The sequence below is a fragment of the Astyanax mexicanus genome, chromosome 21, assembly GCF_023375975.1.
Source record: "Astyanax mexicanus isolate ESR-SI-001 chromosome 21, AstMex3_surface, whole genome shotgun sequence".
Classification (NCBI taxonomy): domain Eukaryota; kingdom Metazoa; phylum Chordata; class Actinopteri; order Characiformes; family Acestrorhamphidae; genus Astyanax; species Astyanax mexicanus.
In genome coordinates this window covers 25,723,258-26,011,615 of record NC_064428.1, presented here as the reverse complement: position 1 = coordinate 26,011,615, position 288,358 = coordinate 25,723,258, and the positions used below count along the sequence as shown (strand labels likewise).

Sequence of the window (288,358 nt, the reverse complement as noted above, 5' to 3'; positions counted from 1 at the left end):
CGTGTTGCAGTCTGCTTTGTGTGTTTGCACGACTAGCTAAAATGTTGATGGTAAAGTTTGTTTGTATGCTGTATGCATGGCATCATGCATTAAATACTTTTAAAGAAAACAATAATTTATTCTTTCATCTTCTATCATGGTGAAAGTTTCATCCTGGCCAGAGTTGGATCTGGGACACATCCAAAATTCACAAAAAACATTACAAACAACCAATGAAAATAAATAAATAAAGGAAAAGGAAAAAACGCAACATATTCCTACCAGATTAATTGTTCCGTAATTGTGTACATTATCTGGGTAATGTATTACAAAGCATAATTTTTTTCAATTATCCTGATAGTTTAAACTAAAAGTATTCTCTTTTTGCCCAAGATATACAGCTTCACTAAAACTTCACATTTACATAAAACAATCAAGGCTGTTATTTTTCAAACTTTTCATAAATCTGAATTCAGCCGCTAATACTGTAGAATCTGAAATTGCTAGAAAGTCTTTTGATTGTAAGCCTGGTCTTGGAGAGAATTAGCTTACACCAAACCCAAGATGTAGTTGTAGATCATTTATTCTTGTGTTGTCAGATGGTTTATGATCAGACTCACAATTTTGTGGATTGTGGAGTCTGGATTTTTTTTTTTTTTTGGGGGGGGGGGGGAGAAAAGAAAAGTTGTTAGATAGTTTAAAGTCAGGCTCAAGCCTTAGAGGATGAGTTTATAAATCAGGTTTGAACTTTTGAGGAGTAAGATGGCAATGTGGTATCAAGTAAAACCAGTTGCTATTACTACTCTTAATTATGTTTTACACAGAAGAAGAAGTCACACAAACATTTTCTGGGTGGTGTTTGTTATGTAAGCAGGCACTGCCTGTTGGGAATACAGAGTCCAGTAAAAGTCACTTACGTGTTTTGCCCAGTAAGCTATTTACAAAACCTGTTACACCAGTAGAACTGCCCAGAAAGAACACAAGGCACTACAGGTATGTTTGGCATCTTGTACATACAATTCAAAAACAAATATAGCAGTGGATCTACAGGTTGGACTTTCATTTAAGAGAAATGGCAGTATGTTGGCTAAATGTCTACAGGTGTTCTGAAGGGTGCCCTTACAATAGGTTGAGTATTAGATACTATACTAAAAGACAAATGAAAATCGTTGTCTGTGATGACACAAAGGTAAACATCTATTCCATGTATTCAAGTGTTCAGTTGTAGCCACACCCCCTCTAAAATATTAATTGGTGAAGATTGACTTTAGTCTACTAACATAATGTTAATCTTAATCAAGGACGAAGATTCTTTAACCATACATGCAGTCCCATAGTTTTTTAAGCACTGTTGGGCCCCGTCTACTTGATTATCTTGAGTTGGCCTTGCTGTTTTAAGCTGATGGTTGGCACCAAGAAACGTGCCAACCATCAGCAAAAAACAGCATGGCCACCTCCAGATGATCAAGCTGGTTAACCAGCCTAGATTTTGATCAGCATAGGGTTTTTGTTTGCATTTGAATAGTTTAGCTGCTCTATAATCACAGTCAACCAAACCAAGCTAAACAACCAGCACGACTGAGCTGGTTGAATAGCATGAGCTTTTGACTGGAAGCCCAGTATGCCAGCCAAAGCTGGTCTTCAGCTGGATTTTCCAGCAGAGTCAGCACCAAAAACATGCCAAACTAGTCGAGGTAGTTGGGAGTTGTCCATTACTCAGTTAAACCCTGTGTCCTGAATTAGCTCCGGGTTTGCAGGCAGCTGTGCTTTCAGGTCCACATCCATCAGATGACAGAAAGTCCAGGTTGGCAAACAAACTTCACACAATCTCCTCACATGTCTAAAAAGGTAGTGGAGATGCCCACAAGCCTTCGAATAGCGCCAATGGAAGACAAACTGTTTTCTTCTCGTAGCACTGAAAGTAAATTGTCCACAATAAGCTGAAGACAAACTCTCAGCTCCCTCAAGTCCTTGTCTGACTGATAGCCAGCTTTATTGACAGACATTCTCAGACAAATGTTCTTCAAGTCCACACTGTCCTGATAAACAAATATAAAAAAAAGAAAAGGTTAGAATGGACTAAAACAGGAGTTAATAATGAAACAGCACTTTTCTGTTCACCCGGGACAGTCTGAAACGTTTAATGTGAAAAGGTTTAACATTAATTAAAAAACATAGAAAAGACCTAGAAACATCAAACTTCTCCCAATAATTACTGCTCATACATTTTCTCTACTGATGAACTGATGAAGTCTGGATCCAAAAAGACAGTAGTCATTTTTTCATTGGATATTAGACATGTTTGTTTTCTTCCAATTTAAACCAATAATAAGGAAAACGCTTAATGGGGATTCATGTACCAAAACAATGACCTGTGAACACCAAACTACTCCCACATATTGTTGCTTTAGTGCTCTATGCTGTTGAACTAATGAACCTGTAAGTCATGTTTAACTTTTTCTTAAAGCACTGTCAGAATTATAAGTTCGTTGAGGAATTAAGTTTGCAATTGTGGAGGAACCACTTAAAGGAGAAATCAGCTTTGAAATGGGCTTGGGGTGTAAGAAACATGATAACAAGTATGAACTATTGCTGATTAGCCCTCCTCCTTTCACCTCCAGCATTTTGAAATAGGAAGACTTAGCCAATGCTCCCAACAGGCCCACAAATGCTAGTGATAGGGGCATAGTGTTGCACATGCACAGACATTGCTATTTTACACCAAGCTCAAAGCAGCTCCACACTTCATTGGTAAAATTCTGAGGGCCTTGACTTTTAAAACGAGGCACTGAGAACTTTGAAAGTGTACAGGTAGTTTATTAAAAACACAGTTTATACACACAGCACCTTCAACTAGCCCTCCAAGTGCCGCCATCCTAAAATTCATGTGACTTTTCATCTGTTGTTTTTATCAGCTGTTTTGTTTGTGCATGTCAGTCCACTTATTGTGACTTAATTTCAAAAGCCTCGTTTTAAATGCCAGGGCCTTAGAATTCCACCAATGAAGTGTGGAGCTACTTTGAGTTTGTTAATGGTGTAAAAATAGTAATTTCTTGGGGAACTCTATACTCTATATGGGTCTATACTTTAGCATTGTAAGCTTGTTGGGAGCATCGGCTAACAGTGCAGTATTTCGGAATGCTGGGGGTGAAAGAAGGTGGGCTATTCCACAAAAGTTTGTACTTATTATCATGTTTCACTACAGCCCAAGTCACACAGGTGTTCTCCTCAAAGTGCTTTAAGGAGCCTTCAAACAAATTAAATACTGTCTCATTATTTTATATTTAGATACTTATTTATTTTATCTCATTATTTTGAGATACTAAATCGTTATTTTGAGAGTCAGTCATTATTTTGATACTTCCTTACATTATTTTGAAATAGTAAGTCATTATTTTGTGATAGTATCATTATTTTAGATACTTATTATTTTGAGATAGTAAGTTGTTATATTTTGATTTCATTATTTTAGATTGTCATTGTTGTGAGGTAGTAAGTCATTATTTTGAGATACTCTCATTATTTTTATATACTTACTATTTTGAGATACTAAGTTCTTATTTTGAGATACTATCTCATTATTTTAAGATAGTAAGTCATTATTTTTGAAATAGTAAGTCATTATTTTCAGACACTATCTTATTATTTTTATTTGTGACACTAAGTCACTATTTTGAGATACTATCTTAAAATAACGATTAAGTCATTATTTTGAGATAGAAAGTCGATGTTTTAAAGTACTATATCATTATTTTGAGCTAGTAAGTTGTAAGTTTGAGATAAAAACTTAAAAAACCTTAAATGTTCCTCAACAAACATACTTTTAACAGTGTTCCTATATTACTGTTTAGTACATTAAGCCTGTTTAAGATTTCAGACTCTTCTTACCTTGTGGCGGAGAAGAAAACTCCTCAGATCTTCTGACAGAGATGCCAGTAAGTCTTGTTCTATTGATATAACCTGAGATAATATCTCCACCAGTCGTGAGAACAGGCTTTCTCTCGCTCTCTCGGCAACAGTTTGAGGTTTATTTCTGAGTAAATTTCTCCTGAGCTCCAGATTTCCCTCCACAGCAGCAGATCCAGCGTTATTCCCCACCATCCTGCTCTGGTTCAGGTCATGGAGGAGCTTCAGAGCCTCCACCTGATGTCTGAGAGAGCGGTGGCCCATTATTCCTCCTCAGAACTGAAGCAGTTAGAGCGCAGCGTCTTTCTGTCTCCTTATCTCACGAGTTTCGCTCGATGTGCAGAAAAAAAACATCCGTCAACAGCAGATCAAGTGATCCGGCTGCAGCAGCGCCTCAGCGAGCTGCTGCGTCCTCAACTTCCCCATCAGAGAGAAGATCTGAAGATCAGGATAAAACCAGCTGATTCACATTTCACCAGACCAGCCTGCTTCTACTACTGCTGATGCTGCTGCAGCACCACACGCTCCTTTACTCCTCACATGACCGCGCGCCGCCCCGAGCTCCGGGAGGAGAGCCCAGACTCTGTGTGACTCCTAAAATCTACAGTTAAAAATACCTAAAACCAACTAGTTCAAAAGATCCGGGTCTTTTTATAAATTAATTCAAACTAATTAAAAATATTCAAATCCTTCTAAAAACTACACATGAATAAAAAATTAAATCCAAATAACTTTATCAAGTAAACTGCTCTCTCATTTTGTTATATTTTGAGATAACTCATTAGTTTAAGATTCTAAGTCATTATTTTGAGATACTATATTATTTTTAAATAGTTACATAGTTAAAGACTCAAACACCTGCAAAAATATTTTACTTTTCAAAAGACTCAAATCACATTAAAGAAGATTAATTTAAAACGGAAGAGAAGACCAGAGCACACTAATGAGAGTCTGATAAGAGATGAGAGGAGGCTTTGCAATGATAAAACAGAATTTATTCAAGAAAATCATAAAGAAAAAGAGACACACAACAGACGTGTATTATGGCAAGTCTTGCCTTATCTGGAAGAAAGAGAACACGAAGCGCGGCAAAGAAGATAACTGGATTACATTACATTACATTACATTACATTACATTACATTACATTTGGCAGACGCTTTTGTCCAAAGCGACTTACAATATTGAAGTGCAAATAATAGAAAAGGTTAAGTTCAAAAATAATAGAAGTTAAAAATAAAGCATCTATAGATAGGGCCTTAAGGAGGTCAGAGGGAAATAATGGGATAGAGGAGTAGAGAAGAGGAAGAAGGAGATGAGGTTAGAATTAGTTAGTTTGTTAGAGGTGTTAGGAGAGTAAGTGCTCTTTGAAGAGCTCTGTCTTCAGGAGTTTCTTAAAGATAGCGAGAGATTCTCCTGATCTGGTAGTAGAAGGTAGTTAGTTAGAGGTGTTAGGAGAGTAAGTGCTCTTTGAAGAGCTCTGTCTTCAGGAGTTTCTTAAAGATAGCGAGAGATTCTCCTGATCTGGTAGTGGAAGGTAGTTTGTTCCACCATTGGGGAACTCTGTATGAGAACAGTCTGGATTGCTTTGTGTGAATGTTTGGCAAAGCGAGGCGACGTTCATTGGAGGAGCGCAGCGGCCGGGAGGTAGCGTAAGCCTTCAGGAGTGAGTGCAGGTAGGAAGGAGCCTGTACTGTCATCACCTTGTAGGCGATTGTAAGCACTTTGAATTTGATGCGAGCAGCAACCGGTAGCCAGTGGAGCTCAATGAGCAGCGGAGTGACATGTGCCCGTTTTGGTTGGTTGAAGACCAAACGTGCTGCTGCATTCTGAATCATCTGGAGTGGTTTTACTACACAGGCCGGGAGGCCAGTTAGTACGGCATTGCAGTAGTCGAGGCGTGAGATTACCACAGCTTGTACCAGGAGTTGGGTGGCCTGTTGCGTCAGAAACGGTCAAATTTTTCCGATGTTGTAAAGCGCAAAGCGGCAGGATCGAGCAACTGAGGCCACATGGTGCGTGAAGAGAAGCTGGTCATCAACCATGACACCCAGGTTCCTAGCAACCTTTGTCGGTGAGAGAGAGAGAGTCGATGGTTATGGCAAAGTTGTGTTGAATAGAAGGTTTTGCTGGTATGACCAGAAGTTCAGTCTTTGAGAGGTTTAGTTGGAGGTGATGTTCCTTCATCCATGCGGATATGTCTGAGAGACACTGTGATATTCGTGCAGAGATTGAGTGATCATCTGGTGAGAACGACAGGTATAGCTGAGTGTCGTCAGCAAAGCAATGGTAGGAAAAAACATGTGAGCGGATAACCCGACCTAGAGAGGTGGTGTATATTGAGAAGAGAAGAGGTCCCAGTACCGAACCCTGGGGAACCCCAGTGGGTAACGAGTGGGCTGGGGACAGCCATCCTTGCCATGACACCCTGAACGAGCGCCCAGTGAGGTACGATCTGAACCATGACAGCGCATTGTCTGAGATCCCCATGTTCGAGAGTATAGTTAGGAGGAAGTCATGGTTGACTGTGTCGAAAGCAGCCGAGAGGTCCAGCAGAATGAGCACTGAGGACTGTCCTGCAGCTCTAGCAGTTTTTAACGCTTCCGTCACAGACAACAGAGCCGTCTCAGTAGAGTGCCCTTTCTTGAAACCAGATTGGTTCTGGTCCAGGAGGTCATAAACAGCATCAATGGAACATTACTATCACACAGCTAAATATTTAAATATTCCAATAAAATCCTGCATACTCCCAGGCATTTTGGACGCATTTCTCTGGCCATATATATATATATCATGTTACAAATATGGGATCATTTTTATTGATCATACAGCTTATCTAAAGTAAAAAATATATTACTGCTTTACTGGCTGTTTAGATAGATAAGGAACCTAGTTAATTAATATGCTTATGCTTATTTGTGCGTTCCCTTCTCCATTCCCACGTGCTTTGTGGGCGTGGATGCAGTGATGTCATTCAAAAATCCTTAAAAGTCTTCCGGAGTAGGAAGCTTTTATGTTCCCTCCGTTGGAAGCCTACTACAGGAGAATTTTAAGTGGCTTCTTTCGTCTCCTACGGTATTCGGACAGGCGGCAAGATGGCGTCACGAAATCAGTTTCCGGGTCACGGAGGAGAGGAAGAGGATCGGTAGGAAAAGGAGACACTTTTGGGGTTTCGGCTGCGTCCAGAAACTTTTGCTACTCCTCCTCTCCTACTCCTCCTTTCCTACTCCTCCTCTCCTACCCCGGAAGAAGGTGGAGGAATCGAGGAGAGGAGAGGAGGAGGAGGAATGGAGGGAAGGAGCTGTAATTGGGGAAATGGGACAGCTGATCCCTTTTAGATAGGATGTTGACTACCGTTGAACTGAGCCAATCACAACGCTCACTTTCAGCACGTTTCAGAACATTACTATCACACACAGCTAAAAATTCAGATATTCCAATAAAATCCTGTTTACTCCCAGCCGCATTTTAGGCCGCATCTCTGACCAGTGACTCTGGCAGCCCTGTCTGACCTCAGCCTTATGAGGGATTCAGTTTCCTCATCAGTCCCTAAGTTAAAATAAATAAGTAAATAAATGAATTAATTAAAATTATATATATTATAATTAATGCTTTTATATGTATAACATGATACACATAGGGTCATAAATATAGTTTTACTGAGCATACAGTTTATCTAAACTATAAATTATATTACTGCTTTACTGGCTGTTTAATTAGATAAGGAACCTAGTTAATTAATATGTTTATGACGTATATTTGGGCGTTGCCTTCCCCATTTTCGCGTGCTCTGTGGGCGTGGATGCAGTGATGTCATTGGAAAATCCTTAAAAGTCTTCCGGAGTAGGATACACTGATGTAACCTCCGTTGGAAGCTTACTACAGGTGGATTTTAAGCGGCTTCTTTCGTCTCCTACGGTATTCAGACAGGCGGCAAGATGGCCTCACGAAATCAGTTTCCGGGTCACGGAGGAGAGGAGGAGGATCGGTAGGAAAAAGGAGACATTTTTGGGGTTTCTGGACGCAGCCCTTGTGTCGGACCGCGTATCATTTTGAGGAAAACCACGTGATCGATACAGTTCCTCGCACAGTTGCTTGCAATTACTTTTTAAGTCCAGCAGATGTCGCCATTAATTGATACAGCAACACAGTTTCAACACAGTGTCGATACAGTTTGGGAAATGTGCCATACACACAATGAGGCTTCATCTGCCCATCACTAGTCTTATCTGTCTAAACAGTAGATTTATATCTGTGGTGTCCAGCAGCTACACCAAACAAACACATTAGCTGGAGGTAGCTACCATCAGTGAATGGCGCAACAGGGCGTGGCTTTAAATGCGAGACCCCGCCTCCCTTTCTACGTATTTGCTTTTGATTGGAGGCCGCTTAAAGAGGTGCTTAACATGATTGACAGCTCACACACACACCTATAGGGAACGAGAGGTATTAGTAGTGAACCTATAAGACCAACTGTTGGCGCTTCTAGTGTTAAAAAAGAGTAACAATTGAATTTACATTCATATAAAGAGAAGCTTTATTTAACCTTTGTAAATACTTTACTAAAATACCAAAATTTGATATCTTCTTACTGAACTTTACTTTTTTACACTTTTGAAATCCTTTAGAATTGTTAAGAATAAGAAATGCCTAAAAACTGTAAGAATTTATGACGAGTTTTCACTGGCATCTTGTCAAAATTTTACTTTTCTTCCTTAATGCATATTTTTATCCTCTCTTCTATTGCGGTCTGGATCATCTTAAAACTCGAAATGAAAGTTTAAGTATATAAAAAGTTTGACAGCATGATACGCAATAATTACACTTTGTATATAATTACACTTTATAACTGAACGAGATTCACACTGTATAACTATAACTAATAAATCACGTTTATCCAGCGCTCAAAAAAGAGCACTCCCCTTCTTATTCAGTGAAGACACACCTATCACGTGCGGCAAAAAAAAAAGAATCGGATCACTCTAAGGAGCCGGCTCTTACAGCCGAATCGTTCTGTAATAAAGTGATTAAAGCGACTGACTCACTTTATTATGAGGACAAATCTTAACGTACTTAATGTACTAAAACTTAATGTATCAAAACCTAAATAAGATAAACAACCCCTGCACTTTAACCCAATATTACTAACCCGCTGTAAAATCCAGAGAGGCAGGGATGTAAACGGGCTGTATGAGGAGCTCCAGTAACAGTATATGATGTATTTTGTATCAGGGTGTTGGATCAGTATAATTAGAGCACAGACCGATAGAGTAGCGTGTAGCGTCTCAGCTACACTGGTAAAATGTGCTACAGCGTTTAAAGCTGGTTCTGAAATAAGACTGCTCTGTTTTAGAGTTCTCCTCAGTGAGGGCAGTGAGTTCATTAGTTGTATTAGCTGGGTGTAATATGCTGTGAAACACATGGCCGGAGTTCGCTGGTGTTGCGCCGAAAACAGTCCCCGGCTGATCTCTGTAGCTTGGCTGGGAGGTCACTTCACTTTGCTGTAGCATTAGCTTAGCATTAGGTTTAGTATTTAATTACGGTCATTAGTTTATACTACTTACAACACCTGACCCAAATAATCAACTAACTACCTGCCCTCACTGAGGCGACAACGAACCAGAAACACCAATTTACTTCACTGCATAATAAAGACGGTGAATGTTAAAACGTGTTACTGCTGGTTCTGGAGTATCACTGACCTGTTTTAGTGATTTTATGCTGTGACACTCTCAGCTCTCCATAGTAAGCGCAGTTAGTTAATTAGTTGGATCAGCTGGGTGTAATATGCTGTAAAACAACACGGCCTGAGTTCGCTGGTGTTGCGCCGAAAAGAGTCCCCGGCTAATCTCTGCATCTGGGCTGGGAGGTCAGTTCATTCCGCTGTAGCATTAGCTTAAATCTAGCATTTTTCTCATTATGACTCTTAAACGACCTCGTAATTCAGAAGATCCAGCGATGTTTAGGAGGTAAATGTACACAGAATAAGACGTACAGGGGTCCGAACAGATTTATTTACCACAGAATGTGACAGAGGCGGGTTTTTGAAAACCCTATTCATTTTTCTCATAGGGAAAAACCGATTAGACACGGAAGCCGCACGAGGACTAAAGAATGACGCACGACTTGGTCAGTGGTCTATTTGAGCTGGTGGAGTCTGCTAATATGAAGAGATTTAGTTACTCTTTAAACACACTTTTTCACATTACATTACAGTTTTTACCTCAGTTTCACTATTATCAACATTATGTATAAAACTGAAGGTTTTGGATGCAGATTTAGTGGCATTTAATGGATTTATGATTTATGTGGCAGTATATTTACATTACTAACTACAGGGCTGATAGCTAAAAGATAAAAAAAAAAGGTCTGTCACCCAATGTTATTATAGAAATGTTATAATTCCAATTAAAAGCTGAAAAATCACACTTTCAAACCTATGCATCGTTAGATAGTTTTTCAGTGTTTGATGATTGATTTATGTTGTTTGGTGTAACCCTGCTATGGCTGTTTGACCAGCTTAGCTTTAGACCACCAAAGGTTTTGTTTTTGTTTGCTAGTTTTGCTGGTCTACAAGCATGATCATCCAACATAACCATGCAGGTAACCAAAAATCCAGCTCAAGACTTGCATTCCCCAGTAGCTGGTTTTAGATGGTATAAGCTGGTCATCCAGACTAAAACATACTCAATGCTTGTAAGCTAGCTGGTTAACAAGTATAATCAAATACAATCAAATACAACACACACTACGATGGTAGAACAGCTAGCTTACAAGCTTATGCTGCCTTCAGTTTGAACCCAGATGTTGGAATTTCCTAGTTCCAAGCAGAAAATATTAACTGGAACACTCCTAAAAGTTGAATTTTCTACTCAGAATTCAGAATTCCAAGATGGCTGCACTGCACATCAACAGCAGTAGTAAAAGAAGCAGTGTTAAACAATGTATATCTTCTATCTATTAGTATCTAATTAAATCAGTTGTACAAACAGCAATGTACAGCTTCTGTCTGTGGAGATGTTTACGTAGGGTTTGTTTGTGAAAAATACTGCTATAAAGTATCGTTATTAACTGGTATCACTAGCTATGCTAACAATGCTAGCTGACTTCTGAATGCTTATCTGGAACATTATTCCATATAAAAAAACTGGTCTACTGTAAAGAACAATGATAAATTGTAGATGCTGACAACATTTTTCTACTCTACCGTGGTATAACCATGACAGTGTTTGCATATGACTATTATTATGTCATATTAATTGGAACTATATTGCATCATAGCATAGTAATGTTTCAACACGGCAGTGAGTAAAAACGTTTACACAGAAGTGAGAAAATGAAACGACACCAGTTCCTAACACATACTGGATTCTTTAATTCATTTGGTAGATAATACAAAAAGGGGGAGAAATGCTGTAGTCATATTGATGGAGTATAATTAATTTGATATTTCTATTCAACTCAATTCATTGACATACTAAACCTTCCCTAAAACAGAACTTTGCAAATGTTGGGTGTTAAACACACACACTCACACACACACACCCCACCACACACACTCACGATTGGAATCCCAGTGAGAGAACCACTCCTTATAAAATATTTTTCCACTCCCACACACAACTCTATCACAGAAAACTCATCTCATCAGAGGGTGTATTTCTTGAGTATGTCATGGTAAAACATGTAACTGATTCTGGATCAGTTTTCTTTATACGAAAACAGTGAGTGATTTAATCTGAGGAAAAGTGAACACGATCCCAAATCAGTACAGATTAAAAGCCCAGGACACAAAGCTTTTACTCTGTAAAAGAATAATAAAAAAACATCAGTGCTTAATAAAAAAACAAAAGATCCCTCAAAGGATCTTTAGTCTACAATCATGATCTCTTTCTAACGCTGTACCACAGCTCCACTAGGTCGAGTGATGTGCTGAAAAAAGAAATGAAAAAGAAATGAAAAAGAAAACGAAAACAAGACAAGCTAAAATCATAGCAACTCTCCACTTGAAAAACACACTCGAAAGACAACTCAAAAGATCATGGAAGAAAGACTATTCTTCCTATGGGCCTGATATCCCGGGCAGTTCTAAAATAAAAATAATAAAAAACACTGACCTCGCTGGTCAGCCACACCCCCGCAGCACTCCTGGGTGCATTCGCGCTGTGTACAGGTTTTGAACAGATTTTCATTGTGAAAGGACAGACAGACACTTGTGCAAATGATGCGTAAATCAGCAGAGATCAGGCCAGACTACAAGCCTATGTTCACATATAATTCAAGCATGCGCGTCTGAACAAAACCTGTACATTCACTGCAAATCAGAGGCTTTTCCACGGTTCAGCATGGAATGTTTATAAATCGTCCTTTGGGGCCAGAACCATCAGTGGGAGGGTTTGTTATGATGTTGGGATCTGTTGAATGGCTAGCTGGGCCCTGCTAACACTGCAGTAGGCTGGGTAGCTGGTGTGCTAATGTCACAGTAGTAATGTTGGGGAAGACAGTAGACAGCATGCCAATGCTGTAGTAGTGATGTTGGACAAAGTCTGTAGTTGCAGATACATTCATGCATGTTTTTTCTGTTGATTTTTCAAATTCCATCTTCCCGCCAGAACCCAAATCATTTTAAAGCTATTTCCTGTTGTTTGCTGTGAAGGTAAACCTTATATTAAAAACTATTCTTTAACAGAAACAAAATTAAATCTGACCATTTCAGACATGCATACACAGCCCTGAAAAAAAAATCTAATTTGATTTGAGTCATGGGTAATGTGAACATAGCCAAAGTGGCACTCGTGAGCTCGCAAGCTGACTGGTTCAGTTTAAAGTAGCATAAAGGTTTGTGTACTTTAATGAGCTAATTCTCAGTCCACCTTAAACTGAACCAATCGGAAGCATGCTAAGCCCACGAAGCCTGAGTGCAGCCGCCTGTCATGTCTTGAAAAACCCTCCTTGCAATGAAAACCACATGCTAACTGACAAGAAATATGGAAATAGCTTTTACGTTACAAGAATGCGAAAACGATTTATTGCTTTGTGACTCCGTGTGTTCGTGTGATGGATGGATTGATAGACCACTATAGTGACATTTTAATATCCCTCCGCCGAACTGGCAATAAATTACAGTGATATTGCTAAACGCTTATAGGAAACAGTTACTGGAGAACTGTCAACATCCAGGAGGAATTCCTGATATTTATTTACAACTCAATGCAAACTTAAAAAAGGGGGGAAAAAAAGGTGGATCATCCAATGATTCACATTCACATGTGCTACACAGCCATTTTTCACAGTGAGTAGACTACAGTAATGACATTTTTAATGAAGTTTTTAATCTTATGCATTTTTTTTTCTCCTGGTCCGATCATTCCACATTCCCACACACTTTTTTCCACAGTCATTGTACATTGCTGTAATGTGATATAAAACACTGCAAAAATAAGAGTGCATTGCTGTGTTTATATTACAGGCTGCTTTAACAAAATAATTCAGATTTTTAACTTAGATTTGGATTTTGATCGTTCACATTCATAAATGTACGCATACATTGATACATTTACTTATGCTGCCTCTGTTGTTCTGCTGAATACTGGGGCCCTGGCAGAATCTGACTTCCCTTATGCAATGTTCTGTAGTTTGTTGTAAAGACAGAAAAATAAAAATCAATACATCTGCATAATAAAGGTAATTCAGAATTCAGCACAACCCCAATGTTGGATGACGACACATGAACTCTGATCTGACTGTTCACATTCATGTTGCATTCCAACAAATTGTATCCAATATTGGACCATATATATGAAAGTGAAGCAAATCTATGAAATTATTTAAAAAGATCTGATTATGTGTCCACACAGATATGAAAAAATCAGATCGGTCACATTAAGTAAAAAAAATCTAATTTGTGTCACTTCAGCCTAGTAATGTGAACGTAGCCATTGCAATCACTGTTTATGAATGGATGCCTGTTATAATTTTCATTTTTATTCAATCTGGAAACGATTTCTTGTGGTTCTGGTTGACCCAAAGCCAGATATAAAACAAACATAAGATGTTGATCTGACTGGATTTACATGGAATGAGACTGGACCCTTTTTCTGCTACACCTCCTATTGCACTACACCACCCACAATGCAATGAATCAGTGAAACAATGGGACACTAAACAAGCTTCGCTCGCTGTCGGGGAGCCCTGTCTTCACTGCATTCTCACTTGCATCAACCCTGTCTGTTAAACATCAACCCCAATGTTAATCTTTACCAGTCAAGTCTTACCAACTTCATCAGCAGCAAATAGAAACCAAGGTCACTCAAAGTTACTCGACTGTGACTCAGGGGGCCGGCCGTCACCTGTGCTTCACTGGCCTGGACGAAGTCATCCACTCATATCACGCAATCGGGATTAGTGTGAAAAAAAACTTCTACTACAGTTCTAAGAGTTTGTAGGTTATTAGAGTCAAATCCGTTTGACCAAATCCTTTGAAATCTTGACACTGAAGACAGGGATGTCACGTTAATAGCGTCTCTAGAAGTCCACAACAGCTAGAGAGAGTGGACGGCAGACGGGACGGCGGAGGGGACAGCTGCAGAGCCGTGCAGAAGGGAGCCGCTGTCTGGACATAGCCAAGAGGGATAGGAAGAAGAGGGGAGATATACAGTGACAGGAAGGAAGTTGAGCATCTGGAACAGGAAAAGTGGGCGGTGTCCAGCTATAGGAAGTGGCTTAAATAGAAAATATGCTCACTACGTGGCTGTGTAGAGACCCCTGAGGACTGTTGGGTCTTAAGCTAGTGGTAAGGACAAGGTAGGAGGCTAAGAAAGGGGGAGGAGCAAGCCGCCAATCACCTCACTCATTTTGGTGGTCAGCCTCAGGTTACCTAATAAGTATCCAGAGGGAGATGAGCATCACTGAGGATCTCAATCATTTAGTTTATTTTTTGTTTGTTAGTTTTTTTTTTCCTCACACTTTGTTCATTTCATTTTGCAAAATTCATCAGAATTAATAAGAATTATTCTAGTTTATAAAGTTACAATGAACTATACTCCCAAAGCCCCACATGCTTCAATGCCACTGAGATTTTTTATTATAATTATAATGTTTTCCCCCATTCAGTCGCAGTTATTTCTTTTTTTTCTTGATTTATTTATTTATTTTTAGTTAAAAAGGAGGATGACTGCACAGGTGGGCGACTCCATGCCCGAGCAGTGACGGCAAAGGGAGTGATACGGTGGCGGACCAGTGGAAAAAGTTCTTTTTATTTTTCTAATCCTTTTTCTTGGCTTCCACGTTGCCGTAGCTGGAACCTGTTTTGTTGACCTCGGTTACGCCGATGAGGCGGCGCACAGCTACAGAGGCTAGACAGACAAACAGACAGAGAGAGAAAAAAGAGAGAGAAAGAGAGAAAGAAAGAGTCAGGTCACATTCTGAATATATTTTCATCATCCAAAAAAATAGTTGCACCCAGAAGGAAGTGTTGGATTGCAATACCAATCAGAAAGAAGACAAATATTACCAGGAAAAATAAATGATGGTATCCTATGATACAGTTTAAATATGTATTAATGTGTCCAATTCCATCCCACACACATACAGCTCTGAAAGACCACTTTAGTTTCTGAATCAGTCTGTCTGATTTAGCTATTTTTAGGTATATTTTTGAGTAAAAAGAACATTGTTGTTTTATTCTATTAACTACCAGCAACATTTCTCACAAATTCCAAATAAAAATATTTGCATCTAGAGCATTTAGTTGCAGAAAATGAGAAAAGGCTGAAATAACAAAGAAGATACAGAGCGTTAGACCTCAAATAATGCAAAGAAAACAAGTTCATATTCATAAAGTTCAGAAATCAATATTTGGTGGAATAACCCTGGTTTTTAATCTTTGCATGTTCTTCCTCACCAGTCTTACACACTGCTTTTGGATAACTTTATGCCACTCCTTGTGCAAAAAGGCAAGCAGTTCAGTTTGGTTTGATGGCTTATGATCATCCATCTTTTTCTTGATTTTATTCCAGAGGTTTTCAATTTGGTAAAATAAAAACGATTTTTTTTTATTATTGTTTTTTTTTTCCCCAAAGCTATAAGTCTGGTGATGTGGCTGACTGTGACACAGCATCTGTATCTCTAAGGTAAGCTCTTCAGATGGCAGCAGTGTGTAAATGAGCATTATCCTACTTAAGCAGTGCACTGGAGTGTGTGTTTTTAATACAAAGGGCCACTAGTTGCAGAACCTTGTTAAAGTAACATTAGGCTGTCAAAGTGTTTTTTATTTCAAGGTAGCGTTTACAAAGCATTGCAATCTGTGATTCCTTCTGGTGCAAACTATTACTAAAGTAAGTAAATCACATCAATAAAAAATGTTAGCTGTAATGCAATATTTTTTGCTAACTCTGTGAAACTGTGTCTGTGGTATGACAAAATCACACCATTTGAATCTTTTTTTTAAACTCACCAACAATGAGGAAAAGCATGAAGCCAATGATGAGGAGGGGTGAGCCACTGACAAAGACATCCCAGGCAAAGTTAATGAGTGGGGAGAGCAGCAGCGTAGCCCAGAACAAGAAGTTTAGCAGTGTCCATAACCGACGCTTTGGTATGATGGTGGGGCCGGGGTACTTGCCCTCTTTCTCATAGTACTCCTGTAGTGCATCCTGCAAAGCAATTAAACAGGTATGTGAGATGGAGAGACTGACCATACAATGAAGAAATGCTTCAGTAGATAATCAAACTTAAAACAATATTTTTAGCAAATCTTTGGCGTTATTTTTTATTTTATGGCATAAAATAGCTAAATCTCGAATGTTTAAATACGGGATACAATAGAAAAAGAAAAGAGCTGTCTAAAGGCCAGAAAACAGATGTAATCAATGCCCACAAGGCAGGGAATTGCTGTACATTTTCTACAATGCAGAATGTTGTTAGAAATGGCAGTTAAGGGGAACTGTGCTGGTCAGGATAAATAAGTATCTGGAAAAACCAATGGAAAACTACACTGGTAAAACAGGCAACAATATGACTGCAAAGATGCCACATGACTACCAAGTTTCTTTATGTTATGAATAATCTTATTAAATTTATTAAAATATTAAAATTAATATATTAAAAACTCTTATTAAACTAACTCTTAATAATAATAATAATAATAATAATAATAAACAAAAAGCAAAAATGTGTCATTTAATCAGAAGTGCTCTAAGCATTGTAGAAGAATGAATCATAAAGAAAAAGCAAGAACAATTTATATTAGAGGCCATTTAGTATAATCAACTTATAAAGCTGATATCCTGTGCACTACCTTGGCTCTAACCAAGAATAATCCTGCATGTATTTAGACTGATCAATAAGAAAAGAGAGCATGAACAACTATTGATCAAATACAAATCTCATCAACTGACAGGTCATGTTCATTACACATCAGACAGAATTCTGACCTTTTCTCTGTAAAGGTTATGAAGCCAGTCTGCACACTCCTTCTCATCATCAGGGATATCTTCTACTGGGAAACGCCTACAGAACAGGACAGAACAGACACACCAATCAGTGCAGCCCACCACAAGAGGGCAGTGTTACTCCAGGATTTGGTCTGGTATTGATGGTCTGGCATTTGCCAAATTTTTCATAACTTTATTCATTAATAACTTTCAAAGAGTGACTTTCAAGTTCATGTAAAATACCTCAGGAACTGTGACATAATGTTTGTTTTAAAAACCTACTAATAAATATATATTTTTCATTATTTAAATAATTATTTTGTAAACAAACAAAAAACAATCTCTTGCTTAGATTTGACAGCTTTGCAAATCTTGGCTGGATTTCCCCCATCAGCTTTATGAGGTAGAGTCATCTGGAATGGCTTTCAGTTAACAGCTGTGCTGAACTTTTTAAGAGTTAATTACTTGGATTTTTTGAACTCTTAATGTGTTTGAGAGCATCAGTTGTGGAGTTGTAAATCAGTAGAGTTGGTATACAGTGAATAGCCCTTTTTGAGTAATGTTCTAATCCATATTATGGAGCAACATTAGCATTACCTGCTAAGGGCTAGCTCTTTCGCAATTCAGATCAGAGTATATTTGACTGTAGCCTGCGAGTTTACTGTGTTAAAACAAGCTACATGAGACGAACCGCTTGCTAATATCGCCCTGGATTACCAGAACACTAAGGGTCCCTAAGTGTAGCACTGTTGAGCGGCATTAAGAATTACAATTTTGTACAGTTTGAACTTAACTTAGCTTTAAATACCTGCTGAATTAGAAGGAAAACATGGTGACACCCCTGTTTTTTTACTAGTATCGCATAATGCGATTTATAATCCGGTGCGCACTATGTATGAACAGAAAATAAACGTTCTTTGATAGTTTGCCTTATAATCCGGTGCGCTTTATAGTGTTAAAAAATACTGTAGATAAAGTCAAGTGCAGTCGCAAAGACAATTAAAAAAATGTAAAACTTTATGATAAAACTGGCTCTCATTAGGACTGCCCCAGTCTCAGTAAACGCAAATTAACAGCACCCCAGGTAAGAGCCACTTAAATGCTATTTGGATATTTGATTTAGTTTTTAACATTCTTAAATTTACTGCATTTACTAGCTGCCTGCTAAGTGGAAATGGAGCTAGAGCTGTTTGCTGTGATTCCACCCTGCTGTGGGCGTAATCTCTGTTAAGTTGTCAAGCTAATTAAGCAGCGAGTAAAGGCTCTACTGGTGTTTGACAACTGACTTAAGAGTGTACTGAAGTTTCCTCAGACAACAAAACTGTGTTGACACAAGATGCTTTCATTTACCAATGCATTAGGGGTCCACTTTAGTCCTGTTTGGACAGGATTAGTTTAACAGGGGGTGGATTACTGCATTAATACCAGATTTACTTAGTGATTTTTAGTTCCATCTGAAGCATCATATCAGAATCTTGAGTGAAACATGCAACAAAAATAAATAACCTCAGGTTGCAATACTCCCATGTGAATCAATATGTATTTAAATATATTCAATCATATCCTGTGGTATCATAAGTGGTCATAGGACGTGGTTTATTGAGGTGACAGCAGTGTGTAAATAGAGTAGCCACTCCTAGCTATTTATGATGCAATTTTTTTATCCTATGTAAATCAGTCAAAAACTCTGCCGCCCAATATATAGAACTAATCCAGTTCACATAGGCTTTTGCAACAATAAAATACACGACCTTGAATATTCAAATGGATGGTCTTTGATTTAAAGCTGCAAATCTGAGTGGAAAAGAAGTCGCTCATAAAAACAAAGACAAATAAAAAAGTTGCATTTTTCTGATTACCTGTAATCACTGAAAATTTGGTGCCCAGAAAATGGTTACTTATTCTATTACAGCACCTGAAAGCTACAGTAGCATGTGAGAGATTATTCACTGGGCATTAATAATCCAGTGGGCTTTATAGTGTGAAAAATATGGTACCTTAAAAACGTCTTTATTATCACAAATGCTTGTGTAGTACAATGGAATTCTCCTCTTTGCATATCCAGGCTTAGAAACCCAGGCACAGTATCAGCCATGCTACAAAGGTTAAAGGCCATGTTCAAGGGCCCAACAGTGGTAGCTTGTTAGACCTGGGTATTGACCTCACAACCATGACATCAACAGCCAGGCACTTGCTTTTTTTTTATCTGCAAAGCTGACCTTGCAGAGTTTATCAAATACTGTCAAATGCTGCAGTAATTATAGACAACGTGTAAAAAAATAAATTATGCAGCCATTATTTCAGCTACCTCAATAACTAGCCAACAGGTTCTATTACAATTCATACAATTCGTGTATTCATAGTCATTTACACAGAAAAATGGAATGAAATTACCGAAAAAGAAGCTGTACCAACCTGACACTCATGTCAGCTTTGTATTTCTTGCCACTGACGAGGCCTAGCAGGGTGGGGTTCTCCTTATCTTTGAAGTTCAGCGTTACATCGTATACTGCTTTTACTAAAAGACAAAGACAAGATAAGGTCGATAAGAGGAAGATAGTACTAGCACTTTTAATCATTCATCTTGGTTCAGGTGTTTGGAGATTAGAGCAGAACAGAGGAAAAAACAGAACTGTCTCAGCTTCACCCAAGTCACATGGTACAGTTATTAGCGTGTTGAACCGGAATAACAATAATGCAAAAACTATTTATGCTATTTCAAGTGAGTGACACACAAATATGATTTTAAGGTGGTGTTTCACCTGAATATATTAGACCTATGCGGATGTATAATGACTTTTTAACATTCTTTTATAAGTTGTCTGACCAAAGGAGGATGGGGCCAAGGCAAATCTTGCTCTCTCAGGTATCCAGCAGCTGATGGCAAGCTGCATGACCAGGATTCGAACCAGCGATCTCCTGATCATAGATTTGATATTAAGGCAAAATTGCTGCCTAATGTTGTAATGTAAATCACTATTAAGGTACATCTTTGAAGTTTATTACCATTGTGTTACAACACTACACTTAATAATATCAGTCATACTGCAAAACATAAAATTGTGAAAGTTCGATACATATATTCATATTTAAAGTTAAGTACTAAAAGTCACAAAACCTGCACATAAACCTGCATTCATAACACAAGCCCAAATAGGACACATCTTGCCTGAAAAGCCCTGAAACTGGTTCAAAAGCCTTAATACATCTAGGCCAGTGAGTATTGTTGACAGTGCATGTGTTTTGCTTCCCCTTTTTAGGCTCTGCAGTAGCCTTCAGTGATGCGTGAGTGTGTGCATGTGTGCGTGCCAGTTCACACCTGTTCCCTTGAGGCATTGCATGGTGGTGGTGAAGCCCTTGGTGCGTGGCAGTAGGTGGTATTTGAGCTTTGGCAGGCCTTTGCTCTCGGCCACCTGCATACTGATCTGGTGCTTCTTCTCTGTGAAACGTGTTCCCTCACAGTAGAGCAGAAACTGTGGGGACACACAAACACAAATACATTATATACATGCACGTTTATATGTTAAAGAGAAGACAATAATACACTACAGTATTCGTAAGTATGCTATAGTAATGTTTTTTGGGGCTTAGAGGCAAATTCAGCTAAGAAGTAATGGAAGTTTACAATTACACTAGTTTATGTGATTTCTAACAGATGTGTTCTGTTCTTAATATAATTAACTAAAATACAGCCAAAATTCATGTGTCAGTGTGTCTTTGGTATCAAAAGGACGCAAAACATGCAAAAAAAGTACTAAATCTCATAATTAATCATTTACACACCTGTGCATCTGTGTGTGTAATGAGCGGGGTGTGTGTGCTCTAAGTGCACATGGCACACCTGCATTGCTAAGGTAGCAATGAAAGTCTGACTGTTGTCAGGGTTTAAATCAATCAGTGGCGCCAAGTTTTCCGTTGCCAAGATAGCAACACGTCAGAAATGTACCTGCACACATCTCACTTCCAGACCACCATGGCATTCAGCATAGATATATATATATTTTTAAGCTTTATTAACGGTGCAGGCACAAGGCATGAAAATAGACTGTTAGCGGGGTGTAAGATAGAAATGAGCGTCACAACACCCTTTGTACAGGGTGTAAGATAGGGCTCAGTGACTTCATTTATGGTAAGGGTATAACTGTGTAAGTGACATTTGTTTGCAAATGTACTTCTTTAGTACAAGCCCTCTGCAGGGCTCACTGCAGCACCGAGATCAGTGTAATCCAATAACACTGTGATCCCTTGCATCTACTCCACTCAGTGGAAACACTCTGTGACCTCACAAACTAATAATCCAAGCAGAACTCACTAGAAATTAGATCACAAGTATTTGATGACAAAGAGACTGACTAATACATAATACACAACACTGAACATCATGTTCTGAAATGTCAGACTCTGTATATCCCCTATAACGGATAGTAGCAGTCTGTGCACCTAACCATCAAGATTAAGGAGTTAATACGCTCATTGAATGTGGGTCATTGAGGGAGCTGTGTGTTCCAAGAACAGACAGTGTTACATTAAAGATGCATCTATCTTCATGTCACTTGTAATATTCTAGAACAAGGATTCTTAAAATGTTTAGGCTATGTACCATGATATATCTGCTCTATTGAGTCTTATTAATATAGGCATTACTTCTCTACAGGAACTAGACAAGCAGTGTGTTTGTGTGTGCATTGGTACACATATGACAGCAATGGGTGCAACTTAAGGTAGCTGAATGCATGTATTCCAAAGTGTTTGGACCTACAATGTACAACCTTGTACAACAGTTACATTCAACCACACCATTAAGGCTAGCTTTCATTTTTATTCAAAAGCACCTTAAGCACAAATAATGGGAATGGGCAAATAGAGTTTGCCAACAATCAAACATGGCTATAGCAGAGCCACCAAGAGCTTCTATTAGTTTACACTGGCCATGTTTGTCTGTTCAGTGCACTCTGGCCTTAGTCCTGCTTAGCAAAGCTTTTGGAAACTGTGGTTAGTTTAAAAGTATTCATTGCACTGACTTTGGACTTGATATAACACAGTGGACCAACACCAGCAGATGACATGTCTCTCCAAACCATCACTGATTGTGGAAACTTCACACCTCAAGCAGCTTAAACTGTGTACCTCTCCACTCCACTATCCTCATTTTCCAGCAGGACTTGGTACACTGCCCATGCTGCCAAAAGTACCAAGTGGTCTTATACAATATTTAAATTTTCTGAGACTCTGATTTTTGGGTTTTCTTTGGCTGTAAGCCATAATCAACAACTTTAAAAGAAAGAAATGCTTAAAATAGACCACACTGTTTGTAATACATCTATATAATATGAGTTTCACATTCTAAACTGAATTACTGAAATAATTGACCTTTCAATAATAATTGATTTTTTTGAGATGCACTAGTATATTGCATCTACAGGAGTTTTTACAACATTCTATTCTATATTCATATTAATTCACATTAATATGGAGTCTGCCCCTCCTGTCTGCAGCTTTAACAGCAGGTTTGAACCTTAAGCAGAACATTGGGGGCTTTATCTTATATGTGGTATAACACTTCTTGGCTGAGCTGATGTGATTTTTAAACACTTCCACACAAGAATATTGTGTTGTGGAATATTTAAAGGGAAAAAAAAAAGAACTGACACTGGAGCACACTGAGCTCTTTAGAACCACCCATTAATGATTTTTTTAATAATGGATGCAGCAGAGTCACTGAAGGAACTCACCCACATATACTCTGGGTAATCTCTGAGTTGGTGGAGCCCTTTAAACACCGTATCCCTGTCCTCCTCCCACTTCCTCTTACAGAACACGATCTCCAGGAAGTACCAGGTCCAGCCAATCAGAGGCACTTTCAGCAGCTCGTGCTTCGCCAGCACCTTAGAGCTCTGGGAAAGACAGAAACAAATAGTAAATTAAAGAGTAAATAAATAAAATAGTAGTATAAAGACACGGGGAAAAAATGGACCCATGGGTGGTGTGGCTGTTTAAGTGTTGCTAACTGGAATAATTGACAGATACTTGATAGATCACAGCTTAATAAACTACTATTGTCTTTCTGGGGGGGTAGATAGGTGCTCCCTTTTAGCTTGAAGCTAGCCAATAAGAGCATGTCTATTATTTAATGCAACACGTTAGTGACATTGTAATCAGTTCTGGCCAAAAATAAATGGTTGGCAGGCTCTATGTGATACAGAGTGCAATTTTTTTTGACTATTTTTTGAACAGGGGAAAAATGTACACAGAAAGAAACTACTTATTTTGGTAATTGAAAACCAGTGTTAGACCAAATATGGGCATAACAAGGGCTACAGAACAATACACAACTTTAATGGTACATTACTTTCCACCTAGCATGATCAAATTTCTTAGGTAACAAACACACATACAATAAGTGTACTGACCCCTAACACGCCGTATCGTTCACACATGGTCCAGCCGCACAAGAAATCAATTTCAAAGTTGTGGTTGAGGATGATGATGACATGCTCTTTGCCAAACATATCCACCGTGGCCTGGTCAGTGTACAGCGTGCAATCTGTCCCCGACCACCATTCTAAAAGCATCACCAACTCTGTAAATTAATGAAGAGAGCATTATTAAATATACATTATTAGAATATGTCTTTAAAGTAAGTATAGCGTCTTTGCATTTTGCAATGGTTTCAGAACAAAACAAGAGAGATACACACAGATGTGACGATCTGGACAAAAGTATTGAGACACCTGCACTTTCATTGCTTCTTCAGAAATTAAGAGTATTAAAATATAGTTGTAGTAACTTTCTATACTGTCCAGGGAAGATTTTGTACTATATTTTGTAGGATTGATGTAAGGATTTGATTGCATTCAGCAAGTAGAGCATTAGTGAGGTCAGTGTGTTCAGTGGATGATCTCCACACTACCTCATTCCCAACTCTCCACTCATTCCAGAAAACACAGTTCTTCTACTGCCCCACAGCTCAATGCTGGGGGGGGATTTATACCCACTAGCACACACCTGGCATTAGGCATGGTGCTTATCTGTTAATGTTTGATATGTATTGTATTCTATTCTACCGGCAATACTTCTCTGAAGAGAATAGAGAAGCAATAGGTGTAACATAAATAAAGCAAAAACAGAACTGCGATATTAGCTTGAACTGTATGCACATAAAAGGTGACGCATTGAAATGACAGGCTAAATGACTTGGTCCAACAACTTCCTTAAAACGAAATGAGACTTTTCCTCTTGCTGTTAAACTTTTATCTTATTATTTTACTAGACCTGCATATTGAAGGGCATTTTTCTACAACAGGGTTGTGTCCTAAATCTAAAAATGGGCACTCAAGCATCCTAAAAGCACATGGTGTTACAGATCTGTTGTTCTCTCTGCCTGTAGACGTGAGGTGGCTGCCTAAAAAGGCAAACAGGATTATTTTTACATATTTTGGATTGATTTTTTTGCATGAAATGCCTCCGGTCAGCAACACAGAGCTCCAGGCCAGAAAACTGTCTAAGTGAATCAATGTGCTGGTGTGTAAGCCATTGAGGAGCTATGTAGCATGACTGTTAACATAGCCATCAGGTATTTAAAAATTATTCCTAATAAATGATGCACAAATTTTAAATATGCTGCATGCGTAGAAGTACTCACGACTCCATAGCGAGTAGGACATGCGGGTGTTGAACTTGCGGTAGAGCTGCTTGTTGAAGGGCCATATCACACAGCTGCACAGCTGGATAAAGTTGATGATGAGGCCGCTGACCACGAAGACGAAGCCGATGAGGAGCTGCAGGATGAACTGGCTCTTCAGCCAGGCCAACACACCCATGACGGACAAGCCCACGCCTCACACACACATACACACACACCTGGGAAAAAAAATATATAAAATAAGGTGCAGGATACTGGACAGTGTTTTTTTTAGGTTATGATAAATATTATTATTAGTACAGTTCAAGACAAGGTTAAGTTTAGGGTTAATAAGGTTCTGTACAGTGTTATATTGAGGACGTGGTTAAGATTATGATTTGTACAGTTTAGGTTAGAGTTAAAATTAGGGTTAATAGGTTTCTGAAAGTGTTCTATTAAAGATAGGGTTAAGATCATTATTTGTACAGTTTAGGTTAGGGTTAAAACTAGGGTTAATAAGATTCTGGACTTTTTTACAATTTTATTTCTAATTTTTCACATTTTCTTCCCAATTTTGGAAAGTGCACCGACTTGGTTCAGATACATCAGCTTACAGACGCCCTGTGCTGCAGACATCACCCTTTAGTGATGTGAGGAGAGAGCGCCATCTACCCACCCAGAGGGAGCAGGGCCAATTTTGCTCCTTCTGCGCACCGGCAGCTTGTTGGCAAAGCTGCATGAGTGGGGGTTCGAGCCTGCGACCTCCAAGGTTAGGGTTAAGATTAGGGTTAATACGTTTCTGAAAGTGTTATATTGAGGTTATGGTTAAGATTATGATTTCTGTAGTTTAGGTTAGGGTTAATATTATGGTTAATAAGTTAGAATACGGTTTGTCTGCAGTTAGGGTTAAGATTAAATGTTGGTATGATTATGGTTAAGTGTTGGTAAAAATGGCAGTCTGTGTGTGTTCCTGCGTAAGTTTGAAGCGAAAATAACCACACACTAAAGTCAAAACAATACATATGCAAATTGAATGGTAAAAGCTCATACATATCTTAACCTCACATCTGAACATGCAAATGTAGTGCAGGTGCTTCCTAGAGAAGCACCACTCTGGGAAAGACTCAAAGCTGTGATTGAATTAACCTCTTAATTTAGTCTTAAAAACAGTTGAGCTAACCGTGTGCAACAGCAGCATCATGCTACTTTGAGGAAGTGCCAGTCTGTGAGTAAGAGCTGACACTGAGGAGAAAAATGTGTCTCAAATAGAGAATATATTCAGAGTACACTAGTCACTTTATTTACTAGAACAATAGCTCACACTAAAAAACACAATGTAACATAATGCACTATTAGTACGAGCAATACAGATATATACAGAGTTCTAAACTTAATTTTTGTGGTTTCTTACTGAGCTATTTTTTTAATAGGGCAAGCAAAATGTGGAACTCAAATCATGCAATTCAAAGCAGTATAACATCAATTCAATGCAGTACAAAAGCAATACAACAGCAACACATTGGCAACCAATACCTATACAACAGCAACACCATAGCAGCCACTCAAACAGCCTAGAAACTAATATCTATATAACAGCAACACCTTAGCAGCCACTCAAACACCTAAATAACCAATACCTATACAACAGCAACACCTTAGCAGCCCCACAAACACCTTAGCAACCAATACTTATACAACAGTAACACCTCAGCAACTAATACCTACACAACAGCATCACCTTAGTAGCCAATACTTATACAACAGCAATATAGCAATATTTCACAGCTTTTCATCAACGAATACCTTAGCAGCTAATACCTAAACAACAGCAACACCTTAGCAGCCACTCAAACACCTAAATAACCAATACCTATACAACAGCAACACCTTAGCAGCCACACAAACACCTTAGCAACCAATACTAACACACCAGCAATGTTTCAGGTTTTCCTCAACAAACATCGTAGCAACCAATACTTCTAGCACAGCAACACCTTAGCAACCAATACTTATACAACAGCAACACCTTGGCAGCCACTCAAACACCTTAGCATCCAATACTAACACACCAGCAATATTTCAGTTTTTTCCACAACAAACACCGTAGCGACCAATACTTCTAGCACAGCAACACCTTAGCAACCATTTAAACACCAAAGCTAAGTAAGGCTAGGCAAAATATCAATATCACAATATGTTTTATACTTTTTATTGTCGATACATTAGCTTCCCGCCTTACGTTTTATCACGTGAGCACAGTCTGCAGCCCAAAAAGCTCCCTCTGTTGCTGCACATGGGTTATTGCAGCTTTTTTGCTTTGATATCGAAATATTGTGAAAAATATGATTACTCGCTCAACCCCACATCCCTACTATCACTTTTAATGCATTTTTTTTACAAGGATATTTACAAAGACTAATCAGTGATTCTGAAAAACAAGTGCACAGTGCAGGTACTGAACTTACCACGGTGGGTTCTTCTTCTTTACAGTCCCCTTTTACACGGCCCCTCACTCAACACCACAGACCTGAAAGAGAGGGAGCGATAGAAGAGAAAGAGAGAGAGAGAATGTAAGAAAGGACAAAGCACAATTTTCTTCTGAACCTTCATACATAGCATACCCAGCGCACATGCACACACGCACAAACCTTGATGAGCACTTGCATGTAATGACAGGCATACCAATGCCTATTTTTACTCAGCAGTGGAAGCTCCAGCAGCAGCAGCAGCATGCCTTAACGACTGCAGTCCTGTCATTCAGCCTCCACTCCAGCCTGAATGGACTCAACATTGAACGCTCGAGCCACCCAGTAGATAGTCCTTGGCTCCTGCGGTTTGCCGTAACTCAAACGCACACGAAACTGCCTGCCAGTGCTATTCCGTCCTGCGTCTTTCCTGTCCAACCGCTATAAAAATCCAGCAGGAAGTCGGTGAGAGTTCGCCACAGCAAATTCTGTACCCCACCAGCGGGCAGTCAGGGGGGCAGACTGCAGCCCACTAATGTACCGCTGCTCTCCCTCTTTTTTCACTCTCTGTTACACACACACACTCACATGCGTTCACCCACCCACATTCTTCACGCGAACTTTCACCTAGTTGGAGTGCCGCCATCTAGCTCCCCTCACTGTCTCTATCTCTCCCTCTCTCTCTCTCATTCAAGCTCAGTCTCTCTCTCGCAAGCTCTTTTACATTGCAAATCTCACTCCATCACATTATACTGTCTCATTTATTTTCCTTTTCTCTTGCTCTCTCTCTCTTTCTCTGTGCATATACAGACTATTGTTCATGCAAAATGTGCAAGCAATAACTCATCCCCCCAACAACAGACCTTAAATAACCCTGCAGGCACAGAGGCAAGATGGCGTCACATCTATATTCCTCTTACTGTATCTCTGTTTAGAGCTCAATTAGAGCTGAGTACTCCTACCATTCAGTGTAAAGACGTTTACATGCACTTCATGATATGATTAATGCATTAATTTAGTCCTGCCTGCATTACAGACTTCAACATTATCATATAACAAATGAACATGACCTTAATAATGTTTAATAATCATTTAAATGATACTGTCTATTGTGTTTATTTGTATGTTTGTTCACATACAGCTCTGGAAAAATTAGGAGACCAATTCAGTTTCTGAATCAGTTTCTCTGATTTTGCTATTTATAGGTCTACATTTGAATAAAATGAACATTGTTGTTTTATTCTATAAACTACGGACAACATTTCTTCCAAATTACAAATAAAAAGTGTCATTTAGAGCATTTATTCGCAGAAAACGAGCTCTCAGACCTTAAATAATGCAAAGAAAACAAGTTTATATTCCTAAAGTTTTAAGAGTTCAGAAATCAATATTTGGCGGAATAACCCTGGTTTTTAAAACACAGTTTTCATGCATCTTGGCATGTTCTCCTCCTCCAGTCTTACACACTGTTTTTGGGTACCTTTATGCCACTCCTGCTTGGTTTGATATTTTTTGTGATCATCTACCTTCCTCTTGATTATATTCCAGATGTTTTCATTTTGGTTGTCTTTTTAAAAGGGTATAGGTGCTTTTTTATGCTATTATTTTTAATCATTTTGTCAGTGGCATTTAAATGGTCTTAAAATGACAATATTGTTAATTGTCCACAAAAAACTGATATTGTGACTGCAGTTTATCTGTAATTCAATCAACACATTTACATAAAGCTGCTGATTAAATAATGGGAAAACAATAATCATGCAAGATCTCTGGAGAATAAGGAATAATGGTAACATCATGTAAAACCCAAACGTCATGTTGAATCTTTTTTTAAAAGCCATAAGATGAAAGACGAAAGTGTTTTGTCTCCATATTACAGGTGCTGTGTTAAATGCTTCTCTCTTATTTCTGGTAAAGGGTCTGTTTTCGCACATGCACCTCCAAGAATAATATGCTGTTTACATGACTACTTGAAAAACAAACAGCCATATCCATAACAGGAACACCCAAAAAAGATCTGCCTGATGTTAGAAAATATGTTCTCCTTTCCTCCTTTCAAAAAACACATTAAACAGCACAGGAATATGAATAGCATTATCTTGGTTGCCTGTAGGCCAAACAAATATCACCACAAATATACAGGCCTGAGGAACACAGGCATTGACATTGATGGCTCAATCAAGCACACCGTAAGGTTAATTAAGGCTAAAGCAACAGCTTTTTAATCATTACGGAGCTTCGCAAAGGTTTACTCTTGTGCAAATAAGCCAGATGCTCAGTGTAGGCCACAGTATCATCATTATTCTCCTAATAATTAATAAATAATGTAGCTGCAGGGTTTTGTGTTGTTCACTTGTTACCAAATTTACATCAATACCAACTACTCAGTACCTAATTAGTGAGTCAGAGCTGATGGGCATGCTGGTTTCAGAATCTAAATTGCTGATCTGCTGTGTGAAGGACATTCTCTATGCATGTTAACATTAGTGCCATTAGCAGTGAACATAACCATTATCTAGCTCCATTTAGGAACATGCTAAAGTAGGGCTTATATGGATGTCTGAAAAGAATGCTGCCACTACCGGTTTAAACTGACTGAGAGATAACAGATAACAGAGGGACAAGTTAGCTAGCTTCCTAGCTGGTTGTTGGTACTACTGGCTAGTTAGCTATTTACAAGCTCCATCTGTACTGCCTTACATTAGGCATGGTGCAAGTGGACGAGGAAGTGTCACATGATTACACAGGCTTTAGTACCATTCTTTTTGTGCACTATAAGGCGCACTTAAAATCTTAGCAGTTAGCACAGTTTCAGTGGAAATCTGGAAATCTAAGCTTACTGTAAATAAACAGAAGCACTTTCCTCACCAAAATAAATAGTTTTCAGGAGAGAATTCTGTGTAGATTAATATCCAACCCCTTATTTGACTTGTCTGAAATGTGTGTGTTTTTTTTTCTTTAAGAATTACCGTTTTGTTTACTTAGCTTAGCTTTACAGGTCTCACCACCTAGCAGTGAGATCTGGTGAATTAGAATGAAAACATGGTGACACCCCTGTTCCTTACTACAGTCCCATAAAATGCGCCTTATAATCCGGTGTGCCTTATGTATAAAAAGACCAGAACATAGACATTAATTGATAATGCACTTTATAGTGCGAAAAATTCGCTATGTTTTTTGAATGGGAATGCGCAGGTAAGTGTATATATACTGTTTTGAATGTTTTTGAATATTGTACAGAAATCAGGACTTTGTATTGAACACATGGTAAACTTAATACTTCCGAACGCACCAACCCTAAATCAATCTGAAAGCAAAAGAGCATACTCCTTAAAACACAGAGGCAGGATGAAAATGCTAAGCTCTTTCTAGTGCCACACTGCTCTCCTCTTTAAATTCTGAACACTTGCCAAAGGGAGTGTGTGAGAGGCCGAGCAGTAAAGAAGATCGAATAAGGGTGAAACAAAATGAAGCAGAGAAAGAAAGAGCAAGACACAGCAAGTAAAAACTGGGCAAAGCTGCCTAAACCCACCACCCCCTACATGGTGTGTGCGAGTGTGTTAGACATCACCTGATCCACCCAGAGGCTTTTACAGCTTGAGGCACAGGACCAGTCGAGTAGAAATATGAGACACACTGTCGCTCACACACACTCTACACCTAGTCACTCTCTCCCCGGCCTTGTCACTCTCACCCTCCTCCCCCTGGACACCAACACTCTCTCCCAGGAGGTCACCAAGGTCGTAAGTATCTCTAGTTTTTTTAAATAAAACCCACAGTAAAAGTGGAATACAACTAGTGCTGTGTGGTTATAATAAAATTATAATAAAAGTTTGTTTCCTTTTCCAGAACAGATACTGAAATCTTGAGTATCAAATGATATATTTCATACAGAATTCAATATTTGTTCTAAATAAAAGTACTGTATGTGTGAAAAGACATGTTTAATAAAGGTGCCAGTTACTTAATACTGATGTATTAATAGTAATTATGTGACTCTGGTTAAGAATAAATTTCCTCAGATTGCTTTTAAAAGCCTATTCTATTCACAGACATCCCACCTTTCCTGTGACTCGAGTGATTCTCACACATAGATAGCGCCTCGCAGACACCTGCAAATTACATGCAATCTTGTGGAAAATCCTTGCACTCTTTGTGGGAACAATCAAGCAAATAACATTGATAGGTCTCTCCTTGTGCTTAGACCCATCACTATTCTCTCTGTAGGCAGGATCTACACTCAAAGTCTCTGTGCTTTCTCCCTGAAATAATATCAGCAGGGTCTCAGAATGAAACACTGGTCTTGTGGGGAAAAAAAAGACAAGCTCTGCTTTTAATGCCTGGCTTAGGTCACCATGACCATAGAATAGCCTAATCTAGCACAGCACAGCTGTAAAACAGGACAATTCTGGAATATGTATTGGTCATGCTAGTTTTGAACTTGAATGATGATTTAAGCTTTAGTTTCTAAGTCACCTTGAAGTTGAGCAACTGAAAGCAGGCCACCATATTAAAAAAAAGAAACCATTGTGTTTGGCAACGTAGCTATGCCGCTACTAACTTTAGTTATTTAGTTAGTATGCCGCCAATGCTATGTTAGCTAGCTCGCCGCTGATGTTGGCTAGCTCTCTGCTAACCTTAGTTCTCTTCCTGGTAATAAAGCTAACATGCCTCGAATATTAATATGTTAGCTAGCTCGATGCTAATGTAGTTAGCACTCCGCTAACCTTCATACCCGTCAAGTCTCCCGTATTATTATTTTCCCGTAAATTTCCCGTATTATATTAAAATAATATATATATATATATATATATATATATATATATATATATATATATATATATATATATATATATATATATATATATATGTATATATTATTGAGGAGACAGGGCACTGACCGCTCTGTGTCTCTTAACCAATCGTGGAGCCAGTTCAAGGAGAGAGTCCCGCCTTTCAGGAGAAACAGCCAATCAGCTTGCAAAGGAGGGTCAGTGTGGGGAAGCCCCCCCGTCGCGGTGAGTTCAGGCAGCTCGTCGGAGCAGCTGATGTTAAAACCTATCTGTATATACAGCGATTTTTCTAAAAGAAATGTAACGGTAGGCTAATGGAAACTATGATGAGATTTTTCTGATAGCTGCTTAAAAATACTCGTCTCCGAAATAAAACACACAGATTAAACCTTTTAAAATTATAAAAATAAAGTTTATGAAGTATTAATTAAAAATTGTTAATTGTGTAGGCCCATTAGGACTAATTTTTACTGATGGAATATATCTGGTCCTTGTCCTTTTAGTAAAAGCTCATGATACTATTTTTTAGGTCACCAACAGTCATTTTGTAGAATTTGTGCACCCTTTGTTCAATTTTAAATCCATTAAATAAAAAAAAATATATATATCATATAAAAGAGTGCATTATGCCAAAAAAGACATGAAATCTTAACCTTTTTTTTAAATATCTAGATAAGGATTTTTAATTTGGCTGCATTAAAAGAATGACATATGTAGGAATGTCCACAACATTTCAGATTCTGATAATCTAATTGTAGTGTAAGTGTTTCACATGTGGTTATTTTAGATTTTTTTTAAACCTGTCTTAAAATGTAAGGGATACTGAACCTTCGTTGGTTGGTGGGACGGCTTTAAGTGGACAGAGGAAAATATCCCTTATTTTTAAATCTAAAACTTGACAGGTATGTAACCTTAGTTCTCTACCCAGTAACGTTAGCTAGCTTGCCGCTAATGTTAGCTTGACTAGCCTTACTTCTCTCATGGTAACATGAGCAAGTTCACTGTTAATGTTAGCTTGCTCCCTGCTAACCTTAGCTCTCTTTACAGGTGTTTTCACTCCCTGTTATTCCACCCCCCCCCCACAACCCTTTCCATATGCATAAATGGCTTTTGTTGTTGATTGGCTGGAACAGTGTTGTATGGCTCTGTTTGAGCCACTTTTGTGTCCCATTTACAGAGCCAGGGTTGACCCTGAATACCAGACATTTTTCCCACCATGCAAAGAGCCCAGAGAGCTTACATTTTACAAAAAAATAATATATTGAAATCATATATGATTTAAATAATGTGGGATAAAGATACATGCTCCAAACTGGTGTGGTAAAGGAAATCTGATGTGCAAACCTGATAGAGCTTGGTTTTTATCAGATCATTTTCTTCCGTTTCTTCTGTTCACATTCACAAAAGAGAACAGGAAATACTGGACTTCTCCCAGTACAGCAACAGGTGCACCAATAGTTGATAAAATATTAGGTTACCAAGGATAGAATGCTTGTCAATCAATACAGCTAAAACTAAAAATGAATTTTGTGCGAAAACAATACCACCGTAGACAATACATTATGCATCACCAAGCACCTATTTAGTCTACTCACATAGTCTAACATGAGATCTAACTCAAATCACTGTGGTATTACATGGATTATCTAGTTATTGTGAACCACAAAATCACTAACTTTCTCAGTATACACACCAGTTGTATGGACAACTTTAGATTAACAGCATTAAATATTAGTTAAAAAGACAAAAATAGTTTAAACAGACCTAAAAATAATACAACACTAGCCCAGACTAAAAATAAATAAATCTAAAAAAGAAATTCCATCTGAATGCTAGTGTACAATTGTACAAATTCAATATGCACCCTGCTTACACAGCAAATTCATACCTCTTGTGTTGCAACGGTGGTGTTCAAGCCACATCACACCCAGAAAGAGGACCTCTACCCTTTCTAAGCCAAACACAGATAGGACAACTGGCCAAAGGCCATCGACGTAATCAGAGTCTAGCGTACTACTACCCTGTTATGTTTAGTTATTTCACAGCAGGTCTTCTTTGAAAAGAACAGAGATTACAGGGTTCATAGGACCTCACCTGTATAGGCCATGACACACTTTACATCATGCATAGAGAATATAACTGAGGTGTTATTATTTGGACAAAACATTAATTTGTGTTAGTTATAAAGTACTAGTTAAAACCACATTATAAGTAAACTGGCTCTTTTATGCTGCCAAGCTTCCCCATACAATTGTGGAATGTAATTCCTTAAATACAATTCTCCCCTTCATGAATGGCTGTACACATGCATTTCTGGACAAGCTGAGAGATACAGAACTGACATTTGAAGTGAAAGGAGCATATGGACAGACTATACAAACTACTGTATTTTACGCACTATAAGGCGCACCATCAATCCACATCTATTTTCTGGTCTATTTTCATACTTAAGGCACACTAGATTAAAGCAAATGAGTGCTGGATGTTAATCTACACAGATTTCTATTCTGAAAACTGTTTATTTGTGTGAGAAAAGTGATTGTTTATTGACAGTAAGCTTAGATTTTCAATATTCTTAACAGTGTGGTTAGCAGCAGCGCTAGCTGTGGTTAGCAGCAGTGTTTAGCACTAATAAATGGCCGCCCAACAGCACTACACTGAGAAACCCTGAGATTTCCGATAAGCCAGGGTGCTATCAGCTAGTGGTTTGTCCCACACAGCTTGTTTTAACACCGTAAACATGCAGACTACAGTCCAATATAGTCACCTTTGAACGGCAAAAAAGCTAACACTGTGGTTAGTGGCTAATGCTAATACTGCTCCAGCCTTGGTGCTGGAGAAACTTAACTGAAACTGCTTTTTAACACTGACTGGTAAAATTCATACATAAGGCGCACTGTCGATTTTTTGAAAAATCATAGGATTATAAGTGTGCATTCTAGTGCAAAAAAACAGTAATTTTACAGGACTTTACACAATATGACTAAGGCAATGTAGGGCCCTAAATTATCTTAGATCAAACTGCAGTTCTGGCACACCACAAACTTAGACTACTACATAATCGCCTACATAATCGCCCTTGTCAATTGTAAGAATTAATCATTGGGTACTCAATACACAGTCCTATTAGCAACAGTGCTAGTACCAAGGTACTTAGACTTTCCTTAAGATAACGGACACTGCACCAAACATATATTTCTAAGCTCAGCTACAGGACAGGCAAAAAGGACAAACAAGACAGGCTTCTTCTTAACTTGGAAGCAAGGAAAAGAACATCGCTATCGTCTCTCTCCATCATTCTCTCTTTATCTTTTCCAGCTTCACTCTGTCAGGGAATGGCATAGTGAGATTGGTAAGGGGCACAGATATCCAGGCAGTAAGAGAGAGAGATAGAGAGAGATTAGAGATGGAGAGGAATAAACCTGCTTAGGAGGAAACAGCTGCCTTGCCTGCATCATCAGCCAGCCTGGGGCCATCTCAAACAAAACAGGACAAGATGGCCGTCTGGAACGTCTTTTCCCTTTCCAAATCCTAATGCTAAATATCACCCTGGTAACCCTCAATAACCCTGGACAAACTTAAGAAGAACCCAAACAAATTAAAGTTAGAATGAAAACAAGCAAGAGACTGGAAAACAGAGGATGTGGTGCTTATCCACTTTCAAGTTCTGGCAGAACTGTTGAGCATTAGTGCACTCGAGCTACAGGTAAAGACCTACAACAAAGGTTGGAAAGATGTACGAACCCCTACAAGCAAACACCTTGCAGAAGAACAAACCATTTAAGAAACCACTGAGGTTCCCTCAAACTGGCTCAAATGTTCAAGAAGCCCAGAAGGAAACGGTTTGCACTTGACCTAACCCGTTAAAGTAACGAATCCCATACATGGCCTACTTTAAGTTTTTATCCATTGAGGAACCATTAACAGCACTTACCAGTAGGCGTAATACGCCACTGCCATGACTACTAGCGCCCCACAGATCCCTGTGAAGATCATCACAGCCCCCTGGTTCAGCATCTTGACCTTGGGATTGTAGCCTCAAAACACGTTAAAAGTAAGAAAAATAAGGTTGGATAAGAGTTGTAACCTCAAGAATACTGAAGAAAAGCAAGTATTAGCAGTCTTGTTTCCTTCAAAAACTCGCCCTCCAAAAAAGGCATAAAAGTCCGCAAGTCCTTCCAGGGAAAGGTCTTCAAGGAGAGGCCTTAGCAAAAAAAGAAAGACGTCCACTCTCGACTCCCTGCTGGGCTAACAACCCATGCTAATGCTAATCCCAGTATGAGAGAAAGCGATTATGATGATGACAGCAAGAACAAATCAAGATCCCATAAACTCAGGTGGAGGCGGAGGAGGTGCTACTCCAAACCGCGCAGTCAGCACAAAGCAAAGGGATTGCAATCTTCCGCTGGGCCCAATGAGATGCCCAAACTCCAACAAGTTGCAACCATAAAAATGCTAAATGAACTGTTCGCACTGCAGCTAGCAGTTCATTAGCAAACAGGGAACAGGCCAGACAGCATAGAGTGGATAAAGGGTCAGCCTTCTGGAAGAGATGGGGAGATGCTGCAGCATCCACTGTGCCCTCCTCTTCGCTAATCCTCTCTGGATTAGATTAGCAGTGATTAGCGCTCTGGAGCAGCACCCTGGATAAGTCACATCCCATTTACATCAACCTTAAGGCAGGGTTGGAAGGGGTGAGGCGTGGCTTAGGAGGGCAGGGTAGCTAACATTAGTAAGACAACTAAAAGGAACGATTCAGAGACAAAAACTTTCATTACCATGTGTACCGGTAATGTTTTGGCAGGTGTTGTTAGCATGTCAATCAGGTGGTCATGGTTCGTCTTGAAGGTATTCCCTTGTATTTGACCTACTGTTCAGCCACAATGCAGACATGTGACCTTTCTTTTCAACTGAATAAGGGCAACCATGCCCCAAGTCCAGTTCTGACTCCGTAGGATGTAATGAAGATGAGCAGGCCGGTTTTTGCCCAGAGATACAGACGTATATTACACTCATCTTCAAAAAAAAAAAGAACAGTTGCTCCCTGAAGGAAGGGTTGGATTGCAATGATGTTTGAGAGGAAGATAAAAGTTACAAGTAATACAGGGCCTCTATACATGGATTTGTTGGTCAATTGTTTCTGTCATTGTGGGGTGCAACATTGTATGGTGCCAGATGACCGTTGGTCTTTGTTTCAGATACGTTGACAACCTGCAATCGGCCCCTGTAACAGGTGGCTCTAACTTATCTCTGTGAGATACTGTTGGACACTCAGCAACCAGTTTATACCAGTTTAAACAACTTTGTTTAACCATTTAGCTCCAACCTACTGGGTTCATTTGATCGATGGTTGGATCAGTTTATGGTTTCACCACAAACAATGAGATTCAGAGTTTGTCTGGAATCAAACTAAAACTATACATAAAAGAATTATGTGGACATGACAGGCAGGAATAGAACAAAACACAGTCCAGTCTGAGGTAACACTTTTGGTTCAGTTAACATACTGCTATCCCATGACTTTTGGCATGCCAGAGCAGGTTCCTACAGACACATCCATACAAACCAAATCATACAAAATATTGGTGCCAGGCCACAACTGGTCAAAGCACTATTTACAAAGACCTACTTTGAAAATTCTACTGTCCATTGAACTGTCTATTGAAACCTTCTTCTGTCTAGAACTAGGCTTCATTTGTTTGCAGAGCCAGTCCTCTGAGACAAAATGGGTTATTGAGTTTCCAGGCCACCTTGTGTCATCGTGCTTTTCCTGAAACAGAGAGCGCATTCAGATGATCTGCACTGTTCTCTCAAAGAACAAAGGCTGAGACCAGCAGTGTCTGACAGAAAAGCCTTAGGGAATGAGGACGGCTGCAAGGGTCTCTTTACAGCCCTGTTCAGATGGGTTTAGTTGTACATGCGGAGGTGGAGTAATGTATTAATACTGGTGTGTCTCAGCAATTTTTATCCTATCCAAATCTGTACACTTTTTACCTTCAAATCTTGAAGACTGATCAAAGGCCTTCTGTTTCTCAGCATGCTTTATTATCCTCCTTTCCATCTGTTCTTCAATGGGTTCTTCAATGGTCAGGACAGAACGATTATTGTCAGTACTTCAGTGACACGGATATGGGTGTTGTGCTGAGACGAGTGGATCAGACATAGCAGTGCTGCTGGAGTTTTTAAACACAGTGTCTCACGCTCCCTTGTCCACTGTATTAGACACTTCTACGTAGCTATTCCACCATGTAGATATAAAGTCAGTGACTGAAGCTCATCTGTTTGTCTTGGTCATTCTCTAGGCCATCATCAGTGGTCACAGGACGCTGTCCACAGGACGCTGTTGACTCAATATTCCTGGTTTTTGGACTATTCTCAGTCCAGCAGTGCTATTGAGGTGTTTAAAAACTCCAGCAGCACTGCTGTGTTTGATCCACTTGTACCAGCACAACACACAAGCGTACACCACCACCATGCCAGTATTATTCACTGCAGTGCTAAGAATGTTCCACCACCCAAATAATACCTTCTCAGTGGTGACAATTAAAGATAAGGATAAAATGAGAGGTATTCAGAGAAACAGAAGGATAACAGTGATATTTCTTATCCTGTGTGAATCAGTTAGTAACTTTAAAGACTTCCTAAGGTAAAATTATAATACCTGGTGAAACTTATCCTGTCCAAATAGCAAAAAAGGAGGTAATTGCATTTTTTCCAGTAGCTGAGAACATGGCATATTAGTAAGCTGCATCTATTTTCCTCCCATTAGTCCACAAAGGCATAATGGAATACAACACAGGTGTCAGCATAAGCAAATACTCGCTCACGATCAGCCACAATGGAGGACAACACTTCTTGGAATGGAATCAATATTTAGGCCCCTGGAGACTTCACTGGACGAGTAGAACAGAAATCACTAGCTCCAGTCCTCAACTCGATTTGAATACAATTCTCTTAGGTCTAGACACACTTAGTTCAGCATTTATTCATTCTGTTTATGCATCTAAACAGCATTACAGAGGCTAAAGAGGTCAGCCCCAAAGGAAAGGTTGAACTGGAATTGGTCTTAACACATGACAGCTCTCAAAAATGTAAAACACCTAAACCAACACATTTCAATAAGTTTAAACTGGAGTTCTAAGGGTGTTTTCTTTAAGAGTGGTCTTAATCATCTAAAAAAGTTTGAAACAGGGAGAATTTATTACTTGGTTTGGTCTGTTTTTACATAATACACCAAAGTGCGTCACAAAAAAAACATGAGAACATTCTTTCTGCTTTTTGTCAGACCTTTCTGGAGCAGAAGTAAGACAGTAAATACAGGAATGTGGTCCTGTGTTCCAGACAAGTATATATTTCTAGCCAATTTAAGATTGGGCAAGGGCACAGAGGGCATATGTTAATAGCTGTAGAATTTATTTGGTCTATAAACCAGGTTAAACAGGCCTTTTAAGCTCAAACTTGTTGAGTTCATTTGATAGTTGGGTCAGATCAAGGCCAGTTTACTTTCTCACCACAAACAAAGAGCTCCAGAGCTTGTGTGGAACCAGACTGAGACTAGTTTCTCAAAAAGTCTTAGTGAGATTGTGTTGGTCCACATCCATGTGCAATTATTATATTTACACGCAACCAATCAAGTTGCACCAAAGACAATAAAACCATGTCTGATATAAAATGTTGGGAAAATGCCCTTGAACTTCCTTAAAACGTGAAAAAACAATTGGGTTGCCACTGTTACCTCATACTTAGTCTATGGTCCATGTTCCTAGCAAGCAGTAAAAACAAGAGTTGTAAACTGGGTGCTTTAAATGCTCTAGAAAATGTGGGCTTACTTGAATTGTATCTGGACACAAGGACAAAGTCTGTGTAACAGTCCGTACAACTGATACAGACACCTGATTTACAAATACAGCTCCTCCAATTAAAGTTCTGGGTTACCATGTATGAAATAAAGGTCTGAAGTTGGTGCAGTCCATACAAAAAAGTATTCCCACCTAGTGCTGGACGATATGGCCAAAATTCATATCACGATATATTCCTTAATTTCGGTCGATACGATATAATTTCGATATCGATATAAATACTTAGAAGGCCACAGAAAACTGCGAAGAATCCCTGCAATGGAAATATGTACCTACTACTGTCTGAAAATTTAATTTAAGTCTTTGAAACCTCCTTTCACGAAAACATTATAATACTTAAGAAATAAAAAATAGTCAAGATAAATCAATGCTCAATTTTATTTGCATATAGCAAAATTTTAGATGCGTAGCAGACCCGAGCCTAGCCTAGCCTAGCCAAATCTAGCCTAGCCTAGCCTATCTGGCTACGTGCCTATGTGATTACATCATCAGGCACAGAGATAGTCCAGCTATGGAGGCTGAATGTGTTCAGCTGTGCGGCGAGCTGACGCCAGTAAAACGCCTGTCCGTGACAGATTCTGTAAATAATACATATCGATATACCACAAAAATGATATCACCGTTATTGAAACATTTCTTATCGCGATAAATACCGATATCGAATTATTGTCCAGGCCTATTCCCACCATTAGCAAACTCATTCTTAAGCTTATTAGTTTTACATATACATTTATTGCATTTTGGCTGTAGCTCTTACCCAAATCAACATACTGAACAGTTTAAACATGTTCAGTGTCTTCCCCAAGGACTGTTGTTTGTGTAACATGGTGTTTCTTCTGGTGTTTCCCAAAGGGCAATGGGGTCATCTCCTGAGTCTTAAGTTTTCCCAGGTATCTTTTATTTAACTCCGCGAGAGCTCTTCCTTAGCCACAGTTGCTATTGGCTTGCTCAAGATAGGCTTAAGCCTTACAGAAACCACAAAAAGCTAAAGAAGAAACTCTGAAGTTCCCAGGCCCAGAAAAGGCTAGAATTCTGGGCTTCACAATCCCACAGCACAGCTTGACCATGCCTAATGCCATCTGTACTGAGTTTTGGAGCAGTGGAAGAACTTTGTTCTCTAAAATGGTTCCATGGTGCTCTAACTAATATGTGTGGGGGAAGTTGGGCATGATGTGTGGTGGTGATCACCCAACATCCTGACCTCACTAACCCTCTTGTGCACATTCTAAATGCAATTAAACTTCACAACAGAGCTTCAAAATCAAGTAGACAGCTTTCTCTGGACAGTTGATACAATGACTCCAACAAAAGCACTGCAACTTCTATATAAATACCTTTGATTTTAGAGGAAACTATGAACGAGCATGTGTCCCGACACTTTTGTTCAAATAAGAGTATATTGTACCTAATAGAACAAAATTTCTATGACTGAAAACTCAAATCCATGCACAGCTTAAAAAAAGAAAATCGTCTAGATCATAAAAGCCAGCCAGCAAGGCCTAGCTTTGTTTAATCTGTCTATGGGCCACAGAACAGACTGTGTGGACTTTGTAACAGAGCTAAGATCTCCGCTTTGAAACTGATCTGTGTATTAGGTGCGTGCCATATTGTATCATTCACAATAATATGGGTATTATTTTTTAAAACAATAAAAAAAATCAATATTGTGATAATAGCAGTATTTTGTCCTGACACCAATCTAATTTGTAGTTATTTTGCTTTGTACTGAAAGAGTAAATTCTGTATAACTGGAGTGTGAGCCTAATGCCACTGCTGAAAAAAAATCCAAAGTTTAGAGAACACTCTGCAATAAATATGACTTAAAATAAAGTAGTCATTAGTCAATATTCTGTATAAATTATTCTGCCTTTTCACTTACTCAAAACACTCAAACACCGAAAGTAAAAAGCAAAGTTTTTAGTTATCAAATACATGGTGTATCCCTTTAAAAACTGTACAAAAACAGACATAAAAAAAAAACACAACAGAAGCCACACAGTCGGTGTCCTGCGGTTCTAGCCTGCTGGAGGTGCGAGGAAGCAGAGGACCAATAAGAGGATCTCAGTAGGGCGTCACTGAAAGCTTTGACCCGTACACTGTAAACACGACACTGATTTGTCCCACAACAGTGCAACAAGCAAGATATTCAAATCTGAACGCCCGATCTTTGGATCAGATCCCACCTGCCACAATGATTCAATCTCATGTGACCAACAACAGAACAGAACTCCTGCACACGCTGGTACAATTGCCTAATGTAGTAGCAAACACTGAGGGGGACTCTTTCTTCCTATACAGTAGCTGTAACAGTAATAGGGTTAGCTTTAAGTACTCCGCCAGCTGAAGGGGATAATCAGCTGAGGTCGAGTCCGCAACTTCGAGAGTTGTATGCAGTGATCTTGTACAGTATACCCACACACAGACACACAGACAGGCCTGGAAGGCCAAAAGCCACATGTGCTCATTCAGAATGGATTAACAGAGAACAGGCAGAAATAGTCAAGACACGCTGATTTGAAGTACTGAGATCTGGACCTCCTTGGGATTAGCCTAAATGAAGCGTGTGCGTGCGTGTGTTTGTGTGTGTGTGCATGGAACGAGGAGCCATATGGCAGACAACAATACAGAAGGCCTGGTATGGATTTCAACCGAACTGCAAGTGACACATCTCAAGTAACCCAACATATAAATCTGTTTAAAAAAAACTGCAAAGAGGAAAGAGCTTTTTGCACTGGTAAAAGTCTAAGTTCCTAAAGGACTATTTTAGAGTTATTCAATTTTAAGCTATGTAGTAACCCCATAAGAAGCTTTAGGAACCTTTAGGAAACTTTCTAGTAATTGTTTTTCTAAACAACATTTTCTAAATGTTTCTCAAAGCACTTCAAAGAGGTTCCTCAATGGTATTAAACTTAATCCCTAAATTTTCCTCAACAAACTCACACGTAACAGTGTATAACATTAAGCTAAACACGTCTGTCTGTTGTAAACCACTAAATGCTGATCAATGGTATGAACTCACTTACCCCTGGAAGACCAGCCGCACCTCAATCTAATCTGGAAGTCGGGGAGGGGTTATATGTTGGGTAGAGCTATGTTTTGTCCAGCCCAATAGTCTACCTCTAAATGTGAGGCATATGTGGAACTCTAAAAGTGGTGTCTAAAATTACTTTTTTGCTGTATTCAAAAATGTTCCAAAGTTGATACATTGAATCCTCTGAATCATGAGGCCATTAAAAAAAATCAACATGTGAACATTGCTACAAGCTAATTGTACTGATCACTGAATCAAAGTCATCAGACTCGCAGTCTATTAGAAGATGCACAACCAGCATGTGTTGCCAGCATAGTCAAATTGTATTTGCAAGTATAAACTGGTCAACCAACTTGGTCACTTTGGTCACATCCACATGCAACTAAAGCAATAAACTTCCACAAGAACAAACACTGTGCTGTCAAGAGCTAAACTGCTCAACCAGCCTGTGTACCAGCAAAGAGTATGTTTTTCCCTGGATGTGTAGCTTCTTGACAACCTTGACCATTAAGGACTAGCTTAGACCATGTGAAGTAAAGTCAGATACCATCAGAAGCTGGTGTTTATCAGGAAACTTTAGTAGAGAGGGTATGAGAGAAGGCCAAATAAACAAAGTGTGAAAACCACTTCCAGCCTGGAGACTTTAAATCTTTAAATCTTTAAGTCTTTAAATATGTTTTTGAAGAAGGATGACAAACCACAAGGGGATACAACCTCCACAGCCTGCCTTACTTTGGTGTGGCCTTAGACAGTATTAATGAGGAGACCAGCCACTAGTTAAAACATGACTAGGAGTTCTCAGAAAGCTTAGCCCAGCATCAGTTCAGGGTCCCACTTTTCAACAAAAAGAGTCAATCAGCTTGCTCCTTATGCTAAGAGTGGAGGTGGGTCAGTATACTAGTGGGGATGCCTCCTCTTACTGAAGAGATCTGTGCAAAGGCAGTAGCTATAGCAAGAAAAATCCCTTTTTTGAGCATTATGGTGCCAAACATGAAAGAATAGTCATGGGGTTATTATAAAATAGCATCAGTGATGTACAATATGTTGATTAAATAGTAAACAGATTTTTGATCTTTCTTAACCACACGAATGCACACATTACCATAATTGTAGTCAATTAAACAATACATGTCCATGTTGTAGGCTAATTCTTGGGTCTGAAAATCTCTGAGGTAACTTTTATATCCTATTATTTTCTCCAATGCATTTATTGAACACTGCTTCCAGTTGCACTAAGCAGTATTAACCTCATAACTGACTCTCAGATGTGTTACCAAGGCTAAGCTAGACTTGCACTGCTTTTTGTTGGTCAACATCATTTCACCCTGCCAAAACAGGCTCTGACATTTCCCGGCTCTCAATCTGGAGATGCTGATGTCCGGATGAACATCTCTGAGTTTCATCAGCTTGCGTTTAATAAAATAGATATTTGTCCACTGCCACGCACAGACATTACACTTTAGGCGTGTGTTTCCACGGAGATCCACATAAAAACAACAGCGAGTGGAAATGGAGGAGCTACTGAACACAATGTCGCGACAGAGAAAGTAAAAAAAAAAACTTACTGGTCCGGATGCAAGTTTTATCACTGAGTAGAAGTGAGAAATATTTTTCACAGATGTCCCCCTGAGAAACTAATCCTGCCCAGATAGGGCTATATTAATTGATCCTCCAAACACAAATTTACTTAATTCTTATTTTCCATGCAAAACATCCTATCAAACATCATCTAATGAACGTTGTTGCACTGAGAGTTTTTGCATCACACCTCATTCATTGCTTTGTGAGTGCAGGTCTCATTTTCAGGAGGTCCAGCTTGATTTTTAGTCCCTTCATCGGCATTATGTGAAGAGCTGATCATGGGAGGGGCTCACAGACACTTGCCCCCACCCCACAGGAAGCCCCGCCCACGTGAACATGAGAGTCTTTGCCCTCTAGTAACCCCGATATCGCACCACAATGACGCGCGCGCTCGCGGTCAGGTCGGCACGACACGCGCACCACGTTTTACCCACGTTTTTACACGCTTTGTATAAAGACATTATATAAAGACAAGCGTTCAGAAAAAGTACATTTAGACGCACGTTTAGCTTTTAACGATTAGCACACAGCTAGCTTAGCCTGCTAGCTGCACGCAGGCTGTGAGTGTAAGCCACTGCAGCAGAGCGAGCGAGCGAGAGACAGAGAGAGAGAGAGAGAGAGAGAGAGAGTTTAAAGGGTAAAAGCCGCACCAGTGTTGTGTCGATATGTGTCCTCTTTTCACAACGTGCTACCATAGTGAATTTACTGTATTTATAACTGAAGCTACGATAGAAGCCCCTAGTCAGAAAATGCTTCCTGCGAAATGATATTATAGGACACTATAAAGTATGTTTGGGTAGCCTAGATAGCTATACCACTATAACAGGTTAAAGATAAGAAAGCTTGCTAATAATGTGATGTTAATAATTATTTAATGCTTCTTGTACTTCTATTTTAACATTTAAGGAAACACTTTCTCCAAGCCGTGACTGTAAAATGAACCAGAAGAAAATCTGTATCATTAATGTCTATTATGATTTAACCCATAAGAGCCCATGGTGTAAATGAAGTTCATTACAGCACTCTCTCTGAAGTCCATAAGGGACATACAGTGAACAGGCTAAGAGCATCAATACAGGACAGTGTGTGAATTTGTCTCAGTCTATCTAACCTTATTTGCACAATGTAGGAGTGCTGAGATATATATATATATATATATATTTATGTACATATATATGAGTGTGCTGCTTTTTAAATTCAAAATTTTTTTTGCATCAATATCCTGGGTCAAAACTGAGAGTTTAATTATATAGATAAAAAATAATAATAACATTAAAAAAAAGAGTCAGCGCATGCGCAGAGCCTCCATGAAGCGCTTATCGAGGGGTAGCACAACTCGACAAAACACCAGACACTTATGAACAATCCATCTAGCGGTAACAGCTAGCGTTAACACTAGCTAACTAACCTACAGTAACTGCTACAGCCTGGAGGCGTGTTTCACCACGTTTGGAGGGCGTTTAGAGAACACGGAGACAGAAAACGGGTTAATTAATGACGGTTATTTGTGCAAAAACACAAAAAATGGAAATAAATAGCAAAATAAATATTTTGTTTTCTAGACTATTAGCTAGCATCCTGAAAATCTGGAGAATAGGTTAACTAGTTATGTAGATATATTAAACATAACCAGAAACAAACCCACAGCTAACAAAATGAAATAAAACAAATAAACTCAGCACACAGTCAGACCCGTAGCTTAGTTACCCGTATAGCTGGAGCTCGCAGGCTGTCATCAGTAGCCCCGGACCCCCAGAGTCCCGTCGTTTATTCGCTGCACCCGCTTAAAGAGCGGCTCCTGAACCCGTGAAGAGCCGGTACAGCCCGAGCAGCTCTGCCGGTTATTTCTCAGCTGTTCCTCCGCTTCTCCTGCGCTGTTTATCTGCCCTCTCTCTCTTTGTCCGGCAGCAGCAGGGCGCTCGTCGCCATAGCACTAGACTGACTGAAGTGACTTCCCTTCACTTCCTGTCCGATCCGGCTCTCTGCTCGAGCGGAAACACGCGCAGCCGGCGGGTACCAGCCGGATAAAGATGCTAACAAACAGCAGGTAGTGAGAAGTAGGGCTGTGCGATACTGCAAGTAAGTAAATACAGGGCCAGTATTGCCGATACGATACCAATACCGATACATTTTACTACTACCATCTACTTTAGTGTAGAGGAGAGCAATGTATCATAATTTGTTATTAAGTGAATGCACCAATATGCAAATTTGAATGAAATCTTGAATTTTCATGAATTAGTAGTTATTTTGAAAGTTTTCCTTTAATTAATCATGATTATGACGATAGCAAAACAAAGGACAACGTTTTTAGGCAAATAAATATACTTTTACTAACCCCTTAAAGGAGAACTCCGGTGTAAAAGGGACTTTTTATGTGATAAAACATGATAAAAAGTACTTACCTCTGTTGAAAAGCACACCTACGTTCTCCCACAGCTCCAGAAATTACAAAATAACATAGAAATATATATGTATGCATAGACTCTAATTTATATATGTCTATGTTATTTTTTAGTACAGTGATGGCGGCGCACGGAGTTGAAGTTAGCGTCATAGGATCTAAACAGTGGTTTTTAATAAGCTTCTTGCGCACTTTTTAAGTTGTTAATGCCTTGTTTACATTAATGTCAGGGTTCTCCGGATTCTAGCAAGGAGGTTTGGTGTGTACTTTGAGCTGGATAACGGTGTAAAAAGCAATTAAAGTCACACAGTCTGAAAGGTGTTTGGACAAACTGATAAAATTTCTGGATCTCAGAATGCTGTGGGAGAACGGAGGTGTGCTGCTCATCACAGTACTTTTCATCAAAAGTACTGTTTTACTACACCAATGGACTTTTTTTTTAACGGACCAGGATTTTTGTCAATTGTCTGCCTGGACTTGATATAACAATAACTGAATTATAATGGAAAATGAAATACACATCTCCATAAAAGTTGTCAGCAGAGGAAAGCATGAAGTGCTGTAAGATTTTCCGGGAAAACACTGCACTGACTAGGACTTGATATAACACAGTGAATCAACACCAGCAGATGACAAGGCTCTCCAAACCATCACTGACCATCAGTAAATATTGCATTTGCATTTAATTTGGAAATCAGGGGACCAGAGACTGGAGGAAGAGTGGAGAGACACAGAGACACACAGTCCTGCTGCTTGTGGTCTAGTGTGAAGTTTCCACAATCAGTGATGGTTTGGAGAGACATGTCATCTGCTGGTGTTGGTCCACTGTGTTATATCAAGTCCAGAGTCAGTCGGCAGGTGATGCAGCCGTTAATTCCTTAAGTCCTCTGTGATGGTGATCTGACATTACTATATTTAGCTTTTTTTCTTTTATTTTTCCATTCCACCTTAAATGTTGTAAAATATGGCAAAGGAAAAACATAAACGGAAAAAGGAAATGGCTATAAACATTGATACTATACATTAAACTATGATAGTTTGGTGTTTATCATCATTTTTAACAAGGATTCTGCAGTAAGTGGTATTTGCGAATTCTGCCATTTCATATGTCATCTTATTATCTAGAATTTTGTTTATAAGCATTTATATCACATGTTCATGGTAAATCAAAAATTACACATACATGTTCTAAATGTGTGATTTTGGTTAATATAGTTTATCACCACTGCACACCAAGTATGTAATATAATCATTACTTTCTCTTTATTGCATCATAACATACATTTGATATATTATAAATGTGGATTTGTACACTACAATCTTCATTGTAACATGTTAAAAAATATTCAGAACCAGAAAACGAAGCACTATAAACTTTTACCAAACATTTACAACATTTTATTATATATTTTTTGTCCCCATTAAGAAATGAAAAATCAAAGGCAAAATTAAAACAATAATACTTTTTAGTTTTTTAAAAACTCAATCAGATAACAGAAAAATAAAAATAAAATGAATACAAAGCACAGACATGACACTAGTAGATCTTCTAAAGACAAGAGTTACTGAGGCTAAGGTGGGGACACTGGCCATTGCCCTCGTAACAGGTCATTCTGCTTAGTGCTGACATCATTTGACATATTTGGCAGATGGCTACCATCTTGTGAAGTGTGCACTCATAGGGATCCTTGCCACAGCGACTTAATTTCTAAATGATAAGTGTGATACTACAGCAAGCACAGTGGTTCATACAACAGGTTTACTTATGGATAGAGGATGGAGATTGGAGTCACTTTGATATACCAAGACACAATGAGATGTTTCCATTAGTTTCTATATTATATTTAAAATATTTTATTTATGACATATGTGGTTCATTTTGTCACGTTCAAAGTCCAAATGGAAACTATTTTTTTATCTTAAATGTCATTACTCCAAAAGAAGAAAATTAGGCTGTGTTCAAAATGGCTTCTTAATCACTATTCACTACTTAGGAGCACTATGTAGAACACAGATTAGGGAACAGAATTTGTTATTAAAGTAAGTTACAGTTTCTATACACTCATGTTACAAGGATTTTTCTGTATGCTTTGTACTGTATTCTATGTTTTGGACACCACTACAAAATGGCATACTTTTGAAATTGTGCACTACCTAGTGTATAGTGCTCAATCACAGATGTAGGTCAAATTTCTTAGAAACCACATTCGATTTTAATGGGCATATACTAATGAATATAACTACACCTCTTTACTCCAGAACCGTTTAGGCCCCAGTTCAGAAAACTAGCGGGATCAAAAGTTACAGCATTATTGTGACACAATGTGCAGGCCGTAAAGCCTGTACACTGCTTGCGCCCTTTGCAACTACAGATTAGCGATAATGGAACAGTGAAGAAGGGGTATTTTTTTGTTGTTATTTTTTTTGCAACCTAACTAATCACTTTGTACAATGATGCTAAAAAACACTTAAGACCTCCTCAGCTCCAATCCACAAGGGGGAGCTCATCACCTCTTCAAAGACAAGTAACATTTGGTCACTTTTGCTCCACACACAGTCTTACAACCAACAACACACAACATTTCACAGACCAATATACATTATTACATACACTATGTACAAGAAACAAACAAAAATGTTGTAGTCCGCCCCAAAACTTCCGCCCTACATTTCCCTCAGGGAATGTGCTAAACGTCACTGTGATAACAGTCAAAAATATTCGGTTGCCCACTGAGAAAGCGAGCCGCATCGCTTTTATTATTATTATAATTAGCTTTTTTTGGGGGGACCTCACAGGGTATATCAAGGTGGGCCACTTGTCTTTCCAGAAGACGGACACACATACACACACACACTCATACACACATACACATGTATACACACCCCTATAGTTCCCTTTTCTCAGAATCCCACCTCAGGACACATACAACTGTCTACAAACACTGGCAGTGACTGGTTGCTTGTGGAGGCAGGCAGCGTACAGTTTTGCCAACATTCAAAAGTGGCTTTGTGTAGAAATTGCCATTCTTCGCTGATCTAGGACCAGTTTCTCTATTACAAAGTAGTGTTAACTATGCAAAGAAAAAACACTGAGCTGTTCTCAGGTCAGCAATCTCAGGGCACATCTATTGAGGCCCTTCAGTATTGTCAATTTATGCTCTGCTCATAAATGTGTTCTTTTGTAACGTCTGGCGATAAACGAAAACAGTGATAACTGTATTTCCTATCCTTGACTCTAGTATGAAATTTAACAACATACTCTGTGCTTATTTTTCAGGGATGCTCCAAAAAAAAAGTCAAATGATCATTTGAAAAAACTGTTACAGTGGTATAAATGTGATTGTGAAACCACAGCTCTCCACCTCCAGTGGCCCCGACGTTCCGATGCATATGTATAAATCTTTAACAACAGCAACATTAGCAGTGTGCTGACTACTGGTTTTGTCCAGCATCTCTACAATATTGTTAGCGCACCAGCCGCCATCATCGCTCAACACCACTACAACAGCGTTAGCAGCTGGCCACCACAATCGCCCACTATAATTTCACACTGTTAGCTTGTTTTTAGATGTGATGTGATGAACATGGTTTGTGACTAACTAGGGGGATGTTTATCAGGGCCCTGCAATTGTGGTCCGGCAAAACTAGGCTTGCCTGGTCTTTCTTGGTATCTAAATGCTAAATATGTTAAACATTCTAAGAATAATGACAGTTTTACTGTGAAATAGGTATAAGCTTTCTAGTTCTAGTTCTAAAAGATTCTGTTTTAGTGCTGTAGATGACACCAGCTTGCCTGAGCTAAAAGTTTAATAGCTATTACAAAACTAAAAGAGGTAATTTTCTCAATGGTCACTGTGGGAGTTATACACAAGTTATGTAAGGTGGATCCAAACCAGCAAGCGAGGCTACGAAAGAGAACTGTTGTGAGCAGAGCATAAGTCAGTTCAGGAAACATGATGAGCTTTTTTTTTCAGCATTTTGTTTTAAACTTCCCTAAAAATACCCCAAATACAATGGCACATCTTACCTAAGGACAGAAATACACACACATACAATCCACCCACCCCCTTACACACATATACACATACTCAGATGTACAGATACTCACTAGAACATAGACTAAACAAATCATTGCTTCATGAAAAGCTGCGGAGGAAGTACATCACCCAGAGCAACGCTGACCCCTGATTGGTCCTGCACACGAGCACTATTTCTGTTCAAGACCAAAAGCTTCTAAAGGTCATCTTCCCATGGATGAAAGAGAATACATTGAAAAGCAGAACAGCAACGGAAAAAGAAAAGAAACCATGACTGGTTACAAGGCCATTTACTGGTGGAAGCAAGTGGTGGAAATCCATGTGTAAATGTGTGATGTAGCAGCTATACACACATACGTACATGGCAGCAGCAATTACGATGAATGACTGGATCAGAAGGAAATAGAGTAGGTGGAGTCAAGAGATGAAAAGAAGAGATTCATCTGCTCTTTATTAATATTTAAATAAGTCTATCCAGGTAGGTCAGCCAGCGAGATAAGGAGTTCAAAGGAATAGACAGAATGGGTGTGTTTATGAGAGAGAGAGAAAGATAAAGAGAGCGAGAAAGAGAGGGTAATGAAAGAAAGATTCAATGAATTCAACAGACTGACACAGATACAAAACAATACAAGTCAAGGCATTTAAAACCATCTCCACCTAAAATCCCATTAAAGGAGTAGTCTAGCAAGAAGAATCAAATTCACAATTTTCCATTTAGCCCAAATTTGTTAGCCAAGGCAAATCGATCAGTCAATACATGTTTGGTGTTTTAAATTAGCTTCTCTAGCTAGTTTTAAAGCTAGTAATTAAGGGAAGCTAATGGAAGCCTTTTAGCATTTACATTAACTTAAACACTAACAACATCAACAGACACACATCACATATATAAAGCCCAAAACCTAGTGTCTAAGGCTGCAAAATCCAAATGTCCAAAAAACCTAAGGCTGCTTCTTTGGTTTCCCACTGAAGGCTGATATCTAACATACAAGGCTATTAATGCTAACGCAGAAAGGAAGCTTTTTAGCAAGATTTGCAGCTAAAGTAATCTGCTAGCTATGTTGATTAGCTAGGTAATTTAGTTCCTGAAACCTAATGACATACTGTTATCTAGAAACATTAACCAAAGTACATCACATAGCCAAAAACACTAAGAGCAGCCATGTAAAGCCCAGGTTTAAGACTGCAAACTCTAAAAAACCCAACAAGCCAAAATCTCTTCCTTAGTTTTACAATGGAGGCTAATTCTATAATCCTATATTATCCTATAATCTAGAATCCTACAGTGACTTTATCTAATTGGCTTGCAAATTTAGTTTCTAACACTGACATACTGTCATCTATTAACATTGAACATACTATTTCACATAACTAAAATCAGTGAAGAAAAACTCTAGTTTAAAGCACAAATGAGCCAATACCTCTGGGCTTTTTTAGTTTTGCAATTAAGGCTGTGTGACACTAACACAGCTAACAAGCAACATAAGTCGATAATACACCAATTAGCATCACAACCACCTCCTCAAACCTTACACTACAGTAATCACATATTGACTTGCTAGCTAATTTGGTTCCTGAAACCATGTGATATACTGGTACAAACATCTACAAGAGTACATCGCATGGTTACAACTATTTTGAAGCCCAAATTTTAAGGCTGCAAACACCAGACAACACTAGGAGCCAACATATCTGGTCTATCTTTAGTGTTTTTTAGTTTAGAGGCTAATGTGTGAGGCTAAATGTAGCCAACAACCAGTAAATCTGATTAGTCGTCAGTTGAAATCATACAAACTACCTCAGACTTTCTAGCTAGATTTACACAGTGACTTCCAATTGACGTGCTTATATAGTTACTGACACTGTAAGACATACTGTTCAACAGAAGCATCAAGCACATCTCTGGACTTCTTTAGTTCTGCAATGGAGGCTAATATATGAAGATAAGCTTACCTCACACTTTCTAGATGTGTGCAGGAATCTCATATGGACTTGCTTATTTAGTTTGTGACACTGTATACCTTGTAAAATATGTCTATTATTGATATTGTATTGCTAAAAATAGTTCAAAAATTTGAAGCCTGAATTTTAAGGGTACATTTCTGGGCTGACTATGACTATATTTGGTATAATTGTGTGAATTTGACTTCTTCCCAAACAATTCCTTTAAACCCTCTCTCCTTTAATATGATATGAAAATACTATTATAATAAAAAAACATTAAATACTATTAGAACAAAGACATACTTTTAGTATTTATAACCCACATAATATCTTTGTAAAATACAATCTTTAAACGTGAAATCAGATGACAAATGACATTTAAGACCGTTAATATTAGAAACATTACACTGAAATGCCTCGCATCTTGCATTTCAAACACTCACAGTAACATGAGAAATAAAAACATGGTTTTAATGAAGTCACAATGATTTGGAAAAACAACAACAAAAAAGTGAAAAATAAAAAAAGACAACAAAATATGTATTCATGCAGCAGCTGTCGTAGTGCAGTGAATCTGTTTTTTTTTTGTGTGCAAAAGACACGGAAAACATCCAAACATCCATGTAAGACTGTCAGACATACAGATACCGTAAGCTGGATTCCTTCACGCAAAAACAAACATCTGAGCACCTCAAAATTCGTACTTGCGAGTCTTAAAGCTGGGCTACAGCTCAACAACCATTATATTAATATTAGAAACATAAAGCACGATTATTCCATTTTTAACTGGAACATAAATAAACTAGAAATATACATCCATTGGCTTTCAGGATGCCAATAAGTGGCCACATTTTGTTTTTGTTGTTTTTTTAAACCTCTTTTTGTGGCTCTAGTTTCAGCAATGGCAGTTTCTCTGGGTTTGATTAAACAGCCGCTTGATTGCTTCTGCCCAGGCCATTCCATTGACCATCGAGTTCAATGTGCAGGACAAACAGGGGTTCGGGACGAGTGCAGAGAAGGATGAAGAGAAATAAAATACAAAAGAGAGAGAGAAAGAGAGATTTTTCTGGTTTTTTTTTTTTTTCTCAAGCCCTCTCTTCCCTCTCTTCCGTCACAGCGTTCTCTCCTCCTCGTTACTCTACTGCCATACCCTGCTATTCCTCCCTCCCAATGAAATGTTGTGCTCTGTTCATTTCTAAGGCAATGTCACATTACAGATCAAAAAAAATGTACAACATCTATACATTGTGCGATTGTGGCGGAGGGCTGGGGGAGGGGTGTATGTGTGTGTATGTGTGTGGAGTTTCTATAGAACAGTGGCCTCCATGACAATGGCTGGATCCTCGATGTCTGCTTTGCTCTGAACCATTCGTAACTCCAGCTGGGCCGGGCTGGGTCTTCTACCAGGACCTGCCATCTCTGAGAAAGAGAGAAATTTATGTGAGAATTTGCTTATTTTAATTTACTTATTTATTGCGCCTGTGTTGTCATTATTATTTCACCAGAGTTACATACTGCAGTTTCCAACATGCTGAGCCTATAGCAGCAACAATATCTGTGCTACCTTATGTATTACAGTTTTAAAGCAGCATAGTGCCAGGATTAGGGTTTTTTCTGCTCATGAGCTCCCTCTAAGTTGCAGAGTGTTATTTACTTTACATTACAGCCAGTTCAGTTCATTTCTATATCTAGGCTCCTATATCTATGCACCTCCTTACCATGAGCATAGGAGATGGTCCTCTGAATAACGTGATGCATGACTGAAAAAGTCTTCTCACACGCCGTCTGTAAAAGAGAAATAGAAAAGAGAATTTCACTGCAGCGTGTGCATGGTTATAGTTTATTGTCACAGCTTTGTAAAATCAAACCTACTTAACAAGAACAAAAAACACGGCATATTACTATGTTCATGGTCCATTACATCAACTGCCAAGTATTTAGACCTACAGAGAAAATTAACCACTTTACTTTACTTCAAGAACAAACAGAAAAAATCATAGTAACTATAGTTACATCATAGTAACTATAACTATATATCAACAGCACACTATTTCAACATAATAAAAGTAAACAATCTTTTTTTTTTAGGGTTTGTGTGAGCAGAACACAGCAACAGCTATTACCGCTGTTGTGACTGCAATGCACTCTGGGAACTGTAATTTACTGCCAATATTTATTTCTAATCTCATGTGTCAGCCCAGCACCAATTTTCAAATCCTCTCAGGGCTCCAGCACCTGATGGCAAGCTGCATAAAAGGGATTCGAACCAGCAAACCGCTGGGGCCCAATACCACTGTTTTTAAACAAAGCTAATATGCTAGCTCATTTATGTTAACAGGTTTTTCTTGCTGCATACACACAATGGGCAAAATTATTGAGTTTCTGTACTTACATGTATGATAAATCAATAAAATAAGTATTGTGACAGAATTGATTACAGTAAAGAAGAATTCATTAATTGGATTTAATTTGGGTGTGTGGATTTTTGATTGTACCTTCAGGTCTGTGGGATAGTGGTGGGTCCAGGCCAACAACATGGCAGCGAAGAGGTCACCTGTCCCCACAAACACAGCGTCCACTTTGGGCACCTCTATCCGGATCCGCTGGGTCGAGTATGTACCGTCTGGCATCACTATGTGGGAATCATCATAACAGCAATTATTATTTCTCCTTTATATGTCTATTCTGTCTCTTTGCCACAAAATGCTGAGCTGCCACTTACTTATAAATGCTTTTTTACAACCACTGCACCGTTTGATCAGACGAGCTACATATGTGAAGAATGTCTAACATGAATGCAGGACGCTAATCTAATTTTGTCCATCATATTTTCAGTTATAAGAAACTCAAAGCTTTGATTATAGTATAGACTTTTATAGACTTTTGTGAATAGAAGACAAAATGAAATAGGGCCAACATTCAAAACACACTACACATACCAATGCGTTGGCTCCCGAGAGACACTAGAAAACGGTCTCCAAGACGAGGGGGCAGATCAGAGCTGGTGATAACCACTGTGTCCGGACCCATATTATGAAGCAGATCCATTACCTAGCAGAAAGAGGGCGTCAGTCAAGACGCATTAGATGCTTAAGAAGTTTGTAAGTTTGTAACTGAGTGTGTGAAGTCGGGTATGCATGCACAGTCTCTTACCTCTACTGCGTCTTTCTCTGTGCTGATATTCTTGCCCGTCAAGAGCCTAAGAAATACAGACAGACACATTTATCACTCACAGGCCTGCTAATGGCATCTAATGATGTTGTAATGCATTGTTTTGTTTTTTCTTTTATCCATGGCTGATATAAACCAAGTTCATTCCTGCTGAATATCAGCAAACAGTGAACAGATTTTGTGTTCCCAGAGATAATACGACCACATGGATACATGCAAATAAGATGTTGAGAGTTTTAATACAGCTAAAGTTTTCTTTCAATCCTTTTAATTTATGTTCTGGATCATTTTTATCTTTGGCCCGATTCATTCAACAACGAGACATCTAACACCACAGAGAACATGATCTAGCCTTAATCTAACCCAATTATCAGGTGTACTCGCATGTTCGAGATAAGCAACTCCCATAGCCACTTTACCCTGGTATGTTCTCCACAAACATAAATAAAAACTGACTGCAGTTTATGTAGTGCATGTGTATTCCCAAACTATCACTGGATCTCATAAATGCTAAGGTCAAGTAGTAGTAGCTGGAATATAAATAGTGCTACATTCCAGACAACACTTATACACACTAAACAAATGTCACATGACAGAAAGTCCACTCAGTGTTATTCGATAAGACCATCTTACTTAAACTAATCCAAAATCAATCTTATTTAGCATATCAATACAATGTGAAGCAGTGCTGGCTTAAATGTAGCAAAAGCATTAACTTTTTATTTACTTTTTTCAAAGAAAAAAAAAAAGAATTTATACCAAACCATGACAAGCAGTGGCAGGCCCATACTCCTATGTACATTATTAAGATAAATGTATGATTAGAATTGCACGACTGAAGTAAATGTATGATTAGAATTGCACTGCTAAAGTGAATTCATGGTTAGAAGAGCATTACTGAAGTAAATTCATGAGTGAAATAGCACTGCTGAGGTAAATTTACGATTAGAATAGCACTGCTGGTGTCAATTCAAGAGTACAATAGCACTGCTGAGGTAAATGCGTAAGTAGAATAGCACTGCTGAGGTAAATTCATGATTAGAATAGCACTGCTCAAGTGAAATCGTGATTAGAAGAGCATTACTGAAGTAAATTCATTCAAGTGGAATAGCACTGCTAAAATAAATGTATGATTAGAATAGCACTGCTGGAGTAAATCTTTGATTAAAATAGCTTAGCTGAAGAAAATCTATGATTAGAATAGCACCGCTGAGGTAAATTCATGATTAGAATAGCACTGCTAAAATAAATTAATAAGCAGACTAGCACTTCTGAAATAAATCTATAATTAGAATAGCACTGCTAGAGGAGAATGTATTGTGCTTTGTTTATGTGCCCACTGTGATGTTAAAAATTGTTTATTAAATATATTTTTAAATTGTAGTTTTATAATCACAGACAAAAATAAACTTTGTCTATTCCATTTATTAAATGGTGAAAAATTGGCAAGATGAATGAAGAATTGTTTATATGGGTATGACTGTTTTTTTCATGCTATAATATACCAGAAGTATTTAGAATTGCAGTTGTATTTACCTGTCCAACCACCAGGGGGAGACAAAATATAACTAAACGCTCCTGATGTTAAATTATGTGCAGCAGTTGAAAGACTGCTTTCTCCTGCTGCCAGCTATTTCACACAGTGTCACGATTCAGCATCAGGCAGATGGATCACACACACACACACACGCACGTAAATCACGACTCAGCCGGCACACAAAGAGTGAATATTATCAGTAATTAACCAAAAAGAAGTTTATGAAAGTGCTGAGCTCTAAAAAAAAAAAAAAAAAAGAACACCGTCTGCCTCCAGCACAGATCAATGGACAAACACAGGAGCAGGGCTTTAGCATTTACAGCAGTGACACAAACGTCCTTCTGATTTATAAAGGCTTCGACTGAAGGACACACACACACAGGGAATACAAAAATGTAGAGAACTATCCCTGCATTCATCTTCCCCATCTCTCACACATACACCTACAACTGATTAGAATAATGTTACAATTACTCAAACATCATCAAAATCATCAATTAAAATCTGATCACTGCACACCAGGATGATGCTTCTGTACTTACTCTGCCTCAAACTGGTTCGGGGTAATGATGTCTGCCACTGGTACAACTTTATCCTTATAGACCGGATATAGATTCTGAGGCACATACTGGAGGAAAAGAGAGAGATACAGAATTTAAAACTTTTAAAGGAAGAAAGCAAACTGGGAAAGAGAGAATTATATAACAAAATAAAGAGAGAAACAAAAGAAGGAGAGAAAAAAACAGATAGTACAAGTGAGAGAGGAAGTAAAGAGTTCAGAAGAGAGCAAGAGCAAGAAATATTGCAAAATGGCAAGATTAAGAGTGCAAGACAGAGAAAGACAATGTAAAAGTAAGAGTGCAAAAGAGAATGTAAGAACAGATATGCAAGTGAACTTACTAGTGCATCTCAAAAAAATAGAATATCATTGAAATGTTACTTTATTTTAAATATTTATTTCTTTTATTGTTGATAATTATGGCTTCCAGCCAATGAAAACCCAAAAATCTGTATCTGATAAGATTAGAATTCCTGCTGAAAAATGAAATCCGCAAATCCAGAGGGAAGAATGAAGTACTGTAAGATTTTGTGGGAAAACTCTGCACTGACTTTAGACTTAGATAATAAAACACAGTGGATCAACACCAATAGATGACATGTCTCTCCAAACCATCACTGACACTACACACTAGACCTCAAGCAGCTTGAACTGTGTGTCTCTCCACTCTTCCTCCAGACTCTGGTCCCTTGATTTACAAATGAAATGCAAAATGTACTGATGGTCAGTGATGGTTTGGGGGGGGGGGGGGGGATTTCATGCTTCCATCTGCTGACAACTTTTATGGAGATGCGGATTTCATTTTCCGGCAGGACTTGGCACACTGCCCACACTGCCAAAAGTACCAATTGGTTTTATTTAATTCCAACTGGTCTAATTTTGTGAGACACTGATCTTTGGGTTTGCAAAGGACAAGAAAGAAAATGTAAAAGCAAGAGAGAGAAAAAGCAGGACAGAGAATGAGAGCACAGTAGTGTGAGAGCAAAAGAGAGAGAGAGAGAGACGCTAGAGAGAGAGAGAGAGATGCGAGAGAGAGAGAGAGGCGCGAGGGAGAGGATCACACACTGTGTGTAATAAATCAGAGGGGAGTTTAGTGGGCGGCAGTAAACACTAAACGTCACGCAGTGAGATCATCTCATGGCCGAGCGTGATGAAGCACTGTCTCTCTTCACCCACGGCCTTCAACGTACATCAAGCTACAGTGCTTATATCATCATCACCATCACACACACACACACACACACACACACAACCTATGAGTCATAAAAAGGCATTAATTCTTCTGCATAGCTTTCACAGCTGACAGGAGAGGGGGGGCTTTATCCTAATGCAGTCTGGCAGCAGGAAATGAGACGTGGTCTTCCCCTCTAACTGCTGGAATGACCCTTCAACCCCTCCCCTCCGGCTCACACACACACACACACACACACACGCGACAGGTTATAATCACTGTTACAATTACCTCCCTCTTAAACTGTAACTGTTAAAACAATCAAATAAATAAAAAGTTTTGTTATTTTTTATAAAAAAAATGTTATTTTATCATATTCACTTTTTCTTGGGGGTCAGATAATGCATATTTCTGAATTAAATGTTGTCATTCACAAATTATATAATTAATATTATGTGTATATATACACACTATGCTATACTTAAAATACTACATTAAGTAATATAATACAGGAAATTGACAAATCCTGCACCTAACAGCTGGGGTTATGCATAGGGCTCAGCCAGGATCTACTACTCACTCAACTAACAACAATAGCAAAACCACCACAATCTAATACTGGCTCGACAAGAATCCAGAAGCACAGCCTAACACTATGTTCATGGTCCATTGCCTCAACTGCCAAGTAACAGACCTACCAAAAAATAACCTATGAACACACAGAATCCCTCCTTAATCTAAGCTCACTTCCTTTAACTATGGCAACAACACACTTACCTAAGCACAATCACACACAATAAATCACATTATAAGTTGCGTGAGCAGAACACAGCAACCACTACCATCTGATACTGGCTCGACAAGAATCCAGAAGCATAGCGAACTATGTTCATGGTCCGTGCCTCAACTGCCAAGTACTCAGACGTCTACAAAAACTCATGAGACAAATTATTACAAGAGCAGGACCACACCAATCCCCTTCATCCAAACTCTAACACAAACTTCAGTGCAAGCTCTTCTCAGGGGTCATCAGGCAGGCACCTTCCTTCGTCAGTGTTTCGCTGAATTAGGCCCACGACACCTCCAGAAGGCTCAACAGTGAAGTCTGGCGTCCCAGACCCACCCCCCTCCAAGCCTGCTGTAGAAGCACAAACTCATTCCCTTCCCTACGTAGCCTCAGCCCTTCTGCACCACAACCACTGACTAGATCTTTCAGCTACATCTAACAACTCCAACACAAACTTCAGTGCAAGCTCTTCTCAGGGGTCATCAGGTAGGCACCTTCCTTCGTCAGTGTTTCGCTGAATTAGGCCCACGACACCTCCAGAAGGCTCAACAGTGAAGTCTGGCGTCCCAGACCCACCCCCCTCCAAACTTGCTGTAGAAGAACAAACTCACTCCCTTCCCCACACAGCCTCAGCCCTTCTGAACCACAACCACTGACTAGATCTTTCAGCTATATCTGACAACTCCTTCACTACAGTCCTTAGCACACGACCTCTAATTCCGAATTCAGACAGCAGTCTTGTGGCAGACTTCGCAACAAAGCCTCTAGTACCTACCTCTACCGGTCTAATATACGCTTGCCACCCACGCTCTCTCACCTCAGCCACCAAGTCTGTATACTTCAGCCTTTTCCTTTCATAAGCTCCATCTACCTCGTCTTCAAACGGAACAGTCAGCTCTATAAAATACACTATCCGCTTACTTTCAGAGTACAACACTACATCCGGCCTCAAGGTTGTAACCAGAATGCACTCTGGGATCTGCAGTTTACTACCTACATCCACTAATAACTTCCAATCTCGTGCATTGGCCCACTTACCAGCAGTTTTCAAGCACTGTGCTGTTTCTCCACTATGCTGCCCCTCACGCACAAACGTGATTACCCTACTGCAACCTACCACGGGCATGTTATTAACTTCTAACCGTTTCTTATCAAGTGCACCTGCAAGAGATCTAAGTACCTGATTATGCCTCCATGTGTAGCGCCCCTGGGATAGACTCACCTTACATGCCGACAAAATGTGCTTCAGCGTGCCACTTCCTGCACATAGCTTACAACTTGGATCCTCACCCACCCACTGAGCAAGGTTTTGTGGCGTTGGCAGAACATCATATGTAGCTCCCAAAAGAAACTTTATACGGCCTGTATCCAATCCCCATAACTCTCGCCAGGTGATTCTCCGCTTCTCTACACTTTCCCATCTCATCCACTGCCCCTGTTTACTCTGCCCTGCTGCTTTTGCCCTCCTTGCTTCCTCCTCCTGCTCACGAATAAACCCTGTAACCATACGCCTTTTCTCAGGTGATGTGGCCTTGCCGAATGCTTTCCAAGAATCACCTAAACCTAATCCTGCCCTCCCATTTTGCACCTGCCCCACAACATCCCTGTGCTCCAGTGCCCTCCTTGCGGCTTGAGTAGCTTCTCGAGCATTCCACTTTCTCCCAGACCTAGTCACTGGTGCTGTTGCTTTAACCAGCCCGTCTTTTGACCCTAACAACTGCATTTCACGTCCTACCTTAGCACATTTGAACTCCTCAACCAAGCTCGTCAACGGCAGTTCCAGCATCCCTCTCCCACACCACGCCACACTACTAAGGCAACGCGGCACCCCCAACCATGTCCTTATAGCCTTGCTCATAACCCTTTCTAACCTCTCAACCTCAGAAATCGGAATATCATAAACTGTAAGTGGCCACCTTAGACGAGGCAACAAACCAAACTGCAGACACCACAACTTTAATTTACCTGGCAGAAAAGACTTATCAATTCTATTAATGGCCTCCACCATTTCTGTCCTCAACCCTTCCACCTGCTCTTTATCATTCAGTGCTGCAGTATACCACCTACCTAAACTCTTAACTGGCTTTTCCAATATAGATGGTATGACTTCTCCCTCCATCATAAACCTTTCTTGTATCAATTTCCCTTTAACGATTGATACACTCCTAGACTTGCTCGGTTTAACTTTCATCCTAGCCAGCCTAAGATTATCATTTAACTTCCCTAGCAGTCGCCGGGTACATGGCACCGTAGTCGTTAATGTTGTCATATCATCCATAAATGCCCTAACTGGTGGGAGCCGGGTGCCATCATGCAGCCTCTCCCCGCCTACGACCCACTTAGAAGCCCTAATAATCACCTCCATTGCCATCGTAAACGCTAGCGGTGAAATTGTACAACCTGCCATTATACCTATTTCCAGTCGTTGCCAAGATGTGACACACTCCCCTACACTAAAGCAAAACTGTATGTCTTCAAAATAGGCTTTAACTAACCTTGAAATCTCTTCTGGAACCCTAAAAAAATTGAATGCCTTCCACAACAATGCATGCGGTACCGAACCAAAAGCATTAGCCAGATCTAAAAACACCACATGTAGATCCTTTTTCTCGGCTCTTGCTGTTTGAATCTGATGCCAAATCATACTATTATGCTCTATGCAACCAGAAAAACCTGCAATTCCTGCCTTTTGTACAGACGTATCAATTAAATTATTTCTTTTCAGGTACGTTGCTAGTCTACGTGCAACCACACTAAAGAAGATCTTACCCTCCACATTCAACAAGCTTATGGGACGGAACTGATCAATAGCCACAGAATCCTTTTCTTTTGGGATAAGAACACCACCTGCTCTGCGCCACTCCTTTGGAATAATCCCCTTCTTCCACACTATAGCCATTAGTTTCCATAGAAACTTCAAAACATCTGGTGCACTTTTATATAATCTATATGGAACCCCATTTGGCCCTGGGGCAGAACCTGCCTTTGCAGCCTTCACCACCTCCTGAACCTCACTCCACCTAGGGGGGTTAACATCCATTTTCCACTCTATATCACCTAACGGCGGCATGTCTGCTGGTAGGTCCAGGTCGCTAGACCTTCCCTTCTCTGTGTAAACACTCTTAAAGTGCTCCTCCAACTCCCTCTTTCCGACCTTTAGATTTCCTGACTTCTCCTTACTAAACAGACTCTTAACAAACCTAAATGGATCTCTAAAGAACTCTATCCTAGCACGCTCCTTCTTCTTCCTCCTTTTCCTCATAGCCTCTGCTCTCCGCAATTTTACCAACTTACTTCTCAACTCCTCCTGCAATAACTCAATGCCCTCTCTTTCTGCCTCATTCCCCTTCTTCCACTTCTTTCTGAGTAACCTTGATTCCTTAACCAGTTTTTCTATTTCTACCTGCCGCCTTGATTTAACTACATCTTGACACTTTACGTTCCTCTGCACAACACCAAATCTTGCCATTCCATAATCATAAATGACTTTACCTAGCCTGTTCAATTTACTCTCTGCTGTTCCCTTCAAACCCTCAAGCATACCTTTCAAGTCATCATTAATACTCCTCCATGCAATCTTGTCTCCTGTGCCTGGCCATTTAACTTTGGATCTTTGACCGATTCCTTTCTCCCTACCCATCTGCTTTCCCTTAGCCTTTGACCTATCAACACCTCCTTCATCCTCCACTCCTTCTGTGCTTAAGTTAGCCTCCCTAGTATCAAAGGTATTGATATCCTGCGGACTGTGGCACGTAACCTGCCGCTGGACTTCAGCCGACTGACTCAAACAATTCTGTTCAAAGTATTGTTCAATGCGGGGCCCCTGCACTCCTTCACTCAAGCACCTCATCTTTCCTTGGTGTATCCTCAGCCCTCTCACTGATGTGACCTTGCTCCACCCACACACACAGGTCAGCAACTCCTTTCCACTTACCATCCCACCTGCCTCTATGCTTAACCCACTTCTCGTAGTCATGTCCGTTCCAGAGTCCGTAACCATGTTATCCACCTGTGAGTCATCTTCCACCCCTGCTCTCGCTGACTCCTGGGGTATTGCTTTTTTCTTTTTCAATGTAGCTTGCTTGGTTGCACACACATGGTTAACCATGGTGGCTGCTACCATGGATTGCCAGCCCATGGCAGCACCGTTAGGGTCTATTCCCTCTTGTCAGCTGTCTTTCCATGCTGTCACAGGGTCTTTCCTCTGTTGTCAACTGTTCTCTTCACAGCAGTCACTAGCTTAACTAGATATCAAGTAATATAATACAGGAAATTGACAAATCCTGCACCTAACAGCTGGGGTTATGCATAGGGCTCAGCCAGGATCTACTACTCACTCAACTAACAACAATAGCAAAACCACCACAATCTAATACTGGCTCGACAAGAATCCAGAAGCACAGCCTAACACTATGTTCATGGTCCATTGCCTCAACTGCCAAGTAACAGACCTACCAAAAAATAACCTATGAACACACAGAATCCCTCCTTAAACTAAGCTCACTTCCTTTAACTATGGCAACAACACACTTACCTAAGCACAATCACACACAATAAATCACATTATAAGTTGCGTGAGCAGAACACAGCAACCACTACCATCTGATACTGGCTCGACAAGAATCCAGAAGCATAGCGAACTATGTTCATGGTCCGTGCCTCAACTGCCAAGTACTCAGACGTCTACAAAAACTCATGAGACAAATTATTACAAGAGCAGGACCACACCAATCCCCTTCATCCAAACTCTAACACAAACTTCAGTGCAAGCTCTTCTCAGGGGTCATCAGGCAGGCACCTTCCTTCGTCAGTGTTTCGCTGAATTAGGCCCACGACACCTCCAGAAGGCTCAACAGTGAAGTCTGGCGTCCCAGACCCACCCCCCTCCAAGCCTGCTGTAGAAGCACAAACTCATTCCCTTCCCTACGTAGCCTCAGCCCTTCTGCACCACAACCACTGACTAGATCTTTCAGCTACATCTAACAACTCCAACACAAACTTCAGTGCAAGCTCTTCTCAGGGGTCATCAGGTAGGCACCTTCCTTCGTCAGTGTTTCGCTGAATTTAATACTATATAAAAAATATTTAAAAAACAATTTTAAAAAATTGTGAAATAATGCTTTAAAAATTATGTTTAAAAGTTATTGAATAAAATAATAAAACTAATAATTTATAATAATAATTAAAAAAAAAGAATGAAATATTACTCAACTTTAAGACTAATCAATTTAAATTATAATATATAAATGCCTAATAAAAAATAAAAATTATGCAAAACAAAAATAGTATCTACGTTATTACAATTATGATTTAAAATAAAATTAGCAATAACAATGAAAAAAGATGACAAAATAACAAATGTAATTATTAAATTACAAAATAAAATATTAAGATAATAAAATAAAATAAAACAAAATTTAAAATAAAAAGCTGGGTTTGTCATTCAGTTGCTGTTGCCATTTACAAATTATGTTTAAAAATAAATATATATAAAAAAAATAGTTTAAACTATTATTTAAAATAAAATATCTTTAAATTTAAAATGTGTGTTTTTTTATGACTGTGATGATCCACATCTACAACCCGCAATATTAAAGAGTTCCCTTTTCCCCAACAGTCCAAATTACATCACAACCCCATAATTGGAGGGAGGAAGTGAGTGAGTGTGTGAGAAAAAGGAATGAAAGAGCTAAAGAGGGTGAAAAGAGACAGAATGCCAGAGGATGGAAAGGGAGGGGGCAGCTAATGAAAGCACGCAGGAAGTGTGGAAGGAGGAAAGAGCAGAGAGAGAGAGAGAGAGAGAGAGAGAAGATGCTGAATGAGTGAGATGTGTAAATGTGTGAGTGAAAGTCTTACCATTGAACCATGATCACCCAGGACAGGGTCACACACTGCGGGAGAAACACAGAGAGCAGGGTTATTCCAGGCTGATCCTAAACCAGCCGCTGATTACGTTATTCATTCATTAATCTAATATCTGCTCAATTAGATTCAGTCTAATATCGACTTGCTTTTCTCTATAAATGTTTTTTTCCTTTATTCCTTCATCCTTAGACTCCATTTCATTTAGGGTTGCTCACTGTTTCTGCGTGGAAATGGCAAATAGCATGGCTCGCTGCATTTGATTTGTCAGTCTTAATTAGTTTTAAGCTGTGCGGTGAAGTCATGCAGGAAATATTGAAAATGAAAAAGTTATTTTTATTTAGCATTTGAGCAGATAGAGGGATACTGGCACCTTAATCAGGTTTTCTACACTTCTGTTCAGTTGATCTTTGGATGAATTAGGATTCAGTTTAATGGACAAGAAATTAAAAATAAAATCATAAAATAATGATCAATAGCAGTATTTTCTTAACATTTCTTAAGTAACGGTGTAAGTTTGTGTATGTTTGTTTTATTGTATTGTGAATTAATCCATACATTAATATACATTAGAAGGTGGGACACTATATAAGTAGTATCTGACCCATAATCCTCTAAATTAGGGACGCACCACTATACAATCCCACAGATCTGTCATCAACAACCAGTGAGTAATTCATCTATGAAAAACTGCTCAAATTAATAGATAAATAAATCAATAATAAGGGTTATTCAGGTTCTTTATTGTATTATACTTCTGTCAAAATATAATCTACCTAATCAATACATAACAAATATCATCAGAATTTTTAGCTACACATTTAAAACACTTATAAAAGTTGTAAAACACCACAACTTTAAAACATTCTAGATTACCGTTTCTTAAATTAAGTTATTAAATGTTAACAGTGCTTACAAGCAAAAACAGCAAAACGATTTGCTGGTGTAAAGTACATTTTTGATCAAAAAATGGTAAAAATGTCTTTAATATATTTTATCTAATATATTTAAATTACACATTTTTACTTTTAAATTGAATGCTGTGTAAAGGTTCTATGCAATAGGATATGTGTTCTTTTAAAAATGTGTGCGTTAATTTCTTACTTTTTGTTTGCAATCCTGATGCCTTAAGTTTCTTCTACATAGTGAGGTATATGGTTTAATAATGCAACACTAGTATTAAATTGGTATTGGGTATGTATTTACCAGTATGGAAAAGTTTATCTCTCAGTATCAGCATCAGAACTAAAAAAAGTCAGATCAGTGCTTCCCTAATCTGACTTTTATTAATTAACTGTGCTAAAACATTAATACAACACACAATCTCACTGATGTGAAGCAGCAAAAGCTAGTAAAGTAAAAGGTTCTCTTAATAAAGGAGCTTTGGAGCTCCTTTATAGGAACTACTATTTTCTGTGCTTTATACTTAAATGTGACCTTTCTATAAGCACCTGAAAATACCTGTAGTTCTATTAAAAAGGCCTATTAAAAAAGTGAAAGCTAAAATACTGACCGTACACAAGACTAGGATTAGCCCTCTTCAGTTCCTGTATGATGTCGACCACCATCTCCAGGAAAGATGTGTCCCTGGTGTAACCTGCACACAGAATAACAATCGTCAGCTTTGTCTTAGGATGCTTTCACACCTTTGAAACAAAAGACCAAAAAAAGCTGATCTTGTTTGGCATGAACTGAACCATCGTCTGGTTCGTCTGCAGTGTAAAAGGCATTTCATGCATGAGCATTACACAGCAGTATGTTTGCAAACTCTTACGCAGCTCATTCCTGTATCCACTGTAACTGTAGATTAAAAACATTATATAAACAGAAATAAAAGTTTATATCCAAAGATAATCTGTTACACTTATTCTGCTGTCAGATTCTGGTAGGGGGGCAGCATTCTGCTCAACAACTAGAAAAGCAACTTGCCAAATTAATAAGTAAATCATTTGGGGTTGATGCTGCAGTTGGTCAGGTTTAGGTTCAGCAACAGTATGTGCTGAAAGAATGAGGTCAGCTGACTACCTGAATATACTGAATATAGATCAGGTTATTCCATCAATGGATTTTTTCTTCCCTGATGGCACGGCCATATTCCAAGATGACAATGTCAGGATTCATGGAGCTGGAATTGTGAAAGAGTGATTCAGGGAGCATGAGGTCATTATTGTCACACATGGATTGAGAGAGTTCACCACAGAGTCTAGATCTTAACTCCATTGAGAATCTTTGGAATGAGCTGGAGAGGACTTTGTGCAGTGGTCAGACTCTACCATCATTAATGCTGCAAGATCTTGGTGAAAAATTAATGCAACACTGGGCTGAAATAAATCTTGTGACATTGCAGAAGCTTATCGAAACAATGCCACATTTTTTAGACTCTGGCCTTAATAGCTGGACACTTTGAAGTTCTACACTGTTCAAGAAGTACTACTTCATCTCAGATGATTTCATTCCATTAAAGAACAACCATTAACAGCACCTTCACTGTCACTCACTCCCTGAGCTATAATACGCTAATGGCTTTGCTACAGCTGCACCAGAGGCTACAGTGGTGTTTAAATGTAAAATATGTGGCTCCCAACCACTTCTAGATTTGTGAGAGACGATAAGAGAAAAACAGCATCGGCCCAAACCCAATTCAAAAACGCTGAAGGAGCACTTCACACCAACAGCTATTACGCAACGGACAATTTCGTTCCCAGAGTGTTGATCGACCAAGAAATCTGAAGTCATTTCTGCCTTCTATTGCTATCATTTTATTAAAGCAAATAATACACTTGAGGTCTGTGCTGTATTATGAGTACAGCCACTGATAAAAGACTTGCTTACAATGCCCTTTATAAAACACTCCTGATACAGTGAAGCATCCAGCTTTAACCTTTAGAACAAGTCAGAGATATCCACACAACAAAAGTTTGGGTTTAATTTTAAATTCATCATTTTGCCTGCTAGAGAAGCAGGGAAACTTTTTTTTAGACTCATTTGACTATAATCCTGTATCGGTTTCTGTGCACTGTTTATTATCCTCCTTTCACCCTCTCCTTTAATGATCAGAACATTGGCTCACTTTGACTGATGTTGACATGGTGGTGGTGTTTTAGTAGTGTGTGTTCTGCTTGTGGTACAAAGGGATCAAGCACAGCAGCAGTGCTGCTGGAGTTTTTAAACACTGTGTTCACTTATTGTTCACTCTATTAGAAACTGCTACCTCTAGCTGCTCCACCACGGACAGAAGAGCTGAATCTGTTGCTGCAGTTTGTGTTAGTTGTCCTCTAGTTCTTTATCAGGCGCTGCCCACAGGATTATTCTCAGTAGGGGTGCAGAAAAAATCGATTCAAGCTCGTTTCTAACATTGAACGATTCAGAATCGATTCTCATTTTCCAAAAAACATTTTATTTTTTTTGGTGCAGCTACTGTCGCGCGGAGCTCACATACTGTCGCGCGGAGCTCACATACTGTCGCGCGGAGCTCACATACTGTCGAAACGCTCCACGCGACAGTTGAAATGCTCCGTGGGCAGCAGCAGCAGCAGCAGCAACAGGACAGAGAAAGTTTCTGCTCTTACTGCCTCTCCTTATTAAGCTACAGAGGGGCGTGTAGTGTCGTGTTATGGTGTTTGTTGTTGCACCGCTAAAGTATGGAGGATGAAGAAAAAGAAATCCAACCGATTTGAAAGAATCAGAAAAAAATCCAATCGTGACCCCAAGAATCAATTCTGAAGAGAATTGTGGGATTCCCATACATTCACAGCCTTAATTCTCAGTCCAGCAGTGACACACACATATTTAAAAAAAATACAGCAGCACAGCTGTGTCTAAACAACTCCAACCACCATGTCAGTGCACCCAAATAATACCTAATTGTATCTGCTCTAAAGAACATGGTGAAAAGAGAATAACAAAGTTTACAAAAAAACTGAAGGACTACAGTTTGCAATTATAGAAATACAGAAATGTTCCTATATGCTCAGTGGAGCTGAAAAACCCTTTAAGATGGTGGCAGAAAATACTCTAACTTCTGTAAGTTGTGAGGTGGGTCTCTGTGGACCGTATCAATGAGCCTTAGCCTGTTCTCTGGTAAGTCTTGACAACTGCATACCAGAAAACCTCACAGATTCTTATGCTTTTCCATAATTCCTGCTTCCAGCAAACACATCACCTTCCATAACTGACTGTTTACTTGCTGCCAAATATGACGATCCCACCCATTTGACAGGTGTAATTGTGACAAGATAATCAGTGTCATTCACGTCACCTGTCAGTGGTACTAATGTTATGGCTGATGGGTGAATAATCTATAGAGAAAGAATGTGTAGCTATTGATGGCTAGCATTTACATCGTCAGCATGCTAACCTATGTTATTAAAGTTGTGAAGGTTCTCTTGTTAATCACTAGCTTGAGGAGCTTTGATTGACAACGAGTCGGAAAGTGCATGTGCATTCTCTCTCTCACACACACACACACACACACACACACAAAGTCTCTCCTTGGAATTCCTGCAGTGTACTGGCTTCTTGAGCTGCTGACTATGCAGTGCTAGTTTAGGTGGGAGATAAGCGCTTAGGCAGAACAAGAGGTTTTTTATAATAATGCTGACTTCAGATTTCCCTTCACTGTGTGTGTGTATGTGTGTGTGTAAGCAAGAGCGTGATTGAGTGGCAAACCACATTACACACACTATGCTCTGAGTGGAGCAAAATCAAAAATAGAAGTGGAACTAATAACTGCCTGAGAACGAAGCCTGACTGTTTTTGGAATTGCGCTGAAATTGAAATGGCAAAGACCCAAATCAGAACCTCATAAACCTTCAGAAGCCTATTCCCAGTGGAGTGATATATCTTACAGACAGTTCAAAGGTAGAGTCGCATGGTGGTAGGTGGTGTAAGCACCACAGCCCCTCAGACACACATGCTGTAGCATGGTATTTCCTTGGAGTCCCTTTCTGTTTGGCCAAGGTCACTATGCTCTTTTTTCTCACGTTCCAGTCTGTTGTGCATCTCTGCGTCAAGCCTGAGGGCTCCTGATGTGTCGGAGAGAGAGAACTGACAGTCTACGAATACCTCTGACTGGAAGAGAGAGGTCAGCAGGGCATTCTCAATAGCAGTACAGTTCCTTTGCTGAAGGCAACATTTCTGATCTCTACTGCTGGAGAAGGCTAATAATGGGCCAAGATATTTCAAGAAAAATTTGATAATCCCAGTCTGTGTCTCATTCTAATGGCAAGTGCTGTTTGCATATGCAAAAACTGCATATAGTCATAACAGAATATTATGGCCACCTAGCTAACAGTGACTTGAATGACATTAGAGAGGCGTTGTGGCATAGACTCACTTAGATTAGCTGACAGAAGGTGTTCTTTATAGAGGTTAACTGGTCTAATATGGCGAGTCAATTGCTCTATACCACTCACCGGAGTTGTAAAATTTTCCCAACATCAAAGGCCCATTTACACTTCTGGAACTTAATGTTCCAGAAGGCTATGATCAGTACACCCTCACTACAATAGCTCTAGAACATCCAGCAAAGTTAGCAGTTTTAATGCTGCTACCCTGCCATCATGCTGTTTTGGACATCACAATGTGAAACTGCATTCTTTGTTCCTTACATATCAAAACTAGACAGCAGTGCTAATTCTTAATGAGAAACATATGCATATGTCTGCAAAAACAGCTCAGGTTCTGGATAGACTCAGACCAAGGCTATGGCCCCTGTGCGGGCTCCAACTTTGGGGTGTACTTTGTTTCTGAATCGAGCTCCCCAGAAGACTACAACTTCTGATTGGGCTTCCAGGAGGACTATGGCTCCCAGGTAGACTCAGACTACGGATCGGGCTCTAACTATTGATGAGGCTCCAGGCTGGGCTCCAACTACAAATTGGGCTCCTGATTGAGCTCCCAGACAGACTCAGGCTCCCGACTTTGAATCAGGCTCTAGGACAGGCTTTGACTATGGACCGGGCTCCAGAACAGGCTCTGACTACGGTTCAGGCTCTAGGACAAGCTCAGACTACAAATCGGGCTCCAGGACAGTGTCCGAACACGGATTGAGCTCCAGGACAGGCACGGACTATGGACCGGGGCTCCAGGACAGGCTCTGACTAAGGATTTTGCTCCAGGACAGGCTCCGACTACGGACCGGGCTCCAGGACAGGCTCTGACTATGGATCTGGCTCCAGGACAGGCTCTGACTATGGATCAGGCTTCAGGACTGTCTCCGACTACGGATCGGGCTCCAGGACAGGCTCAGACTACGGATCTGGCTCCAGGACAGGCTCAGACTATGGATCTGGCTCCAGGACAGGCTCAGACTACGGAGGCTCAGACTACGGAGAGGGTCTCTAGCAGACCCTGCATTATGACGGGTATTGTATTACCGGGTTCTTGCCAATGCACAATCGTCACTTTAAGTATTGATAAGACCCAACATATGTTTAGGAAAGCCTGATTGTGATATAACTGAACTTGACAAAATGCAGTAGGGGTGTCTTTAGGTTAATAATGCATGTTCTTGGCTTTTGTACATCATCTTTACAAGGACAGTGTTGTCTCCTGTGTGTTAGCACTGAGAAAAATTACAAAGAGTGCTTAATTACATCAATCTTCTTCTTCACGCTTTTTTGCCTTATCTTTCCTCTCTTTTAGTCTTCTCAAGGTGATGAAAGTGGAGGGTTGATCCATCAGACCACACCACACCCCCACCGTAGCACACACACGCGTGCATGCGCATTCAAACTGGCAATGGTCCGTAACGTCTGGGACAGTGTCTCCCGTGCACGAGAGTGAGCAGTTGCAAGTGTGGATGACCTTCTGCTAAATAACCACACGTCCTCTGTGATTCCCAAGGTGTAGCACTAAATGTATAGAGAGTGTTCTTTCGGGAGAAGTCACATGGTATGTCATAAGACGACATATTAAGAATAGTTCTGCACTGGAAAATTCTGCACACTATAAAAAATAAAAGTTAAGAGTGGATTGTTGCAAAATTCAGCAAGCAGTTATGTCTCAGGCAGATACATTAATGACACAGGGCATTTTACAAGTAGGCATAAAAGCACTAGCAGTAAAAGGTCAAAGACATGCCTTAACATTTTACTAAGACATTTTTGCCAGTTGACAAACTTTAAGAGGTGGCACATTATTCAGCTGAGAAAAGCATGATGCTATTTTTAACAAACTGCCTGCCATCTACACCGTCTATCAGCCAACAGTGATCACCTTTGTGTGTAGTGGTGTCATGAACGGAACCCCTGGTACAAATGGGAATCTTATCGTCTTTAGTATCAATTCCAGGTTCAGTCCCAACTGCAGGTGTGATGATCTGTCAACCAATATTGTCAACCAAGCATATATGGTTTTGGGATGGAATGCTATTTTTGGCGAGCTGAGTGTGAGTGTGCAGGATCTACAGGCCCAGCTGGAAGATCAGGCTCAGCTGAAGGCAAATGTGCTGCAGGATGCCATAGGGAGCCTGTATGCCTCCATGTCCAACTGTATCTCATCTTGTATCCAGGCTAGAAGCAGCCACCAGGGTACTCAAGCCTTTTTTTCCAGTGTACAGCTTTCCCCAACAATACTAATTCTTTTGCACTAAAATTGTAATTACTTACATTATTCATTACATTCCAACAACATCCCTGGGATAACAGGACATTAGTTTAAAGCATTCTAAGTAATAGCGCAACACTACCAAATTCAAAATCTGGTTTTGAGATGTCATTAACCAAATCCCCTTTGCTTACCTGTGAGGACGTAGTCGTAGTGGTTTACGTTGTTGAGCTTGATCCCTTCGTAAAGCACGTGGAGCTCATCTGCTGTCAGGACCTGTCCTTTCCAGTGCGCGTAACCTGGGAAAGACCAGACATTAAAGGGTGTGTTGTGACAAGGGCTGAGAAAAAAACAGCATAGAAGATTAAGGTACAATAACAGTTTGGCATATGGAGCTGGACGTTAAGCAGTCCCCGACTCTGATGACATGAACAAGGGCTGAGCGGACTAAACCAAGGCGACTGGACGCTTACTGAACTCAAACACAGCACTCATGATTCAGACTCATGATCCGAGTCAGGGCCCAGGGCAATTTAGAGATTCAGGCTCGTAGTCAGATTCAGAATTCCAACTAGGTACCTTTAGATTCTGACTCATGGTCAAGTTCGAAATTCTGACTAGATTTTGGCCCATAGTCAGTTTCGGAATTTCAACTAAAGCCCTATTTGGATGGGATTAGTTTCTCAGGGGGTCTTGGGGTAATTTTCTCTTTTATGGGGGTGATTTTATTCTCATCCGGAACGACCATGTATGTGTTTTTCTCAGACGTCCTCTGGGAAAATTACAGGCTGAATTACCTACTGTTTTTTACTGAATTCATAAATTTAAGTTCTGTCCGAACACACATCTCTGAGTTTCGTGTCCTCGAATCTAATAAAATATTTTTTTTTCCAATGACACACATCTTAATTACACTTTGGGCGCGCGTTTCCACGGAGATCCACGTAAACACAACAGCGTGTGAAAATAAAGGAGCTACTGAACGCAATGTCATGTGAACGAGAAAGCCATTACTGTTTTATTACTGAGTAGAAGTGTAAAATATTTTTCACAGACGTCCCCCTAAGAAACTAATCCCATCTGGATAGGGCTTAAGAGTCTATCTCGAGATTCCGGCTCATAGTGAGATTCAGAATTCACCTCAGAATGACTGGAGTATTAAGAGTTAAAAACGAAATTCTGAATCAGGTACTGAGTAAGATTTCTGAGGCAGACTCTTAGTCTAAATGAGGTCAGGATGTTGGATGATCCCCAAGCCTTCAACTCATGCCAAATATATTGGATGGAGCATCATCATTCCAGAGAACACAGTTCCACTTCTCCACAGCTAAACGTTGAGGAGGAGTTTAATACCCCTTAAGCCCACTTAAGATTAGCAGTATTAGCGTTTTTGGGTGAACTTCCCCTTCCAGTGTTTTCTAAAACAGAAGCGGGTTGTTCGAGTCACTGATGTGAAAACGCAATTTGACGGAGGCCTCTGGCCACTGTGACATCGACACCAGTGCCCACACACACACACAGCACATGCACTGGCGCAGTCCATGGAGTTCACTGCTTCGTCAGAGATAGTGACTGTTGCCGTGGGAGGCTGTGATGTCACAATTCAGGTGAATCACCAAGCTGGTCACATGGTGTGGTGCTCGTTGCTAAGTAACAGGACAGAAGAAAGCCTGAGGGGCCGAGAGAGAAGAGTCGCCGCAGCCTTTGTGTGTGTGTGCGCGTGTGTATGGATGTGTGTAAGAACACGCGCAAAGGGAATTCTTTGTGATAAGACCCCCTTCTGTCGTCATCGCTTTCTTCTGCCGCAATTCAGCAACGTCGCTGCTGCACAGTTACTTCACAAGCACAGCTCTAATCCAGCACATACACCCACCATCCCTATTACCACCCTGACATTTTAACACCGAAGCACCACCCCAAGCGAGTGTGCATGCGCAAATACATGCACAGAATATGTATTCATGTCTGTCATGAGCCAGCAGGAAGCATGCTAGTTGAGAGTGCCCGTTTTGCTCTAAATGCTTTGAAGATACGCTTCAGTACTTTGGAGAGATTGGGATAGATTATAATATAATCAATCAATGTGTCAAGGCATACTTACTGACCCAGTTTTGACCTACAAAGCTAATATTGCAGAACTATACACTCAAAAAGCACTTTATTCAGTATACTACACTAATAAGAGTAGAAAAGAGTAGTTCTTTTGCTTTTCAAACAGACCCAATTCTATATGGAATGGATTCCATAAAAAAGGCTGGAAACATTTTGTTAAGATTCTGGTCCATGCTGAGAAAAATTAGTCATGCTATTCTAAGTCTATAAGACTACTGGACTTGGAGTCCAACTCTGACTCCCAGGTCAGTGTTCCAGAAATACAAGTTAGACCTCAGAGTGAGGCTCCATATTGTAATTCCAAGTCAGGAACCATGTCAGAATTCAGAGTGAGGCTCCAAGTCAGAATTCAGAGTGAGGCTCAAAGTCAGAATTCAGAGTGAGGCTCCAAGTCAGAATTCAGAGTGAGGCTCCAAGTCAGAATTCAGAGTGAGGCTCCAAGTCAGAATTCAGAGTGAGGCTCAAAGTCAGAATTCATAATGAGGCTCCAAGTCAGAATTTAGAGTGAGGCTCCAAGTCGAAATTCCAAGTCAAGCTCAAAGTAAGAATTTAGAGTGAGGCTCAAAGACGGAATTCAGAATCAGTCTCAAAATTGAAAATCCAAGTCAAGCTCCAATTTGGAAACCTGACTCAGTCAGACTATTATTTATCAGATTATTAAGAAGCACTTTGGATTACCAGGCAGAAGTGACACAAATCAGATTTTATTCATTATGTGTGACACCAACGTCAATCGTTTGACAGAGTAAATGATGACCAAAAAAAAAAAAACATTGAATCCAGGGCCAGGTCGTGTGGAAATCTAATACATAATTGATTCTGAAAAGCCAGAACAGAATCCAATGCATTCAACATGTATACCAACGAGAAGGGAAGTATTGTCTCCCGATATTTTGTAAAGAAAATGCCTGTTATTGGTGAACCTTAAAGACTATGTCAGAAATTCCTTGGGAGTTGCAACCCCCAGATTAAGACCCTGTGATCTAGAAGTTTTGTTGGCCGTTTGTAAAATTCGGGCCTTTCATCTCTAATATCCGAGCAAACCCGAGCTAGCTACATCTGTGTTCAAGTGCTTGATGCTGAACCTCAAAACACCGGCAGGAAATACAGTCTGAATGATTGAAAATGATTCAGTCCAAAGAGCGTCGTTGCAGGCATTTAGCTTGGTGTAACCGGGTGTGCCAGGCCGATCAGCGCAATGATTCAGGGCCCGGCCTTTCAGAGATTTATGACAGAAAAAGTTCAGGGTTTTCGAGGAGGACAGATTAAAAGCCACACAGGGCCTTGGACTTGATGGGGATGGCAGCAGGCCAGGAGGCCGAGCTGGCACCGGGCATACCTCATCTGTGTAAAGACAGAGGCAGCGCCAAGTAATGAAGAAACACTATCCACACGCAGGTCATTAGAAGTCCTAACAGGGTGTGAAGGAAGTTGCCAGACTCGTTGACTAGGACAAATGAAACCAATTAGAATGATTCTGTTTGTACTAGCTAGTTTTAGGCTTTTGTACACAGAATGAACTGTGATGTGACTAAATGAACAAACACAAAAAGATAAAACACACTATATGTTCAAATGTCAGTTTACAGCCATTTTTTTGGGAGTGAGATGAGGTGATTACCATCAAACATTTTATCCTTATTAACACTCTTGGTGATGCTGGATTCAATAAAATCCTCACAGCAATGCTCCAAAATTTGGCAGAAAACCTTCCCTAAACAGTAGAAATGAAAAGGCTGGAAGATTTCACCAAAATACCCTGTAAAGAACATCAGTCATCGTAAATATGTTAAATATAAAATCTCAAAAGTTTGTTTAAAAATCATATTACCATTATTGAAACATTTTCTATTATGATATATTTTGACTATTAACAATTGTCCAGCCCTGTAAGACAGTAATTCCAACAAAACCAGGATAAATATGTTTTAATATCCTTAAACATATAATAATGATCAAAATAAGATGAGCTGAAAACCTGAAAACAATATACTGCAATATGTTAAGGTTATCATAGCTAAGAGACTTAAGTTACAACAACAAAACCTGGAAAAATAGTTTTAATATCCTTGATTTTGGAAGAAACAATGAATTAACAGTTGCTTTATCCAGGTAATGTAATTTTTGTAATTTAGTGCATACGAGTTCAACATCATAAACAACATAAACATTGAAGTAAAGACCTCCATTTACGTTAGGACAAAAAGAGAGCAAAAGTCATTATATACTACAGAAAATATGAAATGTATTTTTTTTAAAGAAATAAAGCATTCAAATTCAAGCTCCCTCTCTCTGTGTTTCTCATTTTGTATCCCCATCTCTGTCTCTCTTCCTGTCTCTGTCTCACTTCTTCCTCTCTCTATCTCTCACCCTCTCTCTCTGTCTCCCTCTCTCTGAGTGTGTCTCCCTCTCTGTCTTTCTGTCTGTCTCTCTCTTTCACCAGCTCTGTCTCCCTCTCTCTCCGTGTCTCCCTCTCTCTCTCTCTCTCTTTGTCTGTCTGTCTCTCCTTCTCTGTCTCCCTTCCTCTCTCCATCTCCCACTCTTTCTGTGTCCCTCTCCTCTCTTTGTGTCTCTCTGTTTCCGTCTCCCTCTCTCGCTGTGTCTGTCTCTTTTTCTCTCTCTCTCTCAATGTGTCCCTCTCTCCATCTCTCACCCTTTCTGTGTCTCCCTCTCTCTGTCTCTCTTTCTCTCTCTCCATGACTCTCTTTCTCTCTGTGTCTGTCTCTCTCTCTCTTCCAATCTCCATCTCTCACCCCCCCTCTTTCTCTCTCTCTCTCTCTCTCATTCTTTCTTTCTTCACATCTTCATGCCTTTCAGTCTTTTTCCTCTGTATCTTCATCTTGGGTCCAGGCAGCCGTTGCCATTTAAGGTTGCCAGAAATTGTATGTTTGTGTGTGTGTGTGTGTAAGAGAGAGAGAGAGAGAGAGAGAGAGACAGAGAGAGAGAGAATGGCATGGCATGTGTCGCGAGATCCTAATGAGCCAACAAACAAGTACACACACCCACACACACACACATACACACACTCCTAAACCCACACAGAAAATGAGTCAGCTCAGCAAACCCTAGCTGAATGACACACTCACTCTCTTGGACACACACACACACACACACACACACACACACACACACACACACACTTCTACGTCATTCACCTTCACATCTCTGCTAAAAGCAAGCTGCTCTTCATTCAGAAAACCCTTCACCTCACTCTCAGATATTCTCAGCACCCATTTACTCCATACCCCACCCCCTCAACCCCGCCCCCCCCCCTCACCTCCACCGGGCAGCCTACTCAGTATGACTTTACATGAAGCATGAAGTTCATTACATGACACAAAATCTAATTGGCTTACGTTGGGTTTCAGAACTCTCATCAGTACGCTGTATACGAGGTCAAATCTAACACCACCCTGCACTGCAATACACTGATGATAAGGACCTCCTCTGAAAACGTAGCACCCCACACACACTAACACACAAACACAACCCAGTAGAAGGCCCCACAGCACTGCACTTAATAAGGTATTCACATGACATGCTATCAACCTTCACAAATTAGGGCTGGAACAAAAAGTGGACACAGTGATTTAGTCACTGGTAACGACTGTAGAAGAAATATGATGCACTGATTACCTAAAAACAATATACTGCCATATATTAGAGCTATCACGAGGGCCATGTATTTGCCAGACCTGGGAAAAACAATACATATCAAGATATAATGGTGACGATTCAATATAGCGCAGTATATTGCGATATATTCACATGACTACCATGCTATTAGCTTTCACAAATTAGGGCTGGAACAAAAAGTGGACACAGTGATTTAGTCACTGGTAACGATTGTTGAAAAAATACGATGCACTGATTACCTAAAAACAATACACTGCCATATATTAGAGCTATCACAAATGCCATGTATTTGCTAGACCTGGGAAAAACAATACATATCAAGATATAGTGGTGACGATTCAATATAGCTCAATATATTGCGATACAGGGATCGGCAATAAGAGAATACTTTTCTGAAATGATTGTGTCATTAGCGCTTAATTAAGCAATGAGTAATAATTGAATTATAATATAAAATATTTTTTTCCAGTGCACCATAAAGGAATAAACTACTCGCGAATAGAACATTGAGATAATGAAGGAGCATTGCCCAATTAGTCGATTACTGTTACTATTCTACTATGAACTACCATTTGATTAATCGACTACTGGATCATGCTCTTTTGGGTTCCTTCAGCTTAAAGTTTCCTTTGTGCAACATGTCATTTATTTATTGAGACAATAAATCGAATAGAAGTTATTGATTACCTGACTAAAATGAAACATGCTCCTTCCTTTTTTTCTCATCTAAAAAATCTGCTTGCTCAACAAGGAAAGAATAAAAGAACAAACAACCTGTTGCACAAACAGATCATTAAAAAAAAGATAAAGATTACTCGACTAATTAAACCATGTTCTTTTCCTTTTTCAAGTCATAGTTTCAAGTCAAGAAAGAATAAAATAATAAACTACTAATTTTCATGAGGTCTCACGCATTCTGAGATTAATAAAAAACAAAGGAGCACAGTTTGATTAACCGAATAATTGGTACTATTAGTTCTATTCGATTAATCGACTACTTGAACCATGTTTTCTTTTTGATAAAAGAAAAACAAAGGATGAATGGTTCATTTAGTTAGTTAATTCAATTACCCACCATTAAATTATTCAGCTGATCAGGTTTTTTTTCTCTCATTTCAGGTAATCCTCAGATGCAGCCACATTCCACAGTGCTGACTGTGGGTCCAGCACCAGTCCAGCAATATATGCTGTTTCTTTATTACCCCTCTTCATCCACTTCATGCTTGACTGGGGAGACAAAGTGACTCAAGTGGCTGAAGACAACATCATGGGCCAAAGGGAGAAGGGGTTCAATGGAGCGCAGCCGATAGCAAGTTCAGGGCCAAATGAATCGGGAGCAGTGGAGGGATCTGGACTCGTTGTCTTTAGTAACGTCTGAGAGCAGAGCCTGGGGCTTATACGGACTGGGGCTGGACATATTAACACATTTTCAGTCTCCCAATGTACACAGTGCAGCTTAGTGGACTAAGCCACTGTCACTGTGATCTGAGGATCTATGGTTCGAATCCTGGATTAAGCTGATTGCCAGCCATCAGCAGTAGGAGTCTGAGAGAGCCCAATTGGCTATGCTGTCATTTGGTGGGTAGATGGTGCTGTCTGTCTTTTATCGCTACTAGTGTGATGCTGGCTGCGGCAGGCGTCTGTTGGCTGATGGGTATCCAGGGCTTTCCTTGTGTGTTTGCTGGAAGTCTTTTACTTCATACTTATGTAAAGAGGTATACGTTTATCTACACCCTTCCTCCTAGTGTTGGAGCATTGCTAGTGACTGGGGAAGTTCATATGAACAGTGATTGGGCCATTGGCTTTCCAAATTGGGGAGAAAACCAAAATATATATATTGTTTATATATTTGACACAGTACATCAGGGGTCGGCAATAGGCGTGAAACATCTGACCCATGAGGTTATTTGAACTATAATGAACGATAATGAAAACAAAATAAAATAAAATGCTTCTCTGGGGAGCTTTTGTTTACATCCCTCCCCTATCTCTCTGTCACGATCAGCGTGACTAATTTCCGCCTGTTCTTGGGCTCCCTATCTCCATATAAGGTCGTTTTTTCCCCTGCCGTGTCCCAATTCACTAGCTGGGGTGGTAGTTTATTGGACCACGACCCTGACGACCCGCGTTCAATCCCGCGTGAGAAGCGGTGTGTTTATTTATTTATTTATTTATTTTCATTTGGTTTACCTGCCTTGAATTCAACTGTTCTGCAAATAGGTTCAACAACCCTCTGGGCTGGAGAGCTACAAGTCTGTAGTACCCCATCCCATTCTACGTAAGAACTTGAAAAATGTCTGTCTAAACTTAAGGCTAAACTTAAAGGCTAAACTTAATTGCCGACCCCTGCAGTACACAGTGTAATTTTGCTTTGTAGCAAGTCTACGGCTTAAACTTCCTACAGCACCAATGTAAACTAAGATGTCTTTCTGACCAAGCAGTAGATTCTGAAAAAGTAGAAAAGAAAGAGGCAAAAGGACCAACACTATGGTAGAAAAGGAGAACGAGAAAAAGGGATTGAGAGAGACAGACAGAAGCGCTGGCCTAGAAATCGAAACACTTCCCCGACACCCTGATGTGGGAGTCAAATACTCTGTGTGCTTGCAATCAGATAACTATATCTGCTCACTGTATTTGTGCAAGTCTGTTTACTCCCCTGCCTCACGAATGACTCCCCCAACTCTACCTTTTTCTCCCTCAGTCCTCACCTCAAAAGCTCTGACCAAAATAGTCCAAACCCCTTACTCTGCGTCTCTCAGACCACCTACAGTTGCGCCCTGAATACTCATCAGCTTGGACGCACCGCCAAACATATTTCTCCAGCCAAACGACCGCAGCCCCCTCAAGCGAGTAAGTCATCATGTACACTGTCCTGACAATGCCCCCGACCTCTCTCTCTACTACAGTTACTACGAGGATACCAAAGCTGAGAAATGGACAATGCCCATATCCACATTCAAAACTTTGCCAATTCTTGAATATTACGTAACACATATGCAGTGTATAGGCCTACAAATGAATCTGTCCAGGCTCAGTCTTTAAAATGTTTCTAGGTTGGACAAGTTTTATAAAACTATTCCACAGTGTTTGGTCACTTTACAGTGTTACGTTTGAGTTTAAAATGCTACAGTACACTTTCAGACTATTGTAGCTAAACAAAGCCATGCAGGTTGGGTGTATTTGCCCAATAGCACTCTGATATCAACATGTAATCTACATTACATTACATTTGGCAGACGCTTTTATCCAAAGCGACTTACAATAGTCAAGTACAAGGTAATAGAAGTTTAAGGTAAACATCTTTAGATAGGGCTTAAAGGAGGTCGAAGGGAAATAATGGGATAGAGGCGTGAAAGAGGGGAAGAAGGAAATGAGGTTAGAAGTAGTTAGTTTGTTAGAGGTGTTAGGAGAGTAAGTGCTCTTTGAAGAGCTCTGTCTTTAGGAGTTTCTTAAAGATAGCGAGAGATTCTCCTGATCTGGTAGTAGAAGTCCTGTTTCATACAAACAAAATCTATATCATTTGACAATCTATATTAAAGCATTAGTTTGCATCATTTTTACCTTTAAATAATAGCTTTAAAACCACACTGAATATTATACTGATCTAGCTACTCAATACCTCTCGCAAAGCAGTGACAGAAAGGAGGCAGGCTATGTGGAGTCTATGTATATGTATGTCTATGACGGTACAAAGATGGCAGCACCCGGAGATTTACCTGCACTATGGGATGTAAACAGTGTTTAATAAGCTTTTAAAAGTGATTAATGCCTTGTTTTAAATGTCAGGGCTCACTGGATTTTAGCAAGGATGTGTGGAGCTACTTTGAGCTGGACAGCGGTGTAAAAAGCGATTTATTGGGGCAAAACATGCCCGATACTGCAAAAAAAGCACAAAATTACTGGACCAGTAGAGGGCTATTCAACAAAGGTAAGTACTTTTTATCATGTTTTACTACACCCAAAGTCCATTTCTCCTTTAATCCTCTTCAGTAACAAAGATACCATAAATTATCACAGAATTTTTTTTTTTGAGATACACATAATATCGCAGTATCATCGTTATTGTGACCAACGTAATGTGACTCCCACTTCTAGTTAAGAGTAGTAAGTGCGACTTTAGTACCATTCAGGCCGGGTCAGCTCGGGTTCAGGATTCATTTTAGTCACATTAAAAGTCCTCTAAGATGGATAGGTCAACGGAATCCAGACCTGCACTAAGCTAAACTGCCGGCATAAACCCGCTCCCCTCTCATCACCACGCTCCTGCCAGTTTCAGTGGGAGGACATACGCCAGCTATTGTGCGTGTAGCAAACATACCGTTATCACTATTACAACCACCCACACAGTAAGCACTGCATATGCTACAGGGCATACATTGAATGCTCAATTCAGTTATTTTGTGTTGCAACCATTGCCGACACAGATGTGCAAATCCACTTACATTTACAGCTTGTCCAGTCCATGTAAAGAAGTACTAGAACAGAACAGAACAGGACTCTCTGGAGCAGATACTCTAAACATGAATATTTTGAGACCATGCCTATAATGCCATGGATGGGCTGGATGAGTACAAAGCCCCTCAAAATTGAGCTGTGGAGCAGTGGAAGAATTGTTTTATCTGGAATGATGGTGCTCCATCCAGTCCTTTTGGGACTTGGGAGTTAAAGGAGAACTGGGTGCGAAATGGACTTGGGCTATAGGGAAACACAATTAACGAGTAAAAACGTTTGTCGAATAGCCCACCTGTGTTCAGCCCCTAGCATTCTAAAATACAGTGCTTTTATGCGATGCTCCCAACAGGCTTATAATGCTAGCGATAGGGGCAAAGCTTTGTCCATGTAAAGAATTCACTATTTTACACCATTAACAAGCTTTAGAAATTCATGAATTCCTGCTGTTTCTGAAAATATCTCTATTATATTAATAGATTTCCACAAAATTAATGTTGCAATCAGTGGCCCTATCCTACCTATTTGTTCTGCTCGTCAGTTGACTTATGTTGTGACTTTAATTTCAAGAGTGTGGAGCGCAGAGAACAACCTAAAGTTACTGTGAGTATAAACACTGTTTTTAATTAACTACCTGTGCAACAACAAAAGTTCTCAATGCCCTGTTTTAAATGTCAGGGCCCTCGAAATTCAACCAATTAAGTACGGAGCTACTTTAAGCTTGTTAATGGTGTAAAAATAGTGATTTCTTTGCATGAGCAATGCTATGCCCCTACTACTAGCATTGTAAGCCTGTTGGGAGCATTGACTAAAAGGGCTGTATTTGGGAATGCTAGAGGTGAATGAAAGTGGGCTATTCAACAACACTCCACAACACTACTGTCTCTGGAGTCTTCTGAGGAACAGGAGAAGTGTCTGGTCTGCAGAGTGGATTTAAAACACCAATCAGTGACCATGGCAGTGAGCTCTTCACACTTTCACACTTATGACCAGCAGTAAGGTCAAGTAGTAGACGTACACATCTCACAACTCCATTCATCCATCATCTGTGGGCCAGTGAGGACAAGGAGTCAAAAGAGGTCAAACACTGATGACATCAACAGCCTGTGAACTCACAATGTTTTACTTTTAGACCTTCTGGCGAGCTTTAACCGAGCAAGGTGAACACCAGTGTTTTCACTTGTCCAGCCAGAACAGATCACAGTAACGGGTACACCGATTCAGCTGGAAAGTAACAAAAAAAAGTACCAATAAAGAGGCAAAAGATACTCTGACTATACCTGTATGATTGGAGAACTGTACTGAGTTGATGGAGTCCACTTCAAAGCCCATCACCTGGAACAGAAACAGATTTTATGTTAAAGCAAATGAATGAATCATGTCCACAGTCTGGGCTACAAATGCCAAAAGCAGTGGTAAATCATTCAGGGCAAATTAAGCCACTGTTGGAAATGCATTTATAAGTACTGTATATCTGCACTCATACGTGTAAAAGCTATCAAGAACTTAACAGATTCTGTCACAGTGTGTGTGGGTAAAAGCTATAATCACGACACACCCAAAAACATATTGTCTAATCAAGGATCATCAATTACACACAGATCTCGGTTTTAATCATGTCAAAATAAACAAACAAACAAAAAAAACTGGTATACAATAATGCTCATTTCTGAAATTCTAATAGTATGTTAGTGCTATGCCAAAAATGACCAATCTGAATTAACATGCACATTTTTACTTTAAACTTTAAACAGACATTTGCATAAGATATACATTAACATGTCGTCCCCCATTATCGCCCGTACCCCTATTATCAACCAGTTCCTCCTAGTGCGTAGTTTCGTTTCCTGTTTCACGTTTCATGTTAAGGAAATTCAAAACCCAACGAACACTTAAACTTTATTCGCACAAAAAGTCCTGTCATAACACATTATTTTAGTATTGCTAACAATGTTGTAAATCTGTGCATAAAAAACTGTGTGGAACGCACACCACAATACCGTAGCATGCCAGCTTTTTTTATTTTTTTTATTTTAATGTTGTACACTATTTAGGGTCCCAAAAAAGTGAACAAGGATGTCTCCATGTTTTCCTGACGTAATCAGAGAAATGAGATGCACACAATATTATGAACATATGGCCATTTTAGCAGGGCTCCACACTATAACACCATCCTACCATCAAAGGGTTAGTCGAGATTAAAGCTCTTTTGTGGCGATTTGGGGATGTACACTTTGAGTGCGGTAAAACTAGTTATAAACCATTTATCAGCTTGCTGGTAATTGCAGAAGAGAAGAAGGGTTAATGTGGTTCTTGTTGGAAAAGACCCTAAAACAAATAATTATGTTTGTTGGATCGCCATGTCAGTCAACTGTGGATATTCAAAAGTGTCAACATTAAACAGGGAAACTGCACCAGAGCCTGAGAACAGTGCCCTCATAATTATATATACTTAATAGAATCCTACACTTTAAACAGAGATCTTTTTCAGGCACAGCTACTGATTCCATTTTTCTCCATTTTAATGGTTGATGTCAACGTTACCTGAAGCTAACTGACCCATACCTGCACGATTATATACACTGCACTGCTGCCCCTTGATTGGCTGATCAGACAGTTGCATGAATGAGTAGTTCCTAATAAAGCGCTTCTTCTACAGGAAAAGGCCATTTCCTACTGCTTAATTTAATCCTAACAAAAGTGTCACGATTCCTTGCTGGAATTGGTGTCCTCCCTGCTCAGTGGCGTCACCACAGGCATTTATAAAGGAGCGAGTCGGACTCAGTGAAGATGCTTGCTCTCTCTCTCGCTCTCTCTTCCTCTCCCTGTGAGCACCCAAGATACACACACATACACACACACACACACAATCTCTCTCTCATGAATTTCAATCAAAATGTGCATAATGAACACTAGGCTCTCTAGGCTCTCCAGCTGTTGTCTTTCAGACCTCCAGGCTTTAAAGCTATAAATCAGCTGTTTGTCAGTCAGTGAAGACCATTGTTGCAGGTTTTCTCAGACTTACACAGAACAAATCACACAAAAACTACGACCCCACTTGCTGTAAGGAGACCCACTGTTCTGACCCACTGTCTACAATACTGTACGATCACCTCAAGTCCCCTTAATTGTAGTGTTTTCTTTTCCTAGCCTTCCCATTTTATTTAACAAGAAATTCTGACAGGAACTTGCCTGGGGCTCTCACTCCCTTGTAAATGAATGAAAGAACAACATGCTATTAGTTTACCTGTTGTCATTACTTACGTCGAAAAACATTAATACACATGGTTATTGGTGATTTAACACCACACTGAGCGTCAAACTGAATACAAATATATACAGCTCTGGAAAAAAATTAAGAGACAACTTCAGTTTCATTTGGTGGAATAACCCTGGTTTTTAATAGCAGTTTTCATGCATCTTGGCATGTTCTCCTCCACCAGTCTTGCACACTGCTTTTGGATAACTTTATGGCACTCGTGGTGCAAAACTTCAAGCAGTTCAGCTTGGTTTGATGACTTGTGATCATCCATCTTCCACTTGATTATATTCCAGAGGTTTTAAATTTGGTAAAATCAAAGAACTCATCATTTTTAAGTGGTCTCTTATTTTTCCAGAGCTGTATATTAATATATGTATTAACTGAAATGGGCACGAGCCATGTAAAGGCTTTAAAAGTTTACTGAAGCAACCTGCACCAAGTATCAAAGTTCTTAAAACTTGAAAGACAGACGGATAATAAGGCACGTGATGGTTTACTTGGCTTGATGGGTAGATAGGCAGCTGTGTGACCTTTAGCTACTTTCACTCATGAATGCAAGCAAACATACTGATTGATTGTTTGACAGAATGCATGCTTGCTTGCTTGCTTGCTTGCTTTTCACCGGCCGGCGTCAATCCATCCATCTCTCCATCCATCTATCTATCTATCCATCCATCGCTACTGACATTAGCCCACCAGAACAGCACGCCTGTGCATATATGCATGCATGCATATGCATGTATTCCCATGCACTCATCACCCACAAATACACAAATATCTATAAGTACAGCGCGTGACAGCGCACGCAAACGCAAAAGCACTGATCCAAAGCAGCCGTGCACGCTTTTTCTGTACCTGCAAAGGGAACGAGGCTGATTTGTTGCCCACGTAGCCCCTCACTACGTGACTCTGGATGGACAGCACTCGGCACTCCATCTCCGTCTCGCGCACGAAGTTGTCGGTGCTGTCCGCGCAGGCGGCGCGTGCGGAACAGCGCGATCCCGCGGCTCGAGGGCAGGCGGCCGGTTCCCTCTGCTGCTGCGTCCACACCGGAATCCGTGATGGCAGTTTAAGGAGCCACGCGCCGAACTGAAGGACGTGCAACATGGAGAGACGGTCATTGGCGAGGCGGAGAGCCTGGACCGCAACAACTGCTCGGGCATTCTCTGCGGACACCTAAACCCGCTGACATCATGATGACCGTAACGGGCTGCTGAGACCTGTTCTGTTTTTTTAAACTCCTGCTTTATTTTTATATTATTCTATATTGTGTATAATTTACAAATAAATTGTTAAAATGCCTGACTTTTTATTTGTATTTTATTAATAATATTAAATAAACAGAATTTACATAATTAAATGATCAATATAAATAATGTTTTTTAATAGTTAATATGTTACATTATTATATTACGTTGTTTAATACGTCAGCATATGTGTATATCTTGCTCTCCAGTAGGCTCTGGTTTACAGACATATTTGCATATTTCTATATCGCCCTATTAAAACCTCTTAAATCTATTTAAATATGCTTACAAAGTGTCAAAGATCTTTAGCTATGAATTACTAAAAATGACCACACTAATTGTCTGTTTTTTATGTATCAGTCAATCTATCATTTGTTCTCTGAAATTTCAAACTTCCAGTTGACTTATAGTTTTCCATTAAAAAAAAAAATCCTAAATTAATCCTACAAAATATATTTGTATAGTTTTTGGGAAACACAAAAGTATACGAAAAATAAGCAATGCTTCAGGATGATAAAGTAATACAGTCGAGCAGCAGAATGAACCAGACAACAGAACATTCAACATTGAAAAGACAGAAACCAGTGAACATTTTAACAATTTATGTTACAAAAGCCAGCAAGCCAATCAGACATAATTAAGAGAACAAGCACCAGTTGTGTTCAATCAAATGATGGGCGGGGCTGCTACTTAAAAGTTCAGCACACACTAAACTCACACGCTTGAGTTTTCTTCTTGTATGTGTTAGTTTACACCTCACCAGCACTCACCAGGGAAATCCACTCCTACAGTTAAAAAAAACAATTCAGCAGAAACAAATGTCAAGCATATGAGTGCATATGGACTAAAAAACTAATAACTATGAAACATTTATAGCCTATAGCCTTTATTAATAGTAAAACAAAAAACTTGTTTTTTATAATTCATAATTTTTTCAAATGCTCGAGTTAGATCACTGTTTTTAAAGTACAAAATAAAACTAATCACATAACATATATGTGTGTATAACCTTGGTAGTCAGGATCAATGCATGTTTCAGACAAGATAACTAGTTATTAGAGTTAGGTTCGGAATCAATATGCTGACCAATGTATTTGAACCGTTAAACGGATGCTGTTAGTAGAATTAGAGCTAGACTTCATTCAAAAAACCGTCCAGAAACTGTATTTTCAGCCTTATTCACCGCAGCTCTAACCACTGGAACCAGGCGCAGGGAATAATGCGGAAGTTGGGTCCTTCCTGTCGGGCGTCGCGCCGTGAAATCGCCCTATCTCCGCCAGTGTCGGCGCTGACGCAAAGGCTGTGCTGTGTGTAAAGGGAGGTGTTTGACGTAGGCAGTACCAGCAACATGTGTCACAGCTCTCCTCCCCTTTATAATTAAAACCCTGACATACATTCACCCTGTTCCCTGATCACGGCTTAATTACACCATATTATCACTGTATTGTCATAGTTATTATGTTATATTACCATAGATTATTATGGTTAATATTATATTATTATGTATCATACATCAGAATGTGTATAGTTGTCCAGTAGTAGTGCTATATGACCCAGTCACTCTGCTTTTTTATTTTATAATCTTAGTAATGACTTTACTACTGAACTTTCTTACCTGTCAGACCTCTCTATTCCAGTGTTAAACTAAGCTAAAGGGGCTGTTGCCATGTGGGTCAGCCAGACCGAGATCTCTCACTGTACCAGAAACAGTATTCACCGCTCTCTGGCTTCATCTGTAATTTCTCTAAAAAAAAAAAGATTATACAATAATAAAATTTGTTAATTTGTTTTCCTTAAAAGCCCAGGCAGCTTACTACAAAAATCTGTACACTGGATTTTGTGAATGTTATATTTATTATATTACATGGTTTAATGCACCAGCTTGTGTATATCTTGCCCCCAAGTAGGTTCTGGTTTACAGACATATTTCTATATTTCTATATTCTGTATTTCTATATTTGTATATCAGCACCTACCTAAAACTGTATATCTTCAATGTTGTTGACTGGACCTGATAAAAGAAAAAAAAATGGGGATGTTCTAAAAATTTTGACCGGTAGTATATTCCTTTGAATATTTACAGCAATATTTTGTCAGAATACAGAGAACTGGTTCGTGCAAGTTTTTTTTCTTATGTTGTAGAGTGTTTCTTGTGCTGAGTTTGAGCCATTTGGTGTAATTGACAAATAGATTAAAACACTAGCCAGGTTGGTGTATAGGTAACTACAACCGATGTGTATAATACCCCGCTTAACATTATTTTCAGCTATTTAGGCCATCGCTAACTAGCTTTTACGGAGTGAATTTTGTGCCAAATGTTTTATGCAAATAAAAAAATAAATCAAATTTAAAAGAGAAAAATATAACAAATATATATTTTTAAATATAATTGGTTGCTTTATTTTTCTGCAGTTATTTGAAACATATTTTTTTAAACATTTTTTCTCTCTTGAATTTCCAACATACACTTTTCACTTTCGATTCTTAACATTTTTATTTTAATTTTTTAGTGTAAAATATTTGGTACCAAAATGTACTCCACAGCTTTCAAATACAACACAACAACTTCAGAGTTTTGTCTTATTTTGTGCAAGAACTTAATTTTAAGTTTAGGTCAGTCTTTCTCCCTCGGAGCCGGTCTTGAAAAGGAAAACCTACCCACAGTCCTCTTTAGGTGGAATCCAGCTGTCCAATTGGAGTCCTGGTTGAAGTAATAAGGGAGGAGCCAACCTTTTAAATACAGGAACCAAGATGGCTGCTTGAGAAAGGACTGCTGGTGTGTTGAGGTTGTAAAATGTTTGTAGTTTTAAATTGCTTATGTTGGAACCATATAATATTTTAATGTGTTTTACTTGCATGCTCCCAAGCTTCTTTTTTTAATGGGGGATAAAAAAAAACTTGGTTATTGATTTTCTTCTGCTATTTCACCTGTAGTTTCTACCTTTTGTCTTGTAATATTGTTTGTGCTACGTGGGGTTTCAAACTGGTAAGAAAGAAATTTCTATACTCCACAGCATATAGAACTATACTTTTCTAGGGAAGTATGAATTAGTACTACTATAGTATTAGTGTCTCTTTTTTGTAGTTGATTTTGTAGCTGATTCTTAATAGAGAAATGTGATTTTATTTTTATTTTTGTTGGAGGCATCCAATTTCTTCCGGTGTACTACTACATAGGACAATGTATTTAATGTATGTTTTAATGACTCTCAAAGCTGTAAATAAAGTGAATTTTAAAGTTAAATTGACTTTACTGGTTTTATTTGAACTGCCATGTTTTCAATCCCACAATCCCTAGACACAGGGTGTGATTAACACTTGTCAACTGCCTTCTAAAGGAGGAGTTGCATCTATGGTTGAAGTTGATACATTTTCAAATATCCACCCAAACATCTGTCAATCTTTCTGGTTTTATAAAAGGGGAAATTCTAACGCTGCTCTAGAGAAGCTAATGTATTGTATGCTTAAGAGTCTTTCTGGTAAGAAATTAACCTGAGGCCTACCAATGAGCCCCACATGCACTCAATATGGCTCTTTCACATGAAACCATTTCTCTGGATAAGAATGTTGTGGTGTTGGGTTTTGTTCCTCAAAAGGGTAAAAACTGAATTTTGGAAAATCTGTAAGGTATCTTCAAGTAGCCCAATAATGGGGTCATTTGGTTTTCAAATGATGAAACAAGATGAAATGCATGATACAGGCTCAAAAATGCTTTTTATAAAACTCAAAGTACTGCCTAATTGGGCCCAGTACCAATTCATGCCTTGTCACTACCTCTCTGTTAAGGGTAAAGGGACTCAATTCTTGTCCACAGGTAGTGGGGAGGGCTGGGGTTACATGGTACTTCAAACTACCATTTTTCAAAGGCACACACCAGAGAGCCACAAGAATCATGGGCAAGATGGTGGCACAGGCCACCAAAGAAAACTCACAAATGTAAGATTTTTTTTCTTAAAAATTACAATAACCACTATTACCATAGTTTAATGTGTAGTGTCAATATTGTGTGGGTTTTTCCCTTTAGCAAGCATCAGACAATTTAGGTTGTTTCAGATAGCTAGCTCATGTTTGGGTCCCACCTTAACTAGTGTAACAGCAGATGATGGAGCATTAAAGGTAGAAGAGTAAAAGAAAAGCAAAACATTTCAGCCCCCACCTTTACAGAGAAATTAAGGAATGTACAATAATTGATTGCACCACCTGCTCCCTTTTAAAAGACATACAATTCCCACAAGTTAACAAGCTAGGTTGCTGAACTTTAAGCACCCCACAGGTTACCTACAGGTTCATGAAGGAATGGAATATAACTGTTCCCCTTGGAATAGTTACCTTCAATCAAGGGCCAGGTGTATAAAAAAAATAAATGGTCCTGCCCGATTGTGGCAGAATTTAAGTTTATCAAATCTATTTAATTAGATGTAAATGCTAATGGTCAATAACAGCGAAACACTCACATCTAGCAATAAGTGAACTGTTCATACCATGGACTGTCAACATGTTATACAGAGTGAGTATGAATAGTTCAGACCCCTTTGAGTTTTTCCACTCTTATTGCAGCCATTTTGCTTAAGAAAATAATAATAATAGCACAAAGCACACCAGACAAAAACATAGAATGTTATGCAAATTTATTAAAGAATAACTGAAGTATCACATGAGCATAAGCATTCAGACCCTTTGCTCAGTATTGAGTCTACTTGGGAATCATGCAACTAGTTTTTCACACCTGGATTTGGGGGATTCTCTGCCATTCTTCCAAACAGATCCTTTCTAGTTCTGTCAGGTTGGAGGGTGAAAGTTGGTGGACAGCCATTTTATTGTCTCTCCAGAGATGCTCAATTGGGTTTAGGTCAGGGCTCCGTCCGGGCCAGTCCATGGATAGTCAGTTGTTCCAAAGCCACTCCTTTGCCATTGTAGCTGTGTGCTTAGTGTCATTGTCTTGTTGAACTTTTGGCCCAGTCTGAGGTCCAAAGCACTCTGAAAGAGGTTTTCTTCCAGGATGTTGCTGAACTTGCCATTAAGTCCTGATTGGTGGAGTGCTGCATTGATAGTTGACTTTGTGGAACTTTCTCCCATCTCCTCACGGCATCTCTGGAGCTCAGCCACAGTGATCTTTGGGTTCTTCTTTACCTCTCTTACCAAGGCTCTTCTTCCTTGGTTGCTCAGTTTGGCTGGACGGCCAGGTCTAGGAAGAGTTCTGGTCATCCCAAACTTCTTCCATTTAAGGACTGTAGAGGCCACTGTGCTCTTAAGAACCTTGAGGGCTGCAGAAATTCTTCTGTAACCATGGCCAGATTTGGGCCTTGCCGCAATTCTGTATCTGGGCTCCTTTAGCAGTTCCTCCCACCTCATGCTTCTCATTTGCTCTGAGATGCACTGTGAGGTCTTATATAGACAGGTGGGTGCCTTTCGTAATCAAGTCCAATCAGTTTAATTAAACACAGCTGGACTCCAATGAAAGAGTAGGAGGATCTCAAGGAGAATCAGAAGAAATGGACAGCTTGTGAGTTAACCCTTTCAGACCTGAATTATCATCAGTGATGGAACAAAATGTAAGAATGCTATTCTCTTTCTGTAATGCACAGGAAAGAAGACTCTAATATTCTACTATAAAATCTATACTGCAAATAAATTCAATTCAATAAAATATTTTGCATTGGAAGCCTGTTTGTAATATTTTATATTTCATATTGACATTTTATATTTTATAAATCATCCAGCAAAACGTGTTCTAAATTTACATTAAATTAGTAAAAAGGTTTCAGTTTCATTGTCCAACCTCTGTATATTGTTCTGTTGAATTGTCCTACCTTGTCAAACGTGCTGCCCTAATGTATATTTAAGTGTAAAAATACAAAAGAAGCACTATTTTAGGGCATGTACCCAGTAAAATTCCAGTAGATGTACGTTATTTGATTTGGATTGCATAAATAATTGTATCATGGCAAAGTTATGGTAAATATAGCTCATTACAAACTGCTTTTGCATTTATTTATATTAATAATAATTGTACTTATTAGTTTCCATTTAAACTTTTGTGTAATGACAGTGCGTCCAGGTTGTTTAATGCACATAAAAACAGATTAATTATAAATAAAACACGAGAAATAATTAAATTGTGTAGGTCACCGCATGCGCAGTACGAGGTCAGCGGCAAAACAAAACCCAACAGTTTCATATGCAGCATGCATATACAACTCAGAGAGACCTATAGTATTTCACAAAGAACAAGAAAAAGTGGCTTTTAGTGGAAGGACCTATTTAAAGGGGTCTGAATACGTTTCGTACCCCACTGTATATGGTTCCCTTTTGATTCAGATACAGAGACCTTCAACACTGTGTTATAAGGGCAGTGAGGCATCAAGTCAGCATGTCCTGCGTTTGGGACGCAGCCCGTGTCTTGGTGAACCAACTATGTTTGAAGTAATGGGTAAAACTGGGAAACATGATTTACTCAGGAGCTTCTTTACAGACGGAATCAGTACAGAGCTGCAGCTGGTGGATGATGTGCGAGCTGAGTCATGATGGGTCTCGCTCTTTCTCTCCGTGGTCGTGACTGCGGGAAAGGCGGAGAGAAGAGGATTAGAGCTACACACAACTCGGTCCTGTCATGTAAGCGCGCGCGCGCGCACACACACACACACACACACACACACACACACACACACACACAGGCCGGTGAATCATCACTGCCGAGAGAAAGAGAGAGAGCCACTTCACCGGTGACACTTCTCTCTGAACGCGTGGAGAGCCCGAGGAGGCCTGAGAAGCAGGGTTTTACCGACACCTGCTGGTCAAGTGCTGCAATTACACCCCCATATTACATCCCACAGTCTTCCAAATTACAGCATCTCAAAAATATATATATATATATCATTGAAAAGTTACTACCTTTCAAAATGTAAAACTTTGTTGATGATTATGGCTTACAGCCAATGAAAACCCAAAAATCAGTGTCTCCGAAAATTAAAATATTATAGAAGACCAATTGGTACTTTTGGCAGTGTGGGCAGTATGCTAAGTCCTGCTGGAAAATGAAATCCATATCATCTTTATAAAAGCATGAAGTACTGTAAGATTTTCTGGAAAAACACTGCACTGACTTTAGACTTGATATAACACAGTGGAGCTTTTGCATTTCATTTGGAAATCAAGGGTCCAGAGTCTGGAGGAAGAGTGGAGACACACACAGTTCAAGCTGCTTGAGGTCTAGTGTGAAGTTTCCACAATCAGTGATGGTTTGGAGAATCATGTCATCTGCTGGTGTTTCTCACAGCTTTCATGCTTCCCTCTGCTGACAACTTCTATGGAGATGCGAATTTCATTTACCAGCAGTACTTGGCACACGGCTTACACTGCCAAATGTATCAGTTGGTCTTATATAATATTCTCTTAAATTCTATTAAATCTATATAATATACATTTTAAACTAAATTACTTAAATAAAGTAACTTTTCAATTATATTCTATTTTTTTAAGATGCAATAGTATATATAGTTTATGACTATATATTTATAAGGTGTAATGGCACGCACGGATAACAGTGACACAATTTTACAATGATACTTTATTTTCAATTATAAGATGTATGTTCACCCAGTGGAATTAGTCTTAAAAGTAAATCAAACCAAATATAGGCAATAACATAATCTGTACATTTCTTTTACGAATCGGCAGTAAAAGAACTGTCTGTATTTAGCAAGGGCATGATGTGACAAACTCAGCTGATCTTTTTGCCTGTTTTTATTAAATGTCTATGTACATGTAACTGCTCCTCTCTCTAGTTTTTAAATGCACTACTCAAAGTTATCATACACTCCCACTCACTCACAGCTGCTCTAAAGTGGATTAAAAGAAGACTTGGGTAGCTTAAATTCCTAATCTAGTACACACTAAAGTGATCAACCAGTTTATGTTAAATGTTACGTTACAGCCTGTTGACCAGCCGCTTTATTAGAACCACCTACCTTGTTCTTCAACTCACTGGCCACTTTGTAAGAAACACGTATACAACTTACCGCTCCCTCTACCTGCAGTGTGTTGGTGTACAGTTACAGATTGTAGTGCACTCTGTGGCCTCCTGGCCTTTATAACATTCATCACTGTTCAGTTTCTGACCACAGGACATCTGCTACTACTGGGTGGTGGTTCATTTTCAACACGTTCTCAGCAGTAACACTGACATGTTTGTGGCCGAGTTGTGTGTTTGATTGGCAGCTGGGTTGAGAGTAGACCACCACCCTAAAAGATCCAGCCAAGAGGCTGAATCTGGTGGTCAGAAACTGAGCTCTAATGACAGTCTGGAGGATGGGAAGCAAATGACAGCTCATAGCAAGTAAAAAGAGGGTAGGTGTTTCTAATTAAGTGGCCAGTCAGTGGACGTCAAGCCAATAGAAGGTAGGCGTTTTCTGTAAAGTAGCCGGTCATTGGAAAGTAGATGCTTCCAATAAAGTGGCCAGTCAGTGGAACCCAATGGAAAGTCAATGGAATGTAGGTATTTTCAATCAAGTGGCCAGTGAGTGTAATGCAAGCCAATGGAAAGTATGAGTTTCCATTAATGTGGCCAGTTAATGGAAGGTGAACTAGGTGTAGCAATGGTTCTCTAGGTATGAAAGTAAGACAGAGAAGTGCAGAGAATGCAGGCTTCTCCAATAACCTCGCTAATTAACCCTTAATGTAATGACCCACTGTCTGTGTAACATCACACTAGTACACGTCATCGTTCCTAATATAGACTCTCAACACTGGAAAAACCATCTGCAGCAGGCAGAATCTGGGCCAGTGTGTTTGTTATAGGTGTATTGTTGGGCACAGACAGTCAGTCCTAACCCTGAATAAATAAACAAGGAAAATTTTAGCCCATTCCTGTGTCAAAAACAGCATAAGTTCTGTTATATTTGGGGGTTTCTTCCCATTAACTGCTGCTTTAGATCCTTCCTTGACATTTCTATTGGAAGGTCAGAGTGTTAATTTGGCCATTTTAAAACATTAACTTTATTCTTGTTTAACCATTCTTTGGTAGACTGCACTTAGGGTCAATGTCTTGCTGCATGACTCACATTCTCTTAAAATTCAGACCTCAGACAGATGTCCTGACATTCTCCCTCAGAATTTGCTGGTATAATTCATTATTTATTGCTTCATCAATCATGGCCAAGCCATTCCCACCTAGAGGCAGTGTAGGTGCCCCAAACCATGGAACTACTATAGTAGGATAAAATTTTTAAGCTTGAATGCAGCAGTTTCGTTTCTTCAAACCAAATGCTTTTCACATAAACAAAACATTTTAAATAATCTATTTTCTAGAATAATTTCTAGATTAATCTAGATTCATCTTTCCACAAGCTTTCTGTTTTTTCCGTGTGAGATTCAGATTCAGATTCAAATGTATTTTTGAAAAACAGCTTTCTCTTTGTAACCTCTCCGTGCACACCATTGTACAATGCTTCCGTGATGGTTGACTCATGAACATTAGCATTAGGCAATGTGAAAAAGGCCTTCAGTTTATTACACACTTTATTCTTGCACACTTTATTCTTTGTTTGGCTACCCCAGGGCAATAAGGGTCTTGAATCTTCTCCATGTGTACACAATCAGTCTGTCTGACTATAGAAACTTTTTAGAGATGCTATGGATATATAAATATCTGGAATATAATCAAGAGGAAGATGGATGATCACAAGCCATCAAACCAAGCTGAACTGCTTGAATTTTTGCACCAGGAGTGGCATAAAGTTATTCAAAAGCAGTGTGTACGACTGGTGGAGGAGAATATATCAAACTGCATGAAAACTGTGTTTAAAAACCAGGGTTATTCCACCAAATATTGATTTCTGAATCCTCAAATTCTATGAATTAACATTTTGGCACCATGTCTACTGCCAGCACTGGGACAGATGGATATAAAGCCTCCCAGAACTGACCTGTGGAGCAGTGGAAGAACGGTGTTCTCTGGAATGAAGGTGCTCCGTTCAATACTTTTTTGAATGAGATATTAATAAAATATTACAGCAACACAATTACCTGCATTGTTTAAGTGGCTCTATAGAGATCTAAGTAAAGTTTTAAAAGAGTAAACATGCGGTAGGCTGGTGACCTGAGGCCTCCTGACCTTTTCATGCATGACCTCTTTTACCTGGCAGTAGGCTGCTGTCCCCCCTCCCTCTGTGATTGCTGTGCTGTAACGTTAGCACTCAAGGAGACACACTGCAGGAGATCTGATCCACAGCTGTAGCGGCACGACAGAATGCTCACCTGATCAGGTGTCTTATTGTGTCAGAGTGGAGGTGCGGTGGAGAGAGAGAGAGAGAGAGAGAGAGAGAGAGAGAGGGCTGTTGAGTCATTCAGAAAGACTGGTTGACCTGGTTAGTATAAAGAACCTTTAGCTGTAACTCTAATTGCATAAAGTGGAATATACATTTTTTAACATATATTTATAGTCATTATTTGTGATATTATTCCTGCTTCTCATTGAGCTTCTCATCCAGCATTCTTCAGGATCCAGGCCGAGCAGATCTGTGTCAAATTAATCAGCCTCAGCCGTTCCATCTACATGTTCAACTGACTGGAGGCAGTCAGAATCAGCAGCTCTTTCAGTTGCTGATTTCTTGATTTGTGTCAATCAGTCGTGCTTTTTCACCACCGCTCCTCTCCAGTTCTTCATCATCCTCTTCCTCACTCAATTTCCTGGAGTCACTCTGGACTTTTTGTAGTCTCTGCATGGACAGCCTGTTCCACTGAGATGCAGAGATGAAGAGATGATAGGGAAGTAATGTCTTCCCCTGAGAGGAAAGCTGGAGAGGGTGAGGAGCCTGCTACAGAAGCAGAGAACACTGTGGACAAGGTAAGATTGTTCTCCTAATATATTTTTCCCTTGTAAGACACATTATGATTATGAAAAGATGGTGACATAGTAATAAATGTTACATTTAACACAGTAAAAAAAATCCTATTTGCCTGTTTTATTCAAGAAAACCATCCTAAAGCGGCAAACATCCTGCACAGTTTGATGAAATGTGTCATATGGTTTTATGATAATTTTTTCTGTATGAATGTAAAACAGAAAGCTATTATTCAACAGCTTTTGGATGGCTGAGGTATTTTAATGAAAAAAAAGACATTTCTGTAATTATACATAATTTACTATAATTATAAAACAGCAAAATAAATAAATAACTGTAAGAAAATATATTAGTTACTAACAAACTATATATATAATGTAAAATAATGTCAAATATGTTTTGTTGCATGGGGTGCCAAACATACCTGGAAAAAGTGGTAATTTTCTAGCAGGAGGGCTGCCCAAAAAATGCCTGGAAAAGGTGGTCATTTTCTAGCAGCAGGGGTGCCCAAAAAAACTGTAAAAAAGTGGTCATTTTCTAGCAGAAAATAGATGTAAAAAGTTTTCCTGCCCAAAATATCTGTAAAAAAGTGGTCATTTTTAGCAGGATGGCTGCCCAAAAAAAAAACTGTAAAAAAGTGGTCATTTTCTCACAGGAGGGCTGCCCAAAAAACCTGTAAAAAAGTGGTCATTTTCTAGCTGGAGGGGTGTCCAAAAATGTCTGTAAAAAAGTGGTAATGTTTAGCAGAATGGCTGCCCAAAAAAAAAAAACAATTAAAAAAGTGGTCATTTTCTAGCAGGAGGGCTGCCCAAAAAATGCCTGGAAAAGGTGGTCATTTTCTAGCAGGAGGGGTGTCCAAAATGTCTGTAAAAAAATGTTAATTTTCTAGCAGCAGGGCTGCCAGAAAATAGCTGTAAAAAAAGTTTTTTTTTAAAGTATTTTTTTAGCAGGAGGGGTGTCCAAAAATATCTGTAAAAAAGCGGTAATTTATATTAGTCATTTTCTAGTAGCCAGTATGGAAACATTGTCTGTAAAAAAAGGCTAACTGTCTTGTAGGAAGGGTGCCCAAAACATGTCTGTAAGTTAATTTACTAGTTTGTACAAAATACTTTTTGTATCTTCAAAATTAATTAATAGAGCAGAGACATTTAATGTAAGCAGCCTCAGAAAGTCAGCAAAATATGTGTGAGTAGAGGTCTTTTAAATACATGTGAGATGACACATCATTTGAGTCTCCTGGTAGAACATTCACTAAAACTCATCCAAAACTTCAACCAAAACATCATTACTCTAAAACCTCACAAATGACCACAGTTGAATCAGTACTCGTGACTGATAAGCTGAAATATATGATCTTTTAATATCTTTAATTTATCCTAAGCTGCTCCCCAACATGCATTTAGGCAGCTATACCATGAGTCATCATGTGGTCGTATGTGGTGATTGTTAGAAATATATTCCATATCGGAATATGGAATTTTACAGGACACTAGGCAATCTATGGTGAAAACTCTGTTACTTGATGATAGTAAATGTTTTGTTTCTCTTCTTCATTTACACACATGCACACACTCTAGACTGAGGATGATGCAGACTCGGGCCATGCTGAGGCAGAAACGGAAAGTGAGGAAGATCTCCCCACGATCGAGACCCCCACAATTTTTAACGTGAGCCCTTTCAGCACTCCAAAGAGCTCCAGACTCCCACCCCTCTTTGACCCCAGCACCCAGCATCCAAATGTGCCTGTTGGCTGGCCGGACAATGCGACCGCTCCGCTCCCCATCTACAAAATACACTCCATCCAGACCCCACACAGCTCCAGGATGTCCGTTATCAAAGTGCAGCCCTTCATACATGGTATGTAGAGTAAACTTCTTTAGATTTGTCTTATACTGTAGGTCTTAAGGTGTTGTCGGATTTTTTAAAAGCATGTTATTCTTTAGAAGGGTTTACCACAGGGACCAATAGCACATAAAGTTATACATATATAGGTAGTGTTAAATGAAGCCTTGTAAGTTTTTGTATCCCAGCATTTAAAGTGCTTGTAAAGTAAATATTTAATATTTAATATTGACTACATAAACAGATAAAATACTTAGATTTTAAGTATAAATTATATAGATTGTGACAACTCTAGTAATACAGAAGCAGAGAGAGAAAGAGATACTGAACATTAGCACAGTGACAGTGACAAACTGGTTAAAGCTGGTTAAAATCAGTTTAAACCTGATTCTGAGGTAACATACTCCCATTATAAGTCTATATTATCACTAAGTCTAAAAGATTTTCATAAATATCTCAAATAATACATTCAGATATGTGAAAATTAACCCATGGCATTTATAATACCTATGCAATTAAGTGTTTAAGTTACTCTTTGCTCACAAGATATCATCTCATAACTTATACAGGCGTGGGTGTTTTCTTAAGACATCCCCTAAGGTAACTTCATCAGCAATTTCTGGGCAATAAGGCACTTTTTTCACACACTTTAAACACTGCGGCTTATTTAATGGTGTGGCCAATATAGGTTTTTTTTGTTTACAGGCTAACAGGCTTTATGCCGGCAAAACACACCACTTTAATCAAAACACTGAAAATATAAACTTACTGTAAATAAACAAAAATGCTTTACTCATCCAAACTGTTTCCAATAAAACAAGCCTGTAGATTAATCTCATCAGGGCAGCAAAGTATTTGCAGCTATTCGGCATCAGTGTGAATCATGCATTTAAAATAATGCTCCAAGCTGAAAGGAAGGCTTGGATGAAAAATGGCGAGAAATAATTCACCAAAACCAGCGGCATGCAAGAGCAACTTTTGCTCAAGTCTGGCAAAAACAGTGTAAAACAGTGTCAAAATATCCACTATCCAGCAACAGATTTCCAAAGGCTACCACACCGTGTGCTCTCCCGACATGGAAGCATCTCAAGGCGGGGAAGCAGGAGCAATATAGGCTAGGCTACCGGTAGCGACGCCTCTACAGCAAAATCTGGACTACTTTTCCCTTTTAATATTTCAGCTTTATTCTCGTAATTTTACAACTTCACTCTTGTGACTTTTCCTGGTAGGCTACTGTATTTTTGAAAGCATTATTTAATGTGGACAACTGCGGCTTATAGTCAGGTGCATTCTGTATATGTACAAATTATTTTTTCTTTATAAAATGAGTAATTACAGCTTAAATTCAGGTGTGATAAATAGCCCGGAAATTACAGTACTTGGCTTTAGTCTTATATAACGTACTTAACTTACTTAGCCAACCTAAAACAGCAGTGGACAATGTCTGTTTTAGTGTTAAGTGTTCTCTTATCAGTGCCTGAGCTCTGATCTGTTATCAGATGGATTTTATTCTCTGTCTCCTCTTCCTCTCTATCTCTCTTTCTCTCTCTTTGCGCAAAAAGGAGAAGACCTGACAGACGCTACGTCTCTGTGTTGGCCCTACATCCCTCGCAGGTTGCTGGCCCTGCTGATAACCATTTGTGTGCTAATAGCTGTGAGTGTGATTCTAGCCATTGGTCTGGGAGGTGAGTTTACACTTTGTATGTGTGTGTTTGTGTGTGTGTGTGTGTGTGTGTGTGTGCACTCTAAGTGTCTTGCCTTCCTGTTGAAAGACGTCTTAAGTGTCTTAAGCAGAAATATTTCATGAGCTAAGGCCTGTGATTAAGTAGCATGATCCTGCACTTCAGGAGCAGGCTAAGATAAGGCAACACGATTGCTGTTTAGTATCAGAGATGTATAGTTGAATTACTTCACTACTGTACTCAGTGTTGGGAAGGTTACTTTTAAAATGTAATCCCTTACAGATTACTGATTACATCACTCAAAATGTAATTTGTAACGTAATCAGTTACATTACTTCAAGTGAGTAACGTAATCTGATTACTTTGGATTACTTTAAATATTGTCATTTTTTTAAGCCTGAATGAATGTAGCAACCACATATCGCATATTATTATTTTATTTTTCTTTCCAGTTAACAAATAGATAAACAAATAAAACAGCCTTTTCAGTCACTCTATAAAAATACTTATGAAACCATTTCATCAAACAATTTTATGAAACACTTCTATAAATTGATAATAAAACCATTTAAAACCAAACAATGTAACAACAACTGTAAGTTATCTATTTGCAGGTTTGCCACCAGTGTTAATTTTGACAACAAATTTTGATTTAGTCTTAGTCATAGTCTTGTGACGAAAATAGCATTTAGTTTTAGTCACAATTTAGTCATCTGAAATGTTTTTAGTTTTAGTCGACTTAATGTCATAAGAATATAGTCGACTAAAATTACAGTAAATTTAGTCGACTAAACTGTAAAAGGGTGTAAATGTAAATGCATTTTTCATCAGTTCCCTTGAATTATTAACTATACACTTATACGAAATGAAACGTTTAATAACCACTTGAGTAATATTGTTAATGTTTGAAAGTGAAATATATTTTTTATATGATTTAATGTATATTATTATTATTGTAGGTGTGTGACTATATATATTTTACATTTAAAGCATTTTGCTCTAGAAATCAGGTCATAAAACATCTGAATAGTTAAATTATAGTTTGAACAGCGTTGTAGATGCAAAAACAGCTTTTAAATGATCTAGAAACACACATTCACACACTGTGCTGTAGAGATGCTCTCAGGATGTACTTCATGAGTTAAAGTGAGAAACTTATGAGAAAGTGCTGTAAGGAATTTACACAGACTTTTGGGTTCATAGATTCACTTATTTTATTGTTTTATTTTGGTTATATTATTGAGTTTCTTTCTGACCTGCTGCTGCTTTAACACTAGCTATATCTTTCCCACTGTGAGACTAAGCAGATGATCTGATCTTAATGAGTGGGTTCTGTATCAGTTCTGTGTTTTAGTGCACTGCTGAGTTAAACACACCATCAGCTCATGAAATAACATCAGTATTAAAACGCGGATCTCTGCATGGAGATCTGTGTGACTCTGGTCTGCAGAAGCTGAATTGTGGTGTTTTTACCGGAGATTGAGTCGCTCCACGCGGTTTACACGTTATCTTGTTTTTCGCGACGTCGCCTCTCCCCTCTCTCTCTCCCTGCTGAACGAGTTAACTTCCAGTCGAGCTCCGTAAGTATCGACAGGTTAATTCCCGGGTTTGTAACTGAGCGCGCGGCGCCACCTTCGCTAAAGTAGCAGTGATTGGATCTCTTCTTAACTGGTCCCTTCCTTTCACAGAACTAAATCAGTTCTGATTGGATTTCGTTCCTGCCAAATATTTTCGTCTCGTTTTTATTCGTTGACCAAAATGTCAGTTAATTTCGTCTCGTTGTGTGCGGAGCCGCTGTCTGCCCCTCCTCCCTGTGTGTGTGTGTGCAGCGAGACGGGAGGAGGGGCAGACAGTTCCCTGTCATATCAGAGCGATTTCACCGCAAAATGTTATTTGCGCTTTGTCAGTGTTGGAAGAGCAAAAATAGGAAAGTACCGCAATGTAATCCTTTAATTTTAGCAGAGTAACTGTAATCTGATTACCATTTACTGAAGCAGTAACTGTAACGGATTACAGTTACCTATAATTTGTAATCTGATTACGTAACGCCGTTACATGTAATCCGTTACTTCCCAACACTGACTGTACTTAAGTACTAAAATGCTGTATCTGTATCTACAGGAGTATTATTTTTTTTCTCCTACTTCCACTTAAACTTCACTACATACTGTATTTACAATATGTTTAATACTTTTACTCAGTAGTTGTTTTTATGTGCTGCATCGTTAATCGTTACAATGATAAAAATGTTAGGTATCGTTCCAAAACTACATTATCATTAAAGCCAGAGTGGTAGATGCTCTGCACTGTCACAGGGTTTGAAGCTGAAAAGGAAGATTATGATTGGTTCTGTCTCTAAGGGCGTTTTCACACCTGTGGTTGGTTTCTCTGGTTTGGATCAGTTGATAAGTTTTTTTACTTGGAGCGTTTTCTCACTCTGGTTTGGTTTCACACAGGCATAAACCGAAACGCACCAAAATACACACCAATAAACCATGTGAGCACATTCTCTCCTCTGATTGGTCAGAGCTGTCTGGCGCGAGAGCAAGAAAATAAATATAGCAAGAAGATTCGGTGTTTCAATGCATATATATATCTGCGCAGTGTAAAGCTGCTTTAACACAGAACACAGAAAACGTGCTGCTGCTCTTTCATAGGACGTGCAGCCAGATGTACAGCTGCGAGTAGTAAACGCAGCACACACCTCGCGTGTAAACAGCCTGGATCAGCAGAAACAATGTTTGTTCATAGCTATGGTAATTAGCCATATCTGGCTAATATATCAGATGAAACTGCACCTTATCAACAGTTTAGCTTGAATGAAAGGAATTTATTTGATAGCTGGGTTGGATCAGGACCAGATCATCACGTTCACACCACAAGTGAACTGCTCCAGATTTCGTTTGGGACTGGACTGAGACCACCTCCTCTAGCTGGTCTTGGTCTGGTTATTTTTATCTGCACCCGAGTGCAATCACTATTTTCACATACAAAATATTTGGACCAAATTGTGCTGGTGTGAAAACACCATAAGTTTGTTCTCACACATCTAGCTGAAGTAGAGAGACAGTAGAAAGACAGTAGCCAAGCTAAGCTAAGCAGTAAACTGACTAATTGGAATTTTTTTCTGTTGACAGTGGGCCTGAGCTGTTCTGGAAAGTTCCACTGCACGTCTTCAGCTCGGTGTATCAGAACATCCGCCCTTTGTGATGGGGTCAAAGACTGTGGACAGGGAGAAGATGAACTCAACTGTGGTAAATATTCACACATACACACACAAAAAAATTATAAAAACATATTATATGTAATAACAGTTGGTACAATGTGATACACTGTTTCTATACAATATATATTCTATATTCTATACACAGCCCTGAACTTTGGAATGAGTTGTGGAGCTCAGGAAGAATTGGGGTTGTGAATATACAACTTCCTGACCTCACTAACACGTTTGTTTAGTCCAATCAAATTTTCACAACAGTACACAAAAATCTAGAAATTAATCTTCCATTAGCAGTAGAGACTGTTACTCCAACAAAAGCAAGATAAACTCTTTGTGTATTTTCTGAAACCAAAGGTATTAAATAATCAATTACCAGGTGTCCATATAGTGTATTGGTATGTACAGCTCTGGAAAAAAAATAAGAGATCACTTCAGTTTCTGAATCAGTTTCTCTGATTTTGCTATGTATAGGTATATGTTTGAGTAAAAATACCTTTGTTGTTTTATTCTATAAACTACGGACAACATTTCTCCCAAATTCCAAATAAAAATATTGTCATTTAAAGCATTTTTTGCAGAAAATAAAAATGAGTGAAATAAACAAAACAAAAAAGATGCAGAGCTTTCAGACCTCAAAAAATGCAAAGAAAACAAGATAATATTCAGAACATTTTAAGAGTTCAGAAATCAATATTTGGTGGAAAAACCCTGGTTTGTAATCACATTTTTCAAGCGTCTTACACACTGCTTTTGAATATCTTTATGCCACTCCTGGTGCAAAAGTTCAAGCAGTTCAGCTTAGTTTGATGGTTTGTGATCATCCATCTTCTTTTTCAATTTGGTAAAAGCAGAGGAACTCCTCACTTTTAAGTGGTCTCTTATTCTTGTATTATAAAAATGTTTAAATCACCTTAATCCTAAACTCAACCCAAAATTACCCATGCATTCATTTGTTAAACACAGGAGTAGGCCACGTATTGAACCCTGTTGTACACCCTAAAGAATACTGTCAATGTTATTTGTACACATCAAATTAATAATGATAATCACTGTCTCTTTCTCTCTCAGTGCGGTTGAGTGGGAAGCGCTCCGTCCTGCAGATCCGCAGTAAGGGTGTATGGAGGTCTGTGTGCTGGGAGAGCTGGTCCTCCGGTCTAGGCTTTTCTGCCTGCAAACAGCTCGGCTACAGCAGGTACAAAATCAATCACTGCTCTATTTTCAGGCCTAAATATACAGGCCCTCTAGCGAGATTAGATGTGGTTGGTAAGCATGGTTGTATCCTGCTGCCCAGTTGCCCACAGATGTAGTTCAGGGGTCGGCAATAGCCATAAAACATCTGGCCCCTGAGGTTGTTTGAACTATAATGAACGATAATGAAAAAAATAAAAATAAAATGCTCCTCTGGCTAACTTTTGTTTACACACCTCCCCTGTCTCTCGGGCGCTCGGCGTGACTTTAGTTTCGGCCTATTCTTGGGCTCCTTATAAGGGCATTTTTTCCCAGACACGTCCCAATTTATTAGCCAGGGCAGCGGTAGTGTATGGGACCGCTTCCCTGACGACATGGGTTCAATCCCGCTTGAGGAGCGGTGTTTTTATTTTTATTTATTTTTATTTTTTCATGGGTTTACCTGCTTTGAGATCAACTGTTCTGCAGTTGGGTTCAACAACCCTCTGGGCTGGAGAGCTACTAATCTGTAGCACTCCATCCCGTAATGGCAAAAATATCTGGCCCGAAGCCAAACTTAATTGCCAACCCTGATCTAATTAGTTTGCTATTGATATTTCTTTTTATGTGCTTTTTAAGGACACCTGATGGTCTCGATCTGAACAAAGATTCTATTTAATGCATCACAGATTTGTTCCATACTTTCTGCTTGTCCTGTGCTTTATTGTGGGTGTATAGGTTTCTATGTGTGTGTGTGTGTGTGTGTGTGTGTCTTTTCTCAGCCTTCCCACCGTGTGTGGGTGTAATATGTTTCTCTTTCTATCCAGCACCCCCATTAACTGCTTAGTTAATCCTATTAAAATCAGTCTGCTATTAAATGAAGGGGAAAATCATCGCAGCAAATACTCTCGCGCCACAAGTAGGTCAAGATGTTCATTTTAACCACGGGCAGGCCTCTCCTCCTTGTATCTTTTTCCCATTTATTTCCACATTGACTGCAGTCTCGGCTCATTGCTTTTACTCTGCAATCAGGCACTGAGGTTCTTGTGGGTTCCTGGTAGCAGTTTCTTGAATCCCAGCTAGTTAACCTCAGTGTCTGGATTGATTAAGGTGCTTCAGACAGTGCTCAGACTAAAGAGCTCTGGAGAGAAAGGAGAAAGAGCATTCGGCATTTCCTCATTTTTTTCATACTTAATGATGAATCAAGTCTGATTATACAATTAATATTTTTATAATTGTTATTATTTAATATTTCTCATCCCAGTCATATTGACAGAATTCCAACTCAAATGTAGTGATGCTACAAATAAACTGACGAATACAGATACACATCTACTGACTGGATCACCTGTCAGGCTCTAAGACTTTTTAGTGAACTGAGAAAACAAGCTGGAATTCACTACAGGAAACTAAAACTCAGCTCAATGGTGTCACTAAATCATTTTGAACTTTTACTTTCTAACCACCTTTAGTCTCAGTTTTTATTTTTAGACATTTTTATTATTTATTTTATTTCATCCTTTCATTTTATTTCTGTCATTCATTTTCTTTATATCTTAGTGCTATTTTTAAGTACTTACTTTCATATTTTTTTATTTGTGTTTGTTATTTATATAAATATACATTTTTATTTAACTGCTTTAAATTTTAGCCTGTCCATGTTATCCTTTTAATTCTGAATTATTTTATTTCTTCTTAATCATAATTGTTTGTTTTCTAATGCCTTTGCCAATTAATTTCTAATTGTTTTGTTTTCAAAGTGCCTTATTTTAGCTTATCCTGTTCAAATACTTGATCTTAATTTTAACGTGAAATAAACAAATTGATGTGTCACTTGTCATTACCTTTAGGAGGCAGGTGTGCTCTGACTTTGGCTCGTTTGAATCTTAACAGTGTGGCGCTTTTGTGCATCTCAGCAGAGGATACTGACCTTCTAAAATGTTATTTTATTCTTTATTCTGTTTATTGTTGAGTTAAAAATCGGGTTTGCAGAGCCTATGTGTGTGTGTTTAACAAGCGGGGTGTATGCACACCAATTGGAATAGACTCTGACGAGTGACTGTTGTCTAGGTTCAAGTATTTTTTGCCGCCAAAATACTTCCAGACCAACACGCCCAACGCCCACGTAGTTTTATTCCTAAACTCTGATGTTCTTTTAATGGTGCGGGCACAAGGTGTGATACTAGGCTGTTTACGGGGTGTAAGATAGGAATGAGCATCGTGACACACCTTAAGCAGGGTCTACCATAGGGCCTCTAATCATCAACATGGGGTACTGAAACAACCCCCTAAGTGGGGTGTGAATTTTTATCCGGGCTGGGTGATGAATTGAAACATTAAGACATTTTGTACCTGTAATCAATGTGTTGTACTAATCCTATTTCTCTCCCTACAGCTATGTGAATTCCTCTTCAATCCCCATATCTTCTGTGGAATCGGCCTTCCAGAAGAAGCTAGTGGCACTCGGGCCTGGCTTTCTGACCCTTCGGCCCAACTACAAAGTCCACAGCAGCTTCTACCTCAAGTAAGTCTGTATACATCAACGGTATCAACTGTTTCCATAGCTCTTTATAGCACCCGTCTTAATTGATCAAATGTGTGTATGTAACAATGTGTTTCATTAAATCAATCTGTTTTTTTTTTAGGAAGGTTCAGTGCAGGTCTGGGCTGATCACAGCACTTAAATGTATAGGTGAGCTATGCTTATTTATTACTTGTGCATGGGTGTGCATAAGTTGCCTGTATGATTTTACAAATTTATTTCAGATTTTGTCTGTCAGTCCTACAGTCCTAAAGATTAGTCCAAAACAATCATTGTCGGGTAGGCTTCCCGTGGTCCAGCGGGCAAAGAGCTCCCACTATGATCGGGAGATCGCCGGTTCCAATCCTGTTCATGTAGCTTGCCATCAGCTACCAGAGCCCTGAGGGCTCAATCTCAGTGGATAGATGGTGCTCTCTCCCCTCATCACTCCAAAGGGTGATGTAGATTAGCACGAGGCATCTGTTAGCTGATGTATCGGAACCGATTTACTGCACTTTTCTCAGAGCAAGCTGGCTCTCGGCAAAGTTGCATCGGCAGCAGTATGAAAATAGGCGGTGACTGACTTCACATGTATCAGAGGAGGCATGTTCTAGTCTTCACCCTCCTGGTGTTGGGGTATCACTAGTGATGGGGGAGGGAGTCCTTATGAGTGGGTTTAGGGCTTTTAGTGTTGACATGACATGGGCAAATTTGCTATGTAACTACATGGCTAACTAGACAAAATGGTCAAAATCATGTTGGCTAGCTTTCTATGTAGCTATAGAGCAAACAACAGTAGTAGAAAAACGCTTGAAGCCTTGTCCTTACTTGTGTTTATGTTTGTAGACAACATATATCACTATATCAGAGCCAAAAATCGAGATCAATTTATTTATCAGTTTAGCTGTATATATAAATGGATGCTTAAGCTTCCATTACTTGTTAGCAATTGGTTGCTAAAATGATAAAACTTGCTTTACTACACCTTAAACGCAGTTATTTTCAATAGAAAACGTGTGTGTTTGTTTGTGTTTAATGGTATTGTGATGTTTTTGTAGAGTGTGGAACCAGACCGGGTCTGAAGAGCCGAATCGCTGGGGGAAATGTATCTGCTCCTGGGCAGAATCCCTGGCAGGTTAGCTTGCAGTACCAGAACCAGTACCTGTGTGGTGGATCGCTCATAACCAACCAGTGGATAGTCACTGCTGCACACTGCGTATTTGGGTGAGCTGTGGACGTACACACAAAGACAATCCCATATATCTGTTTTCTATCTATAGTAACATCGATATCAATAACTGTATTCTAAAATTAGCTGTATCTAATCATTATGATAAGCTTGAACATTCCAGTCAAACTCACCATATAAAAAAGGTATATAGTTTTAGAATTTAGGTTAAGTTTAGTTAAGTTTAGGTTAAGTTAAGTTTACACTAGTTACATGTTGATGGTTTAACACTGTCTAAGCTGATCTTTAAATGTTAAACTGGTCATCCAGTAAGCTAGCTGTTAAAAAGCTTAGATTCCAAGCAGCATAGTGTATGTTTCCATGTGAGTTTGATGGATCAGCTGGGTTGTGTCAGCAAGGCCATTTTGACCATGTTGGTCATATCGGCTTGGTCATATTATGGCTGGTCAACCAGCACTGGTATAATTCTAATGATGGTAATACTGGTGGTCAACCAAATTGCTCATGCTGGCTATACTGGTCAACATATATAGGACAAAGTCATGATTTTTAAGCTGGTAATGACATTAATAGATGTTTTGCTTTCTTTACAGAACACACAATGTTTCTGTCATCAACTGCTGTGTTTTTTCTTGCTCTACCTATTTACCATCTGTTACTTAGTACACCAGCGATGACTTTCTTCTTCAGGGCATTTTAACAGTTGTACTGAATATGGACAATATTTGTGCAATGGCTCTGATTTCCCCTTAGCTTCACAACTGCTTGTTTTTCATGTTGGTTACTTCTCTTACTGTAAATGCACAGTCTGCACAGGCAAAACCCAATTCTGAAACTGAGCTTATATATTTAGCACTTAGATATACAGTCACATGTTGCAATACTTTTGCTCACAGGAAAAATTGGTGGGTTCAGAAAAAAAGGTGCTATGTTCTGAACTGCGTATCAGATCCAGATGTAAATATCTGGAAATAAAAAAACTGAAATGTTTTGATCTTTTATTTTGAGTTCATCTTTTAATGTCAAACCCACATTTTTTTCAGTCTACAGCAGAAATAAAGGAATTGGCCTCAATGTAGATGTACAACACAGCAACAATAGAGTGAATCACGGTTTCATTTATCTCTTCTCTCTCTCTCTCTGATGTAGCTTCACTAATCCAGCTTTATGGTCAGTGCGTGTGGGCCTCATAGACCAGCCTGTGAGTGGGGCGAGTGATCTCTCCGTCTCCAAGATCTTCTACCACGGCTCATATCACCCAGAGCAATATAAATACGATATTGCTCTCATCAAGCTAACACAGGCGCTCACGTTCAGCGGTGAGTCTGCTTATCTTTTCTAACCTCATTAAACTCTCATTCCCGAGCTTTAATTAGTGTGGTGTGGAATGATTTGATTATGTGGTACATTGTGGGACAAGTGTTCTTTTAATTTTCTAATGATTTACAGCAATCTAAAGTAGACTCTAGTGCACTATATAAAGAAAAAGTGTTGAGACACCAACACGTTACACCTAAAGGAGCTTTTATTAAAAATCCTTTTCCAAATCCATATTAAACTACTGACTTCTTCCCTCTCAGGTCAGGTGCAGCCCATCTGTCTGCCCAACTACGGGGAAACTTTTACACCTGGATCCATGTGCTGGATATCAGGCTGGGGGGCTACAGAAAGTGGGGGTGAGCTGATTTTTTAATTTTTAATCACTAGTTGAGTGGGCATTATAAATATGGCTTGATACAATGTATCGCAAAAGTGAGTACACCTCTCACATTTCTGCAGATATTTAATTTAAGTATTTTTCATGGGAAAACACTGACAAAATTACACTTTGACACAATGAAAAATAGTCTGTGTGCAGCTTATATAACAGTGTACATTTTTTATTTCCACAAAATAACTCAATATACAGTTATTAATGTCTAAACCACTGGCACCAAAAGTAAGTACACCCCTAAGAGACTACAAACCTAAATGAGCAGCGCTTGTCACATTCCCTTCAAAATGTCATGTGACTCGTTAGTGTTACTAGGTCTCAGGTGTGCATAGGGAGCAGGTGTTTTTTTTTTCTAGTACTGCTCTCACGCTCTCATATACTGGTCGCTGAAAGTTCCAACATAGCACCTCATGGCAAATAACTCTCTGAGGATCTTAAAAGACGAATTGTTGTACTACATGAATTTGACCAAGGCTACAAGAAGATTTCCAACACCCAGAAACTGAGCTACAGCATGGGAGTGGTGTATTCACTTTTATGATACACTGTACATTTGAAGTAAAACAGTATTTTACATTTATTCATGTCAAAATCAGGAATCTGTGTGTAGATATTGCAGTTTTGTGACCTTTGCAGAAAAAATAAGTATTGTATTTGAAATCAGCCACAGGCCTATTATTCAGCCACTGTCATTTTTTGTTTTTTTTGACGCAGCAGCCACAATCTGAAGCCTCAATATAAAGCCATTTTTGGCCAATTCATTAAAAACACAAGGCTGTGATTCACAAGCCTTCTACTATTACTGGTAGAATCGCATCGCTAATATTTATTAGGTCTTTTGTCTCATATTTTCTGCCACTAAAGTCCTCAACATTGTACTTTTGTAAAGAAAAAATACATTATTATTAATTACATTAATTATTAAGAATATTAAGATATTGTTATAATTGGAATATAAACATTTTAAAACAGTCAACATACTGTCTCATTTATAGGCTCACCTTACTAAGTAAACACAATAATTAATATCTAAAACAGCAAAAAGTTAATGTCCATACGATGACTCAACATAACAGTAATGATTGTAACAGGACTTTTCTGCGGGAAACACTGATGCTTGCATTGTGATGTCATCATTACATTACATTACATTACATTACATTACATTACATTACATTTGGCAGACGCTTTTGTCCAAAGCGACTTACAATAATGAAGTATAAAAGTAATAGGAATTTAGATAACCCATTTTTAGATAGGGCTTAAAGGAGGTCAAAGGGAAATAAAGGGAAAGAGAAGTGAAGGAGGGGAAGAAGGAAATGAGGTTAGAAGTAGTTAGTGTGTTAGAGGTGTTAGGAGAGTAAGTGCTCTTTGAAGAGCTCTGTCTTCAGGAGTTTATTAAAGATAGTGAGAGATTCTCCTGATCAGGTAGTTGAAGGTAGTTAGTTAGAGGTGTTAAGAGAGTAAGAGCTCTTTGAAGAGCTCTGTCTTCAGGAGTTTATTAAAGATAGTGAGAGATTCTCCTGATCTGGTAGTAGAAGGTAGTTAGTTAGAGGTGTTAGGAGAGTAAGTGCTCTTTGAAGAGCTCTGTCTTCAGGAGTTTCTTAAAGATAGCGAGAGATTCTCCTGATCTGGTAGTGGAAGGTAGTTTGTTCCACCATTGGGGAACTCTGTATGAGAACAGTCTGGATTGCTTTGTGTGAATGTTTGGCAAAAAGTGTTTTAACAAAAAGCTCCAAAAACTCAGATTTTTCAAAAAAATTAAGATACATGTAGACAGCCCTAAATTTGATCATAAATGAGTACTAGATGTATAATATCTATAAACCCTGTTTTTATAGGGGTTCTACTGAACCCTTCCTTCAAGTCCCAGGGATTAGGTGGAAGTGTGATCTATAGAAGTACAGGTTGTGTATTTATCTTTGTATGTGTGTGTTTGTGTGTAGGGGAGGTGAGTGTGTCTCTGCACTCAGCACAGGTTCCCCTACTTACCACTACACAGTGCGGCAGGACAGGGCTTTCACCATGGAACATCTGTGCTGGATACAAGAAGGGTGGAGCCAACACGTGCCTGGTATGATCAAGAACATGGCTGTTTCTCAACCTGTGTCCTTCTTAATATATGTATTGTTAACTTGTGTTCTTGCATAACGTCATCTTCCACTGCCCAAGTAATATTCCAGTGTTCAAGAACGTGTTTACCGAAAAACAGATAAGGTTCCAAAATGTGCCAATTAATTATAAATTCAGTTCTAAGACAATGGTAAAAGATATTGTTCAGACCAACATTGATAAAATTTTAAGTTCTTGTATTTTAAGTGGTGTTATGACAACTGAATTTTGGAAAGAGAAACATGTCTGAAGCCCTGGCTGTCAATCAGACATATTATAAAATACAATCCACACCTCTCTCTCACATTCATGACGAGTTTTTTTATAACCTTTCACCACCCTGTCTCCTTGCTGACTCCACTTATTAGACAGGGGGGACTGGTTTAATATGACAAATAAAAGCGGCCTGAACTTAGCAAAATAAAGTGTGCACCTCCCTTTACTTTCAGCCAAGGAGAGCACAACTGAGAGTTAAAGTTTTTACACCAGCACTATTTGGTGGTGTTGATTGATTCACTTGTACCCCTGGTGCATAAGTGAAAACAGTAATCACACTAAACTAAAACAGTTCGGACTAAAACAATCGAATCGAGACCCGTTAGAAGTGGTGGTCTTGGTCCGGTTCCAAACAAACTTGTTTTGTTTGTGGTTACAATGTGATCCAACCTTGATCCGAACCAACTTTTAACCATTCCTCTTATATATATTTTATATCATATATTATTTTATTTAATTTTATTCCATTTTCTCCCCAACTTACACAACCAATTACCCAACCCACTCATTAGGACTCCCCTTATCACTGGTGATGCCCAACACCAGGAGGGTGAAGACTAGAACATGCCTCCTCAGATACATGTGAAGTTAGTCACCGCCTCTTTTTGAGCTGCTGCTGATGTAGGATTGCTGAGTAGCATCACAGCGCACTTGGAGGAAAGCACAGCGACTCGGTTTTCATACATCAGCACACAGACGCCTTGTGCTGCAAACATCCCTTTTTGGAGTGATGTGGGGAAAAAGTGCCATCTACCCACCCAGAGAGAGCAAGACCAATTGTGCCCTCTCAGGGTTCCGGTAGCCAATTGGCAAGCTACATGAACAGGATTCGAACCAGAGATCTCCCGATCATAGTGGCAGCGCTTGTGGAACCCCAACATATCTCTCACATTTGAGCTAAACTGCTTTTTAGGTGCAGTTTAACCTGATTTAGTTTTAATAATTCCAGCTGTGCTGTTGCTCCATTGTTTTGACATACATTCACGTCTGCTCTTCTATTTTCTGATGTTTACAGGGGGACAGTGGTGGTCCACTGGCCTGTGTAGACTCAGTGTGGAAGCTGGTGGGAGCAGCAAGCTGGTCTCAAGGCTGTGAAAAGCCCAACAGCCTTGGGGTTTACACCAGCATAACTTACGCCCTCCCATGGATCCAGCAAAACTTGGAGGTGAGAAATAGCTTCTACTTCAATATATCAAAATTACCTGACACCCCTAATGTGCAATGAAAAAGAAACACTGAGATAAAGCTGCTGGGTTGATACTGACTGCTGTGTGTAGAAACTGAAGTGCACTGGAACATTCTCCAACTTGGACACACCAATAGGAAGCGGCCACTTGGGATGCCAGATTGGGAAAAAGAAAGCTACAAAGCTTTAAGGCTGTGTAACCCTAGACACCAGTGGTGCTCAACTGTGAAACTGAGAACGGTTGCCAGATTCTGGTTACTGAGTTTTTAGATAGTAACCAGAGAAGCAGCACTCTGATAGGGACCATGGCCAGAACACTGGACAGATCCTTCGCAGGTGTGCTTTTAGAACTTAACTATACTTAGATAAAAGAGAAGGATGAGGTTTGAGCACATAAACAGGTGTATCTCAGGGGTCCGGGCTGATCAAATGCAAGCAGAGAGAGTGTGAGTTGTTGATGTCAGTCAGAAGATGGCAGCTGAAATTGATTCTTCTTCTCTTGCTCATGCATCTCTCTTTCCAAATTTATCATGTCAGTCAGTGTTCATCCCAGCTGGCCTAAAATATCGCTGATGAGTGTGTGTGTGTGTGTGTGTGTGTGTGTGTGTGTGTGTGATCGACAGCTGCAGTTTGGTTTCTCTATGGCTGTTCCAAGTTATCTCTCGACTCTTAACAGGCTCAGTTGTGGCCTCTAGTGGCCAGAATGACAAACTCCACTGCAGATATAGTATGAGTTTGTTCAGTTTCAGCAGAAAGTGCATTCATTTAGATGCATCCCTAATAATAATATATGTATAACATGTACTATAAGGACAATAGTATTTGGACATTTACTCATTACACCTAAAAGAGCTATTTTATACAGTTATGTCAGCAGCTTTTAGTCTTCTGAGAAAGCTTTCTTTCGACTTTATTTTACATCACATTATATTTTGCAGATGCTTTTGTCCAAAGCAACTTACAATAGTGATGTACACAGAGTAATAGAAGTTAAAGGTAAAACAACATTTTAGATAGGGCCTACGGGAGGTCAAAGGGAAATAATGGGATAGAGGAGGAAAGGAGGGTGATGTTAAGATTTTTTGCTCATTCATTTAGAAGAGTATAGTGCTGGGTGGTATGACCAAAAATGCATATCACAGTATTTTTCAAGATTCTGATGGATTCAATGTATTTTTTCACAGTATTTTTTTATTATTATTTATTAACAGTTTTTTGTATGACTGGGCTTTTATATAGGTATGTGACATACTGTACTGTTAGGAGTACATTTAATATAAAACACTAAGCCTTTAAATTAATGCTCTGATTACTAATGGGTTTATTTTGTCTCACAAATAAAACTACACAACATCTAAAAAAAAAATCAGACTTCATCGGCAGAAAACAGCTGAAGAATGTAAGCAATACACCTTAAAAAGAGATACACCAACAACTTTAACACGACTTCCTTTACAAAACTTTTTTAAGAAATAGTTCAAGCCATTAGAGGCATTACAGTATTAAAATCAGCCACAATTCCCTTCTTTCTCCAGTTAACAAATACATTTAGTTTAGCGTGTATTAAAATTATCCTTCAAACTACAGTATTAATATATTTAAACAGGGCTGTAGTTACTGCTCACCTCATATCATTGAGTTTAAGGGAGTTTTATCACTTGCTGAATAAAGGATTCTGTAGTAAGTAACGTGTTGGGGGGACGTGAGCTACGGCATAGGGCAGGGTGTAGGGTACGCGGCGATGCGTAGGTTCGACGCAGGAGTATAAATTGGCTCCACAGAGCTGAGCTTCTAAAAAAGAATACTGGTTCTAAATTGATGAACGGTACACTGTATGAACCGGTATATCACCCAGCACTAGAAGAGCATTTGTGAAGCCAGAAAAAATGTTAATGTTTAACAAGAGAGTCAATGCTGGCTTGCAGTCCCCTTTCTTCTTCATCTCAAAGGTGTTTAATTTGTCTTTATTAAGACAATTAAATTCTTCAGTGAGTTGCAAATTGGAATACAGTCATGCTGGAACAGAAAGCATTGTGATTTCCCTTCACTGGAACTCTTAAGGGGGCCTAGTGCACACACCCTCAAAAAACAATGTCGTAGCATTATCCCTCCTCCACCAAACTTTACTGTTGACATAATACAGCCAGGCAGGTACTGTTTTTTTCTGGCAACCACCAAACCCAGACTCCATAACTCAGACTTGCCAGATAGAGAGGAGATTTGTGATTCGTAATTCTAGGGAACATGTTTCCACCGTTAAAAGAGTCCAGTGACATCAGTTTACTAATGTTTTAAAAAAAAGGCTGCATGGTTTTTGCTACTTTATACATAATTAAGTTTGCAATTTTCCTTTTGTCATCAGAAAGAAGAGGCGGAGCAAACAGTCTAAGCATCATCAGAAGCAAATTCACTTGTGGAAGCTCCAGTGGGACTCAGCTACTGGACCTAAAAAAAGTCTGTTAGAGCAAAGCATAAATTACATTTTCAATGCTGTATGTTTTTTCTGACATTTAATATTCACAGAGTAGATATAGCATTGTAAAGCCATTTATTATGATTCATAATCATAGTATGGTTTTATTTATAGTTCTTGTGTAGATTTCGTTTAATAATAATATATACAAATCAGCTATTTAAAATATTTATTTACCTATTTCACATTTATTTACAATCCTAGTGCATGCAAAGTGAAAGGCAGACAAATGTTAATTGTATTTTTTTTAAGCCATGTTTTGAAAACTGTCAATGCAGTTGATAAAATAGTGTATTTATTGTAAAATCTCCTATTTATTCAGAGAGCACTCCTTCAATGACCCAGAATAAAGATGTTTTTTTAAAGAAATTAAATCATTTTAACTTTCATATTCAACCAAATTTAATAAAATCTGATTTAAAATTGAAAAAACAGTGTCTTGTCTATTTATAATTTTCACTTTGCATATTTCAACATCTAAAAATCTCTCTTCGTCTTTAAACATTTTTTTGGTGGGTAAATCTGTCAAGGTTATGTTATACCTCCCATCAAATCATCTACACTCTTAAAAATAAAGCTTTTTGAAGAACCTTTAAATGAAGTACAACATATATCCAAATGTTTGTGGACATCCCTTAATACATGCATTCTTTTTTTTTCTACTTTTAGAAGAGGTACTTCTTATTACTGTTTACTGTTCATGAATGCATTTTACACAAACCATCAAAAACAACCTTTAACAGAAAAAAAAAACAGGAAAGTTAAACCACTGTACTTAGTTGAGTTTATTACAAAACAGAGAAAGGCAAACATGAGCGTGTGTGAAAAAGCAGCAAGAATATCCTAAAAACCAAACAAAACTAAAAGAAAAATGCAAAAAAACAAATGGTTTCCAAAGAATGTTTCACCCAAAACGTTTCTACTAATAAAGGAAAGCTATTGGGTGCAGTAGTTAGCATTATGCTAACATACTTTATTAATTCATTCACTCAGTGTTCGCCACATCGCGTTAGCCTCCATTAGTATGTTTGGGTGAAACATTCCTTTAAAGCTGAAAGGGACACATGCAGCCTGTGGAAAGCCACCATGCAAAGCTAACTGAGGTCATGCTCGCCATCATCTGACCTCGTCCACGGCATCACAAGACGACAGCTGAAAACAAAAATAAAACCCAGTTTTGATCAGAAAGCATAAGCGCCGCACTTTGAAAACGACAAACTGAACAGAAATCAACTGATCCAGTCTGTGAACGACTCAAACTTCAGAGATCATACTTCAAATAAAACGGACAGAACGCAAAAAAATATTCATATTTGGCAAAACAAAAACGCAGTCCGTAAAAGAGAGAAGACAAATGAAATCAAAACGATATCGGCTACAGTCTTTCTTTTACCGAACGTGAAGTGGTACATAATAAATCAGGAGTGAGACTGAAAGCAGAAACTGGCCGACTGTACATTTTTTTCTTAGTAGTTTACATTGTGCAACTTCACACACTCTGTCTGTAGGCCTACACATACGTGTTCTACTGTAAAGTATACGATGCTTGTAAATAATAGTGTTTAATGTTTACTTTACAGCAACAAAGTACAAACCCATGCAAAAAAGTCTTTACATACTCCAAGCACTAAAGGTCTCGGCTTGATTGTGATTGTGAAATGTGGTGGTGGACCAGAATAAACTTTGAAAGAACTCAGCTGGAAAGGGCAGCTAGTAGCTTATGACTTTTTTAAAAATGTTTTTAGCAGTTTTTCAGAGAAATCATACACTGTAAAGACTACTAAAAGTATCTGGCTGCTTTTCCACTGCAGGGCTGAATGGCTCTGAGTACAGAGGGTAACTGTTCCACAGTTGCTTTTCCTAATGAATGTGGTTCTAACTCTGAGGTAGCCATGCGCCTGTAACTGGCATGCTAGCACTGTGGTAGCAATGTTTAATAGGGCCAGTAGCCAGCGTGCTAACACTGGAGTAGCAATGCAGGACGACATCTGTATACAATGTGGGATGAGGCAGGTAGTCATGGTGCTAACGCTATAGTAGTGAGGACAGATGGCTGACAACTGAAAACTAAAAGCTGGTAGCCAAGATGTTAGCGCTGCAGCAGCGATGCTGAAAGACACCTGTAGTCAGCATACTAGTGCTTTGGTTGCGATCCTTTTGCCTTTTGGTGGGATGATGCCAGTAGTCAGCATGCTAACACTGTGGTAGTGATGCTGGACAACAAATGTATCTGCCGTGCTTGTGCTGCTGTGATAGTGATCACAGCATATAAGTATCATTTTTACAAGACTCTGGGTATGCAGTTCTGGGTTCTGATTTCTGTAGCAACACAGCAAATGGAAGAAGAAACCGCAACCTGTTAAACAAGTCCATTCATAACCATTTAGCCCTGCAGTGGAAAAAAGAAGCCTTTAATGGAAATGTGTTAGACCTTCTACAAAAAATCCACACCACTCGGACCACTCATGATTTATTAATCATCAAAACATAACTGTCCCTTCTCACGAAAATACTGACCTTAAACCTGACAAACAATGACAAATTTATCATTAGCATTATCTTTTTTTTGTATGGTTCCATGATTGCGTTCTGTTCCATGATTTCATTGAGGATGTGCTGTTGGCCCTTTTTAAAGCCGAAACGAGGCCAGTCTCATGTTCTGACAAAATACACGAACAGTCTTGCTTTTTCTTTTTCCTTTTTTTTTGCCCCATACTTCATATTATTCTTACTATTGCAAAACCACTTTCAGAGCATCTCAGTTATTATGAAGTGTTATCAAAATTCCCCAAAACTTGGCCATCATATCAAAAAGTGATTTTTTGAATTTTTTCTTTTTTTTCTCATTGCCAACATAAAACAGTCCAAAACTGCAGCAAAACTGAGCCCAAAAAGAAAACAAACAAACAAACAAAAAAAAAATCCACAAAACCGGCACCGATTCATTTTGACAGTGTCATATAAAAATAGTTTCTTCTTCTCAGGCGCCTGAAAATTATGCAAACACAGGCATGCAAGAGACATAATCTCATTGTCTTGGTATTCAAGGAGACAAGGACATGTAAAGCCAAATCATCCAGCATTGACCTATGGTTTCTTTTTTTTCTTTTTTCTTTTTTTTTTGTCATAGTTTCTTTGTATTTTTTTTTTATGTTTTGTTTTTGCAGTGTTTTCAACACGGCTGTTTACAGTAACATACAAAAAGTGCATGAGGTTCCTGTGTGCTGCTGAATCAACAAACTATCAAACCAACCAACCAAAAAAAGAGAGTTTCTGAAATGAAACTGATGCATATCCTCACTGTGCAAGAAATCTCAGACGTGTAATACGTTTGTGCTTTTGTATTTTCATGGTTTTTTGTGTGTGTGTGCATGGATTGTGATTTGGCGTGTATGGCTTTGAGCCTTCAATTCTTTCTTTAACAAGCTGTTTGACAACTTGGGGATTCATAATAATGTAATATACAGTACATGGCCATTCAATTGATTGCTGCAGTGAGCAAATTTCTCTCACTCCCTCTCTCTTACTCTCTCACTTTGTGCACTTCATGATTTGTTAATAATATCCTTTTACTTGTCTATCTACACCCCGTCAGTGTGTGTGTATGTGTGGGTAAATGTGAGTAGTTTCTCCTTCCTACAGTGAGTCGCTGGTTTCCAGGCCTAGCCTGGTCATATCAGAGTGGGATAGATTGTCCTCTTCTTCTTCTTCATCGTCTTCATCATCCTCGCTGTGCCCGCCCATCATCACCTGCTGCATGGCCAGCGTCGCTCCGTCCGACGTCAGCGTCTGCAGCCCGTCTTCTCCTGTTACCATGCCCACCGCTACCATGGTACCTGAGCACAGCAACAATAATAAAATGTTAAAACAAATTTGAAGACTATCACGTTAATTAGGGGTCCAAAAAATGCAGGTGCTGGAACCCTAATTGAATTAAATTTAAATTGTAATATTATTTATTTTTCTTCTCTATAAAAGGCTGTATTGCAGTAACCATAATTCATCCAATTAAGCAGTAGGTGACAATCTAAAAAAAAAAACTAAAAAAAAAGATTTTTTCAACGTTTCTCAACAACTACTTGGCCAATTAAGTTGAATGTTTGCCTGCTGAATCTCTGGCCCATTTGATAAGTAACTTATTAAGGACAACTCAAATAAATATGGCTGCAGTAGTGTTAAGTTAAAAAAAAAATCCAATTTCAAGTTATAAACCTTTTTTTTTCTCTTTATTGTTTGGCTAAAGTACATAAATAAATGAAATGTGTTTATAGATGGATCTATAACTTTGTTCGAATTTTGACCAAACTGACAAATTATTTTAACAAGGACTTTTCCAGTTATATTTCAAAAAAGAAATAATAATAAATAATAATAAATAGAAAAAAAACCCCAAAAAGTAGAAACTAGTAACTGTTGTAATGTGTACATAATCAAATAAATAAACAATAAAGTACTAATAGTCCTCCGAAGAGGGGGGGTGGTGGAGGGCCAAAAAAATAAATAAATAAATAAATAAATAAATAAATAATAATAATAAATAAATAAATAAAAGCAATAATAATGAAAAGCAGTTCAGCATGGTTTGATGGCTTGTGAACTGAGAATAGTCCAGCGACCAAAAATATACAAGGTACTGCTTCCTGTGGGCAGCGTTCTGTAACCACTGATAAAGAATTAGACCAACTAGGTATCAGCACAACATGTCTTAACCACTGAAGAACAGGGTGTAAGTAGGATAATAATACAGTATGCAGTGAAACAGATACAGAGAAGTTCAGCAAAGTGCTCCTATATGCCCAGTGAGGTTGATAAGAATTAAATTTTAAAAAGTGTGTGTATAAGTTACGGCTGATCTGTGTGTGTGAGTGTGAGTTTAAGATCTAACAAATCAAACAACACTTGGTAAATCACAGCTATAAATACATCACCGTGCTGATATGCAAAAGGCATACCATCCTCCATGGCAACCTGTTGCTGGGAGACGGTGGAAGCGAGGGAGTCGGGCCAGAAGCGCTGGAGTGGGCGTGTCTGTGGCGTCTTCTTTTTGCTCTTGGGCGTTTCTGATGAGCTGGCGTCCAACATAGGCTGCAGGATCCGCCTCCGTGCATTAATAAACCTGAGGAGGGCAGGGCAAAGATACGTTTAAACAATTTAAGACCGCAAACTTTGCTTTTGATTTATTTACTTAGTAATTTCTCTAAAATGATAAAAGTTCTTCATTCTGATTGGCTTGGGCCCTGTATTGTGCCTACTTGGAACCTTTGAAAGACTGAAATAATACATTTGTTTGAGTCATAACCAAAATTTGTGCATTGTTCTGTTACACCACATTCTGTTAATATTAAAATCTCATGCAGTTGCACTGTTTGAACATCAGAATTCTGCTAGTGCAGACAGGAGAACCAGTGGGCATAAGCAAAGATTTTTGATGTCAGTCACAAGTAAATTTATAAATACTTCAGTAAAGACACAAGAAAACTGTATTTAAGTAGAATATTTATATTTACTTTATTACTGTTCACCACTTGTTCAGCTTAGACATCTTATACAATGGTACTTTTACTTTAGATCACTTAAAAATACGTGATCAAGAAATTAAACAGCTTGAAAAGCTTGAACTGTACTTATACTTAATAATAAATAGTGCTTTTATAAAAATGTATACATGGAACATTTAAGGGGAATTTTTTATTCTTTACCTTACATTTGTGGGAGTTATAATAAAAATAATATAAAATGCATAACTCTGACTCAGATAATGAATAGGTGATTATTAAATAAACAGTCAACTTTATTTTCTTTTTCCTGTTATGGTAATGTTAACTCACCAATTATTGACTTGTAGCAAGGTGAGGTTAGTCTGCAGAGCGATCTGCTTCTTCTCATCTTCTGTGGGATACGGGTGCTGAGACATAAAAACATTAGTATGTTGAATAAGTAAGTGTCTTCCACTGTAAGATTAAATATTTCTCTATTTAATTCTAATTCTGATAATGTTAAAAGAGCAGGTAATGGCGAAGAGTTTTCCACTCTGATATCTCCATGTTCGCAGTAGCACTAGTATCAGTATCATAAGCAGCTCATGAGTTACTCAGCTAACCAGCAAAAGCCACAATAGCTTTTATCTCAGGAAGAGCTACCAGACACCCTCTTTTTACTATGAATGTCTAAGGCATGGTACTACAAACACAGTAATTAATTCGAATATTTCCCCCTCCCCATTAAGGAACACTACTGCTTTCAATTTAACCAAAAAAAATCGTAAGGACTACTGCGTAAATTAAACATTTTATAAAGGTGAAGAAGTGTGTGAAACAGTGTCTAAGTGGTTAAACCACACTATACTGTGGTGAAAATAATTATCATCATTGATAATTTATTGAATTATTGTCATATTTACACTTAGTGCTGTTAAAAAATGACTAAAAATAGCAAATCTGATCATATTTCAATCTCTCTTTTTCCTTAAAATTAAACAGTTATGGACAATACAGATTTTAAATGTAAATCAAAATATATGTTTTTAAATGTTATTAAATGCTTACAGATTAAACTATCCCTCAAGCCTTTCCACAAAATTGATTCAGTTTTCCTTTCAGTTCAATGATAAGGATCCGCTAACACTCCCAGTTGTGATTACGGGTGATTATAGATCTTTATGTAGCTGCATTGAGTCTCATTAGGAATCGGCCTCGCTGTGGGATGCCGCTGTAGAGCAGGGCACATCTCCTCATCACTGATGACCTTTCATTAGCTCCTGCAGTCGCAGAGTCAGATGAGGAGCTGACGAGAGTGTCTGTGTGTGTCTGTTTGTGCGTCTACACTTGTGAATGTATGCTTCTGGCCATCATCATGTGTCTGTCATCCCCTTCTCTCTTCCATCTTAACACTTTCTTTATCCACCTAGCCTAGCCTGCCTTTCTCAAACCACAGAACAGGCATGTGACACCAAACACAACTTTAAATAAAACATAAAAAGTGATGTGTTTACGCTCTGTAATAAATTTGTGCATTTTCCATGAAGTTATTTTACAACTACAATTATAAGTAGGATCATTCATTTAAAAACGTTACGTTAGAATTGCTGGAAACTGGAAAAAGTTTAGCTGAGTAAACAAAACTGTAATTCTTAAAAAAAAAAACATTTTCTTTTAAAGTCAAACGAGCGCTGGATATTAATTTACACAGATTTCTCTCTTCCATTTATTTACAGTAGGCTTAGATTTCAAGATTTCTCCAGCACTAAGGCTGGAGCATTAGCTAAAGCCGCCCAACAGTCCTTACACTGAGGAACTCTGTGAGTGTTCCGTTTAAGTCAGGGTGATATAAGCTAGCGGTTCTTCCCACATAGCTAATTTAACATGGTAAACACGCAGGCTACACTCCAATATACTCTGAACCGCGAAAGTGCTAGCGCTTAGCACGGTTCGCGGTTAATGCAAACACTGCTCCAGAGGTGCTAGCCGGGGTTATCAGCAGGCTACAATCTGATACACTCGCCACTAAACGGCAAAGGACCTAGTTCTTGGTGGCTAATGCTAATACTGCTCCATCCTTGGTGCTGGAGAAACTTCACCAAAACTACTGTATTACGCTGCGCTTCAGCAGAGTGGCTTTACGGTTCCTTACAACCTAACTGGTAAAATTCATACATAAGGTGCACCAGATAATAAGGCAAACTGATGATTTTTGGAAAAATTAAAGGATTAAGTACTAATAGACAATGCTGCATTATGATATACGACCATATATGCACATATATTATATAAAGGACCATATATTATAAAATATGTTTAATTTAATTTCATTAAATTAAATTTCATTTAATCTCTTTTTCTTAAAATTAAATCTGTATCTGTGCTCTTAATTTGTTTGATTGGTAAGTAATTACATATATGTGAAACATATATAAGTAGATATCAATTGTTGTACTTTCTCAAAATACATATGATATACATATATTGTTGTAATCCTATAATTCACTTTGTTACATAATTTCAATCTGACAGTTGTTCTTTATATTGTGTCAAAATTTGTTAAGCACAGACCAATTGATAGCTCCAAAATCCTCAAATAAATACAATATTTTTACACAAGATTTTCATACATCATTAACAGCCGCTAATATATCCTCACCCCGATATGCTGGAAGAGCCAGGAGCGCATCACACTGGTGGCGTGTTTGGGGAGAATGCCTCGTTTGCTCTTAGACGAGCCTTCGTCCTGACTCAGGAAACTGAGATCCTGGTTCAGCTGCAGCTGGAGCTGTAAAACACACACACACAGTGTTTTAAGGTATGTTGGTGTATCTTTGCTGTCATAACGATGGGAAAAGTATGTCTTGCACGGCTCAAAACAAGTGAAAGGCATATACTAATTCTCTTAATTAATTATGAGTGTGTTTTGGGCGTAACGTGAAATCATCCAATTAAAGTGTCACTTGCAATAAGCTGGGGCTGTACTCGTGTGGAGTACACGGTGCACCAGCGTAGCCGAGATAGCAATAAACGTCTGAGGGTTGACTGTTGTTAGAGTTTTAATCAGTCAGTAGCATACCTGTGTGTTCAACCGCCAAGATAGAAATACGCCAAAAATTTACCCGAACACACCTCACTTCCAGATCACCATACCCATTGGCGTAGATATATTCATAAGCTCAGTCACAATTAACCAACGCAGGCGGAAATGTGAAAATAGACAGTTTGTAGGGTGAAAGATAGCACTGAGCATCATGAAGCACCTTGCATAGAGCGTAAGACAGAGCCCATACTGTTCGGGCCAACTTTACTGTTCGGGCCAAAACGGGGGCCACATTACTGTGCGTTTAGTTCAGTTGTTAATTATCTAAAGTAAACCTATGATCTGTAAAGGGTTAACATTTTAATTACACTAAATATACTTTATATTAACTAAGCTAAAGATATATGAGATATATGATATATGTATATGAGAAATCCACCTCTTAACTACCTTTGGACTGTTAAACATTGTTAAACACGGTTTAAAAGTTAAGCTGGGAACTTTACTGCTGTTCAGGAAGGTTAAGACCGATGAAGGGTGTGTGTGAGAGTGAGGCACCTGTGAGTTCTGGATGTGTATCGTGCCGGGGGAGAGCGCCTGTGTGACCACCTGGCCTTCCGGAGTAACAACGGTAACCGGCTGATAGACAGTCCCACCTGAGTAAACACAACACACACAGTCAGACATGAAAAGGCAGAACTACAATACAAGTGCTTAATTAATTACATTAGTTCACAATGACAAAAAAACTGGTTATGATACAGAGTTCACGAAGCAATGTGTTTCAGGAAGGAGAAAAGAGTGAGAGAATACGTAAAATATATTAACACAGCTGTATTTAAAACTTTTGTGATTTTGGAGGAGAAAAAGCAAAAAAAAAAAAAAAAAAAAGAAAAAACAACTTTACAGAGAACTGAATTATTTTTCTTTTAAATTTTGTTTTAATTTTCAGAAGATACATATACAAATAAAGTAATAAGGGGAACTGTGGAAGTTACTGCAAGACCTGAAAGACCTTAATACTGAACAACTCGTATGCTGGCCAGTACTTTAAAGCAAACCTTCATTTGAGCAAAAATGAATAAAAAAGGAAAATATAGAAACCTTTCAACCTTATTACAACTTTTTTAGAAACATCCATCTCTGGAAAAGGCAAAACAGCATTTTGATAAGGTAGAAATGCAACACTTAAGACTCAATCATCAAAGATATGTTTTTGAGAAAAAAGCAGCATTTGATAACTTTTTTTACTGTTAAGCATGGTGGTGGATGTATTATCCTAATTACATATTATCAATAAAAGCGTATGATGGCCTCTACAGGAATGGAATAGAATAGTGATAGAGTTCTGTGTAAATAATGCTCTTTATACATACAGCTTTGGAAAAAAATAAAATAAGAGACCACTTAAAAATTAAGAGTTTCTTAGATTTTACCAAATTGAAAACCTCTGACAAATAATCAAGAGGAAGGTGGATGATCACAAGCCATAAAACCAAGCTGAATTACTTGAATGTTTGCACCAGAAGTGGAATAAGGTTTTTAAAAGCAGTGTGTAAGACTGGTGGAGGAGAACATGCCGAGATGCATGAAAACTGTGATTAAAAACCAGGATAATCCACCAAATATTGATTTCTGAACTCTTAAAACTTTACAATATGAACTTGTTTTCTTTGCATTAATTAAGGTCTGAACGCTCTGCATCTTTTTTTGTTATTTCTGCCATTTCTCATTTTCTGCAAATAAATGCTCTTAATGACAATATTTTTATTTGGAATTTGGGAGAAATGTTGTCTGTAGTTTATAGAATAAAACAACAATGTACATTTTACTCAAACATATACCTATAAATAGCTAAAATCAGAGAAACTGATTCAAAAACTGAAGTGGTCTCAAGTTTTTCTAAAGCTGTATAAAGAAACTAAGTGGGGCAGAGAGAAAGAAAAACAGAAAATATTGATGTAGTAGTCAGAACAAACACACACCTGACACCACCTGTGTGGGGTTGACTGTTGTGACGGTAACGTTGCCCTGTTGCAAGGCGGATGCTGGTACGACAATACCCTGAGGACTTACAGTCCCAGAGAAGGAGCTAGGGGTCTGAGAAAAACACACAGTGTCACACACACATACACACACACACAAACACACACACAAAAACAAAAAGCACTTCAATAAGGAACCCTTGAACTAAACATCAGTTTTAAGCAATTATCTGTCATTGCTGAAAAAACTCTGATATCATCACACACCCTTACATTATAGTTATGAGTTACAATATAATGACCAGAAATTAGTGGTGTTGCTGTTGCCAAGCAACAGTCAGGTTTGTAAGATGTTTTTAGCATGTTGCATGGATCAGAAGCCACTCAGGAGACGTCTGAGTTAAGTAACTTTATTGAATGGTCTTTTATTTAACTAACTATGATGCCATGATCTATACTAAAAGTATTATAGTAGATACATAGACTTTTATATAAGATAGGAAGCATTAATCTGTATGTACCAGTGGAAAACATGAGTGTGTGTTTTACCTGTGTGGGTGAGTATGGGCTGCCTGGATCAGTGCTGCTGAGCAGAGTCTCGCTGTTCATCTTGGTCTTCAAGCAGGCAATATAGCGACTGCAGAAGTCCTTACACAGGTCATTCACCTTCTCCAGCTCCAGCAGGTGAATCCGCAACACCTGGATTGCCTTCACCATCTGTGCCAAGCCATAATATTTATGTATATTAAGAAGAAACTGTATCAGCACAGAACACACTCTCAAATATCAGGCTGATCTTTTATATGCTTTTAAATTGTTCATAAACAGGAGTTAAATAAGCAGTTTAATAGTGCGTAACTATTCTACAGTGAATATTATACAAAATAAACATCAGATCAGAATAATATCAATTGATACTTAATATTTAGATGCTCTAATTCGATTTGATCAGGGAATAAACCAGATAGAGCCTGGAGAGACTAATATATCCCTATCACTAAAGGTATTTTCACACCTGAACATCCGGACCAAAATCCAAACCACATTTGGTTTCACAAAGCCGTTTAGTGAGAGTTAAACTTTGCTACATCCTGTTGTAATAACCTACATGGGCTGTGTCATATACTGTTTTTTCCCACTATAAGGCGCACTATCAATGAACGTCTATTTTCATACATATGGCGCATTATGCGACAACAGTAAGGCACAGGGGTGTCACCATGTTTTCCTTCTAATTCACCCAGCGGCGAGACCTGTAAAGCTAAGTTAAGTAAACAAAACTGTAATTCTAAAAAAATAAAATAAAATAATAATAATTTCTACCCAGGTTTATTTGGGTGAGTAAAACGCTTTCGTTTATTTACAGTAAGCTTAGATTTCCATATTTCTGCTAGCCGCAGTTGGCGCCTAATGCCACCCAACAACGCTACACTAAGGAACTAAGGAAAAAGCTAGCACTTAGTGTGGTTAATGCTAATGCTGGTCCAGCAGTGCTAGCAGGGCTTAGCAGCAGGCTACAGGCTCATAATGATTCAGTTAAACTGGACTGAGACCCTGGGGTGCTTTCACACCCACGATTAGTTCTGACTTTCTGACTTTTCTGTTTGGTCTAAACCAAAACAGCAGGTGTTAAAGGTGCCTCAGACTTTCAGATAATTTACAGTTACTTAGGAAATCGTTACCCAATATCAATGGAAGAAATCTGTTCATTAATGTTTACTAGGAAAGGCTACGTCTTTAACTAACTGTAAGTGTCAAATGTATTACGTAAGCCCTTTTACAAACCAATCAATGTCAAATAGATGATATATGAAAAGTGTTTTGTGGAGGAGAAGACAAGCCTCTCACCAAGTTGTCAAGTTCAGGATCTTCACTGAAGAAGGCTTTGCTCTCTTTCTCCTGACCCCGGACAAAGTTCTGGATGTCCACATCAAAGCTGGCTGACGTCACACACTCTGAGCTCTGTGTGGACTGCTCACACTTCTCAAATAGCAGCGCCAACAGGGGAAACAGGGGGTGTCTGTAGCACAAACACACAAACTTTCAAGTTAATGCGAAATTTGTAAGTTTAAACAAAAAACGTATATTTGAGGTGTGTGCCTAGTGATGAACTGATTGCTAGAGGATTCCATTACTGAGAATGATGTAGAACACTGAGATTGAAGTAATAGGATTAGAATGCATCGTTTTCCAAACGGTGATCAACTAAGGCAGATAAACTCACACTAAACACTTAAAGAAAAAACATAAAATAATAAACATGAATCACGTAAAAAGGGTCAGATTTAGGTGAAAAATATCTGGATCACTGATGTTTTATATTTCTACGAGTGGCACATCGTTCAGGCAGTGTGGGTGAAAGTAAGCTGAGCCATCTGCTACTTTCATCCACGCTTCTTTTCCCTCCAAACTGTTAAAACACAGCCGACTTTCAAACTGTCCCTCTCTCACACACGCACACAGCACATTCCTTCTTGTTGAAGGTGTGGAATATGGAGCTACACTAGCAGATATTTTTCCATATCAGCATTTAACAAAAAAAATAAAAAAAATAAAAAAATATATATACAATTATGATTAATATAAATTCATTTTAAGTGATTGACACCACTATTATAAATATAACTGAAAGTATAATTTAATTTAATCTAATGCAGATTCTTAAGAAAAGCTTAAGAAAATCTGGAGGGTCACATGGTTTACACATACATGAATTGTTTCATATTTGAACTGGAGATTTTAATGTTTTTGTTTGTTTCAAGAAAATGTCGAAACTGCCTTAAATGTACTGTAAATTTATTTAGTAAGCAAATACTGGTATTATCCTTAAAGAAGCACAAACTAGTAAAATATAAGATTTTTACAAACATATTTTTGTTTTAATATTAATTCAAAATTAATAATACAAAAACTTAGCAGACAACTTGAATGTGTTTTGCCAAAGTATTGGATCGTGACTAGGTATTAAAAGATGAACAAAATTAAATGACTTGGACCTGGGGATAAAACAATTGTGATTGGGACACCCCTAACAGATGAACAAAAAAAAATACTGTTTAAGAAGCAACAGGACAACCAATAACATAAAAATAACAATAAAAATAATTGAATAAAATGATGAATGCAGTTGTTTTTTTTGTTTTTGCACTGATGATGCCCACAGGAAAATGTATTATGATGTAATTTTTCATAATAACAATAATATTGTTCTATTGTCCACCCCAATTACAAACTTTTTAAAGTTTTAAAATAATGTTACAGGATATTAAATTTAAGTTGAATGTTTTTCAGTGACAGAAGTAAAGAATTAAACCTGGGTTGAGACTGAGAGAAACAGAGCACCTACCTGTAGATGGCGGCTTTATGGGCCTCCATGGGCGTCTGTGGCTCGGCTGGCACTGGGTCGCTCTCTTCCTCTTCTTTCTCCTCTTCTTCCTCCAACTGTTCCTTCATCTCCCCAACTGCATGCTCCTCCTCCTGCATCTATCCACAGAGAGAGAGAGAAACAGAGAAAGAGAGAAAGAAAGAAAAGAGATAAGGGCCAAATCTGACAGTAGTTCTGTGTTGGTGGATGACGGTAAGGATGCTAGCAGGCTAGCCTGCAGTTGTGTGTGTGAGGTGAAGAACACACAGCGTCTCTTTCATCCCCAAACCGGACAAGCGAGAGGGCAGGGGGGGCGCGGGGGGGTTAAATTCAGGGATGAGGGCCTAAGGCAAGACATGAGGTTTTAAACGGCATGTGCGTAAAAGGGCACCGAGACAGGAGACACATATCACACTCATTGATCTGAGATGTGTTACTTAATTTTAGCCCTAATACAGCTTCCGAAAAAAAAACACACACAATGTATTCTTTTATTATTTTTATTACTTTTTTATTTTTATTTTAATCTTGTCAGTAACTTTTTTCCCAAAATAGAAAAATAGATGTTTACCCCCCCTCCAAAAAAAGCATATTTACCCACTTTTAGGGGTGTAAGAACATATAATTTTTTTTATAATTAGTTTACCTGTAAAGATTGGTGTCAGAAGTGGGGCATTTTGTGTTGTCGTTAGATCCCACTGTTTTGATTGGATAAAAAGTACTTTAATTTTTTAACTCATATTTACACATATGATAGTGTGTTTATGTATTGTCAGTTTTTTTCTAAAATTTATTATTTTTTTAAATGGCAATATAATTTTTAATAATCAATCAAATCTTTATTAATATAAACTTTTTATTCAGTTGTGGGAACCATATGCGCAATAAAACATCATCATTCAATGGCCACAGTTCTTCATGTATTTCCTGACCTAGCACACATATTGCAATCAAATAACGAGATATAATCTATGTTGCAGCTGTTAAAATATTTTTTTATTATTTTCATTATCTGTTTTTTTTGTTTTGGCTACTCTAAGCCAATGAAACAAATTATGACATTTTCACATATAATGATTTATTTTTTATTTTTTATAAGAAATATGTGTTTTAGTTCAATCAAATGTTGTATATATATATATGTAGTATAAGTAGTGTATTTATTTATGTTCTGGACTTTATACTAAGTAGAAAAAAAAGAAAGAAAGTTTAAAGCATACATTGCTTCAATACTAAAGGTTCAATGCTGGTATTTTTAAATTTAGGATCATAACTGCACAGTCCACCAAAAAAAAAATCTCAGTGTAGTGCTGTCGGGTGGCATATACTACCGCTAACCGTGACTAGCTAATGCTAATGCTGCTGCACCCAGCCTTAGTGTAAATATGGAAATCTAAGGTTACAGTAAGTAATTGAAAGCACTTTACTCACCCAAATGAACAGTTTTCAGGAGAGAAATCTGTGTAGATTAACATCCAGTGCTCGTTTGATTTTTACAGAATTACAGTTTTGTTTACTTAGCTTAGCTTTTCTTAACTTAGTTACCCACCACCACCCAGTGGCGAGACCATTTGAATTAGGAGGAAAACTTGGTGCCTTATAATCCGGTGCGCCTTATAATATGATACAGACATGTGAAAATGTCAGAATTTAAAGACCTTTTATTTATCATCGTAAAAAGTCTCACTGAATAAACGAAAGCTTTAGGAACACACTTTGGCCCACTGTTTATTAGATCTCATCAAAGGTTGCGGAATGCAATCACAGAATGACCCTACTATTATTAAACCCAATAAAAAATGAATGGCTAGAAAGACTTGAGCAACACTGTAAACACAGAAACTCAAAGTCAAAGTGTTTTTTTTATTGTCATTTCAGCTATATACAGAGTACACAGTGAAACGAAACAACGTTCCTCCAGGGACCATGGTGCACATAAACACAGTGTAGACAGAACAATAGTGCAACAGTACAAAAGTACAGACAGACAATACAACACAATACAGACAAAGAATAATAAATAACAAGACAGTGTGCAAATTTTGCAGTGTGCAAAAAAGACCAGTGAGGTAGTAATTACCTCTATTACACAGTGTGCAATAGAGTCCAGTGAGGTAGTAGGGTTTTTGGTGCTTCCATTTTCTGGGGTAAGTGGGGTAAGAGTGTGTGTGCATGTACAGAAAACCATCAGTTCAGTCTCTGCAGTTGAGGAGTCTGATGGCTTGGGGGTAGAAGCTGTTGCAGAATCTGGTCGTGCTGGACCGGATGCTGCGGTACCTTCTTCCCGAAGGCAGGAGGGAGAACAGTTCGTGTGAGGGATGGGTGGGGTCATTCACAATGCTGGTTGCTTTGCGGATGCTGCGGGTGGTGTAAATGTCCGTGATGGAGGGGAGAGAGACAATACGCTGGAGGGTCTTGCGGTCAGAGACGGTGCAGGTCCCAAACCAGGCAGTGATGCAGCTGCTCAGGATGCTCTCAATGGTCCCTCTATAGAAGAGTGTGAGGATGGGTGGAGGGAGACGGGCCTTTCTCAGCTTCCGGAGGAACTAGAGACGCTGCTGGGCTTTCTTGGCTGTAGAGCTGGTGTTCAGGGTCCAGGTGAGGTTATCTGCTAAGTGGACACCAAGGAACTTGGTGCTCTTAACAATCTCCACAGAGGACCCGTCGATGTTGAGTGGAGAGTGGGTGTGTTGTGCTCTCCTGAAGTCAACAACCATTTCCTTTGTCTTGTCCACATTCAGGTGAAGGTTGTTGACTGTACACCAGTCTGTCAGCCGCTGCACCTCCTCTCTGTATGCTGAATCGTCGCCTTTGGTGATGAGACCCAGCACGGTTGTATCATCGGCGAACTTGATAAAGCTGTTAGAACTGTGTTTTGCAGCACAGTCATGAGTCAGCAGGGTGAACAGCAGAGGACTCAGGACACTGCCCTGGGGGGACTGACTGGGGTCTCCCCGTTAGAAAGTCCAGGATCCAGTTGCAGAGGGGGGTGTTGAGGCCGAGCGAGCTTAGCTTCCTGATGAGGTTCTGTGGGATGATGGTGTTGAATGCTGAACTGAAGTCTATGAACAGCATTCTGACGTAAGTGTCCTTCTTCTCCAGGTGGGTGAGGGAGAGATGAAGAGTAGTGGTGATGGCATCGTCCGTGGAGCGATTGGGACGATACGCAAACTGCAGGGGGTCCAGTGAAGAGGGCAGTTGTGTCTTGATGTTCTTCATGACTAGCCTTTCGAAGCACTTCATGATGATGGGTGTAAGTGCAACGGGACGGTAGTCATTGAGGCAGGACACTGTGGACTTCTTCGGCACGGGGACAATGGTGGTGGACTTGAGGCACGTTGGGACAGTGGCGCTGCACAGGGAGATGTTGAAGATGTCCGTGAGAACATCTGTCAGCTGGTCTGCGCACTCCCTGAGCACTCTGCCGGGGATGTTGTCTGGTCCTGCAGCTTTCCGTGGGTTGACTCTGCGCAGAGTGTTCCTCACGTCCACTGCAGTCAGGCACACCTGCTCGTCCGGCTTGGGCATGGTCTTTCTCACCATCGTGTTGTTTTGTGCCTCAAACCGTGCATAAAAGTTGTTCAGGGCATCAGGGAGGGAGGCATCACGTTCACAGGACGGTGCCATTGTCTTGTAGTTGGTGATTGCCTGGATGCCCTGCCACATGCGCCGTGCGTCACAACTGCATTTTATTATGAGCATCATGTGGTGCTGCTTGAATAAACCCGTGTCTAAAAGACTATTAACATAATGTCAATCACACTCTTTACGAGGCACTTGGGAAAACCCTTCAGACAACATGACACAAGCATCTCCAGATTTTATGACTACATTTTAACATGTATAGATGAAGTACAATAGCGTACTTTGTTGTGTTTCTGTTGCCTGTGTATAAATCACCATATAAACACTATTCACATTTCAAAAGCTTCTTTATATTGTTGAGTTACACAAGACCAGAGCTGAGTGTGGCCTCTTACAGAGTCAAGGTGATATACAAGTCTGTTAAACTCAGATAAACCTGGACTGCTTTCACTCTGTCTTTTACAGTGCAGCTCCTCACACTAGCAGAAAACCCATTCACTGATTTACATAAACAATCAGAGATTTAAATACAAATCAATCAACCTCCAGTGAGAAGTAATTATTATATGTGGTAGACTTTATGGCCTTTCTTACTTAACTTGCTTACTTTCCTTTTGTTTGGTGTGAAAAACAGTAGAGCAAGTTAAAGTTTGTTTCATCTAATATTACTTACCGTATTTTTCCGACTCTAAGGTGCATTTAAAATCCTTTAATTTATCCAAAAATTGTCAGTGTGACTTATAATCCGGTGCGCCTTATGTACGAATTTTACCAGTCAGGTTGTTAGGAGCAGTAAAGCCACTCCGATAAAGTGCAGCATTATAGTTTTGTTCTATAGTCTAGTTCGCCATCCCAAAAACTCGAGACTGGAGCAGTTTTAGCATTAGCTGCTAACCGCACTAAGCGCTAGCTCTTTTGCCATTCAGAGGTGAGTAAATTGGCCTGTAGCCTGTTGCTAACCCCGGCTAGCACTGCTGGAACAGCATTAGCATTACCCGCAAACTGCGCTTAGCGCTAATTAGCTCTTATACCGTTCAGAGGTGAGTATATCGAACTGTTGCTTGCTGCTAACCATGGCTAGCACTACCCGCTAACCGCAATAATTGCTAATTAGCTCTTTTGCTGTACAGAGGTGAGTATAAATAATTTTTTTTTAAGTTTGACTTTAAATAATAATGGGCCTTATATAGGGTGCGCCTTATGTATTTAAAAAAAACAGACATTTTTGTCTAATTGAGGAGAAAGTACCTACCTATAATTTATACTCTGCTGTCTCATTTTCCTCATCCTTCCTTCCCACCTCTGCTGGAACACTTTAACAGTTTCTATGGTAATATTGGCACATTTTTTATTTTCTCCCAGAAATCAGTTTAAAACATTAATATGCCATATCATAATTAGGGGTGGGAATCACAGAAAATATTGATATTTGATGCCACGTATTGATAATCAATCGCATACAAAAACAATACAAAATATTGTGATATCAATATTTTGTCCCACCCCTAATTGGAAAAAGGTGAGATTACACTTAGGTGCATTTGGTGCATCCCTAATTCCTAAAAAAAAAAAAATAATAATAATAAAATGTTTTCTCCGATATACAACATTTACACAGAAAATGAAATAATTATATTATTATAACCAACAAGCAATAAAACAAAGTCCAATTATCCACCATCTCCATCAGTGTCTATCTCCCTCTCCATCTCTCTCTCTCACGCAAGCGTAGGCCCATGTGATTGAGTTCATGTGACAGCGATCAACAATGGCATTGACTGAAAAGAGCAGTTTTAAAAACACTCATTTGTGTTCAGCTTTATAAATCCTGTCTCGACTGTCTTCATCTTTAACCACTGTGCTCATTAGCCTTGTAATTCTCATGACTGACACTGTTGTAACGTTTGCGAGCAGGGACGGCGCCAGATACAGGCAGACTATGCAGTAGCCCAGGGCCTCCCCATAAGCAGAGATCTCCATATTATTGCTCTGAATTAGGCTGAATTAAAACAGTGTAAAGAAGTATTCATTTCCACTTGATTTTTGTAATGATAATTTTATTATTATTTTATGAGATCTGATAAGGCCACTTATAGCAAAAGATCATCCCATCGCCCCTTCTATCTGAAAGGATTGCAGACGTTACTGTTATGATGCTGCCTGCGGGGTGTGAACAATAATTTAAGCACAGTCAAAGCAAAAAAGCTGGAAGTGATTCAGGCACACTAATGTATTAGTCATAAGCGATTTAATTTCTCTGCAGTGTTAAACATGGACTTTATAATATAGGACATTTTGCAAAGATGCTGTTTAAAACTATTTTGAAGTGGGAGATACAGTAAAATATAGAATGATCTTAGTCTTAAGGAAGAAAAGGTGTGATTAATCAAGATTCATTGTTTTAATCAATTAACACCACTGATTGTAAGACATGATTCACAATATTTATACATGTGACAGCTTCACTGACTGTAACAGGGAGAATAGAGTGTAGATGTGGGCAATATGGCCCTAAAATAATAACAATATTTCATCGTTTTTTTATGATAACAATACTTTTGGCGATATGACAAAACACTGAATAAAAAAACATTTCAGGAATACACTACTGTAACAAAGAGAAAATTAAATAAACTAAAATAAAAAAGAGTTTTATCAGAGCTGTACAACACTGTGTAAAGTGACATGAACTAATTTAATGTGTGGTTGTTACTTATTAAATGTTTGTGAAACCAATACTTACACATCTGTATAAAGTAAATTTAATACACCTTTTATTAAAGTTTTTTTGCATGTGTCAAAAATTGTCTCATTGTAAACATGCCAAAGGTAATAAAAATATTGCAGTACAAAAAATACACAAAGAATAAATTTAATTATATAATAGACAAATTAGATATTGATACGGAAAAATATTTGCTACAATTAACATCCAAGTATTAGCATTTATCAGTATGACAGTCTAGAGGTGTATTTAATGCATTTGGAGTTATTACTAAAAATACACGTTCATAGGTATTATGCTGACCTCAAAAAGATTTACATACGAAATTGCTTTTATTTGCATTCTGAATGTGCAGTATGTAAATTGAAACAAAAAACTGTCAAGAGCTTTTAAATGCAGACCTTTAAATCATTATTCACAGGCTTTCTTTAGTAGTTTAGTAAATGAGGTTTGTAGATTAAAATAATAATAATTAGCTTAATTAACTTATACATTTCTTCTAAATTATATTATATAAATTATTGCTATAGTTCAAGCTACGAAATAAAGCCATAATTTTAAGGTTTACAATTATTATACTCTTAAAATAATCTAATCTGCGCAAAACAAACTTGTTCATTGGCATCTAATTTACTCAAAGCATGGCATTTCTAGACTGCTGGATGTACTGAGACATAGACGGGATTAAATGGGGCACAGCTCAGCCTCTAGGCTTGCTTTTCAGAGGAGTGAGATCAGGTTGTAAGCTGTGAAGCTGTGAAAGGTGGAGATGATTTCAAGATTGCAGAAGGTGTAGCCGATTTGGCAGCTGCTAATAATGTCTTTCTTCTTTCAGATGAATGATAAATGACTGTAATTAATATTGCAAGTTTGACACACTAGTTTTTTTTTTAATTATTGAAATCCTCACAGTTCTGTCCGTTTGATCTGTATCCCTATCTGACTTGTGTTGCTCTGTTTGTCTGTGTATGTTTATGTCGTACACTGCCTGGCCAAAAAAAAAAAAAGTCACACACTGTAATATTTTATTGGACCGTCTACATCTTTGATTGCAGCTCACATTCACTGTGGCATTGTTTTGATAAACTTTTGCAATGTCACAAGATTTATTATTTCAATTCAGTGTTGCATTAATTTTTCACTAAGATCTTGCAGCATTGATGATGGTAGAGTCTGACACCACTGCACAAAGTCTTCTCCATCCAGCTCATCCCAAAGATTCTCAATGAGGTTAAGGTCTGAACTCTGTGGTGGCCAATCCATGTGTGAAAATGATGATCTCATGCTCCCTGAATCACTCTTTCACAATTCCAGCCCCATGACTCCTGACATTGTCATGTTGGAATATGGCCGTGCCATCAGAGAAGAAAAATTCCATTGATGGAATAACCTGGTCTATATTCAGTATATTCAGGTAGTCAGCTGACCTCATTCTTTCAGCACATACTGTTGCTGAATCTAAACCTGACCAACTGCAGCAACCCCAGATCATTTGCTTAGTTAAATCCAGCTGGCGACTTTTTTTTGGCCAGACAGTGTACATTATACTGATGCATACACACACATACAGGTGGCTAGGTGGTGGTGGGCCAAAAAATATCTGTATGCATATTGAAGACTGGAGTAATTAATGATATTGGGCATATCCTTCCTCTGTTTACACATCACATGGCCCCCAAACTAGAGGCACCCAAAAGTTAAGCAGTATAATTCCACCCAATGTGAGCCCCATATGAGCATGGTGTCTGGATAAGAGCAATCAACAAAGAAACATAGTCAATCCCAACACTCACTCACCTGCTCAGCCTCATGAAACTCCTCCATGGCCACTGATGGGGAAGTCATCATAGTTACTGCTGCTGCTGACAGCACTTGAGCATTTCTAGCGCACCCAAGTTTCCGCACCACAACTAGAGGAAGACACAGGGCTCCTTGTATTATCCACAATAATGCTTTATTTTCAGTCATTTCACAGACATTCATACATTTCAGACTCTTCACTGCATGTCAGAGGAACAGGCCAGGGTTTTTAATTAAGTCTATGGCTGGATGTAGTCTCCAGTGCTGGAGAAATAATAACAGATGAGTGAAATAATAACCCTGGGTTAATTCTGAAGGTTGTATTCACCTTTCTAAATGTAGCACAAGGGCATGCATGGACTGAAACATAAGATGTGTGTGTGTGTTGTGTCCAAGACTTAGAGGTCATTCAACCAGTGTTGCCAGATTGGGCGGTTTCACACAAAACTGGATGGACTATGTTTGGATCTAGTTTTAGGCTACTTTGTAATGATTGTGGCTGATTTTAATATTTTATTTATATACACACAAACACTGGTTCTGCTTTATTAAGCAGTTGAAATACATAAATAATGAATATGTCTACCCCACACCCAAAAGTTTGAATTTATTTTCACTAATTCAGCGAAACACTGACGAAGGAAGGTGACCCCTGAGAAGAGCTTGCACTGAAGTTTGTGTTAGAGTTTGGATGAAGGGGATTGGTGTGGTCCTGCTCTTGTAATAATTTGTCTCATGAGTTTTTGTAGACGTCTGAGTACTTGGCAGTTGAGGCACGGACCATGAACATAGTTCGCTATGCTTCTGGATTCTTGTCGAGCCAGTATCGGATGGTAGTGGTTGCTGTGTTCTGCTCACGCAACTTATAATGTGATTTATTGTGTGTGATTGTGCTTAGGTAAGTGTGTTGTTGCCATAGTTAAAGGAAGTGAGCTTAGATTAAGGAGGGATTCTGTTTGTTTATAAGTTTATTTTTTGGTAGGTCTGTTACTTGGCAGTTGAGGCAATGGACCATGAACATAGTGTTAGGCTGTGCTTCTGGATTCTTGTCGAGCCAGTATCAGATTGTGGTGGTTTTGCTATTGTTGTTAGTTGAGTGAGTAGTAGATCCTGGCTGAGCCCTATGCATAACCCCAGCTGTTAGGTGCAGGATTTGTCAATTTCCTGTATTATATTACTTGAAGATATGCCCCTCTATAGGCTACTGTGATTCATTATCTAGACACATCATGATCAATCAGTTAGGCTAGGTAACAGCTTTGGCTTTCGTTTGGTTCTCATAATGCCAAAGTTGAACACAAGTCTCACTGCTAAATAGCCAAGTGAGGGGAAATTTGACTCCCAATTTAAATCCATGCACCAGCTAACCTGGCAGAGTGTAGGCCTACATAGTCGGTGATGCAGTTGTTATTATTACGTATGAGGAATTACATTCATTCTTTCAATGCTTGCAAGTTTCAAATTGATCTGCACATATTTAACTCTCCTGTCATCCTCATATTTATAATCTAACTTAATTAAAAAAACATCTAGACAATGACTACAATTACAATTTTACAAGTTTGTTAGGTTAAATACTATGGTGGAGAAAAAGCCTACAAATTATCTAAAATCTCACTAAGTGGCATCTCAGGTATATATATTTTTAATTATGGGCATTTCAAACAGCTCAAACAAACATTAAACACAGCCTGGAGCATTTTGACAATATTAGTTTTAGGTGAGGAGATGGATCATAATAACTATTCATTTTTGGAAGGTAATATTTGTAATGTTGGTGGTTCAACACAGGATCAACACCAAGCATTTGTATATTTGGTCCTTCATATTTTTTGTTTCAACAGGCATTGTGAGGAAATATTATGTTTTCTTCTCCCTCTCACTGTGTAAATTATTAATGTGTACTAGTATGGATTTGGTAGGTTAGGGCTCTAAGGCTGAGGTACTTTTTTTTAAATTATAAAAGTGTATGTAATACTGGCACTAATATTATTAACACAAAAACAAATTTTCCTTCTATAGCATGATTTGTTTTATAGAGGAAACAAACAATGTTTTGGTAATTACACCATTCCATATCATAACTTATTTTTTATGTATATCTTTTCAATATAATTTTACAAAGGTATATCTACATACAATACAATGAGGCGTACAACTGGGTCCAACAGTGGTGCGGAATTAAAATATTACTAAGCTCATTTTATGCAAACTTGTCCTCATTAAATATGAAAAGTCATTAATGCTAGTTAAACATGAAGCACAAAAATAAGGTGTCAAACAAACTAAACCCAAACAAGATGGTTAACATATCACCAGTTTATTAACTATATATTCAGACCATGTTGGTTTAAAACGAGTGGCTAATATTTTAACATGTTAAACTTGTTGTTGGGGCGGATTTTGAAACATATTTCAGCTAGAAAACACTGTAGGCAATCTGGCAACCCTGCAGTCAACTCTTCGAAAAAGTGAGGGAGGGGAGGTGGCCACCACAGAAAGAAACATTTCTTCTTCAGAAGAACAACGACAGCTCTATCATGTTAACTTGACTAACGTTAACTTAACTAACAAGCTCTCTACTTTAATAGCGAGTTAACCAGCTAGTTAAACTGCCATCATGTTGCTACAAATAGGCGGACAGGAGAATTAGAGCTTATTATCTACAAATTTAACATACATTTCCACCTTAAAAGTAACAACATATCTTCTCCAAAAGAAGCACTAACTAATACATTAAACGTCAACTAGATCGATAGATAGATAGATAAATAGATACATAATATAAACTTAACCAGAGAGTTAACCTAGTTTAACTAACCTAGCAAGTGAAACTGCAGTAAAGCTAACAGGAGATATTAGCTTATTAGCTAACTACTATTTTAAACATTTCCACCTTAAAAGTAACAACGTTTCTTCTCCAGAAAACAACAAACTACGACAGCAAGCGTCAACCTGCTAGATAGATAGATAGATAGATAGAGATAGATAGATACTTTAACAGTGACAGTTAAATAGTGAAACTGCCTTCATGTTGTTACAAATAAGCTGACAGTAGATAACGTCTTATTAGCTACAATTTTAACACACATTTCCACCTTAAAAGCAACAACGTTACTTATCCGAAGGAAAGAAGCACGAACATCAAGCGTCAACTATCTAACTCACTAGATAAATAGATAGATAGAGATAGATACTATAACAGTTACAGTTAACTAGTGGAACTGTCGTTCCATGTTGCTATAAACAAGCTGACAGGAGATATTAGCTTTTTAGCTACAAATTTATCAAACACTTTCACCCTAAAAGTAACAAGGTTTCTTCTAACATAAAGTGTCAACTAAATAGAGATAGACAGATAGATAGATAGATAGATAGATAGATAGATAGATAGATAGATAGATAGATAGATACTTTAACAGTGACAGCTAACCAGTGACAGCAGATAACGGCTTATTGGCTACAATTTAAACATACATTTCCACCTTAAAAGCAACAACGTTACTTATCCAAAGGAAAGAAGTACTAACTACATCAAGCGTCAACTAACTCACTAACTAGATAGATAGATAGATAGATAGATAGATAGATAGATAGATAGATAGATAGATAGATAGATAGATAGATAGATAGATACTTTAACAGTGACAGCTAACCAGTGATAGCAGATAACGGCTTATTAGCTACAATTTAAACATACATTTCCACCTTAAAAGGTCCAGTAATAACATACTGAGCGTAGCTGTTAAGTTACCTTCTTTATGTAGCGTTAAATAAAGCATTTAAGGTGGACTGAAATACGAAATAGCGAATGAGGAGAAACGCTAACTTAACTCTTTATCTGGCGTTATCTAGTGACTGAACCAACTTTAAGCCTCGTATTTTGCTTTACCTGTCCGCTACAGCCGTTAAATCCCATGCTAGCCAGCTTAGCCTAGCTAGCTAGTTAGCTAACTAAACTGAGCCGCGGCGTTTCGCGTTTCATGTTTTCCTCGCAAGCCAACAAGCTAACCTAAGCTAGCCATCTCCTCCTAAACACCGCCACTATTAACTTACACCATTACAGATACAGACAGCCGCCATGTTCCTCCACAGCGCGTTTTAACACACACATCCCCTGCCTCACTCTGGCAATAAAATACAGGAAACTCCCGTTTTCTACAAGGCAGCGTTCAGCAACAGATGATAAAATAAGGATCGATCAAATGAAATCCCGCTGTCTATCAATCACTCTCAGACAGCATGAGCAGCTACTCTCCCTCCCTGCGAGCTGCCCGCCATTCGCGCTCCTACAAAAGATCATAAAAAAAAGCACTGGGCCCTCTCTCTGCCTCCTGCTCTCGTCCTCCGTCAGGCCAAACCGCCATCATATTCTCTTTTTTTCATCCTGCTAACGTCAGAGTGGAAAAAGCAGACCGACAGGACGCTTCTCCCCCCGGGCAGCCTCTTTACTGCGCGCCCGGGGCATTACAGCGCGGAGCCCAGATCGCCCTGATTGATAGGGAGTAAAAAAAAGGGAGATTTTGAGTGACAGCTTACCTCAGTGCCAATCTTCATCACAATGACAAGCGGCTGCAGCAATCGGGACCCGCAGTTGTTGCATTGCGTCACCACGCACGGCACGCAGGCCGCTTCGCTCATGAATATTCATGCAGTGGGAGGAGACGCGCTACGCTACATGAAAATAGTTCTCGCCCCCCTGAGAACGCTCGCTGTGTCCTAGGGGGGACTGTAGGCATTTATTATTATTATACATGTGTGTGTGTGTGTGTGTGCGTGTGTGCGCGTTGTACACTATTCCTGTACTATTATCACACACTCATTAGAGTGATATTGTATCGTATGCCTTATATGTTAAAAAAAGTATAAAAATATATAAGAAAAATTCCAAATAAAAATATTGTCAGTTAGAGCATTTATTTGCTAAAATAAGAAAAAAGATGCAGAGCTTTCAGACCCCAAATAATGCAAAGAAAACAAGTTCTTAATAATAAAGTTTTAAAATGTTCAGAAATCAATTTTGGGTGGAATAACCCTGGTTTTTAATCACAGTTTTCATGCATCTTGGCATGTTCTCCACCACCAGTCTTACACACTGCTTTTGGAAAACTTTGAGCCACTCCTGGTGCAAAAATGCAAGCAGTTCAGCTTGGTTTGATGGCTTGTGATAAAAGAAACTCGTCATTTTTAAGTGATCTCCTATTTTTTAAAATTAATTACAACAGTATTCTGTAAAAAATCATGATTAATCACACTCTTTCTTGATAATGGGTATTTACTTATGAATAAAACATTCAGTGTTAGATCATCTCAGATTTGTTTTATTGGTGCCAATCCCTTCAAGAATTAACTGTATTAATTACAACAACATTGTGTGGCTAAATAATGGATAAAATCACACTACAAAAAGGAAAATGCTGGTATTTAACTGTATTTTTGATAAAGGGGACAAAAATAATGGTGTAATTTGATATACACATTTTTTTACTGTATTTTAATATCTAATTTAATACTTTATTAAATATGCTCCAGCTCATCCCACATCACCCCAAATCACCCATCTCAGTTTTAGGGGTTTAGGTCAGGGGATTATGGAGGCCAAACACTTTTTTTTTACTATGTAATTCCTTATGTGTTTTCATTGTGTTCATGTATGTTATTAATCTACAATGTCTTTCATTTACATTACAGTTTACATTGACTAGTGTTATTGTGAGATGTTATGTTTTACCTTAAATGGTCTGTTAATTGATTAAAAGACAATTAGTCACACAATTTGTAATTTGTAATTTGCAATGAATCATGTTAATAATGGACATTTAAATGTAAAATAAAAGAATCCATGTAAGATTTTCACAATGGGATAGTCTTTAATTTATTATAATATATTTCATATTTATTTATACTCAAAAATGTCTGTCAGCAAATAGTGCAAGTTTTGTACACACATATAAACAAACAAACACACACAGTCCTAAATTCTAAAAAACAAAAGTCCAGTCTTCAACAATTAATATAAATTTTATACACAATTACCCTTCAGATGTTTAAATATTGCAAAGTTTATAATATTGTTATACTGTTATATTTTTACACACTGTAAACAGAGAAAAAGTGTTTACCAAAAAAAATCCCCCTACCAAAACAATCTATCTGTCTTTATTTGAACTTCCTGCTTTCACATTTCCCTTGAGATATCAGCAAATTGCATAGTTTTTTATATTATTCTATAACGCTTCACTTTACAACTACTTTCACAATATTCTTAACTGCATATAAGATATCATTATTCCATTAATACTGCACAACAGTATTCAGTCCTATAATACACATAACATTTCTTTGGAAAGTTAAGAATTAACATTTTGTATTTATTTGGGGTTGAATTCATCCAACACAGGCTCTGAAAAACATAAGACAACAGCTGTTTCAGAAAAAAAAACATTACACCATTAAAAAGAACACTGAGAACACTACACTGCTGTAAGACAAAATCTACCCACCTGGAAACTCAAACTCTGGAAATGCTGTGAGGTCTCCATTACCATAAAGTCTTTGAAGCTTAGCCAGTTCCTCAGAAAACTCTCTCTCGTACTCTGGGCCGGCATCAACCAGCCCATCATGGGCCCTGAGGGACAAGGCAGAGGAACAGGCATTAAGAAAGCTGGGAAATGGGTGGCGTACTGAATTAAAATGAAGTGGTTTAGCATATTGTTAACATGAATGAGATTAAAAGAGCAGATTTGTTTTTGCAGTTCATGGAAATATTTGGTACCTACTTGCTCTTAGTGGAGTATTCACGGATCTTATCTAGGAACAGCCTCTTTATTGGATCCAGATGTGCTGAGGGAAAGAACCAAAATAGTTACATCTTATCTTCTTGTACTAAAATGGACTGGTGTAGTTGAATAGTGCAAACAAAGGTAGACACTGATTCAGAATCAACATTTATTTTCCTCACAGTAGTTAAAATAAATCCGTTGAAAACATAAAAATAGGAAACATCCATTCTTGAATACACACGTGCTACGGAAAATGGGGCTTTAATGGTCTGTTTACATCTAATCTCTTTATGTAACAAGTATCTGAATTGCATTCCTGTTCTAAGTCACATGCATTTACATTTGGTATTCAAGTGCATCCCTAGTTAGGGTGTGTTTATACTGCCAGTGCAAATCAGTTTTTTGACAAATCCAGCTCAAGAAATTGCAAATAGGATCCAAAACATATTTCGAAGTGGTTTGTAATGAAAAGTCATAAGTCATGTCAACAGATTTGCCTGCAGTCTAAACATTGCCTTAATCAGACTGATTGGTGCATAAGATTGGTGCATAAGACAGAATATGCTAAATTGCTTGTTGCACAGAAGTTATCACTAGTGTTTTAGTTGTATTGGGAGAAGTTTTGGTTGTTGAATGCTTCTTGGAAAGACAGATTCGATTGCACTGCTACAATGTAACTCAAATGCTTCTCAGACAATCCAGACCTGAAGTAAAGGAATTGGATTTGTTGGATTTGATCTGTTTTAAATTTGTCTTGAGTGCTTTTCCAGACATAATGATACTCAAAACTTATAGAGTCACTAGAATGAAGCTACAAAATGACCATATTTAATTCCATAACAAATCATCTGTGTGTGTCAAACATCCCCACACTTGATGCAAAGGTTCCCCCAAACAGTTCTCTTTAAGGATATGAGTATGGACCACACATGCAGATCTGGAACTGGGAGGCAAACTCAGGAGACTTTCTGGATGGAGTTCAGGGCAGCTTTGAGGTGGGTGTGTAAAGCTGAGCACCCCCATAACTGAGGTCAGTATTTGAAAGAAGAGAGCAGACAGGGTGGTGGTGGGTGCAAAGTACTTTGATCCTGAGGTGAGGTAAAATAATGGTGGGATATATATATACATATGGCTAGGGAGTAGGAAAAGTGTACCCCACATCAATGCATTGGCAGCCAAAAATATCTGTATGCTCCAACATACAGAACATTTTATATACTGAGGAGTTGAGGAGTGAGGAAGATTAAATGATGTCATGGCCAACACAGACTCTCCAGACTGAAACATCACTGAGAACTTGTGTTGGGAGACTTTGGGGAGAACATTTCAACCTCTATAAAAGGTCACAAAATAGGTTGATGCAGTCATCAAGACTAGATGGAGAGGTACATATGTTTTAGGTCCATCAATGACATCTGATGTTTGAGCAATCAGATGTCATCATAACTGCCAGTGGATGCACAACCATACTAACATATTGGACCAGAAAAAAAGCAATAGATACCCTCTGAGTCCCTGAGCACTCCCGCTTTGTCTGTTGTTAGTTCCTCATCTGCAAATTCCTCATTGGTTGGATCCGGATCTTGGTCCAATGACACTTTGGCCATTGCAGACTTCTCTTCAGCGTGACTTGTTGAATCCTCAGGGATTTCTGTTTTTGGCTGTTGATTTGCCCTTTCTACAGGTATAATGTTTGAGCTGAAGTCGGACATGACTGCTTTTTCAGGTGAAGCATCCGAGGATGACATTTTCTCGAGACCAGTTTCTTCAACAATGGTGTAGTCATGTGGAACCAAGGGTGCAACCTCTCTTATTTCTAGGGTACTTGCAGAAGCAACAGTCCCTTCTTCAGTAAAGGTCTTTGAGGAAGACGCAGTCGAACTCAGTTGTCCGCATTCTTGGATCTGTGCTCGGGATGCATTTACTTCTGAAAGTGCATCTTCTGAAGTAGATGTAGGTACAGAGGCTGAACCCTTTGGGACACGAATGATTTCTGCACCTTCAGGTACTTGAGTGGGCTTGGAAAAGTCATGTCCTGCATGAGGATGTTTCTGAGAGTAAACCTCAGGAGGAGTAACAGGGATATCTACACTGACAGCGCCGACAGATTGAGAGTTAACCATTTCTGTAGTTACCGTGCCTGTAGCTGAAAGGACCCCAACAGAAGGCTCTGTAGAAGCTTCGTCATCTGAATTGACCTCCTCAGAGTAGGTGACATCTATAGGGACAGGGACAGCACCAGAGTCCGTTTCAGAAGTTGCTTTAAGGGGACTTGCCCGTTCATCAGGGTTACTCTCTGGTTCAGATGTCCTTCCTTTAAATGATGTGGCAAGACCTGAAAATTCTGAAGAGGAAGACGCTTCAGGAGCAAGATTCTTGGTGGCTGTAGGTGCTGGCACTCTCTTGTGACCTTCATTGACAGGAACATTCCCTTGCTCTCCAAATGCTGTAGTGTCAAACAAGTCTTCAGCAGTGGAACTAGACGTGGCTAGTGTTTTTTCTGCACCTGACACCTTATGAGTTTCATTTTTCAGGGAGTCACAGTGAGTGGTTGCAGCAACAGGGGTCACCTGTACTGAAGAACTTGCAGCCGTCGCAACCTTTGGTGTGGTAGCCACAGAATCGCTTGAAATAGCAGACTGTTTTAATGCAGGATGTTTGGCAGTTTTTGTGGCAGCTTTCATAGCAGCTTCTGCAATTACTGACTGTTTGGTTGATTTAGTGTCACTGGTCTTTTGCAAAATCAATTTGCCAATATCGATTATCGTTTTGGGCTTGGCCTTCTCTAGAGAGAAAAGATCAGATAAAGAACATATAAGTACTGATCAGCATCAATAATACAAGACATTCAATCAGCATTAAGATCTTAGAGGAAATGTATTACTAAGGATCCTTTGTGAATGCAACACAAAGAAATGTTAATCTATACATTCTATATCTGTCTATATTGTGTGGAGTATCAGAAAAGGTTAATTTAGAGTGAAGATGCACCAAACTTAACATTGTAGCGAAAACCAAACAAAAAGAAAGAATACAGAAAAATGTTTTCACATTTTTATAAAATTTGCCAATTTTTCCACTATTATTGTTGTCTTGCTTTTCTAACGAAAAAATAAAGTCACATCTATACCTAGCTAGCTAAATCAGTAGTGCTACTCCAATCGTAAATTTACACTAGAAGTGATATTCCAATCATACATTTACCTTAGAGGGTGCTATCTTAACTATATATTTACCTCAGTAGTGATATTCCAATCGTAAATTTACCTCAGTAATGCTATTGTAATCATACATTTACCTTTGTAGTGCTACACCTATCATAAACCTACCATAGTAGTGCTATTTCAATTATACATTTACCTAATGAGTGCTATACCAATCATCCATTTACCTTAGTAGTGCTATTCCAAAAATTAATATACATCAGTTGTGATATTCTGATTATAAATTTAGCTCAGTGGTGCTATTCCAATTATACATTTACCTCCACAGTGCTATTCTAGTCGTACATTTTTCTTAGTAATGCTATAAAGCTATTCCAATTATATATTTACCTCAGTAGTTATATTTCAATCATAAATTTACCTCAGCAGCACTATTGTAAATTATGAATTTATTTCTGTAGTGCTACACCCGTCATACATTTACCATAGTAGTGCTTTTCCCATTATAAATTTACCTTAGTAGTTCTTCATCAATCATACATTTAACGTAATAGTGCTTTACCAATCATAAATGTATTCTAGTTATGCTATTGCAAACATACATTTACCTTAGAAGAGATTTTCTTGTCACACATCTAGCTAGCTAACTAGCTATAAATTTACTTAAGCAGTGCATGTGTTGGCATAAATGTACCTCAGCAGTGATATTCAAGTCATGTGTAGCTAGCTAGTTAGATAAGTTAGTTCAGCTAACACTGTACATCCATTTTGTGAAGAGATAGTAAACTGATGTGCGTGATAAATTATATTAAGTGCTTTATTTAATTTAAATTATGTGGGTAGAGGGTAAAACTTTTGTTTGTTGGCAGTACTGAAATAATTGACACATTGTAGAACTGACTTAGTCTTTTTGCTTAGTAGGCCAAACGCCACAAAGTGACTTTTTGCTACTTTTAGACAAATATTTATGGTTGCCAAATATTTGTGTGCATGCCTAATTTACAGGTAGGAATACATTCTACAGCAAATAATAGGTCAAATTACAGGAACTTACTTATACTTGTGTATCTGACTGGTTTGTTGAGATTCCCAGATTTGGTACAGAACTCCATTACACTCGGTCTTCCTCTTAAAATGCCAAATGAGCTTTCTAGACGCAGGCGCTAACAACACAGAAGATAAAACCAGACAATGTGAACACAAGAGAGACAAGTTTCATCTTCTCTGTAAAAAAAAGAAAAAAAGAAAAACGAGGGGTAAGATAAGATGCATTAGTGCCCAAGTTACTTCCTTTCTTGCTATCTCTGGTATGTTGTTGAATCTAGCTACCCTATTTTTATGTTTACCATTCCTATCCTACGTATCGCTTGCAAATGTAACCATTTTGTTAATAAACTTTGTTAAATACCTGTGCTTGTCTACGTCTCGTCTGGCCTGAGTGACAATCAGGCCTTTCTCGAAAAGAAAACATGCGCTTTTCTGAAGGACCGAGTTTATTCTGTGAAAAAATGAACTTTTAATAACTCTAACTCACACTGTGTTGCTGTGGGAACTGCATCACTAGGAAACCGACACTCCAGTAGTCTATGGGTGTCACAACATGACTCATTTTAACCTTTATTTATGGACAGCATTTCTGGAAAAGCTCTCCTATTACTGCAACTCAGATCATGCCACGGCATCTATCTTACTTATAGGATATGGATAAAAGTAATGGGACAATCTGCTTGCTCATTTCTCTGAAAAAAATCAAAGGTACTATGCTGTTTTTGTTGGAATAACAGTCTCTACTCTCCAGGAAAGATTTCTACCATATTTTGGAGGATTGCTGTGAGAATTTGATTGCATTTAGTGAGGATAGTGTCTGACCAACACTTCACCTTATCCCAAACTCCACAACTTATGCAAAGGTATTATATGGAGCACCATCTACCATCTTACAATTTGTATCACCAACTATCAGCTTTCAGAAGATGTCCAAAGAAAACATCTTTGCAACTTGGTTTACGTGCTATTGGGGAACCGGGAGGGCACAGATATTTTTTAATTATGTTATGGTCTGACCTAGACCAGGTCATAACATCAGGCTCCTGCTCCCTTTCTCTGTTTCACTTCTTTATACTACGTCAACATGAATCACAGAATCTAAACGGCTTAAAAATGTGTTGAAATGTCTTTTAGATTCCTCCTTTCTTTGGTTCCTCCTCTGCAGGGTATGGTAATGGGGTACACAGTGGTGGGGGAGTACCTCTCCTAGGCCCTTTCCCAGTCGGGGCAGGTGCAGTCATTTGTTTGTGCCTGCAGGATGTCCCATTTCTCATTCTGATGTTCACAGGGGTGCTCAGAAATAAACTATACACATTCTTACATAAAGCAGATGTCTCTTACCCAAATTTCCTAGGTTAAATATTGGTTAACACTCAATATCAGGCCAATGTTATCCCAACGTCAAACACTGGTTGACACCCAACATCAGGCCAACGTAGTCCCAACATCAAACATTGGTTAACACTCAATATCAGGCCAATGTTATCCCAACGTCAAAGATTGGTTGACACCCAACAATAGACCAACAAAGGCCCAACGTCACTGGTTGACACCCAACATCAGGCCAACATAGTCCCAACATCAAACTTTGGTTAACACTCAATATCAGGCTAATGCTATCCCAACGTCAAAGATTGGTTAACACCCAATGTCATGCCAACATAGTCCCAACGTCAAATACTGCTTGGCACCCAACATCAAGCCAGCGTATTCGCAACGTCAAACATTGGTTAACACCCAATGTCCGGCCAACGTAAAGATTGGTTGACACCCAACATTAGGCCAAACGAAGGCCCAACGTCAAACACTGGTTGACACCCAACATCAGGCCAACGCAGTCCCAACATCAAACATTGGTTAACACTCAATATAAGGCCAATGTTATCCCACCGTCAAACATTGGTTAACACCCAACATCAGGCAAACTTAGGATCACTGGCAAAAATGACGTTAGACCAACGTGATTTGCCAACGCAAACAATGACATTAAGCCAACATTGAGACGACGTATACTTGCTGTCTGGGATGTGTCTGTGTACCGAAGTACATGGAAACATCACCCACGCCTATAACACAGTTGAACTTGAGAGGGCGCTGCAGAGGTGGACCAGAATAAAAGCGTTTTTAAAAGGTTTTTAAAGGTTAGTAAAGGTTATTAATTTTTTAATCAGGACTGCTATGTTTTATTACTTTAAAGGAACTAATTTCAGCTATTAATATAAACAGTATGGTTTAGGGTAGGGGTGGGCAATATTATATCGTATACAATATATTGTGACACAGAAATATCGTGATATTAAAAATCCATATCGTGATAATAGGGCTTTTCGGTCTTAAAAGTAGTCTATTATTTACTGTGAAGCTTTAAGTGTATTTATTGTATAATTGTTTTAGTTTGCAGTTCATATGCATGCACTAAATATTCTGCATTATTTTATGCTATATTATTTAATTTGCCACATTATGATTATGCTGTTATACTCTTATACTATATTCCTGAAATGAATTAATTCTTTTTCTGTTTTCCTATATCGCCAAGTATATCGTTATCGCAAAAATACCCTGAAATATCGTGATATTATTTTATAGCCATATCGCCCACCCCTAGTTTAGGGTTTAGTGGCCCTTTTGAAGTACCTGCTCACTCAGGCGCCCCACTCTGAGGAAAGGTGCTGCCATTCCTGGAGTGTGCAGAAAACCAGCTTCCACTGCTGGACGTTTCCTCCTCCTGTTCCACCAGACTGAACACATGAAGAGAGAACAGAAAATACCATAATATAACTACAACACTACTCCAACATTATGAGGCTAGTACAAACGTCTGGTTTGCAGTGTTGAGCATATATACATCAGTGGGAAAGCTACTGTGGAACAACAACAGCACAGTTATGGAGGAGGAATAGTAGGTCAGTAAGTCAGGAGATGTTTACCCCTCTCTCTCTCTCTCTCTTCGTGGTGGTCTGGTGTCTCTGGAGGTGGCCACACGTCCACACTGTGTCTTGGTCACTTCTTGTCCATCTGACTGGACTGGGGGTGAAGTTAAAGGATTAAGAAGGACAGACACTGATTTAGAAACACGCAGTGAAGCTCAGACACACAGCAGGACTGTAAGGAGCTGAGGGGAAACTACGTGCAGCAGTGGTTGTGTAACCTGACAAACACGCCCCCTTAAAAACATGAGCTCTGACTGAAACACTGAGACGCAGCGGGGTGTTTTTTTACACTCCACATAAATAAGAGAGACTTCACCGTGTCAGCCCGCCATTATCTCCTCCTCAGAAGCGCTGAAATTAAGCTAATCTTATAAACGCTTATCTAATGAACACGTGCGGCCTGCAGAGGGCGCTCCCGCCACTCTCTCTCTCTACACTAATAAACACTCAGACATGTATAAAGTACTAGTGACCCAGACTGCCTCCAGAAACTTTACCTACTCCTCCTCTCTTCTTCCTTTCCTCCTCCTTTACTACTCATTTCCTACTGCTCCTCTCCTCCTACTCATTTCCTTCATTCCATTTCCTACTTCTCACCTCTTCCTTTCCTCCGCCTGCTTATTTTCTTCATTCCATTTGGTACTTCTCCTCTCCTCCTACTTCTCACCTCTTCCTTTCCTCCTCCTACTTATTTCCTTCATTCCATTTCCTACTTCTCCTCTCCTCATTTCCTACTTCTCCTCTCCTACTCCTCCTCCTTTCTTACTCCTCCTACTCATTTCCTACTTCTCTTCCTTTCCTCCTCCTCCTCATTCCATACTCCTCCTTCTCATTTCCTAGTCCTCCTCTTCTTTTTCTCCTACACCTTTTCTACTCCTCTCTTCCTACTCCTTTCCTCATTTCCTACTCCACTCCTCTTCCTTTCCTCCTCCCTTCCTAATTTTACTGATTTCCTACTTCTCCTCTTCCGTTCCTCCTCCCCTTTTCCTTTCCTCATACTCCTTTCCTACTCATCCTCCTCTGCTCCTATTCATTTTCTTTCCTCCTCCTCCTCTTTTCCTACTTATCCTCCTCCTACTTCTCCTCCTTTCCACCTATTCCTCCTCTTTTCCACTCATTCTTTCCTACTTCTATTCGTCCTCTTTCCCACTCCTCTACTTCTACTCTCCTCATCCTCTTTTCATACTAGAAGGGGAATGAAGAGAAGGAGCAGTGTTTGTGGAAATGGGATAGCTGATCCCCTTTAACAGGATGTTAACTACTGATAAACTGAGCCAATCACAACGCTTGCTTTCAGCTCCACTAACACTGCCCAGCCAATCACAGCTGCTGCAAACAGTCCGCAAATATATGGTCATCCTTGTTGTCACTGTGTTAGTTGTGGATATTAAACTTTTTTATTTGTTCATAATAAGTGATATGTGTTAGTTATACAGTCACATAAGTGTTTTTATAAAGTTGTACTATTTCTACACAAAATAAAAAAATATATAAATAATAAATTGAATAAAAAAACGTGTGCTCAGGTGCGTTGTGGGCGTGGTCACAATGATGTCACTCCAAAATCTTTAAAACATTTCCTGGGTAGGATACTTCCAGGAGGATTTTAAGTGGCTTCTTTTGTCTCCTTTGGTTTTCAGACAGGTGGGAGTGGGAATGGGAGTTAATGATCATGACTGTTGTCCATGCCAGAGCTTCCATGAACAATCCGTAGACTGTAAATCTTCGCAAGACGAACATAATGCATTTTTTCATTGTTCAAGTTAATCACAAACAAAAAATCACAAAATAATTCACACACAGTATTTCTTGGTCCAATTGAGCTTTTAATTGCAACATTTAAGACAATACACTGCTTCTACATTGATAACAATACACTGTCATCAACATAATTACTCTTCAAGTTGTAATATATTATACTCCTTTCAAAGATTTAAACACAGACACGTACTGTACCGCTGACTCATTGGAACTCATTGCTCATTAAAAAATAAGGGGGAAGAGCCTACTGGATCGCAATGTACAGTGAAAGAGAGAGAGAGAGAGGGAGGTGGAGTAGGGCTAGACAGATGGAGGGGGGAAGAGGAGAGAGAGAAAGAGAAAAAGACAGAGAGAAAAGAAGAAAAGAGAGGTAACCGTGACCTCTTTCTCGAACGCCCTCTGAAGCACGGAAATATTTTTCACTAATATGCTCGAGAGGTGATCCAGCACAAAATTACAGCACTCAAACAGTGCCACACACACACACACGTTTCTCACACACAGAAATAACTTACACACCCCGCAGAAGCAATTCTTCTCAATGAATCAGACATCTCACTAGCACAGCAGTGGAATAGTAACATCTGTATTGCATCTACACAGGGATACATACACACACTCCCTCCAATACACACATACATACACACACACATTTTCACTTATTTACTTCGTTTAATTCTGCCACATTTGTAGCATGCATTCGATTTAATGCAACGTGTTTTTCTGTAATTACAGTAGAAAAGAACATAAAACCTATTGAACACAAGCAAACTTGCCCAGGAGATGCCAAAAGTCAGGGTGGCTTGGGAATAGACTATATTGTGAGGTGTTATCACTGGCCAACATGCTCATGGCAAGGCGCTAATGTGTAAAACTACTAAGCGAGTTTGAAAGTAGTAGTAGACTTTCCATTTCTAAAATTTTGAGGATATTTAAAATGTATTTTTCAATTCATAGTGTCACATGTCTCCTAGGAATGGATTCATCATAAAATCATAAAAATTATTCATCACCCACAGTCAACACAGTGAAAGTCAGACGTAATAAGTGTGACTGGCAACTTCTGACTAAAATTATTCATGCCATCAGAAAAGCATCTCTTTAAATGTGCCACATCCACGTTTAATACAGGAAGAGACCTCAACACGCTTAACCTGCAGGTCAAGTGCAGAGTACTTTAGCTTCCATGTTTCAAGGCGCATGACATGGAGCAAGTCATGGGACACGATAACAGTTCCTGTCCCTTGAAATCTGGCATTATAATCATAACAAACATAGTTACAGATGTTAGAATTAAATGTTATTCTGGCTAAAATTGTCCATGTGAACAGGCAAGTCATTCCCATCCCATGACTTTTGGTCTGTCAGTGTAAAACAGACCCACATTTATAAGAGAAGCCAATATACAATTGCTTCATTCAGTACTTCATTTGCCCACTGGCTTCTATTGGCTTCTATTATAAATGTGTGTGTTTGAATCGACAAGTTTTAGGTTCTTTCCTATAATCACCTATAATGTGAATCGATTGCATGCTACAGATCTGGCAACCCAAGATCGGCTTGTTACAGTATTGCTGCTTCTTTCAGCATCAACTCATCTAGCTAAAAAATGCTACCAAATCCCATTCTTTCCATTCAGATCAATGGAAATAAAAAAAAAAAAAAAGAAATGATACAATTAAACATACTCTGGAGAAGCAGTGCTATTTTCTGAAGTGCTATGGGGGCGGGGTTTACAAAATCGCAGACCACTGAAACACTGCCGTCATCCTTCTGTGGCATGATCTGTGCTGCATTTGAAATAAAAACATTTCATTTAGTCATTTTACGTAATACAACCTCGCAGATGTTCAAAACTCCATACCAATAAATTCCATTTACAGCTTTCTGTTCGTCAGAAATTAAACAAAAGTACATTGTTAAAAAAAAGAAACAAAACAAAACAAAACATATAAACCTGATACATTTCAACATTGTAAGTTTACAAACAGAATCCAATTACAGTGTTACTATCTAACCACTACTATCTTAGCAGGGTTTTCATGGGTTCAGTGTTCAGATATCTTGAGCAACAAAAAAAAAATAGTTTTTAAGAGAAAAAGAATTGAACATATTAGTAGTAATATAGCATCAGTTATAAATAGCACTCAATGTTAAATAGCTTACTTCATGTACCCCAAAAAAAAGATGCATATGACAATATAAGGGGAGATGAGAAGGAAAATTAAGATAAAAATTTAGACTACACGATGAAACTACTTCATTTAATTCAATGTTGGCTCTGCATTATACTTTTTTTCTTTTTTCTTTTTTTAAGTATTTCACACTGTTAGAAAAGGTACTCACGTAGGGGTTTAAAGCAGTCAACTGCTTTGTTCTAAAGGGGAAAATATATTGGCATGCACTCATTTTCCTAAACAAAGCTCCCAATTTTAACAATCCGCAATAATGCAGCGTGTGCAAATGTCTAAATCTAAGGAAAACTACAAAGAATACTCAGTTTAATCAAGAGTGTCTTTGTTCTAAAGACGTTAGATTAGTATCATCTTGTTCAGCATCATCATTTTGTCGCAGCTATTCATATTTCAAGTGGAACCACACAATTTTTCCCAGTGGAATATAAACAATTCCTGCAAATATATTAAAGCTTATTGTCCACACAAATCAAACAGAACCTGTTTACACCTGGTCACTTCATGTGAATAGGATCTGGATTGTATCTGGATCTGATTTGATTTTAAACACATGCATTTATACTAGGTACACAGACTGTACTTCTTAACACTGCTTTAACATGTGGCTCAAGTGTGTCTCAGACCACCTCTTGAGGTGTTTGGTTTTAGTGATAGGATTTGTATTGGTTTTGCACTTTTATGGGCCTGTTTACACCTGGCATTAAGATTACCTTTATAAATCACTTTGTCCACATTGAAAAAAGCAGGTGTAAACACCTCCAAGAGGCACAGTGATCAGAATATGATTGGATTACTCAAGCACTGTGATTAGATTTCCTCAGTCAAGCAAAAATACGCCTCTCTGAAAAATATGCTTACTGGTAGATGAGAGCAGAAGAGTTTGTTCCCTTGCAGTTTAAACAGTCAATCCCTTTTTAAATCAAATCCGGTCAAAGAATAGCCAAATTCTATCCAAAACAAAACATTATTTAATGCCAGGTGTAAACAGTGTGGCTTGGATACAATCTTAATACTTGCGATGGATAACGTTTAAGGTGTAAACATGGTCTTAGACCACCTGATCAGATTTGTATTCAGATCTGTTTCAAATGAGTCTTGGGTGTAGTAAACTAGATTTTTGGTGTGGACTGGTCTAGGTAAAATCCTCATACATAAGATGCATGTTGTAACCAGGTGTAAACATGGTCTCAGACCACCACCTGTAGTTTGTAGTTTAAGTATGTAATACAAGTTTGGACCTTTGTATCTGCTTTAAATGTGTCCTGGATGTGTTTACACTTGCATATTTACATAGCTTGGTCTTATCCAGATGTAATCCTGATACTCAACACAGATTAAGATAGCATTTTCATGGGCCTGTTTACACTTGGCCTTCACATTACCTGCGCGCATTAAAAATCACTTGTAAACACCAACAAGAGGCACACTACTCAGATTAGGATCTGATTGTTTTTTATGCCAGGTGTAAACAGGCCTAATGTGGCTTGGCCTTAGTCGGATACAATCTTGATACTTGAGATCAGATTTGTATTCAGATCTGTTTCAAATGTGTCTTGGGTGCATTTACACTTTATATAATCCTCATACATAAGATGCATGAAGTGACCAAGTGTAAGCATTGTCTCAGACCATCACCTGTAGTGTATAGTTTAAGTCACTGGATTTAAATCTGTTTCAAATGTGTCTTCGGTGCATTTAAATTAGATTTTAGTGTGAACTGGTCTAGATATAATCCCCATACATAAGATGCATGAGGTGACCAGGTGTAAACATGGTCTCAGACCACCACCTGTAGATTGTAGTTTGAGTAATTGGACTTGTATCTGTTTTAAATGTGTCTTAGATGTGTTTACACTTGCATTTTTACGTGGCTTGATCTTATCCAGATGTAATCCTGACACTAAACACAGATTAAGCGTCTAGGTGTAAACGCTATCGAAGTGTGAGCTCCAAAAGCTTTAAGAAACGAATTACATTCAAGTATGCGACTGTTGGTCACTCTGTGGAATTGCAGTGGAAGGGGAATTAATGAAGTATATCAACTTTACATCCTTGGAAATTCTCAGTACAACATGTAGTTGTAAAATAAGACTGGAGTGTGATGTAAAGCATGAAAAGTTGAGGTTCACAACGTTCTTCCACTTACTAACAAATATCCCAATACAATAAATTAGTGGAGTGAAGCCTTTATGGCTGTGTATAAAACATCTCAATCTTCTAGAGACAGCTTGGAGTTATCATACTTTCTGGAATGGCACAATGCTTTAGACTTGGAGTGGGTCTGGAATTTAATGAAATATACTTTTTCACTTGGTTTCTTTTTGCAGAATGTACTTTCTTGAGGCCTTACAAAAAAACTGGAGGCCTTGTAAACATGAACTGTGAACTGGCAACAGCACTAATAGCCTATAGAGTAACAGAGTATAATAACGTTCAGTAACGAAATGCATTGAGAATTGATAAAATGGAAACAAAAATTAAAACATATACTACACTCCTAAAATAAAGGTGCTTCAAATTATTATTATTTTTTTTACAATGCCATAGGAGAACCACTTCCAACAATTGGCTTAATTTACCAATACCTTCCTAAGAATTGTCTTAAATTAGTTTCTCATAAAAGTCCTACAGTTACAGTAGATACTGGAATCAAACACTTTCTTCTTTTTTTTCAGTTGGTTAATACAAAACAATTGGTCCGAAAATCCCCCCAAAATGCAAAGTGTTTTCACACCGCAAACAAACCAGACTATGGTTTAGCTGATCTAGATTCAGACCACATATTTTAGTCGGACCAAATTTTGACCCTTCAGTCTGAATTGAGATTCCCAGCACCTTTCACACCTGATATTTTGTTTTGTGTCAAACTGAAAAGTATGTCTTAAATTATACCACAGTTAGTTATGACCCTGCAATGTGATTGGCTGAGAGGCGTTCTATGAGTGCTGTTATCAGCTGGTAATGCACTGTAACCGGAGCTCTCTATGTATTACTCTGCCACATACAGGTAACCTAGCAACAATATAGCGCTTACAAACCAAACAAAGTAGCTACAAACAGAGCAGCAATGGAAATATTTTAACTTGTTTTTATAACCAAACAGATCATATATTTTCTAATTCTCTCTAACTCAAAATCTTTCAGTAAACGGCGATAATGTGGTATAATCGCAATAATTCACTCAAGGTTTGTGTTATAATGTGTAATATTGGCACTGCTATGCTACAGTCGTAACACTCCCTCTTGTTTATTATTGCATAAATATCTTAAAAGGTCGGTGTAAAAGAATTTCTAAAGTGTTTAAATACTACAAACAAACCGGATCATTGTTAAGTTGATCCAAACTGAGACCACTTCTTTTGTTTAAACCAAATTTTGTGGTTCGCAGCACCTTTCACACTTGCCATTTTGGTTCAGACCAAACTAAATTGGTGTATATAAGATGTGCGAGTTTTAAGAACATTTCTTTTTCATCTTTAAAAAAAATAAATAATAAAAAATGGTTCTTCTATGGCATTGCTACACAAACCATTTAAAGCAACATTATTTTGTAAGACTTTTCTGTTTCATATGGTTTTAAATCTTGTATTTTAGATGCCTTGATTAAGAAAAACAATCAAACGAATAACACTCTGCTCTTCTTGACCATTTCCAGCAGGTTAAAACCTGATAATTCAGAGTAGAACACACATTAATGTCAGTTATGGCCAGTTCAGTGTTGGAGCTACCATGAATGTTATTCAAACACAGACAGTGGCTTTCATTCTAAGACTAACACCATGTTAAAATCTAAACGCCACCTCTAGATCTTTAATAAAACTCTTCTAGATCTCTTCTGGAAGATCCAAACCCATGGTGTTCAATTCAAAGTTGAATAAAAAAATTAACTAAACTGCTGATTATGAACATTTCTTCTCTGTACAGACTTCCATACTGTTTCTCTCCCACTCTCCCATTCTATTCCCTCTCTCTCTCTCACAAGTTTAAACCCTCACACACATACACACACATACATACATACACACACACACACGGAACAGGACATGGTGTAGTTGAGTGATGTGGATTGTCACATTAGGCTGGTGGGTTTGTACCATGGAAGAGGGGGCAGTATGGAATCTGAAGTGAAAGGAGGTCAGGGAGGCCGTGAAGGTCAGGGTTCATCAAACAGCTGCAGGTCGAGTCTGACCACTATCTCTCCTGTTGGGACCTCGTGTAAAAGGAGCCTCTTCGTAATGGGACCTTTGGAACCCTGGTCCTTTTTAATGTCCGCCAAACGAATCTCTGTCCTACCGAGGAAATCTACACACACAGACAGAGACAGAGACATAGGAAGAAATGAACAAGAGCCACTAGGGGTGGCCAATATGGTAAAAATATGTCTAAATCATGAAATGTAGGCGATAAGGCGATATTTATTTCCAATACTCAATGTGGATCAGATCTGATTTTTCCATAGCTGTGTGAACGTGCCAAATCAAATCAAAAATTTCAAATCAGATTTGAGTCACTTTCATATGTGATCCTAAATCGGATACGTATCCGATCCATGGACATGCAACATGAATTTGAATGGTCGAATTTATGCAGAATTCATGTGTCTTTCTGCTTTTACGCATGCGCTACGTGCTTCTCTCTCGTACCCACAACACATCTCTTGGTGCAGCTGTAGCTACAAAAACAGCAAAAGCAAACCACCTGGCCTTTTTTCACCTCCTCGACCTGAGCATGTACTTCAGACCAGCTGTTTACTGTTTCTCCACTCCACCAAAAGACGCTCCACATATCTGCCACATCTGCTAACAAACGCATCCATTTCCCTTTATAAAGCTACGAGTCGTCTCTCAAATATGAAAAAATACGTTTTTTTGTTGTTGGCAAAGAAGGCGACATTTATTCACATATCAATTTGAACATGTGAGGCGTTTCAGAAACAGATTTGTTCACATCACACAGATACAGATCACTTACATTTGTGAATGTGAACTGCTTGTGTGAGAGCGTCTTACCGTCGGGTGAGAATTGGTCCCTCTCAAACACAGTCACACACAGAACATCCTGTTCCAGGTCTTTGATGAAGAACTGGCAGTTGGAGTTCCACTTGGGGTTCAGCGTGTCCTGTAGCGTCTTAGTGATGTGACACTGCGAGCCCATCGTCACTTCACAGTATGGGTTACTCTTACCTACACACACAGTACACACACACAGTACACAAGAGGAGAAAGCATGTAAAATGTGTGACGAGGTGTTCTGGTTTGCAGTGGCACTGGCATAAGGAGTTCACACATGCAAGTGCAAAAAAGAGAAAAGAAAAACTGTGTAAAAAGGAAAATAAACTGGATAACATTTTCACTGGACAGTAACTAATAAAGCCTTTTTGCCATGATTTCTCAGCCCCAGCTGGTTTATTCTGGCATCAAATATGCCAGAGTTGGAGGCTGAGAGGCCACAAAGACAAACCCCTCATAAAGAAATCCCCTACAATGATGGCAAGCTACATAAACGGGATTGGAACCAGCGATCTCCCAATCATAGTGGCAGCGCTTCAATAAGTATCAATAATTTACTAGTTTCAGTGGCCTTTCACAGTCCTGGTGATGGGTAGACTCACTAACCCTATAACAGAGTAAGAAAGAGAGACTGAGTGAAAGCAAGAAAAAGAAAAAGGTTTTACCATGGGAGCGGCAGGGTTTCAGCTCGATTCCTTCCACTATATTGACCATCAGTCTTCCAATGCCTGTAGCTCTTTGAGACCGCACTACACACACACATATATACACACACACAATATAACACATGTACATCAGAATGCAAAGGTTGTACTTTTTTTTTTTATGTTTTACCAAATTGTGTCCCCAAATTATCAGAGACAATTAACCCACCCACTCACTAGGGCCCTCTATATGAAGTCACAGAGCCACTGCCTCTTTTCCAAATGCAACAATAGGCACCTAATCTGCTCGAAGAAAAGCACTGATACATCCCCAGCTTTGATACATCAGCTAACAGACACCTGTGCTGACCAACATCAATGAAACTGATGAGAGAAGAGAGAACCTATGCAGTCTTGGATCTTAATCAGAAGCCAAAAATGCCCAAGCCCTACCTATAAACCAGGAGGTTCTTAAAAGTTACTGGTAGCTAAATAATTAGATATATCAGTCAAACTGGCACAGTAAAATATTTATTAGCAGCGTATATACATTTTAGCTGTACTTTAGGAGCGTGTACTATCTATAAAAAAGACACAAATACAAAGAATCTCATTCACTATGATCCAAGGATTGCTTGCCATCAGTAGCCAGAGTCTGAGAGAGAGCAAACTGGTCATTTTTTCTCTGGGTGGGTAGACGGCACTCTCTTGACTCCTCAATCCTTAATCTTGACTCTCTCCACCTTGCCCGGTGTATGTTGGCTGATGTATTGGATCTGGGGTGCTGTGCTTTACTTTGAACTAGTCAGTGATGCTGCATCAGTTTCGAAATGAGACATGAGCTAGTCTTCACCAGTCTTTAGGTGCTCCTGGGCAAGGTACTTGACCCTTAGCTCTTAGGATGTAGGTATCCTCCTATGGTAGGTATCACTGTACTGCTATGCAATGGCTGTAAATCATCGTAGTCTATAATCTTTATTCTTATAGCACTTAACCATATTTTTGTGGAATAGTGCTTCAAACTGTTGCTGTATTTCATCAAATTGATCCTCCATGACCCACTAATAAGGGTGGCTTCAACACTGAATAAAACTCACCCAGATAGGCTTTCTCCCTTTTCTTCTTCTCTGTCTCGATGAAGAGCTCTGAGGCAGCCTTGATCTTCTGCACCCACGCAGTCCTGACCAGAACAATCCAATTTTCAAAATCAAATTTCAGCCCATTAAGCCGTGCATTATTGACCATAAATCTAGCGCTTGACGTTCCAATAGCTCGCCTTGTAATGTAATAAAATTAAACAGTATTGATAAATAACATGGAGAAGTATGACAACTTTTCTTCAGCCTTTCTCAAACTATTTTACGATCGCATACAGTATCAGTCTAAAGTTTGGACACACGTTCTTAATATATATATTTTTTTTTAAATTGATATTTTAAATAACACTAAAGTCATCTACATAAGGAATCATGTAGTAACTTAAAAGTGTTAAACTAAAATAGCCTGTGAAGCATTTAGGTGGCTCTTATCTGGCGTGATTTTAACTTATGGTCAAAATCTGAGGCTGATAACTCCAGTCTATAGTCTTGATGAGTGCCAGTTTCATCATTAAGTTTTTGATGGTCTTTGTAACTGCACTTTTTCTAAGCTTCTACGATTTTTCAGAGTGACTGACCTTCATTTCTTAAAGTAATTTTTGATTTTTAATTAGTTAAGTAGTTTTTGCCATAATATTGATAAGATTAGAAGATTACTCAAATATGGCTATTCACTGTATACAGATTCTTCAGAACTTCACAACTGATGCTCTTAAACAAATTAAGAGGCAAGAAATTACCTCATAAAGCTGACTGAGAAAATCCAGCCAAGATGTGCAAATCTGTCTCTATCTAAGAAAGATGTGCTACTTTGAAGAATCTAGAATATAAAACATATTCTGGTTTGTTTAACACTTTTTGTTTACTAAATAATTCCATAATTTGAATGAATTTTGTATTAATCTACAATGCAGAACATTTAATTTAACAATAATAATGATAAAAAAACAATGTAGGGTGGTACTGGTACTGTTTTGTATTCAATGGTGAGTTAATGGTGAAGTTCATTAGTCACATACCTCTCATTGATGCTCTCTGCTCGTATAGTGTAGACCCGGTCTATGTGGGATATATGGAAGATGGGCTCGTCTCCAGAGGGGTCGGTGGGTAGCTTTACTAAAACCTCGTTCAGAAAGATCGGCTAAAAAAGAGAAACCAAAGAAAAGTTAGAGAGTGAAATGAGCTGGTAAATAGGACACTAAGCACTGTGTTTTAAACAGGTAAACTAATCTTTTCTTGTTACGGGTTGGTAGCTTTTGCTATAGATTTAATAAATCATACTTTATAGCCTGTAAATCAAACAAAAAATGCCATTTAACACGTTTAACTGTGCTATCTCTTCGCTTCCTGTAAACTAAAACACCAAATGTTTTGTGTTTTAAGTGAAGAAAAAAAACATTGGCTGTAAAAACGGAGCAAATTTAAAACCATTTAATTTATCAACCAGTATTATTGCAAGTAAAACAAAATCTGAGCAAATTAGAACAAATGCTGGTAAATTCAAATACTGGAAAAAGTAACAAGAAATTCTAATGCAAAATAAATTAGTTGAGGTTATGGTTATATGGTTGTTCAGCACTAATTTAGCAAACCATTTTAAGGTTGATAATTACAGATATTACTAAGCTCCAGTGAAGCTTTGAAGATTTTATGATGAAACCAGTAATTTTCACATGAACTTATATTGGTGTTTATTCTAATATTAGTGTTAATAAACATGTATTGTCAAGAGGAGGAACTTTTTACATTTTATTTTTTATACATGCTAAAAAAACATTTTCATCATTACATTACATAGGTAATTTTTTTAGATTACCTAAATCATGCAGAGTTCCCTAAATATACCCTAGTGTATCTTTACCTATAGCTTTACTAATTTAAATGTAATAATAAAACAATAAATATTTACACATCATTTAAATAGATCCATCAATCTATCGTACCACAGCGCAGGTTCAATGATAAATTAACAGCATTACATATTCTGCAAAACCAGCGGTGCTGCCAGCTCACCGTTTTGTACATGCGGTACTGCAGGTGGGACTTGGCGCTGAAGACCTTGTCAGTAGCTGAGGATCCAAGTGGCTTGATAACCTGGGTGAGGAGCAGGAAGTCGTTGAAGAGGAAGCCGTAAAGCTCCTTGTTGCTCTTGGCCTTGTAGAGTTTCCCGCTGTGCAGAAACTTGCGAGGACCCAGGCAATTCGTCACAGAGTTAAAGACCAGTTGCTAGAATGCAGAATGATAAAAGAGAGATATAAAGAGATGGTAGCTTTTAAGAACAGGAGAAAATATGCAATAAATATGCAAATTTAAGGTTTTTATAAATACATTACTAAGGGAGAAAAATGTTTGCCTCCTAAATCTAATAACTTGTTGGGCCACCCTTAGCAACAACAACTGCAATCAGGCATTTGCGGTAACTTGTGAAGTCTTTCACAGCGCTGTGGAGGAATTTTGGCTCCACCCTTCTTTGCAGAATTAGCGTGTACCACCTTTTTAAGGTAATTTTACAGCATCTCAATAGGATTCAGATCAGGACTTCGGACCACGCCATTCCAACGTCTTTACTTTGTCTTCAGCCATTCAGAGCTGAACTTGCTGGTGTGTTTTGGATCATTGTCCTGCTGCAGAACCCAAGTTTGGGCTTGTTTTACAGTATTGATTGTATAGAATAGAGGCAAGTGAGGCGTGCTGTTTTTTGGATGTTGTTGTGGGGTCTTTTGTGACCTTTTGGATGAGATGTCGCTGCGCTCTTGGGGTAATTTTGGTCGGCCGTATACTCCAAGGAAGGTTCACCACTATTCCGGGTTTTTGGCATTTGTGGATAATGGCTCTCACTTTGTCAGGCAGGTCCTATTTAAGTAATTTCTTGATTGAGAACAGGTGTGGCAGTAGTATGGCTAGAGAAATTAAACTCAGGTGTGATAAACCACAGTTAAGTTATGTTTTAACCCGCCTGTCATGTTTTAAAGATTTTTTTTTTTTTTAAGTATAAAGCGTCTTCTGCTTGCCTTAATTACTGTAATCAACACATAATATGAAAATGTTTTATCTCACATATTTGCAACCTCCCCCTACAAAAACAAAATTGAAATGTTATCTTTCAATGTTATGTAAAACTACTGTTTTACATATTGGTTTTTCAAAAGTAATAAAGTAGTGAAACAAAAAAAAAAGTATGAACATATTTTTAAAATGAAAAACGAGCAAATAATCCTAATTGAACCATTACCTGTTAGAGGTTAGGAACACCATTGCACTAAATTTTGAATTAATATTTAGTAATGGCATTAGTAATGAAATATTAAATGGGTATAGAGGGTTGAGACTCTTTTTCACACAGTGCCATGTAGGTTTAAATTTATTCACCTTTAATAATGAAAACCTTAATTTAAAAACTGCATTATGTGTTTTTTACTTTGTTGTCTTTGACTAATATTTAAATTAGTTTGATGATATGAAACCTTTGAGTGACAAACATGCAAAAATAAGAACTCATGAAAGGGGAAACACTTTTTCACACCACTGCATGTGTGTTTTACGTGTGTGTGTGTGTGTGTGTGATGACACACCTCGGACAGCCCTTCACATTGCACGTGAGCTTGTATCCACTCCAGACGATCCGAGTTCTCCTTCTCACGCACGCCCTCATTGACCTGTGAGCAGAGCTCCTCAGCCTTCTCCAGAGCCTGTCGTAAGTGGCTGTGGTCTGGATGGCTCTCTGGAGTGTTCTCCAGGATCTAATCAGGACACCACAAGAAAAGGAAGGTTAAATATGAGGTAAATCTTTTTACATAATAAGTAGACAGCAGGTGTGGGTACGTACATTTTTGATGATGAGGGGGTAGCGTGTGACCCTTTGCATGGGTTTGAGCAGGAAGCTGGAGAGGGGCATCCCTTTACAGCGAGGATCCATGGCCAACCTCTGCAACACACTCAGGAGAATCAACCTTGTAGTACTGACATCAACCCATCTTACTCAGTGACAGACTCATCGTCAAAGAAATAGAAATAGTTGAACAGAGAAGAAAGATTCAGATTGCAGAGCTATTCAAAAGAAAGACAAAAGTTACTATGGACAATAAAATATTAAATTATTAACTCAAATGAGCAACTCTTGGTAATATTTATTGAGTTACACGTACAGAAGTAGTGTGTATCACATGTGGAACTCAATATGCCAGACTTTTTGGGGATGGGGATGCGCCTGTCTTCAAAGCAAACTCTGAAAATTATTGAAATAGTGCACTGAAATCCTGTTCATGTAGCTTGCCATCAGCTGCCAGAGCCCTGAGAGAGCACAATTGGCCTTGCTCTCTCTGGGTGGGTAGCTGGCGCTCTTTCCCCTCATCACTCCTAGGGTGATGTCGATCAGCACAAGACATCTGTGAGCTGATGTATCAGAACTGAGTCGCTGCGTTTTCCTCCGAGTTCGCTGTGAAGATACTTGCCAATGTTGCATCAGCAGCAGTTCGAAAAGAGGTGGTGGCTGACTTCACATGTAACAGTGGAGGCATTGCTAGTCGTCACCCTCCACTAGTGATAAGGGTGGGTTGGGTAATTGGCCTTGTAAATTGGGGTAAAAATTGGATGAAAAAGAAATAGCACACTGAAGTGTGTTCAGAAGCTCATTAAAGTAAACTTAGACTGTCAAAGGACCTGTAATGAAGACTAAAGTATGATCTAAGTATTGTATGAAATTGCACCCCATACTATGACACCAAGCCTTATTTGGATGTGTGATTTTTCTACTGTGTACAACTATTTATCTATTTACTATTTATCCTATTCCAACAACAATTCCACTCTATAATGCCTCCTCCTACCTTGACGAAGTCTTTAAAGTCGGGCACCTCATCGGTCTTCTGCTGGATGAGGGTGGCACCATTGAGCTGGCAGCTGCAGAAGCGGATATAAGGCTGCATGTGTGGCAGCTGTGCGGTCAGAATGTCCCCGATCATCTTCACCGGCATTCTCTCCCCCGACATCTTCTTCCTCACCCGTAATGCCCTGCAGGACAGATCGGGGTTACAGGACTGAACTTTAAAGGCTGATGAGTTCTAAAAGAAGATGCAAAGCAAAAGCTGATCCTGGATCAGAGCTTAAATCTTGGATGAAATGCAGACACATGAGGCAGTCACATGGTTCACATGACCCACACAGATCCAGGATGACCCGTGTAGTCGAGTTTACCTGGATGACAAAAGCAGAAACTCATGCTAGGTCAACATTCAACACCCTAAGGCAGAGGTCGTCACATGGTCGCAGTCGGAGCCTCCTTGTTGAATTAAATTAAGAGAAAAAAACTGCAGTATTTGAATCATTCCAAGTTATACAATCAATACTGTAAAACAGTTAGGCAGGTTTAAGCCATGAACCATGACACTACCTCCACCATGCTTGACAGACCTTGGTCCTTGGTTTGAATGTTTTGGATCATAAGCACTTATTTTCCACCATTTTGTTCTTTCCATTACTTCGGCTGAGGTCAAGACATTTTCACACATGCACTTTTTAGTCTGGAACAATCAAACTCGGAATCCTTTTCTTGGAGGTGATTTGTTTAGATTTCATATTGCCCAGCACTAGTCCTTTTCTGATTAATAAGATTCCTTATCCTAGACCAGCAAAAAGTATTTGTACATTTATGTAACCATTTAAAGGTTCCTTGCTAATTCTAAAGCTCTGCGAATGCTCTTTCAACAATGGGCACCTTTGACACCCATTATCTTTCCACCAAGAAAATTAACTTGTTTAATAGAAAACGAAAAGCATTTATTACAACAGCGAAAGTTCCTACTTGAGCAATTTAATGTTGCACATGATGAGCTCCTTCCAGTTGACGAAGATCATGGCCACCTCCTTCTCTGTGAGCAACTCGGACTCCAGCAGAGGCTTCTGGAAAGTCTGAAAGAAACACATACAACACAGATTTCTCGATTTACTAAATTTATGCCGGTTTTCCAGAATGAAGTTTGAACCTTGGACTAAACTGGACAAATTCTAAAGAAGGTCCACCACTGATCTTCATTATCATTTTAGTGTAGACTCTGGCTTAATATGCTTCTGTCTTGGGCTACACAATTGGATGAAAATAATTACATTGCTATATTTTGTAGTTGTACAATATTTACTGCAAAATAAAAAAATATAAAATAAAAAAATATATAGATTTTTCCAATAGACAATAATCCAACATCTTTAATTATGTAAAAATGATCTTTGAATATCTTAAAGTAAAATCAATTATGGCAAAAAATACGAATATACTATGTAAATTAAGGACAGGGGGCAATGCACCCTTTATGATTTTTTTGCCTTACATGGCATTGCATATCCTGTGATGATGTGGCTATAGCGCTTGCGCTCATTGCAATCATGATATTGAAGCAATACACTATATACAGCTCTAGAAAAAAATTAAGAGACCACTTCAGTTTCTAAAACAGATTCTCTGATTTTGAACATTGTTGTTTTATTCTAAAAACTACGGACAACATTTCTCAACAACATTACTCGACAACATTTTTGAATATCATGAACGATATTATACTCTAAAAATATCGTGCCATATCACCCACCCCCACTTATTACATCAGGGTACTACTTCTTTCACACTGTTTTCATTTTCCATTATATATCTACTAGAGACAGATTATGTCTGTCCAGTATCATTTATTTTTCTTTAATTCTGGTTACATGGAGATATTTAGAGTGCATTATAAGCCCTCATAACATTCTGGATCATTGACTACAGTTACAAATCTGATCAAATTCTTGTATTTTTTTATTTTATTTCAGGTAGGGGTGTGACATAAATTGCATGCAAAAATAAAATGAAATTTTCATTTTGTTGCAGTAGTGTATTCTTGAAAAAAAGTCGGCAAGAGTATCGTTATGCAATAAAACCATGAAATATCGAGATATTATTTTAGCGCCATATTGCACACCCCTAGTGTATATATAATATATACCTTTGCAACATTCCAAAACCTAAGCTGCAGCCAATGTAGCCGCATTTCTTATTTGCTATGTCATAGGCTACTCCAAAGTCTACAACATTTTAATTGTTTTTCAGGAACCAACTGATGTATCATTCTAGGCCATCAGTTTCCCACAGCTCTAATGCAAATTTTGCTAGTTTGAAACATGTCATAAGCTTATGACTATTAAGGAAGATAAAGATGTGGGCTGGAGTTTGGGCAACTTCTTGTCATAGGAAGCTAGTCCCATTCTCACATAAGTACAGTCAGGAAGGAGAGATAAGAAAAATGCAGGGTATTTATAGGATGTTAGATTGGAAGGGGGAGGTGCTTCAGGCATGTCCCTCCTCCCAAAACCAAAAAAAGTTATTTTTTATAACAACCCTTGGTCATGTCACTGCAGATCCTTGTTAAACAATTTCATTAGTGTGATCAACAGGGCTACTAAGGGGTAATCATCTTGATACGACAATCCTCCCAAGGACCTGCTCTACCTCGGCTGAAGCCTAGGCTTTGAAATGCAGCTTCTATTAGCCCAAAACGTATATTGTGATCCTACCTCAGTGACCAACTGCAGGTCGTTGACATAGTTTTCCTCTGTAATGATGAGCTCGTGAATGTAGCCCTGACGCTTCCTCTCCATTGGGGTCAACATGTCCAGGAGGTGGAGATCAGCACACCCTGTAAGCAGGGCAAAGGTCATTGCTTTTATCTCCTTTCAAAAAAAGAAAACTTTCTGATTGATGAGAACACATGAATAATTCAAAATGTTATACTTGTCCCACTCACAACTTTTTATCTCCAAATAAAAATATATAAAAACATATAAAATACTCTTATATATACACAATACAATATATAACTTGCTTATATAACAGCATTTACTATAACTGAGGTCTAAATATTATAGTGTAAATACAGCATTATATGCATATTAACAGGACAATACTTTAATATCTATTCAGGATACTGCCTCAATGTTTAACTATACAATAATACAGGTGCTACTATAAAAGGTTCTGTGTGCGATCCCACAGTAGAACCATGTATGATTCCATAAAGAACCATAGAGAGATAAACCAGCTTTCACTTGTTGATAAGATTCTTTCCCAAATGAGGATATTTTTAATTTTTTCATTTGTGGTTCTTCAGCGGCACTAAACAAAGAACTCTTTGTAGAACCTTTAGTTCCAAAAGTGTCAAAAGACAGAATTATCCAATATTATCCACAAAGGCCTGATGCAGTTTTGTTTTTCAGTCTTAACAAAGCTACAGCACACCTGGTTCCACTTGATGGATTATGTTCAATTGCACAGAAGAGCAATTAACAATCCTAATATAGTTCAAATATTGTAATTTAATAGTTGGTGTTACAGATCAGATTTTTCCCTTTTTCCCCCCAAAACGTATATGGCCAATTACCCAACCCACTCACTAGAACTTCCCCTATCACTAGCGATGCCCAAACACCAACAGGAAGACTAGCACATGCCTCCTTCGATACATGTGAAGTAAGACTCCGCCTCTTTCTAAACTGCTGCTGATGCTGCATTGCTGAGTAGCATCACAGCCCGCTCGGAGGAAAGCACAGTGACTCCGGCTCCGGTAGCTGATGGCAAGCTACATAAACAGGATCCGAACCGGCAATCTCCAATCAGGGCTTTAATAACTTTTATTAATCCACAAAATAAAACCCACAACCATTATTTTTTCCTAAATGGTATATAATTTTTTTAAGCCTTTACTAGCAATACTGAGTCAATCAGCATTTCCATTAATTTATTTTTTTATTAATTAAGCCAAAAAAGCTAAAAAATGTTAAAAAGATTTAATTCTTCAAAAAAATATTAAAAATGAATTATTTAATTTTTTTAAACTTTGCAACATAACAGGAGAGCCTTTGTGGATAACCTTAAATTCCTGTGAAGTGCTCGTAGTCCTTATTGTGCCATTTACAGTATCAGTCAAAAGACTGGATTGGATACCAACCTTCCAATTCCATCCACTTTTTTGTTCCAATTATTTATTATTTTCTATATTGTAGATTAATACTGAAGAAATCAAAACTATGAAACACACAAATGGAATTATGTGGTAAATGGAAAAAAAACAAAGTGTTAAATCAGAATATGTTTTAAAAAAGATCCATTCTTCATATTAGCCATGAGTGAGTTACCAAGGATGGTTCTCCAAGGATTTCCTAGAGGTTCTGAGGTCCCAGAGCTACTCTCATTTGGGTTTAAATTGGGTGATTATAAAAAGCGAACATTTTTTTTTATTTACTACACAATTCCATATACCAGTGCATCTCAACAAATTTAAATATCATTGAAAAGTTACTTTATTTCAGTAATTCAGCTCAAATTCTGAAACTCATATTATATACATGTATTACACACAGAGCGATCTATTTTAAGCGTTTGTTTCCTTTATTGAATATTATGCAAAACCAACTGGTACTGTTGGCAGTGTGCCAAGTCCTGCTGGAAAATGAAATCCACATCTCTTAAAAAAAAAAAAAAAAAAATGTAAAGGGAAGCATGAAGTGCTGCAAAATTTTACGGGAAAACACTTTACTGACTTTGGACTTGATATAACACAGTGGATCAACACCAGCAGATGGCATTTCATCTCATTTCTTTTGGAATTCAAGAGACCAGAGTCTAGAGGAAGAGTGGAGAGACACACAGTCCAAGCTGCTTGAGGTCTAGTGTGAAGTTTCCACAATCAGTGATGTTTTGGAGAGACATGTCATCTGCTGGTGTTGCTCCACTGTGTTTTATCAAGTTCAAAATCAGTTCAGTGTTTCCCCACAAAATCTTACAGCACTTCATGCTGCCCTCCCTCTGCTGACAACTTTTATAGAGATGCGGATTTCATTTTCCAGCAGGACTTGGCACACTGCCCACACTGCCAAAAGTACCAATTTGTCATATATAATATTCTAATTTTCTGAGACACTGATTTTTGGGATTTCATTGGCTGTGAACCATAATCATCAACAATAAAAAAAATAAAATAAAAAATAGATCACTTTGAGTTTCACATTTCAAACTGAATTATTGAAATAAAAAGTGACTTTTCAATGATATTCTAATTCTTTGAGATGCAAATGTTCATTTTCTGTTTGGATGTATTCTCTATTAATGCACAATGTTAAACACAATAAAAAAATATACAGAAGAACTGGACTAAATTTGACTAGTACAGTAAAGTTAATTATAAAGCATTACTAAATTTTTTTGTAATGATTCTCATACTGTATTGTGACTGTGATTGTATAAGACTGATAACAGATCCAAAACAAATATAGAAAAATATATATACAGCATACAACATGGCACAATTACAATAAATGATTGTTTAAATCTCTCATATATTTAAACATTAGAGCAATGTATTTAACAGCATACTCTGAATCAAATGTGAATCAATCACAAGTACATAATAAAGAAGATTACACAAGTCCACCATTGTCATGAAGATCTTTAATGGTTACATGTCATTTTCTATAAAGATAGCATGACACTTTTATTAAAGCTAAGGATCTGTGGTATATGATTTTTTTTGTCCTTTTTTTTGTACATTCATTTTTATTTCTTTTGATAAAATGCTGCATTAACTGAGTGCAATGGTTAATGTTTTGGATTTGTTGAGATTAAAACAAAAATAATAAAATTTAATAAAATAAAAGCCCTCCCAGTAGACCAGCTCCAGGACGTGATGGACATGATGGACAGTCCAACAGGTCTATCTATTAATCTATTATAAGCAGCACACTCCAATACTTTTACACTGTGAAGTGGAACCATAACGAAAAAGGTGGTTAAAACAAAAGAAAAACGAAAAAAAAGAAAAGAATAAAAGAATAAAAATAAAAAATACCCACAAACGCTGAAAAGAGATTACATTTTTTAATTCACCATTTTTGTTTTTGTTCCTTGTTTTTTTTTTAGAACAATTAAAATTACAATACTGTTATGTGATATAAAAACAAGCAATAAAAATAATAGATGATGATATGGTACCACCAGTACAATATACCATAAAGTTGAAGCATAAATTAATGTCATGCTTACCTAACAGGCAGAAAAAAACAAACAAAAAAACAACAAAAACAAACAAACAAAAAAAGAACCTAAAATACACAAACAAATAAACAAACAAAAATACCATTGTTTACAAGCCAGAACACTTAGTTTGTTAATTTTGCTCTTTGTTTAAAAAAAGAAAAGAAAAGAAAAAAGAAAGAAAGAATATACCACAGTCTGTCTTTTTGCAGTTGTAAACGTTTCTTTTTTTTTTTTTTTCATAAGCATTTTTGATTAGCATTTGTGAGACTTATGCTTGGATCTAGTACTTACTATATTGTACTATTTTTGTTCAATAGGCTTTTAATTTTTGTCCAGGAGTTTTTGAGGGGTTGGGTGGGGTTGGAGGTGGTGCTGTGAGGGTGGTAGGATCAGTGTAACTTCAGTGAATCAATTCCATTTTGTGACCAGTTGAGGCCAAATTTGAAAATCAAAAATTGACTGCAAAAACATTTAATTAAATTAACTTTGTTCATTTAGTATAATAATAAAAAGAAATGGGATTTTATAATTTCTTTTGTTAATGTTTTAGATTTTCTGCCCATAACATTCTGAATTACAGGAAAAGTAATTAAAAAATGGATCTTATCTTAATTTTCAGATTTTTTTTTAAGTAGGTAGGATATTTGTTTCAAATTGACAATCACTGACCACTACACTGACCAGGCCAGGCTCAAAACTGTCATATATTATGTCTGTCCGATTAGAGACACCCCGCCCAAATCGGCTCTTCCTGTCCTCTGAATTTTTTTTTAAACTTTTGATCGAAAGCGAAGGCGTGTTGTGTGCTTAAACACTATGAATTACAATTTTTTGATCATTATAAAAATATAAAGCAGCTGTTGTAAGCAACTCGACACACAGTGTTCTCCAAATCAAAGCACAAACAGTTGGACAAAAACGTGAAAATAATCAGAGGAAAAAAAGCAAAAGATATGCTGAGAAACTTCTGATGCAAAATTAAACTAGAACTAGTTGAGCTACACTGGGGGAAAAAAAAAAGAAAAAAAAAAAAAACAATAAAAAAAATATATACAAAAAACAACTAAAATAACAAAAAACAGAAAACAATTTGAGACTGCAGTCTTTACATGTGCACCAATTCCAACATAAAGTGTGTATGTGTTTGTGTGTGTATTTTATTATATATATTTATTTATGTGTGTACACTCTCCATTGCTGTACCATTTCCCGTAAGTGGCAGTTGTGCAGTATTTGGTTTGCAACACCGTTTTTTTTTTCTTTTTTTTCTTTTTCTTTTTTAATACCTCAACCCTGTCACACAAACACTACGAAACGAATGAGAACAAACAAACAAACAAACAATAAACAAAACATCCAATGAACAAACAAACAAAGACAATTAAAAAAAATAAAAAATAAAAAGAATAATAAGAACGGCAAGCACACAAACACAAACCTAGTCATCCAAATGTATGTTTTGGTATGAACATGTAACTAACATCAACACAGAGGCATTGGAGGTGATTGAATTGAATTGGATGTGAATGGAGAGGTCCCATCCTGCCCATCAAAATGACTGACAGTACCTGGGTGTTCTACGAGGGTGGAGGAGGAAGAGGAGGAAGAGGGGTGGTGATCTAAGACACACACAACAGCACTCTACAGGAGGTCCGCACATATCCGACCATGGGGGGATGAAACATATGTTAAGTTATTTCTGGGTTATTTCTGTCCATTATTTAACATTGCACTGTTTTTAATAGGGGGGAATTAACAAATATTGATTGATCTGGTCAGCCACACTCTTAAAAATACAAAAAGGTGCTTCAAATTTCATTCTTTCAGTGATGCCATTTAACCTAGGCCTTCAAAACTTTATATATCTGAATAAGAATTCCTTTCAGTGATAAAACTCTTGCATTCAGACTACAATTGAAAAAAACAGGAGGAACAGTGAGTTTTTTGGCTTTTTCGGCCATGTAAAATCCTGTTCAGTAGCTCCTCCATTTCCACTCGCTGCTGTGTTTACATGGATCTCCATGTAAAGGCGTTCCCACATTGTAATTACGATGCGTAGCAGTAGAATAATAGCTATTTTTTTAAACGTGAGGTGACTAAACTTAGAGATGTGCGTCTGGACAGGACTAAAATCACAGAGCACCCACCACAAAAGAGAAAATTACCCCAGGACCCTCTGAGAAACTATTCCCGTCCGGATAGGGCTTAAGAAGAACCACATGTTCTAACGTTCTAACAGGTAACAGAGCAACCAGTCATATTCTATGGAAGTACACAATTTGTAGCCGTGATTCTAGCCTCAGAAGCAACAGAACTTCAAGCGACACAGCAATAAGCGAGTGGTCATTTCTTGATTCTATGAGAGTATGTGATTTTTACCTACAGTTTAGTGACAAGCGACAGAGCGAGAGTATGCATTTTGGAGCCGTTCAGTCAAGCGAGCAGTCATTTCTGTGAGAGTATGTGTTTTGTAGCCATGATTTTCGACAGAACGTCAAGCAACACCAACAATCGACACAACAATAAGCGACCAGTTACCGTATTTCTAGCAGCAGTACCTGATTTTTAGATGCGATTTAGTAAAAAGCTACAAAACGACAGAGTGTCAGAGTTTCCTTTGAGAGAACATGATTTTGGCTGCAATTTAGCAACAAGCAGCAGAGCGACAAGAGACCACTCGTTTCCAGTCATTTCCTTTGTGACTATGCATTTTCTAGCTGCAATTTAGCAACAAGCGACACGGCAAGGGAGCAACAAATCAAGTCAAGACTTTGACAACTTTATTCAAACAAACGATGACGCTGTGAAGCAACATTTTACATGATTAGCTCAAGAAATTCAGACTAATCAAAGAATAATACAAAAACTAATCAAAGACTAATCAAAGGGGTCTGAGATCCCCAGCTTCTGTCCTCTGTTCTCTAAACGAAGGATTACAAATCTCCAAGACTGGAAACTTTAGGTCCATGCAGAACTACCTGCGAACCCTGCATTCAGACTGGCAGGCAACAAAGCGACAAACGGCCAGACGTTTCTAATGGAAGCATGTGTTCTGTAGCCATGACTTAGCAACAAGAGGGAAAAAAGCAAGCGAAACGCCAATATAGCAACAAGGGGCATGAGCAACAAACCATGCTAATATCATATGGTAAGATTCCCTGTAATTCCCACCCAATCATAGACGTAGGGGTTGTTTTCTAAACCTAAATTTGTTATTGTTGTCAACAGTGTGATTCTTCCTTTTCTGTTTAATATGTTGCAATATTTGCACATATCCCAGAAAATAATTTAACCAGCTACGCCGATACACAACCACATAAGAGAATGCAAACAGTCTTAAAAGATTCCTCTTACTCACAAAGCTCTACTACAAACATCATTTTTGCTTCTTTATGTAACAAAAATGGGGTTCTTCTATGGTATCCCTCAAAGAACCGTTTAAAGCACCTTGATTTTTTACAAATGTAGCTTACCTAAGCCAAAAACTAAACGTATCCAATAAGATTGCTCACTCAATGCTCAGGCTCTCCAGGTTTATGTATATAAAAAAAAAAATAAAAAAAAAATCCTGCTTTGTGAAACTCCTCCCCCCTGAACATAGAAATATCTATGGTCTTTCTCAAAAACAAAACAAACAAAATAAATAAATAAATAAAGGTGCCAAAAACTTGAGTTCTGAGAAAGTTGATGGAACAACCATCTAAATGATTTTTTCCCTAAATGGGTCTAACAGTAGGAAAAAATGATATACTGATATAGATATTTTGAGGAAAAAAAATAAATTGACGAAAGTAAGGGAAAAAAAATAATTATAATGCAGAAACCTATTTTTGGCACCTTTATTTTTTTTAAGAATGAGGAGGAAAGTAAATTGATTATCTATCTATATTACTATCCATGTATACAGAACATGATCATACACATATAACCAGTCGGATATGCTGTGGACAACACTGTGCCCTAACCCCACTTGAGTTTGTATGACACTTGGATAACAGGTCAGTTATGACACATAATGTAGTATATCAGGCTCCGTGAAGTCACGGGGCGTGAATAGTGGGTCTTTCTGTGGTGCTGTGGGTCCAAATGAGGGGTCAGGAGGTGGGGGGTGGGGCGGGGCTTGGAAGGAGCAAAAGGCAGGCATTAGTCAAGAGTCAAGTGGGGCGGAGCTTAAGGTTTAATGGAATCTGCTTCGCTTTACCAGTTCAAAAGCGCTGCTTTTTGTTTATTTTTGTTTTTTCTTTTTCTTTTTTATTTGATTGCATTTAGCGAGGCTACAGATACAGAATCACAGAAAGCCACAAAAGGACCCACTATCCGGCATATTTCATATTTGGTTATACTTCATAGATATATATATTTATATATAGAAATCAAGGTGAAGTAGTTGTTAATTTATTCAATTAACAAAACAAAGAGAATGATTTGTTGTTTTTACAAATTAAGCATTCTTCTTCTTTTTTAATTTCTTTAATGCAGAGAATGCTGCTTGGCAATTTTTTTTCTTTTTTTTTTTCTTTTTTTTAGGCGTGCGTCTATGTTTCAGAATACTGAAGTTAACGACTGCTCTTTCTGCAGTATTCGGTATTCGTCTCTTCTGGCCACAAAGCCAGCTGGGGGGCAGTCACATGACCAATGTGGGGGGTTCCATCTCCCATCATCCCGCTGGGCAGTGTATAGGGGATAGTGGGTCGCTTTGAGGACTTTCAAGGCTGAGTGGGATATGGGCAACATAAGAGTCCTAGAAAGAGGAAAACACAGCACATAAGCAAAAAAACGGAGTATAAAAACTAAAACAGAGAAAGGAAAGCAGGTTTTCTTACAAAAAACGAAAGAAACGAAAAGAAAAAGATACCCACAATGTGCAAGATTTACAAGCTAGGACGACTAGAATGAACTCGGGAGGACATGTCTCACAAGACGACACAACAACGAGAAACACTAGCATGCAGGCGTGTGAAGAGAGAGAGAGAGAGAGACAGAAAAAGAAAGAGAGAGATAGAGAAATATTCTGTACTGCTTGTGCTACACAACAGGGATTGAGAAGAATGTGAGAAGATGCTACACAACAAGAGGGAGGGGGCAGTGTTAGTGTGGTCAGGGGAGAGGAATCGGTCACTGATTGGTCAACGGACACAGCTTAAAACTATATATATCTGCGTAAATTCATGTATTCACGCATTAATCGTAATGCACATTGAAAAGCTTTGGAATTACCTTTAAAAATGCGAAAATTACTACATCTCTATTGATTAGGCATCAGATCTTAAGAGCGGTTTTCCCATTTTTTTTTCGTTTCTCATCATAGGAAACATTCAACATGTCTCCCGAAAAAAAAAAAGAAAAGTCCCACATTGGCAAGTTGTCAGTGCTTACAGTGGGCAGGACAGAGAGAATTAGTGTGTGTAACAGAGAAAGAGTAAGAAAGAAAAAGGGGAAGAAAAAGAAAGAAAGAGAGAGGGTAAAACAAAAAAAGAAAAATTAACAATAAAATAGAGAGAGAGCTAGAGAGTGTATTTTTCTATACTCACATTGCTGGCTGGGGTCTGTGTCGGTGGTCAGTTTGACGTAGTTTGAGGGAAAAAGGCCGACGGAACCGTTTAGTTCGCCCTTCCACCAATCAGGGTCCTCCCTGCTCAGCACGTTGATGATCTGCCCCTTCCCAAAGGGAAGCTCGTCATCGTTCTGAGCCGCATAGTCGTACATGCCAATCACCTGGCACACTGGACAAACACACACACACACACAATGATTCCAGATTATGCATTGGGGATGGTGCCTATAGGTTCATACTTATCTGCTCAGATACAGGGATAGACAATAGACAAACTGTGTGTGTCTGCATTTGCACATCTGGGTCAGCAACAGGCACCTCTTAAATTAACTGAATGTATTTACCACTCACTGACTTTCATGATATATGTTGGTGGGCTGTGGATGTGATTTCTGCTAGAGTCATTTGCCTATTCCCATAGGCACTGGTCACAATCATTACCACCCACTGTGCTGCCTACTGTGGGTGCTAATGGCTTCTATGACGTATTCACAGAAATGTCCCATTTTTCTGGCACCCACTATCAGCTCATGCTCGAGCATGCTGGCCAGTGTTCAACCTCTCTCACATGATAACACCTCAAAACTTCAAAACAACACAGGAATGGATGTTCTGAATTCATGGGATAGCAAAATGGAAATTAATTGGAAGATCATCAGTTGATCATACCTGCATTGGGTGTTGGCAGTTTGGGCGGAGTTGGCTCAGTGGGCGTGGTCTTACTGGTGCTAGGGCTTAATAGTTTCACATAATTGGCTGGAAACCAGCCAATCTGACGTTTCTTTCCCCTCGCCTACAATACAAAAAATAAAATAAAATAAAATAAAACGGACAACACTCAGAATTTCATTTCAATCTAATTCTTATTCACCATCAGAAAGGGCAGTGATCATATTCCTTCTTTTGACATTTGGTGAGAAGCAAATAAACACATAAATAACTCCATATTAGGAATTAAGTATTATTAATTCAACATACAGCAAAGAGGTTCTGACTTCAAACAGTTTGGTTAGCTTATTTTTTAACTGCATGAAAAAACACTGCCAGCAAAGCGGCAAAGCAATTATTGCTGCAAAAGCTTTTCACCATCATGACTAATATCTCTAGATACAGCGAACCTTTGCGTCACGATTTAATAAACTACAAACAAACAACCCTGGCCAACACTAATTCTAATGGAAGAAATTCACATTTGTTAATCTAAGCTTAGCCAGCGTTTATATGAGTCATCAACAGCTAATATTTATAAAGGTCAAAACAGTGAAATGAATCAGAGCAGTGTGCTCATTATTGTGTGCCTTATTGGGACTGGGTATATATATTTATTCATGTTTTTAAAGCTGTTTTCAAAACTGTAGAACCAACTGGACAACTCATTCTGTGTGTGTGTGTGTGTGTGCGCATGTGTGTGCGTGTGTTTCAATCTTTTTCCTATGCTAAGTGGGTGAAGCGAGTGAGTGTTTTAACAGCACAAGGCTGGATGCTCATATATAAACAACATAACATTTGAAAGAGTCATAGCTGTAGATCAGAAAGTAATCTGGAGAGTGAGTGAGAGTGTGAGAGAGAGAATAAATGAGACTAAGTAAACATTTGTCATGTACTGTTAATATTGTGCTTTGGCAACATTGTTTTTAAAACAGTTATGCTAATAAAGCCAACTTGAATTGAAAAAATTGAGTGAGAGATGTATATGCATATTTTAGTATGAGTAGTTTTTTTTCTTTCTTTGCTTTTTTATTACATTTACTTTTTATCAGATTGTATGTGTATATGTGTATACATATGTATGTATGTATATATATATATATATATATATATAGAGTAAGAGTGAGTGAGAGTTAGAGAGAGTGATAGTTAGAGAGAGAGTGAGAGACAGAAAGAGAGTGAAAGACAGTAAGAGAGTGAGAGAGAATAAGAGAGGGTGAGTGAGTGAAAGACAGAATGAGAGGGAGAATGAATGAGAGACAGTGAGTGAGATAGAGTGAGTAAATGAGAGTATGAGAGAGTGAGTGTGTGAGTGAGAGTATGAGAGAGAGTAAGTGTATAAATGAAAGAGAGAGAGAGCGAGAGAGTGGGTGAGTAAGAGAGTGAGAGTAAGAGAGAAAAAGTGAGAAAGAGAGAGAGTGAACGACAGTATTAGAGAGTGAGAGAGGGTGAGAGTAAGAGACGGTGAGAGAAAAAGAGTGTGAGACAGTAAGAGAGAGCGAGAAAGAGAATGAGTAAGAGTAAGAAAAAGAGAGAGAATAGGAGAGTGAAAAAGAGTGTGAGTGAGAGTAAGAGAGAGTGAGAGAAAAAGAGTGAGAGACAGTAAAAGACAGTGAGAAAGAGAGAGAGTAAAAGAGAGAGAGCGTAAGCTGGACCTGCAATTCTCCTTCCCACCACCCCCCAGGGTTCTTCTTGCGGATGAGGATAAGCTGGCCGGGTGCCAGGGTCAGCTGCTCTGCTCCCGTGGCCGTGTAAGGGGCGATCACCTGGGCAATCTCTGAACAAGAGAAAAGGTCAAGGGGAAGAACAGGAGCAGTTTTAGACGAGGCAGCAACCTTTTTGTCCCCAAAAGGGACATTTCAGTAGATCAAAGTCAGATAAATTGTCAGATAACCAGTCTCACTGGAAACTTCTAGGCATTTTACCCACCATAAAGAAAATTCTTTGAGCAATGTTCTAAAACCAGTTCAAAGGCTAATGAATGCTTTGGGTTTGTTTGTTGTGCTGGTTTTTAATGTTAGTATTGCTCTGAATTTGACTGTTGGCCTGCCCCAGAACTCAAATTAGGATTCTAGTTGGCCCTGCAACATTAAAAGTACAATAAAAATCTAATTTCTTACTTTAGATAACTGGACTTGTATTTCTTTTTGTTTTACTTAGATACATTAAAAAATATATATTTTTTTACACTGTATCAAAATTTAATGGACCAACATAAGTGCTGAAAAATGAATAAAATTTAAATACAAATCTCCTTAAAGTAAAGAATAACTTGTACACTGCTCTCAAACCTACTGCCTGAAAGCCACTCACCTGGTTTCTTTCCCAGACTCCCGGTTTTCCCAGCAGGCCCCAGGCCCTGAAAGAGAACATAAGAGACAGAGGCTTTACTTGTCTGTTAAGACATGTATTTATACCTTCCATACAACTACCCCACACACTGTCTGGAATCTCCACCCCTGATTCTATTCTACCTCCTACAAGCTTTTAACTGGAGAATGGTGAACGGCTTGTAATTATATAGACTGGGAGGTCTTGCAATGTCCAAATTTGGTACATATGTCCAACAGATATTCAAAAATACCCTAACAATGGCGATATTTCTTCTTAAATTGCCCTTTTTTATTTTTTTACAGAAATATCAATACCAAGGAGGACAGATTGCAAAATTAATAAATTCAGCAGAAATGTCTAGTTTTTGTCTGTCTAGTAGCAACCTAGCAAGCTACCTATTTGTCTATACTTATCAGTCTACTTATTGTGACTTAATTTCAAGATGGCGGCACCTGGAGAACTACTTAAGATACTATGAGTACAAACAGTGTATTTTATTGAACTATCTGTGCACTTTCAAAGCTCTCAGCACCTCATTTTAAATATCAGGGAACCTTAAAATTCTACTAGTGAAGTGTGGAGCCATGTTGAGCTTGTTAATGGTGATAAAAATAGTGATTTCTTTGTATGAGCAACATTATGCCCCGATCGATAGCACTCTAAGGCTGTTGGGAGAATCAGCTAAAAAAGTGCTTCATTTAGGAATGCTAGGGGTGAATGGAGGTTGAATGGGTTAATCGACAAACATTTGTACTTGTTATCATGTTTCATTAAAGCCCCAAGTTCACAATTCTATAAAATTCACAGCACTGTGTTCAATATTCTCATGATGAGCCAAAATTATGACTTGCGTTGGACCAGCAAAGACAAATTTTCTTTCGTTTATTCATTTTGATTTTTTTTCTTATGCTTCATCATTCAGGTCTGAACGACTCACGTCAGAATCCTTGGGCTTGACGTAGTTGGAAGGAAAGACTCCGGTTTTGCCAGATACTGTTCCAGTCCACCAGTCGCCCTCTTTCTTCAACACTGTGATGACGTCACCTTGCTGAAAGGTCAAGTCTCCCTGCTCGTTGCTTTCATACGTATACATTGCAATGTACTCTGAAGACACACAGACACGAACCAAGACAGAAAATATACACAGGTTATACCAAATCATTTTTAAAATCAGGAATTATTGTTCCTGCACCATCTATTTTTTGCATACAGGAGCACATTGTAGTTCTATAATTACAGATTCTCATCTTTCTATTTCTCTACCATACGTTAATATCCTCCTTTTACCTTATTCTCCAATGATTAGGACCATCACTGCAGTGACACGGACATGAGGTTTGTTATGCTGGTATGAGTAAAAACTCCAGCAACACTGCTGCATCTGTTTTTGCTAGAATCCACTTTTTCTTGTTCTTTGTGAAATACTAAAGCTATCTCTGAGTTGTATATGCATTCTGCACATGAAACTTTTCCTCAACCTCCATTGTCTGCAGTAGCTAGTAAAAAAAAAAAGAGCTATGGAACAAATGGTTAGAATTTCTCTATGAAACACCACCAACGAAGTACAATTAAGAGAGCAGGGTGTATGTTTAGAACAGTTTACTCTAGTTAAAAGTAAAAGTTACTTTCTAGACCTGGATTAAGTAACTACGTTTACATAGGATCTCCGGTGGATTTCACGTTTTACAGAGACTCTAAGACTAGATCAGTGGCTGAAATGCACTTAGCAGGGCATTACACTTGTTGTAAAGTGACATATGACATTGGAATGACTGTTATTAGTGTAAAAATGTCTTTATTTTAACACGTTTCTAACTGTTGTTCATGTCCGCTGGTGTCGCAGTGCTGTTAACCATACAGAGGCGATATATTTGCATGTATGAATGTTCATGAGCGAGAGCCGAAATACTCTTGTTTCTTCCCACCCAATCCTCCACAGGATTAATGCACCGTTATAACGAATCACTGGAGCACTTTTTTTTTTTTTTTTACAAAAACCAGCTCAAATGACATTCATTCATACGAGAGACCACAACTAGACATTTTAAAATGAATGTAAAAACGATCGGAATGAGACCTTTAAACACTCAGTGTTCACTCACTGTCTTGCACACGCCATTAGACACTCCTACCTAATACGCTGATCAAAGGAGGCTGTTGGAGGACTATTCTCTGTCCAGCAGTGACAATGAGGTGTTTAAAAACTCCAGCAACACTGCTGCGTCTGATCAACTCATGCAAATACAACATTATGCTTGAGCTTTCCGTACCATGTATAGTTTTCTCTGAGCACTCAAACTCCAGTCCTGAGAGTCCCCTGCCTGCTCCAAAACACTCATTAACTGTGAAAGATGCAGCAGGGAAACTTTAGCCCTGCTGACTGACAGCACAGCTCAGACTAGAGTTCTTACTTATCGATTGGTTCAGTGTGAGAGCACCACTGTGGTTTGAGCTGTAGTAGCAGGTCTAACAAGTGTCAGCAAATTCATTTTAGCGCTGGCAAGGTCTGGGTGAAGAGTGAGAAAAGACTAGGAGACATTTCTGTACTGTGTTTAAAGCTTTGTAATAGTCTTACCTTCACCAAGGTCCATGGGTTTGTTCGGGGAAGGGCTAGGTCTTTTCATACTGGGTGGGCTATCAGAGGACCCTGATTCAATACTGAAAAAAAAACCCAGAGCACAAACACACCTTAGGAAACAGACCCAATACCCAATATAATTTGCTACAATATGCTAATGTCTTTCTTACACTGTATGTGAATCCTCATTTTTCCTTTAAAAAATGCTTCACCAAGTTAAGCCTAAAATAACCAAAACAGAATCTGAATTAACTCTAAAATGACTCTCTGAGCTCTGACCTGACTTGCCCCTCTTGCTTCTCTCCTTCGTGTAAAAATGCACAGCATGCAAACCCTACGTGCATACAGCCTGTAGCAGACCTGCCAGTACACAGAACCTTCTTCCTGTACTTACTTTCTTGCTTTTGCCTCAGACATCACTGACCAATAAGCACAGAGAATATTCTCACATGACAAAGTCTCCAAGTGTACAACCCTATCGCAAATCTAACCACAAATGTCAAAAACATCAATCACACTTCACCCTAACTGGCTCCTACCTCATGGATTTGCGCACAGGCCCGGAGATTAGCTTGACGTAGGATTTGGGGAACCAGCCTCTTTGGCCCTGCACCTCTCCGAACCACCACATGTCCTGCTGCTCCAGTACTGTGATCACGTCGTTCTTGTTGAAGTTCAAGTGGTTGTCCTTCTTCGCCCTCCATGGGTACAGTGCCTGAGCTTGCAGCCCTTCCACCTTCTCCCCCTGGGGGGAAAAGTAATAGATAAAAAAAAAAAGAATAAGAAGAACTTCTATTTTCTGGTCTATTTTCAAGTTTCTATTTCTGTTTCCTGTTTTCATTTTCGATTTTTCAAAGCACGCCAGATTATAAAGCACATTTTAAGTGACAATAGTAAGGAACAAGGAATCGCCATGTTTCCGTTCTAATGCAGCAGATCTCGCCACTCTCGCCACGGGCTCACCTTATCTTACACCTTGTGAACAGAATTTCCACATATTACCCTTGCTTCGTTTAAACAGTGACCGAGTTTAAGAATATATCTATGCCGATAGGCATAGTGGTCTAGAAGTGGTTTCTGGTGTATTGTCATCTTGGCAGCGGAAAACACAGGTGCACCATTGACTTATTTAAACTCTGACAACAGTCATGAGTCAGACATTCATACCCATCTACATAACATATCTTCAGCGATCAGCATGCATGCACCCCTGCTCCCACTCCGAACATGGTGCAGTGCACAAACCCAACTCTTTAACAATAAACAGAATCCACAATAAAATAACATTGCTGCTTCTGTAAATTATCTGCTTGTGCATCTTCATAGCGTGAATGAGCAGCACAGTTTTCTTTGCTGAGATCTTCAGCAACGCTGCACCGTTAAAATAGCAATCCCACCCAAAACTCATCCATGATTAATGAAGAGAAAAAAGTCATTAAATTAAGCTACATGGTGCACAGTTGGCGGCTTACCAACAAATGGCTAAAATAGAGCCATTAATGCCAAATCCTACCTGTCCAAGCACAGGTGAGGGGGAGGAGCCAGAGAGGGTGGCTGGGGTAAAGGCAGAGCGTTGCCGACCCTGTCCTCCACTGGGAACTGACAATGAAGGTTGAGGGGGCTGGGCAGGCTGGGTTGGTTGAGTTGGCCACGCCTCCCAGCCGTCAGAATCTTGCTTCTCCACCGATGAGTTTGTTGGCCATCTGTAAAAAAAAAAAAACAGATGCTTATGTTAAATGGTACAATGTGCTTAAGATCACTTATATAACAATATAAAATTACAACAGTTAAAACCACCACTATTCTATAGTAACCCTATTGTGCTGACCGTGCTAATTCCGACTGGTTTTGTCATGTCTTTTTTTTTCATGCTTTTTAACAATATTTAACACTAATATTGTACAATAAATCGAACAAAGGGGCTCAAACTCACGTAGTGCTGAAATCTGCCCAGTTACTAGAGGCCGACGAAGACGAGGAGGCGGGGCCTGGAGGAACTGTGGCTGTAGTGGGTGGGGCTACTGGTACTGTCTCTGTGGGGGCTGTCTGCAGAGCTGTGGGCGTGGTTGAGGATGAGGTGGGCGTGATGCGGGAGACGAGCTTAGGGGCTGAACCTGAGGTGGCACTGGCTCTCAGGTTAAGAGGAACTTCAGATTCTGGGATCTTCTCTGCATAGTTGGCGGGAAACCAGCCTGTCTTTCCTTTGATTTCACCCCCTAACCATCCGGGCTCACCTGTCTGAGATTCATCAACCTGAGAAAAGAAAGAAAGATAGTAAAGATAGAGGTTACAAAAATTTAAACGCAGATATGATTCCAACTACTTTATTTACTATTAAATTCCTGATCTTGAGCTGCATTTGTGGTTATATCTGGGTATTTTTGAAAAGAGAGGGTTTTGTCTACGTTTTGGACTTTTGCCTAAATACTTCCTTTTTTGAGTATTGTCACGTGGACAGAGGACTTAAAAATGCTGACGATGGAATGCATGTTTGTTTCTGTGTCTTAAATACTGTACTTCACTATATACAGGGTTCATACACTTTTAACCAATACATTTCCATTCCTTTTTCATGACTTTCCTATGTCTTCAAGGCAAACTTTCATGACCATACAATTTTTAAAACATCTATCAAACATGGACTATAAAACCAAAAATCCACTAAAACTATAATGACAAAAAAAAACTTTTTTAAAGCATCGTTGACACAATCTACTCTAATCTAATCTAATAATCTAATAATAAAATATGTGTCAGATCCTCCAAGCTCCAATGTAAAGGGCTATATAACTGAACTAACTATTTGTTAGCTCAAAATTGCTTTTCTCATTCAATAAATTGAAACACATGTTTGTCGACAGCAAAGTTCCATGACTTTCTCAAAACTTTCTGGGTATTCTTATTTTTCCAAAACTTATCCAGGCATGGAAACTGCTATTTTTAAATTAAGTGACTTTTCCAGGTTTTTCATGACCATATGAACCCTGTATATAGTGAATACAGAAAAGTAAAAAAACTACAACATCTACAAACACATTTCAGAACTAGATTTTAGATTTTGGCAAATGAATACATATAAAATCTATTATAAAAAATATGTAATGCTCCTCTTTGATTTAGAATGAATGCATTTTTAATACACACTATTTCCTATATAGAATACTATACATAATTTGTGACTGCAAATTTTCTTTTTTCTTTGTGGTGTGTTGGATTTTTTTTTTGTTTTTTTTGAGGTACTATCATTCATGCAATCATTTTTGTCTTTTGAGGGCAGAAAATGTCTGTTTTTAAAAATACCCAGATTCATTTGGATGGGCCTAATTCAACTTAAGGTGGCACTAAAATAAGCTTAACAAAGCAGCCTGGATCCAACAAGCCCATGTTCATAGAACAGACCTTAAAAAGGATGATGCACATATACACACACACACAAAAAACCTCATACAATACACATATGTTGATCAAGCACAACATTACGAGCGCCTCCTTTTTCTAAACCAATAACCCATTTGATCAACTTCACTGAGCATTTAATGGTCAGGACCCCAGAGGACCACCACAGGGCAGTGTTGAGTGGCTCAGACACAGCAGTGCTGCTGGTGTTTTTAAACACCTCTGCATCACTGCAATACAGAGAATGAATGACCCACCACGCAAATAATACAACTCTGGAAAAAAATAAGAGACCACTTTAGTTTAGTTTCTCTGATTGTGCTATTTATAGGTACATGTTTTTGTAATTCTATAAACTACGGACAATATTTATCCCAATTTCCCAATAAAAATATGATCATTTAGAGCATTTATTTGCAGAAAATGAGAAACGGCTGAAATAACAAAAAGATGCAGAGCTTTCAGACCTTAAATAATGCAAAGAAATCAAGTTCATATTTATAAAGTTTTAATCCATGTTTACAGTTTTTATGCATCTTGGCATGATCTTTCCACCAGTCTTACACACTGCATTGGGATAACTTTATGCCACTCCTGGTGCAAAAATTCAAGCAGTTCAGCTTGGTTTGATGGCTTGTGATAATCCATCTTCCTCTTGATTATATTTCAGAGGTTTTCAATTTGGTAAAAAAAAACAAACAAAAAAAAAAAAACGTCATTTTTAAGTGGTCTCTTATTTTTTTCCAGAGCTGTATAAATAGCTGCACTGTGATTGTGATTTGGGGGTCATGACCACTAAAGAACAGGGTAAAAAATAAAACATAAAAAGTATGCAATGAAACAGATACTACAGGGCTACAGTCTGTAACTGTAGAACCAAAAGTGTCCTACAAAATGTTATGCTTGATCAGAGTTTGTACAATACTGTATATGGCAGCAGCAAAACAAAAACTTGGATCAGAGCTTTTAAAACTGGCAGAATGACATCATAACTAATGAAAGAAAAAAATATATAATACAATTTGGATGAATTGTTTAAGAAATCATCGCTGTCATGCAAAAATCTTGTATCTCCAAAATGACAACTTTACATGAGAGAACAAAACATTAAATTTTATATAAAAGATTTTTGTTGCAAGTAATTTTAGAGCATTTCTATTCATTGAGAAATCAGGAAATGATGTAAAGAATAACTTATAGATTGGCAGTATGACAAATAATGAAAATTGGCAAAAATGCAAGATTTTTGCATGTCAGTGACAGTTACATATTAGGAAGTAACATAAAATGAAGATGACGCAACAAACATGGCACATTTTCACCATAATATATGACTGATCTAATGTCTAAAGAAAACCGTTATCTTTGAAACATAAAATTCCCAATACAATACTTTTGTTATGTTTGTTGTTGTAAACAGATTTTAGTTTTTTTTTTTGTATTTGCTAAAGATATTAAAGATGCATATTATTCTTTAATATACCACAGTTAGTTCTGACCCTGCAATGTGATTGGTTGACTTATAAAGGCGTTCTATGATTGGCGTTATCAGTCGGTAATGCACTGTAACCGAAGCTCTCTATGCATTACTTTGCCACATACAGGTAACCTAGCAACGATGCAGCACTTACAAGCCAAACAGCGCAGCTGCAAAAAGAGCATCAATGGAACTATTTTAACTCGCGGAGAGTTTATAACTAAACAGATCGTATTTTCTTGTCCTTTTTAACCCAAAATCTTTTAATAACCAATGAAAATTGATCTGTGTTATAATCGCGATAATACACTCGAAGTTTTTGCAGCCTTGTGCCTTCGACCGCACCACAGCAGTGCCAATATTAGTGTGTATTATTGTTTAATTATTTTTTATAACCTGTAAACAAAAATAACTTGTAAATCACACACTTCTGCAGTGGGTTTTTTTTCATAAACAGTAAAGAAAAAGGTTTTCTCTGGACAAGCATAATTCTTAAAGAAACAAAATGCAGGTAAAGGTTAGAGCTGCCTTCTGTTGAAGGGGCAAACGTGACTGAACAGAAAAACTGATGGAAAGGGGGTGGAGAGGGGGAGGAGTTAACCTGCACTTACCCACTCCCCTTTCACCTTCAAGAAGAGGGAGCACAGGTAGGAAAGAGCGGGTTAAAGGTTAATACTTAAAGAGATAGAATACACACAGATACAACGCACTCAAAACTCACATGCAGCTAAGAACACACACAAACACTCCTAATCTCTACTTTATACCTTTATCTATACAAAGAAAACAACTAGAGATTAGTTCTGCATTAAACAGTAAACTTTCTAAGCTTTCTTAGCTTTTAATAGTTTGCACTTTGGCTAATAACAGACGAAAGGTCACACGGACCCTCACAGTGGAGAACACAGAAGAAAAGACAGACATGTTCAGTGTTAACACTTAAGCTTGATTTCGACTGCGTGCTTACCATGACTATATCTCCAGGCTGGATGGTGATCTCATCATGGCTGCGGGCCTCAAAGGGGTAAAGCGCTCTGTAGTACACCACCCTTACCTTATCCTGGTTAAAGCCAGACATCGGCACCTTATCTGTAAAACAAACAACTATACACATGAGAAATTATGTTTAACATGATTATTCTGCAACCGAAAGTATTTGGCAGAAAATAACAGAATAAGTGAAAAGAGCAAATAATTTAAGTTAAAAAACAACATTTGTTATAATAAGTTACTAAAAGCCTAAATGTATTTTATGAATGAAATAAAATTGGGTATTTAATTTATAGGTAATAGTAAAACCTGCTAAAATGCGGTTCAGTTTTCTGCCTTTACAGGTACAGTTAGTCAGAGAGACAGGCACAGACAGACAGGAGTCAGGTACAGACAGACAGACAGACATGTGGTCAGGTACAAACAGAAAGACAGTCAGGTACAGACCGATTAAGAGACAGACAGTCAGGTACAGAGAGACAGTCAGGCACAGACAGACAGAGAGAGAGACAGTCAGGTACAGACAGATAGAGAGACAATCAGGTACACAGACAGACAGAAGTCAGGTACAGTTAGTCAGAGAGACAGGCACAGACAGACAGGAGTCATGTACAGACAGACAGACATGTGGTCAGGTACAGACAGACAGGCACAGACAGAACTAATATATTGAGAATGAATATACTGCCTGTAAATGAATATAGCTAAAATTGGGCAGTTTACTGTTTTTAAAGTCAAAATAATACACCAGGTGTATCCTAGACTGAAGTGAAATAAACAATACTAATAAAATGAGAGAAGCTGTGAATTTTCCACACACACTCATTCATCCCCCCCTCCGTCCTCCTCACCTCCTACAGGCCAGGGCGACTGGCCCAGCAGTTTGCCTGGTTCAGGCTGCTGCATGAACAGTTTGGAGAGCTTGTCCTGCACATCTCCTCTGGAGCTCTGGCTCTCCTCTTTATTGATGTGGCTCATCCAGGGCTGAGCAGCCGGCGGTGTTGGAGCTTTCCTTAGTACTGCGTCTCGCCAGTGCGGCGACACGCCATCATCAACAGCCCCCAACAGTCTGGAGGAGGAAAAAGAGGAGCGGTAGAGTCGCATGTGGGTTTCTTGTGTTTGTGAAATTCTCAAAATAGTATAACACAATTATACAAAACTGGGTTCACGAGAAATTATCAATATTATTTGGGCATCTGTCTATCTGAGAATAGGTAATTGCACTGAGCATGCAGAAGAATCATTTTAAACTGGGTGGATGTGACGCTGTGTGTCCTTTCAGAGTGCTCGCATTCAGTAAAACTGAAGGCTGTGCGCGTGACGTAAGTACGCAAAGACGCGTAACGTGGGCGTAACGTGAATATACTAGGATTGGCAGGAATGGTCGTTCCAGCAAACTGGTACCAATAAACACAATATTTTGTCCCTTCTCCACTCAGAAATGCTTCTCTTTCATTTTAAAAACAAAATAATACAAACTGCCACCTTAAATTAAGGATTTAAACACTGCTTCCTTTACAAAAAATGTTTTTCTAAAAGTTTCATAAAAACACTATAAATGGACCTAAAATACTCAAAACATAAGCATTTGACTCCACAGGACTGACCTAGCGTCACTTCAGTGTGTTAGCTTGTTATGCCAACTGGCTAGCATTAGCTAGCAAGCTAAACCTTTGCCGTGCCTCTAGCAGTATAGAGGTTTCTGAAAAATGCATACTGGTTCGAATTTCCCCTCCAATATACTGGGAGAACCAGTATACCGCCCAGCACTACGTGGTAGTAATGGCGTGTTAGTGTGCGCTGCACAGCAGTGCTGCTGGAGCTTTTAAACACCTCACCTTACCTGTGCAATCCCCACAGAACACACGTACCTGCTCTCCTGCAGCTCTGCAGGCTTGCTGTCTGGCAGAGCCTGGATGATATCGCCCTCCAGCTCCTTCTGTTTTTGCCGCTGCTGCTTGTTGTGGATCTCCCTGAGCTCCTGCAATGCATGATGGGATATAGAAAGACAGGTGAGGTGGAGTGCAGGGGATGTGATTCAGATTCAGAACAATCTCTCTCTCTCTCTCTCTCTCTCTCACACACAAAGGAATATATGTATAAAAAAGTCTGCAACTGCACCCTGCAAGTGCTAAACATACAATTCTTATAAAAAAGATTATTCACAATATGCTTTACTTTAGAGTCATGACTAAGTGTTGGGACAATAAGAATTACAGAATTATCTCTGATTTTAAATAACTGGCCTCTATCATCTCTCTGAACTGAGAGTTAACACGAACATACAACATACAGGTCTGGAAAAACAAAAAATGAGACCCCATTTAAAAATGATGAGAGTCTTTGATTTTACCAAATTGAAAACCTCTGGAATATAACCAAGAGGACGAGAGATGATCACAATCCATCAAACCAAACTGACATTTTTGCACCAGGAAGGAATGCAAAGTTATCCAAAAGCAGTGTGTAAGACTGGTGGAGGAGAACATGCCAAGATGCATGAAAACTGTGATTAAAAAACAGGGTTATTCCACCAAATATTGTTTTCTGAACTCTTAAAACTTGATAAACTTGCTTTCTTGCTCTGCATTTTTTTTTATCTCCTCAGCTATTTCTCATTTTTCGCAAATTAATGCTCTAAACGAAAATATTTTCTTCCTTGGAATTTGGGAGAAATGTTGTCCGTAGTTTATAGAATAAAACAACAATGTTCATTTTACTCAAACATATACCTATAAATAGCAAAATCAGAGCTGTATATTGCAATATCAATATACTGTCCCACCCCTAGTTCATACTGTATGCAACTACATAAAGCTCAAATTAAATGTACAAATCAAAGTAAATGTATTAAATGTGTAGGATCTTTATCAGTTTGAACATAATTTTTTATAGTACTGGAATACAGTTTTTGTTGGCCACACAGCTTTCACAGTTCAAGTGCTTAGAAATTTCAGTTTCAACACTGATTTATGTGATTCCTCTTACAACTCGTATTCGATACACTTGCATGGAACAGAGTGCAAACAATATGCTCATGACTGGCAGGCTGCAAGGCCTGCTGGGTAACTTCACACAGATCCACAGAGGTCACAGATGAAAGAAAGGTTATTGCAGCAACAAGGAACACGCAAAAGGAAGCCTGCTGTGTTTCTGCTGGCCAATAGAAACACTGCTGCTTATGTGATGTAATCCTAATCCTCCATAAGGTAATGATTGTCCAGAATATATCTGTATACAGATACAGTTACAGAGCAGCCCCTGTGGATTGATGTGTTTAAAAAATGAGGATTGTATTGCATTGTAACCATAAAAAGCATCATGATGCTTCCCCGAAGCAAAGCACCGCCCACGTTAACTGCCAGAACACACATATAATAACAACCATAAGATAATAACAACCATAAGACCACAATGCCCAACGTCCACACGGGTTAGCAGAGCATGCTACACCATTACATCGTCTCTATTGAAGGAGGGGCTTGTTAATGTGGGCGGGGCTTTGCGGTCAGGGATGCATCATGATGTTTTGGCATTGACAGTGCAATATTTATAATAATAATAATAATAATAATAATAATAATAATAATAATAATAATAATAATAATAATAATAATAATAATGTGTTCATATCTCCAACCACCAGTGTTAGGCCTGTCACTATAACTACTTTTAATTGGACCAAAAATGTTGTGCCTCTATGGTATAATGACAACAGAAAAGCAGTACAGTAATATACAGGAGTTTCAATTTAGTTCACCAGCACTGGAGCTGGAGCATTATTAGTATTAGCCGCTAACTGTGCTAAGCGCTAGCTCTTTCACAGTTCAGAGGCGAGTATTATCAGCCTGTAGCCTGCTGCTACACCCGGATAGCACTGCTGGAGCAGCATTAGCACAAGATACGTAGGACAAACCGCTAGCTAGTAGCGTCCTGGCTTAGCGGTACCCTCAAGGTTTCTCAGTGTAGTGCTGTCGGGTGGCGATTAGTCAGTAATGCTAATGCTGCTGCAACCAGCCATATTGGAATTCTGGAAATCTAAGGTTAAAGTAAATAAACAGAAGTGCTTTACTCACCCACATTAACAGTTTTCAGTAGAGAAATCTGTGTAGATTTACATCCAGACCTCATTTGACTTTTTTATTATTTTTTATTATTAAGAATTACAGTTTTGTTTACTTAGCTAGCTTTAATTTAGTCGCCCACCCACCACCTCCCAGCGGTGATACCTGCTAAATTAGTAGTAAAACATGGCGTCACCCTTGTTCCTTACTAGTGTTGCATAATGCACCCTATAATATATATGAATATATTTTTTTATCGCATCCCTAAAATATTACAAATCTCTAATATAAACACTATTAAAAATAATAATAATAAAAATAATAATACTAATACTAATTTTAATCAATGTCGATATACCAATAAGAAAAACCTAATGCAAAAGTTCATATATTTATTATACAATAAGTCAATAATGTAATTATTGTGACAGGCCTAACCAAGATGCTCCCAATTTTGCATCCAAGAGTGGCTAAAGTTCAAATATATTTTTAACCTTCACACATAAGCAAAATGCACAGAGGTAAAAACTGCCACCAATTCAATACCGGGCAAGAAGGCTGAAGAGACAGAGTAAAAGGTTAGAGGTTGTTGGTGCACACACAAACACACACACACACACACACACACACACACACACACACACACATTCATAGAACGTTTTGCTCCCTTATACACATACACACACACACAAACACATATACTTTGAGGCTGTGTTGTCACAGAAAGCGATTGGTTAGAACTCATGAACCAGATTTGTCATAATCAATTAATCATGCACAGGATTTCACAATCACAGACTATCTAGCTAGATTTAGTTTGAGTGAGAGGTTTTACAACCGTGACCCTGTTCACACCTGGCATTAACATTTATATTGGGTGATCTGAGGGCAAATGGTCACCAAAATGTGTATAGCCTTTCACACATGGTATATTAAATATTGCGCCTCCTGTGATAAGTTGCAGTTAAGTAAAAGTGAGGCGCCAAATTTCACCAATGTGGTTAATGCATGTGGTGCTTCTTTGACCACCTTTGACAGCCTCAAATGAGTGATCGGATAATGATGCATTATGATCCTTGAGATGCACTGTATTCCATTCACACCTATAAATTGCCACTTATGAGAGGAAAGGACAGGATCATCACACACCCAGGACGCATGTTAATGCCAGGTGTGAACAAGGCCGCTGTTCAGTAGTTTACTAGAAATATACCCTTTGTAATTTACCTGGATTAAAAAAAACAACAACACTAACCTAAACTATTAACCCAACAGTTTCTAATTAAATTCTACATTTCATTGGTGTATTGCTCCATCTCAAAAATCTACTGTTTATCCCCAAAAACAGGAAATATAATGGAAATATCAGATCACTTGTTCTCTACCTAAATAAAAAGTGTCTCTATAGAAAACCCAAGCTGTTGCTTTTACAATTCAATCTGTTTAAGAGAGAAGGCCTCCAAGTCACACTCTTATACAGGCTATATTGAAAATCATGGCCGCATAAAAATTCATTGCTACGCATCAATACAATCTAAAATAAATAAAGTAAATAAATAAATCAATAAAGCGAAAGGGTAAAATAAAATAACTAAAGCATAAAAATGACAACCAGGTTCATGCACAAGGCTGCTGCTGCAAACAGTGACCTTTATTAAGGCAGGGTTTCTTAATACTGCTCCTGAGGACTCTGCTGCACTGCACAGTTCCAACTATTCCTGACTAAAGCAGCACCTGGAGGGTATTTTACAAAGCAGGATTTCTAAGGTTAGATAGCTTAAAGGAGAACTCCTGTGTGAAATGGACTTGGGTTGTAGTAAATTAAGGTAACAAGTACAAACTTCTGTTGAATAACCAACCTCCATTTACCCCCCAGCATTCATCGATTTTAGCTGATGCTTCCAACAGGCTTACAATGCTAGTGATAGGGGCATAGAAATGCAAAGAAATCACTATTTGTACACCATTAAGAAGCATGGTAGAATTCTGAGGTCACTGAAATTTAAAACGAGTCACTGAGAACTTTAAAAGTGCTTCAAAAATCAAGTCATGAGAAATGGACTTTTGATCACTAACGAATAGGTAGAATAGAGGAACATATTGCAAAAATGTCTAGAGGGTTTTTTTTTATTTTTTTAAGCAAGCACAGGAATTCATGCATTTCCACACTTATAGATTTTAATTGACTTCATTTCAAGGTGTAGATGCCCGGAGAACTACCTGAAGGAACAGACAGTTTATTAAACTGATTCAAACTTATTTAATATTAAAGCTTATACACCCACAGTTATCAGTAGGGGTGATATTGCCCTAAAAAGATATCGCAATATTTAATGGTATTTTTGCAATAACTAAACTCTTGGCGATATAACAAAATACTAAATTACAAAAAAAAAAAAAAAAAAAATCAGGAATACATGACATACATTTTGTGCATACAATACGATATGGCACACCTCTAACTAAGATATTAAAAATTGAAGAATTTTATCTGATTTGTAACAGAAGTCAACGATCCAGATTTTCTCCATATATTCAGGATTAAAGTAAAATAAAGGATAGAGGAAAGATATAATCTGTCTCTGGTAGATATATCATGGAAAATGAGAACAGTGTGAATTTTTCTTTTGCTAAAAACAGCAAAAAACTAGTACCCTGATGTGATAATTAAGAGTGGGTGAAAGGGTATGATATTTCAGGGTATAATATCGTTCACAATATTCAAACATGTTTGCGATATTACTGCGTATGACATGATACGGCACACCATTAGCTTCTTAATGGTGTAAAATAGTGATTTATTTGCATAGAATAGGCAACGTTATGCCCCTATCACTAGCACTGTAAGCATGTTAAGAGCATAATCTACAAGCCATGTATTTTTGGAACGCTGGGAGTGAATTAAGGTGAACTATTCAACATAAGTTAATACTCGTTATCATGTTTTACTACACCAAAAGTCCATTTCACACAGGATATCCCCTTTAAATTATCTGGATGAAATCCTGCTGTGAAAAATGAAGTAAATACCTAAGGCCAAAAGTCATTGGAAGTCATGTCAAAGAAGGCATTATCAACCACGTTGACAGCACAGTGGATGGTAATGATCGTGACTAGCGGTGTCTGGCTAGAACTGTCCATGCAAACAGAAAAACGACTCAGCCAGAAACGCACAGACATCCATATATGATGGATGAGACCACAGGCACATATCCAACAGGTTGGTTCATGGGTACCATTTTTTTGGGGCTGATTATAGTGCAGCCCCATGAAGCCATAGACAGCCCCATGAAGCCATAGACTACTGATGTGGGGTATATTCTATTGGCATAGGTTGGATCCATTGGTTCTTCTAAACTGGTCGCTGGAACATCACAATAATGGGATATTCCAGCAGGTTAATCCACCAGGCTATGAGCCCAAACTGTTTAGAATTGGTTTGAGGAATCTTATGGAGATTTTTGACGAATGGCCTGCATGTTCACTTAATATGAGCCAGAATTTGCATTAATAAGATGTGGTCAAGGCTTCCATCACCCCTAAGAAGCTGCACCTACAAACACCATGGAGCCGTGAGCTTACTATTCCCACGAACATCTTCCATTCACTTGTGGAACTGACATCATTTTAAGCTGATGCACTTCTCTGGGTTCTCACGATGCTCGCTTGTGTCCCATGACTTTTGGCATATAACTGTAGCTGAATCTGCTCTGCACTGAGAGGTCTCAGAAGCAGGATAAAGAAACACTGGTTTTAGAAACCCATTCAGTACAGCACCATTTGCCGGCTTGGAGGATAAGCGGCGGCATTTGAGTCTGCAGGACTGCTAACCCTACAGCCTGAGTAGAAGCTCCACTTTCAACTGATCTTGGACCAGCTAAAATTGTCCCAATTCTCAAATCTTAAAGGGGCAGTGTAATTGACTTCTGTTCTTGGGTATATTAAGTTGCAGTCGTAGAGGTTGTTTATATAATAAGTTTCATATGAAGATAGAACCTAGAACCTATATAACCACCTTCTGTCCATATGTATTCTGCCACGCCCACTTTCCAGAAATGGTTTCTTACCCATTTGTGTTAAAATATCCTGTCAATTAATATTCAATTATTTTTTGTCGTATCTTAGTTGAACTAAGTACAGTATGAATAAGCTACTGCTGTGAACACTGATCAGAAAGTAGCTATCTATGCTAACCCAGCACTCCAACAGCCTATTTAACTTAATTTACAGCTAGTTACAGCGTAGTTAACCAGCATTCACACACAACACACACAAAGACAGTAGTGTTGTTACCAAACAAACCGCACCAAGAGTTCAGTTTAATTGGATTCAAATTTAGATGCTTCTTAGATCTGTGATGAAGGCTCAACTCAGTTTTTTTAATTACCCCTAAACATACCTACTTAACCTTCTGATAAATGGATAATTAGAACTGGTTGCACTTTTGCAGGTAAGTCATAAAATATCTGCAGGATCCCAAGGCCCTCAAAGACCAAAATTACAAACCCTTGGTTTAGGATTTTCGTTAGTTGGTGCTTTGTTTTAAAATAATCTTTACTGCTGTCAGATCTAGCAGGGCTATTTGAGCAAGAAAGTGACCTAAACTGTGAAATACAACTACGTTAGGAAAGGTTGTCTGATTCTTAGCTTGATGTAAATTTTTTGTCCATGACAATCACCTCTAAACAGGTCCCAGATCAATGTAAAGCAGTGACTTCTACCAGCCCTGAATGGCACAGCATGAGCACAGCGCTCGCTTTGAAAAAAGCTCTTCTACAGGAGCTCGGGGCAGAGGGGGAAGGCCAGTGCAAAAGGACACACGAAAAGGGGGAAGAGAGTGTTGGGGTCAGGGGGTTTTGTTTGCAGCTCAGGGGCTAATGGGGAGACCTGGAAGTAGAAGTCTAAATGCTTCAAACAGGCCAGGAGGGCCGCAAGGCAGTCCAGCAGCACCTCGTCCACCGAGCCCCCTGACTGCAAGAGACACAAAGCCAACCAAAAAATGTCACGGGGTCAAGAACTCAAAGGTTTCACAACAATACTGTTATCACAAATCAGTCAGTCATCCTAGCTTAGCTCCACTGTTGAGATGCTACATTTCTGGACATTTCTGGAGTTTGTACAGATAATAGTGACTAAGAACTACTCTAAACTGCTGCAGAACGATCACAGATTGGCTTGGAAAAGCACATCAAAGCACCACAAAAGGGCAGAGCACATATTTCGCACACCGCAGACTTTGAAGGAATACTCCAGCGTTTACACCAAACCTCTATCTGCTCCATCTGTAGCATATGATTTAACCAGGGACAATCATTTCCTTGTATTTCAAAATAAACAGAAAGCATATTGACTCAAAACTTTTTTTTAAGATAAGTAGGGATGCACCAAAATGTACATTTTTAGCTAAAACTGAAAGTGAACAATAATTATAAGTGAATATAATTATATACAGACTAACAAAGCACAATACATTTACCTCAGCAGTGCAATTTTAGTCATGAATCTACCTCAGTAGTGATACTTTACCATATTGTTTGCATTATAAGGCGCACTTAAAAATTCTTGAATTTTTCCAAAAATTAACAGTAACCTTATAATCTGGAGTGCTGGATTCTCCAGCACCGAGGCAGCGCTAGCTCTTTTACCGGTCAGAGATGTTAATACAAGCTAAGTAGGACGAACTGCTAGCTGACAGCACCCTGGTTCACTGGAACACTCAGAGTTCCTCAGTGTAGCACTGTCGGGTGGCATTTACTAGCGCCAAGTGCTGCTAACCGCGTTTTTTAAATGATTGGAAATGTAAGCTTACTGTAAATAAACAGAAGCACGCATTTGACTTAGAAAGAAATTTTTTTTTTTTTTACCTTATGCATGAAAATAGACCAGAAAATAGACTTTTATAGTCCGTAAAATACGACAATCGTGAATGCACACCAAATTGATCATTAATGTGCCTCAGCAGTGCAATGCTAATCATACATTTATCTCAGTAGTACTCTAAACTGTTTAGAAATTATGATTAGTCATAAATTTACCTCAGTAGGGTTATTATAATTACAAATTTACTCCTGCAGCACATTTAATGTACAGTAAATGTACTTTAGTATTGTTGTTCTAATCATGAAATTACTTCAGCAGTGCAATTTTAATGAGTAGTGTTATTCTACTTGTAAATGTTTCTCTGTAGTACTACTCAAACCATAAAATTAACTCAGCAGTGTTATTTAATTCACACGTGAGGAAAATTTACAGAGAAAAAAAAACAATGTTCTGTAGAAATCATTCAATCTTTTTACTTATACTATAGAACAGCAAAAGTGCTTTTTCAGACAAATAGTTTTGGTTGTAAAATAATTGGTGCATCTCTAAAAATAAGCCAATTAAAATCAATTAAACTGTGCGCAGGACATGCATTAAAAAATACTGTTCACAGCAACAAACATTACAGATGCAGCAAATGGTGATAAGGCTATAAAACGCTAGATTATTGCTTCACCAACTGTCATTATGAGTGGAATTATTAGCTTAGTACGGGCCATAAACGACAGCCAGGGATGCTGAGATGATGCACAACTGCCACCTCTCCTGCAGAGGGCAGCAGACAGACTGGTGCAGGTGAGTAAGGGGGCAGGAGGGTAGTCTGGTGCTGGTAGTTGTAGTTTTGTAGTATTTGGGGTGGGGTAGAAGCAGGGCTTGGTTGACTACCTGTCGGCCCCTCTGCTCTTCTAGAAGTAGCTCCAGCCGGAGGTTCTCGATCCGGGCAGTGTGGGCCTGATAGAACAGCCCCAAAGTCTGAACCAACCAGAGCGGGACATTGCAGGGGGAACCAGGGAAAGGAAGACCAGCCAAGCCAAACAGATAATGGTAGAGACAAGAATTGGGAAATTGGGGTTGCATGTGGCCAAGGATGAGGTTGAAGATGAAGAAGATGAGGATGATTATGACGTCAACGATGAAAACCAAGGGGCAAGAAAGAGTGAGCAAGAGTCAAATACAGCGAGAGAGGAATGAGAGACAGTGTTCTGTTCATCACCCTACTTGTTTACTTTCTTATTACTTATTTGACATATGTGGACAGAAAAGTATTAGGACACCTCATATTACTGCCTATAGATTTAGAATCTGATTCCATAAAGGCTTTTGTGTGTGTCCTAAAACTTGTTTCCATGTAGTGTATAATCAGATGATCAATAATAGTGAAGAAGACAAGTATCAAGCGCTTTTATAATTTATATTCTAAGAAACCTAAAATATTCTGTTAAAACCACTGCTGGTGTTGATCAGTATGCAGTTTTTAAAACATAATACAGCTCTGGTAAAAAAAAAAAACAAGAGACCACTTAAAAATGATGGGTTTCTTTGATTTTACCAAATTGAAAACCTCTGGAATATAATCAAGAGATCAAGATGGATGATCACAAGCCGTCAAACCAAGCTGGACTGCTTGAATTTTTGCACCAGGAGTAAAGGCATAAAGTTATCCAAAAGCAGTGTGTAAGACTGGTGGAGGAGAACATGCCAAGATGCATGAAAACTAGGGCTGGCCCGAATAGCGTTTTTTGAGCTCCGGATATTCGGCACTGATTCGAAGCGAATATTCGAATATTCGTTTTTAAAAAAAGAGGTAAAAAAAAATAAATAAAAAAAAAGCAAATCACGGCCCCTTTAATCCACTGAAAAATGTTCAATTTGCTCTGACCGACGAGACATATTCACCCCGGATTTTTGGTGTTTTTATCCCCCATATTTTTTCTGTGTTTTTAGCTCAGATTTCTTTGTGTTTTCATCCCGGAATTTCTGCTGCCCCACACGCGGCTTATCCGCTGCGTAAGCAGGCTAGGAGGCTGCTGCTGCACGGTTTCTCCGCTGCGCAAGCCAGCCCAGTAAATTGCTGTTTGTGTTTTCACACTTAGGCTATTTGCTTAAAAAAAACAAACAAAAAAAACGTTTGTTCAGGAAGTATTTTATATTCTTAAACATTGTTAATTATATTAGAGGACAGTCATTGTAAACTGTACTTCGTCTATTTCGGTTAAAGGATTGTGCAGGGCATATTACTGATTTTGTATTTTTGCACTTGGGCTATAAGCTCAATATTAAATATTTCGTTTGTTTAGAAATTATTTTATATTTTAAACCATGTTAAATTATATTAGAGTAGAGGAAAGTCATTGTTAATGACGTTATTGTACTTGGTCTATTTCGGTTTAAGCATTGTGCAGGGCATAGCCGTATTACTGATTTTGTATTTTTGCACTTGGGCTATAAGCTCAATATTAAATATTTCGTTTGCTTAGAAATTATTTTATATTTTTAAACCATTTTAAATTATATTAGATAAGAGGAAATTCGTTCAGACATCATTTTTGTAGGCCAGGCTTTTGTAACCGATTTAGCCCCTACTGTTGCCACATTACCCCTTACGTTTTATTATATAAATCAGTTTCGAAGAGCCTGCATTTTTTTTATCATGTATAATAGAGGTCTGCGCGAGACTGATTTTTAAACCCACTCTTCCACGCTCCCGCGTTTCTGTCTCGTTACCGCTCCGCAAAAAAATTGCTTCTTTTAATCCCGCGCCCGCCCGCCACATACACATTTCTGCCGCTCCCGCCCCACGTTCCTAATATAAATTAAATAAACTACATTTAATGCTTCAAATTTACTTATATATTTATTAAAACAGCAGCGCTGAATCGTGCGGTCCCGTTCCTTACCCCAGTCCAAACACCATCGGTGTGTGCGTGTGTGTGTCGGTCCATCCTGCGCGTTGAGAGTTTTCTTTAGGTTTTTTTTTTTTTACAATTATTACAGTTTTCTTAACTATTTATTAATTTGCTCCCGCATCGTCTGGATTAAACTCCCGCTCCAGCCAATAACAGTTCAGTTCTGTCCCGCGCGCAAGATATTCTGACGGGACCCGCGAAAACAGAAGTGGTTAGAGTGAGGTGGAACTCTGGAAAGGAGAAAAAAAACGAATATCCGAATACCAAAATTAAAAACCGAATACCTACTCAACGAACGAATATCCGAATACCCGAATATTCGGGTCCAGCCCTAATGAAAACTGTGATTAAAAACCAGGGTTATTCCACCAAATATTGATTTCTGAACTCTTTTAACTTTATGAATATGAACTTGCTTTCTTTGCATTATTTGAGGTCTTATTTTCTGCAAATAAATGTTCTAAATGACAATATTTCTATTTGGAATTTGGGGGAAAAGTTGTCTGTAGTTTATAGAATGAAACAACTTTTATTTTACTCAAACAAAATCAGAGAAACGGATTCTAAAACTGAAATGGTCTCTTAATTTTTTCCAGAGCTGTAAAATGTGTTTTATAACATAAATTATATTAAAAAAAAGAAAAAAATATCTATATATATGTTTTATACTACACATCAAGCTGCACCCTTTTACCTGTTACATACTTAGCTTTTAAAAGTAGGGTATTATGTTTTATGCACTATTTAATGTCCTTGTTCTCTGAGTACAACCTTGAGGGAAATCTGGATATTTTGAGCAAATTAACTATAATTTACTAAATCTCCAGTGCAGTTTCTCATCAATTTCTAGTTTCTGCAAACCATTTATCTGCTAAATAGATAGTTTGTAATATATTACAGACAACTGTTTTCTTTTTCCAAAATGTTCCAAAAACACTTGGATAAAAAAAAAAATCTAGTGTAATATAATTTAGGACTGTGTAAATCAATTACTGATAATTCACTACTCAATTATTCAGCCAATATTCAGCCAAAGTGATATCAGACAGCATCATGTTATCTAGACTTGTAGGTTTTACTCAGTGGAAGTGAATTTGTGTATGGTAAACCCCTTTAAAATTCAAAGAACACTTCTCATTCCTCTCCCACACAAACCCACACAGAGGAATGCAGAACAAAAACAATAATAAAAGAAGCCAACACAGCTGAACTCTGTTCTGTGTGAGCTTGGAGGCCTGTCTGTCTGTCTATCTATCTATCTGTCTGTCTGTCTGCATGTGTCTGGACCTATCTGCTTAGCTGTCCATTTAAATACACCTCTGTGTAGAGCGAGTGGATTTGGTCAGCACCTTCAGCTGCGTGTTGAAGGCATCTATCTCTAGCAGTTTGGAGCGCGTCTCTTTCTCCACAGCATCCAGCTGCTCCCGGAGCTGCTGCCTGGTCACTTCCTTCATCTCCACGGCTCTCTGCAAGCTGGACAGCGAGTCTCCTGCAAGAACACAAACAAGGCAAGCGGCCATCAACCTCTTTATTATAAACCAAACTAATGCTGTAAACACCTGTTTGGCTGTATAAACTGAGGTTTTCCTAAGAAGTGGGTGCCTGGGTCAGGGGTCGGCAATAGGTGGCCCACGGGCCAGATGGGGCCCGCAAGCCTGAAACATCTGGCCCGTGAAGTTGTTTAAAGTATAATGAATGATAATGAAAGAAATAATAATTAAAAGCTTCTCTGGTGAGCTTTTGTTTACATTCCTACCCTCTCCGTCTCTCTGTCACGCTCGGCATGACTTTAGTTTCCACCCGAGGAGCGGTGTGTTTATTTAATTTTTCCTTTCTTCTTGGGTTTACCGGCTTTGAGATCATCTGCTCTGCAATTGGGTTCAACAACCCTCTGGGCTGGAGAGATACTTGTCAGTAGATATACTGATATACTGTAGTAAAAAGAAGTTATCCCACCTCAGTAAATAAAACTACCCCATCTTAATAAGTTGTGTGCTTAACCTTCTCTCAAAACTGTAGCTGCCATTGTTTTGGCCTCCAATCCTATTGCATTGGATCTTCTAACAATATGGTCTAACACAATACAGGAAACACAATGATGAAAGTGACAGGCTAAATGGTTAACCACAATGTGGAGGTGGCCAAGCACAGCCAGTGTTTAACTCCATCTAGAGCACTAACTGCAGGTTATGAGGCTGTGAAACCCGCAGTGTGGTTGAGGTGAGAGTGCTTTACTTTCACTTCTTTTTTTTATTATTATTTTAAAGAACATCAGCTATTGAGATCTGAAAAAGTCAATTTGTCCACGTATCAGGGAAAAATGAGGAATTAAATGAAGTTGTGTTAACCTCTAACAATTATGTATAATACATTTTAAGTACAACTTAGGGGGTATGGCAGAGTGAATACATATAAAAATATATATTGCATGGGTCATATACTTTTTAACCAATAAACGTCCATGATTTTTTGATGACTTTTCCATGCTTTTAAGGGAAACTTTCATGACCATACGATTTTTAAAACATCAGTGCGGACATGGACAGTAAAACCAAAAATCAACTAAAACTATAATCAAAATTAATTATAGTAGGTTTAAAATGAATCTGACGCACAATTTTTGATAATAAAATGTGTGTCAGATCATGAGAGCTTCATTGTGTAGGGCTAAATTAGAAAAAACTCTGAGCTGATGTATTTTGTTAACTCAAAACAGATTTTCTCAGTCGATAAACACAAAGATTTGTAGAGCAAATTTACATGACTTTTCTGGGTTCTGGGTATTTTTTATTTTTCCAAAACATATCCAGGCCTGGAAATTGCTATTTTCAGGTTTCATAACATTTTTCCTGACCGTACGAACCCTGATATTGAGACGTGAGGAGGTGGGGGAACCGCTGGTCCACCCCGCACTACGACGTGCAACCCCGGTTTGTCCCAGCTGGCCTGCGTTGGACTGATCCCACAATAACTTTTGAGTACAGTGACTGGAGCCCCAATAAGCCATTGTTGGAGGGTGTTTTTAAATAAAGGTAAGTTTTCAAGTTCATTTACTCCCTGTGTCTGTGTCTCTGTGCTTCTGAACTACCGGGTCACGTTGGCCACGCCCCTATCCCCAGGTGCGCTTTCATAATATAAAAACTACACAAAATGTTAACCATAAACATAAACCTATTTAAACATTTTATATTCCAATTTTAATATTTCAACACATTTGAAATGCACAGAAATTACTGCAATTATAGAACTCACTTTTGTCCTCTCCTGTAAAGTTACCATTTTACAGGGCATTTGTGTGACAGTGACTATATACTGTTACTCTTATACAACAGATATACTGATCTCTGAGAAAAAGAAGACAAGACTCTTACTATGGAGGCTGTTCTGCTGCACCTGCTTCAGCTGATCATTCAAACACTGTTTATCAGGAATCAGCCGACCCAACCACTGCTGAGACTCCTAGACCGGATCAAAAGAGAGGACATACGAAAGAAAGACAGAAAGAGAAAGAAAGAACAAAAAAAAGGAAGAAAGTAAGAATAAAGAATGAGAAAGAAAGAACACAAACAGCACGTAAAGAGAAAAGGGAGTGATCATTAAGAGCGAAATTCAGAGGCCTCAGTCTGGCAGCATGAGTGAAAAAAATGAAAATAAATACAAAAAAAGTGTGCATTACAAACTGGCAGACTGCCAACATCAAAGCAGTAATAGCAAACTGCTATCGAACCAAATGCATGCCAGAACATACTGTAAATATAATATCAGAATAATAACCACTGTGTTAACAGTATCACGGTATTGTATAATAAGGTGAAGTCAATGGTTTTAAAATAAGTTTTTGTTGTTGTAACTGCTCTACTGCTCAAGGAAGGTTTTACACTAGTTTTTTTTTTTTATTGGACTGCTATAGAGATTTACTTGAGTTCAGTGACAAGCGCATGAGTTAGAATGTTGAATGATCAGCAGCCCAATTCCCTTCATCACGCATTTGCATATGTGTATCAGCTAGGGCTTGGCGATATGAATAAAAAAATAATATACATAGATCTGATTGGCTGAGAAGAATCTTTGAGGGTACTGCACTGCAAAGCCTTCACTGTAAAATCTAGTAAAGTTACACCATCTTAAATAAACATTAAGCAAGTGTTAATAGTTCACCAGCTAGTAAAGTTTACTAATAGCTCCTCTTCTAAACTTTCTGTAATGTTTTCCTCTGTCTCCATGCTTTCACTGCCTGCATGAGAACAGAAACTGACAGAGCTAATTGAAACCCTGTGTAGTCTACATCACTATAAACAATTTCATCATATCATATGAAAATATATCATTTTTTTTCTTAAATCTTGATATATCGCCCAGCCCTAGTCTCAGCACAATTGTGTCAATGGGTGTAACTTCACATAGCTAACTGCATTCACTAGCAGGTATGTCCACAAACATTCGGACATATAGGGTAACAGTAACAAGATTCTAATCAGCTTTGGTGTAAAACAGCTGTACAAACATGAAATAAATTTGGTATGCTGACTACTGCGGTATTCCTTATATAAACTGGCTCTGAGGGCTGAGGTACCTGTAGCTGCTGCTGCAGGGTGGTGATCTCAGCTATGCGCAGTTCCCGTGTTTTATTGGTGCTCTCGATCTCCTGCCGCTGTGTGGACAGACGGAAACGGATGTCCTGCAGCTTCCCCTCTAGCTGAGACTTCTTATCATTCTGCACACAGAGAAAGTACAAGAGTAAAAGAAAAATTCTAAACACTCTGAAGTAAGTCAATACGTTTAATTTTCAGATGAAAGCAACATTCTTTATTCTCTATGATTCAAACTTTCAAAAGAATACAAAATTAAAAGCCAATGAGAATGAGAGTGTATGGGAAGGTGTGTATGTGTATATATATGTGTGTGTGTGTGTGTGTGTGTTTGACAGTGAGCTAACCAGAGCCTCCAATTCAAACTCCAGGGTTTTCTTGCGTGCTTTCAGCAGGACGATGTTCTCCTGCTCTCGGTTCCTCTGGGTCAGCAGCTCCTGTCTGCGGTTCCTCTCCCACTCCAACTGCCGCTGTCGCTCCAGCTCCCGCTTAGCTGCCTGAAAAACACACACAACCGAGAAGAGCTCAGTCACAAAATTAAACTTATTTAACTTAGCAACTTATTACAAATACACAAATTTGGGAATCATGAAAAACTTCAGATACCATATTTTTCGCACTATAAGTGGCACACAATTTTTCCATTTTCCCAAAAAATTGTCAGTGCACCTTATAAACCAGTGCACCTTACGCAGGAATTCTACCATACAGGTTGAATTATAAAGAAGTTTTAGTTTAGTTATCCAGCACTAAGGCTGGCGCAGTATTAACATTAGCCACTAACCGCGCTAAGTGTTAGCTCTTTCTCCGTTTAGAGGTAGGTATATCGGCCTGTACCCTGCTGCTAACCCTGGATAGCACTGCTGGAGCAGTAAATATATCAGCATGTAGCCTGTAGCCAACACCGGCTAGCACTGCTGGAACAGCATTAGCATTAGCAGCTAACTGCAATAACTCTCACCGTTCAGAAGTGAGTATTATTGGCCTGTAGCCTGCTACTAACTCTTGCTTGAACTGTTGGAGCAGCATTAGCATTAGCTGCTAACCGTGCTAAGCGCCAGCTCTTTTGCATTTCAGAGGTTGCCCTGGCTTACCAGAACAGACTGCCTCAGCGTAGTGCTGTCGGGTGGCAAAAAATCTGGAAATCTGGAAATAAACGGAAGCGCTTTACTTACTTACTTAACTTAGCTTAGCAGTGAGACCTGCTGAATTAGAAGGAAAACGTGGCGACACTCCTGTTCCTTACTAGTGTTGCATAATGCGCCTTAAAATCCAGTGTGCCTTATGTATGAATATAGACTACAAAATAAACGTTTATTGATAGCGCAACATATTGCAGTGCGCCTTGTAGTGCAAAAAATATGGTAATTAAAATCTAATGTAAAAAGAAATGTTTTAAACTTTTTTTTAAAAGCAGTAACAAAGGAAGCCTGACGAATATATATTAAAATATAAAAATATAAAAACAAAAAGGTGCTTCTCGATTCTTTTTAAACTTCATAAGGGGTGATCTGAAGGAGGCTATCAGTATATAATTTTAAGGTACGATTTGGAACGTATTGAGTCAGCAGTTCAGAAATGTACGAAGGTGCTAAACCATTTATTAATTTATAGACCAATAGTAAAACCTTAAAATTGTTTTCTAAAAAAAAAAAAAAAACACCAGTGGAGAGAATTAGAAATATAGTATCAAATCCTGTCCCTTGAGATGACATGATGTTGTTAAATGTCAGTATATGCAGATAATTACAGTATATTTTGTATTTATTCATTAAATACAAAACTGTAATTGTAATCACCTCTCTCCTCTCAATCTCTTTACGCCGCTCCTCTTCCCGCTGCCTCTCCAGCTCCCTCTGCTTCTCCAGCTGCTTCTCCAGCTCCTGCTGCCGCCTCCGCTCCTGCTCCTGCCGCTCGCGCTCTTTCCTCTCCTGCTCTTCTCGCTCCAGCGCCGCTAGACGCTCCTGTTCTTTACGCTGCTGCTCCAGCAGAGCCTGCCGCCGCTTTTCCAGCTCCAGGTTACCACGCTCAAAGTTCTCACGCTTCTTGTCCTCAAAGGTGACTGCATTGGAAAAAGAAGAAGAACAGGTGAGAAGAAGTTCTGTAAATTGAAGTACAGTATCATGATGGACCATGATGTTCATAAAGGGAGAACAAGACAACAAGACATTTCTGTCGTTATCTCTTAAACCCTCACCTGGAAGCTTTTTGTCCGCCTCTTTCTCCTCTTCCTCCGCAGACTCTTCCTGGACGCGCTGGTCTGCTGGGTGCAAGCTGGTCACAGAGACGCCGCTGCCAGAGCGAACTCTCCTACAGAAACACAAACCCATGCCCCAAATTAGAACATATATATTATAACACATTATACACATACAATCATATAACATTAATATAATAGCAGATACTGTCATGAGGTCAGATATTTTCATGAAATGCACTCGTGCTGGGCGGTATGACCAAAAATATATATCAGTATTTTTCAGGACTTTGACAGTAACACAGTATTTTTTATTATTTTATTTTTATGCATGACTGGGCTTTAATATAGGTTTATGACTTCCTGTACTGTTAGATTACATAAAAAATAAAACACTTTAAATTAAATAGGCTTTAAATTAAGGCTTAGATTAATATTGAGTTTACTTTGTCCCACCAAAATTACTTCATTAGCTAAATAATTTAAACAATAGACCTTAAAAAGAGATAAAGCAAAAACTTTAACACGATTTCCTTCACAAAAATAATATTATTATGAAAACAGTTGCATAAAACACTATAAATTGACCTAAATACTCAATGTTTAAGTATTCAAAAGAAATAATTCTCAAAGGCTCTATTGCACAAATAAAACACAGGTTTTATAGCAATTTACAATATGTTATTCTTGAAGCCATTAGAGGCATTACAATATTAAAATCAGCCACAATTCCCTTCTTTCTTCAGTTAACAAATAAACTCAGTTCAATGTGCATTTAAATTAATCTTCAAGCCATTGTATTAATATATTTAAAAGGGCTGTAGTTACTGCTCTTGAAGTTTATTTTCCCCTCGTATCCACAGTTTTAGGGAGTTTTTATCACTTGTGCTGAATAAATGATTATTCTCAGGACAGATTAAAAACTCGTCTGGGGACGAGAAGAAGTTGCCCAATTCTATTCATCTCTTTTCTAAGTGAATAATTGCTGTTTGTTGTTGTTTTTCTATTTTACTCAGTAAAAAACACCTCATACAGTGAAGAACAGCAGCAGGAGCTCCTCAGATAAAGTGCTGTTCTCATTTTTCTCCACCCAGGACAGAGCATTAGACTCCACAGAGCTGAGCTACCATTACTACAGTGTATTAGCTTGTTATGCTAACTGGCTACCGGACATACCGGTTTTAATTTCCCAGTATGCCGCCCAGCAGTAAAATGCACCTTTTTTACCTGTTATAACTTTATTTTAAATAATTGCACTTAAAAGAAAAAAGTTAGCAACAGACAGAATAAGTACACTAACATATTGTTCTGCATTATTAACATTTTGGACCATTATAATCATTCAAAACAAGAAAAGAGAGAAAGATAAAAGATTGAGAAAAAAATATGACAATATTATTGTCATTTTACACCCCTACCTAAGATGTGGATGCTCTGACCTGAAGGTAGGGGGGAGAAGATCAGGGGGCAGGAGAGGGGGAAGGGGCAGGCCAGACATGGCCATATCTATAAGGTGCATGGCCAAAATAAACTCTTCGGCTGTCAGCTTTCCATCCTGGTCTATGTCTGACAGGTTCCTAAAGCAGCCACAGAAAACAAGAAAAGTTAAGAGTGAATCAAGTTATTTTTGCACACTTAAAATTACTAAAGTTTCTAATAATGTAACATGCTTAAACTGACAGTCAACTAGAAATAGAACAGGTGATATTACACTTGATTTTCTATTATACTCATAATAATGTCATAAGAAATCTCATACCTGTAGTTGGTTGCAATAGTATGAGATTTTTACAGTATAAAATAACATTCTTCAAAAAATATCGAAGTTTTAGGGCATTTCATAATTATTTTTAAGCAATTAAATAATATGATTGATCACAGATTAGTACACATGCACTGAAAGGCTGCTATCGGATTGAAACTTTTATTTAGCTGTTTTTCTGAGCTGGATTGTTTGCTGATAGTTGTTGACAGGCCGAGGGCTGATAAGATAAGAGTAAGTCTTGCTGTTTGCAATGATGTTGTTGTCTTGTTTTAATAAATTATTCTGACTTTGCTGTGTGAAGAATAGAATAGTGGGTTAGCCACAATGCCAACAGCTGGGCTCAGCCGTGTTAAGCAGCAATGCCAACAGATACGTCAGCTGGACCACAGTCCTTTGTAGGCTTGGCATGTTTTAGCCAGCATGCCAACAGGCTTAAACTATGATTTTCACTGTTTTTCTGAGCTGGATTACTCGCTGAATGTTTAAACAGGCTGAAGACTGGTTAGACTGAGTAAGTACTGCTGCTATATGATTTGTCTCTGTAGACTGTTCTGAATGTGTGTTATGAAGCCTAGAAGAGCAGGTTATAACAGTCAGGCTTAACCAGGTTAATCCACTGTGCTAAACAGGCACAGCAGCCAGCCTCTCAACAGTGTTAAAGCAGTTTAGCTGTGGTGTTAACAGCCAGCCTCAGAAATAAGCAAATGTCCTTGGTAGGATATCTATGCATTTTCATAATTTCAAACGGGTTACCGCTGTAACTCTAAACTGTAGACAACCTCTTAGTCTTCATTTGAAAGATAAACATGCCAGAGTGTATTTTTATAGCCCGTTTAACATTTCTGAGTGAGGAAAAAAAAAAGATGCATAGTAATATCCTCACCAGATGGTGGCCAGCTGGGCTTGTGGTAGACTGGACTGCATGAGAATAGTTCTAGCCTGTGGTCCTGAGAGAAGGAAACATAGGGAGAGGAGGGAGAGAGAGAGAATGAAACAGGAGCTGAAAATGCTGACAACAGGGTCTTAGCATCCACTTCACTTTACTGACTCATCAGAAGGGTTGCAGTAGGATCAGCACAATGCACACAGACACGGTCACAAATTTTCATAGGCGGTTAACTCTCTAACAGACGCTAAAGTACACAGCCTTCTGGTACACGATTACCAGAGTGCAAACTGGGTTAAACATAAAAACCTTCACTATAATGACACTGCAAATTATAAATTAACAGCCTGAAGAAAACCTTAATAGGCTACACATCATTTGAGATCCTCTAGATTCTAAAAACAAGCTCTAGTACAATAGGAAGGGTTCAAATATTGATTCACATTAACAATGGAGGACTGACTCCTGGCATTTCGTTTTACACTGTACATTATACATACAATAATATAGAGCTAGAATATTATTAAATGTTCTGTGCTTAATAAAAATGGACAATTATAGCCTCATTTACATGTGCATCTCTACTGGATACAGGCACTATTAATGAACGTTCATTTTCTGTTCTATATTCGTACATAAGGTGCATTACGTGACACTAGTAAGTAACAGGGGTGTAGCCATGTTTCCCTTCTAATTCAGCAGGTCTCACTACTGGGTGGTGGTGGGGGTAACTAATAGCAAAGCTAAGTACACAAAACTGTAAATCTTAAAAAATGAAAAAAAAAATAAAATAAAATAAAATAAAATAATTAAACGAGCAATGGATTTTAATCTACACAGATTTCTCCCCTGAAAACTGTTTATTTGTGTGAGTAAAGCGATTCTGTTTATTTACAGTAACATTAGATTTCCGATTTTCACTAAGGCTGGGTGCAGTAGCATTAGTATTAGCGGCTAACTGCTAGCGGGACGTAAATATGGCGCTCGACAGTGCTATACTGAGGAACCCTGCAGACTACAAGCTATATACTCACCTATAATTGGTGAAAAAATAGCAAGCACTTAGAGCAATTAGCAGCTAATGGTATTGCTGCTCCAGCAGTGCTAGCCGGGGATAGCAGCAGGCTACAGGCCTTAATGTTCGCCATTAAGAGCCGAAAGAGCCACAGTTAGTGGCTAATGCTAATACTGCTCAAGTCTTGGTGCTGGAGAACTAAACTGAAACATCTGTAAAATCTGTTGATTTTTGGGAAAATTAAAGGATTTTAAGTGCGCCTTATAGTGTGAAAAATACGGTACGCACTGTATTCATTGAGAGGAATAAGGTCAAACAGCCTAAGGTAGGTTTCACCAAGTGTTTATTACAGCATTTTGATCATAGAAAAGGTCTAACATACAGTTACAATGCCTGTGTGACTGTGTGGTACCTGTTAGATGGCCGCTCATCATCTTGTCATGGCTGTTGAAGAGTTGGCGGTACTTTAGCCGTGAAGACTGGGGCACAGCCCAATCGATGGGCACAGGGGCTGCAGGAGCACTGTAGGAAAATGAGAGAGGAGCATAATTAGAGACCTACGTATGTACGTATGTATGGATATTTTTTCATCTTTATCTTTTTTGACCAGAGACTTACCTGGGGGTCTCAAAAGACTGTCCTTTGGGGAGCTTGGCACTGGAGCGGTTGAAAGAAGCAGAGCTTTTGTTGACAGCTGTGGCTGAGATAGGAGCTGAGAGAGAGACAGAAAAGATAGATAGTGAGTGAGAAAAAGAGAGAGAGAAATAAAAGGATGGACCTAAACAGCTATCTAGACCCTTGTTATTCATAAAGTAATCTTTGCAAGGGTTCAATAAGTAATACATTTAACAGAGTTCAACTAAAAACAAAAGAACCAATGGTGTCTTACCTTGGTGAGAAAATCCTGATATGGGCTGCATCATTGAAGGGGCTCCGTTGGCCATTGGAGGCAGAGGAGGGGTCACTGACGACACCAGCGGGGGCGACATGCCCACACCCGGCACTCCAGGCGGAAGAGGCGGGAGGGGCATGGGTGGCACCGCTGGTAAACCCGTCATAGGTCCCATACTGGGCATTCCTATGGACAGCAAAGCCAGAGAAAGGACTTAGTTTACATAGCTAAACATTATTAACGCTAAACATGAACAAGCTGGCAATATTGGGGTAGCCTTCAAAGTTAAATAATAATAAAAAGGACACAGCGCTTTTGAAAACATAGCTCAAGGCCACAGTCCACAGAAAACTGTATTTTTTGAAAAGGTATTTTTTTGAAGCATGAGGCTTAAATAACACTGTCATACTGTGTCTTTACCAAGTCCTCTTAAGAATACCCAACAATTTGCTTTGTTCGATTCCCAGTCATGCAGCTTGCTATCAGCTACCGGGGCCCTGAGAGAGTATAATTGGTCTTGCTCTCTCTTTAGAGTGATATCAATCAGCACAAGGCATCTGTGAGCTGATGTATCAGAACTGAGTCGCTGCATTTTCCTCCGAGTGCGCTGTGATGCTACTCGGCAATGCTGCATCAGCAGCAGTTCAAAAAGAGGCAGAGGAGGCAACTGGTCTTGTAAATTGGAGAGAAAATGGATACCCAACAATGTGAGAAACTACAGTTTAAGACAAGTGAGGATTTAGACATGCCGTCTATCCAATGCTAAACAATAGGGGTGTGACGAGACACTAATATCACAAGACGAGACGAGACGAGACACGATATTGGGTTCACAAGAACGAGACGAGACGAGATTTAAAAATAAAATTTTAAAGAAAACCTCAAAAATGAAAAATGGCTTGAAAACTAGAGTTTTATGTGACAAAATTATATAACGCAAACTTAACAGACTGGTTTCTCTCAAATATTGATTTTATAAGAAATAGAAATAAGAATAAGAATAAAATAAAATAAAATCAAACTTTTCTAGGTCTAATATAGTACATGCATCTCCTCCACCCCCTCCCCCCCTACGTTTGCATACACCACAAACAGTACGTAGTTGCACTCCTGCTGTGTTGCCAGATCCCGCTTAAAAAATCCCCACTAAACTATTTTTTTCCCCGCGAGACAGGTTAAATATTGACGAGAAATATCGTGCCACGAGTTCTCGTCACACCCCTACTAAACAATGCTACACAATACAAACAGACATATTACGACATCTACAGATACAGGATCATTATTATACATCATTATATCATTATCCCTCCTCCACCAAACTTTACAGAAGGCGCAATGCAGTCAGACGGGTAAGATTCTCCTGAAATTTCACCAAATCTAGAATTCCACCAGTCCATCAGACTGCCAGATAGAAGTGCGGTTTGGCATTCTCTGCTCCAGAATCCAGTGGTGGCTGTCTGACACTTGGTGAAGTAAGGCTTGCATGTAGCTTGCATTAGCCAAGCATACCACAAAGCTTCCAGTGCACAGTTTTTGTACTGATATTCATGCCAGATGTGGTGTTGAACCCTGCAATTACTTAGTCTTACTGATGTTTTTGCACCATGCTCCTCGGTGCTCTTTAACTTTACGTGGTCAGACACTTGTTGTAGTGGTGGCATTCTACTACAGTAGCACAATGGACAATGGTCAGTGAGCTCTTCAGAACTGCCCATTCTTTCACTAATATTTATAAAGTCTAACTGCATAGCTAGATGCTGGATTTTATACACCTGTGGACTGACTCAAGTCATTTAGCCTAATAGACATGGTTCAATCTTCAACCCACATTCAGAAGTTGTCTTACCAAAGGGGGCGGGAGGTGGTACAGAGAGGGGGGGCTGTTTCATTGAGGGCGGCAGGCTGGGGGGCAGCGGGTGACCCTGCAGCTTCAGCTTGATCAGCTTCATGGCAATGGAGAACTCGTGCATGTCCATCTTGCCGTCGTTGTTGAGGTCGGCCAGAGCCCTGTGGAACAGAAGACATTACGTGCTTTAACGTTTACGCTTCCTCTCAATTATTAGATAATAAAACTGGGGATAAAAGTGATGACAAGTGATAATTTTGCAGAAGTTCTTATATGTGAAAGTGGCATATTTGTTTTTAGGTATTACATTCATATTGTTCTTGTGGGCACTCAATGTAAATATACAAAGTGAAGTATGCACCAAAATATTGTTTAAATAACCAAAAAAATGCATCAGGTTTTAAGATAGTGATGGGCAAATGGCATCTTATGTTTATATCAATCAAGCATAATGCTCATTGTTTTTTTTTTATTAATAACCCAAATAATAAGTGAATAATCAATTAATTACACCTGTTCCACTCTTATTTTTTATTTCCTTCCTTCTTTTCTTTTTTCCTTATTTACTTCTTCTGTATTTACTTCTTCTTTCCTTCTTTCCCTATTTCCTTCCTTATTTTCTTCCTTCCTTATTTCCTTCTTTCCTTTCTTCCCTATTTCCTTCCTTCTTTCCTTATTTACTTCCTTATTTCCTTCCTTCCTTACTTCTTTTCTTCCTTATTTCCTTCCTTCCGTATTTACTTCTTTCCTTCTTTCCCTATTTCCTTCCTTATTTCCTTCTTTCCTTTCTTCCCTATTTCCTTCCTACCTTATTTCTTTTCTTCCTTATTTTCTTATTTCCTTCCTTCCTTTCTTATTTCCTTTCTTCCTTATTTACTTCCTTCCTTCCCCATTTCCTTCCTTCCTTCCCTATTTACTTCCTTATTTCCTTCCTCCTTTTCTTATTTCCCCCTTTCTTCTTTCCTTTCTTATTTCCTTTCTTCCTTGTTTCCTTCCTTCCTATCTTATTTCCTTCCTTCTTTTCTTATATTGTTTCTTCCTTATTTCCTTCTTCTTTATTTCCTCCCTTCGTATACGGTGCATATCCTATATATAGACATGTGTCCATTCAGAAAGGCAGTGTTCAATCACAGCTTTTCAGAGCAGTTGAACATAACGCCAATCATCATTAGAGAACGTCACTGCTACGCTAGCTCTCTCACTCACACATATCCTGCATGCAGTGTGTAAACATCAAAACACAAGTCATATTTTCCACTTTAGTAACTACAACCACCGCAGCCAGAGAAGACCAGGTGAAAATAATCTGGATTATGAAGTAGTGGGAATAATCAGTCAGATTAGAGAGGCTCATACCATATCTGGGCCAGAACAGGGGCAGGTAAGCCTGACTGCAGGAAGAAATTCTTGGCCTGATCACCTGTAGAGAAAGAATGATTAGGAAGGTTAGTCATTCCATAAAAACACAAATTATTACTGTACTAAACTGTACGAAAGATAGTTGTGTTACTTTCATTTATAAACATCTTTTCAATAAATCTAAAAATAAAACACTTCCCACAGCGGCATTCTCCGTCATCTAGCCTAATTTAAATAGTTAGGTGCTTTCAAAATTCAGAGTACAGAGAATATTACGCAACTGATACACATACAGACAGTACTAGTCCAGCACCTTGAATTTAATATAAACACCCGAATCGTCCAACTGCAGCACATCTAGCCTCCCACTCCAGATTAACCAGTATCTGATTATCAGCCTGCAGCATTTGCATGCTAAATTTAAAATAGCATTTTTTTTTTAATATTATTATACCACAGTTAGTTCCAACCCTGCAATGTGATTGGCTGAGAGGCTTTCTATGAGGGCCATTATCAGCCAGTAATGCACTGTAATCAAAGCTCTCCATGTATTACTCCACCACATACTCCAGGTAACCTAGCAACGATGCAACGCCTACAAGCCAAATAGCACAGCTACAAACAGAGCAGCAATGGAACAATTTTAACTTGCAGAGTTTTTATAATTAAACAGATCATATTTTCTCATCCTCTTTAACTCAAAATCTTTCAATAAACAGTGATAATGAAACTGTGGTATAATCGCAAAAATCTACTTGTGCCTACGACTGCAGCACAGCAGTGCCAATATTACACGCTATAGCACAAACCTCAAGTTTACTATTGCTTAATTCTTTTTGCTATTAATAAATTCAAACTGTTACATTCATTTATAAGCCCTAATTTACAACAAAGACATTTTTACATGCCACTATAGGATACCACTAAAGAACCTGCTCAAAATACATAGTTAACACCTAGCATTGGACCCTGATCTGAGTGTAATAGAACAGCACAGTTGCTCAGAGAAGGAAAACTAAAAGGCTTGCATAACACACAGGACAAACCTCACTGAAGTGCTATTATAGCTTTTAAGCGTAATTATGATTCACAGTGTTTGGAGTCTAAGCAGACCGGCACACAGAACTTCTGCACAGTTATAAACATGCCCCGGCATCTGGACTGGACTTTGGTTCAGGTGATCCACCCACTAAAGCTTGTGCAAGCACAGACAGAGGAGCCAGCCGGCTTCACGTTAGACTGCTGTGTATTTATTCATGGTCTCGCTCTTTTCAAGGGGAGGGGAAACCAGGCTTTCCAGAGCTTTTTCGATTCCCAGGAACACGGATATAAAGCGGAACAGAACTTATACAATTGAACTTGGGGGGGGGGACAATTGACCCATTCATGCTCTGCCCACAAATGGTGTGGGTTTTTCCTCTTTACCTGCAGCCAGTTTAACAGAACACTTGCAAATATCTCATCCAGTCCAATGACTAATCGGACACTCTTAAAATGTATAAAAATAAAGATGCTACAAACTGTTTTGTGGTGGAAGCTATAAAGAACTGTTTTTGTGAAAGAGGGGCTTTTAATTTGGTTACAATAATCACATTAAGCAATGGCTGTTTACGCAAACATAGAACTATATTACAAACATAAGGGCTGTAAGAAAACAATGATACACTGAAGTATTGTGATACTTTATCAATTCTTAAAACACAATAATGATTTAATGGTTGGTTTCAGAAACTGTCAGATTCTGTGTTGTTTAATAAGCATTGTAGTAACTAACATTAGATCCCACTAGACTTTACTTTCACTCACTTTGTGTACACCACGATAGAGTTTCATACTATGATAGTTTTCCAAAGATTACAATATATATTTTTTATTGTAGCTTATTTTCTAGTCTACAATATCCTGATACCTCTCTGTATATATAATCATGTTACATATTGTATTGCCAAGTTCTTCTCAATACACAGACAGCCCTAACAGATATGGTTCTTGTTATGGAACCAAAACTGGATGTTTTGTAGCACTAGATGTGTCACAATAATCTATTTCATTTCATTTTATTTTAAGACAATTTAATTTGGCTGATGATATAATAGCATTAAAAAATGCAATTACACCATTTTAGAAGGACAATAAACTTTAATTTTTGCTTTTTTACTTTGTGTGAAAATTTGGTAGGATTTTCAGTGATAGTTAAAAAAACAATACAGAGCCGAGTTCGTCCCACGTAGCTTGTTTTAACATGGTAAACAGTCCACTATATTCACCTCTTAACAGTGAAAAAGAAAGTGCTTAGCATGAGTAGTGGCTAATGCTAATACTGCTTCAGCCTATGTGCTGAAGAAACTTCACTAAAACTCCTTTATAACGCTGTACTTCTGCTGTACTGAGTGGCTTTACTGCTTCTTACAACCTGACTGGTAAAATACATACATAAGGTGCACCGGATAATAAGGCGCACTGACGATTTTTGGGAAAATTAAAGGATTTTAAGTGCGCCTTACAGTGTGAAAAATACGGAATTCTATAGTCCGTTACATACTATAAAAGGCGATATAACATTAAAACTTACTGTAACATTACATTTTAGATTGCAGCAAACGATATTGCATTCAGAGTTTCAAACTAGACAATGCTGTTGGTAACCAAAACAAAAACGCCAAAAATTACATTAATTGTTGCGGCTACCCATAAATCTAGTTCTGCTGTGAAAGTTTCATATTCATCTTAAGAGGAAGCCGAAGAGAGCAGGAAGCCTCCGAAGCCTCCACAGCAAGTTTCACTTCTTCACAACCATCAGCTGAGGCTGCCAGGGGTCAGAGTCAAGTCCAGGTGTGAAAACTCCAAAAGACGTGTGAAGAATATATTGCCACATGTGTGAAAGTTGCACGCGTCACAAACACACCCTGCACATAAGAAGTGTGTGTGTGGGTATGAGCGCGTAGGGAGTGTCTGATCTCAGAATTAGGTAAAGCTCTTCAGGAGGGAAAACATGTAATTTCTCCCTTTCAAAGACAGTCTTTGAAAACAGTCTCAAAAGAGTCTTTTCTAGTTAATCACCCTTGATTTGGAGCTTTAAGCAGGATCTCACCCCATGGGGTAATGATTTTTTTGAGAAAGAATGGAGGATCTTGTTCATGATCTCAAGGGAGCTGGGAGCATAGTCAACAAGAATATCATTAGTAACACACCCCAACGCAATAGACTGAGAACTTTCATCGCTCCTGCTGAAGAACATGCGCGAGTACAGGCTGTCTAAAGATTCAGAGAAGGCCTGGGAGAACATGATTGTGTCAAATAATAAAAAAATTGAGTTTTCTGGAATCAACTCGACTTGACGTCTTGTTTGGAGGCAGAGAAACTCTGGACATGACCCTTAAAAACACCACCCCCTTGTTGAGTATCAAGGAGGAAACATTCTGCTTTGGGGCAACAACAAAAAACTTCACTGCATTGTGTAGTTTATGAAGGGGGGCATGCACCCTAAAAACCTTGAATAAAAACCTCCTTTAGAACACTAAAGATGGGCCGTGGCTGGGTCTCCCAGCATGACAATGACCGAAAACATACGGCAAAGGCAACAAATTGTGGCTTAGGAAGAGGCATATTAATATCCTGGAGTGATCTAGCTAGTCTCTGGAACTTAATTGTAATTAATTAATTAAAACCTTCAGGATTTTAAGACTTTCTGTAAAGAGGAGTGGGGCAAAAAAATCCCTCGGAGATGTGAGCAAAAACGGTGAGCAATTACAAGAAAAAAGTGACATCTGTGCTTGGCAACAAGAGTTTCTCTACCAAGCACTAAGTCACGTTTTGCTTGAGGATCATATACTTATTCATTTAAATCTGTTATAAAATTAATATGGTTGTTTAGCAAATAAGAAGCTACTCACTGCATCAGTTGTGGTCAAATACTTAATTACCTATTGGCTTGGTTAAATGTAAGTGGGGACCTTTTTCTCTGGCCAGGCAGTGCATGTGTGCATGTATGTATGTCTCCTGTGTGTTTGTGTTGGTGTGTGTGTGTGTGTGTAAATGTGAGTACTGAACTGTTTGCCAAATAGCCGTGCTGTAAAAGCCTTGAACTTTGTTCAACTCTGTAAAGAAAGATGAAGAAAGCGTATGTGTTAGAGTGTGTGTGTGTGCTCCACTTAACGACCCTGCCTCACACACCCCTCCCATTCAAACTCTCCATCCCACTCAGGACAACAGGATGTGTCCTCGTCCCCGGCCTGTCTGCCCCCCCCCACCACACACACACACAAGTACGCCTTTATATGCTTCCAGCCTAAAACAGCCTCTCCCTGCCTCGGCCCGGCTGACCGCGGGCACGCCGCCATCCAGCCAACACAAAGAGGGCCTATCCACCAGCATCACAGCGGGGGATCACCCCCGGGTCAAAACCAGCCCAATCAGGAAAAGACCTGTTAAGAGGTGCTCACAGTGATAGAGCTGCTCTTTATCTCCTTTTATCTTCAGAGCTGAGCTGGAGAAACTGCTTTTTGGAGCCAACAGACTCTTTGCTTATCTTAATAGACAAAAAGCAGCAAATAAAACATTAATAAACCTAACATTTATAACCAAAAGAAAAAAAGGGTGAAAGAGATAAACAGAGAAGTAAAAAAAAAGAGGAAGTAGGAGGTTTCTCAAGTTGATTGCATGCTATATAAGCAATGAGGGTAAACGGCATTCAATAATTAAATTCTATTCAATTCATTTCAACTCAATTCAATTCAATGGCTTCAACACAGCCAAACATACACTAAACTAAATGACTATTTCCAGACTGGGACTAAGCCTAGATGTACACTATATTTTTCATTTAATTGAATATCTCTATACAATATGATGTGTTCTTTACGAATATGCTTAATCCCTGTCTGAGAAACTGCTCTTATATGGGCTAAAGTATTGGCACATCTACTTTTTATCACAAAGGCAGAATTTGTTCTGAAATCAAGGCTATTAAAAATTTTGTTGATCTCTTCTTGAAATAACTGTCTCTACAGAACAGGCTAGACTTTATACAAGATTCAGGAGCATTGCTGTGAGGATATGCTTGCATTCATTTAGTAAGAAAAGGGTCACCCTGGATTCACACTGGCAGGTGACAGAGCGACAGGTGACCATTAATTTTTTTTATGGGAGGGTGCAATTTGTAGCCGTGACACAGCGTCAAGCGCTGCGCTTTCCTCCAAGCGCGTGGCGATGCTAATTGGTAATGCTGCATCAGCAACAGCTCGAAAATAAGCGATGGCTGATTTCACATGTATCGGAGGAGGCATGTGCTAGTCTTCACCCTCCTGGTGTTGGGGCATCACTAGTGATAGAGGGAGTCCTAATGAGTGAGTTGTGTAATTGGCTGTGCAACATTGGGGAGAAATTGGGGAAAGGAAAAAAAAAAGATCGTGTTAAAAAAATGGACAATAAAGACAGCCGTTGTTTACAGTCATCACTTTTAGTACTGGAACTGTCTGCCGCAAACACGCCAAAATAACAACAGGCTAGCGAGCTAGCAAGCTAAAACTAGCACTGTGGCTGAACACACATGCACGCATGCACAGAGACCCACAGACCCCACACTCTCTACAGCTCTCACAAACACAAACATGCTACGCTTTTCCCCCAATCACACGCTTGTATTCTACCCTAAACACACCAGTGCATGATTTAAACCGTCAGTAAACACAGAACTTTTTACTGCAGATTCTCTACAGAATATCAGGGAGTGACGCCTGGCCTATGCGACACACCTAGAACACAATGCAGTCACATAAAAACTGGAGGAAGAAGAGAGTTGCGCGTTTTCTAGCTGGAAATACAGGCACTATTCTGAGTTTAAATCAGTTAAAGATGATCAATATCAATGTTGGCTGTTTAATCTGTTTTGCTGCGACAAAGTGCTACCTTCAAAACACTACGTGAAAAGGCGCAGCAACACACTTCAAAAATAAGTCCCAAAGGGGAGTAAGTTTTGGCAAAACTTTTATGTTGAGGCGGCAGTAACTTAAAAGTAACTTTGTTACACTTTAAAGGGGTAATTATTAATCAGATTAATTTTTCAAAGTAATGCCATCACTGCCACCACCCCACATTATTCCCGAAGTACTGAATGGAGTACCATCATTCGAGAGAACAATGGTTCTTCCACTGCTCCACAGCTCACTGCTGAGGTCTTTTTACCTCTTTTCCACACCTGGCACTTATGGAGTCATGGAGTCAATGGTTTATGTTAATTTATTTGCTCAAGATTGTTATTTTCTTTTGCCAATATTTCTCTACAGAAACTAGAGAGTTCCTATCTTCTAAAACTGTCACTCTTATAGCATCACTGGCCTTCCACCCTGTAGCAAATTGTGGTCTATATCAGCACTATGTGACGATTTGCATAACCTTTTACATAATTGCCGTTTTAGAAAATGCAAATGGACAGAGGCTTGTATTAGAAGTCAGCAGCCAATGCCAGCATGTATTTACAACAGGAAGCACCACAGCTGAGCTGATCCAACTGAACAAGATACTGTTGCATATTTACCAGAAGATTTTTTTTTACTACTGATCCAAGAACAGCTTTGTGGTTTCTATTAAACACAGAACAATTAGGAATAGTAAAGGAGAAGCTGGTGTGTGGTCAGGCTCAATGGGCTTTCTGCACTCAGAGCATGGTGTTATAAACTAGGGAACAGGAAACTGTGTGTTCTCTGCAGATTAACGGTCAGGATGTTCATTTTCATCATGAGGGGAAATAGGACGAGTTTAGAGAACCGCAGGGAAAAGACTGAGAGAGCCCATACTTCACTTCCTACTATAACTATATCACACACTAAGTAAATTTATTTTATAAGCCCTAAAATAGAACCATGAGGCAAGCCCCATGCATGCTAAATCAAACAGTTAATTGTTATCACAATATCGCTGTATTCACTGAGATTTATAGCTGAATAATAAATATTAAGGGTGCACGATATGGACAAAAACCCTCCCAAAACAAAAACAATATGTGATAAAACTGTTGAATATTTTGATATTGAAGTAAAATATGATGAAGTAGTTTAAGCTCTTTTAAATGTAAAGATTTTTTGTTTTAATTTGGGTTGGATCCATTCAGTTCTCCCAGGCTAAGAAGTAATTTAATGTGTTTGCCTCACTCTACCTCCAGCCTAGCTAAAGTGAGCGCAAAGGGGGGGAGGGCTTAGGAGTAAACATGAAGTAACTGCGTGGTCTCCATCCACATGGTTGTGCAAGTGCTTGTAAACGCACGTGTCGAAAGCTGTGCACCTCAGCCCGGCACAGTTTTGTTATTTCCAGTTACAGCTGAATCCACGCTTTTAATCCCACTGGAATGATTGTGCTCCATCCAGTACTTTGCGGTCGGGGATGAGGTTGGGTGGTGATCATGCAACATCCTACTCTGAGACACAAACAGAGTGAGACCTCAATCCTCATCCTTACAGCAGGTTGATGAAGATCGGTGAAAAGGACTGACCTGTGATGAAGCCAGCAGGTGTGGGGGCCAGGCTGTGGAACTGTTGGTCATGTTTGGCTCTCTCGTCCACAGAGATAACCCATGTGTCCAGCCCCCCTATACACACACACACACCACACACACACACACAAAAGGGAAAATAAAACACACATCAGCAATAGACACTACTGTAAAGAAATTTTTCTGCTTTTTTTGAGATTTCAATAAACATACTTTAAGAAATGATCTGTTTAGAGATATATAACATTTCATTCTCAGAACGAGGATGGGAAACTGAGAGGAGAGGAAGAGAAGGTGTGGTGAAGTGTTTTCAGTTGTCACTCAGAGAGTATTAATGAGACACTTTAAAGAGGAAGGAAAGAGGAAAGGAAGTAAAGGGAGATTAAAAGAGCTACAGAGAACAAGAGCATGCATGAGTGAGAGAGAGTACACAAAAGTGAGAAAGAGAAAACGTGCAAGTAAAAAAAAAAGGGCTGGAGTAAGAGAGAGGTCTTGAATGAGAGAACGGAAGTGAGAAAGAGAAAAGCATCAGAGCGAGATAGAAAAAGTAAGCTAGTGGGAGAAAGAGCATGAGTGAGAGCACACAAGAGAGTGAGGAAGAGTGAGCAAGCAAAAAGGAGAGAGAGAGCACAAGAGGAAGAGAGCAGAAGAAAAAGCTGGCGATATAAAGAGAACCAGTTCCAGAGAGAGTGAGTGAACAAAAAGGTAGCAAGAGAAAGAGTGAGAAAGACAATGAAAGACAATGAGAGAAAGAGTGAGCAAGAGAGAAAGATAGACAGTTGGTTGGTTGTTGGGGTTTTATTTATACACTTGGTTTTATATATCCATACAGAGCAAAGTAGGGTTGCAACGGTATGAGATTTTCACGGTATGATAACCGTCTCAGAAAATACCGCGGTATCACGGTTATCACGGTATCACAGTTTGTTACATATATTTTTAAACTGACCCATAAAGAAATTACAACAAAGGTTTTTTGTTCAATTAACTATTTATTGTAGAAACCTGGAACAATTATAATTTAATGTCTCCTTAAAAAAAAAAAGCTGTACACCATCAGGTGAAGGAAATTAGTTTTTTCCACTACTCTTAAGGGCATTAAGAGTGTATATAAAAAAAATATATATATAAATATATAATATATATATATACACACACACACACGTTACACCAGTGTTGGGAGTAACGGCGTTAAAACTAACCGCGTTACTAACGCCGTTACTTTTTTTCAGTAACGAGTAATCTAACTAATTACTATGACTGTAACTATAACACCGTTACCATTTCCGACACCCCGTTACAGCACGTTACTTTAGCAGCTCTATGAACTTTTTTTTTATATTTCGCTTTGCCCTGGTTAACCCCTCCTCTGTCCGGTGAACTTGAGCTTCTGGCCGCTGTGCCTGTGGTTTGGCGTGGTGAAGTGAGGCACAATTGTGACGATTTGCGTGCTCTAATCAATTCAGTGATTGCCGTGGACAACCCAAGTTCCGAATTAAGGACGTTAAGCTCTTTTTAGCTGCTCCGGTTTTTGTGGTGCTGCTGCTTTCTATTTTAGAGCTTAGATTCTCTGCCCGAATCCCACCTGACCTGAGGACCGACCCGAAATCAGGCTCCTATTTTTATTTTATATAAAGCTCTGGTGTGATAATCACAATGTTGCTAAGTAACCAATTATTATTGTTCACTAAAGCGAACGAAATAGCGAAAATTGAAAGTGAAAAACATTTGTGTTAACTGAATCTAATAAAAACGGTAATTAAAAGGAAAAACATAACTATCTCGAACTGTATTTTGTATTTATAAAACTAACTAAAACGAACTGAAATAACTGATAGAATACCCTCATTTTTGTGTTTAATTTATTTATAAGCGCTGTTGTACAGCGGAGTTGTACAGCGGGAGTTGTTGTGCCGAGCGCGCGGCACTCGTGGTCCGTTAGTTCTTGTGTAAAGCGCTCGCGCTAGCAAGCCCACCCTAAAATGAACAGAAAAAATAAAAACAAAATAAAATTAAACTATAATAAAAATGAAAACTGTAATCACGTAGCTCTGGGCGCACGTGAACGCCTCCGCGTTTGACTTGCAGCATTGTGTGTAGCTGTTCTTAAAAATCATTTAAATTAAATAATAGTTCTATGCTTCTATGTTACAGTGTTAATTAACATAATTCTGATTATATTTCGCTCATTCAATCAGCCCGAAAACAGACAGTTTATGGGGCGGATCGGGTCAGGCTCATAATGACAGTTTATGGTTCGGGCTTGGGCAGAATGTGCACGGGCTCCGGCTGGGTCGGATTTTTTGGGCAAGATCTAAGCTCTATTCTCTTTTGGTGAAGCTGTTATATTAATACCATTTTAACGGGCATTAAATTGTTGTTTTTGTCCATTATTTTGTTTTATATATACATATTTCTTTTGAGTGTGGCTTGGTTTGTTAAATTTCATCCCCAGACGCGTTTTTCCGCTTTTTTCAGTATTACAAGTTTTAGTAATTTTCTTTGGTTGTGTGGAGAATTTCGTTTTATTTTTTTGAAATTCGTTAGATTATATTTTTGTCAACATTTTGGGTTTATTTTCGTTTGTTATTTTTTGTTATTTTTCTAATAATAATAGTAAATGCATAATTGATTTCCTTTTTTTGACGGGCGAATAATAAAAAGTAATGCGATAGTTACTTTTACTGGTAACTAATTACTTTTATAGTGGAGTAACTCCGTTAGTAACTCAGTTACTTTTTTGGAGAAGTAACGAGTAACTATAAGTAATTACTTTTTCAAAGTAATGTGCCCAACACTGCGTTACACACATTACATGTCCTCTAAGAAGTAAAGATCCTGTATTTAAAATATTCAGTACAATTATTTAAGTTTAAATTATTTAATATCTGATAAACTGAGCCTGGGTCAGTGTCTGATCAACAACTGTTGTAAACGTCCGTTTTACTGTCAAGTTGGTATATAACCAGATACTGCAGAAAGAGGGGATTTATTTCTGACATGATCCTCACAATAGAGATTTCTATTTTAAGGCTTTCACAGCGAGTCTGGTTTTAACATATGAAAAACAGGCACGTCAGGATTTGAAAATGAACGCATGTAAATGAATGGCGTCTTTCACATCCAGTCCGGCCAGGACCTTTACACGGACACGTGAATCCATTGTAGCACGCACTTCACGCCTGTACCTGCGTGCCCAAATTTCGGATAACTCAGCGCTTTTGCGGGCGCTTCCCACATGGGTTGTGCACGACTACAAAGAGGTTCTATTTAGGTTCAGATTAAAATTATAAACTAAACACATACTTTGCGCTGCACGGCGGGGTGGTGTTCTCGGAGATGGGAGAACAGGTTTGACGTATGTCCACCTTTAGCTGTGACTTTACGGCCACATTGATTACAAATCAGATAACCATCCTCGGGTGCGTTCGGCGGGTATCCGAAATAGTCCCACACTGCTGATTTTAGTTTAGCCTTTTTTAAGGCGGACGGAGATAATGTTTAGTCTGATGCACTTTCTGCTGTTCTCAACGCTGTGTGCTGAGGAGCTGAAGCGGAGCAGAGTTGCGCATGCGCGGGTGAGTTTCTCCGCTGGCATGCGTTTTACCGGTAATAAGCAAACACACACGGTATGATAACCGTGCATTTTAATACCATGGTATACCGTGAAACCGGTTACCGCTGCAACCCTAGAGCAAAGTTGTTCAAAAGTTCTAGCACGATAAGGGAAATATATTTTCGCAACATATGTTTTAAATTAGGTGTTCGACATTAAGATAAAAACATTTTTAAAAAATCCATATTACCATATTTTTCACACTATGCCCACTTAAAATCCTTTCATTTTCCCAAAAATCGTCAGTGTGCCTATTTATCCGGTGTATATGAATTTTACAAGTCAGGTTGTAAGGAGCGGTAAAGCCACTCCACTGAAGAACAGCAATTAAAGCAGTATTAGCATTAGCTTCTAACTGTGTTAAGCGCTAGCTCTTTGGCCTTTTATCAGCCTGTAGCCTGCTGCTAACCTTGCCTAGCACTGCTGGAGCAGCATTAGCATTAGCTGCTAACCGCACAAGGAGCTAGCTTTTTGACCGTTCAGAGGTGAGTATTATTGGACTGTATCCTGCGTGTTTACCATATTTAAACAAGCTACGTGGGACAAACCGTTAATATCACCCTGGCATACTGGAACCCTCAGGTTTCCTCAGTGTAGCACTGTCGGGTGCTGCTAATGCTAATGCCCTAGCTTTTATTGCAAATCTGTAAATCTAAGCTTACTGTAAATAAACGGAAGTGGTGAGACCTGCTGAATTTAGAAGAAAAACTTGGCGACACCCCTGTTCCTACTATTATTTACTAGTGTCCCATAAAATACGCATTATAATCCGGTGCACCTTATTTATGTAAATAGACCAGAAAACAGATGTTTATTTATAGTGCGCCTTATAACCTGGTGCACTATATAGTGCGGAAAATACTCATTTTTCTATATAATGCAATATTGATATGGATATGTATAAATAATAATACAAATTCTACATGAGTTTTAATAAAACAAATAATAAGGCGTAGTCTGCATACTGAAACAACCTGGACACAACACAAAGGTAATAAACAGGTGGCAAACTTCACATGACAGTTGGAAGAGTATCTGTGTGTGGCGCACCCTCACACACCTATCAGAGTGGGTGTGTGTTAATAGCACTCACCTCCAAAGGGCGTGGGGAATTGAGCCATGGTTCAGTCAGTCAGCTGCACCCTGCCACGCTCCTGTAACACACACACACACACACACACAGAAATAAAACAATTAGTTTTTCAGTCCCTCACACTCTATGGTCCGTATAGTCTGCTCTAATTCTTCCTGTGGGAGAAACAGACAAGGTGACACAGATCGTGGGAGATCTGTGGGAAATTACAATTTGCAGAAAGAGCAAATACACAACATACAAACACATACACAAAAACACACACATATACAAATAAACCTGGCTTCCCACAAAGCCTGGCTCAGGCTGTAATTGCCATTTACAGGACAGCTTAAGTCGGGTGGGCTGTGCCATTTGGTTAAGACCCCCTGTTGTTTGTGTCTGTGTGTGTGTGTACGATGGGATAACATTTTGGGTCGTTTAGCTTGCGTGCTTGTAAAGCTCCCACAACATGATCTGCCCGTTACCCTGACTACATTTACCAGCTGCTTGACTACATTAACCAGCTTCAGTCAGCTTGCATTTGAGCTACTGATGGGCGAAAATATGACCAAAATGTGACACACCTCACATGTGTGTTGTACGAGTGGGCTTTTATATAGAGTATATATGATATAAAACAATATACCTTCAATTAAGGCATTGATTTGGTTTACTTCGTCCCACAAAATTACACAATATATGAAGTATTCAGACTTCATTACAGAAACACAGTTAAAGAATGTAAACAATAGACCTAAAAAAAGAGACACCTCAACAAATTAAACTAAATATTTTAAATAGTTCAATAAACACTATAAATTGACCTAAAATACTCAATGCTTCAATATTCAAAGAGATATTTCTCAAAAGCTTTATTACACAAGTAAGACACAAGTTTAATATTAACTTACAATACGTTATTCCTGAAGCCATTGGAGGCATTATAATATTAAAATCAGTCACAATTTCCAAATGCCATTTTTTCTCCAATTAACAAATACATTAAATTTAGTATGCATTAAAATGGTCCTTCAAGCTACAAAGGGTCTCTTTTCTACATGAATTGCTATTTCCTGTTGTTTTCCGTTTTTACTCTGGAAAAAAAACACTTATACAGTGAGGAACAGCAACAGAAGCTCCTCAGATAAAGCACTCTTCTCATTTCTCTTCAGGCAGGACACCACAGAGCTGAGCTTCCAGTGTGTTATATTATTATGCTAACTGGCTAGTAGCATAATAAGCTAGCAGTAGCTAGTGAGTTCTTTTAGTGTGCTTTTTTGGCAGTATTGTTCTACACAGCGCTCCGCAGCTTTGAAAAATGTACAGCAGCACTAATTTGAGCAATCATTCTTTTTCTCAAATTGATCAAAAAGCCTAGAGAGAAAACATATATATATATATATATATATATATATATATATATTCTACAACCAAAAGGGATTTCATGTGATGTCCTCAAGGCTCCCCTAGAAAATGCACCTATTGCTGACAGAGATATGCAAATGCACTAAGGCACCAGACCTTCTCCAAATGGTGCTTCAGCCACTCTGTAAGAATTAACTTTTAGCCAAGCGCAGATGCCTGCAGTAGCCATTTCCCAACTGGAGTTTCTTCCCATTGGATAGTGTTAGGGTTAGCTTATAGCCTAGCAGCCCTTTTTAAACTGTTGTTTCCCCAGACTGGCTAGGATTAGCTAGAAGTCTAGCCTGGATACCCACAGCAGCTCATCTCAAAGTGGACACGGGTTAGCTTTTACACTTTTATTAGCAAGGTCTCCAGCGTTTAGCTAAAATTAGCTTTTAGCCTAATGCTAATTTTCCCTCATTTTTAACCAAAAGTCTCAGGATCACATTATTTCACCAGCTTTAATCAGGCCTTGAGAAACTCTGGATGGGTGTAAATTTAGAGGGTGTAGACATAAAAAGCCAAAACTGTTACACAAATCAGCATGTCTTACAGTTTTGGTTTGCAAGTTTTCCATTCTAAGGCAGCTTTAAGTAGGGAGACACAATAAGAAACAGTGAAAGACTTTCAAGAATGAAGGCAAGCCAAAAATGAGAGAAACACTGGTGGAGGAGAAGCAGAGAAGCCAGCAAGAGTGAAGCCACAATCTGTTACTAGTTATCTCCCAGCTGTGTAAACGCTGCAATGGAGCATGTGCACCCACCCACTGTTACACACACACACACACACACACACACACACAAACACACACACACCATCAGGGACAACCCCCAGCATTGGGCCAAAATATTTTAATCAGTGCCAGATCCTCCATCACTATCCTTCCATAGCACCCCAATCTCTCTCTCTCTATATATATATATATATATATATATAGTTTTCTCAACAGGGTCCAATCAAAGCTGTGTCTGAGTGAACACACACACACACACACACACACACTAATCCCATCCATATTACTGTATGTTAGAGAAACAGACAGTGCCTATAGTATTTTGCGTGGCACACAGTGATTACGAGGGCCGCGTGCTGACAGAGTACTTTGTTCTGCTTAACAAACTCAAAACGAGATCCTCATTACACGCAGCAGCAGTCAGGATTACAATGAAGTGCTTTTGTGGTTCGAAAAGTGATGGCAAATCATTTTTCCAGCAGTTCTCAATCGCTCAGCACTGCATCACACGCAGTCATACCCTTCCTACTAACCTTCAACTTGAGTCATCTTGGGCCAAACAAAAGCCAAGACAAAGCTGAGCAATATAATAGAAGGCATGGATTCCTATTGTATGATCAGCAAGACAGACAATAAAGCGTAAATGTCGTTCATGCAACACTAAGGGGCTACTCATGCATACTTTCTAAAGGACAATTGAGGATGAGTGTTAAATACAGATACAGAGTCACACACGTTTTTCTGTCAGTACTCCCCATTCATTTTATCCATGTTTCTGCACATTCTGGATAAGGATACAGAGAGCTTGTTTGGAGGAGGGGCTGATTTTTGTTGTTTTGAACTCCAAATCGTTATAAGTGTGGATTGATTTTGCAATTCAATGCATTATTTTCAGAAAGTAGGTTCACAAAATGTCAATGGAAACTGTGGTTTTATTAGGCATAAGCAGATACTTTGATGCAATAGTGATACCACTGTGGCTTTGCCATCAAGCTGCCGGCGCTCAGAGGGAGCACAATTGGCCCTGCTCCCTCCGGGTGGGTAGATGGCGCTCTCTCCCCTAGGGTGATGTCCACATGACGGGGCGTCTGTGAGCTGATGTACTGGAGCCGAGCCGCTGCGCTTTCCTCCGAGCGCCCTGGCTGCTCGGTAGTGATACCACTGGACATAGATCAAAGTGCTGGACAAAAAAAAGGCAGTTTTACCAAAATGAACCAATCGTGCAACCCCAAACGTGGCACAGGGAGCAGATAGCTTCCACATCTGCAGCAGTCGGCACTACAGTTCTGTTAAAGTGCTCTGGCTCACTTCTGATATCGAAAACAGCTTTTACACTTTACCAAACATATCGAACTCACAGAGTAAGTGCTCCCAGGTCCAGAAAAGTCCAGAGGAAAAAAAAAATGCTAGCATAAAAACATCCCTCAAAAAATGTTTGCTTTTCTTTTGACACATGATCAGCTGGTGTTAAAGCTCTATTAAAGCCCAGGAACAAAGCAGAGAACTAATCACTAGTCCTCCTAAAATTATTCTAGGGTCTAGGAATGAGCTCTGCTCTGAGTGGCTGGTTTTCATCAATGCAGCCACTCACAGAAGCACACATAGCATAGCTCAGCTCTGTTTTCAGCACCCTCTTAAGCACAGAGTCTTAATGGAAGTAATGTTGCTGTCCTCTCTGAATCCTCTGAGCATGATTTGAAATCAGCTAGCTTTGTCTTTTAGGGTCAGCCCTAAAAGACTAGGCGAGGGTTAGCTTTTAACTTAGCATGCATACATGCAACAGCATTTCTCACAAGAGAAGCACTTTATTTTTATTTTTTTCATTATCGTTCATTATAGTTCAAACAACAGGCCCTTTTGCCGACCTCTGGTCTAGGGTTTGTTCCAGTGATGTAGTGTACTGTAAGTCTGAAAATGTTGCCAGTAGGGGTGTGCCATATCGTATTGTACACGATAATATCGCCAAAAATTTTCAATATCGTGTACGATATTATACCCTGAAATATCGTGCCATATCACATCAGGGAACTACTTTTTTTTTGCTGTTTTTAGCAAAAGAAAAATTCACACTGTTCTGATTTCCCATTTTATATCTACTAGAGACAGATTATATCTGTCCAGTATCATTTATTTTACTTTAATCCTGGATATATGGAGGTATGTAGAGCGCATTATTAGTACCATGACATTCTGGATCATTGACTTCTGTTACAAATTAATGTGACTGATTAATTTCTTGTAATTTTTTAAAATCTCAGTTAAGGGTGTGCTATATCATTCCGTATGCAATAAGAAAATATAATATTCATTTTGGTGCTGTAGTGTATTCTTGAAATTATTTTTAAATTTAATATTTCGTCATATTGCCAAGAGTATCGTTATCGCGAAAATACCATGAACTATCGTGATATTATTTTAGGGCCATATCGCCCACCTCTAGTTGCCAGTGCAAAATAGTGGGCTTAAGTGATTGCTTCATTTTCTAAAAAGATTGCTTTGGTTACTTGAGTAGTGTAAGAAGTTTACTAAACCTAAACGTTGAACACTGAAAGTCTTATAAAACAGATAATACATTCAATATCGGCTTATTGCCGATCGCATGCATCGTTTTGACATTTTTGTCATCTTTTTTTCTCGGGTCACCCTGAACATGACATTCTAGCCAATAAACCAAAAGGTTTGAGAGCTTTTGTTCCAGACTGGCGGGGAGGCTAAGCTGGTGTGAAGATGTGTGAATACTGGGAAATCTCTGTTTGAATTGTGAGGTGCTTCTCAAGATGGAGGGCTGCAGACTGAGACTGCTTGAGAGCTTGACTCCACACTGAAAGCATTCTGTTCCACTGATTAAACTGAAGAGTCAGTCACACTCTCAAACACACACACACAGCCCGGTCAAACACTCCAGTGTTAGCGACACTGTCACCCTCACGACAGAGCTGGCTCTCGTCACAGTCTTACTAAAGGCCGAGCATGCGTGTTAGCGTATGTGTGTTTGTGTGTTGAATGTGTGTGTGTGAGTGTGTGTGTGTGTGTGTGTGTGTGTGTGTGTTAGCTGTCTGACCTACTTTTTCCCTTTGCACTTTTCAGATTCTAATGAGGCTTTCCTCAGGACAATGCTTCAACCACAGCACTCCAAATGAACGTCTAGAAAAAGGGGGAAAACTCGCAGCCACAATGCATTAGCAAGAATAATGAAAACCAATGCATGTAGTCTCAACCCTTCATACTCATTTCTACTCCCTGATCCAGAATCAGCCGCCCCCTAAGCTAGCAACAGTGTCTTTCACTGCAAAAGAAACCTCCCATATGGGTCTCGGTTCAGCAGAGAGACCGCATGCTGCTCCGTTTTGCGCAATCTTGCATTTCTCCTCCCTCACAAGAGGCTACTCGCGAGAACAAACCCCACAGAGGAGCAGGGATCGTCAGGCGATGATGTCATACGACTGCAATGCTGCCATTGGGTGAGGCAAGCCTGGGTTGAGAGCTTAACTCTGAACCAGGTCCTATTTGCATATTCATGAATAAATTATACCATGGGGGGCATTTTAGATGTTCCTGGACAAAAATAAAAAATGACAAATGCTACGTTGGGTGAATTTAATCAGACATGAATGAAAAATCCAGCAATAAGGGCGCCTGACAACTGACACACTACACACTCTTCAAAATAAAAGTGCTACAAATGGTCCTCTGACCTTCACAACCTCTAGAAACTTTGTGTTTGAATGTAATGATGATACATCTCTAAAAAAATAAGAAAAAAATAATGAGCTTCTTTGATTTAACCAAATAAAAAACAAAAACTCGATGGATGATCACAAGCTATCAAACCAAGCTGAGCTGCTTGAATTTCTGCACCAGGAGTGGCATAAAGTTATCCAAAAGCAGTGTGTAAGACTGGTGGAGGAGAACATGCCAAGATGCATGAAAACTATTATTAAAAACAGGGTTATTCCACCAAATATTGATTTCTGAATTCTTAAATCTTTATGAATATGAACTTTTTTCCTTTGCATTATTTGAGGTCTGAAATATTTTTTGCATCTTTTTGTTTTTCAGCCATTTCTAATTTGCTGCAAATAAATGCTTTGAATGACAATATTTGGGAAATCTGGAATCTGTGAGAAATGTTGTCTGTAGTTTATAGAATAAAACAACAATGTTTATTTTACTCAAACATATACCTATACATAGCAAAATCAGAGAAACTGATTCAGAGCTGTATGTGAATCATTAAAATATCAGAGAGAAATTATATTTATATCATTGTAGTAGGCTGTAGCATCTTTTTGGACCACCTCTAGTCTGGATACATGATAAGAAACGGTTGGGAATGGAAGCATACAAGTTGATTACAGTATCATGTGGCACATTTGCACAAAGATGTTGCAGCCGTGTCTGTAGACCCTGCACTCGTAGGTTGTCGAAGTTGGTATTCCAACTGGTCCAATAAATGCTCAACTGGTGACAAATCTATTGACAAGCCAAACCAAGGAGGTGTTGCAATCTGCAAGAAATATTCCTCAAAAACCCTTACTGTGTGGGTAAGCATTGTCCTGTGCTGAAAGATGCCAGTTGTCAGCTCTGTTGTTATATGCAATGGCTGTCACTACAAATTTGACAGTTGCAGTCTGTAGCCATCTTGATATGAACTCAACAGTTGCTGGCTAATGGACAGCTTAGAAGATGGGCAATTTGTTTCAGTCCAAGGATGCACTTAGTGTTTTTAGAGGCATGTCTAGCAATTAGTGAGCTCTCACCAAGAGGTACACTACCACTAGTAAGAAGAACCTTTACATGCTTTTTCACACTCGCATAAATCATGGTTTAAATGGAACTAATAGAGGCTTTTCTACAGCACTTTTATCTATCAATCAATCAAGAACCATCTGTAGCACCTTTACTTCAAAGAGTGCACGCTCTGAGACTCGCTATTAATAGACAATAAAAAGCTACAGGTTCACCCACAATGCTCGGCAACACACGTACTAAAGCTTGTTTCCAGCACAGCAAACCTTCCACCCATCCTCTGAGCAAAGCACAAAGTTTCACTGCTGACGCTGCGCCAAAAACAGTAGCTGGTGGCTTTGAGGGCCTCCCAGCAGACAGGCTTCCTCGAGTTCTAGCATTTCACGCACCAGTTCCTTCTTTGTAAAAGGGCAACACAATTGGCAATCTGTGACAGGGCACTAGCCTGAGGCTACGCTATAACCGAAGTTTGTGTCTGACACCCATATCACGAAAAACACACTGTCCTCACCTAAAATCAAGTTTGAGATGATATTAATGAATGGAACACATTGGAATGGATTACTACTAATGACAAACATACACAAACCTAATCAGTCTACAGTAGTTCAGCCTTATTTACAGCCAATGAAAACAGTCATGATTTACATACTCACTCATTCTTAAAAACAGTACAGTAACTACAACAGAGAATGCCAATGGTCACTTAATGTATGTATGATGATAAATGTTATGGTTGGGATTTGGGAATCAAGATTCATCTGCGATTCACAATGATGATAATGTCAACTGGCTCATGTCTAGCTCCCTCCCCTCTACTCCCTCATGAAAAACAGATTTCACACTCAATTTGAACCTGTCTGTAAAAAAATATTTTGCAGAGCAAAAAGTGGCTGTATTTAGACTAGGATTAGTTTTACATGGGGAGTTGGGGTAATGCAGACTTACCACAGGAAGTCTGTAAAATCTATGACCAATTCCCATATAAGAAATCTAAGCATAAATGACTAATAAGATGGAAGTGGCTACTCGATTTACACACCACTGTAACTTCCAAAAAAAAAACAAAAACGTGACTATAACCCACTTACAGTAATAATGAAACTTCAGTATAAAAAAAATAAATTGCCTAAACTAAATACCGCCAAAAGCGACTCTGTGCTTTAGAAAAGTTGCTTAAAAAAAAAATAAAAAATACAATCACAACAGCACATCACAATAAAAACATAAAGAACTTTCACCAACTACTCACACAAGACAAAATTTTACAATAAAAACTTTTAAAACTATTTTACCTAAAGTGCAAGCTTGTTTTGTTTTTGGACACAACTGGTTACAAATTCTGTTGGAAAATTAAAAAATTTAATTTTAGATTTAGATTTAAGTCTCAGATCACTCTTATTTTAAACAGCTTCTTAGGGCTATGGACTGCTCATTTTAGCAAGGCCAGGTGGCACACCTTTATCAGAGCTTTATCAATAAATAAAATACTCTTTTTCTTGTACCAACAACAAGCATTTTCTGTTAGTGATTTTCTTAATGTGTGCCATAATAAAATAATTGCAGTTACAGGAATGCTAACGTCAAGTTGACCAAGAAAACATTAAGTAAACAGCTTAGAGGATTTCTGCATTTCTAGGAAGGGAGGAAAAAAACATAAAATCAACCCCACCTCTTACCCATCCTCACTAGTGACAGATTGCTTTATAGCAATGTCAATACAAGTCTGATGCACTGTGGAAGCCACTGTGGAGGTCTGATGAATGGTTGCTTCCAGTGTTACGAAGAACATTTCACTGGAAAAAGGAACAATACATTAAAGACCAGTGAATCAATTTTATACTATTTTTAAACTGTAAAAGATGGACATAAAGAAGTAATTAATGTGTCATCTAAAGCTTTATGTCGTATATTTAACTTGCTTGGCTATTTACAGAAACATTTTGCCCAATGGTGCCCAGAATGTATGAGTATATACAGTACAGGCCAAAATTGTGAACACACCTTCTCTTTTTCAATGAGTTTTCTTTATTTGCATGACTATTTACATTGTTGATTCTCACTGAAGGCATCACAACTATGAATGAACACGTGGATTTATTTACTTAACAAAAAAAGGTGAAATAACTGAAAACATGAACATATAGAACATAAACCTACAGACACGTGGGCCTCAGAGACATAATTATAGCACAAGAAAAATGTAGGACATGGGCTGTTTAAGTAATCCTTAAGCAAACACACATTTTCATAGTAACCCTCAAATCCCACTGCACCAGAGGAGCCATGTGGAAAATACTACTCCTCCTCTCCTCTCACATTCAATCTGCAGGTAATGGAAAACTGACTTCGGTCAATTTCCTGTTAAACTGATTCAAGATCAGTTAAGGGGACCTGCCCTAGAGTTGCTAGGATTAAGATCTGAGTAAAAAGGAAAGCTCTAGATCAGCAAATAGAGGCAAGGGAAGTCCTTCATGCTCTAATAAGTACAGCTAAAGGTGTTTAAAACATGCTTTCATACCTACACTGTTCGGTCCAGAACTTTGGTATTTTTCATCAGAACCAAAACGCATACTACAGTGTCTGAACTATCTAACATGGTTTAGATTGTTTGCATTGTGGAAGCAATTTTTGGAGCGGTTCGGACCAATTACAAGACATTACGCAACAGTAGAAAACTGTCTTTTTGAGTCTCCAGTGTTCACACAGATGTGGCCACTTAGCATTGAGCAATGTACAGTAAGTGCTAAAATTGTAAAATGTATGACCATTTCACATATAAGAAATCTCAGCATAAATAACTAATAGGATGGGAGTGGCTACTCGATTTACACACCGCTGTCACTTCCAAAAAAAAGTGGCTATAATCCACTTTCAGTAATAACACTTTAGTTAAAAAATTAAAAGCTTTTTGCTCAGAACACGCATGCAGGCTACGCTACACAGCGACTAAACTAAAGCTACAGAAGCATCATGCCTCTAAGGGGTCCTCAAAAGAGTGCTGTACATTGTTTAACAGCTATGATTTGCAATAGATTAAGGTTGCAGCGGTAACCGGTTTCACGGTATACCATGGTATTAAAATGCACGGTTATCATACCGTGTGTGTTTGCTTATTACCGGTAAAACGCAAGCCAGCAGAGAAACTCACCCGCGCATGCGCAACTCTGCTCCGCTTCAGCTACTCAGCACACAGCGGTGAGAACAGCAGAAAGTGCATCAGACTAAACAAATCTCCGTCTGCCTACAAAAAGGCTAAACTAAAATCAGCAGTGTGGGACTATTTCAGAGACCCGCCGAACGCACCAGAGGATGATTATCCGATTTGTAATCAATGTGGCCGTAAAGTCACAGCTAAAGGTGGACATACGTCAAACCTGTTCTCCCATCTCCGAGAACACCACCCCGCTGTGCAGCGCAAAGTATGTGTTTAGTTTATAATTTTTTTGTGAGGATCATGTCAGAAATAAATCCCCTCTTTCTGCATATCTGGTTATATAGCAACTTGGCAGTAAAACGGACGTTTACAACAGTTTACAACTGACCCAGGCTCAGTTTATCAGATATTAAATAATTTAAACTTAAAATAAATAATATAATTAAAACAAAAATAATTGTACTGAATATTTTAAATACAGGATCTTTACTTTTTAGAGTACATGTAATGTGTGACACGTGTGTGTGTGTATGTGTCTATATATATATATATTATATATTTATATATATATATATATATATATATATATATATATATATATATATATATATATATATATATATATATATATTATATACACTCTTAATGCCCTTAAGAGTAGTGGAAAACCTGGTTTCCTTCACCTGATGGTGTACAGCTTATTTTTTTTAAAGGAGACATTATCTATATAATTGTTCCAGGTTTCTACAATAAATAGTTAATTGAACAAAAAAAACCTTTGTTGTAATTTCTTTAAGGGTCAGTTTAATAATATATGTAACAAACTGTGATACTGTGATAACCGTAATACCGCGGTATTTTCTGAGACGGTTATCATACCGTGAAAATCTCATATCGTTGCAACCCTACAATAGATTTGATTGTAAAGGCCAAGACTTATGCGAGGCCTCCTCAAGCACCTCCGTGCTTCAGAAAAGTTGCATAAAAAAAAGAGAAGGATTTCTTCATGTATTTATTTGTTCCCTAAAGCACGAGGCATGCTTGCATTGACTGGGGAGTTATGATAATATTTTATATTTAAACAAACAATTCAGGGGAGGCCTTTATAAGAATTTATGACGGAAAAAGTTGACCGTTTGTTCATCCAGTCCCTCCAGAGTTCTGGTGCACCAGCAAGCATGCGAAGGCAGTTGAAACAAAGCATAAAATAACATCTCCTGCCCACATTGAACTGTGTGTGTGTGATGCTAGACCTATTAGCATTTGTGTCAGCCACCGTGCTTATTTTACACTAACTAAAGGAAAAAAATAGAAAAGGAATAGAAAATAGAAAGTAGAACATTTCCTAACCACACTAAGCACATGGGAGTACAGGGCTGTCAAACCTGTTCGTAAAAAGGGCCGGTGTGGCTGTAGATGTGGTGAGCAACATAATACACCCACACATATCGTCTGTGATAATATCTTAATTACTGCGTTAATGATGCACAAGCTTGTTATCGAGTAGGCTACTCACTTGGAAAAATACAACAGCAATCAAAACACCTTTACTCCAGGCATTGCCTATAGACCAGGGGTGTCCAAACTACGGTCCGCTGGCCATTTGCGGCCCGTTTCCTGGTTTGAAGTGGCCCGCAAGGTATTTTAGAAAAAAAATAAATTTTGGCCCGCAGGTTTTTTATAATGTGAGATTCAACGTTTAAATGCTAGGTGTCAGAAAACGTCCCAAAGAGGCTATAAGCGGCAAGAATGCACAGTTATAGCGTGGGAAACAGACCAAAGAGTCTAAAAGCGGCGAGAGTGCTCAGTTGTAGCGTGGAAAATGGACCAAAGAGTCTAAAAGCGGGAGAGTGCACAGTTGTAGAGCAGAAAACAAGCCAAAGAGTTTAACAACTCCAAAGAAATAAAAAATGGACAGCAAATGCGGAAAATTTCAGTCATGTTGGGAAAATTACTGTGAGTTCAGAGGGAAGTGTGTATGTTTAATTTGTCAGGAATCAGTTGCCTAATTAGGAGTATAATATTAAGAGACACTATGAAACAAAACATCAAATTGAAAATCTTAGTTAACACAACACTGTTAAAGATATAGTAGCTAAAGATAGTAACTCAAGTAAAATGGTGTGTAAATTATAGTATTTGTTTTATTACAGAGTCTGTGGCTCGTGACTGCACATATATTTCTCCTTCTGGACCCCAACATTGACTACCCCTGTGCTCACACTGGCAGGTGGCAATCCCACATGTTGTCCCACGTTTGTCTGTTGTAAGTGTGTTCACAGACATCACAGATGTTGAGCTGTTTATCAGTGTGGTTGGTTAGCACAGATGCTAATTTAGCAAGCCACCCATCAAGGCAACTGCTACTTTCAACCACGCTTCTTTTTCCTCCAAATAGTTGACAGTGCTGTGCTGAAGTCTCTCTCTCTCCCTCTCTCTCATTTCTTTTTAGACTGAAATCTGCATTACCAAGTAAATAAAAAATGCCATAAACATATGGTTTCCATATATATTGTTTGTAAACAATTTTAGTAATAATTTTATAACAATTTTAATAATATATTTAGTAAACAATTATTATAATTTAAAAAGCGTACACTTACAACATAAGAGTGAGTAAGGGCCCCCCACCACAGCTTCCTAAACTGAAATAGGAATAAAGAAGGATTTCACTGTACTGTTTATTTAAGTAAATGTATAAAAAATAGAGCAAAAAATAAAGCAACTTAATTTATACAGAGGTTAATGGAAAATAGGTAACAACAAATCTGACAGATCTGACCACTCCAGAGTAAAGATATGGAGTTTGACTGAAAACACACACACAAACATATAGACACACACACACACACAAAAATATACACACACAGCTCCAGGTAAGGTGTGAAAGTGTGAAGTAATCATGTGTTAAGTGCAAAGCCCCAAAGTGATGGAAAGTGTGAGAAGGTATTAATAGAGCACTCTCTCTTACACACACAAACACCCACCAAGTTTACTATTAAAATCCAGCCGTACATTATAAATGCACATTCAAACTAAGAAAAAGGTCATAAAGTTCCACATGAGCAAGTTCTCTAATATGTAACCTGTCAAGTTTCCAAAACTGCTGATCTGACTGCTGTAATGCACAATCACAACAGTAACTATTTGTCTGTAATACAGACACACGGCAGTCATAGATCACACTTCCGTCTGCATTCCTAACATAGCACAGTAGTCTGAACAGGACATGGCTTTGGTTTCATCTTAAGCAATCACTTCTACAAGGCTTTAGGTATGGATGTCATGACTGCCTAATTTAGGAAACATACTGATTTAAATGAACTACATTGTAATTTAGCAAAAAAATAATAATATATATTTTTATTAATATTTTAATTTAAATCTGACCTATTTGTACAGAATTAGTTTTACATCTGTACTATTTACATCTGCACATCTGCACTATTACACAGCAGTTCTATCAGTCCACAAGTCACAATTTAACAGCAGAAGAAGCAAAAAAATATTGAATGCATAAACCAGGATTCTTTCATCTTTTATAAACACACAGTAGAATAAGTCACAGTTTGTTCCACCTAGTGTCATATAGTCCAGTTGAATTACACAATACTGAAACTAACTGACACTGCAAAGGCGTGTTTTTCTGTGACACAACTCTGGAAATTCAGACCACATAAAAATGACGAGTTTCATTGATCTTAGGAAATTTTAAACCTCTGGAATATAAGCAAGAGGAAGATCACAAGTCATCAAACCAAGCTGAACTGCTCTAATTTTTGCACTAGGAAAAAGCAGTGTGTAAGACTGGTGGAGGAGAACATGCCAAGACGCATGAAAACTGTGATTAAAAACCTCTATATAAGGACCAGTTAGCTAAATACATTTGAAACCAACAAATGAGAAACCACATATTTCAGGTAGGTAGCTTTACATTTATTGATTGAATTCAGCTGGTTGAAAGTTAAAATGCAGGTATATAAATGTTATAAAGTGTAGTTTCTCTGTAAGCTTTAAATATATACATCAGCCCAGAATTTCCATAGTTTTGCATTCCTAACAATAGTTAGCAAAATAACAATCCCTTGATAGAAAAATGAGACACTGTCAATATATAGTATACTTTGACAAAACTCATTTGAGGCATGTTTCAGAAAGAAAAAAACAAATAGTCAAAGACACTAGGGACAGCATCATAACGAACAATGCATTAAAATTAAATAAAATGGGGAAAAAAAGTAATAGTTTGTTTCTATACTTTTTGTAAAAAAAACAAACAAAAAAAAAAAAACCTAAAGTTCTGATCCTAGAATCACCCGCCCCCAGTAGTATAGGAAGCTTTAAATGGGAGCTTTAAGGTGCATCATACTTCACTACCACAACCATATATAAGCCTCACTGCCCACTTCATTCACCAAGATGGGAAGATGTTCTCTTGTAACACTTGAAGCTTTTGTCTAGTCAGAATTTAGATTATTACAGATATCACAGTTTCCCAAAGCAGTATGTAGGTATGGTGGCCTTAACAACAATCACCCCTAGCCTTGACATCACACCAAAAATAAAGTCTACATGACATTAGTATCTTGGTACATATGAGACTAAATTCTAACTAATGCTGCCATAAATCAAAAGGCCTTCAATAGTTCTTAAATTTGATCTATTTCTGTGTAACTCTTGAGGTTTTCCATAACACTTAGACCTGTACAATGATGTTGAAAGTTTCCTTCTTTCACTTTACCACACATATATGACAACAACATGCCCGCTCAAGTTTCTCCATACTTGAAAAACATCTACAATAATAATTTTCCCCAGGCAATGAGGAAACCTTTTACCAGCATGCCAACTCACACAGACTTAATGCAATTCTGCAGCTTATCAACACAACAGTGGTGTAGAGATTTAAAATCCCAACTTCACTCTTACTGATATAATCCATAGAAAAGCATAAACGGGAGACTGAACTTCAGGCTAAACTGTTCTGGCGGTCACCTTGAGCAGTGACACAATGATACAGACACATCATTTGAACAGCAGTAGGTGTGCTGTATCATGGAGTCATTTAACACTGGAGTGCTGTAAGTGGAATACCAGAAATGACAGCTGCTATCTGAATAAAACCACCCCACCACACACACACACTTTACTATGTAGTTTTGTTAGTTATTTGCTTATTTTGGTCCCTTTACTATTTTAAGTAACTTTACATTTTGTACTAATTTTCCCATCTCCTAATTTAGTTTTTTTTCTGAATTAATATTTTCTTGTAGTTAGTCTTCTGTTTGTTAAATTACACAGGCTAGGCTTAATTGAATAACTTCAGATATTTTTCAATTAAACTGCAGAAATACAGGGAAAATACTGATCTAGGCCTGTTAAGCCTGTATCAGTTAACATTAGTAGCGGGCAATATAACAATATGAAACGCTATTGAGTGTTTTCATTGTAGTTAATGAAAACACTACGTCCATTCAGGTCTTATAATCTTCCTTTTTACACAGTTTTACCCCAACATGAGTAATAAAGCCGGCTCTGCTGTAACAGAGACTGCAGTGACAAAAACATTAACTAGATCTAATGTGACAGTTTCCTTAGGAGGGCCTGAATCTGCCTCTGCACAATGTTATAACAAGGTTACGGCCACGGCAGAAAACCATGCACACTGTACGCGCGCACACACACAACTGTGCAAGTGCATGCGGGCTGTGCAGTGAAGTCAACATTAGTTCAAAGAGACAAGCTTTCTTCAGAGAAATATGATGCATTAATGTAGTCCGGGATGCTACTGACAAAATGTCAATATTTTCCAAATAAACACCGGAATCGGAAATACTAAAATCTGCATTAATAACCGTAAAAAAGACACATTCTTCCTTCCTGACTGTTAAATAACTAACTAACTAAGCTCTTACAATCCTGATGTAGCCATTTATCACTTATCACTAAAATTCTATAAGAATTACAGCAAAGTAGGGGTGTGCCATAATGTATTATACGCAATAATATCGCCAACATTTTTGAATATTGTAAAATTTTTATATTATACGCCATATCATCCACCCCTAAATATCACATTCTTTTTAGCAAAAGAAAAATCTACACTATGCTCATTTCACATTATATATCTACTAGAGATAGATTATATCTGTTCAGAATCATTCATTTTACTTCAGTCCTGACGAGAGGGTAAATCTGTGTGCGGTAAAACCGGTTATGAGTCATAAAGAGATGGCCTACTGGTTGAAATATGACTTGGAACTTTACTAATGATTAGCTGGTAAAGCTCCAAATAAGAGAAGGGACATAAGTCCATTCAACGTATGGCATTATGTCTATAGAAAAATATATACATATAATAGTAATAGTACAAAAAAAAAGAAATAGGCATTTTGGGATGGGAGTTTGGGATGGCTGCCAGAAAACTTCGGGACAGGGCATCCCTGTACCAGGGTTCAATCAATGAGAAAGAGTTAAAAATGCATGAGAGCTGAATTTTTATCTATTTGAGGGCGCACAGCTCAAATAAATGTCATTAATCAGCATGAAATGGTTGAAATAGTTGAACAAAACAGTGTGGGTAATGGCACTGTAGGCCATAAGCTTACATCAAGCTGATTGGGTCTGACTAGGGCGAGTGCAAATGATACACAGGAGCAAGAGGTCTTGCCTTAACCAAACAACAACTTCCATTTAAGTTCCTAGCTTGTAGAAAAACACATTGTTGTGGCATTCCTTGACAAATTATTGTATGTTAGTACAATATGCTCTTTATGATTGCTTTGGCATAACTTCACTGTCACTCTTATGGTCCATGCAGCAAATTTCAAAAGCTAAGACATACCAGCCCTTCTCTTCTGTCTTTCTGCTGAAATAATCAGCACCACAAACGCTATCCCCAAGCCAAGGGCCTTACAGGGAGGAAAAGGTTCACAGAGCAGTACAGGACAGACAATGCAGATAGCAGAGGTGGACAAAAGCCCAGACACAGTAACACACACACAAACACACACACCAGGCCTGTCATCCAGCCCACTGAGACTGGGCTGCTTTATCTATTCCTCCAGACTAAATCTCCACTGAATAATACCCGAGATGGGACGGGGGGGATGGGAACAAAAAATTAAAGAGGGAGAGAGAGAGGAGGAAAAAAGGGGGGAGGAACAAGAGAGACCAAGAAGAAAAGGGGAAAAAGGACAATTAGTGGAGAGCAAATAGCTGTTCTTGTGTTATTCAGCAATGACACCCTGCCTGATTCCTTCACACTTCCACCCTCAAGCATATCTTCTCTACACTCCATTACAAAACAAAGGGGGCCTTCAAACAGACACTATAATCCAAGGGCACTTTGGCCATCTCCATTTCCAAAACTGCATACATTCATCTGCTGCAACATGCTGTACAAACACTATCTGTCTAAAATGGTTGTTGTTGTGAGGATATTACTGCATTATGCCACACAAGGGCATTAGTAAGGTCAGGTAGGTACTGATGTTTGGATGATCAGATGATCATACCCCTCAGGTTTGACAAGATGCCACTGTAGGGAGTTTGAAGAAGGCCCACCACATAGGGCACATGAACGGTACCTAGATAGATACAAATGGAGAAGCTTTTCAATTAGTTAGGTTTATACTGATGGAACCGAAAGCCTGAAGAATCAGACAAATCATCAACATTGCAAACTGATACATGAATCATGCAACTACAATTTGCTTGCATTTGTTTGCTTAATAGTGCGTGTTCACATATTTACTACATGAATGCAAAGGCCAAATATATCTGTGTCCAACACAAATGGTAAGAATTTTATTCTATGAAGGCAACATATGGCTTTAGGTACAATGATACCAAGGTCCTATAACAAGCTGCCAGGGCATAGCCCTTGGTCAAGACCCATGTGTTTACTATACTAGTGAATCTAAAAAAAAGAAAAAAAGAAAAAAGATCATCAATGAAAAGTTACTTTATTGGACCAACACCGGCAGATGACATGATTCTCCAAACCATCACTGATTGTGGAAACTTCACACTAGACCTCAAGCAGTTTGGACTGTGTGTCTCTCCACTCTTCCTCCAGACTCTGGTCCCTTGATTTTCAAATGAAATGCAAAATTTACTGATCAGTGATGGTTTGGAGAGCCATGTCATCTTCTGGTTTTGATCCACTGTGTTACATCAAGTCCATAGTCAGTGCAGTGTTTTTCGCCCTTTTACGGAGATCCAGCCAAAAGTACGGATTTGTCTTATATAATATTCTACTTTTCTGAGACACTGATTTTTGGGTTTTGATTGGCTGCAAGCCACGATCAAAAACTCTTAAAATAGATCACTTTGTGTTTAAAACATCTGTTCAAGACATGATATTCACATCTTGAACTCAATTACTGAAATAAAGTAACTATAAAGTAACGATATTAAAATTTTTAGAGATGCACTAGTACATTAAATGTGCATCTGCGTGAACAGGATGTAAGCAGAGCCCAAATTCCTCTCTGTCCAGCACAAATTGTGACTATTGCTGTATTTATCTTTGTCTTTTTAGGCCACACTTTGCATTAGGTATGATGATCCATGTGCTTTTTATGGGCAAGGCTTTCTATGAACGATTTTACTCTTTATGCCAAGACAGCTAACTCATCAGAAAACGTGTCTGAACATACAATGCATCTAAATGGGCGTTTTTCCACCAGACAACTCCCACAATCCCAATTCCTTTCACAGGAGTCAAAGTGACTCGCAGGAGAGCTGAGAGATACAGTAGCTTCTTTTTGCTTAAAACAAGTCCTCAAAACAATACAAAACGAAATTATGCAAAACATAAGCTACAAGTTTCGTCCAGCAAAAGGAGCTAAAGTGGGATTATCCCAACCCCACCTAACGGGAATGTCAGCAGCGGATAATAACGCAGTTATGCCTTACTTAAACTGCCCTCCAGAACACCTTCATGACTGTATCTACGGTATGAGGATGCGGCAGAGGTGTCTCCACTTTGGGTACTTTAACTACATTACGTTATCGTCATCGTTCGTTACTGGCAGTTCCATTTAAATCCAGTGACTGAATCCCAATTGAACGCAGAAGACGTTTCATATGTAATGCTTAGCTATCGACAGTAGGTAGCTAGGATAGCTAACCTAGCTTAGCTTGCTGCGGCACCACCACCACCATAAAGCCAGCTAGCTAGCTAGCTATCTAACTATATTACGGGAATGCTGGTGTTGTGGCAAATTGCGCTACCATGCCAAACCGTGCTACCCTACTGTACATATGTATTTAAAGATTGAAAAATACAAAAAACGCAACATATTATTATTATTAGTAGTAGAACATATCAAAACATGCACAAAACAGAGCAGAAGTAGTCTGCTTTGCACTTCTGGACACTTGTCCCTTTACTGTACATCCTGTACATTTGCACTCCTGGACACTATTTTACTTACACTTAACTTAAATACAATACTTGCACACTATCCTCTGTATTACTGCACTACCTCCTATCTACGGTTAGGTTACTTACATGCTTTGTATAGTTTTTGTATTTATATATTCGTGTATATATTCTTTGACATCTGTAGTAGGTGAGATACTTAGGGTGAGGTTAGAGCTTTTTTATTTTTAGTTAAATTTATAAGGTATATAGTTATTTTTTCAAATCTTAGTTAGCAAATTCTATAATCTTATATTTCTTACTATGCTTTCTTACTGTAACTTACCACCCCTATTATTTACACCCCTTGTTTGTTACTACAGTGTTGAGTTGTATAACTTGTACTGGCTACTAAATATATCTATCTATCTATCTATCTATCTATCTATCAAGAATGTTCGCTAGTTAGTCATGTGACAGCCTAAGTTAGTGTGTATTAGAGGTTACAGCTACGAATTTCTTAACATTTATCCTACCTAGCATTTATCTATTTTATTTTACTACTTTCTAAACACTTTCTAAACACTCACTACAATAAATAACAATGTTGTTATTTGCCCAAGTTGTTTAATGCACACTATGATTAAAAAAAAACAAATAATAAAGTGAGTCAGCGCATGCGCGGTGCCGAGTAAAGCAGTAAGACGCACATATAGATGGAGAGCACAACTCGACAGAACACCCACCGACCGGGCTGAGCTAACCTAGGTTAGCGTGGCCAAGCCTGCCAAGCTAGCTACAGCTGATCCTGTGCGAGAGGAGGGCTCAGCACGCTCAGACTCGCGTATAAACACATTTGGCTAGCTAGCTTAGCTATATTTTAACAAGCTGAATTCAGAATATAGCTAGCTTTAGTTAACTAAGTTAACACATTTAGTTAACCTACATGCATTTAAACATCATTCGTTAACTTAATAGCTACCCAGTCTAAGCAAGGTTAGCTTACTCATGAAAGGATTTACCCACCAGCAGCCCCAGTCCACATAACACAGCTTTATGTATCATTGTATCATTATGTAAGCAAGCTAACTAATATTACAGCAGCTCCTAGTCTAAATTCTCCAAATACTCGCAGTAAATTAAGCCTCTTATGCTTGCAGCGGCTGTAACAAGCTGTTTAGCGGTTAGCTAAGCTATATGCAGTGTAGGTAGGTAGGTAGGTTAGGGGTGTGTGAGTGTGTGTGTCTGGTGGGCGCTGTTAGCCAGGCTCAGCTAGCCGCGCTTAGCCGCACATTTTCTCCCCAACACCGACGACGCTTCGGGGCGCTTGTCAAAAAGGACGAGCCCCACCGAGAGGAAAATAACAGCGCGGGACGCGCGCTTCTCTTACCTCATCGTTCGTTATCCATATTTGTGCTACTATTTGGCAGGAACGGGCTAAAAAGACGGGGAATGAAAGGCGGGAATCCTTTCCTAATGGATGAAATCTCTCCCCTCGTTATTTTCTACTCCCCGCTCTGCTGCCTCGGTACGGACAGCTTTTGCTACGCAACGGTGGAACCTCGAAGTCTCGCGAGAGCTCCCGCGCCGTTAACGCGAGAGGTCGGCGGCTACGTCATTGTTTTGGTCAGGCGGTTGGTTGTCTGTCATTAGCATTAGCTAGTTAGCCTAGCGATAAGAAGAGAGAAACACAGTGAATAACCATAATAATGATATAGTTACCTATTTATCTGAATGAATTATCTAACGTTAGCTATAAACAAGTGATTATTGTCTGTGTGAGTTCCTGACATAGGGTAACCAGGATCTTACAGCGACTAACGTCCATTTCAAGCTAACAGGTAACTAAATAAACCCTCAATTTCAGAGATAGTTAGCTAAGCTAGCTTGCTAGATATAGGTTAATTACTGTATTTGTATTGATGAAGATTGTATTGATGGCAGAAAGATGCATGGGTTTTATAGTTAGAATATTGCTAAATCAGGATTTCTCAGTTAAACAAACAGTCGTCAGCAGAACTAGACAATATAGGCACATTTAGTCAAGTCAAGTAGTTTTACTGTCAATACTGCATATGTAGCTACAGGACATACAGAGGATTGAAATTATGTTACTCTCCTTCCCAAAGTTACAAGTACAGCAAGATAAACATCTAAATATAAAGTATATAAAATATAAATACAATACAACAAGGTCACAAATATAGACATACATGAGACAAGAGACCCAAGGCAATAGTGATGGGTGGATTAAAGATGGAATGACAGTACCGTTGTAAACAAAACCTGTATAAACATTAGTGCAGTATAAGGGTATAAAAGCTTACGGCTGGTAAAATGAAGGAGTGCATAAAGTTTTTGAAATGTCACAGTTTAGCTAGTTAACAAGCTACTATTCCTATGTCCTGTCTTTTTTTAAATGATTTTTTACAGTGAAAATGTAATATCGAAGACCGTATTAAAGCTACACAGAAACACATGGAGTCTTTTTCAACTAAAAACATTTAATAAACCAGAATATGTTTTACATTTTAGATTCTTCTAAGTAGCCACATGTAGCATTAATGGCACTGATTTTGATTTGCACACTCTTGGTATTTTACTGTCACCTGGAATAGTTTTCTCAGTGTCTTGAAGGAGTTCCTGGGGGTGCTGAACACCACCTGCATTTCCTTCATGATGTACAGGCCATATGTATCCCTTAATTGTTGTCATGTCTTCAATATTACTCTACAATGTACAAAATAAAGTAATTGAATGAGAAGATGTGCCCAACCTTTTTCTATCTATCTATCTATCTATCTATCTATCTATCTATCTATCTATCTATCTATCTATCTATCTATCTATCTATCTGCACTTATTCCTGTTTTTTTGCTGTTTAACTACAACTACATCCTATTTAAGTTTATTTAAACCTATTACGTATTACTTTAACTACTATACTACAATGTTTATACTTTTAAAGTTATGTAATTGTTTAGAAATCTTTAGAAATTATGAAAAAGTATCATGTCACTTGCAGCCCCTGTCGAGAGAAGCTTCGTGCTTTTCCTGGCGGGGGTGCTGGCACGTCTTCAGATTAAGCTGGAAAATAGGTAGCGGTTAGCTAGCTAACGTTAACGGCCTTTGCTGTGCTTTTAACGGTTAGTCTTTTATCTAATGTTATCAGTCTTGGCTATGTGGTTGGTGGTTAGCCTATTAGCAGTTGGCATGTTGGCTAACGTTATCAGTCTTTGCTGTGCTGTTAGTAATTAGCCTGTTAGCAAAAATGTATCCTGTTACTTAGCCTGTTAGCTAAGTTGTCTGTCTTTGCTGTGCTGTTTGTGGTTAGCCTGCTAGCCGACATTATCTGTCTTTGCTGTACTGTTAGCGGTTACTCTGCTAGCTTAGTAAGTGAGCTATAGTCCATTGATTTTGTTGTATACATAAAAATATAATTATGCGCTTTGTCTCTGCAGGACAGCCAGTATGAAAGGACTGTATTGCAAGCTGAGTGAAGCTGGAGAGGTTAAGTTTATTATACAGGACACGGTAAGTTAATATACAGTGTTATTGCAACATGGACAGTTTTATTCAAAAGAAAGCCATTCCAAGATTACTCACTTTTCAAAATTCTAATTTTTTATTTTATGTACAAACATACCATCACCCACCTACTTACCCACACACCCATCCTTACTTACTCACGTTTAATGAATATTCTCTACAAGTGGGTGTCATTAGTATTATTTGGTGCTTCATATTAACAAAGCTGTGTGTGTGTTATCTTTTACAGCTTCTTACAAATCATGTGGCACAAGGTTATCAAATAAAATCATTTTAGATTTAGTGTCACCTAAATTCCTTTACTTATATTATAGTTTATCATTTCCCGCGCATGACTCCCTGCTGTAGAAATCATATCAACTTTGCTGTGTCTTAATTTACAGAGCCTGCCGACAGCTATCGGGAACCATCAGGTCAAAGTTCAAGTTAAAAGCTGTGCTCTGAGTCATGTTGACATAAAGGTGAGCGTTCTTTCGGTCAGCCAGCTGTATGTTTAGTTTACCATCAACTTTTTTGTTGCATATCTGTCTCTGTCCCAAATGTCAGTGTTGATGCAATAACACCAGTAAAGCTCAATTGAAGCTCTGTGTGTTTTTCAGTTGCGTGAGGATTTAAAGCTGCAAAGTGAACATGTGCCAGTTGGACGAGAGATAGCAGGAGTCGTGCTCCAAGGTTACATTTCTGACCTCCTCTTCTTTAGCTTCTGTAAATTACGTTATATATAAAGGCTATGTGAAGGACTTGTTGTTTATTGGTTTTGGGATGTTGGCTGTTGCAGTACAGAAATCACAATGTTATATTGTCTGCTGTGAACAGCCTGGCCAAACCCCAGATGTTTTCAGTGTGCGTTCAAGATATTTTAATGCACTCAGTTTCACTTACTATAGATTGCCAAGATCGGCTCAAATTGAAATTTGCACAATATTACTTGAATAATCAATGTGGTCAATTTCATTGGGAGGAAAAGAAAGTATATTATTTTTCTCATTTATCGATCAAGCATTATGACTCCTCGTTTCTAGACTGTTCTTTTTTCAGCTCTACTGATAATATAAGACACTTTGTAGTTTTACTGTATAATTAGATTGTAGTCCAGTGTCTGTTTATTCTGTATACTTTATTATACTCATTTTAACCTGATCTTGATTGGTCAGGACCCTGCAGGACCACCACTAGAGCACCACAGAGCTATTAGTAGGGTGGTGGGTCAGTCCCAGCACTGCAGTCACTACATTGGCATGGTGACAGTGTGATAACAGTGTGTGTTGTGCTGGTCTGAGTGGATCAGATACAGCAGCAGTAGCTAACTAAGTTAAATAAAGCTAAATCTACACAGATTTCTCTTCTGAAACTGTTTATTTGGGTAAGTAAAGCACTTCTGATTATCTATAGTAAGCTTAGATTCCCAAATTTCTCCAGCATTAAGGCTGGAGCATTAGCATTAGCTGCTAACTGACACTGATGATTCTTGGGAAAATTAAAGGTTTTTAAGTGCACCTTGTAGTGCGAAAAATACAGTGCATGATTTTTGCAGGACAGCAAGAATATACAGAGTATATATAGAAAATGGCACTAATTGTACCAATTGTACTAATTGTAACAATGTTAATTTCTCATCTTTTTTCAGTTGGGCCCAAGGTGACCTTTTTCCAGCCTGATGATGAAGTTGTAGGTAGGAAGTGTATATCTGACAAGTCTTCTGAGACCTCTCTAGGCTAATAAGCTTGAGACCTGAATTCTCCTTGTGTTTATTTTCAGGAATCCTCCCCCTGGATGCCGAGGTGTCTGGTCTCTGTGATGTTGTCCTTATAGATGAATATAATTTAGGTAATTTCCATTCATAGCCTGACAGTTATGATATTACCATGGCTGTAAAAGACATTTAAATTTAACTGCAGGGTTCAGTTGGTATGTATGGACAGTAATAGTGAAATGCTCTGTGTGTGTGTGTTTGTGTGTTTCCATATGTGTTGACAGTTCAGAAGCCTGAAAAGGTGGGCTGGTTTGAAGCTGCTGGAGCAATTAAGGATGGCCTCAAGGCCTACACAGCTCTACACACTCTGGCTCGGATAGCTGTGGGACAAACGCTACTAGTGTTGGATGGTGCGAGTGTATGTGCTTCTTTTTAAACAAGTTATCTCTTTAGTTACTACTATTCCAAACCCTTACACTATAGGCCTATTATTATTATTAATTACTCTGTTCAAGACTAAAGATTATAAATGAGTCAGTAATAGGGATGTCCCAGCTTTTTTATTTTCCATCAGATCCTAAACAGATAAATAATGACTGAATCATGAGTGCTAGGTAAATAGAATATTCCATTTCTTTGGATATTTGACATTCCTGGATCCAGAGTGTCACAGTTTTTCTGGTAATGAGTCATGGAAGGCATTCTAGTGGGCCACAGATTGAGTGATAGTGATTGTGACCGGCAGCATCTGACTAGAATCGTCAATGTGAACAGACAAGTGACTGTAGATCCTGCCCACACACACTGTACATCTCAAAGATCAGTGCAATCTCATCCTCTAATCCTTCATTAGTTTACAGAATTGACACTGAGGTGTTTAAAAACTCCAGCAGCACTGCTGAGTCTGATCATTACCAGGCTAAAGTGACTTAAATCTGATTTTGTTGCTTAATGTGTGTAATTTTTTCATGGCTGTGTGAACGCGACAAATCAGATTTTTTTTTTTTCAAATCAGATTTGAGTCACTTTTATATGTGGTCCTAAATCAGATATGAATCCAGTCCAAGGACGTTATATTTTCTCATACCCACACATCTCTTGGTGCAGCTGTGCAGCTATAGCTGCAAAAACAGCAAAAGTAAACCGCCTGGGCTTTTTTTTTCACCTTCTCAACCTGAACATGAACTTCAGACCAGCTGTTTGCTGTTTCTCCACTTCAGCAAAAAGATCCTCCTCATATGAACTGCTAACAAACTCATCTATTTTTACCTTTATAAAGCTAGGAGTCGTCTCTCAAATATGACGTTTTGTGTTGTTGGTGAAGAAGGCGACGTTTATACACGTATCAATGTGAGCATGTGAGGCTTTTCAGGGACAGATATGTTCACATTACACACAGATACAGATCACTTACATTTGTGAATTTGAACCGTCAAGATAGCTAAATCTGATTCGAAAAAAAACAAAACGATTTGAGCCAAGTGGCTTGTAATGTGAGCGTAGCCTATCACACACTTACAGTGCCAGTGTCACTACTGAACTGGGAATAGAATGACCCACCACCAAATATTAGCTGCTCTTTGGTAGTTCTGGGGGTCTCGACTGTTCTGTGTATTCTGTATAAATCATAGAATTACGAAGTGCGCCGACATTATCAGTGGAGCTGATAGGGTGTAGAAACAAGGAGGTGGTCATAATGTTATGCTTGGTTCGTGTACCTCAGCTTACCCATGCATCTTTCTGCCTGTGTTATGCTTGTAGCCTTTTGGACTCCTGGCCATCCAGCTAGCCCACTACCATGGGGTAAAAGTCCTGGCTACTGCCGTGTCCCCTGAGGACCAGAAGTTTCTGGAACAGCTCCGGCCGAGTTTGGGTAAGAGAGCGAGGGAACATTATTCACAATAAATAGGGAACATTTGCAATAAAGCAATAAGTTGTAATGGAGCAAGTCGGCAACATCCTGACTGTAAAACTCTTTAAAAATGCTTTTAGTTCAGTTAGGATCTGCTGTTCTGTGCATGGCGTTCCCGCACATTTGATCCTCCAGTAATAGCTTTCCACAACAAAGAGCACTCAACCCTCTAGTGAATGTCATTGGCTTTGACCTTCTGCTTTTCCTTTTTTCTCCCTCTCCTCTTAATCATTCCTCTTTTCTCCTCTTCATATTTTCCGTACACCTGATCTGCCTCCTCTCCTCCTTTCAATCTTTTTTCTGGCTCTTAAACAAGGTGTGCTGGAATCGCTTGTAGGTGAGTGTTTTATTGCGTGGTGTGTCTGATGCTCAGCATCTTTAGCAGATGGGAAACAGCAGTTTAGTGTCAAGCTTTGATTTAAGCGCTACAAAGATGACGACAATTATAATGGTATCTTTATGGAGACATTTATTTGATATAATTGGCGTGAAGCCAAAAGCGCTAAGTGTTGCATTTCCCCTCACTGAACTGAAATTAAGAATCTTGTAATGCTACTTTTACAGCTCCTTCTTTGTGGTGCTTGTGATTTTGATCGTGTATGTGATTTTTTTTTCCATAGCCAGAGTGATTGGAGTGTGGGATTTAAAGGTGGACCTAGTGGACTTATGCCTGGAAGAAACTGGAGGACTAGGAGTGGATATAGTCATTGATGCAGGAGGTATGACCCAAAAGCAAATGTGTCTTCTGTTTAATCAGACTAATTGCTGATTGCTGTGTGCAGATTTATGCATTATCAATCATTACTTATTGGGGAGATGGATGCTCCGTTTTAAATAAATTTATGTGATTTAGCATTTTCCTTATACTAGAAAAAAACTAGAATAGAACTAGTACTAGAATAGAACTAGAACTAGAATAGAATATCACTGAAAAGTTATTTTATTTCAGTAATTCAGTTCAAAATGTGAAACACATATATTATATAGATGTATTACACACAGAGTGATCTATTTTAAGCATTTCTTTCTTTCTTAGTCCTGCTGGAAAATGAAATCCGCATTTCCATAAAACCTGTCAGCAGAGGGAAGCATGGAGTGCTGTGAGATTTTGTGGGAAAACCACTGCACTAACTTTGGACTTGATAGAACACAGTGGAGCAACACCAGCAGATGACATGTCTCTCCAAACCATCACTGATTGTGGAAACTTCACACTAGACCTCAAGCAGCAGGACTGTGTGTCTCTCCACTCTTTCTCCAGACTCTGATCCCTTGATTTACAAATGAAATGTAAAATTTACTGATGATCAGTGATGGTTTGTCATCTGCTGGCATTGATCCACTGTTTTATATGAAGTTCAAAGTCAGTGCAGTGTTTTTCCGGGAAATCTTCCAGCACTTCATGCTTTTTGAAGATGTGGATTTCATTTTCCAGCAGGACTTGGCACACTGCCCACAATGCCAAAAGTACCAATTGATTTTATATAATATTCATATTTTTTGAGATACTGATTTTTGGGTATTCATTGGCTGTATGCTATAAAAAGAAATAGACACTTAAAGTAGATCACTCTGTGTGTAATACATAATATATAGTATAATTATGATATCTCTAATGTATTAAAGGAACCAGAAATAAATGGGGTTAAGCTAACAAGCACTACATACTACTAGTAATCATGTTGTCTGATTTGCTGTGCACGTTGAAATATGAGAATATATGAAATATACATCATCAACAAAAAAACAGCTGCACAACCACAGAAATGAAACTAGAATGTATTGCGAACATTTAGATCTTTAGATAGATGCTTAGCAATGGCTGCAGAAACTGCATGCATATTTAAGGCTGCATGTGATGAATTATCACAGGACATGATTAAGAACTTCTTCTTGTATTGACGTATTCTTCTTCCACCAGTGCGGCTTCATGAAGAAGACACTGAAGAAGTCAGGAATCATCTCCCACACAAACATGATATCATCAGTCTTCTTGGAGTTGGAGGACATTGGGTCACCACAGAAGACAACTTGCAGGTGAACGATTATCAATACTGTTCATTCCATTGTATTCATGAGTCACTATATGGACAAAATCTAAATAATTTAACATCTAACACATTTTAAAACACAGTGTAACTTTAGGTTGCTGACTGAAATGTTCATTTTTAACTACTGTCTTTATTACTGTTGCCCTCCACAGCTGGATCCTCCAGACAGCTGCAGTCTCTTCCTGAAGGCAGCCTCTGTGTCCTTTCTAAATGAGGAGGTGTGGGAGGCATCCAGGGCCAGACAGGGCAGATATATCCGTATCCTTTTAAAAGCAGTCAGCTCATTTAGTCATATTCTCCCACTTGTGTCAGTCAGATGCTTAAAGGACCATTAGGGATTATATTTTCAATAGTAACATCAGATATCAAGAAAACATGCTGAGATTATTCACTGGCAGCTGGTGACCAGAGTACTTCAGCCAGTATGTTCTTATCTAAACTGTGCTGTCCATTACTGTAATCTTTGTAGATTTTAGTCTTTTAACCTCCATGTCTGCCCACCGTCATTCCCGCATTCTTATTATTTCCACACCCAGGTTTGCCGGGTATAGAACACAACAGCACACAAAGCTTGTGCTGCAACCTGGCTGTTTTTTTGTTACAACATGCAAATGTGAAATCATAACAGTCACAACAGACAGGGATGTGCGTACGTAGTAGTGCACATGAAGAGTAGACAACACTTTTGAGTGAACTTGCTGGTAAAAAGCCATAGAGCCCCAAGTATGCTTATGGCTGCTATTCAGCTGAATATGGTTGAAGCCTGAGGAGGTTTTGCTCCGTCCTGAGGCTGCCTCTGTGACCTGTTTACTGCTCTACTGTACATGTGTCATCCCTGCTAAACTGGGTTACATGCCTTCAGTCTTCCCTCTCTCAGATATAATGAAGGATGTGGTGGAGAAGCTATCAACAGGAACCTTCAGGTAAGAAAAGGAACAAAATACAAATGATTAAAAATGCTTTTCTTTAATGACTGATGGAAAATGTACTCTTTTTTTGTGTGTAGGCCACTAGTAGAAAATCCTGTGCCTTTGTATGAAGCCACTGTTTCAATGGAGATGGTGCAGAGAAGACAACTCAGAAAGCGAGTCGTGGTGAAGCTTTAGGGGGAAGATTCTGGAACTACAAATTTCATCATTCCATGATAAAGGGACTATATATGCATATGATAAGGATAACTTTCTCAGCAGTCAGTATATGTATGTGTTTATTTGCATTGTGGATGGATTGTGGATGGTCACTTTTTTCATCTTTATTTAGGATATTCATCATATAATAAATATGTTTAAATAAAAAAATCATCATCAATGAAATGGTTGCAAAAATAGTTAGACATAAATTAGGGCTGTCAACATTCGAAATCAGTAACGCATTAATTTTTTTTACGTAAATAATTACACCACCAGGTTTGACCCGAACTTCCTGCCAAACTGACTTTTTTCTGGAGTGGTTCATTTATGGTGAGATCGTGATTTGATCTTTATCCGACCCAGCTATCAAATATACTTCTTTTCAATTGAGCTGAACTGCTGATTAGCCGCAGACTAATCTGATATATTATTTAGATAATCTACTGCTATGAAAAATGCTGCTCCATGGTGTTTCCACATGCAGTAATGTGCAGCATTCACTGCTCACATCAGCGTTCTGTGTTAAAGCAGCTTCACACTGAACAGATATACACACTGGAACACAGAATCTTCTCACTATTATTTACTTTATTGCTCCAGCACCGGACAGCTCTGACCAATCAGAGGAGACAATGTGCTCGCCTGGTTTATTGGTGCATATTTTGGTGCGTTTAGGTTTGTATCTGCGTGAAATCAAACCAAACAGAGGGAGAAAACGCTTCAAATAAACAAACTCATTAACTGATCCGGACCATAAAAACTTTTAAACAACCAATGCTGAGTGGGTTTTATCTCGCCTCTAACATACAAGTATATACTAGTGTTTTAACTGACACCACTAATATAAATATAAATATAATTGCATTTTAAGCTTCATATTCATAAATATCCACTATAAAAACTTGCATCTTAAGATAAACAAATACGATTAAACATTCTGAGTCACTAATTTCCGTCTTGTCGGTTGGTGAAAAAAAAAAATTGATGAGAATGTGTAATTTAATTTGAAACATATATTTTAATATGTGGCTGAAAAGTTGCATTTTAATAAAAAAAAGTGGGCACAACATTGTAGACCAATTTAAACATGAAGTACAGTTAACAGTTTCAATTTTTTTTTATCTTTTATTATATAAAACATTGTAACATGTATCTGATTAAACATTTCAACATGACAAAGTCACATACCAGAAACCCTGCTTGTAATTGCTTCTTTTGATCATAAAGTCTTTTATTTGTACTTGTCTCATCCTCATAATTTATTTGTAGCACTGCGGGGTGCCATGTTTGTTATGGTACACTGTGCACTCCAAAACAGGCACTTTATGAAAAAAATATGGTGTTTCTTCAGACTTTTGTCATCTTGGGACCTGAGTACTGCATCTAGAATCTAGCTGGTCTTCATATCCATGCCATCAGGTCTCAACTGCAACTGATCCAGAATGCAGAATCACCGGCTCTTTACTGGCTTCCAGTAGCAACGTGCATCAGATATAAAACCATGACACTGGCCAACAATGCCAAAAATTGTTTCTGTAATCTGTATCAAGAGCTCTTTGTGCTTCAAGTACAGCTTGACTCTTGTGGCTGGGATCTCTCAGGACACGTGGAATGGAAGCACTCAGGTTATTCTCAGTCCTGACATCATGGTAGTAGAACTAACATGCCAGAAGTCTTGTTATACGAAATAGTATTGTGTGCCACATCCCATAGAAGAAAGAGTTCTCTGCACTGACCTGTGAGATATGTGTGTGGGGCCTCCTGTATTAGAAATGGATATAATTCTATCCAGAGCTGCTCTTCTGTTCACAATTCTAGCCAGACTGTCCACTGTGGGTGTTAATACTTTCTGTGATGTACTCTTGGTACACAAGTGACACTGTGGGTCTTGGAACATTCAATTTTAAACATTCGGCAATTATAAGTTTAAGATTTTAATTTTTGTTTTTTCCCATTTTCTCGCCAATTTACACAGACAATTACCCAACCCACTTATTAGAACTCCCTCTATCACTTGAAGTGTGAAGACTAGCACACGCCTCCTCCGACACGTGAAGTCAGCCACCGCCTCTTTTTGAACTGCTGCTGATGCAGCATTGCCGAGTAGCATCACAGCGCGTTTGGAGGGAAGTGCAATGACTCGGTTCCAATACATCAGCTCACAGATGCAGCCTGTGATTAAAAAATTTTAATCAATCTCACTGTTATCTATGGTTCTATAAATCCATATTCCGCCATTTTCAGCTTCTCTTCTGTGGTTAAAAGGCGCCTGTTCAGTGTGTGTGGTGTGCTCATATGTGTGTGATGTAGCAGCCTACTGTTCCCTTATTGGCTGGATACAGCTCGGGCCGCCAGATTCATTTGAATAAAGTTTTTCGCCGGACAGCAAAGCTGCGTTCTACTTAACACAACGCGACCCAGCATGCACCAAACCATGTGGCAGCTCTCTCCACTGAAATAATTAGGATGTGTTGAGGCTTAAGTGCTAGTGTTAAACCACACAAACAAGATATTACCTCGTAACTTACAGGTGTGAGGAATCCTGTGCAATGCCCTGAGGCAACACATGATAACATGATCATACTATTTACATACTGCTGTCCTATGACTTTCAGAATGTCAGTGTTTAGAACTAGCACTTCCATGATGTATAGTTAAGAGATATAAAGAGAGCCAATGCTTCAGGAACCTTTCTTATCATTCTATTCTATTTTTACTTTTCATTCTCTCCGCCTGCACTCTTCACCAGTCCCCAAGCTGGCATGCTGCTGCCTGTTCCCCATTCATGCTGGGATGGTTGTAAATCCAGCCGAGCGCTTCGCCTATTTTGGACACACTCGCTAGCTGGGGTTCCAGCACTTGGTGAATGGGTACAAGGCCTATTATTGTGCAGCCCAAGAAATATCCCAGTTCCCTTTGCTCAGATTTGGCCAAATCCTCCACGTCTTGGCAGGAACACGAGTAGTGACAATGCCCTCTGGCTCCTTCAGCGTTCCTTGTTCTGAATGCCGTCCTGTTGCCATGGCGAAGATTGTGGCAGAAGGCTTCGGAGAACGTCTTTGGAGTGTTCCAGAATCACCCGTTCCTCTCGTCTCAGGCCCTCGACCACGCCGAGCTGTTCAAGTCGAGCCTGGTCTGATCCGTCTTTTAGCAGAGTTAACTAGAAAAAAAAACAGAACAATGCTCATTCATCATACAGCACTGAAAAACATAAGAGATTTTGATTTTACCAAATTACAAATCTCTAGAATATAATCAAGAGGAAGATGGATGATCACAAGCCATCAAACCAAGCTGAACTGCTTGAATGTTCGCACCAGGAGTGGCATAAAGTTTTTCAAAAGCAGTGTGCAAGACTGGTGGAGGAGAACATAAGATGCACGAAAATTGTGATTAAAAACCAGAGTTATTCTACCAAATATTGATTTCTGAACTATTAAAACTTTATGAATATGAACTTGTTTTCTTTGCATTATTTGAGCTCTGAAAGCTCTGAATCTTTTTTATTCTTTCAGCCATTTCTCATTTTCTGCAAATAAATGCTCTAAATGACAATTTTTTTATTTGGAATTTGGGAGAAATGTTGTTCATAGTTTATAGAATAAAACAACAATGTTCATTTTACTCAAATATATACCTATAAATAGCAAAATCAGAGAAGCTGATTCAGAAACTAAAGTGGTCTCTTCTTTTTTTTCCCCAGAGCTGTACATAAGAGGCCAATAACACTCTTACACTCTATTACACTTAAATTCCAAAAGTCATGGGATAGCAATGTCAACTAATTTTTAAAGTGTTACCTCTACTGATTTACCTTTTGAGTTTTTTTTCTTGTGAGGCTGGACACTGGCCAGCATGCTCATGGCAAGGCAACATGAACTATCAGAGTTTTATCAGAGTGCATACGATTTTATATGAATGGAAAATTTCATTTCTGTCAAAAGTCATGGAACGCAATGATAGTTCCTGTCCCATGACTTTTGACAAGTCAGTGTATACTGTGTGTTTTGTGTGCAAACCTCTTGTAGCTCATATATATATATATATTTTTGAAAATTTTTACTTTTTGACATAATGTGAATCTGCCATTTGACTTTAAACAAAAAAAGTTTCAAATGTTCCTGTAAATCTGCATTTTTTCTAATAAGACATTTTTATTGGAACAGTTAAAAATACAATAAATGTAGCATTGCTAACTATAAACAAAAATTAAACTATATGGATAAAAGTATTTGGACACCTGCTTATTTACCTCATATAAGTATTTACTCAAAGTATTTGATGGAACACCATCATTCCAGAGAACACAGTCCTTCCACTGCTCTAGAGTCGAATGCTGGAGGACTTTATACCCCTCTATCCAATACCAGCTATGGTGCTAATAGGTTCATGCTTATTTGCTCCTATTATTACAGTATGTATAATACAGTATTTCTTCTCTAGAGTAACTAGACAAGCTGTGGGTGTGCATTTGCACATCTGGTCAGCGATAGGTGTAACTTAAATTAGCTGAATGCATTCATTAGAAGAGATGTTCACACATATTTGGACACATTTAGTATAGAAGAAGCAGCAGGCTCACCCTCTCCACTGCACTGGCATTGTCGTCACTGAGATGCTGGCACAGTGTTAAAGCAGTATGAATGTGCCACTCCTCTCTATCTTGGCTCACTGCTGCCCCCAACAGGACATTCTTCCAGGTGGAGCTGCAGAGCAGATTCATATACTGTACATTATTAGCACGAGGGTGAGTAAGTGTGTATGAGAGATAAAGCTTGAATCAATGGCTGCATCCAGAAACTTCTGCCAGTACATTACATTACATTACATTTGGCAGACGCTTTTGTCCAAAGCGACTTACAATAGTCAAGTACAATGTAAAATAAGTTTAAAGGTAAAACATCTTTGGATAGGGATAAAAGGAGGTCAAAGGGGAATAATAGGATAGAGGAGTGAAGGAGGGGAAGAAGGAAATGAGGTTAGAAGTAGTTAGTGTGTTAGAGGTGTTAGGAGAGTAAGTGCTCTTTGAAGAGCTCTGTCTTCAGGAGTTTCTTAAAGATAGCGAGAGATTCTCCTGATCTGGTAGTGGAAGGTAGTTTGTTCCACCATTGGGTAATCAGATTCCTATCCTCCCATTCATTTTATATTCCAGAATTACTCAGAGAAGACAGGAGGAGAGAAGAAGGAGGAACGAAGAGAACATGCAGGGAATATCTCTTCTCGTTTACCATTTTCACAGCCAATAAGATGGCACCACAATATTTCAAAAATTTCGACTGAAACTTTAAGGTTTCTGGATACAACCATCATTTTTTAGCACTAATAGAGAAACTGTAATGATGTAATGAGAAATATAGGCATAGTCAATATAGGGTTAAACAAATCTTACTATTGCTGTGGCTTTAGAGACAGTAATCTAAGCACAGTCATCAGTCTCCAGGATGGTCCATCTACACCAAACGTAAGATTTCTACATGGGAGAGAGAAACAAACACAACACTTATGTTAGGTCTCTTTTACTAGCTTGAAGATTCTGTCCAATCACACATAACATTTTTTATACTGTGAAATGGTGGAGCATTCTTCGCTGAACGTCCCACAGAAAACACTGTGTTTAAAAGCACAGAGGCAAATTTCAGCAATCTGTGTTAAAGCAGCTTCACACTGCACAGATATATGCGCTGAAACACAGAATCTTCTCACTATATTTACTTCTTGCTCACCAGACAGCAAAATTGGTGCGCATTTTGGTGAGTTTAGGTTCATGCATGTATAAAACCAAACCAAACAGAGAGAGAAAACATAAAAAAAAATAATAATAATTAACTCATCAACTGATCCGGACCATAGAAACCAACCACATGCAAGAAAATGCCCTTTTATACTCAGAAAATTAAGTTTTAAATTTAGAATTCCTTACAATAAAGTAAAAAAAAGTATAAATATAACTCCAGTTTACATTTCTTACATTCATTCTTTTATTTACATTTAAATATCCACTATAAACACTTTAGTCTTAAGACAAACAAGTGTGATTAATCACAGTTAATCACAGAATATTGTTGTAATTATTCTGATTAAATGATTAAATCGATTGACACCACTCATTTTAATAAAATTGAAAATGTCCCTCTTATTGACACTTCCATGTCTTAACAGTTGGCATTCCCTAAACTGTGTGCTAAAATGGCAAACTCAAATTAATACACTACCTTAAAAAATCATTCTTCTTCAGAAACAGGAGCTTCTGAGGTAGTTGTTTGTCTCCTTCATCCAGACACAACTTTAGAGTACCTAAAGAGAACAGACAGAAATACTAGACATCTTTCAGACCAGTTACCAGGCAACATCAAAAATATTTACTTTGTTTGGAATAGTCCTATTCCTCTATATTACCTTTCTCAGCAATTACCCTGGTTTTAAACCCTGGTTTTTAATCACAGTTTTCATGAATCTTGGCATGTTCTCCTCCACCAGTCTTACACACTGCTTTTGGATAACTTTATGCCTCTCCAGGTGCAAAAATTCAAGCAGTTTCAAGCTTGGTTTGATGGCTTGTGATCATCCATTTTCTTCTTGATTATATTCCAGAGGTTTTCAATTTAGTAAAATCAAAGAAACTTATCACTTTGAAGTGGTCTCTTATTTTTTATTTTATCTTGTAACTTGCTAATATTGACATTGTGATATGTGGCTTTCTGATACTGTAAACACGCAACTATACAATTAAGACACTAAATACTGACGTTTATGTGAGAGAATCACCTAAGTCAACGTAGACCACGCTGTGTATGTTGCCGTGGGCAACAAAACCATATTCCAGAAGGAGTCGTTGGTTATCATGAGGACCATAGCAGATGAAGGCTTGCTGGAATTTTCTACATCCTTGGATACTTCGGATCTCATAGCAGCTCGTAAGCTTATTGAAGCCAGCTTCAACCTAGTGAAAGAAAAAAATTAACATCAGGATCTGGCTTTCTAGCAGAGACCTGAGACGTGTAGTATGAAAATTCTGCAGCAGTATGTGGAAGAGCATTGTCCTGTTGGAATAAGAAGTGGAGTGTGCATTCAAAAAAGCTAGGGTCACTAATTGCAGGACCTTCATAATGCAACATTGGGGTGCCGAGTGGTCCAGCAGTCTAAAGCTCTGCCACTGCGATCGGGAGATCGCTGGTTCAAATCCCAGTCATGCAGCTTGCCAACAGCCCTGAGAGAGCACAATTGGCCTTGCTCTTTTTGGGTGGGTAGATGGCGCACCATCACTCCTAGGGTAATGTCAATCAGCACAAGGCATCTCGTCGCTGCGCTTTCCTCCGAGTGCGCTGTGATGCAATAATGCAAGAGCAGCAGTAGTTTGAACAGAGGCAGTGGCTGACGGAGGAGACATGTCCTAGTCTTCACCCTCCTTGTGACATCACTAGTGAAGGGTGGATATACAGCTGAGTAACACCTAAGTAGTAGCTGAATAGGTAGGTGGGTCAATTGGTCTTGGTAAATTGGGAGAAAATTGGGAAAATTTTGAAATAAATAAAATTATAAAAATTAATGCAACGTTGGATTGTCAGAATGCCTACAATAAAAACCAAAGGTGATCTGACATATGAAATTGTACCCCACACCATGACATATGGCCTTCTGGGTGTGGATTTTTTTTTTTTTTTGCATGCAACTAATACATGACCTAGGGCGGTCCTGAGGGTCCTGAACATTAAAGAATAGGGTAAAGGATAAAAATGTGTGAACCGATAGAGAAACAAATACAAGACTACAGTCTGTAATTGTAGATCAATGGACCTAAAAAATGGGCAGTGAGTTAGTGACCACATTTTGACGATCTACAGAACAATCTCTTACCTGTACTGTAGGACAGTGATTGAGTAGGTCCAGATATGGTGCCAGAGCAAAGACATCCTTCTCCCTTGACAGAAATTCGCTCTGGGCGTGCTCCATATACACCGTACGTGTGTTCACACTGCACCAGGCCCAGCAAAATGCATCCTGGGTAAACAGATTCTCCACAGGCTGAGTAAAAAGAGGCTGAAGTGATAAGAAGAAAGGCTGTGAGGAGAAATAAAGCTCCTGAAATCGTTCCTTTTGCTCCACTGCCTTTTTCCATACATCCCGAGGCAATAGCTCCATGATGTCAGCTGAGAAGTAGACAGGGCACGTGTAGGACTTGGGCAAGACTCTAATGTAAGGGCTCCAATCTGCTGCTTCTCCATAATGTCTCTCAGCAATAAGAAAAGTACAGAGGGCTACCAGTGGAGATACTGAGGGCTTCCACCTGTATGGAAAGATAGTGTAATGACAGTCATCATTGGATTCATTTTTTTAATTTGATACAACATACATACACTGCCTCATCAAAAAAATGTCGCCATCTGGATTTAACTTAGAAAATGATGTGGGGATGATGCTGCAGTTGGTCTGCAGGTCTGGGTTCAGCAACAGTATGTGCTGAAAGAATGAGGTCAGTTGACTATCTGAATATACTGAATATAGACCAGGTTATTCCATCAATGGATTTTTTCTTCCCTGATGGCTCGGGCATATTGCAAGATGACAATATCAGGATTCATGGGGCTGGAATTGTGAAAGAGTGATTCAGGGAGCATGAGATCATCATTTTTACACATGGATTGTTCACCACAGAGTCCAGATCTTAACCTCATTGAGAATCTTTGGGATGAGCTGGATGGAGAAGACTTTCTGCAGTGGTCAGACTCTACTATCATCAATGCTGCAAGATCTTGGTGAAAAATTACCAGAACACTGGATTAGGGGTGGGCAATATTATATCATATACAATATATCGTGACACAGAAATATCATGATATTAAAAATCCATATTGTGATAATAGGGATGGTTTGTCTTAAAAGTAGTCCATTATTTACTGTGAAGCTTTGTGTATTTATTGTATAATTGTTTTAGTTTATAGTTTTTGTTTGAAGTTTATATGCATGAAAATATTCTGCAATATTATTTGCTGCATTATATTATTTTATGCTATATTATTTATTTTGCCACATAATGATTATACTGTTATACTATTATACTATATTCCTGAAATTAATTAATTATTTTTCTGTTTTCCTATATTGCCAAGTATATCGTTATCGCATAAATACCCTGAAATATTGTGATATTATTTCAGAGCCATATTGCCCACCCCTACACTGGATTGAAATAAATCTTGTGACATTGCAAAAGCTTGAAAACAATTAAACAATGCTATAGTGAATATGTGCTGCAATCAAAGCTAAAGGCGGTTTACCGAAATATGAGAGTGTGTGACCTTTTTTTGGTCGCAAATTTTTCATATGGTACCTATAATTTTGCATGATATGGACAAAAATGCAATGTGTGAAAGCAGTTGGATGTGAAACATGATAAATTAAGGCCCCAAATTAGTTGCATAGTAAGCTTCTCAAATGTTTTTCGCCACTAGGCTTGACTACAATTATTTTCCCAGACTAAGAAATCGTTTTAGGTCTGCGTTCACAGTGGACCTCTACCTTTAACGTTGTGTGAAGGAGATAGATCGGCAAATGAACCACATATCCCATTAAAAACAATGTGTTTAAAAGTGCAGTGATAAATCAGCTTGAGGGATTAGTGTGGAATCTGGCATTATTGTTGATACCTCTTTATATATTCTCCCAGGTAACTCTTCAGAACTGTACTTGTAGTCAACAGGCACCTCTCAGGTAATGAAATCACCACATCATTGGCCTGCAAAGAGCAAAGTAGCCAGTTATTAGGCATCCTTTTTATTTCTTGTTTTTTTTTCTACACTGTAGATTAATATTCAGGACATCACAACTATGAAGGAACATATGCAGTTATCAAGTTAAAGAAAGTGTTAAACAAGCCAAAATAGGTTTTATCCTTTAGATTCTTCATAGTAGCACCATTTCCTTTGTTGCCAACTTTGCCCACTTTTGGTTGATTCTCTCAGGCTTCTTCATGTGGTACAGTCTGGAATAGTTCTCCAACTGTCTTAGTGGAGTTATTGAGGTGCTGAGCTCTTGTTAACTGCTTTTCCTTCACTAACTGCACCTCATCTCATCCCAAACCACCTGAGTTAAATTTTTATTTCAGGTGTTTGTGAAGGCCAAACTCTTTTTTTTGTATACTACCCTAACTGCATATGTTTTCCTTTATAGTTGTAAGCCTTTAATATTGATTTTTTAATAATTATATTAATACAATGTTGTAAATAATACAAATAAAGAACAAATATTAAATTAGATTTTGTGTCCAAACCTTTGATTGGTACTGTATGTGTGACAAAAAAAAAAAAAAAAAACAAACAAAGAAAAGAAAAAACAGTCAAACCAGTCTTATATATTATGGCACAAAGGCATTACCTTGATAGGCTGTGTAGACATTAGCCCTCTTCCAGTGTCTACATAGAAAAAAAAATGTTAAAACTACCCTTTATGATGTTAGCATACACAATTTTAAACATTGATATATATCGCTAATTTCAGATCATAATGTTACGTAGCAAAAAATTACATCTTTTTAAGGATACAGTACCAGTAAAAAGTTTGGATACACCCCTTCTGTTTTCTTTCATTTTATGACTTTTGACATTGTAAGTTTAATACTGAAGGCATTAAAGCTATACAGGAACAACACACGCTAAATAAAAATAAAAAAAGGACACAAACCAGATTGTTTTATACATTAGATCCTTCTGAGTAGCCATATTTAGCTTTGAGGACAGATCTGCACACTCTTGGAATTTTCTTAATGGCTTAATGAGGTAAAGTCTAAGAGTTTCTGCAGATGCTGAACAATAGTTGCTGCTTTTCCTTCATGCTGTGCTCCAGCTCATCTCAAATCCCAAATTTACTACGTAAATGTGTCCCTTTATTGTTTTTAATATTAATCTACAATGTAGAAAACAAATTGAATAAAGAAATAAATAACAACATGGATTGAGTAGTTGTGTCCAAACGTTTGACTGGTTTTGTATGTGAACATCTGCTTAACGCGGGATCTTGTTGTTCAAACCAAATTCTACATTTTTACAATGACATGACAATGACATTAGCACAATTAAATTTTATACTAAAATTTGATGATGGACTCACATTCAAGTCGCACTCCCATGGATTGTATACATATCTGATTCAGGACCACATATAAATCAAATCTGATTTGAAAAAATCGGATTTGGCACATTCACACAGCCATAAAAAAAATCTAATCTAGCCACATTGAGGAAAAATGCAGATTTGAGTCACTTCAGCCTGCTAATGTGAACGTAGCCAAAGTGTCTCAAATCGGATTTAAAAATAAAAAATCGTATTTGGCACGTTCACACAGCCACGACAAAAACAAATTTGAGTCACATTGAGCTAAAAATCAGATTTGAGTCCCTTCAGTCTGGTAGTGTGAACGTAGCCTTGGGTGCCTGATAGAACCACATGCATTCTACCAGTCCCAGTAAGCTTAGCTCGTCTACTAACCTACCTGAGAAGTTTGCTGGAATTAGGGACTGAGAATTAAACCCCTTCTTTGTGAGCCATCGTCTTAGATCCACAAACGGAGCTTCGTGTGATAATGTAACTAAAGAACAACAAAACAAGTCAGACATTAGTCTCAGAAATGTTATAACACTAAATGAGGACTTTGGTAGTACCTACATCAAACAAGACAAGACAGATCTAATCTCACCACTTTGAGCCTCTTCTCTTTTTCTCCTCTTTTTCCTTGCTCGTCTTCCTCTGCTGTTCTTCATAGTGTCTTATGTTTAATATAAATTCTCTCACACACTCATATTAGCTTTAAACATTAAGCAACAATCTAGCGTAACATGGTTCAGCTAAACAAATATTAACTGTTATACTGTGTTTTATAGAGCGTACTCTCTTTATTATTGGTTTGTTTTGAGTGTTTGAGTGTCATTAACTCGAACTGTATCTTAAAGTACACAAAATAACTACACTTTTTGTCTGTTCCTCACTCCGCTTTCGGCCATGTGTTTTCTCCCACAGCTGATGACGTAAGCGCGTCCGCTACGTAAAGCTGCGTAAACGCTGATTTCTATACAAGTCGCTCAGAGCTTTGCAGGGAAACGGACGATCCGAATACTATACAGTGCAGCACAAGCAAGACTTTTCTGCGCAGCCGCTGTCTGATGCTACCTTCAACAGCTCCTCGAAAGGATGTTGCAGATGATACAAATGCATCTCAAAATAATAGAATATCAATGAAAATGTACTTTATTTCAGTAATTCAGATCAAAACTGTTCTATTTTAAGCGTTTATTTATACCTACAGCCAACGAAACCCCAAAATCTCAGTCTCCGAAAATGAGAATATTATACAAGACCAATTGGTACTTTTGGCAGTGTGGGCAATGTGCCAAATCCTGTTGGAAAATGAAATCCATATCTCCATAAAAGTTGTCAGCAGAGGGAAGCATGAAGTGCTGTAAGATTTTCCAGAAAAAAAAAAAAACACTGCACTGACTTTGGACTTGATATAACATTTCATTTGTAAATCAAGGAAGCAAAGTCTGGAGGAAGAGGCACACAGTCCAAACTGCTTGAGGTCTAGTGTTGTGTGACGGTGTTGATCAACTGCGTTATATCAAGTCCAGTGCAGTGCTTTCTCTGAAAATCTTACAGCACTCCAACAACGAGAAAACTAGAAGTCTTGAGAACTAGAGAATCCTAAACGTGCTCCATTTACAGTGTTGGAAATCTACACGAGGCTAAATGCTGCATTTGTGTAGTCTTTTTAATGAGTCGCTTGAGTTTTTTTACTCTGGATTTCAGTCAGAAAAATAGCTAACGTTAAATCCATACAGATACGTGGTTGAGAGTCATGTGTGTTTACTGTGCGTACCCTCAGCAAAGCGCCATTTTTAAGTTATATTAAAAGTAGTTTGCGAGCAGTACAGTGAAAGCACTAGAAACTAACTTACTGTTATAGTCTTTAGAGAATTTAAAGCAATGGCCGATATATTAGGAAATAGCGCCTCCTGACGAATTAAACGAGGATTTCGCTCCGATTTAACCAAGAACCCTAAATATCAATCCTAGATTAAGAAAAAATGTATTCAAAAGAAATAAACAATTAGTGTGATGATCAAATGATGAAATATGTGATATAGTCCTGCATACGATTTTACAAGACCACGTAACTCGTTTCTGTTGTCCTGTGTGGGTGTCTGTATGCACTAGCCTGCTAGTCTGGCTAATCTAAAACATCGCTAACATGTAATATTAACGCTAGCTACTTTAGAAGGCTTACAGTAATAACAGAATATGGCTTTTCTGCTGTTCCTGTTCTCTCACTAATACACGATAAACAGTACAGATACCTGCATTAATTACATCAAGCTTGAACATTAGACAGGCGCTGAATTTCGGTTGGAGATCATTATTGCTATTTTTTAAATACATTGGGTTGACATCAGGCTCCGACATTAGACGTTAGATTTAGAATACTGGTTAAAAAATAAAGTCACATGTCTATCAAAATTGTTGAGCAGAAAAACGTTGAATTTTAGTTACCTAACGTTACAGCATATAAACACCCAACAGCAGTAGATTTTCACATTGTTAGCAGTTTGGGTTTTGGTCACCATGCTTCACAATTAAATATTCTAATTCTACCTTAGATTGAGTTTTGGTCACCTGATGTCATGACCTACATTCAACCAGATAAGCTGGGCATGTTCAGATAGACCACAGGTTTACAGTAATAATGGATTATGGGGATTTATACAGTGCACTTTTCTTTTGTTACTGTTTTCTCACTAATACACGAAAAATATTACAATAAATATAGTAAATAATACATTGGGTTGACATCAGGCTCCAAAATTAGACATTCGATTTTGAATACTGGTTGAAAAAAGTCACATGTCTATCAAAAACGTTGAGCAGAAAAAATGTTGAATTTTACCTACAACATATAAACACCCAACAGCATTAAGTCAGATTTTCACATTGTTACCAAACGTTGGGTTTTGGTCACAATTAAATGTTCTAATTCCACTTCAGATTGACCTACATTCAACCAGAGAAGGTATGTTGACTTTGGCAGCGATCTGGGCATGTTCAGATAGAACACAGGTTTACAGTAATACAGAATATGGGGAATTATTGTTTAAAGTTTAACAGTTAGTCCGCAGGGGCTCGCACCTGTTTGTTTAAAGGGGAACGCCCCTTTCCTTCTCGCGCCAAAACCACGTGACAAGGTCCCAGGAAGGAGTGTGTCTGACGCCGCGCTTTTCTCTTGTTACTGTTCTCTCACATATACACGGTAAATAATACAGATATTTTAAGTATTTCTGTTGTTTCTGCTGAACGCGCGCGCGTGTTAAATTACTGTAGTTTGTTTTGTATTTTGGCGTGTGTTTTGCGCGCGCGCTCTATCTCTGCAGCAGCAGCGGCGGTTAAACAGTCAGTCAGCAGCACCTGTCTGACCGGTTCTCCGCCCTCTTCTCTCTGTCTCCTCTCTGCAGGCATGTCTGCGCGCAGGGTGGCCCTGGTCACCGGCTCTAATAAGGGCATCGGGCTGGCCGTGGTCCGCTCGCTGTGTAAGCAGTTTGACGGGGACGTGTTCCTGACGGCGCGGGACGTGGGCCGGGGGCAGGCGGCGGTGGAGGGGCTGAAGGGGGAGGGGCTGTCCGCGCTGTTCCACCAGCTCGACATCAACGACCCGGCCAGCGTCCGCACCGCGCGCGACTTCTTCAGAACCCAGTACGGAGGAGTGGACGTCCTCATCAACAACGCGGGGATAGCCTTCAAAAGTAAACAACTGACCTTCTCATAAAACGTTCTGCAGACGTTTTAATTTGGTTGAAAAACAACAATATCAACATTGGTTTGACTCAGCTTGACTCAAGCTCAGTGTTAGACAGATGTTGCCCACTAAACATTAGACGTCTTATGGACGTGAAGATCATGTCTATATTGCGTCGGTCGGTCCAAGACCAATTCTGTACGTCTACACGACGTGCAAACTAGGTCCGCTATTTGGACGTCTAACTATGACCCCACTTGGACGTCAATATGCAGTTAAACATTTGAACGTCGGACTAGGTCACTTTTTTGGACGTCATGGGGACGTCTAATACAGGTGCAGGAAATTAACATTATTTAAGAATATATTTATTTTTAAATGTATGTCAAAATTGTTGTTATCAATATTGTTAATCACTATGAATATAGATTATTTATGATTAAGCATCATTTATTTCTAATTATTTATTTGAGTATTATATTTTTATCTATTTAATTAATTAACGAATGTAGGTATTTATTTACGTATGTTTTTATTTTTATTTGGAAATGCAATTTATGTGGAAAATTGTTAAGTTGATTTCAACCAGTCAACGCCACTCTGATTTGCTGAGACCGCACGTCATCATAAACTCCACTCTGATATGCCAAGGCAAAACACGCTAAACATTTTCTGGCTGCTGCAGTAGCTCAGCTCAGCTCAGCTCAGCTCATTCAGTTCAGCTCGCTCAGCTCAGCTACGCTCCGGACCGGACTCAGCTGCCAAGCTATAAGGTAAGACGATATGTATAAGTTAATGTATTTGTAGTGTTAGTTGTTTTAGCTCTGTGGTCTTAAATCATCTGAACCTGCTGGCGTTGCCTCTCTTCCCAGGCAGTTAGCTAGCTAGCTAACGATAGCTAAACAGTGGCCATAGTTAAAATGGAATTGGAATTACTTTTGAGAACGACCGTAATGCAAATAATATTTACTGTAACCGAAGCTTTAACGTAGAAGCATTGTCCGGTCATTAAGTCAATGCACTAACCAGAGCTAGGCTGATAAGCCAATCTAAGCTAAATCAAAGAACCGTCTTTGGCTAAATTCGCTAAGCTAGCGTTAAGTTATATAAGTTTGTGGCACCCACAATTAACCTAGGCAACTGGGGGCAATATCAAGTGCATTTTGAATAGCCTGAAGAAGTAAGTTTATGTTAATATTACATAAATAAGGCAATTTAAAATAGTTTGTTGTGGGAAAACATTTATTAAAATAGCTTAATATGATGTGTGAGAATTAAAACGGCACGATAATTCTGGTCAGGTGTTAAATGTGTATTCCCGCCTTTAGCTTAGCGTTAGCTTATCGTTAGCTTAGCGTTAGCTAAGCCATAGCATGAAGAAGTAAGTTTATGTGAATATTACATAAATAAGGCAATTTAAAATAGTTTGTTGTGGGAAAAAAATAATTAAAATAGCTTAATATGATGTGTGAGAATTAAAACAGCACGATAATTCTGGTCAGGTGTTAAATGTGTATTCCCGCCTTTAGCTTAGCGTTAGCTTAGCGTTAGCTAAGCCATAGCATGAAGAAGTAAGTTTATGTGAATATTACATAAATAAGGCAATTTAAAATAGTTTGTTGTGGGAAAAAATAATTAAAATAGCTTAATATGATGTGTGAGAATTAAAACAGCACGATAATTCTCGTCAGGTGTTAAATATGTATTCCCGCCGTTAGCTTAGCGTTAGCTAAGCCATAGTGTGAAGAAGTAAGTTTATGTGAATATTACATAAATAAGGCAATTTAAAATAGTTTGTTGTGGGACAAAAATAAATGGCCATCTTCAACATTTTCTGAGATTTCTAATTTGTCTTTTTCTACTTGTGCAGATGGAGTCATGAAATGTGACGGGACAGCCACCGAGGACTTCATACTTAGGAGCATCTCAAACATGCACCACAAAGACGTGGAGGACACACCGCTGTCTCTCAGGACCTAGAATCTTAATGAAAGTATAATGATGTTAAGGGAAGGTGTAATGTAAAGTTGTAATGGTGTTAAGGGAAGGTGTAGTGGAAAGGTGTGATAGTGTTGAGGGAAGGGGTAATGTTAAAGGTGTAATAGTGTTGAGGGAAGGGGTAATGTTAAAGGTGTAATAGTGTTGAGGGAAGGGGTAATGTTAAAGGTGTAATAGTGTTAAGGGAAGGTATAATATTGTTAAGGGAAGGTGTAATGCAGGGGTCTCAAACTCATTTTTGCCGAGGGCCACATTGACATATTGGCTGTCCTCTGAGGGCCAGATGTAACTTATAAATATAAGAAAATGTAACCAGATGTAATATAAAATGAATGTAATTACTCCTTAATGTTAAATAACTCTCAATATACTATTTATTCAATCAAATATTACAGTTGCATGGAAAAATGTTTGCTTGTTGCTCTATTAACATAAATCCTTTTAATTTGTCATGTTATGAAATCCAAAAACTCCATCAATCAAGAACCAAACTATTCAAGTGAATAGAAATTACATCAAGTACAAGTTATATTAACTTTGATCAAAACGTTTGATACTGAAATAAGGCTTAATAAATATAAAATCAAAAATTGTGAGCTGTGACAGATTTAGCATTTCCTCAGATTTAGCAGTTCCTCATCCAACCACTAGTCGGAGCTGCAGCTGCAGCACCACAAGCCCGCAGTCTTTGCTTAGTCAGAGCTACAGCCCAGCCACGGGCTACAGGACTCAGCTGAGCCAGTCTGGAGCGTTTTGAATTTTTTTTAAGTTCTTCTGTGTATGAAATAAAATAACCCCACTAACCGGATAATACAGCTCTCTACAGTTCATCTTTCAGCCCAAGCAGCTAACAGCAGCAGTTTAGAGCAGCGTCACGGAGGCACTGCTCGGATTACATTATAAACAGGTCAGTTAGCGCGCTGCTAACCTCAGGATGTTTATAACTACGGAGTTTAGTGGACACACCACGGCTGCAAGGTTAGACTGTTGAAGGCTACTGAAGACTACTAAAGCAGGCAACGCAGCGTAAGCAAAAAAAAACCAAAAACCACACACACACCAAAATACAAGTTAAGATAAAATATGAAAACGAACATAATAAAGCATAAATAATTAAATTGAATTGCGGGCCAGATGTATGTTTATTTTGTTAACCCGTGAGGGGCCGTATGAAACCGCGTGGGCCGGTACTTTGAGACCCCTGGTGTAATGTAAAGGTGTAATAGTGTTGAGGGAAGGTATAATATTGTTAAGGGAAGGTGTAATGTTAAAGGTGTAATAGTTTTGAGGGAAGGTATAATATTGTTAAGGGAAGGTGTAATGTTAAAGGTGTAATAGTTTTGAGGGAAGGTATAATATTGTTAAGGGAAGGTGTAATGTAAAGCTGTAATAGTTTTAAGGGAAGGTAAATGTTTAGTGAAATTGTTATGGTGTGAATCTAAGGTGTATGTTATGTTGATGTAAAATAAAGGCATTAACCCCAAATGAGATTTACTCATTATTATATGAGTTTATTATTATATTAATGTTTCCCCAAACAGAAAGGGTCAATTTAAAATCAACAGTGGTAAGATGGGGGTAATTAATTTATCCCTTGCTTTTACTGGTTCTTTGCAGGTTGACATGTTTTGGAAAAAGTGAGAGGGTTGAAATTCAATTTATTTGTAAAGCATATTGTGTATAACTAACGTGCATAACTAGTTCCAGAAGGTTGTGAACCTGTTCCAGTAATTGTTTGGCTTAGCTTTGTATGCGTTTCCAGTTAACTGCTGAAGCTGGAACAATGGAACAGTTGCCACCGTCTGAAATGGCACTACAGTTATGCAGGGAGCCTCAAAGTAGTTGGTCTATAAAAACGTATACATGTAAATTTCACGTAGAAAAGACGTCCACAACGACTTAATTTAAACTAGAATTAGCCCTTATCCGGAGGTCTGGGGGACGTCAATACTGGACGTGCAGAAGACGTCAGAAAAAAGACGTCGTCTGGCGTCACAGTCTGCACCTTCAGGAGACCAAAATTGGACGTGCAAAAATGACCTAGAAAAGACGTCGTTTCAACGTCTCTTTGTTTAGTGGGTGTATTTTGGTTAAAAAAAAAAAAAGTAAATTGAGTTGACATTGTGAAGATGTTAAATTTTGGCTGAAAATGAAAATTATGTCGATGTTATTCAGACGTTAAAATAATGTCTAAAACCAAAAAAAAAAATAAAAAAAAAAAAGTCGCATCAGTTTAAAAAAAAAAGAGCAACACTAGGTTGACATCAAGCACGTTAAACCGATTTTTGTTGATTTTTTTTGTTGGAAATTGTAGTCCCCTATTTGTCAAAAAACAAAATTGGATGACCATAAGCTTTTATGTTCGACAGATGTTGAATTTGTTGAATTTAAGTTGAAATACAAAGTCACATATCTGTAAAAAAAAAAACAAGATTAGGTGAACATCAAGCTCCAGTGTTAAACAAGTATTACATTTTGATTGGAAATCAAATTCACATATCTGTCAAAAAACCTCAACATTGGTTCAAATATCTGTTGGGTTAAAATTTGGTCATCTGACGTCATGACCTACATTCAACCAGATATGCTCTGTTAACAATGGCAGCCAGCTGGGCAGGTTCAGATAGACCAGTGGTTACCTGTTCAGCTGTAGGAGAGCTACCTATGTCCCAGTCCTGAATTTTGTAATGACTGTCCGTGTAATTTGACACTAGCCAATTAGTTACAGTAACAGTTTAATGTATCGCCAGAAATGGCAAACTCAGCATAAATCATCCATTCTGGTCCTGAAGGTGTTAAAGCAAGAACTCCCCACAGTGTGCTGGACAGTTTGGACAGTTAGACACTATGATTCCTGCCATAGTCTTGCAGGTCCTTATCTGTCCATCACAAATGATACAGATGTTCAAAGCCCACAAACTCTTGATTTTAATGCAGGAAGTTTTATGTTGGTTTGAAAGGAATATTTAGGTTTAAAAAACCTAACTCTATTCAATAATAGTTTTAGGTTAGCAAACCCTCAAGCAAATGTTTCAACTATGCTCCTCCATGTGATTTAGTTGACCTCAGCTTTGGGATGTTTGATTTGTATATGTCCTCTTTTCTTATAGTGGCAGATACAACGCCCTTTGGGACCCAGGCTGAGGTGACCCTGAAGACCAATTTTTTTGCGACCAGAGACATGTGCAATGAGTTCCTCCCCATCATCAAATCAGGAGGTATGTGATAAAGAAACATCTAGTATATATATTGTGTTAATTGTTGGCATCCCTACTAGTGAATACATTCAGATACTTAAGGTTCCACCATATGCTGACACAGTTGTGCAAAAACTCACACACACTCACACTTACACAGACAGTTTATCTAGTTCTTGTAGAGGATAGGACTAAACCTTGAACATATTGGCACCATTCCTAATTTTAGGCCTGAATCTGTTGGAGACTGTTTGGGGAGATTATGTGGGGTGGTGACCATCTGATATCCTGACCTCAGTAATGTGCTCAAATACAGTCAGTTCCTCACAGCAATGCTTTAGATTCTAGCAGAAATCTATTCTCAGACAGTAGAGACAGTGACTCCAACAAAAGCAGTATACCATTTGTTTCCTTAGCACCTTTGATACAGAAAGAAACAATGAATGAGCCGATGCCCTACTTCTTTTGTTCATATAGTGTAGGTAAATAAAGTGAATACAAGTAGTTTTCACAGCTACAATTTAAACATTTACAAGACTGTTTACAGTGCTGGCACAGATTAATATTTAATCAGCCTCTAACTTCTAACTGCTCTAACTCTTTTTTTGTTTGTTTTGAATCTCAGTTTGGGTAACAATGTATTAACAACAATGTATTTTTAGTCTATGGTTGCCTCTTCTTCTCAGGTTGTTTTAACTCCCCTGTCAGAAGGGAAATGCCTTCATTTTCTCAGGCTTCTGATGGTTGTGCTATAAATGGGATTAAAATATGTGCTTCCCTGTCTTAAAACATTCAGGCAGCAGTTAGACTGTTTTGCCACCGACTGTGGAGCTGTATAGATATATTTGTCTCAAAAAGAAAGGAAAGATACATTTAGGCACATTTAGAACTGCGTTTTCTTTCGTACAATCTCACAGCATTTGAGTGGCCCTACAGTCTAACTGCCTCATAGCAAGTGTGAGAAGATCATGAGTTTAAATCCCAGCAAATGCTTAGTACTCTATTGTCAAAAGGCTCCCTGGGTCTGGAAACTTGATGTAATTAAGGACGTTCTAGCCTGTATATAGGAATATAAGGAATTATCCCCAGGCTTACCTAGTCAAGCCTTTTGTTCTGGTCTCTTTAAATCACAGGTAGGGTGGTGAATGTCTCCAGTGGGATGGGGTCCATCGCCCTGGGTCGCTGCAGTTCTGAACTCCAGGCCCGATTCCGCAGCAATGACATCACAGAGGAGGAGCTAGTAGGGCTGATGGAGAGCTTTGTGAAGAAAGCTCAGGAGGGCGTCCACAATCAGAGCGGCTGGCCTGACACAGCATACGGGGTGTCCAAGACGGGTCTAACCACCCTGACCAGGATCCAGGCCAGGAAGCTGACCGCAGAGAGACCAGGCGATGGAATCCTCTGTAACGCCTGCTGTCCAGGCTGGGTCAGGACAGATATGGCCGGGCCCAATGCAACAAAGTCACCAGACGAGGGCGCCATCACCCTAGTCTATCTCGCCTTGCTGCCACCTGGTGCCAAGGAGCCCCATGGGCAGTTTGTATCCGAGAAGAAGGTCCAGCCTTGGTGAGGAAAAGTGTATGGCTGAATCTCAAATGAATCCCTATTGTACTTTCTGTAAACATGTTTATGTGCACTATATAGGGAATAGGGGGCCATTTGTGATTGTTTGTTCAATTGATTTGTTTCTTACAAAAAAGCAGCTTGGCACATCAAAATGAGTTAATGATTAATTAGTTAAGATTAATTCATAATTTTGCATTATATTGTTATCATTAAGATTTAATTATATATTAAATACATTAATAAAATATATATTTTAAATCTTCTCAAAACATTGTGTCGTATTCTGTGCGAGTTAGATTTAATTGGTGCCTTTTGATATGTATACCTCCGTCTTTATTCTTGACTAGTAACTATAAACCAAATAAAATATTTTCATGCTAAAATTTTCTTAACTTTTTTATTTTTGGTCTTTTTTTCCCACATATTATATACTGCTTGATAATGCAAATGCAAATCCATGTAATTCAGGTACTGGTACGAAAGTGTAGTGCACTATATATAGGGAGTATGGAGCCATTTGGAATATTGGCAACTTAACACATCAAAATTAATTATCAGTAATTTAATTATGTAGTAAGTATATTTATGTTTTAAAATGATCTAAATAAATTTAATTGGTGCCTTTTGTTTTGTTTGTAAACTAAATAAAAATGTTTGAAATATTTATTTTTGTGATTGCATCAACTTATTGCCAGTATAAAATCCATACTAAATGCTATAAAAACACCACACCGGAAATCCAGTTAAATGCCATCTTATAAAAAGGCAAAATAAAAGTCTTTCAAAATAAAACTCACCTGGACTCATTGGATAAGTGGTGAAGGTCTCCGCTGTACTTTTTCAGACGTAAGCCAGATAATTACAGACCTCTACATTTTATCTGTACTGTATAATTGATGAATTTGATGCCTACAGTAATCTGTGCTAACTCAGTGGACAATTTAAGGGCCTATAAGCTTGGTGTAAGTAAAACCAGTTGCCTCAGAATTTTTAAGTAATATTTACGGAAAACTTGAGTTAATTAAACTTGAAACTTTGTTATTATGCCTTAATTGTTATATTGCTAGAGGTTTTATCAGTTGCCTTATAGAAGTTAGATGGAGAAAGAAAATACTACATAAACAGTAGAGCACACAGCCAACACAGGGTTAGCTTGCTCTTACAGCAACATAGTCCAGGTAGTTTAATCATGGTATATGATCTACAAATTTATCCAAGGTAGCCTGGAAGAATTACTACACATTGACAATAGGTGTCAGAAATGGAAGGGTAAACCCAGTATGCAAACAGATGGTGCCAGAAACCAATGGCAGACTAAACTCAATTATTAAAGTTGATTCAATTCAAAGATTTTATTTGAATGCATGTGTGGCCACAAATGTTCATCTAACTCCAAATATTTAATGTTTGAAAATATGAAATTTTACTTAAAACACAGTGGGGGATGTAGGGTTTGCACTGCAGGAGTAGATGTATCTCTGAGGAGCTGTAAAACTGGTGCCGGTTTCTTGTCTCCCAGAGTGTGTTGGGCAGAGTCAAAACAAAGCTTATCACAGTAGCTGTTAGAACAACAACTGTCTGAATATGGACATAAACAAGTCTTTATCAGGGTCATGCTAACTTTCTCACAGAAAGATGTCCTTGATCCTGAATCCAAACAAAGCATAATAACACACACACATACAGCCTGCTACTCTCCTACACATGCAACAAACAGCTCCAAGACTAAGACCACAGGTGCCAGGAAATACTCCCTAAAATGTATGACAGAGCTGAAAGAGATGAAAAGAAATAAAAAGGAGACAGATCCTTCTTGAAGTGATATTATACATGCATGTAAATCATAAAGATCATGAACTGTTACCTCACAGGATGGCTTGGGAATGCCCACACCTGTATAAGTTGTAAGGTGATGTCTAGTGAATCAACACTTGCCAATCTGTTCATGTCAAGCATAAAATTAACAGAAGCATTAACAGTTCATTTCACTAAAACTAAGCAGAAGAGCCCCAAAAACACCCCACACCATAATTTACACTTGGCACAATGCAGTCAGACAATCACATTTCTCCTGGCAAATGCCAAACCAAGGCTTATCCACCAGATTTGTGGTTGATTTGTGTTTTTTTCTTTCACCCCAGAGTGTTTTACACCACTGCATTCAAAGCTTTGCATTGTGCATGATGTTGCGAAGTAAGGCTTTTATGGAGCTGCTTATCCATGCAAACCCATTCCATGAAGCTCTCTATGCACTGTTCTTAATCTAATCTGAAGGCCACATTAAGTTTGGAGGTCTGTAGCAGTTGCTCTCCACCACGTTGTGGCTGAGTTGCTGTCATTCCAAACCACTTCCACTGACAGTTGACTGTGGAATAAATAGTAGTGAGGCTATTTCACCCTATCATTGTACCACACTGAAATTCACTGAGCTTCTGAGAGCGACTGTGGCCCTGGAAGTGATTGGAACATCAATCACTAAAATTGCCCATGGGAATAGAGAATTTGGGATTAACGAGGCTCTCCTGGCTTTCTGAGTAGAAAAATCTGACCTGGTTGGAGAGAATAGAGAATAAAACAATTTGAGCACTTAGTTTACATTATATCTGATTTATACAAGATCCATTGTTGTACATAATGTATTGTGTGTGCTTCACTCCTCTAGTATAATGGGGAGATCTAACCCTTACACTAGTCAAAGAGAAAAATAAAGGGAAGGTTTCTTTCTCATGCTTTGGCTTTGGCAATTATCCCATGTACTCCCCAAACATATTTCTGATTCTGACCTTGGATGTCTGAGAAAGCCTCAGCTGTCTTCCCCTTTCCAAAAAAGAAACATAATACAGGCTTTATATCAGCATTGAGTTCATTTATATGAGAAAATGTCTTTTTTGTTTCTTTTTTTTTCTTGACTTGTGAATGGTGTCAAAGTAAAGTAACTATAGATTAAACTAATTGGGGTCTTTATGGTCTTTATAGACCTTCTATTTGACAGGCCAACATTACATTAATGTGGTCTTGTTGCAACCAATGACTCTTCATTTTCTGAACACACACTCCAATGCACTATTCCAACAGGAAACAATGCTCATCCACATACCGCTGTCATCTTCAGAGGTTGCCTCGAAGTCACAGACACTATGCCATGGCATTGTGAAGCAGGCACACATGAACCTGTTGACACCATGCCTAATGTCAATCTGAGGCAAGAGGGGTATGTGTTGGAAGTTCCTCCAGCATTAAGTGGAAGAAACTGTCTTCTCTGGAATGATAGATGTGCTCCATCCATTACTTTTAATAAGATAAGGTGAGGAGTTGTGTATGATGTGTGTTGGTGATCGAGATACAACACCCTGACCTCACTAATGCTCTAGTCCCTGATAGATTAACACAGTACATTTGTTCATGCACTTTGTCTTTCTACGAGGCTAGGGAGATATTCCCATCCTATCACCTTTGACTTGTTAACTATGAGCCTGGGAAGCTGATTTATGAGGACACCTGCTGTAAAAAGCACTGTAAAATATTTTTATTGGTTGTGGAGACATCACATGAAGCCAGAGAACATGTTGTGTTGGTCATGCTGGAACTGCAGCTATGGTTAAGGTAAAGGTTAAAAATAATAATAAAAAAAAACTAGATATGCTTTTTTTCTGAATGAAGCCCCAGTGCTTACAAAGCAAATAATAAATAAATATACATTTAAAAAATGTACATGTTGAAACACTGATAGAAAACAAAGTTTGAAGAAATGTCAAGCATTTTTGAGTCATTGGTTCTTGAAAAACATAAGCAATATTGTATTATTACCATGTTATTACTGTAGAGATATTACTGTGGTATTACAATTGTGTAATTACCATGTTATTAAAACTGTTTAATTATATTGGTATAACAGTGTTATCAGAAATAGATAGACAGACATACAGACATGAGAAGAAGGGGAGATTCATTGGCCCAGCAGTTTAGATAAAAGGGCATAGAGGGGTCTAGAAAACACAATAACATGCAAAAAGTCATGGGACAGGACCTGCTGGGCCAGTGAATCTCCGGTTTCCCTTTGGAATGATCAAACAAGAGTCTGTAAGTGAGCCATTTTATAAATAGGTAACTGTTATGTTATTGTATGTGCCTGCCAAGCACATGTCCATGCTTTGCAAGGCTTTAGTGGCTTAACCATGCTTTAATTATAGCATTTATACAAATCAGCCACAGCATTAATACCACTGACATGTGAAATC

General features: G+C 38.6%; 10 protein-coding genes and 1 non-coding gene across 22 annotated transcripts in view; 3 read left to right on the top strand and 8 right to left on the bottom strand.

The window, feature by feature from the left end:
* dleu7 (deleted in lymphocytic leukemia 7) overlaps window positions 1-4,424 on the bottom strand; it is a 4,565-nt gene extending 141 nt beyond the window's left edge. Inside the window, exons 1-2 of the mRNA XM_007251331.4 lie at window positions 3,868-4,424; window positions 1-2,018 (exon numbers count right to left, since the gene is read on the bottom strand). The exon at window positions 1-2,018 is cut by the window's left edge and continues 141 nt beyond it. Coding sequence (XP_007251393.1) covers window positions 1,812-2,018; window positions 3,868-4,149 — 489 coding nt within the window. The 5' untranslated portion in view covers window positions 4,150-4,424 and the 3' untranslated portion in view covers window positions 1-1,811. The remainder of the gene's footprint in view (window positions 2,019-3,867) is intronic.
* An 8,623-nt stretch (window positions 4,425-13,047) lies between these two features.
* Window positions 13,048-46,626, bottom strand: agpat3 (1-acylglycerol-3-phosphate O-acyltransferase 3). Of its 3 annotated transcripts, none has more exons than XM_007251333.4 (10): window positions 46,374-46,626; window positions 27,403-27,464; window positions 24,959-25,176; window positions 23,727-23,896; window positions 23,049-23,210; window positions 20,636-20,789; window positions 19,732-19,834; window positions 17,317-17,392; window positions 16,338-16,536; window positions 13,048-15,237 (listed from the first exon to the last, which is right to left on the bottom strand). In XM_007251333.4, the coding sequence occupies exons 3-10, from the start codon at window positions 25,134-25,136 to the stop codon at window positions 15,146-15,148; spliced, it is 1,134 nt and encodes a 377-aa protein (XP_007251395.1). In that variant the 5' UTR covers window positions 25,137-25,176; window positions 27,403-27,464; window positions 46,374-46,626; the 3' UTR covers window positions 13,048-15,145. The 3 variants fall into 3 exon arrangements, with proteins under 3 accessions (XP_007251395.1, XP_007251394.1, XP_007251396.1); XM_007251332.4 differs by lacking the exon at window positions 46,374-46,626 and adding an exon at window positions 36,130-36,659; XM_007251334.4 differs by lacking the exon at window positions 46,374-46,626 and adding an exon at window positions 27,586-27,967.
* A 1,685-nt stretch (window positions 46,627-48,311) lies between these two features.
* Window positions 48,312-88,314, bottom strand: pdxkb (pyridoxal (pyridoxine, vitamin B6) kinase b). Its single transcript, XM_007251335.4, has 11 exons — window positions 87,998-88,314; window positions 85,161-85,215; window positions 73,878-73,982; window positions 67,649-67,732; window positions 66,130-66,164; window positions 58,299-58,384; window positions 56,202-56,247; window positions 55,988-56,099; window positions 55,544-55,680; window positions 54,767-54,833; window positions 48,312-54,467 (listed from the first exon to the last, which is right to left on the bottom strand). Exons 1-11 carry the CDS (start codon window positions 88,247-88,249, stop codon window positions 54,355-54,357), a joined length of 1,092 nt encoding a protein of 363 aa, XP_007251397.1. The 5' UTR covers window positions 88,250-88,314; the 3' UTR covers window positions 48,312-54,354.
* Window positions 88,315-98,536: 10,222 nt separating this feature from the next.
* On the top strand, window positions 98,537-119,041 carry LOC103032463 (transmembrane protease serine 3). The gene is made up of 13 exons (XM_007251371.4): window positions 98,537-99,232; window positions 100,808-101,087; window positions 102,635-102,757; window positions 105,892-106,008; window positions 107,046-107,169; window positions 109,540-109,668; window positions 109,790-109,836; window positions 110,724-110,889; window positions 112,004-112,173; window positions 112,435-112,530; window positions 114,515-114,642; window positions 115,972-116,121; window positions 118,505-119,041. Exons 1-13 carry the CDS (start codon window positions 99,161-99,163, stop codon window positions 118,529-118,531), a joined length of 1,629 nt encoding a protein of 542 aa, XP_007251433.3. The 5' UTR covers window positions 98,537-99,160; the 3' UTR covers window positions 118,532-119,041.
* Window positions 119,042-119,382: 341 nt separating this feature from the next.
* Window positions 119,383-145,224, bottom strand: pknox1.2 (pbx/knotted 1 homeobox 1.2). Of its 3 annotated transcripts, none has more exons than XM_007251337.4 (11): window positions 145,134-145,224; window positions 140,592-140,704; window positions 132,467-132,603; window positions 130,969-131,140; window positions 129,670-129,837; window positions 129,121-129,235; window positions 127,694-127,791; window positions 126,752-126,880; window positions 124,444-124,520; window positions 123,544-123,731; window positions 119,383-122,451 (listed from the first exon to the last, which is right to left on the bottom strand). In XM_007251337.4, the coding sequence occupies exons 2-11, from the start codon at window positions 140,640-140,642 to the stop codon at window positions 122,252-122,254; spliced, it is 1,335 nt and encodes a 444-aa protein (XP_007251399.1). In that variant the 5' UTR covers window positions 140,643-140,704; window positions 145,134-145,224; the 3' UTR covers window positions 119,383-122,251. The 3 variants fall into 3 exon arrangements, with proteins under 3 accessions (XP_007251399.1, XP_049325975.1, XP_007251400.1); XM_049470018.1 differs by having other exon boundaries at window positions 123,568-123,731; XM_007251338.4 differs by lacking the exon at window positions 145,134-145,224 and adding an exon at window positions 144,651-145,103.
* A 1,230-nt stretch (window positions 145,225-146,454) lies between these two features.
* LOC103024042 (uncharacterized) lies at window positions 146,455-154,323 on the bottom strand. The gene is made up of 6 exons (XM_049470017.1): window positions 154,225-154,323; window positions 151,595-151,703; window positions 148,881-150,161; window positions 147,374-147,437; window positions 147,098-147,222; window positions 146,455-146,997 (listed from the first exon to the last, which is right to left on the bottom strand). Exons 1-6 carry the CDS (start codon window positions 154,264-154,266, stop codon window positions 146,966-146,968), a joined length of 1,653 nt encoding a protein of 550 aa, XP_049325974.1. The 5' UTR covers window positions 154,267-154,323; the 3' UTR covers window positions 146,455-146,965.
* Window positions 154,324-156,325: 2,002 nt separating this feature from the next.
* Window positions 156,326-253,785, bottom strand: itsn1 (intersectin 1 (SH3 domain protein)). Of its 6 annotated transcripts, XM_007251341.4 has the most exons (41): window positions 253,642-253,785; window positions 232,857-232,917; window positions 228,148-228,243; window positions 220,659-220,722; window positions 219,303-219,463; window positions 217,451-217,639; window positions 217,180-217,273; window positions 216,974-217,083; window positions 215,544-215,607; window positions 214,335-214,472; window positions 212,896-213,008; window positions 212,498-212,760; window positions 211,046-211,195; window positions 210,683-210,823; window positions 209,481-209,568; window positions 207,459-207,598; window positions 204,089-204,175; window positions 195,191-195,300; window positions 194,171-194,388; window positions 193,297-193,418; window positions 192,941-192,955; window positions 189,390-189,709; window positions 188,970-189,159; window positions 187,996-188,201; window positions 187,454-187,536; window positions 185,816-185,982; window positions 184,858-184,903; window positions 184,200-184,321; window positions 182,506-182,629; window positions 181,814-182,005; window positions 172,769-172,890; window positions 171,027-171,133; window positions 170,053-170,236; window positions 169,053-169,151; window positions 168,799-168,966; window positions 167,240-167,452; window positions 166,246-166,367; window positions 165,227-165,309; window positions 164,151-164,234; window positions 163,486-163,659; window positions 156,326-162,778 (listed from the first exon to the last, which is right to left on the bottom strand). In XM_007251341.4, the coding sequence occupies exons 2-41, from the start codon at window positions 232,882-232,884 to the stop codon at window positions 162,630-162,632; spliced, it is 5,346 nt and encodes a 1,781-aa protein (XP_007251403.2). In that variant the 5' UTR covers window positions 232,885-232,917; window positions 253,642-253,785; the 3' UTR covers window positions 156,326-162,629. The 6 variants fall into 6 exon arrangements, with proteins under 6 accessions (XP_007251403.2, XP_022530442.2, XP_049325973.1 ...); XM_022674721.2 differs by lacking the exon at window positions 192,941-192,955 and having other exon boundaries at window positions 214,314-214,472; XM_049470016.1 differs by lacking the exon at window positions 192,941-192,955.
* Window positions 220,405-220,478, bottom strand: LOC125786174 (small nucleolar RNA Z40). The gene has a single exon (XR_007428306.1). It is a non-coding gene; the product is annotated as a small nucleolar RNA Z40 (small nucleolar RNA).
* A 3-nt stretch (window positions 253,786-253,788) lies between the features above and the next one.
* cryzl1 (crystallin, zeta (quinone reductase)-like 1) lies at window positions 253,789-263,826 on the top strand. Of its 3 annotated transcripts, none has more exons than XM_007251339.3 (14): window positions 253,789-254,092; window positions 255,713-255,785; window positions 256,184-256,261; window positions 256,400-256,472; window positions 257,428-257,472; window positions 257,559-257,627; window positions 257,778-257,911; window positions 259,255-259,366; window positions 259,722-259,742; window positions 260,026-260,124; window positions 261,327-261,442; window positions 261,609-261,714; window positions 262,334-262,379; window positions 262,463-263,826. In XM_007251339.3, exons 2-14 carry the CDS (start codon window positions 255,723-255,725, stop codon window positions 262,560-262,562), a joined length of 1,062 nt encoding a protein of 353 aa, XP_007251401.1. In that variant the 5' UTR covers window positions 253,789-254,092; window positions 255,713-255,722; the 3' UTR covers window positions 262,563-263,826. The 3 variants fall into 3 exon arrangements, with proteins under 3 accessions (XP_007251401.1, XP_007251402.1, XP_022530446.1); XM_022674725.2 differs by lacking the exon at window positions 253,789-254,092 and adding an exon at window positions 255,321-255,397; XM_007251340.3 differs by lacking the exon at window positions 259,722-259,742.
* A 300-nt stretch (window positions 263,827-264,126) lies between these two features.
* On the bottom strand, window positions 264,127-276,815 carry setd4 (SET domain containing 4). Its single transcript, XM_007251346.4, has 10 exons — window positions 274,276-276,815; window positions 274,072-274,167; window positions 272,958-272,995; window positions 272,231-272,319; window positions 270,441-270,870; window positions 269,352-269,526; window positions 268,799-268,880; window positions 267,976-268,056; window positions 267,169-267,292; window positions 264,127-265,746 (listed from the first exon to the last, which is right to left on the bottom strand). Exons 1-10 carry the CDS (start codon window positions 274,337-274,339, stop codon window positions 265,573-265,575), a joined length of 1,353 nt encoding a protein of 450 aa, XP_007251408.3. The 5' UTR covers window positions 274,340-276,815; the 3' UTR covers window positions 264,127-265,572.
* cbr1 (carbonyl reductase 1) lies at window positions 276,794-284,784 on the top strand. The gene is made up of 4 exons (XM_007251347.4): window positions 276,794-276,876; window positions 277,079-277,366; window positions 282,468-282,575; window positions 283,688-284,784. The coding sequence occupies exons 2-4, from the start codon at window positions 277,081-277,083 to the stop codon at window positions 284,122-284,124; spliced, it is 831 nt and encodes a 276-aa protein (XP_007251409.3). The 5' UTR covers window positions 276,794-276,876; window positions 277,079-277,080; the 3' UTR covers window positions 284,125-284,784.
* The last annotated feature ends 3,574 nt before the right edge of the window (window positions 284,785-288,358 follow it).

Bases quoted from the DNA above. Each gene is read 5' to 3' on its own strand.
- agpat3 (XM_007251333.4), bottom strand. From the start codon at position 25,136: ATGGGTGTGTTGGCCTGGCTGAAGAGCCAGTTCATCCTGCAGCTCCTC. The intron at 23,897-24,958 runs GTGAGTACTTCT...ATTAATTTACAG, and splicing joins GTCCTACTCGCTATGGAGTC to AGTTGGTGATGCTTTTAGAA. The intron at 15,238-16,337 runs GTGAGTTTAAAA...TTGTCTGTCTAG, and splicing joins CATGCTTTTCCTCATTGTTG to CCTCTGTAGCTGTGCGCCGC.
- pdxkb (XM_007251335.4), bottom strand. From the start codon at position 88,249: ATGTTGCACGTCCTTCAGTTCGGCGCGTGGCTCCTTAAACTGCCATCA. The intron at 56,248-58,298 runs GTAAGTACAGAA...TGTATTTCTTAG, and splicing joins CCGAACCAGTTTGAGGCAGA to GCTCTTGACGGGCAAGAATA. The intron at 54,834-55,543 runs GTACAATCAAAA...TCTCTTTTACAG, and splicing joins ACTATCCCACAGACCTGAAG to ACGGCGTGTGAGAAGACTTT.
- LOC103032463 (XM_007251371.4), top strand. From the start codon at position 99,161: ATGTCTTCCCCTGAGAGGAAAGCTGGAGAGGGTGAGGAGCCTGCTACA. The intron at 112,174-112,434 runs GTGAGTCTGCTT...CTTCCCTCTCAG, and splicing joins ACAGGCGCTCACGTTCAGCG to GTCAGGTGCAGCCCATCTGT. The intron at 116,122-118,504 runs GTGAGAAATAGC...TTTTGTCATCAG, and splicing joins GGATCCAGCAAAACTTGGAG to AAAGAAGAGGCGGAGCAAAC.
- pknox1.2 (XM_007251337.4), bottom strand. From the start codon at position 140,642: ATGATGACTTCCCCATCAGTGGCCATGGAGGAGTTTCATGAGGCTGAG. The intron at 131,141-132,466 runs GTAGGTGCTCTG...TTTGTGCTACAG, and splicing joins CATAAAGCCGCCATCTACAG to ACACCCCCTGTTTCCCCTGT. The intron at 124,521-126,751 runs GTGAGGATATAT...TTTATGTCTCAG, and splicing joins GGCTCTTCCAGCATATCGGG to CACCCGTATCCCACAGAAGA.
- LOC103024042 (XM_049470017.1), bottom strand. From the start codon at position 154,266: ATGGCAGCACCTTTCCTCAGAGTGGGGCGCCTGAGTGAGCAG. The intron at 147,223-147,373 runs GTAGGTACCAAA...CTTGTCCCTCAG, and splicing joins GAATACTCCACTAAGAGCAA to GGCCCATGATGGGCTGGTTG. The intron at 146,998-147,097 runs GTGGGTAGATTT...TATGTTTTTCAG, and splicing joins TCCAGAGTTTGAGTTTCCAG to AGCCTGTGTTGGATGAATTC.
- itsn1 (XM_022674721.2), bottom strand. From the start codon at position 232,884: ATGGCTCAATTCCCCACGCCCTTTGGAG. The intron at 193,419-194,170 runs GTGAGGAGGACG...TTTGTTTTACAG, and splicing joins GTCGCCCTGGCCTGTAGGAG to ATAAGGTGCCGATGTCTGGC. The intron at 167,453-168,798 runs GTGTGTCATCAC...TCTGCATTCTAG, and splicing joins AATGTGAAGGGCTGTCCGAG to CAACTGGTCTTTAACTCTGT.
- cryzl1 (XM_007251339.3), top strand. From the start codon at position 255,723: ATGAAAGGACTGTATTGCAAGCTGAGTGAAGCTGGAGAGGTTAAGTTT. The intron at 256,262-256,399 runs GTGAGCGTTCTT...TGTGTTTTTCAG, and splicing joins TGAGTCATGTTGACATAAAG to TTGCGTGAGGATTTAAAGCT. The intron at 257,473-257,558 runs GTAGGAAGTGTA...GTTTATTTTCAG, and splicing joins GCCTGATGATGAAGTTGTAG to GAATCCTCCCCCTGGATGCC.
- setd4 (XM_007251346.4), bottom strand. From the start codon at position 274,339: ATGAAGAACAGCAGAGGAAGACGAGCAAGGAAAAAGAGGAGAAAAAGA. The intron at 268,881-269,351 runs GTGATTCTCTCA...TGTTCTCTTTAG, and splicing joins CGTGGTCTACGTTGACTTAG to GTACTCTAAAGTTGTGTCTG. The intron at 267,293-267,975 runs GTAAGATTTGTT...TCTGCTCTGCAG, and splicing joins TCTCTAAAGCCACAGCAATA to CTCCACCTGGAAGAATGTCC.
- cbr1 (XM_007251347.4), top strand. From the start codon at position 277,081: ATGTCTGCGCGCAGGGTGGCCCTGGTCACCGGCTCTAATAAGGGCATC. The intron at 277,367-282,467 runs GTAAACAACTGA...CTTTTCTTATAG, and splicing joins CGCGGGGATAGCCTTCAAAA to TGGCAGATACAACGCCCTTT. The intron at 282,576-283,687 runs GTATGTGATAAA...TTTAAATCACAG, and splicing joins CCCCATCATCAAATCAGGAG to GTAGGGTGGTGAATGTCTCC.